The sequence below is a fragment of the Sinohyriopsis cumingii genome, chromosome 12, assembly GCF_028554795.1.
Source record: "Sinohyriopsis cumingii isolate HCF-2022 chromosome 12, ASM2855479v2, whole genome shotgun sequence".
NCBI lineage: Eukaryota > Metazoa > Mollusca > Bivalvia > Unionida > Unionidae > Sinohyriopsis > Sinohyriopsis cumingii.
In genome coordinates this window covers 75,230,719-75,519,076 of record NC_142972.1, presented here as the reverse complement: position 1 = coordinate 75,519,076, position 288,358 = coordinate 75,230,719, and the positions used below count along the sequence as shown (strand labels likewise).

General features: G+C 34.8%; 5 protein-coding genes across 9 annotated transcripts; 4 read left to right on the top strand and 1 right to left on the bottom strand.

Annotated features, from left to right (window-relative positions):
• Nucleotides 1-79,583: 79,583 nt before the first annotated feature.
• Nucleotides 79,584-82,267, bottom strand: LOC149786776 (ninjurin-1-like). Its single transcript, XM_089975976.1, has 2 exons — nt 82,187-82,267; nt 79,584-79,976 (listed from the first exon to the last, which is right to left on the bottom strand). Exons 1-2 carry the CDS (start codon nt 82,265-82,267, stop codon nt 79,584-79,586), a joined length of 474 nt encoding a protein of 157 aa, XP_089832102.1.
• Nucleotides 82,268-90,656: 8,389 nt separating this feature from the next.
• On the top strand, nt 90,657-95,754 carry LOC149786775 (ninjurin-1-like). The gene is made up of 3 exons (XM_089978255.1): nt 90,657-90,834; nt 91,409-91,538; nt 94,719-95,754. Exons 2-3 carry the CDS (start codon nt 91,431-91,433, stop codon nt 95,139-95,141), a joined length of 531 nt encoding a protein of 176 aa, XP_089834381.1. The 5' UTR covers nt 90,657-90,834; nt 91,409-91,430; the 3' UTR covers nt 95,142-95,754.
• A 2,770-nt stretch (nt 95,755-98,524) lies between these two features.
• Nucleotides 98,525-117,296, top strand: LOC149786774 (uncharacterized). Its single transcript, XM_089978254.1, has 3 exons — nt 98,525-98,672; nt 101,992-102,166; nt 115,864-117,296. Exons 1-3 carry the CDS (start codon nt 98,576-98,578, stop codon nt 116,465-116,467), a joined length of 876 nt encoding a protein of 291 aa, XP_089834380.1. The 5' UTR covers nt 98,525-98,575; the 3' UTR covers nt 116,468-117,296.
• An 8,198-nt stretch (nt 117,297-125,494) lies between these two features.
• On the top strand, nt 125,495-235,208 carry LOC149786773 (PC3-like endoprotease variant B). Of its 5 annotated transcripts, none has more exons than XM_089977285.1 (14): nt 125,504-125,583; nt 162,631-162,791; nt 167,035-167,234; nt 175,098-175,199; nt 179,211-179,420; nt 180,718-180,864; nt 183,850-183,932; nt 196,485-196,573; nt 198,653-198,825; nt 214,185-214,421; nt 216,203-216,303; nt 217,959-218,177; nt 221,912-222,301; nt 226,110-235,208. In XM_089977285.1, the coding sequence occupies exons 3-14, from the start codon at nt 167,046-167,048 to the stop codon at nt 226,663-226,665; spliced, it is 2,496 nt and encodes an 831-aa protein (XP_089833411.1). In that variant the 5' UTR covers nt 125,504-125,583; nt 162,631-162,791; nt 167,035-167,045; the 3' UTR covers nt 226,666-235,208. The 5 variants fall into 5 exon arrangements, with proteins under 5 accessions (XP_089833412.1, XP_089833411.1, XP_089833409.1 ...); XM_089977283.1 differs by having other exon boundaries at nt 162,631-162,795; XM_089977284.1 differs by lacking the exon at nt 125,504-125,583 and adding an exon at nt 125,789-125,903 and having other exon boundaries at nt 162,631-162,795.
• Nucleotides 235,209-248,885: 13,677 nt separating this feature from the next.
• Nucleotides 248,886-287,565, top strand: LOC149786772 (neuroendocrine convertase 2-like). The gene is made up of 12 exons (XM_089975974.1): nt 248,886-249,074; nt 251,675-251,776; nt 252,952-253,131; nt 258,700-258,846; nt 261,438-261,520; nt 268,529-268,617; nt 271,188-271,360; nt 280,449-280,685; nt 281,200-281,300; nt 282,120-282,338; nt 284,171-284,560; nt 287,184-287,565. Exons 1-12 carry the CDS (start codon nt 248,886-248,888, stop codon nt 287,563-287,565), a joined length of 2,292 nt encoding a protein of 763 aa, XP_089832100.1.
• Nucleotides 287,566-288,358: the final 793 nt, after the last annotated feature.

Here is a 288,358-nt window from a genome sequence, read left to right as displayed (position 1 = left end):
TTTAAGAAAAAAAAATATAGTCTCTTAAAGAATCGGTAAATATTGGAAAGATCAAAGGATATACAATAAACCAAAAATGAGTAAAATAAGTGACACTTTTATCTTTCTACCTGACAAGCAAACTGTTGTGACAAACGTCCTAGATGAGGTAATCCATGTAATTCATTGTTATTGTACAGATACAAAAATTGTCATGTTCATCTCAAAAACTAAGTACAAAGAATCAAAGTAATGTATGACGCAAATCAAAGACATCTAAATGCAGTTATAGCATTTTTCATTATGGGGGAATAGTCTTACACTTGTAGTAGGTAGCATAGAAAATGAATGATGAGAAAGTTCTAGTCCAACAAATAAATTATTATTATTATTATTAATAGTAGTAGTAGTAGTAGTAGTAGTAGAAGTAGTAGTAGTAGTAGTATTATGAAAATTAATTCATTCGGACTATTAGGGATTATTTTCAAGAAGAAATGTTTGCTTACAAATACCGATGCATGCCCGGAAAGTAATTTTTTAATTTAGACGATTATCAGTTCAGTATTCAACATCATTCCTCACGCGTGTGTTTTCTATCTGTGCAAACATAGTTAAACTTAAACGGTGACATTGCGAGGGAACTGACCCAATCCATGTTCAGAACCGAACAAATGTATATATGGAGAAGGAGCAAAATTCAGAAATGCGGCTTATAGTTTGCTTGTATAACGTTATTACATATGTGTGAGAGGGAGTATAATCAAAGCCGTACTAGGAAATTATATATATTCTTGTCATTAGCATACGTCATGATACCGTCCAGTGGTAAAATAATGATATGACTGATGCATGGCAGGTAGGATATGTGCTTGAAGCGAATGAACAATGGATACATTTTAGCGCGTGGTTAGAAAACTGCGTATTTTCACCCTTGACGAAGCCATGAGTGCAGATACTCAAGTTCTTCACCCACGATTCGAAATATGTCGGTTATTCACTCCTCGCATGTATAATTTCTTTCTATTTTATGTACCAACGTTTTGGCTTGCAAGAAGCGCAACATACTGAAATAGCAGATTTCTTCCGTGAGGTGGCGCAATATTAGAGATTTAAAGTCTATGTTCTTCTGTGATTGTTCTCAAGGAAAATTTCAACATTAAAACCATTCTGCTGCCCAGCGCAAGCTTCGAAAATAGAATCAACAGAACACATACATTGATTATGGGTTGTTTTCACAGTTGTATACATGAACTCCAAGACAGAGTAATTGTCCTCCCAATACAACGGCGATTTTCTTGTCTTATATAATTTTTGAAAATTTCGCAGAGACAATATCGCTTTAACCATTCACAAACCTGCAGTCATTGAAAACTGATTTAGGAGAGATCATTTCTCTGATGAAGCAATTTGTCTCCACCTCTGTACTTTTCGTCTATTTATGAAATATTACAACATCTGATAATATGTTGTTTCTATGGGCATGTTCTGATCATACAAGATCGTATTTCTTTGCTTACGTTTCTATACAGGATATGGGAAAATATGCGTAGTAACATCTAGTCTGTAAAAACAGACCATACATTCATTCGACAATACTCAAATCTAAATAGGTTAAAGAATATAACGCGTTTCCTGAAGCGGATAATGAGGAACGGACGTGCAAATAGAAAAGAGTTAGTTCAAACATACCAGATGTTTCCTTCAGCATCCAACCCGATATGGACACAAGAAGCAAAAGAATGAAAAGATTCGGCATGGTTTCTCTTTTTAGTCTGAAAAAGGTCAAGGCTCTATTTACATTATTTTCAATATAACATACATTTCAGTTTTATCTTCATATTCAAGCACCTGTAACGGAATCAAACCATTGCCTCGCCATGATATTCACTCAAAAAGTTAACTTGTTGGCATTCTGTGGAGCTACCATTCCTGGAAACGTAAAGCAGTATTCATTACACACGGTGGCACACATCTTTTCAGCATGAGCCCTACTTTCCGTAGGTGTTTTTTCGATCGGCTGTTCCTCTAACGTGTCAGTCTTGTTCATGATTTCAGAACGTATAATATATTCCTATATACGCACGAAAAAGGCTTTATATAAAACAGCCATGGTAAAACTGTTGAGAAACTTATTTCTAACTGAAACTCTTTCTGTTTTACTTGCGTAAGACCTAATTCACTATCTTAACGTCATTCTTTTGTTCAATAGAAGAGCAGAGACAGAAACAAACAGAGATGGCGATACAGAGAGAAATATTTGAAACTTTTTACTCTCTCTTGTCTATTTTTTCAATTATACATAAAATAGGAATACTTCCTTCCACAAATAGTAAAGTCTAGAAAACAACATTATTCTCACCCATACCGGGAATATATATATTTCTAAGAGCGGCATGGAAAAACATACTAATAAGAAGAAATGCATTGCAACAATTTTAGTTTTGTTGAAAAATACACATAATCTAATATTTATCAAAGAAAGTGAAATAAAGGAGTTCTTTACTGTAGTGCTCAGTGAAGACATACCTTGATTCTTGCTTCAGTTGTAAATAGATCAGCTGCGTGCTTCCAGTCAATGAGGCTAACTGGTTCAACAGTGGAATTTTATAGTGAAAAACCGACATATGAACGTTTCACCCCGATGATGACAAATGTGTCAGTAAAATTGACTAATCAGAACTGGATATGTTCACTACCTGATCAAACCTAGATGTATGTAGTAAGCAACATCTGGTCAATATATGTCAATGCCCAATCGACCACTAACTTGATCGTGAAATTGTGGACAATATTTTCACGCATAATGTTTTAATCGATAGCTACTATCACTGGGAAAACCATCATCATCACCACCACCACCATCACTGCTAGGACATTTACTGATACGACTGCTGATACTATTACCAGTTATATTATAATTAACTGGATTAGATTTGTGATAAGATTGTGGTTTCCTATCGTTTTGAGCAGCGCAGATGTGTCTATCAAATTAGTTCAAATTTGTGTGTATGTTTATCTATAGACTCTATAAAAAAAGCGATCGTAATTCCCGTAATGTGTTTACACTTTGTTCATTTCCAGACCAAGGCTTGTGAATCGACGTTATAATTCACCATGTGTTTTGGTATATTAAAGTTAAGACAATTTTGCCTGAAGTTATTTGCTATCGGAATTTAGCAAAAATTAGGTACGTTCCTGGACCATTGGGGCGAACTTGATTAAAATTAAAAAATAACACAAATGAAATCGGACGATGTTCTTTCGTTATATATATTATGCTTGCTGAATTCATATCTAGAGTTAAGCGAATTCTAATTCTGCAAGATATTAGGCCTGATCAACCATCGTTATTTATTCCGAGCCTAGACCAGAAAAATACAGTCTCCTGTCAGGCAAACAGTCAGTCGATATCGATGAAGTTAGATTAACATTGAAGAAAGAGTCCTAAGCAAAGTGTTATGTCGTATCGGGAGATTAAAAGTCAAATCTAATTGTGGATAAATGATTTTATTTATTCTGTAGTATTGCTTCGATTTTTAAAGTTTATTTTCAACGTCAGAAATATTTGAACTAGGACATTTTGCACTTTTGCACTGATCATACCAGATCGACTTACATTGTATATTTTATCTTCAAGAAAAACAAATCCCACCCCAAAAACAGGGTCAGTCCTAGCGTTTTTTTGGACGAGTAGCCTCTATGGATGTACGAAATGTAAAGACGTTAAAGGATGGCCACCTATTCTCAAAGCTGTTGTTTATGAACATAAATAGGATTATACAAGAGCATAGTTCTAGGAAGTAGTAGACCTTGCGTTCATAAATCAAACCAGTCACGAGCACGACTGGAAAATGTAGGGAACTATTAAGTTGTAGTAAAATGAATAGTATTGGTGGTGGTAGTGGTTGCAAGTTTCATTTGCACGTGAAAATAAATATAAGTAGTGTATCATGGGCGACTGTTTCTAAATCGAATAATGATTAAAGGAGCATTGACATGTGTTTACTTTTTCAGCTGTTGCTCATGCCCTACTTCTTGATTTGATCAGGTTTGGAACAAATGTAGTCACTGGTAATCAATTGTACTGACATTTTGCCCATCAGCGGGGTTAAACGTATAAATTTGACCAGATGTCCATGTTTATATTAAAACAAAAACAATACGTGGAAATAGGAAACCTGTTTTTAATTAAATCTCTGCTTATTCTGATTTATATACATCCAGCGGTTCTACGTTTGAAACTTTGCCTACTTGATAAGTATCGCAATACTTCTGATATGACTTATGCATCGACACAAACCACCTGCCTTGTGTCGCAGAACAACCCTCCTGACTTATCGTGAAGCTTTATATGTGGCACACGATGTACGAGATACAAAGTTTCATTACAATCTGTCAAAAACGAAATGGAGATTTTAGACTTAGCTTCATGCAGTATCAACGTTCCAAACAGTATTGATGCTAATAATTTTGTTTTCATAATGAGACACCCTTAACAATTGCCGTAGCTTATGTAAGTTCAGACTCAAAGGTATGCAAATTAACGAAATATGCGGTAGCTTATACAGATTATCCAAAAACTAAAAATATTCCATAAAATATTCCACCTGATATGAATACACATTAGAAATGCTAGTTGTTTCTCCTTCTCCTTTATATTAATCAGCGCAACAAGTTTATTAACAAATCATTGGTAAAACAAGAGATGAATAGGGAAGAATAAAGGTGCATGATGCACAAGGTTTCCTCCATTTCATGCAAGACACGGGACTAACAAATGACTCCTAAACTCAATATTGTTTCTTATATTTATCATACAAAGAAAAAAGTAAACGTCTTCCGGTATTCGAAATGTGAGGGATACTTTATATCTTGAAAAACGTCCTCATCCGGAATTTGATTATAGGTTGTAGCATCAGTGCTCGTAAAATCTTTCACATCCATCACAAAGCCCAGATGTTCATATTATATGTCTACATAGCATTGATAAATTTCCTTCATAATATAAATATATACTGTACCTTTTTACACGGCAGTTTGTTTCAATATATTCAGGTACGATATCTTATGCATTATTTGGGGCTAATATACTAAATATCCAATATATCTTGCAAAACAAATGATACAAAAGTTAAACATTATTTTGTTCAAAGTACAATAGAAAACCATTGTACCTTGCCAATGAACTGAGGTGCCTTTCAATGTTTCAAAATAACCATGCTATTTGATCGTCACGACTATTCGCGATATGAGAGGTTTCCTGATTCTAAGAAAGACAAATAGAGACCGACAGACAGATAGAAAAACATAGGAAGAGCGTGAGAAACTCAGCTATATTGTAGACTCTATTCTAACAAAGACAAAATGCTGGACAGCAAATACAAGATATTGTTTGGCTTGTGTCTTATATGTACATTCCCTGAGACATTAAGGCAATATTTGCAAACATCCTTATTATTGCCTGTAAAATAGTTACTGAACATACAAAATAAAATGAATTTCATGTGCGATAATTTTCTTTAGGCCCATCGATCCAGTAACATCAGGAGCAACATAAGTTATCAATCAAGTCTGTTGCTATGTAGATAATGAGTTGTGGACGACGAGACATGGGAACAAAATGATTATTTTCTTGAAGTCTGAAATCATTTTCTACGTGTGTACAAATGCAAAAAAAACGTATTGAGGTATTTTGGCATGACTTATGAATATTACAATATTTGTATAACACAACGTTTGGTCATAGGCAGCTGTTTGTGTAAATAACTACATACTGCCGACGTAACATGCCATCTCCCGCACATAATATTTACATGTTTACTCATTTTACGTCGTATCGATAAGTGTTCCTTACAATAAAAAATATATTTCAAATCTCTAAAAGAATTTTTTTTCCTAGAAATATAATATAGAACCTAAAACTAACGCTTGAATAGTGATCTCAAGTGTTTCGATTCACCCACCTAGCACATAGGTATTTGAATATCTTGGGATTTTCTGGACCACCATTACATCTTAACATAATGAATCAAACAGTCAAGTGTGAAGATATCAGAGCCGCTTAAATATAAAAACCAGCTAATTCTTAACTGCAAAGTAAATATCTTTAAAATCTTACATCGTTTTCACAAAATGTTACTAATTGCAAAGTTTTGTATGATGTTATCCTTATACTGTCCATATTTCGAAGATGGCAGTGTCTAATTCAAGGCAAGATTTTGCCTATTTATTCACATTATGGAAATGGATATCTTATCTTATATTTGCCTATAAAATGTACAAAAATAAACATATTGCTTGGTGATTGCAAGCAGATAGTTATCCTCATACAATCGCTTATCTTTGCGGACATAGAGGAAAGCGACATTACTTTTCCACCGTGAAGTTGTGGTGCAATCGAAGTTTTCTATGCGAATGCGCTTTAAAACCTTACCCTCCTACTGTCCTAATATGCAACACGCGATGGGAAAGTTGAATGGAACCTAGAATTAATTTTAGATTAAACTACATATATATGTTCTGTCGTATTTTATAATTTGTAAGTGATGCTACTTCATTTTAATACGGAAAGAAAACAAAGAAACATTATTTTCCAATGACTAGATAAAACATCGGGTCGGTATCTGAAGCACTGCGAAGATCAGGCTACGTTGCCGTCAAGTAATTACGATCAACATGGATACTCCAGCATTTGCAATCTACGGATATGATGAGCTGCCTACATCTACAAGCACGCCTCTGTCTTTCATGTCTGATATGTGCCTTTTTGAATATCATAGTATTGATAGTTACGCTTGTAATAGCTTTAACATTGTATGTAATGCTTGGAAAGAGTTTGTGTTGTATACTTCATGTTATATGTCTTTTGAGATGACCTTTGTGTATTGGACATTCAATGTACTAAATAAATATCACTAGAACTACTACTACGTCTTTCATACCGCGTAAAATTATTTTAATTGTTTTCAATAATTCCGAAACCGTTGCAAATCATATATTTCTGATACAGTGGAAACCATTCCGATTTAAAACATCTTTGAGACGAAACAAATTAGTTCAAAGCAAGCTAGCACTTGTAGAATAGGACACAATGAGATGCACACAAAACTGCGTAGTTTATAATGTGGGTACTGAGCAATTTCAATGAGAATGAATTGAATGGTTTTAACACAAAACTGATGGCAAGTATACTTTTCATATTAAGTGCCTTTGTATAATATAGAGCATATTCAGAGTAGTATTTTTTACGTTCAGACCGAGATTAACTAGTTATTGTGTATTTTGCGTTCAATTTCTAATATCCGGAAACTACATTTTCATAAGTGGGTTACCATGAGATATGTTCGAGTGTTAAAGGGTGCTTATCATGAATAAAATATTTTACATAGCAGAGTTACAATTTAGTAAGCTTTCAAGTCCTCTCCCTGAATTAAAATGGCAATGCCTTAATAACTTACAACACAAAAATGTTTGTATTAGTTAAAGATGGGATCCATAAAAGCGTCTATTAGACAAGCATAACTAATATCAATCTCCATCATTGCATCTGTCAGGCAATAATTCATTATCAATCTCATTATCAATCTCCAATACTATTTTGCAAACGAGCCCAAATTATATCAGGATAACTTAGGATTCATCAAAACATGGCGATCATGCGAAAGATGAAAGCCACTCAAAAACTCCTCTTCTTAAACAGTGATGATACAGGAAAAATATTTTATCAAAGAATTCGGAAGGTATAACATAAATCAGTCACATGGAACCTATCAAATAACAGCTCAGCCGATACAATATAATCTTTTTAAGAGAAAACCCATTCCAACCTTGCACCTCAGGTAGACCTGGGTTGCCAAAATTATATATAATGTAGACTGCATATATTGCCAAAGGTAGCCTTGGAGTGAAATTGGCAGCAATATCAACATGAGGTGAATATGATAAAGTTATATCCAACAAGGTCAATAAAACTTCCAAGTACAAGAAACTTTTTCAGAATCAAGCAAACCAAAATATGAGGAAAATTAGACGACCTATTGGCTAAAGAATTCAAATTAGATACAGAAACAATACTTTTAGTTTTATAATGTGCATTACATAGACTCAGACTTTGAAAGGATAACTCTTTGTAGAAAGACAGGGATAAAGTCTGGAAGAAACTTGGTGAAGAATCGGATGATGCGGAGTTGAATATGGAGAAGGACTTGAAAGTGGCTAAAGTAGGAGATGAAGAACTTAAATGTATTAAAAAGAAGGATTAGAGGACACTTGGTGGCAAGAAACGCCTCTACAACATGAAAATGATACCGTAAAATAAGTATGACTTTACCCTGCCACACTCGACACAGATTTCGTTATTTCTCATAATATATAGTAATATAAATTGTTACGAAGAAAAGAAGTATTACTAAGTTCTCATTTTAGGTTTTGTTTATACAGGCACTCTCTTCGCCTATGCCATGTATTAAAATAGACAGTTCACCTGTGCCGATTATGACCAAGCCAAATTTTCTCTAATACTTATAACTAATTGGTTTTAAAGCCTTTTTTCAAGGCTCTGGCGTGTGAAGGCATTGGCAAGTTTTGGCAATATTTCTGAACTAATTTTTCCAAGGAACAACCAAAATTAGGCCTACAGAAGCATCCCAATTCAGATAAGCCCAAATAAAATCATTGACACAGATGGACAGATGCATACGTAAAAAGATAGAACCATATACAGATTCATTTTAGTAAGGCGGTATCTAAAATAATTTAGAGACAAATAACATCACCTATGGAAAAATCGAACAATAGAGAAGAGATAAAGCAATTTTCTGACATGTAGTAATGGACTCATACTAGCGAATAAAGGAAAGTCAACCTATCTTTCCTTTATTCACATATATATCTAGCCTTGACTATGAAAACTATGTATATATCTTTGTCATACTCTTGCTTATCGTTACAATGTTACACGGATATTTCTGGCATGAACGAACATAGTCCAAGTAAAAATACCTGTCTATGGATCTATATGCATGATGAATGGTATCTTGTTGATGCAATGCAAGTGATAATAAATAAATGAATAAATGGAACATAGAACAGCACAAAACAATATGTGGATGCAGACAACTTTTAATTTGAACGTTCAGATCAACTGACAGTACGTTTTGTCATCAATAAAGAGAGATAATCACTCCTCCTACTTTATAGTTGTAATGAACACATCATTGGATTTTGCGTCGTATTCGAGATTTCATTTCTATCAGTTTCTTGGGTAATACAAAGTATCGGCTGCTCAAGAGGAAGAGGGAGGTATATCTGTATTAGGTTTTGGTGTAAGTCCAGCAACAGGAGGAACCAAACCTGAAGGGGTAGTGGTAGGTGCATGTGTAGCTCCCGGTGCAAGAAAAGTCTGAGGTCTTTTTCCGGCTTTAAGAAAAAAAAATATAGTCTCTTAAAGAATCGGTAAATATTGGAAAGATCAAAGGATATACAATAAACCAAAAATGAGTAAAATAAGTGACACTTTTATCTTTCTACCTGACAAGCAAACTGTTGTGACAAACGTCCTAGATGAGGTAATCCATGTAATTCATTGTTATTGTACAGATACAAAAATTGTCATGTTCATCTCAAAAACTAAGTACAAAGAATCAAAGTAATGTATGACGCAAATCAAAGACATCTAAATGCAGTTATAGCATTTTTCATTATGGGGGAATAGTCTTACACTTGTAGTAGGTAGCATAGAAAATGAATGATGAGAAAGTTCTAGTCCAACAAATAAATTATTATTATTATTATTAATAGTAGTAGTAGTAGTAGTAGTAGTAGAAGTAGTAGTAGTAGTAGTATTATGAAAATTAATTCATTCGGACTATTAGGGATTATTTTCAAGAAGAAATGTTTGCTTACAAATACCGATGCATGCCCGGAAAGTAATTTTTTAATTTAGACGATTATCAGTTCAGTATTCAACATCATTCCTCACGCGTGTGTTTTCTATCTGTGCAAACATAGTTAAACTTAAACGGTGACATTGCGAGGGAACTGACCCAATCCATGTTCAGAACCGAACAAATGTATATATGGAGAAGGAGCAAAATTCAGAAATGCGGCTTATAGTTTGCTTGTATAACGTTATTACATATGTGTGAGAGGGAGTATAATCAAAGCCGTACTAGGAAATTATATATATTCTTGTCATTAGCATACGTCATGATACCGTCCAGTGGTAAAATAATGATATGACTGATGCATGGCAGGTAGGATATGTGCTTGAAGCGAATGAACAATGGATACATTTTAGCGCGTGGTTAGAAAACTGCGTATTTTCACCCTTGACGAAGCCATGAGTGCAGATACTCAAGTTCTTCACCCACGATTCGAAATATGTCGGTTATTCACTCCTCGCATGTATAATTTCTTTCTATTTTATGTACCAACGTTTTGACTTGCAAGAAGCGCAACATACTGAAATAGCAGATTTCTTCCGTGAGGTGGCGCAATATTAGAGATTTAAAGTCTATGTTCTTCTGTGATTGTTCTCAAGGAAAATTTCAACATTAAAACCATTCTGCTGCCCAGCGCAAGCTTCGAAAATAGAATCAACAGAACACATACATTGATTATGGGTTTTTTTCACAGTTGTATACATGAACTCCAAGACAGAGTAATTGTCCTCCCAATACAACGGCGATTTTCTTGTCTTATATAATTTTTGAAAATTTCGCAGAGACAATATCGCTTTAACCATTCACAAACCTGCAGTCATTGAAAACTGATTTAGGAGAGATCATTTCTCTGATGAAGCAATTTGTCTCCACCTCTGTACTTTTCGTCTATTTATGAAATATTACAACATCTGATAATATGTTGTTTCTATGGGCATGTTCTGATCATACAAGATCGTATTTCTTTGCTTACGTTTCTATACAGGATATGGGAAAATATGCGTAGTAACATCTAGTCTGTAAAAACAGACCATACATTCATTCGACAATACTCAAATCTAAATAGGTTAAAGAATATAACGCGTTTCCTGAAGCGGATAATGAGGAACGGACGTGCAAATAGAAAAGAGTTAGTTCAAACATACCAGATGTTTCCTTCAGCATCCAACCCGATATGGACACAAGAAGCAAAAGAATGAAAAGATTCGGCATGGTTTCTCTTTTTAGTCTGAAAAAGGTCAAGGCTCTATTTACATTATTTTCAATATAACATACATTTCAGTTTTATCTTCATATTCAAGCACCTGTAACGGAATCAAACCATTGCCTCGCCATGATATTCACTCAAAAAGTTAACTTGTTGGCATTCTGTGGAGCTACCATTCCTGGAAACGTAAAGCAGTATTCATTACACACGGTGGCACACATCTTTTCAGCATGAGCCCTACTTTCCGTAGGTGTTTTTTCGATCGGCTGTTCCTCTAACGTGTCAGTCTTGTTCATGATTTCAGAACGTATAATATATTCCTATATACGCACGAAAAAGGCTTTATATAAAACAGCCATGGTAAAACTGTTGAGAAACTTATTTCTAACTGAAACTCTTTCTGTTTTACTTGCGTAAGACCTAATTCACTATCTTAACGTCATTCTTTTGTTCAATAGAAGAGCAGAGACAGAAACAAACAGAGATGGCGATACAGAGAGAAATATTTGAAACTTTTTACTCTCTCTTGTCTATTTTTTCAATTATACATAAAATAGGAATACTTCCTTCCACAAATAGTAAAGTCTAGAAAACAACATTATTCTCACCCATACCGGGAATATATATATTTCTAAGAGCGGCATGGAAAAACATACTAATAGGAAGAAATGCATTGCAACAATTTTAGTTTTGTTGAAAAATACACATAATCTAATATTTATCAAAGAAAGTGAAATAAAGGAGTTCTTTACTGTAGTGCTCAGTGAAGACATACCTTGATTCTTGCTTCAGTTGTAAATAGATCAGTTGCGTGCTTCCAGTCAATGAGGCTAACTGGTTCAACAGTGGAATTTTATAGTGAAAAACCGACATATGAACGTTTCACCCCGATGATGACAAATGTGTCAGTAAAATTGACTAATCAGAACTGGATATGTTCACTACCTGATCAAACCTAGAGGCATGTAGTAAGCAACATCTGGTCAATATATGTCAATGCCCAATCGACCACTAACTTGATCGGGAAATTGTGGACAATATTTTCACGCATAATGTTTTAATCGATAGCTACTATCACTGGGAAAACCATCATCATCACCACCACCACCATCACTGCTAGGACATTTACTGATACGACTGCTGATACTATTACCAGTTATATTATAATTAACTGGATTAGATTTGTGATAAGATTGTGGTTTCCTATCGTTTTGAGCAGCGCAGATGTGTCTATCAAATTAGTTCAAATTTGTGTGTATGTTTATCTATAGACTCTATAAAAAAAGCGATCGTAATTCCCGTAATGTGTTTACACTTTGTTCATTTCCAGACCAAGGCTTGTGAATCGACGTTATAATTCACCATGTGTTTTGGTATATTAAAGTTAAGACAATTTTGCCTGAAGTTATTTGCTATCGGAATTTAGCAAAAATTAGGTACGTTCCTGGACCATTGGGGCGAACTTGATTAAAATTAAAAAATAACACAAATGAAATCGGACGATGTTCTTTCGTTATATATATTATGCTTGCTGAATTCATATCTAGAGTTAAGCGAATTCTAATTCTGCAAGATATTAGGCCTGATCAACCATCGTTATTTATTCCGAGCCTAGACCAGAAAAATACAGTCTCCTGTCAGGCAAACAGTCAGTCGATATCGATGAAGTTAGATTAACATTGAAGAAAGAGTCCTAAGCAAAGTGTTATGTCGTATCGGGAGATTAAAAGTCAAATCTAATTGTGGATAAATGATTTTATTTATTCTGTAGTATTGCTTCGATTTTTAAAGTTTATTTTCAACGTCAGAAATATTTGAACTAGGACATTTTGCACTTTTGCACTGATCATACCAGATCGACTTACATTGTATATTTTATCTTCAAGAAAAACAAATCCCACCCCAAAAACAGGGTCAGTCCTAGCGTTTTATTGGACGAGTAGCCTCTATGGATGTACGAAATGTAAAGACGTTAAAGGATGGCCACCTATTCTCAAAGCTGTTGTTTATGAACATAAATATAATTATACAAGAGCATAGTTCTAGGAAGTAGTAGACCTTGCGTTCATAAATCAAACCAGTCACGAGCACGACTGGAAAATGTAGGGAACTATTAAGTTGTAGTAAAATGAATAGTATTGGTGGTGGTAGTGGTTGCAAGTTTCATTTGCACGTGAAAATAAATATAAGTAGTGTATCATGGGCGACTGTTTCTAAATCGAATAATGATTAAAGGAGCATTGACATGTGTTTACTTTTTCAGCTGTTGCTCATGCCCTACTTCTTGATTTGATCAGGTTTGGAACAAATGTAGTCACTGGTAATCAATTGTACTGACATTTTGCCCATCAGCGGGGTTAAACGTATAAATTTGACCAGATGTCCATGTTTATATTAAAACAAAAACAATACGTGGAAATAGGAAACCTGTTTTTAATTAAATCTCTGCTTATTCTGATTTATATACATCCAGCGGTTCTACGTTTGAAACTTTGCCTACTTGATAAGTATCGCAATACTTCTGATATGACTTATGCATCGACACAAACCACCTGCCTTGTGTCGCAGAACAACCCTCCTGACTTATCGTGAAGCTTTATATGTGGCACACGATGTACGAGATACAAAGTTTCATTACAATCTGTCAAAAACGAAATGGAGATTTTAGACTTAGCTTCATGCAGTATCAACGTTCCAAACAGTATTGATGCTAATAATTTTGTTTTCATAATGAGACACCCTTAACAATTGCCGTAGCTTATGTAAGTTCAGACTCAAAGGTATGCAAATTAACGAAATATGCGGTAGCTTATACAGATTATCCAAAAACTAAAAATATTCCATAAAATATTCCACCTGATATGAATACACATTAGAAATGCTAGTTGTTTCTCCTTCTCCTTTATATTAATCAGCGCAACAAGTTTATTAACAAATCATTGGTAAAACAAGAGATGAATAGGGAAGAATAAAGGTGCATGATGCACAAGGTTTCCTCCATTTCATGCAAGACACGGGACTAACAAATGACTCCTAAACTCAATATTGTTTCTTATATTTATCATACAAAGAAAAAAGTAAACGTCTTCCGGTATTCGAAATGTGAGGGATACTTTATATCTTGAAAAACGTCCTCATCCGGAATTTGATTATAGGTTGTAGCATCAGTGCTCGTAAAATCTTTCACATCCATCACAAAGCCCAGATGTTCATATTATATGTCTACATAGCATTGATAAATTTCCTTCATAATATAAATATATACTGTACCTTTTTACACGGCAGTTTGTTTCAATATATTCAGGTACGATATCTTATGCATTATTTGGGGCTAATATACTAAATATCCAATATATCTTGCAAAACAAATGATACAAAAGTTAAACATTATTTTGTTCAAAGTACAATAGAAAACCATTGTACCTTGCCAATGAACTGAGGTGCCTTTCAATGTTTCAAAATAACCATGCTATTTGATCGTCACGACTATTCGCGATATGAGAGGTTTCCTGATTCTAAGAAAGACAAATAGAGACCGACAGACAGATAGAAAAACATAGGAAGAGCGTGAGAAACTCAGCTATATTGTAGACTCTATTCTAACAAAGACAAAATGCTGGACAGCAAATACAAGATATTGTTTGGCTTGTGTCTTATATGTACATTCCCTGAGACATTAAGGCAATATTTGCAAACATCCTTATTATTGCCTGTAAAATAGTTACTGAACATACAAAATAAAATGAATTTCATGTGCGATAATTTTCTTTAGGCCCATCGATCCAGTAACATCAGGAGCAACATAAGTTATCAATCAAGTCTGTTGCTATGTAGATAATGAGTTGTGGACGACGAGACATGGGAACAAAATGATTATTTTCTTGAAGTCTGAAATCATTTTCTACGTGTGTACAAATGTAAAAAAAACGTATTGAGGTATTTTGGCATGACTTATGAATATTACAATATTTGTATAACACAACGTTTGGTCATAGGCAGCTGTTTGTGTAAATAACTACATACTGCCGACGTAACATGCCATCTCCCGCACATAATATTTACATGTTTACTCATTTTACGTCGTATCGATAAGTGTTCCTTACAACAAAAAATATATTTCAAATCTCTAAAAGAATTTTTTTTCCTAGAAATATAATATAGAACCTAAAACTAACGCTTGAATAGTGATCTCAAGTGTTTCGATTCACCCACCTAGCACATAGGTATTTGAATATCTTGGGATTTTCTGGACCACCATTACATCTTAACATAATGAATCAAACAGTCAAGTGTGAAGATATCAGAGCCGCTTAAATATAAAAACCAGCTAATTCTTAACTGCAAAGTAAATATCTTTAAAATCTTACATCGTTTTCACAAAATGTTACTAATTGCAAAGTTTTGTATGATGTTATCCTTATACTGTCCATATTTCGAAGATGGCAGTGTCTAATTCAAGGCAAGATTTTGCCTATTTATTCACATTATGGAAATGGATATCTTATCTTATATTTGCCTATAAAATGTACAAAAATAAACATATTGCTTGGTGATTGCAAGCAGATAGTTATCCTCATACAATCGCTTATCTTTGCGGACATAGAGGAAAGCGACATTACTTTTCCACCGTGAAGTTGTGGTGCAATCGAAGTTTTCTATGCGAATGCGCTTTAAAACCTTACCCTCCTACTGTCCTAATATGCAACACGCGATGGGAAAGTTGAATGGAACCTAGAATTAATTTTAGATTAAACTACATATATATGTTCTGTCGTATTTTATAAATTGTAAGTGATGCTACTTCATTTTAATACGGAAAGAAAACAAAGAAACATTATTTTCCAATGACTAGATAAAACATCGGGTCGGTATCTGAAGCACTGCGAAGATCAGGCTACGTTGCCGTCAAGTAATTACGATCAACATGGATACTCCAGCATTTGCAATCTACGGATATGATGAGCTGCCTACATCTACAAGCACGCCTCTGTCTTTCATGTCTGATATGTGCATTTTTGAATATCATAGTATTGATAGTTACGCTTGTAATAGCTTTAACATTGTATGTAATGCTTGGAAAGAGTTTGTGTTGTATACTTCATGTTATATGTCTTTTGAGATGACTTTTGTGTATTGGACATTCAATATACTAAATAAATATCACTAGAACTATTACTACGTCTTTCATACCGCGTAAAATTATTTTAATTGTTTTCAATAATTCCGAAACCGTTGCAAATCATATATTTCTGATACAGTGGAAACCATTCCGATTTAAAACATCTTTGAGACGAAACAAATTAGTTCAAAGCAAGCTAGCACTTGTAGAATAGGACACAATGAGATGCACACAAAACTGCGTAGTTTATAATGTGGGTACTGAGCAATTTCAATGAGAATGAATTGAATGGTTTTAACACAAAACTGATGGCAAGTATACTTTTCATATTAAGTGCCTTTGTATAATATAGAGCATATTCAGAGTAGTATTTTTTACGTTCAGACCGAGATTAACTAGTTATTGTGTATTTTGCGTTCAATTTCTAATATCCGGAAACTACATTTTCATAAGTGGGTTACCATGAGATATGTTCGAGTGTTAAAGGGTGCTTATCATGAATAAAATATTTTACATAGCAGAGTTACAATTTAGTAAGCTTTCAAGTCCTCTCCCTGAATTAAAATGGCAATGCCTTAATAACTTACAACACAAAAATGTTTGTATTAGTTAAAGATGGGATCCATAAAAGCGTCTATTAGACAAGCATAACTAATATCAATCTCCTTTATTGCATCTCTCAGCCAATAATTCATTATCAATCTCATTATCAATCTCCAATACTATTTTGCAAACGAGCCCAAATTATATCAGGATAACTTAGGATTCATCAAAACATGGCGATCATGCGAAAGATGAAAGCCACTCAAAAACTCCTCTTCTTAAACAGTGATGATACAGCAAAAATATTTTATCAAAGAATTCGGAAGGTATAACATAAATCAGTCACATGGAACCTATCAAATAACAGCTCAGCCGATACAATATAATCTTTTTAAGAGAAAACCCATTCCAACCTTGCACCTCAGGTAGACCTGGGTTGCCAAAATCATATATAATGTAGACTGCATATATTGCCAAAGGTAGCCTTGGAGTGAAATTGGCAGCAATATCAACATGAGGTGAATATGATAAAGTTATATCCAACAAGGTCAATAAAACTTCCAAGTACAAGAAACTTTTTCAGAATCAAGCAAACCAAAATATGAGGAAAATTAGACGACCTATTGGCTAAAGAATTCAAATTAGATACAGAAACAATACTTTTAGTTTTATAATGTGCATTACATAGACTCAAACTTTGAAAGGATAACTCTTTGTAGAAAGACAGGGATAAAGTCTGGAAGAAACTTGGTGAAGAATCGGATGATGCGGAGTTGAATATGGAGAAGGACTTGAAAGTGGCTAAAGTAGGAGATGAAGAACTTAAATGTATTAAAAAGAAGGATTAGAGGACACTTGGTGGCAAGAAACGCCTCTACAACATGAAAATGATACCGTAAAATAAGTATGACTTTACCCTGCCACACTCGACACAGATTTCGTTATTTCTCATAATATATAGTAATATAAATTGTTACGAAGAAAAGAAGTATTACTAAGTTCTCATTTTAGGTTTTGTTTATACAGGCACTCTCTTCGCCTATGCCATGTATTAAAATAGACAGTTCACCTGTGCCGATTATGACCAAGCCAAATTTTCTCTAATACTTATAACTAATTGGTTTTAAAGCCTTTTTTCAAGGCTCTGGCGTGTGAAGGCATTGGCAAGTTCTGGCAATATGTCTGAACTAATTTTTCCAAGGAACAACCAAAATTAGGCCTACAGAAGCATCCCAATTCAGATAAGCCCAAATAAAATCATTGACACAGATGGACAGATGCATACGTAAAAAGATAGAACCATATACAGATTCATTTTAGTAAGGCGGTATCTAAAATAATTTATAGACAAATAACATCACCTATGGAAAAATCGAACAATAGAGAAGAGATAAAGCAATTTTCTGACATGTAGTAATGGACTCATACTAGCGAATAAAGGAAAGTCAACCTATCTTTCCTTTATTCACATATATATCTAGCCTTGACTATGAAAACTATGTATATATCTTTGTCATACTCTTGCTTATCGTTACAATGTTACACGGATATTTCTGGCATGAACGAACATAGTCCAAGTAAAAATACCTGTCTATGGATCTATATGCATGATGAATGGTATCTTGTTGATGCAATGCAAGTGATAATAAATAAATGAATAAATGGAACATAGAACAGCACAAAACAATATGTGGATGCAGACAACTTTTAATTTGAACGTTCAGATCAACTGACAGTACGTTTTGTCGTCAATAAGGAGAGATAATCACTCCTCCTACTTTATAGTTGTAATGAACACATCATTGGATTTTGCGTCGTATTCGAGATTTCATTTCTATCAGTTTCTTGGGTAATACAAAGTATCGGCTGCTCAAGAGGAAGAAGGAGGTATATCTGTATTAGGTTTTGGTGTAAGTCCAGCAACAGGAGGAACCAAACCTGAAGGGGTAGTTGTAGGTGTATGTATAGCTCCCGGTGCAAGAAAAGTCTGAGGTCTTTTTCCGGCTTTAAGAAATAAAAATATAGTCTCTTAAAGAATCGGTAAATATTGGAAAGATCAAAGGATATACAATAAACCAAAAATGAGTAAAATAAGTGACACTTTTATCTTTCTACCTGACAAGCAAACTGTTGTGACAAACATCCTAGATGAGGTAATCCATGTAATTCATTGTTATTGTACAGATACAAAAATTGTCATGTTCATCTCAAAAACTAAGTACAAAGAATCAAAGTAATGTATGACGCAAATCAATGACATCTAAATGCAGTTATAGCATTTTTCATTATGGGGGAATAGTCTTACACTTGTAGTAGGTAGCATAGAAAATGAATGATGAGAAAGTTCTAGTCCAACAAATAAATTATTATTATTATTATTAATAGTAGTAGTAGTAGTAGTAGTAGTAGTAGAAGTAGTAGTATTATGAAAATTAATTCATTCGGACTATTAGGGATTATTTTCAAGAAGAAATGTTTGCTTACAAATACCGATGCATGCCCGGAAAGTAATTTTTTAATTTAGACGATTGTCAGTTCAGTATTCAACATCATTCCTCACGCGTGTGTTTTCTATCTGTGCAAACATAGTTAAACTTAAACGGTGACATTGCGAGGGAACTGACCCAATCCATGTTCAGAACCGAACAAATTTATATATGGAGAAGGAGCAAAATTGAGAAATGCGGCTTATAGTTTGCTTGTATAACGATATTACATATGTGTGAGAGGGAGTATAATCAAAGCCGTACTAGGAAATTATATATATTCTTATCATTAGCATACGTCATGATACCGTCCAGTGGTAAAATAATGATATGACTGATGCATGGCAGGTAGGATATGTGCTTGAAGCGAATGAACAATGGATACATTTTAGCGCGTGGTTAGAAAACTGCGTATTTTCACCCTTGACGAAGCCATGAGTGCAGATACTCAAGTTCTTCACCCACGATTCGAAATATGTCGGTTATTCACTCCTCGCATGTATAATTTCTTTCTATTTTATGTACCAACGTTTTGGCTTGCAAGAAGCGCAACATACTGAAATAGCAGATTTCTTCCGTGAGGTGGCGCAATATTAGAGATTTAAAGTCTATGTTCTTCTGTGATTGTTCTCAAGGAAAATTTCAACATTAAAACCATTCTGCTGCCCAGCGCAAGCTTCGAAAATAGAATCAACAGAACACATACATTGATTATGGGTTGTTTTCACAGTTGTATACATGAACTCCAAGACAGAGTAATTGTCCTCCCAATACAACGGCGATTTTCTTGTCTTATATAATTTTTGAAAATTTCGCAGAGACAATATCGCTTTAACCATTCACAAACCTGCAGTCATTGAAAACTGATTTAGGAGAGATCATTTCTCTGATGAAGCAATTTGTCTCCACCTCTGTACTTTTCGTCTATTTATGAAATATTACAACATCTGATAATATGTTGTTTCTATGGGCATGTTCTGATCATACAAGATCGTATTTCTTTGCTTACGTTTCTATACAGGATATGGGAAAATATGCGTAGTAACATCTAGTCTGTAAAAACAGACCATACATTCATTCGACAATACTCAAATCTAAATAGGTTAAAGAATATAACGCGTTTCCTGAAGCGGATAATGAGGAACGGACGTGCAAATAGAAAAGAGTTACTTCAAACATACCAGATGTTTCCTTCAGCATCCAACCCGATATGGACACAAGAAGCAAAAGAACGAAAAGATTCGGCATGGTTTCTCTTTTTAGTCTGAAAAAGATCAAGGCTCTATTTACATTATTTTCAATATAACATACATTTCAGTTTTATCTTCATATTCAAGCACCTGTAACGGAATCAAACCATTGCCTCGCCATGATATTCACTCAAAAAGTTAACTTGTTGGCATTCTGTGGAGCTACCATTCCTGGAAACGTAAAGCAGTATTCATTACACACGGTGGCACACATCTTTTCAGCATGAGCCCTACTTTCCGTAGGTGCTTTTTCGATCGGCTGTTCCTCTAACGTGTCAGTCTTGTTCATGATTTCAGAACGTATAATATATTCCTATATACGCACGAAAAAGGCTTTATATAAAACAGCCATGGTAAAACTGTTGAGAAACTTATTTCTAACTGAAACTCTTTCTGTTTTACTTGCGTAAGACCTAATTCACTATCTTAACGTCATTCTTTTGTTCAATAGAAGAGCAGAGACAGAAACAAACAGAGATGGCGATACAGAGAGAAATATTTGAAACTTTTTACTCTCTCTTGTCTATTTTTTCAATTATACATAAAATAGGAATACTTCCTTCCACAAATAGTAAAGTCTAGAAAACAACATTATTCTCACCCATACCGGGAATATATATATTTCTAAGAGCGGCATGGAAAAACATACTAATAAGAAGAAATGCATTGCAACAATTTTAGTTTTGTTGAAAAATACACATAATCTAATATTTATCAAAGAAAGTGAAATAAAGGAGTTCTTTACTGTAGTGCTCAGTGAAGACATACCTTGATTCTTGCTTCAGTTGTAAATAGATCAGCTGCGTGCTTCCAGTCAATGAGGCTAACTGGTTCAACAGTGGAATTTTATAGTGAAAAACCGACATATGAACGTTTCACCCCGATGATGACAAATGTGTCAGTAAAATTGACTAATCAGAACTGGATATGTTCACTACCTGATCAAACCTAGATGTATGTAGTAAGCAACATCTGGTCAATATATGTCAATGCCCAATCGACCACTAACTTGATCGGGAAATTGTGGACAATATTTTCACGCATAATGTTTTAATCGATAGCTACTATCACTGGGAAAACCATCATCATCACCACCACCACCATCACTGCTAGGACATTTACTGATACGACTGCTGATACTATTACCAGTTATATTATAATTAACTGGATTAGATTTGTGATAAGATTGTGGTTTCCTATCGTTTTGAGCAGCGCAGATGTGTCTATCAAATTAGTTCAAATTTGTGTGTATGTTTATCTATAGACTCTATAAAAAAAGCGATCGTAATTCCCGTAATGTGTTTACACTTTGTTCATTTCCAGACCAAGGCTTGTGAATCGACGTTATAATTCACCATGTGTTTTGGTATATTAAAGTTAAGACAATTTTGCCTGAAGTTATTTGCTATCGGAATTTAGCAAAAATTAGGTACGTTCCTGGACCATTGGGGCGAACTTGATTAAAATTAAAAAATAACACAAATGAAATCGGACGATGTTCTTTCGTTATATATATTATGCTTGCTGAATTCATATCTAGAGTTAAGCGAATTCTAATTCTGCAAGATATTAGGCCTGATCAACCATCGTTATTTATTCCGAGCCTAGACCCGAAAAATACAGTCTCCTGTCAGGCAAACAGTCAGTCGATATCGATGAAGTTAGATTAACATTGAAGAAAGAGTCCTAAGCAAAGTGTTATGTCGTATCGGGAGATTAAAAGTCAAATCTAATTGTGGATAAATGATTTTATTTATTCTGTAGTATTGCTTCGATTTTTAAAGTTTATTTTCAACGTCAGAAATATTTGAACTAGGACATTTTGCACTTTTGCACTGATCATACCAGATCGACTTACATTGTATATTTTATCTTCAAGAAAAACAAATCCCACCCCAAAAACAGGGTCAGTCCTAGCGTTTTTTTGGACGAGTAGCCTCTATGGATGTACGAAATGTAAAGACGTTAAAGGATGGCCACCTATTCTCAAAGCTGTTGTTTATGAACATAAATAGAATTATACAAGAGCATAGTTCTAGGAAGTAGTAGACCTTGCGTTCATAAATCAAACCAGTCACGAGCACGACTGGAAAATGTAGGGAACTATTAAGTTGTAGTAAAATGAATAGTATTGGTGGTGGTAGTGGTTGCAAGTTTCATTTGCACGTGAAAATAAATATAAGTAGTGTATCATGGGCGACTGTTTCTAAATCGAATAATGATTACACTGGTCAACAGTGAAATCATTACTGGCTTGAAAAGGCCCTAATCTGTAGTATTTTGGTGTGCCGAACACGAATATAACCGTGAAAAATTTGTATTGGCTCTCGTTTTGAAGATATTCATATACCTCATTTTCTATGTTTCACTGTGTAAATTTCTCCAGTAGGACTGCAGCAACATCCGGAATAATGATGTAACATTGCATAATACCATCATGCTCACATCATCCACAGTTGATTGCATCATTTTCTGATGCAATGCAATACTAATGCCATGCGGCTGCTGAAGTAAGTTGACGTCAGCAGTGTACTATACATGTGTAGGCCTATTATACTAATGCCAGGCGGCTGCTGAAGCTGACGTAAGCAGTGTACTATATAAAGCCCAATCAGATAGGTTCAGCATTTAAAATATTTTAGACGTTGTGCGAGACAGTTCAAGCTACTGTTACATAAAACTTATTATTTTATCCATTTACGTACAATAAAGAACAGTAATGCCTCGAAAGTGTGTTAATACCGCGGACAATTTTTGCTATATTTGTGGGGAAGTGACATTTGCCAACCAGAAGAAAAGTATCAATTCTCAAGTGAAGAAGGCATATCATCTTTACTTCGGATGCAAGGTTGGTGACCAAGACAAGCCTTGGGCTCCGCATATATGCTGTGCTACATGTACAACACAGCTTTCACAGTGGTTGAATTGCAAAAGGTCATCAATGCCGTTTGCAGTCCCAATGGTGTGGAGAGAGCCAAGCAACCACCTAAATGACTGTTACTTCTGCTTGGTTCCTCCTCTTTCCGGCGGAATAACGAAGCGAAAGAAGTCGAGAATAGTCTACCCAAACATTCCGTCTGCATTGAGACCAGTTCCACATGGTGAGGGACTTCCTATTCCAGAACCTCCAGCAGAATATTCTCTTGATTCATCTGACGAAGACAAAGGTGAGTCGACCTGTTCTTCTCCTGGTCCATCAGCATGCAGTGATCCAGATTTTCACTGTGGTGCATCATCAACCCCACACAGAATAACACAGGAAGAACTAAATGACCTGATTCGTGATTTGGACTTATCAAAGAACAAGGCAGAATTGCTAGGATCAAGACTCCAACAATGGAATCTTCTAGAAGAAGATGTCACAATTACTGCATATCGAAAGCGCCACCAGCAATTGGAGCCTTTCTTCAGAAAGGAAAGTAATCTGATATTCTGTTCCGATATTGAGGGCCTCATGAATGCTTTAAAAATCACTCATGACCCACAAGAATGGAGACTATTTGTGGACTCTTCGAAACTGAGTCTCAAGGCTGTGCTTTTGCACAATGGAAACATTCTTCCATCTATTCCAGTAGCGTATGCTGTCCACATGAAAGAGACATACGATAACTTAAGGCAGCTACTGAATTCCATTGAGTATAACAAGTACAGCTGGCACCTCTGTGGTGATTTGAAGGTAGTTGCCCTTTTAATGGGACTGCAGCAAGGATATACAAAATACATGTGTTTCTTATGCGAGTGGGATAGCCGAGCAAGGGAAATGCACTACATGAGGAAGGAATGGACTCACAGGCAGAATGTAGCCATTGGAGAGAAGAATATCCAACACCCAGCTCTGGTTGAGGCTCAGAAAATCTTGCTACCACCCCTTCACATCAAACTAGGTTTGATGAAGAACTTCGTGAAAGCCATTGACCGGACTTTGCCAGCATTCCGATACCTGCATGAAAAATTCCCTCGACTCAGCGAAGCAAAGATTAAAGAGGGAGTTTTTGTGGGTCCTCAGATTCGAGAGCTTTTCAAAGATGACCGGTTCAACAACTTGCTGGAAGGTGACGCGAAACAAGCATGGAATGCTTTTCGCCTAGTTTCTACAAACTTCCTCGGAAATGTTAGGGCAGAAAACTATAAGGAACTAGTAGAAGACATGTTGATGAAGTATAAGAAACTTGGCTGCAATATGTCTCTAAAGATTCACTTCCTTCATTCCCATTTGGATTTCTTTCCTAGCAACTGTGGTATTGTTAGTGATGAACACGGCGAACGTTTTCATCAAGATATCGCAACAATGGAACAAAGATACCAGGGAAAATGGTCCACTACAATGCTGGCTGACTACTGCTGGACACTCCTCAGAGATGCTCCCGAACAGCTGTACAAGAGACAGGCGAAGAAATCTAAGATGTAGTCAATGACTTGATTTTTTATAGGTAGGCTATTACAGTTGACCTTTTACTATTGGAATGCATTTCGTTATGTAAACATTAATTTCTTGCAGATTACAAAAAAACTAGAGCCAATTTTGCAATTTGACTGTCATATTCGTGTTCAGCACATAAAAATTGATAAGAATTGACTAATTTTATTTCAGTAACATGACTTTTGTAAAAATTTGTTGTCCAGTGTTAAAGGAGCATTGACATGTGTTTACTTTTTCAGCTGTTGCTCATGCCCTACTTCTTGATTTGATCAGGTTTGGAACAAATGTAGTCACTGGTAATCAATTGTACTGACATTTTGCCCATCAGCGGGGTTAAACGTATAAATTTGACCAGATGTCCATGTTTATATTAAAACAAAAACAATACGTGGAAATAGGAAACCTGTTTTTAATTAAATCTCTGCTTATTCTGATTTATATACATCCAGCGGTTCTACGTTTGAAACTTTGCCTACTTGATAAGTATCGCAATACTTCTGATATGACTTATGCATCGACACAAACCACCTGCCTTGTGTCGCAGAACAACCCTCCTGACTTATCGTGAAGCTTTATATGTGGCACACGATGTACGAGATACAAAGTTTCATTACAATCTGTCAAAAACGAAATGGAGATTTTAGACTTAGCTTCATGCAGTATCAACGTTCCAAACAGTATTGATGCTAATAATTTTGTTTTCATAATGAGACACCCTTAACAATTGCCGTAGCTTATGTAAGTTCAGACTCAAAGGTATGCAAATTAACGAAATATGCGGTAGCTTATACAGATTATCCAAAAACTAAAAATATTCCATAAAATATTCCACCTGATATGAATACACATTAGAAATGCTAGTTGTTTCTCCTTCTCCTTTATATTAATCAGCGCAACAAGTTTATTAACAAATCATTGGTAAAACAAGAGATGAATAGGGAAGAATAAAGGTGCATGATGCACAAGGTTTCCTCCATTTCATGCAAGACACGGGACTAGCAAATGACTCCTAAACTCAATATTGTTTCTTATATTTATCATACAAAGAAAAAAGTAAACGTCTTCCGGTATTCGAAATGTGAGGGATACTTTATATCTTGAAAAACGTCCTCATCCGGAATTTGATTATAGGTTGTAGCATCAGTGCTCGTAAAATCTTTCACATCCATCACAAAGCCCAGATGTTCATATTATATGTCTACATAGCATTGATAAATTTCCTTCATAATATAAATATATACTGTACCTTTTTACACGGCAGTTTGTTTCAATATATTCAGGTACGATATCTTATGCATTATTTGGGGCTAATATACTAAATATCCAATATATCTTGAAAAACAAATGATACAAAAGTTAAACATTATTTTGTTCAAAGTACAATAGAAAACCATTGTACCTTGCCAATGAACTGAGGTGCCTTTCAATGTTTCAAAATAACCATGCTATTTGATCGTCACGACTATTCGCGATATGAGAGGTTTCCTGATTCTAAGAAAGACAAATAGAGACCGACAGACAGATAGAAAAACATAGGAAGAGCGTGAGAAACTCAGCTATATTGTAGACTCTATTCTAACAAAGACAAAATGCTGGACAGCAAATACAAGATATTGTTTGGCTTGTGTCTTATATGTACATTCCCTGAGACATTAAGGCAATATTTGCAAACATCCTTATTATTGCCTGTAAAATAGTTACTGAACATACAAAATAAAATGAATTTCATGTGCGATAATTTTCTTTAGGCCCATCGATCCAGTAACATCAGGAGCAACATAAGTTATCAATCAAGTCTGTTGCTATGTAGATAATGAGTTGTGGACGACGAGACATGGGAACAAAATGATTATTTTCTTGAAGTCTGAAATCATTTTCTACGTGTGTACAAATGTAAAAAAAACGTATTGAGGTATTTTGGCATGACTTATGAATATTACAATATTTGTATAACACAACGTTTGGTCATAGGCAGCTGTTTGTGTAAATAACTACATACTGCCGACGTAACATGCCATCTCCCGCACATAATATTTACATGTTTACTCATTTTACGTCGTATCGATAAGTGTTCCTTACAACAAAAAATATATTTCAAATCTCTAAAAGAATTTTTTTTCCTAGAAATATAATATAGAACCTAAAACTAACGCTTGAATAGTGATCTCAAGTGTTTCGATTCACCCACCTAGCACATAGGTATTTGAATATCTTGGGATTTTCTGGACCACCATTACATCTTAACATAATGAATCAAACAGTCAAGTGTGAAGATATCAGAGCCGCTTAAATATAAAAACCAGCTAATTCTTAACTGCAAAGTAAATATCTTTAAAATCTTACATCGTTTTCACAAAATGTTACTAATTGCAAAGTTTTGTATGATGTTATCCTTATACTGTCCATATTTCGAAGATGGCAGTGTCTAATTCAAGGCAAGATTTTGCCTATTTATTCACATTATGGAAATGGATATCTTATCTTATATTTGCCTATAAAATGTACAAAAATAAACATATTGCTTGGTGATTGCAAGCAGATAGTTATCCTCATACAATCGCTTATCTTTGCGGACATAGAGGAAAGCGACATTACTTTTCCACCGTGAAGTTGTGGTGCAATCGAAGTTTTCTATGCGAATGCGCTTTAAAACCTTACCCTCCTACTGTCCTAATATGCAACACGCGATGGGAAAGTTGAATGGAACCTAGAATTAATTTTAGATTAAACTACATATATATGTTCTGTCGTATTTTATAAATTGTAAGTGATGCTACTTCATTTTAATACGGAAAGAAAACAAAGAAACATTATTTTCCAATGACTAGATAAAACATCGGGTCGGTATCTGAAGCACTGCGAAGATCAGGCTACGTTGCCGTCAAGTAATTACGATCAACATGGATACTCCAGCATTTGCAATCTACGGATATGATGAGCTGCCTACATCTACAAGCACGCCTCTGTCTTTCATGTCTGATATGTGCCTTTTTGAATATCATAGTATTGATAGTTACGCTTGTAATAGCTTTAACATTGTATGTAATGCTTGGAAAGAGTTTGTGTTGTATACTTCATGTTATATGTCTTTTGAGATGACTTTTGTGTATTGGACATTCAATATACTAAATAAATATCACTAGAACTATTACTACGTCTTTCATACCGCGTAAAATTATTTTAATTGTTTTCAATAATTCCGAAACCGTTGCAAATCATATATTTCTGATACAGTGGAAACCATTCCGATTTAAAACATCTTTGAGACGAAACAAATTAGTTCAAAGCAAGCTAGCACTTGTAGAATAGGACACAATGAGATGCACACAAAACTGCGTAGTTTATAATGTGGGTACTGAGCAATTTCAATGAGAATGAATTGAATGGTTTTAACACAAAACTGATGGCAAGTATACTTTTCATATTAAGTGCCTTTGTATAATATAGAGCATATTCAGAGTAGTATTTTTTACGTTCAGACCGAGATTAACTAGTTATTGTGTATTTTGCGTTCAATTTCTAATATCCGGAAACTACATTTTCATAAGTGGGTTACCATGAGATATGTTCGAGTGTTAAAGGGTGCTTATCATGAATAAAATATTTTACATAGCAGAGTTACAATTTAGTAAGCTTTCAAGTCCTCTCCCTGAATTAAAATGGCAATGCCTTAATAACTTACAACACAAAAATGTTTGTATTAGTTAAAGATGGGATCCATAAAAGCGTCTATTAGACAAGCATAACTAATATCAATCTCCTTTATTGCATCTCTCAGCCAATAATTCATTATCAATCTCATTATCAATCTCCAATACTATTTTGCAAACGAGCCCAAATTATATCAGGATAACTTAGGATTCATCAAAACATGGCGATCATGCGAAAGATGAAAGCCACTCAAAAACTCCTCTTCTTAAACAGTGATGATACAGCAAAAATATTTTATCAAAGAATTCGGAAGGTATAACATAAATCAGTCACATGGAACCTATCAAATAACAGCTCAGCCGATACAATATAATCTTTTTAAGAGAAAACCCATTCCAACCTTGCACCTCAGGTAGACCTGGGTTGCCAAAATCATATATAATGTAGACTGCATATATTGCCAAAGGTAGCCTTGGAGTGAAATTGGCAGCAATATCAACATGAGGTGAATATGATAAAGTTATATCCAACAAGGTCAATAAAACTTCCAAGTACAAGAAACTTTTGCAGAATCAAGCAAACCAAAATATGAGGAAAATTAGACGACCTATTGGCTAAAGAATTCAAATTAGATACAGAAACAATACTTTTAGTTTTATAATGTGCATTACATAGACTCAAACTTTGAAAGGATAACTCTTTGTAGAAAGACAGGGATAAAGTCTGGAAGAAACTTGGTGAAGAATCGGATGATGCGGAGTTGAATATGGAGAAGGACTTGAAAGTGGCTAAAGTAGGAGATGAAGAACTTAAATGTATTAAAAAGAAGGATTAGAGGACACTTGGTGGCAAAAAACGCCTCTACAACATGAAAATGATACCGTAAAATAAGTATGACTTTACCCTGCCACACTCGACACAGATTTCGTTATTTCTCATAATATATAGTAATATAAATTGTTACGAAGAAAAGAAGTATTACTAAGTTCTCATTTTAGGTTTTGTTTATACAGGCACTCTCTTCGCCTATGCCATGTATTAAAATAGACAGTTCACCTGTGCCGATTATGACCAAGCCAAATTTTCTCTAATACTTATAACTAATTGGTTTTAAAGCCTTTTTTCAAGGCTCTGGCGTGTGAAGGCATTGGCAAGTTCTGGCAATATGTCTGAACTAATTTTTCCAAGGAACAACCAAAATTAGGCCTACAGAAGCATCCCAATTCAGATAAGCCCAAATAAAATCATTGACACAGATGGACAGATGCATACGTAAAAAGATAGAACCATATACAGATTCATTTTAGTAAGGCGGTATCTAAAATAATTTATAGACAAATAACATCACCTATGGAAAAATCGAACAATAGAGAAGAGATAAAGCAATTTTCTGACATGTAGTAATGGACTCATACTAGCGAATAAAGGAAAGTCAACCTATCTTTCCTTTATTCACATATATATCTAGCCTTGACTATGAAAACTATGTATATATCTTTGTCATACTCTTGCTTATCGTTACAATGTTACACGGATATTTCTGGCATGAACGAACATAGTCCAAGTAAAAATACCTGTCTATGGATCTATATGCATGATGAATGGTATCTTGTTGATGCAATGCAAGTGATAATAAATAAATGAATAAATGGAACATAGAACAGCACAAAACAATATGTGGATGCAGACAACTTTTAATTTGAACGTTCAGATCAACTGACAGTACGTTTTGTCATCAATAAAGAGAGATAATCACTCCTCCTACTTTATAGTTGTAATGAACACATCATTGGATTTTGCGTCGTATTCGAGATTTCATTTCTATCAGTTTCTTGGGTAATACAAAGTATCGGCTGCTCAAGAGGAAGAAGGAGGTATATCTGTATTAGGTTTTGGTGTAAGTCCAGCAACAGGAGGAACCAAACCTGAAGGGGTAGTGGTAGGTGCATGTATAGCTCCCGGTGCAAGAAAAGTCTGAGGTCTTTTTCCGGCTTTAAGAAATAAAAATATAGTCTCTTAAAGAATCGGTAAATATTGGAAAGATCAAAGGATATACAATAAACCAAAAATGAGTAAAATAAGTGACACTTTTATCTTTCTACCTGACAAGCAAACTGTTGTGACAAACATCCTAGATGAGGTAATCCATGTAATTCATTGTTATTGTACAGATACAAAAATTGTCATGTTCATCTCAAAAACTAAGTACAAAGAATCAAAGTAATGTATGACGCAAATCAATGACATCTAAATGCAGTTATAGCATTTTTCATTATGGGGGAATAGTCTTACACTTGTAGTAGGTAGCATAGAAAATGAATGATGAGAAAGTTCTAGTCCAACAAATAAATTATTATTATTATTATTAATAGTAGTAGTAGTAGTAGTAGTAGTAGAAGTAGTAGTAGTAGTATTATGAAAATTAATTCATTCGGACTATTAGGGATTATTTTCAAGAAGAAATGTTTGCTTACAAATACCGATGCATGCCCGGAAAGTAATTTTTTAATTTAGACGATTGTCAGTTCAGTATTCAACATCATTCCTCACGCGTGTGTTTTCTATCTGTGCAAACATAGTTAAACTTAAACGGTGACATTGCGAGGGAACTGACCCAATCCATGTTCAGAACCGAACAAATTTATATATGGAGAAGGAGCAAAATTGAGAAATGCGGCTTATAGTTTGCTTGTATAACGATATTACATATGTGTGAGAGGGAGTATAATCAAAGCCGTACTAGGAAATTATATATATTCTTATCATTAGCATACGTCATGATACCGTCCAGTGGTAAAATAATGATATGACTGATGCATGGCAGGTAGGATATGTGCTTGAAGCGAATGAACAATGGATACATTTTAGCGCGTGGTTAGAAAACTGCGTATTTTCACCCTTGACGAAGCCATGAGTGCAGATACTCAAGTTCTTCACCCACGATTCGAAATATGTCGGTTATTCACTCCTCGCATGTATAATTTCTTTCTATTTTATGTACCAACGTTTTGGCTTGCAAGAAGCGCAACATACTGAAATAGCAGATTTCTTCCGTGAGGTGGCGCAATATTAGAGATTTAAAGTCTATGTTCTTCTGTGATTGTTCTCAAGGAAAATTTCAACATTAAAACCATTCTGCTGCCCAGCGCAAGCTTCGAAAATAGAATCAACAGAACACATACATTGATTATGGGTTGTTTTCACAGTTGTATACATGAACTCCAAGACAGAGTAATTGTCCTCCCAATATAACGGCGATTTTCTTGTCTTATATAATTTTTGAAAATTTCGCAGAGACAATATCGCTTTAACCATTCACAAACCTGCAGTCATTGAAAACTGATTTAGGAGAGATCATTTCTCTGATGAAGCAATTTGTCTCCACCTCTGTACTTTTCGTCTATTTATGAAATATTACAACATCTGATAATATGTTGTTTCTATGGGCATGTTCTGATCATACAAGATCGTATTTCTTTGCTTACGTTTCTATACAGGATATGGGAAAATATGCGTAGTAACATCTAGTCTGTAAAAACAGACCATACATTCATTCGACAATACTCAAATCTAAATAGGTTAAAGAATATAACGCGTTTCCTGAAGCGGATAATGAGGAACGGACGTGCAAATAGAAAAGAGTTAGTTCAAACATACCAGATGTTTCCTTCAGCATCCAACCCGATATGGACACAAGAAGCAAAAGAACGAAAAGATTCGGCATGGTTTCTCTTTTTAGTCTGAAAAAGATCAAGGCTCTATTTACATTATTTTCAATATAACATACATTTCAGTTTTATCTTCATATTCAAGCACCTGTAACGGAATCAAACCATTGCCTCGCCATGATATTCACTCAAAAAGTTAACTTGTTGGCATTCTGTGGAGCTACCATTCCTGGAAACGTAAAGCAGTATTCATTACACACGGTGGCACACATCTTTTCAGCATGAGCCCTACTTTCCGTAGGTGTTTTTTCGATCGGCTGTTCCTCTAACGTGTCAGTCTTGTTCATGATTTCAGAACGTATAATATATTCCTATATACGCACGAAAAAGGCTTTATATAAAACAGCCATGGTAAAACTGTTGAGAAACTTATTTCTAACTGAAACTCTTTCTGTTTTACTTGCGTAAGACCTAATTCACTATCTTAACGTCATTCTTTTGTTCAATAGAAGAGCAGAGACAGAAACAAACAGAGATGGCGATACAGAGAGAAATATTTGAAACTTTTTACTCTCTCTTGTCTATTTTTTCAATTATACATAAAATAGGAATACTTCCTTCCACAAATAGTAAAGTCTAGAAAACAACATTATTCTCACCCATACCGGGAATATATATATTTCTAAGAGCGGCATGGAAAAACATACTAATAAGAAGAAATGCATTGCAACAATTTTAGTTTTGTTGAAAAATACACATAATCTAATATTTATCAAAGAAAGTGAAATAAAGGAGTTCTTTACTGTAGTGCTCAGTGAAGACATACCTTGATTCTTGCTTCAGTTGTAAATAGATCAGCTGCGTGCTTCCAGTCAATGAGGCTAACTGGTTCAACAGTGGAATTTTATAGTGAAAAACCGACATATGAACGTTTCACCCCGATGATGACAAATGTGTCAGTAAAATTGACTAATCAGAACTGGATATGTTCACTACATGATCAAACCTAGAGGTATGTAGTAAGCAACATCTGGTCAATATATGTCAATGCCCAATCGACCACTAACTTGATCGTGAAATTGTGGACAATATTTTCACGCATAATGTTTTAATCGATAGCTACTATCACTGGGAAAACCATCATCATCACCACCACCACCATCACTGCTAGGACATTTACTGATACGACTGCTGATACTATTACCAGTTATATCATAATTAACTGGATTAGATTTGTGATAAGATTGTGGTTTCCTATCGTTTTGAGCAGCGCAGATGTGTCTATCAAATTAGTTCAAATTTGTGTGTATGTTTATCTATAGACTCTATAAAAAAAGCGATCGTAATTCCCGTAATGTGTTTACACTTTGTTCATTTCCAGACCAAGGCTTGTGAATCGACGTTATAATTCACCATGTGTTTTGGTATATTAAAGTTAAGACAATTTTGCCTGAAGTTATTTGCTATCGGAATTTAGCAAAAATTAGGTACGTTCCTGGACCATTGGGGCGAACTTGATTAAAATTAAAAAATAACACAAATGAAATCGGACGCTGTTCTTTCGTTATATATATTATGCTTGCTGAATTCATATCTAGAGTTAAGCGAATTCAAATTCTGCAAGATATTAGGCCTGATCAACCATCGTTATTTATTCCGAGCCTAGACCCGAAAAATACAGTCTCCTGTCAGGCAAACAGTCAGTCGATATCGATGAAGTTAGATTAACATTGAAGAAAGAGTCCTAAGCAAAGTGTTATGTCGTATCGGGAGATTAAAAGTCAAATCTAATTGTGGATAAATGATTTTATTTATTCTGTAGTATTGCTTCGATTTTTAAAGTTTATTTTCAACGTCAGAAATATTTGAACTAGGACATTTTGCACTTTTGCACTGATCATACCAGATCGACTTACATTGTATATTTTATCTTCAAGAAAAACAAATCCCACCCCAAAAACAGGGTCAGTCCTAGCGTTTTTTTGGACGAGTAGCCTCTATGGATGTACGAAATGTAAAGACGTTAAAGGATGGCCACCTATTCTCAAAGCTGTTGTTTATGAACATAAATAGAATTATACAAGAGCATAGTTCTAGGAAGTAGTAGACCTTGCGTTCATAAATCAAACCAGTCACGAGCACGACTGGAAAATGTAGGGAACTATTAAGTTGTAGTAAAATGAATAGTATTGGTGGTGGTAGTGGTTGCAAGTTTCATTTGCACGTGAAAATAAATATAAGTAGTGTATCATGGGCGACTGTTTCTAAATCGAATAATGATTAAAGGAGCATTGACATGTGTTTACTTTTTCAGCTGTTGCTCATGCCCTACTTCTTGATTTGATCAGGTTTGGAACAAATGTAGTCACTGGTAATCAATTGTACTGACATTTTGCCCATCAGCGGGGTTAAACGTATAAATTTGACCAGATGTCCATGTTTATATTAAAACAAAAACAATACGTGGAAATAGGAAACCTGTTTTTAATTAAATCTCTGCTTATTCTGATTTATATACATCCAGCGGTTCTACTTTTGAAACTTTGCCTACTTGATAAGTATCGCAATACTTCTGATATGACTTATGCATCGACACAAACCACCTGCCTTGTGTCGCAGAACAACCCTCCTGACTTATCGTGAAGCTTTATATGTGGCACACGATGTACGAGATACAAAGTTTCATTACAATCTGTCAAAAACGAAATGGAGATTTTAGACTTAGCTTCATGCAGTATCAACGTTCCAAACAGTATTGATGCTAATAATTTTGTTTTCATAATGAGACACCCTTAACAATTGCTGTAGCTTATGTAAGTTCAGACTCAAAGGTAAGCAAATTAACGAAATATGCGGTAGGTTATACAGATCATCCAAAAACTAAAAATATTCCATAAAATATTCCACCTGATATGAATACACATTAGAAATGCTAGTTGTTTCTCCTTCTCCTTTATATTAATCAGCGCAACAAGTTTATTAACAAATCATTGGTAAAACAAGAGATGAATAGGGAAGAATAAAGGTGCATGATGCACAAGGTTTCCTCCATTTCATGCAAGACACGGTACTAACAAATGACTCCTAAACTCAATATTGTTTCTTATATTTATCATACAAAGAAAAAAGTAAACGTCTTCCGGTATTCGAAATGTGAGGGATACTTTATATCTTGAAAAACGTCCTCATCCGGAATTTGATTATAGGTTGTAGCATCAGTGCTCGTAAAATCTTTCACATCCATCACAAAGCCCAGATGTTCATATTATATGTCTACATAGCATTGATAAATTTCCTTCATAATATAAATATATACTGTACCTTTTTACACGGCAGTTTGTTTCAATATATACAGGTACGATATCTTATGCATTATTTGGGGCTAATATACTAAATATCCAATATATCTTGCAAAACAAATGATACAAAAGTTAAACATTATTTTGTTCAAAGTACAATAGAAAGCCATTGTACCTTGCCAATGAACTGAGGTGCCTTTCAATGTTTCAAAATAACCATGCTATTGGATCGTCACGACTATTCGCGATATGAGAGGTTTCCTGATTCTAAGAAAGACAAATAGAGACCGACAGACAGATAGAAAAACATATGAAGAGCGTGAGAAACTCAGCTATTTTGTAGACTCTATTCTAACAAAGACAAAATGCTGGACAGCAAATACAAGATATTGTTTGGCTTGTGTCTTATATGTACATTCCCTGAGACATTAAGGCAATATTTGCAAACATCCTTATTATTGCCTGTAAAATAGTTACTGAACATACAAAATAAAATGAATTTCATGTGCGATAATTTTCTTTAGGCCCATCGATCCAGTAACATCAGGAGCAAATAAGTTATCAATCAAGTCTGTTGCTATGTAGATAATGAGTTGTGGACGACGAGACATGGGAACAAAATGATTATTTTCTTGAAGTCTGAAATCATTTTCTACGTGTGTACAAATGTAAAAAAACGTATTGAGGTATTTTGGCATGACTTATGAATATTACAATATTTGTATAACACAACGTTTGGTCATAGGCAGCTGTTTGTGTAAATAACTACATACTGCCGACGTAACATGCCATCTCCCGCACATAATATTTACATGTTTACTCATTTTACGTCGTATCGATAAGTGTTCCTTACAACAAAAAATATATTTCAAATCTCTAAAAGAATTTTTTTTCCTAGAAATATAATATAGAACCTAAAACTAACGCTTGAATAGTGATCTCAAGTGTTTCGATTCACCCACCTAGCACATAGGTATTTGAATATCTTGGGATTTTCTGGACCACCATTACATCTTAACATAATGAATCAAACAGTCAAGTGTGAAGATATCAGAGCCGCTTAAATATAAAAACCAGCTAATTCTTAACTGCAAAGTAAATATCTTTAAAATCTTACATCGTTTTCACAAAATGTTACTAATTGCAAAGTTTTGTATGATGTTATCCTTATACTGTCCATATTTCGAAGATGGCAGTGTCTAATTCAAGGCAAGATTTTGCCTATTTATTCACATTATGGAAATGGATATCTTATTTTATATTTGCCTATAAAATGTACAAAAATAAACATATTGCTTGGTGATTGCAAGCAGATAGTTATCCTCATACAATCGCTTATCTTTGCGGACATAGAGGAAAGCGACATTACTTTTCCACCGTGAAGTTGTGGTGCAATCGAAGTTTTCTATGCGAATGCGCTTTAAAACCTTACCCTCCTACTGTCCTAATATGCAACACGCGATGGGAAAGTTGAATGGAACCTAGAATTAATATTAGATTAAACTACATATATATGTTCTGTCGTATTTTATAATTTGTAAGTGATGCTACTTCATTTTAATACGAAAAGAAAACAAAGAAACATTATTTTCCAATGACTAGATAAAACATCGAGTCGGTATCTGAAGCACTGCGAAGATCAGGCTACGTTGCCGTCAAGTAATTACGATCAACATGGATACACCAGCATTTGCAATCTACGGATATGATGAGCTGCCTACATCTACAAGCACGCCTCTGTCTTTCATGTCTGATATGTGCCTTTTTGAATATCATAGTATTGATAGTTACGCTTGTAATAGCTTTAACATTGTATGTAATGCTTGGAAAGAGTTTGTGTTGTATACTTCATGTTATATGTCTTTTGAGATGACCTTTGTGTATTGGACATTCAATGTACTAAATAAATATCACTAGAACTACTACTACGTCTTTCATACCGCGTAAAATTATTTTAATTGTTTTCAATAATTCCGAAACCGTTGCAAATCATATATTTCTGATACAGTAGAAACCATTCCGATTCAAAACATCTTTGAGACGAAACAAATTAGTTCAAAGCAAGCTAGCACTTGTAGAATAGGACACAATGAGATGCACACAAAACTGCGTAGTTTATAATGTGGGTACTGAGCAATTTCAATGAGAATGAATTGAATGGTTTTAACACAAAACTGATGGCAAGTATACTTTTCATATTAAGTGCCTTTGGATAATATAGAGCATATTCAGAGTAGTATTTTTTACGTTCAGACCGAGATTAACTAGTTATTGTGTATTTTGCGTTCAATTTCTAATATCCGGAAACTACATTTTCATAAGTGGGTTACCATGAGATATGTTCGAGTGTTAAAGGGTGCTTATCATGAATAAAATATTTTACATAGCAGAGTTACAATTTAGTAAGCTTTCAAGTCCTCTCCCTGAATTAAAATGGCAATGCCTTAATAACTTACAACACAAAAATGTTTGTATTAGTTAAAGATGGGATCCATAAAAGCGTCTATTAGACAAGCATAACTAATATCAATCTCCTTTATTGCATCTCTCAGCCAATAATTCATTATCAATCTCATTATCAATCTCCAATACTATTTTGCAAACGAGCCCAAATTATATCAGGATAACTTAGGATTCATCAAAACATGGTGATCATGCGAAAGATGAAAGCCACTCAAAAACTCCTCTTCTTAAACAGTGATGATACAGCAAAAATATTTTATCAAAGAATTCGGAAGGTATAACATAAATGAGTCACATGGAACCTATCAAATAACAGCTCAGCCGATACAATATAACCTTTTTAAGAGAAAACCCATTCCAACCTTGCGCCTCAGGTAGACCTTGGTTGCCAAAATCATATATAATGTAGACTGCATATATTGCCAAAGGTAGCCTTGGAGTGAAATTGGCAGCAATATCAACATGAGGTGAATATGATAAAGTTATATCCAACAAGGTCAATAAAACTTCCAAGTACAAGAAACTTTTGCAGAATCAAGCAAACCAAAATATGAGGAAAATTAGACGACCTATTGGCTAAAGAATTCAAATTAGATACAGAAACAACACTTTTAGTCTTATAATGTGCATTACATAGACTCAAACTTTGAAAGGATAACTCTTTGTAGAAAGACAGGGATAAAGTCTGGAAGAAACTTGGTGAAGAATCGGATGATGCGGAGTTGAATATGGAGAAGGACTTGAAAGTGGCTAAAGTAGGAGATGAAGAACTTAAATGTATTAAAAAGAAGGATTAGGGGACACTTGGTGACAAGAAACGCCTCTACACATGAAAATGATACCGTAAAATAAGTATGACTTACCCTGCCACACTCGACACATATTTCATTATTTCTCATAATATATATTAATATAAATTGTTACGAAGAAAAGAAGTATTCCTAAGTTCTCATTTTAGGTTTTGTTTATACAGGCACTCTCTTCGCCTATGCCATGTATTAAAATAGACAGTTCACCTGTGCCGATTATGACCAAGCCAAATTTTCTCTAATACTTATAACTAATTGGTTTTAAAGCCTTTTTTCAAGGCTCTGGCGTGTGAAGGCATTGGCAAGTTTTGGCAATATTTCTGAACTAATTTTTCCAAGGAACAACCAAAATTAGGCCTACAGAAGCATCCCAATTCAGATAAGCCCAAATAAAATCATTGACACAGATGGACAGATGCATACGTAAAAAGATAGAACCATATACAGATTCATTTTAGTAAGGCGGTATCTAAAATAATTTAGAGACAAATAACATCACCTATGGAAAAATCGAACAATAGAGAAGAGATAAAGCAATTTTCTGACATGTAGTAATGGACTCATACTAGCGAATAAAGGAAAGTCAACCTATCTTTCCTTTATTCACATATATATCTAGCCTTGACTATGAAAACTATGTATATATCTTTGTCATACTCTTGCTTATCGTTACAATGTTACACGGATATTTCTGGCATGAACGAACATAGTCCAAGTAAAATTACCTGTCTGTGGATCTATATGCATGATGAATAATATCTTGTTGATGATTACACTACACCTTACCATGCAAAGCCATTTGGCTATGAAATCTGAAATATGACTTACATTTGAATATTGGCTTTCGTAATTGAATATTCGTGATCAGGAGATGTATGCAATGCAAGTGAAAATAAATAAATGAATAAATAGAAAATAGAACAGCACAAAACAATATGTGGAGGCAGACAACTTTTAATTTGAACGTTCAGATCAACTGACAGTACCTTTTGACATCAATAAAGAGAGATAATCGCTCCTCCTACTTTATAGTTGTAATGAACACATCATTGGATTTTGCGTCGTATTCGAGATTTCATTTCTATCAGTTTCTTGGGTAATACAAAGTATCGGCTGCTCAAGAGGAAGAAGGAGGTATATCTGTATTAGGTTTTGGTGTAAGTCCAGCAACAGGAGGAACCAAACCTGAACGGGTAGTGGTAGGTGAATGTGTAGCTCCCGGTGCAAGAAAAGTCTGAGGTCTTTTTCCGGCTTTAAGAAAAAAAAATATAGACTCGCAAACTGTTGTGACAAACGTCCTAGATGAGGTAATCCATGTAATTCATTGTTATTGTACAGATACAAAAATTGTCATGTTCATCTTAAAAACTAAGTACGAAGAATCAAAGTAATGTATGACGCAAATCAATGCCATCTAAATGCAGTTATAGCATTTTTCATTATGGATGAATAGTCTTACACTTGTAGTAGGTAGCATAGAAAATGAATGATGAGAAAGTTCTAGTCCAACAAATAAATTATTATTATTATTAATAGTAGTAATAATAGTAGTAGTAGAAGTAGTAGTAGTAGTACTATTATGAAAATTAATTCATTCGGACTATTAGGGATTATTTTCAAGGAGAAATGTTTGCTTACAAATACCGATGCATGCCCGGAAAGTAATTTTTAATTTAGACGATTATCAGTTCAGTATTCAACATCATTCCTCACGCGTGTGTTTTCTATCGGTGCAAACAGAGTTAAACTTAAACGGTGACATTGCGAGGGAACTGACCCAATCCATGTTCAGAACCGAACAAATTTATATATGGAGAAGGAGCAAAATTCAGAAATGCGGCTTATAGTTTGCTTGTATAACGTTATTACATATGTGTGAGAGGGAGTATAATCAAAGCCGTACTAGGAAATTATATATATTCTTATCATTAGCATACGTCATGATACCGTCCAGTGGTAAATTAATGATATGACTGATGCATGGCAGGTAGGATATGTGCTTGAAGCGAATGAACAATGGATACATTTTAGCGCGTGGTTACAAAACTGCGTATTTTCACCCTTGACGAAGCCATGAGTGCAAATACTCAAGTTCTTCACCCACGATTCGAAATATGTCCGTTATTCACTCCTCGCATGTATAATTTCTCTCTATTTTATGTACCAACATTTTGGTTTGCAAGAAGCGCAACATACTGAAATAGCAGATTTCTTCCGTGAGGTGGCGCAATATGCATATTTCTTCCGTGAGGTGGCGCAATATTAGAGATTTAAAGTCTATGTTCTTCTGTGATTGTTCTCAAGGAAAATTTCAACATTAAAACCATTCTGCTGCCCAGCGCAAACTTCGAAAATAGAATCAAAAGAACACATACATTGATTATGGGTTTATTCACAGTTGTACACATGAACTCCAAGACAGAATAATTGTCCTCCCAATATAACGGCGATTTTCTTGTCTTATATATTTTTTGAAAATTTCGCAGAGACAATATCGCTTTAACCATTCGCACACCTGCAGTCATTGAAAACTGATTTAGGAGAGATCATTTCTCTCATAAAGGAATTTGTCTCCACCTCTGTACTTTTCGTCTATTTATGAAATATTACAACATCTGATAATCTGTTGTTTTTATGGGCATGTTTTGATCATAATAGATCGTATTTCTTTGCTTACGTTTCTATACAGGATATGGGAAAATATGCGTAGTAACATCTAGTCTGTAAAAACAGACCATACATTCATCCGAAAATACTCAAATCTAAAAAGGTTAAAGAATATAACGCGTTTCCTGAAGCGGATAATGAGGAACGGACGTGCAAATAGAAAAGAGTTTAGTTCAAACATACCAGATGTTTCCTTCAGCATCCAACCCGATATGGACACAAGAAGCAAAAGAACGAAAAGATTCGGCATGGTTTCTCTTTTTAGTCTGAAAAAGATCAAGGCTGTATTTACATTATTTTCAATATAACATACATTTCAGTTTTATCTTCATATTCAAGCACCTGTAACGGAATCAAACCATTGCCTCACCATGATATTGACTCAAAAAGTTAACTTGTTGGCATTCTGTGGAGCTACCATTCCTGGAAACGTAAAGCTGTATTCATTACACACGGTGGCACACATCTTTTCAGCATGAGCCCTACTTTCCGTAGGTGTTTTCTCGATCGGCTGTTCCTCTAACGTGTCAGTCTTGTTCATGATTTCAGAACGTATAATATATTCCTATATACGCACGAAAAAGGCTTTATATAAAACAGCCATGATAAAACTGTTGAGAAACTTATTTCTAACTGAAACTCTTTCTGTTTTACTTGCGTAAGACCTAATTCACTATCTTAACTTCATTCTTTTGTTCAATAGAAGAGCAGAGACAGAAACAAACAGAGATGGCGATACAGAGAGAAATATTTGAAACTTTTTACTCTCTCTTGTCTGTTTTTTCAATTATACATAAAATAGGAATACTTCCTTCCACAAATAGTAAAGTCTAGAAAACAACATTATTCTCACCCATACCGGGAATATATATATTTCTAAGGTTGGCATGGAAAAACATACTAATAAGAAGAAATGCATTGCAACAATTTTAGTTTTGTTAAAAAATACACATAATCTAATATTTATCAAAGAAAGTGAAATAAAGGAGTTCTTTACTGTAGTGCTCAGTGAAGACATACCTTGATTCTTGCTTCAGTTGTAAATAGATCAGCTGCGTGCTTCCAGTCAATGAGGCTAACTGGTTCAACAGTGGAATTTTATAGTGAAAAACCGACATATGAACGTTTCACTCCGATGATGACAAATGTGTCAGTAAAATTGACTAATCAGAACTGGATATGTTCACTACCTGATCAAACCTAGAGGTATGTGGTAAGCAACATCTGGTCAATATATGTCAATGCCCAATCGACCACTAACTTGATCGTGAAATTGTGGACAATATTTTCACTCATAATGTTTTAATCGATAGCTACTATCACTGGGAAAACCATCATCATCACCACCACCACCATCACTGCTAGGACATTTGCTGATACGACTGCTGATACTATTACCAGTTATATTATAATGAACTGGATTAGATTTGTGATAAGATTGTGGTTTTCTATCGTTATGAGCAGCGCAGATGTGTCTATCAAATTAGTTCAAATTTGTGTGTATGTTTATCTATAGACTCTATAAAAAAAAGCGATCGTAATTCCCGTAATGTGTTTACACTTTGTTCATTTCCAGACCAAGGCTTGTGAATCGACGTTATAATTCACCATGTGTTTTGGTATATTAAAGTTAAGACAATTTTGCCTGAAGTTATTTGCTATCGGAATTTAGCAAAAATTAGGTACGTTCCTGGACCATTGGGGCGAACTTGATTAAAATTAAAAAATAACACAAATGAAATCGGACGCTGTTCTTTCTTTATATATATTATGCTTGCTGAATTCATATCCAGACTTAAGCGAATTCAAATTCTGCAAGATATTAGGCCTGATCAACCATTGTTATTTATTCCGAGTCTAGACCCGAAAAATATAGTCTCCTGTCAGGCAAACAGTCAGTCGATATCGATGAAATTAGATTAACATTGGAGAAAGAGTCCTAAGCAAAGTTTTATGTCGTATCGAGAGATTAAAAGTCAAATCTAACTGTGGATAAATGATTTTATTTATTCTGTATTATTGCTTCGATTTTTAAAGTTTATTTTCAACGTCAGAAATATTTGAACTAGGACATTTTGCACTTTTGCACTGATCATACCAGATCGACTTACATTGTATATTTTATCTTCAAGGAAAAAGAATCCCACCCCAAAAACAGGGTCAGTCCGAGCGTTTTTTTGGACGAGTAGCCTCTATGAATGTACCAAATGTAAAGACGTTAAAGAATGGCCATCTATTCTCAAAGCTGTTGTTTATGAATATAAATAGAATTATACAAGAGCATAGTTCTAGGAAGTAGTAGACCTTGCGTTCATAAATCAAACCAGTCACGAGCACGACTGGAAAATGTAGGGAACTATTAAGTAGTAGTAAAATTAATAGTATTGGTGGTGGTAGTGGTTGCAAGTTTCATTTGCACGTGAAAATGAATATAAGTAGTGTATCATGGGCGACTGTTTCTAAATCGAATAATGATTAAAGGAGCATTGACATGTGTTTACTTTTTCAGCTGTTGCTCATGCCCTACTTCTTGATTTGATCAGGTTTGGAACAAATGTAGTCGCTGGTAATCAATTGTACTGACATTATGCCCATCAGCGGGGTTAAACGTATAAATTTGACCAGATGTCCATGTTTATATTAAAACAAAAACAATACGTGGAAATAGGAAACTAGTAATTAATTAAATCTCTACTTATTCTGATTCATATACATCCAGCGGTTCTACGTTTGAAACTTTGCCTACTTGATAAGTATCGCAATACTTCTGATATGACTTATGCATCGATACAAACCACCTGCCTTGTGTCGCAGAATAACCCTCCTGACTTATCGTGAAGCTTTATCCGTGGCACACGATGTACGAGATACAAATTTTCATTACAATCTGTCAAAAACGAAATGGAGATTTTAGACTTAGCTTCATGCAGTATCAACGTTCCAAACAGTATTGATGCTAATAATTTTGTTTTCATAATGAGACACCCTTAACAATTACCGTATCTTATGTAAGTTCTCACTCAAAGGTATGCAAGATAACGAAATATGCGGTAGCTTATACAGATCATCCAAAAACTAAAAATATTCCATAAAATATTCCACCCGATATGAATATACATTAGAAATGCTAGTTGTTTCTCCTTCTCCTTTATATTAATCAGCGCAACACGTTTATTAACAAATCATTGGTAAAACAAGAGATGAATAGGGAAGAATAAAGGTGCATGATGCACAAGGTTTCCTCCATTTCATGCAAGACAAAGGAAACAAGCAAATGACTCCTAAACTCAGTATTGTTTGTTATATTTATCATGCAAAGAGAAAAGTAAACGTCTTCCGGTATTCGAAATGTGAGGGATACTTTATATGTTGATAAACGTCCTCATCCGGAATCTGATTATATGTTGTAGCATCAGTGCTCGTAAAATCTTTCACATCCATCACATAGCCCAGATGTTCATTTTATATGTCTACATGGCATTGATAAATTTCCTTCATAATATAAATATATACTGTACCTTTTCACACGGCACTTTGCTTCAATATTTACAGGTACGATATCTTATGCATTATTTGGGGCTAATATATTAAATATCCAAAATATGTTGCAAAACAAATGATACAAAAGTTAAACATTATTTTGTTCAAAGTACAATAGAAAACCATTGTACCTTGCCAATGAACTGAGGTGCCTTTAAATGTTTCAAAATAACCATGCTATTTGATCGTCACGACTATTCGTGATATGAGAGGTTTCCTGATTCTAAGAAAGACAAATAGAGAGCGACAGATAGATAGAAAAATATAGGAAGAGCGTGAGAAACTCAGCTATTTTGTAGACTCTATTCTAACAAAGAAAAAATGCTGGACAGCAAATACAAGATATTGTTTGGCTTGTGTCTTATATGTACATTCCCTGAGACATTAAGGCAATATTTGCAAACATCCTTATTATTGCCTGTAAAATAGTTACTGAACATACAAAATAAAATGAATTTCATGTGCGATAATTTTCTTTAGCCCATCCATCCAGTAACATCAAGAGCAACATAAGTTATCAATCAAGTCTGTTGCTATGTAGATAATGAGTTGTGGACGACGAGACATGGGAACAAAATGATTATTTTCTTGAAGTCTGAAATCATTTTCTACGTGTGTACAAATGCAAAAAAAACGTATTGAGGTATTTTGGCATGACTTATGAATATTACAATATTTGTATAACACAACGTTTGGTCATAGGCAGCTGTTTGTGTAAATAACTACATACTGCCGGCGCAACATGCTATCTCCCGCACATAATATTTATATGTTTACTCATTTTACCTCGTATCGATAAGTGTTCCTTACAATAAAAAATATATTTCAAATCTCTAAAAGAATTTTTTTTCCCTAGAAATATAATATAGAACCTAAAACTAACGCTTGAATAATGATCTCAAGTGTTTCGATTCACCCACATAGCACATAGGTATTTGAATATCTTGGGATTTTCTGGACCACCATTACATCTTAACATAATGAATCAAACAGTCAAGTGTGAAGATATCAGAGCCGCTTATATATAAAAACCAGCTAATTCTTAACTGCAACGTAAATATCTTTAAAATCTTACATCGTTTTCACAAAATGTTACTAATTGCAAAGTTTTGAATGATGTTATCCTTATACTGTCCATATTTCGAAGATGGCAGTGTCTAATTCAAAGCAAGATTTTGCCTATTAATTCACATTATCTAAATGGATATCGTATCTTATATTTGCCTATAAAATGTACAAAAATAAACATATTGCTTGGTGATTGCAAGCAGATAGTTATGGAACCTAGAATTAATATTAGATTAAACTACATATATATGTTCTGTCGTATTTTATAATTTGTAAGTGATGCTACTTCATTTTAATACGGAAAGAAAACTATGAAACATTATTTTCCAATGACTAGAAAAAACATCGGGTCGGTATCTGAAGCACTGCGAAGATCAGGCTACCTTGCCGTCACGTCAATTACGATCAAGATGGACACTCCAGCATTTGCAATCTACGGATATGATGAGCTGCCTGCATCTACAAGCACGCCTCTGTCTTTCATGTCTGATATGTGCCGTTTTGAATATCATAGTATTGATAGTTACGCTTGTAATAGCTTTAACATTGTATGTAGTGCTTGGAAAGAGTTTGTGTTGTATACTTCATGTTATATGTCTTCTGAGATGACTTTTGTGTATTGGACATTCAATGTACTAAATAAATATCACTAGAACTACTACTACGTCTTTCATACCGCGTAAAATTATTTTAATTGTTTTCAATAATTCCGAAACCGTTGCAAATCATATATTTCTGATACAGTGGAAACCATTCCGATTCAAAACATCTTTGAGACGAAACAAATTAGTTCAAAGCAAGCTAGCACTTGTAGAATAGGACACAATGAGATGCACACAAAACTGCATAGTTTATAATGTGGGTACTGAGCAATTTCAATGAGAATGAATTGAATGGTTTTAACACAAAACTGATGGCAAGTATACTTTTCATATTAAGTGAATTTAGATAATATATAGCGCATATTCAGAGTAGTATTTTTTGCGTTGAGACCGAGATTCACTAGTTATTGTGTAGTTTGCGTTCAATTTCTAACATCCGGAAACAAATTTTTTATAAGTAGGTTACCATGAGATATGTTCGAGTGTTAAATGGTACTTATCATGTATAAAATGTTTTACATAGCAGAGTTATAATTTAGTAAGCATTCAAGTCCTCTCCCTGAATTAAAATGGCAATGCCTTAATAACTTGCAACACAAAAATGTTTGTATTAGTTAAAGATGGGATCCATCAAAACGTCTATTAAACAAGCATAACTAACATCAATCTCCTTCATTGCATCTGTCAGCCAATAATTCATTATCAATCTCATTATCAATCTCCAATACTATTTTGCAAACGAGCCCAAATTATATCAGGATAACTTAGGATTCATCAAAACATGGTGATCATGCGAAAGATGAAAGCCACTCAAAAACTCCTCTTCTTAAACAGTGATGATACAGCAAAAATATTTTATCAAAGATTTCGGGAGGTATAACATAAATCAGTCACATGGAACCTATCAAATAATAGCTCACCCGCTACAATAAAATCTTTTCAAGAGAAAACCCATTCCAACCTTGCACCTCAGGTAGACCTGGGTTGCCAAAATCATCTATAATGTAGACTGCATATATTACCAAAGGTAGACTTGGAGTGAAATTGGCAGCAATATCAACATGATGTAAATATGATAAAGAATAGACAAATGATTTTGAAAAATCTGGAGCACAAAAAATAAAAAATAATTATATGATTTACTAAAAACAAATATCAACTACTCCAAAATAAAATATAAATTCATGAACCCATTCTATAATGGAAAGATATTTGGAAACATTTGGACAAAGTAAAAGGAATAAAAAAGCAGAATTATTAAAATATCTACATGATGCATGGTGGACTGGAGAGAACGACTTCCAAAGGATGATAATCAAAACCATCCCATCGTGTCCCTTATATAAAGAACAATTTGACAACAAAAGACATAATGTTATAGTTTAAGAAACTAGAAACACACAGAAATGAAATCATATAAAACATCACTAACAAGTTCAGATATTTTGAGGAGTCTTCCCTCTTATACACAAATCTGATTATTGATAAAAACTTATATAAGAATGTAACAGATTTTAAACTCTTAACAGTTGAAACTAGGCGCCAAAATGTTTGGATAACCGAAATCTAATTAAACATCTAATAGTACAATGAACTTTACTTCTGGTAAAGCCACCTGTAGATATGAGAGGTTCAAGAGCCCCATAAACCATGTTTTCCGTCACAACACAAATAATACAATACGGGATAGCTAAAAACACTTTAATTTGGTAAACAAAAGAAAGAGTGACCCTGACGAAATTACACTTATATTATAAAATCATTGTTATTCTTATTAGGCAACAATACAACTCAGGACAAATGGAAGGACAGGGAAACCCCGCATCACGTCATATATTTGGAAAACCAGGATGTCACTTCTAAGTCCTAACCTGTTAAATGTGATGGGATGGGGCTAAGAGATGTTAAGCAGTACTTTAAGGACTTGCACAACTTCTGCTGTAGAGGTATGTGACTTTTTAATTTCTTGTGTATAAGTTATAACTATTGTATTACCACGTCTATTTTTGTATATTTTACATGTAGCTTCGGCTTATGTAGTAGCATGGAAATATGTTACATTCTTGTATGTGACTTAGCAATAGATTTATATTAGCAATATATAAAGTTGCATTTATAAGAAACGTTTAGTACCGTAGGATTCTTGTAGGGCACGGTTCGGTTCACTTCTGAACTTGTGTATTGTTTTGTAATTATTGTGCCGATAATGTAATCTGTGTAGCTTAACGTATATAACGTCATTACGTTTTATTGTATATGCCCGTGTCATACATAATACACGGTGTTAGATGCATTTCAGCTGACCAGTGCGATCGGAGTGACCAGGGTGATTGGAGTCGCAGCTGATAGGCTGACCAGAATGACCAGAGCGACAAGGGTGATCGGAGTCGCAGCTGTATAGCTGCTTGGAGTCATCAGAATGATCAGAGTTATCGAAGTGATCGGAGTCTACGTGGTACAAGCCGCAGACTAACCATAGAAGTTGAAAATAGCAGTGTGAAGCTGAACCATAGCAATCATAGAGCTGAGTAAACAGTGATGCTGGTCGAGAAGAAGGTGATCGGGCCTTGCTGACCGAGCTCGGTGGGCGCTGATTGCTTGATTGACCTACCTGGAATACTGACTGATTCATTTACCAGTGTGACTGGTAGCCAGGTCTGCTGGTGACGGAGTGTGTAACTCCACACATGTAATCTTTTAGCCGTGGGCTAATCTTTGAGATTGTAATACCAAGTGTGTTTTTGGACTGCAAAAGATATTTTGTACATCTGTACCTTTGTTTCCATCATTTTCACTATTTGTGTGAATACATCTTTCCTATATCAGTAAAATACCACAGTTTTACAATTTCAGTAAAACACATAATTCTCTCGTTGTTAAATCACTGTTAATCTTTCACTCATTGTGTCTATCCTCGTTAAGGTTTGTTACTTGTATTTTCGTTATTTTGTTCCTGCAGATTATGCTAAATGATCCAATAATTGGGTATTATACGCACATTAGATTTTACTTCGTATTCCAGATTTCATTTCTATCAGGTTCTTCGGAATACAAAGTATAGGCTGCTCAAGAGGAAGGAGGTGTATTTGTATTAGATATTGGTGTAACTCCAGCAACAGGCGGATCCAAGCCAGGTAAACCAGGTGGTAGGTGCATGTTTAGCTCCCGGTGCAAGAAAAGTCTGAACATATTTCCGGCTTTAACAGAAAATAGGATAGTCTCTAAAAGAAGCGTTAAATATTGGAAAGATCAAAGGAGATAAACAAAATCCAAAAATGAGTAAAATACGAGTCAATTTTATGTTGTTAACTGACTAGCAAATTGTCGTGAAAATAGTAAAACATAATGTGATTAATGTAATTCTTTGTTATTGTACGGCTACACAAAATTGTCATATCCATCTTAAAGACTAAGTACAAAGAAACGAAATAATGTACGACACAGATCAATTCCATCTAAAATGATAGTCTCTAAAGAAATATTGGAAAGATCAAAGGATATACAATAAACCATTAATGAGTAAAATAAGTGTCACTTTTATGTTCTACCTGACAAGCAAACTGTTGTGACAAACGTCCTAGATGAGGTGATCCATGTAATTCATTGTTATTGTACAGATTCAAAAATTGTCATGTTCCTCTTAAAAACTAAGTACAAAGAAACGAAATAATGTATGACGCAAATCAATGCCATCTAAATGCAGTTATAGCATTTTTCAATACGGATGAATAATCTTACACGTGTAGTAGGTAGTATAGGAAATGGCTGATGAGAATGTTCTAGCCCTACAAAAAAATATTATTATTATCATTAGTAGTAGTAGTAGTGGTAGTAGTAGTAGTAGTGTATTAATACTACTACTACTACTAAAACTACTACTACAATAACAATTAATTCATTCGTACTTTTAAGAAATATTTTCAGAGAGAAATGTCTGCATACAAAAACAGAAGCATGGCCGGAATCGGATAATATTAGATTGGGAAAGTATTTTTTTAATTTAGACTATTATCGAATCAGTATTCAACATCATTCCTCACGCGTGTGTTTTATATCAGTGCAAAACAGAATTAAACGCAAACGGTGACATTGCGAAGGAACTGATCCAACCCAAGTTCAGAATCGAACAAATTTATATATGGAGAAGGAGAAAAATTCCGAAAGGTGGCTTGCAGTTTGCCAGTATAACGATATTACACATGAGAGAGAGAGAGAGAGGGAGTAAAACTAAATCCGTACTAAGAAATTAAATATATTCTCGTCACTAGAATACGTCATGATACCGTCCAGTGGTGCAATAAATATATGACTGATGCATGACGGGTAAGATATGTGCAAGAAGTGAATGAACAATGGATAAATTTAAGTGCGTGTTTGAAAAACTAAGTATTTTCACCAGTGACGAAGCCATGAGTGCAAAATACTCAAGTTCTTCACCAACAAGATTTCTTCCTTGAGGTGGCGCGATATTAGAGGCTTAAAGTCTACGTTCTGCTGTGATTATTCTCATGGAAAATATAAACACTAGCATCATTCTCCTGTCCAGCTCAAGTAAATATAATGTATTGAGAAAATAAAAGTCATTCTCGACTTGATCGATTTGAAATATGGAGGATAAAATGTTCACCGCTCAGCTAAATATGTGTCTACTAATTACTTCGAATTTCTTAACAACAATGCTTTCAGTGCCTATTTATGGGATGCAAAACATATGGTTTCACTGAAATATAAACATTATTTACCACACGACTGATAATTAAGGAAAACATTGCTACATGAAAAATATTCCCTATATTTTCCTAGAGATTCCTTGAAATCTATCATTCTTTATTCATAAAATTATCGTGACGTTGGATTGGGGTGTACTTCGATAATCTTGTTTGTTCTTGTTTTAAGAATCACACTCAATCAACTGATCTGCAAACGATTAACCGCTTCAGGTTTTAGTTTATTTTCTACCAGGAAGTGTTTATTATTACGTTGGGGTTACATCTGAATCATTACTGCAAGCTTACTGAATCAATCTGAGAAAAAGTTAGGTCCATATATTCAGGTAGTTTCTTTTGTTTACAATTTAGCAATTGATGGCGTGTCTTACTTGCTGAAATTACCTTCGAAAATAAAATCAAAGGTACACATTGATTACGTTTCTTTCATATTTGTACACATGAAGTCAAAGACAGAATAATTGTCCACATAAGATAATTGATGATTTTCTTGTCTTATATTTGTTTTGAAAATTTTGCAAGGACAATCTCGCTTAGAACATTCACACACCTTGAGTAATTGAAAACTGCTTTAGGAGAAATCATTTCTCTGATGATGTATTTTTCGTCTATTTATGAAATATTACAACATCTGATAATCTGTAGTTTTTATGGGCATGTCCTGATCATGCAAGGTCATATTTTTTCGCCTGCGTTTCCTTACAGGATATCGGAAAATATACATAGTTACAACATCTTTTCTGTTAAAACAGACCCTAGAATTAGCCGACAATAATCAAATCTAAATAGGTTAAAGAATATTACTCATTTCCTAAGGCGGCTAATGAACAACAGACGGGCAAATAAAAAAAGAGTTTAAATCAATCATACCAGATGATTCCTTCAGAATCCAGCTCGACAAGAACACAAATAGGAAAAGAACGAAAAAATTTGGCATGGATTCCTTTTTTAGTCTGACAAAGATTAAGGTTCAATTTACATTGTTTCCAATATCACATAGATTTCGATTTTATCTTCATATTCAAGAACCTTGAACAGAAGAAAACCATTGTCTTATCAGGATATTCGCTCAAATATAGGACTTGCTGGCATTCTAATGACTTAACCTTACTGGAAATTTAAAGCAGTATACATTAGACACTGTGGCACAAATTGCTTCAGAATGAGCCATACTTTTCGCAGGTATTATTTTTTAGATCTTTTGTTCTCTAACGCGTCAGTGTGTTTCATGATTTCAGGACGTTCAGTATGTTCCTATCTACGCTTGAAAACGGCTTTAGTTAAAACAAACATGAAGAAAATGTTGAGAAATTTATTTCTGAATCTCTTTCTGTTTCACTGGCGAAAAACCTATTATGCTATATTAACTTCGTTTGTTTTGTTTACTAGAAGATGAGGAACAGAAATAGACATAGACGGGAACGGGGACACAAATAAATATTTGCCACCGATTATTCTCTCTCTTTGACATTTCGTCACTTATGCAGAAAATCGTAATTCCTCCTTCCGCAAATAGTATAGTTAAAAATACATCTTCATTATCACACATATTTAGATTAGACCTATTTCTCATAGCATCAAGAAAAAGCATACCTTGAAAGTTTAATAAATGCGTTGCAGCAATTTTAGTTTTGCTGACAAATACACATACTGTATCATTTAATAGCATAAAATAAAATAAAGGAGACTTATGTACGGTAGTCCTCATTGAAGTCCTTCCTTGATTTAGCCTTGAAGTTTAAATAGATTAGCTGCGTGCTTCCAGTCAATGAAGCAAACTGGTACAATAGTGGAATTTTATAGTGACCAGTCGACAGCTAATCATTTTACCCCGAAGATGACAAATAAGCCAGTAAAATTTACTAAACGGGGCAGTATTTGTTCACGACCTGATCCAAACAAGACGTATGTCATTAGCAACATCTGATAAAGACATATCAATGACCAGCTGACTTCTAACTCGATCAGGTAATTGTGGACAATATTCACTCATAATGTTATAGAAATGATTACTTTCATTAGGAAACCAATTATTATCACCTACACAACCACTTCAACACGTTTACTCTCACTACTGCATGTAATATTAGCAATTTTATCATAATTACCAGGGTTATTATGGTGGTAAGATAGTTGATTTCTGCTGTTATGAGCTGCGAAGATGTATCTGTCAAATTAGCTAAACCAGGTCTGTTATGTTCATCTACATTCGCTTGGATAAGCGGTTGTCATTCTGGTAAAGTGTTTACTTTTGCGTCCTTTCCTGACAGAAGCTATAATTCACCAGGTGTTTTGCGGCGGAATCGCTTTTCTTGTAACGATAAACATGCAAGTTCAATCGATCTGATCTGAGAATTTCATACTAATAATAAAAGTACAGATTATCAGAAGTTATGTTCATTAAATTGAAAGGAACCTGATGAAATAGAAACAATATTTCAGAACAAATAAAATCATGTTTCCACAAGCAGCTCAATATATCGTCTTCGAAATAACACAATCGTTCCAGAAATACTAGAGAAGAAAGTCAGCAGTTATGCTGTTTTAGAAATTTTTAATTCATAGAATAAAAGCTCAGCGTTTCATTGTTCTCCATCGCCTGCTACATTCAATAGAAAACAACGATACTGACCTTATTTATCGCTTATTCAATGCTAGACTTGGCAGGCAACAAATAGCATTTTAGTGTAACTCCCTAGATAGTTACAAACTCTTCCAGACAATGAAGAAAAACAAAACGCGAGGGCAATTAAACTTATGTGAGTCAATGATTCCCATTGTGCTCTGTATTGTACATTTTACAATATAGAGTAATGATAATGTTATCATTTTAAGGCAGATCAATTTTAATGATCATCTTTCTCTCTCTCTTTATATATATAGCCAATCGTGCTCTTGTTCGAACTACATAATATACTAACTGAATAGTTTATACCACGATAAACTCTGAGAAAAACAACAATGTATCAAATTTGATACGGCAAGTATGCAACACTCATTCAAACGAATGCCTAGCTTGGACTAATTCTGAAACCATGCAGGAAAGACTTATGTAGTGCAAAATGGATTGTAGGATAACTGAATAACATTATATTCAAGTAGCTCAGCTGATTTGGAGAGCGTAAACCATCGGGTTTACTTACATGACGTGGTTATGACGATTTATCCCACATCTGAGCTTAATTCTGACCATAGATAAATTACAAATGACTTTTGGATAGTTAAAGTTAAGAACAAATGGGCTAAAATTGTTCATTATTAGGATTTAGCAAATGTTTAGTAAATTCCTGAACCAAGGAACAGAGAACAAAAAAAACAGAAAACAACCAACGCGAGGTTTAAAAGTTTGAAAATAACTTAGGCTTCTACGGAAAGAACAACAAACTTATAGCATGATGGATCATGAAACAAATGCTCGTCGACGTTTCCATTTTCAACGAAATTCTACTATTCTGCCAGTTTTCCTCATTGTCTGGAAACGCGCTGTTAAATATTGACGGTTGAATTGAAAATCATTTCTCACTACTGTGAGCACCACAGTTAATACGTCTACTTACCTTCATAATATGCTGGTAAATTGTATAGTAGGTGTAGTTGTCAGAAAAACTGAAATCGTTGAAAGTGATACTATGTTCTTTAGTTTATAGCAAAAATATGTAATCGCGATATGACTGAAAATAAAGTTGCAGTCTCGACTTTACTTGTCCAGTTCAAAGGTATATATATTTTCTGTATTATTGTCGAAATCTAAGAAAGACAGCAAACGAACTGTCAAATATTTGTTCTCTCTCTCTCTCTCTCTCTCTCTCTCTCTCTGATTATATCCTGCTATATAGAAAACTTGGTTCTGAGTGGATCATAATAGTCCATTAAATGCTGTATGAATGATAGTTAGGAACCATTCTTAAAATTTGTCGACGCACCTTCATATCCAGAACCAAAGCAAAAATTGGTTAAAACAGTAGTCAAATACTGTAGCTAACATTTGACTTAGCCATAATGGTCCAATCGTTTAGAAAACATTTGGCTAAGCCTTTATAGCCTAGTACTTGAAGAAGTTTGTTTATGACTTGATAGTTTTCCTCGTGAAAGACGCTTGAATAATTCCTTTCAGTAATGTTATGCATCTATATAATATCCGGATAATGTTTATAATCCAGAACTTAGCTACGATTTCGCTGAGCCATTATAGCCCGAAACTTTAGACAACTTTAGGTCTTGATAGTCTAGCTCATGATAGATACTTGCCGAATTCATCTCTGTGCGGTAAAGCATTTTTGTACTTGCTCTCCCCACCTTTTCTTTCCTTGATGGTTTCGCAAATAGTAAATCTTGAGTTTGGAACCACTAACATAGACGTCATCGGAGGTAAACTAAAGTCTTTGCTATTTATAAAGAATCTACTGACACGTCTGTGAAAGAAACTGCCTTTATATATTCAATAGTCGGTAAATGATCTCTTGGTGCATATCACAGCTTGTAGTCAATTAAAAATACAGATATATAGTCCCTCTGGTAGATTATTTAAGGGAGCCCCAAATTTAAAATATTTGAACGTAGATAATTAGACTTAGAGTTTATTTCACATAGTCCTATTTCAAAGATGGTTTTAATTGTTTGGAAATTTTCTCAACAATGTCGGTGTCTGATGCTCACCAAGTTAGGGATTCGTTTTCCACTGTTCTGTTTTTCAATGAACATGGATAAGACAATTATCCTCAAGGAACGTCTATTACCTATATGTATGTATCTGTCCTGACGTTTTCAGTAATACATTATTATACACTTGTCAGAGACAATATTTATCTCCACTGGGGTCAGATTTCCAACAGTGAATATTTTTGGAAGGAAAGTGTGAAACCTTTTTAAACGTTTAGGAATTGTAAACATGATATTCCACTTATTTCAGATAGGTTTTCTCCAGCTGTTAATATTGATTGTTTCTGACCGTCATCTAACACTTTACCCGTTTGCGCCATGCCTCTTTGTTTACATCACATGAAAGTAAACAAAATAGCACTCATGTCCAGTTTACTATTTCAGATTACATTCAAATAGGTTCATTAGTGCACATTTATAAAATTATTCTTGCAGAATGGTTCTTATATATAATGAAAGTACTTTACTAACTGACAATAACTTTTCTTACTCAGGTAATTACTCACTGTATGACCCATTAACATATGAAATGAGTGACGTATACTTGCCCTATCAAATTCTATACATCAGTTGCATGCACAATACAAGGAATATTCATGCGGATTTTTTAATAGCACTGTGCTTTTGTTACATATATTTAAAGCAAAATTGTCTGTCAAATTGAACGTTTTAAGTTCCTATTAAATCTAACTTACATGTACAATTAGAACAATAATGTTTTACTCGTCTCTGGGCACACATCTTTTGTAAAACAAGCAATATCAACAAATTATTTCATAATAGTTGTATAACTCAAAATGGTTTCAGTATTCTATCATAGATTGTTCACTCTCACTTTATTTGATCTTTCCCATTGAATACCTAAGAGTAAATTTCCAACCTCTGTCCTTATACTACATTTAAAACCTTCATTTACAATGGTTAGATCATGACTTCAGTTGTCTGTCACTCACTGTTCTAGATACTTCATGAAAATCAAATAAATAATAGTAGGGTCAACTTGATTTAAATCCACAGTTCATTGTCAAAAGCAATCAGTAATGGCTACTACAACAAACGAATTATTCCGTATTGTCAAATTCAAGATCTAACATTTAAAGATCTGTTAATTACATAATTACATAATCAAAATTATTTACTCTGAAGTCAGGAACATTTAGCAGTGGCAATAAACAGTCCTAAAGATATCCAGATTCAATTACTCTATTCAAATATCTAACTTTCCAACTGCAAATACAAGTTAAAGTTTAACGGACGAAACTTTATTTTATGTTCTTCTACCAGCACCTTGATCCCTAGAAAACTGGATATGGGCAAACGTTCTTTCTCACTGCAGAATTCATTGTAGAAATACAGTACAATGGGTATGAGTGCTCTCCTGACAACGGAATAATCATTATTTGTGAATGTTTGAACAACACACAGTGACAAGCAATCAATATTCCCATTCCAAAATAGTATAATGTATGCAGCATAGGTATCAGCAATGATGAATCAACTTAATTTATAATAAATTACTGTTGTAGAGCATATTTCGGCTGCTTGCAAAACAAAAACACTGTCTTTGTATATCTAGAAAATGATCGATTATTTTAATATTCTATTGAATTCATTCATAATCTTATTGTAATATTGCCGTGTTTAATGGTTTCAATCGTTCATTAATTTACGTTTTCGACAGAACAACATTTGCTAGGAAAATATTTAAATTATTTCATCTGCGTTATATAGGTAGGATTCATAATAAATGACATTTTATCTCATACATTTAACGAACATTTTAATAATGACGGAAGTTCGGCGGTGGGGAGGCGTTATACTGCCATAATATTAAACAATGACCCGTCCCTCTGATCCGACTGCTCCACTGAAAACTTTAGGAACCAGTATTCAGGCATATCTTGCAAATTTTGCAACCATTGTTGGTACTGTTATTTATGATAAAGTCTAATTGTTATAAATATCCAATATTTTCTTTGATTATATTTCTTTTTGTTGTTGTTGCTGGATGTAAATCCTTGTTCAAAGCAAACGGTCGAAATAAATTGTAAACATTGGTGCGACAGGTAAAATCTTTGCAACGTAGGTTGCACATTTTGTAAGATAATTGGCAAACATGCAGATTACTAATTAGCACCAACGAGATAAACATTTATTTCAGATAGAATTGAGGGTAGAAAATACATATTCTCACTACGTTAATTGTTTACTTGAACATATTCATAATTTGCATGCTTATGCATCTGCCTTACAAAATGGTTAATTCTTTCTTCAAGCACTAGCAGGCTTTTGTAGTCAAAATACCTAAGCAATATTTCAGTTAAATGGACACATGCGGAGAAAAATAAACATTAATTAAAAACTCGTGCTTCAGATGTTTCATAAATTAGTTGTGGGAATTATTTTAAACTATGCTAGTGAGTTCCATTTTGTTTGAACGCTACCAGTTAAGTTGAACATTTAATCTAGCATTTTGGATTAAAGATTATTAGGCACAATGTTATTTACAAACTATGAAATATGTGTTATATATTTTCTATTGAGAAGTTAAAGCTACAGTAAATATCCGGATTGTTTATATTTTCATGCATAATATGATAAGTTATCTACTCTTTCTATTAAATACTTAAGAAGTATTAAAAAAACGTAGTGCTATTAAGATATGTCTCTAAAACTATTTACTAATGAAACACAAATTCACTGCATTATGCGCCTCTAGATACTGAGCAACGATGCATAGAAAATAGAGGAAAATGTGTGTGTAAGTAAATGCAAGTTTGGAAATTTACTTGTCAGCTTCAAACTCAGATATCTGTTATATGGAGTGAACAAACATTGGACATAAATCACAAAAAATTACCGTTATTGTTAGTTACTGGGTCAGTAAACTAAAATGTTTAGGCATTTCGCTATTTGTAGATTTGGTTATGATAATTCTAGCAGCAGAGAGGGCGAACAACCCCTAATGGTTCACCCGTATTTTCGCAAACTACGACTTCCTGGAGAATCGCAAAAAATCGCGATATTTTCTAAGTATCGGACATGAGTCCATGATGTTGGCCGAACTTAATAGACTCCAACCCCACTTACTGGTTATCACGATTACCAGCGATACATCGAAGGAAAAACGCGATAGTGTCGGAGACAATTTGGAGCCGCACCCTCTCTGCTGCTATGAATTTAAAAAATTGTTTTATAGTAATATGGTGCATCCGAATCTTACACAGCTAGACTAACCAGAGAGCGGCTAGAAGCAATCAAAAACTTTATCCCTATCAGAGATGAGTTCAGAAAAAGCGTGCAGTCGCGACAAGAAGCACAAGTTGAGTACGCAGCGGAAACGGAACAGTTATTTAAACCCGTCACTGCGGTTACTGGAGAGGTTTTAACTGCTATTAAGGGACCTAAAAAGGAACCGGGTGAACAGGAAGAAAGTCTTATTCAAGTATTGAAACAAACTTCTGAAAAATAGCTGCCGCGCAACCTCAACCTCAACTTGAAGGTGCTGTTGGTGAAGGGCCAAAAAAGGGAAAAAAGGGAATCGATTTTAGGGAAAAATTTAGTGAAGGGATATAGAAAAAAATCAAAGTTATAGGTTAAAAACCCACCATGATATAGCCAAATTTGGTGAGTTTGCTGCCGAAAAATATAATTCCAAAGGTAAACTTTTAAAACCCGGATATACTAGAGTAGATAGAGGCTCGCGGTATGACTGGTTGTGTAAAATAAATCAAAGTGATGATTATATAGACAAGACAAGTACTCGTTATAGTAGATTATAATACGATACAAAAAGAACAACAAGAGGAAGAGCGAGAACAACAACAAAAAGAAATGGCACAAAAACGAGAACAGCAACAAATGATACGAGCACAAAAAAATAAGAAAGAAAACAACTAAGAGAACAAAAGCAAAGAGAAAATGAACAACAAAAAGAGGAAGAAGAACACAAACCACGACGAAGCAAGAAAAAACGTCAATAAGGTCCCTCCCTGCTGCTTTCTCCGTCTCTGCAAGAGCCCGAGCCTCAGCACGAGCCCGATCCTCAACCCCAACTTGATTTCAGAGTACCATCGCACTCTGTATTCATTCTTACTAATGAGGGTACTAACGCTATTAACGCTGCTAGTTGGGATGAATTAGTCGACATTGCTGCGCGTGGTTATAAATCTAGAGAAAAATATATGATATCTGAATATGTTGAAAAAGTACCTCCCAACCAATGGCCTACTTTATTATATTCTGCTTCTAGACAAAAACCTTCTGTTACAACGGATGATGAGTATATGAAATTTAGAGCAGCTGTGAAAAGAGCGCAACAACAAAAACAATCTGCAAGAGAAGTACCCGGCGCTACTGGCAGTGGTTTGGGAGATAATTTTGTTTGTCCTGATAATATTTTCAATGACGTGCAGCAGTTAAAAGTTCTCATAGGAGGAAAGCGAGCTGGAAATAACTCGCCGAAAATAACTAATGAAGCAGCTGACATCTGTCGGCGATTATTTCAAGGCGGTGTCATGGACACTAATATTTACCGAGAACTCATTGATGAACTCGTTGATGATTACAGCGATTAGATAAACAACAGCAAATAGCATAGCATGGTCATATACAACAGACACTATACACCCGTGCAGGTCAGAGCAGTAAATTCACGATTACCAATCTATAGAGCAACTTACGGAGATGGACTCGGTGATGTTGTTCAGGGATTATTCGCGGGGTTAGCGCCAAAAGTGGGTCCTCTTGCAAAACAATTATCAATGAAAGCTATTAATGTTGTTGGTGAAAAAGCTCCTGGCGTTATTGGTAACGTTGCTTTTAAGGCGTTATCGGCAATCAAAGAAAGACTAGCACGATTAATAAGACGAAAATCACCACCAGTAAAACTGGCAAACACTGAAATTATGCCCACGGATGTCAATAAGGTGATAAATCAAGCTGCAAATCAGAAACTAGCAGCGTTGATAGATCAAGTGGTTAACGCAGAAAGAAATATAACAGCGAATTTGATAGTGGACTTCGTGTGTGCGACGACGATAATCACCATTTGGAAAATAGGCAATTGTATAGGACGTTCAAACGCATATCCGACCCAGCATTTAACATAGATGAGCCGCTCCAGCGAGATAAATCAGTGCGTGATTATCAATTGTATTCCTATGATGCAAAGAAACCGGAACAACGGGGGCGTATCGAACTTCAAATTCATGATACAAGTAGATATTTCTTGCCCTGTGAGGCGTTTATAGAAGTAGAAGGTGAACTTGAAAGGGCAAATAATACTGCATACAATCCCAATACACGAGTTGGTTTTGTCAATAATGGAATTATGGCACTGTTTAGTAGCGCCACATATATGATTGATGGAAAAAATATCGAATCTATTCAGAATGATGTCGATGTTGCTACAACAATAATTGGTCAAGCAAGATATTCTGATGATTACACAAGATCAGCTGGTCCATCAATGTTGTTTGCCAAACATGTTACCGACAACGCCGATCATATTCAGTATATTAAGTTACGAACACCACGAGATACTGCATCTAATCCACAGCCAGCTGACCCTGGATACGAAGCTAGACCATGTGATGTTTTTGATATTATAAAAGGTGTTAGTACGACTCACAACTTGGGATTTGCAAAACGCCAAAACATGTTGTCAGGAGATAGAAGAAGTTTTTCGTGCGCGATTCCACTCTCTCACATCTTCGGATTTTGTAGAGATGTTAGAAAGGTCATCTTTGGAGCTAAACACACAGTTGTGCTTTTTAGAAAAGGTGATGACAATGATGCGATCTGGCGAGGAGCTGGTGTCGATGCTGGTATGGTAAATATAACAAAACTTTCATTGTGGATGCCGGTATTAACTCCATCGGTCACAGAAGAACCGCGATTACTCTCTTTTATGAATCAAGGCTGTAAATCACTGTTATCGTGGTTAACAGTAACCACAGACGCCATCCAAAGTTCCGCCAAAAATATATTTACTTGGTATATAGCATCACATCAGGGTGTTTCTGCGGCACGACATATTTTTATTGCGTTGCAAGATAATCGTAGGGTGAATAACCAGGAATATTCGCATATGATATTTGACAAACTCGACGTTACTGAGGTTTCATTGAGAATAAAAGGACAACAAGAACTGTCTGAGGATATAGCATTAAGTTTTACACAAAATCATGTGGCGCGCGCATATAATCGCTGGCTGACGTTTCTGTCGCGTAATATAAATATAGATACTGGGACAGAAAATATCACAGCTTGATTTTACAAATCTGTACCCGATTTATTACTTTCCGCTGGAGCATCTTGATTTATCCAAAAAATCTGTCGTTGATATACACTTCCGAGCTCGCGTAGGTGTATTACCTAAAATTGCAGATGGTCCGCCAATTGTTTATGATGCTTACAGAGCAATCGCGGTCATACTCAGTGTCAAAGCAATGTTACTTGAAGGCATTAGTGGTCGAATGAGAGTTGTTGATGCGCCAGTGGAAAACATGTAGACAATTAGATCAATCGCGTTAATTATAAAAATGTCATACAGTCACGTTAATACCACTCTGACTCCTGGTCAGGTGAAAAAATTACAATCGAAAAACGCGACAAAGATAACACTAACGCGGGATCAAATTGCTAATGGTGGCCCAAGCAAGTTATCGTTGACTAAAACTCAACTAAATCACCTCAACAACGCAAAGAAAGCAAAAACTGGAGTTCAACTTAATTTTACTCCAAAAGCCATCAGCGACATGATCAAAACCGGTGGCATATTTCCACCTCTCGCAGCAATACCAGCGTTAATAGCTGCTGCTGCTCCAGCTGTCGCAAAAGCAGCCGCGTTAGGTGCTGTTGGAACCGCTGCTGGGATGGCATTAAAGAAAGCAACCGGAAAAGGATACAAAAAAGGAGCGAGTCTAAGACTTCCAAGAACTCCGCCCTCATGGTATCCCAAACGCCGTTGACGTCGATGTCAAATTTTGATCTACTCGATGCCGCTAAACAATTATATATAAAAAATTTCAGTGGTGTTTTAATGAGAGATCAGTTACCGAGACAACTGAATAATCCAGAAACTGGAATTATTAATCTCGATAACAGCGATGGTCCAGGAACTCACTTTGATGCTTACGCGATACATCCATGTGGAATTGTTTATTTCGATTCGAATGGGTTAGCACCGCCAGTTGAATTTCTAAAATACGCACAGAGCACTTCCACTCCCATTCCAGTTTGGTATTCAACGCTACCAACACAAACATTAACCGATCCACCAATATGTGGCCGTGAAGTAATTAATGTGCTTGCAGCATTATCAAAATCAACCAAACCGCCTCACAAAGATCTCTCATCGAAGCAAAGACAAAAAAACGCGGCGATGTAGATTTATCAAAATATGCGACCGAAGATGAAATCGACAATCTTTTAACGTTATCGGGGATAGACCCAAATGAGGTTATTATTTTTCAGGATCGATACGGTAAACTCAGAACCAGCAACATCAGATACACTGATATAATTCGCAGAGTTCTTAGATCTACCGCGGACAACATTCCTGTGTTTAATGACGGCGGCAGAATCAGAGATTCAAATATATCTTTGTTAACCATCAGAGGTAAGATCACAAAAAGTGTTGCCGATCGTTTAAAAACTACCGGAGGTACAATGACAGGTGAACTCAACATGAACGGAAATAAAATAACAGTGTTAAGAGATCCAACATCCACGGAAGATACCTCAAACAAACAATATGTTGACGCGCATTTCGCAACCCTGGGAGCGTTGTTATCAAATCGTTTAAAAATCACCGGTGACACAATGACAGGTGAACTCAACATGAACAGAAACAAAATACTGGTGTTAGCGGATCCAACATCCGACGAGGACGCGGCAACAAAAAAAAAATATATTGACACAGTAGACAATAAATTATCCATGTTGCAGGCTGAGTAAGACGTTCACGTAAATGTGTTTGCAAGACTTCGCAGAAATTTTCAAAAATCCGATGAGGCCATAGATAAATTATTTGGTACCCCGCTCACTGTTGACGCAAAACTTTCTGATATCAAAACTAACATTGACACAATCAAGAAAACACTCGAAGATTTCGTAAGTGGAACTCCTGAGATCGTTAACAAAATTATTCTAATTAAAATCCCGCCTGGAGTTACTCCCGGGCACATTACCAACATAGTATACACGGTATCATCCGGGTTCGCAACATGGTCAAAACAAAATAATACTTTCAAATATACCGCAACAGTCACTGGCGTCTACAGGCTGTCTGTGTTCAGTGCTGCAAAATTTGAGATATTTACAACATATCTCTGGCGACATTCCACTGACAAGTTTTCCGGTGTTGTGACTATCATATTGAATAGCGGAACCGAAGAAACGTTTATACTGGAAGCAGCTGATAAGAAATTAACCGAAATATCTTACTGGTGGTGTTTGGAATTTGTAGCTGAAACACTTCAATTGATTACTGCGTAAAATAATAATGACGTTGACAGCGTCAATGACAGCATCTACAACAACATTAGATGCGCAACAATATAGATACGATCAAGTGCGCGAAAGCCTGTCAGAGTTAAAAAATACCATCAACGAGTACACAAGAAAAGTAAAAAAATACCAGCGACGTGTAATTATCCTGGATGCGTTAGTGTACTCGGTATCCGCGTTAGTTGCATCCACTGGAGTAATATTATCAGCGCTAACGCCAGTAACAACTGCAATCGCAGTAACAATATGCGTTTCATAATCAGCGGCCGCGACTGGTGTTTTTAATATAATCGCGAAAAAGATATCAACGTGCACGAGCACAAAACTACACGACGCGGTTACACGATTAAACAAAGCAACAGCAGCATACTCAAAATTATCGTCGTTGATATCATCAAGCCTCAACGACGAAACAATATCAGATTCCGAATTCACGAACATTGCAAAGACATACGAAGACTACAAACAAGTCCGCCATTTGAAAACAACGAAAATGAATAATGACAGAATTACTTCAGCAGATAGTCGCAAATACAAACCCCGTGAAAACCTCAATGATAACAGTGAGCTCGACCAAACCTGAATTCAGTATTAATTTTCCAACTGCGATTCAGGTAAGTGAAATCGCACTGGCACAGTTACGAGTATATCACAGCTGGCCCAATATCAGATCAAAATAATTTGGCGGATTCCCAGCGAATAATTCGTTTGTGTTTGCAAATAAAAAAGACCCAAAAACAGGCGAACCCGACTGTTACGTTGTTGGAATACCAGACGGAAGCTATCAAATCGAAGAAATCAATGAGGAATTGCAACGTCGAATAAAAAATATCACAGGAAAAGAATCCAAAATAGAAATAACCGCTCAAGAACCAACGCTGTCTTCGGTCATCGAGATAAACTCTCCTGACTACGCCGTGAATATATATCAAGCATCTATCAGATCAGTGCTAGGATGTCCTGAAATTCAACCACCAACACCACCAATGCCGCTAGAACCTAAAAAGTCTGATTATGTCACGGATAAGACTTCATACCACGGAATGGAACCATCATACAAAGAGAGTTTACTTAGGATAAAAAATGCAAAGCTCACTGATAGATTTTTATTCTTCAGCAACGACAGTATGGAATGGCGTTTTGTTGCTGATAAAGATCCCATAGGAGAAGGAGGTCTTGCTTTTGGCTCAAGTCAAATAGTTGAATATTTTAAAATTATTAATCAAGAACGTAAAACACAACGAGAAAAACTACGCCAGAGTTTTCATGAGCATCTTTTTGATTTTTCATCGTCTCGCGGCGACATCATTACGCGAATTGAGATATTAAATCAGCTTGTATCCGACATTGAATATATTAACCGGCGATTAATTCAAACAATCATTGGCGGCGTCTTCTACGACAACGATAAACAGAAATTTTTAACTGCATATTCTCTAACAGAAGCTGATTTACCGAATTTAAATTTCCTGAATATAACGCAACTGAGCTAAGAAAATCAGTCAATGATATCATCGATGAGTTCTTTCCTGTTAAACTTGCCGAGTGGAGAAAAACACTGCCACCGGCAACTATTCTCCGGCACAACAATGGTCCAGAAGGGCAAGGACGACATGTCTCCCCGGAAATCGTAAATATAACCTCAGTGGTTGCTGTCAATCTTGTGTGTGATGTAAATGATGGCAGCTACAGCACGGACACGACAGTATCAAATCAAGCCCAGCAAGGATTCGTTCTTTGTTCATTCACACCAAAAGAAACACCACCTGGATTTCTGATTGTGCAAGAGCGGATCAATCCAGTCTATCTACGATGCCATAGCCCACTGTTATCAAGAATAAATTTCAAACTAACTGACCAATCCGGCCGCTTGTTGGATATTCGAGGTGAAACTATAATATTAATTTACTTGTGCGATCCTAAGGATCTCATCTTAGATTTTCTCAGGCGGATGTTACATTTTGCGCGATTCGGAAAGTAATAAGGTCGTCCAAATCATGCGCATCGACTGATTTGTTAATTCTGAAGGGGTAATTACTAGTCAAAACTATGCGCGTTGACTGATTTGTTGATTCTGAAAAGGTAATAGGTCGTCAAAACCATGCAAATTCAACGTTTTACAGTTAAAAGCAAAAAAAAATATATTGAAATCTGCAAGTGCATCATAAGAAATTTATTTTTTACTGACAGACCTTAATTTCTAACTTAAATTAATCAAGCGAGTATCATATAATGTACCAACACATGAAGGTTTTCATACACGACAAGCAAGTACTTGAAAACTACATCAGAAATGTGTTTACACAGTTTCTAGTCGGCCCAGTTGATATGGTTATTGATGTATACGGTAACGAAGATATTTTTAATGGCACATTCGCAGTTGGATAAACTACATTGAGAACATATTTCTATGGTCACGTGTTTTAAAGATCAGATTCTAAATTATGCGCACTCTTGCATTAAATTTGATCGACTTAAGAAACTATTATCTAACTCATCAGATTGATACAAGTAAAAAATATATATTGAAATCTGCAAGTGCACAAAAATATAAGAAATTTATTTTTTTACTGCGCATCACACGATTTTGTTAATTTCATAGAAGTGATTACTAGTCAAAATCATGCCCATCGACTGATTTGCTAATTCTGAAGGTTACTTAGGTAATCAAAATCATACGCATCGACTGATTTGCTAATTTTGATAGGGTATTTACCAGTAAAAATCATGGAAATCGACCGATTTGCTAATTCTGAAGGGGTAATTACTAGTCAAAATCGTGTGCATCGACTGATTTCACAGGCGAGTATAATAATTTTAATTTTTGTGCACGGGCCACAGTAAAAGTATATTTATATATATTTTGTGCACATCGACTGATTTGCTAATTCTGATAGGGTATTTACTAGTCAAAATCATGGAAATTGAACGATTTGTTAATTCTTATAGGGTATTTACTAGTAAAAATCATGACAATAGTCGGATTTGCTAATTCTGATAGGGTATTTACTAGTAAAAATCGTGCAAATCCAGTAATTTTCAGTGAAAAACAAAAAAATATCATATTGTCAGTGAAAAACAAAAAAATATTGAAATCTGTCAACGGCGAAGGAAAAAATTATCCATCCCTTGTATTAACAAGGTGGACTGACATACTACTCTCGATTTCATTTCCACGTACCCACTTGATTTCCACGTACTTACTTGATTTCATCAAGGGAGTTTAACTTTCATTTTCGATCGCTTCACGATCTGACATAATTTTTCTTAGTTACCTTACGCGAGAATTAATTATCTTTTTTGATTCATATTCAAGAGACAATTCCGACCTAATTTTTTCATTTGCACGAGACAACGAAACAAAATCCTTTTTTCGTGTTTCTTCTACTGTGGCTAGTGATTGATACATGGCCGTCTGAATTTTCTTTATAAATCTATACTGTGATGGCAGAGTATACCGCCCTTGTTGTCTATCCTCTTGCAATGTTTCAAAATCAGAATTGATTCTTTCAGGATTTAGTTCATCGGATAAATTTATACCGTCATGTTCTAATTTTTTAATAGCAACAATTACATCATTGATATTTTCGTAATTCATTATACTGAATATTATATATTTAAAAGAAAAATATTTTAGACCATTCTGTGAACTTCTAGGTTGTCTTATGAGTTGCATCGAATATGGACACGGCGGTTTGTGGAATACCAAATATGACCACAAGGATGTCATTTCCGTTGACATGGTCGCATGTTATCCAGGAAGTTTTCTCGGGATGGGCGAGTGTAACGAATACTTTAAAAGATTTGGTCATCCTACAAGCGAGATGACACAAGTGGCGATTAATGGTCCATTACCTAATTTTCCCCTGACAGGATTCGCTCGTGTAGTGTCGTTTGAATTCTCTATGAATCTTCAACGTGCTGTTATGTTTGGTTTGGCAGACACTTCGGGCACCAATAGTGTTATTACGATATATGATCGACAATAAAATATTGATATCGTTGACGGTCAGCGAAGCAATTATATCATATCGGCCGCAGACTTCGGTTTGGTTACCAACACCGGAGCGTATCAGTCTCGATGAAGTCATCGAAGAATACAAGCAGCAATGTCCAAACGTTTCTGCTGATGTCATTGTTGTTAATGCTCCTAATATTCTTAAGATTAAACTCAGCAACAGTGAAAAAACAGCAAAGGATCTCGGTAGAAGAATAATCGGTAAATTTACTCAGGGTGGTGCATACGATCATAAACGGCATCACGCAAGATTGATTATGGATGATGTTGAATTAGATTTTATAATTGCTGATGCCGCTGCGAGAAATATATTTTGTAATCGGGAAGATGCTTACTTGTCTGACGGAACACGGTTGGGCACAATTGTTAGTTACATTGATGGAGAATCTCCTCAGTATACACATTTAAGATCTTCGATGCTAGCTTATGTTTCTATAAATTTGATATCGATGATAAATAGATTTCCTCACACCGCAGTTAGAGTTGCTACAGATTCATTTTATATCGATAAAAGATATTCAGAAGTACTGGCTCATTTCACAAGCAATGATGAATCATGGGGTTCGTGGAGAATAAAAAAGGAAATGCTACATTGTTATTGTGAATCCGCAGATGTTGCGGTTAAAGATAGTAATCGCAAATCAGAATTATCAAAATTATCGTCGGAGCCATCCGTGTATGATCCAGTATCCAGACACTAAACGGTTTATTTGAACGGGCCAGGAGGGTCTGGTAAGACAACTTGGGAAATTGAATTATTTCTACAGAAACGCGATGATATGATTGTGCTAACACCAACCCACAGACTTGCCAGGGAGATGAAACAACGAGGAGTCAATTCTTGTACTTATCACAGCTTTTTCAAATACAGCGGCGGTGTGTGGACTCCAGATCGAATGGGAGAGACATATATTCCAAAGTTCATCATTTGGGATGAATTGTGCACAGTGTCGTTGAAAACACTAAAAACATTTCTTGATTGGCTATTAACAAAAAATACTGCAGTGGTTATGTGCGTCGATCACGGTCAGCCACCTCCGTTTGTTGGACCATGTCCACACGATTGGTTGAAGAATTTTGTTGATTATTACTCAGAGATAACTGATGATTATAGATCTCTTGATGCAGAATTAAAGAAATTCAAGAAATTAATCAGACTACAACCGAATAAAATTCAGTGTGAAATAATACGCAAGGTGATTTCAGAAACTTCCTTGAACGACTTTTGGAAAACGTGAAAACCAAACGATTTGATAGTGGCAAGTAGAAAGATAGTCAGAGACACACTTCAACAGCGGTTGTTTCAGTTACATAAAGAAAATTACCAACGCTGCCAGTGCCGCTGTGTTATAGACCAGCTGATTCGCGGTTACAGAATATTGACGTTGATATACCAGGACACTTGACAGAGTCAAGGAAACAGAATCTCGTATTAAATGATATTGTCGCAGTTGATGTCAGTGTTGTTGAAGATGCGCTGCACGCTGATAATTCCCCGTGGACTCTAGGATAAGCAATGATAATTCACTCATCACAAGGACTGACTATCACTGACACAGTTGTTTGGATCGTTGATGATCGTATCGAATGGTCGAACTTAGTTTATCTTGCAGTGTCTCGAGTTAGAAAAATATCTCATTTGCAGAGAATCGTCATGGACTCGTCAGAAACCATTAATGATTATATTGACAACAATATAATAAGGAAACAATTGGCTGGTTATAAACAAAGTGACAAAAGAAATAATCGCGACTTTCATCTTGACGCTAAATTGATTAACACGCTGAAACAACAGCAGAATAATCACTGTGCAAGTTGTAATTGTATAATGTTATGGCAGTTTTCGAGTAAACACCCAAGACAATTTACCGTAGATAGAAAGGATAACCGCCACGGTCATACACGAGAAAATGTGATGCTGACCTGTCTCGAATGTAATCGACGTCGGGGCGCTAGTTAAGTGATCGCGGCGGTAATTGTGTGTCTTCGGGAATTACTTGTAATTGTTAACGCGTAAATCCACGTTGAGGAGTAGTTGAATCCAGCCTGTAGATTGCTGATCTACCCAAGGATCTAGTTATGTTAGATATCTTGTGTGTCGTGATGCTCCAGATAGGATCAGTCGCTCTTTTTTTGCCGCCTTCAAGTTCACCGGGTTCATATAAATATCTCACAGTGTCATTGCTCAGCACCGGTTGTGTTGAAAAATCACGTCGTTGTACGGATATATTCTTTTTGGCAATTGCGTTAATAGGTTTCATGTTGTTTGTTCGAGTAATTTCATTATTTAATGCGGTTATCACGCTTGATAATCTTGCAACCCATTCGCGAGATCTCTTGTCTTGAATGAATTCCTACGCGTATTAATGTCCAAATAACCGCTCAGCAAGTGTTCGATTAAATTGTTCAACAATTGCCTGATCACGGTGAATTGCAGTATGTCCTTGTCTGATGGTGACGTTATGTTGCTTCATCAACGACGATACTGCACCCTGAAATTCTTTTGCCAGGATCAACTTGCAAAAGCTGTGGCCATTGCAAGGGTCCACGTTGATAAATTTGTTCAAACGCATCAGCTACTTCAGTTGCTGTCTTTTGACAACGGTTCTGCTTCTTTATATCTACTTGCAACGTCAACTACAGTTAGCGCGTATTTATGTTATTTGACGTCTTTGGATTTTAACGGTATCATGTGGTAGAAATAATAGATCAGCTTGATGAACGTTATTAGGAACACTGGCATTGAAATGTGCAAAGTGAATTTGCTTAGGTGGTGGTAGATAAATTTGCCATATTGCCTGTCGGGATAACCATTTTTTAGCAGTAACACGCGTAACTTTTGCTGCTTCAGCGAGTTTGCTAATCGCTGCTTACCCTTCCATTATCCTCTTGGGGAATAATAAATCGATTCCATTTATAAATTACCAGCACCTAGCGTTAATTTACCTTTCATTGCGGATTTTATTAACCAACTAGCTAACCTTTCCTTGAAAGATTTATCAGTGATGGAATTTAACTCGTGAATTAATTTTACATCTGCGAGATGTCTATCGTGTGGATTTTTACTTTTATAAGCTACATCATGAGCATGACACGCTTTATCAATAGCGTCTATCAGATACTCACCTGGTTTTGGTTGGTCTTAGTTGTCAAGTCTGATATCAAGTCGGGTTCCAGGCCCGCAGTAATTATATCCCGGCAGATGTTTTTCTCCTGGGTATTTAGCCCACGGAGTCCCTGGTAATTTTCCTAATTTTGCTGCAATATCACCCCCATGTTGCTTCTTTTTTTTTTACTTGACTTTGGTTTATCGCCAGAGGAAATAAATTTATTTTTTTTGTGCCGCATCGTTCACACTTACCAGTGAGTGCCTGTCGTTTGTTTTTTGTTGTAATTGTTGTTAGATCACCTGTTGGGGTACGCGCCCTGCATTTCACACAATATAAATCCATATTCTTTTTATATATTTTCTATATGGAAATCACTGACTTTTCTGCAACAAGGAAACGAGAACCAGTTAAGTATCATGCAGCGCTACCAAATTCTGTTCGTATGATTATTACAGGACCATCTGAAAGTGGTAAGACGCAGTTGTTACTTAATTTAATAATGAAGTGGATGAAGTGGGATAAGTTGTATTTGGTAGCTCCATCTGTAGACGATCAGCGATGCTACGATGTAATAAAGGATTTTAATGAAAGCGCAAAATCATTAAATGAGAACATAGACGAAGTTGTTGAATTTATCACTGATATTGATGAAGCACCAAGTATTGATGATATTGATGGATTTATTAATAATTTTATTGTTTACGATGATGTAATGTTGGATAAACAATCAAATCCAGCAAGGATATTTTCCAGAGGTAGACACAAAAACACAGATGTGATTTATGCAACCCAGCGGTATACACAAATTCCTAAAGTGATCAGGGATAACTGTAATATTCTTACTGTGTTTAACGGAGTTGATACTCACACGTTACGAAATATTCATCAGACCTGGTGTAGCGGTGATATGGATTATAATCTTTTAAAAAATTTCTTTAGTCGGACTCAGTTAACCCCACATGGATTTATAACAATAAACTTACACGATCATCGAGCACGATACCGAGTCGGTCTTGATACAATTTTTGGATGATAGCAGCAGAGAGGGCGCGGCTCCAAATTGTCACCGACACAATCGCGTATTTTCCTTCGGGGTATCGCAAAGAAAGAAAACCATCAGCGATAACCGGGTAAGCCAGTTTGTCATCGACGGAGTTGTCTTACGGTGGATATCGCGTTTTTTTTTGTTTTTTTTTTTTTGTCGTTTTTTTTGCGATCTCCTAGGAAGGCGTACTTTGCGAAAATACAGGTGAACCATTTAGAGGTTGTTCGCCCTCTCTGCTGCTATTCTTTTTCTGCTATTCAATAAATATACTCCATAATATAAAGTTTTTAACATTGCTATAGTAAACATATGTGAATCATAGCACCTGATATTTGTCATTGCAGCTGCCATCATATGTATTCCATATCAAAAGTATACATATAAGCGTTTATATTCAAAGATCCGGTGTATTGCAATGGTTATATAGTGACGAGTTTAACATATATTGTGGGGTAAATATTGTATAAGTTATTCCACGATCTTAAAACACGGTTTAGTTCTTTTAGAGGCGTTATGAATGGTGAGGTAGAAGAAGTGAAGGAGAGACTATAAGATGTTGTGGACAGCATGCAATGTCGCAAAAATAAGGTTAAAGATTTGGGAGCTGGATATCTCTATAGCAAAGAGGGTGAAGTGAGAATTACCAAGGGAACTTGTCACAACTAACCACGCCGCAGCAGTTATAGTTGTGACTGAGCCGGAGTAATCCTCCTTCAGTTTGAACGCACTCAAGAATGACGAATCGTCATCTACTGTGTTCTTTTTCATCAATGAAGACCTGGAGAAATCTATCAGCTTTTTGCATGATTCCTTAATAAGACTGTCGAACTTAGACCGAAACACGTAGAATATATGTGAAAGGCCAACTGAAACAGGTTTGCGGGTGACCGAACTGGATTAATGCCAAATATCGTATGATGTATACTTTATTAAAGATCGAGAAGATTTGCTAAGTATAGGTAAACAGCTGATCAAAGCTATGATCATTACATCAGATTTACCTCCATCTACGCAAGCGAATCTTGAGCATGAATATGCATTTCAAGGTGAATATGTTTTGTCGGAAAATAATTCCATTTTTATTTGTTTCGAAAATATAAGCTTTGTTTAATAAAAGCAGATAGCAGCATATATTTTTAAACTGCGCCGTTTCACTCCAGTCATGTTGCGTACAGCCTAGATTATGTTTTCTTATTCCACAATGGGACCCTATGTTTTTGTTTCCTTTATTTTACATCACATTGAACCAATATTGTATACAATACATTCGTCTTTATTATCATTTACTTCTTGCTTGCCATGAGCAGACAGCTTAGATTTCAGATTTTGTTGATTCAGTTTCAGTTATATGCATTTATTGTAATGCAGAATACAACTGATAAATATATACCGAATACATCAAAGTAAATTTCTGGATTATCTCTCTTTGTCTACACTCCGATTATCAATGTCAGGCAATGCTGTTGTTCTGCTGTACTGTAAAAAAAAAATGGATTTTTACTTGTTCTCCATTTCTATACGAAAGGTTATTCTTTAAGCACTTGTGCATTTGGTTGCATACTATTTCCTGCCAATTGTTTTTACTTGTTATTCATTTCTATACGAAAGTTATTCTTTAAGCAATTGTGCATTTAGTTGTATACTATTTCCCGCCCTTTTTCGTCTCGTATACAACGCTCTCTTTTACGTTGCTGTTCTCCTTGTTTCTTGCATGGATTCCAGTGGGAGACCCTTCGTTGTGACCTAGATGGACATATTTATGAAACCTGATAAAGAGACATAACATTAGATTCAGATAAATCAGTACAAGCCTTGGAATGTATTGCACCAAAATTAATTTAGATGACATCTTGAGAAACGTACACGTGGAAAATAAGACTTATCTTGATACATAACAGTCCACGTAAACAAATTTATATCTAATGTTGCAAAAGTCAGTATTGAACCAAGATCAAGATCTGATAAATTTTTAATACGACTTGTTTTAAGGACAAAGAAAATGCAAGAGAAAATACATCATATGATGTGGTGCAAATGCACTAGATCTTGAATACAATATCAAAAGCATGTTTTGCAAATTAAAGGAAATATCGATGATATTATTCAACAATATTCTTTGCTTGTGTATTATCTTACAAGTATTTACATTACTCCTCATATCAGATGTATTGTTTCCTACTAAGAACTAACTCTTCAACTAAGTATTTGGATGGAAAGATGAGAGAACGCAAATTTGTATGCATCCACCAAAGCGTAAAACATGCATAAAATGAATATAAACTTTTAAAATGATGAGATAAATGATTAGAGGAAAACCAGAAATGTGAAAATGCACTTGGATGAAAAATAAATAAATAAATATGCTTCAATACTCGTGTTTTAGTTAAAGAAAATATATGGTACGAATATATGTACATCGTGAAATGTTAAATGAAACTAATTCTTTTTATTAGAATTTTTACAATCTAGAGAAGCAAAATGGGCAAATTTAAATAATCTTCTTAACCCACAAAATTCAACTAACAAAACTGAAACCATCAGATTTCTAATGAGGGTGAAATTGCATTCAGTGCAGTACTGTCCAATCTTAAAATATGATAAAACTTGGAAACTCTAAGTTCAGAGGGTTTTATCACAGAACTTTCTTTAGAAAGTATTAAGGTAATGTTTTTTTTACATATATAAATTGTTGTTTTCAGAAAGGTGAACTCCCAGCCAATCAAAAAATAATTTGTGTCCGAAGAGTAAATAAGGATTTATTGCAACTGAGGATTGTAACTTTTTTAAAGTAATAATCATTAACGTGCCCACGCAACTGTTGCTAACCGAATTTAGACATTCTGTTAACGTTGACAGATCCAAATCAAACGTGATTATTTTCTACTGATATATAGTGAATACTTTAAGAAGTATGTATGATACATAGCAGTACGTAAAATATAATATCAAACTGCTCTTGTTTTCCCTGTTGACTTTGAAAATGATTTCGATCTCGTTTCACAGAAATTCATTTTTAGCTGTGTGTCTAACGGTTAAATTTGCATTTAAATAGTTGACAAGGATATCACATGATGAGTTATTGCGATTTGCTAGTTTTGGTTTGTTGGTGGTGTTGCTGGTGTTGTTGGTACAATTTCTTATTGTAAATGGAATGATGAGATAAATAGACTAGTCTGTCCTCAACGCTATTATAAAGCAGGGTCTGGTACGATTGTTATTAACATATTTAAGATGGTAATCAAGGTGTAAAGTGTCGAATTTTGAATTGTATTGACCCTTAAAGTTGAATGCACTGAGCATCAGAATTTCATCGAATTTAAGCCAAAATTAAATTAACATCCCCCCGCCAGTGTTAAACTTGAAAGGCTAACTTGTATAACTCACTGAGATTTGACCAGGGCATTCCAACGCTGTCCTGATAAAGAAGACATTTGAGCTATCAACCATAACCGCTTCATAGGAATCCATGTCAACTTATAATTTTAAAGGGAAATTGATATGCAACGTAGTTCAAAGATTCTAGGCTATCCAAACAATGATTATCTTGGGAAAATTTAGGAACCGCTGCGTCCGATTGGTAAAAGTAAATTAAAGCGTATAATTTGGGAGTAATGTGAATTCAAAGTGCAGACCTTAGTCGAAATTCTTAAGTAAGAATTCCTGAGACAGGAAAGGTTTTGCATCAAGGAACCCTAAAAAGAATAGTGCTTTCCTCGTTAAACAATAAAAGGGGACCAGGTGGTGTCTCATAAGAAAAACAGGTTTTAGTGTTAGGACGCACAATTTCTGAACGAGAACAGCATTAAGGTATTCAATCTTATCTTTTCACGTAATATTTATATTTTTGATTGTTTGTCTCGTACAAATGTGTTTGATATGACTAGGATCCATACTATGTATCGTTTACTCATTTTCATGGAAATATGTTGATGCTAGAGTTGTTATGCAGTTTATCTCTTTAATTTTACAGTTACTAGCTCATTGATAGACTTGATGGATTGCATGCAAGTTTTAATATGTGTAGGATTTCATAGGGTTATATGAAATAATTTCCTTTGTCTATTAGGACCATACTGGTTATCGTAAGTTAACAATAATCGCATATTTATATCTGATTTTGTATTGTTTAAATAATCTTGTACGTTAAGAATTGCTGTGAGCTAGAATTTTGTGAATTTTATGCAATAGTAATCGAGCATGTGGTAGCATAGGTAAAGAGTTATGGTAATGTTAGATACACCGCTCACGTGTCAATTTATGTCGGCCGCTGTAAAGCAAGAGTGATGATCTATCGAATTAGGTCAGAATTTAGGCAGTGCTCAGAAAGCTAATTATAATTTTGAGTAACGTAACTGAGGAAATTTTATCTACGTATTGAAAGTGATACGTATAGAGATTTAGGAGAAATTTTGTCCTTTAAGGAAATAGCCTTCCGAGAAAAACAGGACAGTCTGAAGACCGAAGTCAAAAGTCCTAAAACAGATGACGTGTTCAGAATAAAGAAACAGAAAGTCCAGAAACAGATGAAGCGTTCGGAATAGGAAGATTAGGAAAGAGAAAGACGTGATACAGTGGTCACGAGAGGAAGGTGATGCAATCAGTCGTGGACATTACGCTCTTTTCACCACTCGTTATTATGATGAAATAAATCAAATTTGACACTGCTATTAAATTATATTCACATAAATTAGATTGAATTGCAATTGCCGCTATTAATTGTTATTGATTAAATTTTGTTATTTTTGTTCTCTAAGTGTGCTCGTATTGCATTATTTCTTCCCAATAGCCTTGCTCAGTTCTCTGTTGATATTCTATCTATCCACTCCCACCGGGCTACAAAAGCAAGGAAGGTCATCCTCTAGATAACACCAGCCAAATCTAATTAACCGCCTCTCGTACTAAAAGAGCGATGTTACACAAAGAAACCATGACAGGTAGAGTTATTTTCAATACGTCTAAGGAAAATATTTTCACTTCGAATATGTTCATAAAAAATCTACACTTTTGTTATCGAGAGGTTTAAAAAAATATTTTGAAGGATTTTTATGCAGTCGGTAAAGATAAGAGGAAATAAGAAAGCTTCAATTATAAAAATATTTTACAACTGAGCATATATGGTGTAATGTTCATGTTAGAGATGTAAAAAAAAAAACAATTATGAAATTTTGATTAACACCTAAACAATTATCGAGTACAAACGGTCGAAGATTTCACATGCATCAATCCGTTTATTAGTTACTATTTGTTTCTACCAATATATCCATGGGAGGGTTTTAAATGACAGGTTGTCTATGCAAGATAATGTCTAGAACTTCTGAGATTGGACCCTCATATATGTACAAAAAGAACAAACATATTGTAGGGTCGAAACCTCAGAAGTTGTAGACATTATCTTGCATAAACAAACGGTTTCATTTCCACTAGGTTTGCGAAGTATTACTAAGCCTGCACCACCTATAAAAACGGAAGAAAATCAATGCCGTATAGGAGTACTTTTTGCCGGAGATAAATTTTAGCTATTGTGCCCTTTCCGAATAGGATCACAAAGATAACTTCGATCCAAATGTACCAGTTTATATATTATAACCTATATAGGTCCATAGTAGCTACAACAAATGTAAAGAAATTAAAATCCTTTCTTTCGAACTGACAATTTTTACGTCAACGAATATTACCATCTGCGCAATAATTAATATACAATACAAACTGAGTCTAAAAGATTAATAATCACATAAGCAACCTAGACAAAATATAATATATTCATGATACATTTATGAAAAAGAACCATATACACAAATTCATGATACATATATTTAGCATAAACATATAGTTTACAATTGTATAAAATAGTCATGTTTTAATTAGGCAGAATTAGATATTCTGTCATTTAAATAATTTCTATTAATTACTAGCTGTAATAAATTTGCCAGTGGCATTTATTCCTGTTTTGCATACATTTAGCCAATAAGGCAACCTTGAACCAGGATCACTTGTTTAAATTGTTTTGTTTACTCTGAACAATTAGACTACCTTTATTACTATTCATGCTGCTTAGTTCTAGGTTTAGGACAAGTATTAAGTAACATTTCTATTGGTCAAATATTTATGTTGTATGAACGGCATGTTAATGATTAGCAGTCATGCCAATTGTGCTGGTGACAGGGTTGCAATGAGAAAAAGAGAAAGCAAAGGAAATAAAACAATATCATTAGTTATTTTGGTAAGATGTCATAAAAATCATGCACAATAAACCCAGTCTTACAGCAAAAACTGGACTTGTTTATCTGCTATTGGAACATAACATAAGTGTTGTTACATATAATTACAAGCAAATACATTATGTAGTAAAGAATAATTACACATAGTATATATCAACCAATGAATGAAAGTCGTTACATAACACAAGTAATTCAGGTAAAAATAATGTTGATAAAATACACAAATAAACAACAATTTAGCATGTAAGATACCATGTAAAATAGATGCCAATTTATGAATTGAATATAACAACAGCAACTAATAATAATAATAATAATAATAATCATATAGAAGAAGAAGTAGAAGAAAACGAAGAAGAAGAGAAGCAGCAACAGAATTAGTAGAAGAAAGTAAATATTTCTTTGTTCGCCTCGTCTATTGATAGATTATATGCAAAGGACATGAGAATAACATGCAATATTTTCATTGTACGCAGATCATTGGTACACTCTAAATACTGTCAAATATATATCGTTTCCCGCAGAACATTAAAAAAGAACACAAATGTAAACATATCAAGACGATGAATCGTTTGTTCGACTATTGACCATGCGGTTCGACTCCAAACCCAACTATGAAGACATTAGCCACAATAATGCACAAAACCAATACGTTCCCAACCTTATCGAGTACATTTGCTACTTTGTTGTCCTTCAAAACCACTCCTTTGTCTGGGATTTCCGTCTTAGTTTCGGGCATATTGTCCACGACTCCTTTTTCCATTGACCAAATGATAAGCATGCAAATTGTGAAGATGACCTGGAGTGAAATTGACACTACTATGGCGACCAGTAGGAGATAGTAATATTTGTCTTTAGAACCAAGTTCTAACAGTGCCTTTAGCTGAGAAACGTTGGCCATCAGCAAGGCAACATCCATCAACTGGTGGATAAAGTTTCTCTTCACTACATACAAGTTGCTTGGTGGGTTTGTCTGAAATTTAAAAGCTCAATAATCATATTACTCATTCCTCTTGCAGTGAATTCCGAGAGATTGTTTTTAGCAGAAAGAAAAAATGTAGAAACTGACTAAATCGCAAAGCGATATTAATGTGATGGTACCATTTGAACCTGTGGGACACACGATTCCTACAAAGACAATGTACAAAAGAAAAACAAATAGACAAAACATAAACACATACAGAAAATAAAATTGAATAGTTTGCGACTTTAAATATAGTGTTTACATCTATGTTTAATGTCAAAGCATACGTTACTTAAACTAAAGGAAATGTACATTTTATTGTCAATAACATTCTTATTGTATCTTGATCGACTGGTTGCCTTTATGAGAACGCTTTTGGTGTTTATGGGTACTATGAAAAAGGAAATACAAAAGCAAAACGTAATTCATATCTTGAAGGTTCCTATGCTACATTAGTACAGATATGCGTCGTATGTGTCGGGATGTATATTTTGTATGATTATTTCATTTGTTGCTTTGTTGTTGTTGTGGCAGCCAGTATAAATGGGGGTCCAAGAACCCGGGCAAACCCAAGAAATGACCATCCACCAATGAGAAGCAACTGGCAAGCTTTCTCACTTACCCACACTGGCAGGATCCGAGATGCAAACCCACGCAGACAGAGGTGAAATGGCAGTGATCTGTAACGGTGAGTACTTTAGGCTAATTGGCCACTCGGGGCCCCTATTTCATTTCTATATGAATTCTCTTAAATGGTTGCATATTACAAATTAACTCGTATGTTCCGAAAGAACTATCACTTTCAGGCTCTCGTTAATATATATATATATATATATATATATATATATATATATATATATATATATATATATATATATATATATATATATATATATATGTATGTATGTATGTATGTATGTATGTATGTATGTATTACGCTTCATAAACAATTATATTCACAAGGCTATACAATGGAAATTTAAGAGGAACTTGCAGCATTGTAAATTAAATCCAAAATAATCTTAACCTTTCTACACAGCTCTAAACAATGAAAAGGTCCAAATAAAATTCAGGTCCTAAATGTGCCAATAGCCTTGAATATGCTAAAGTGCCTACAGTCTGCATGCATCACTATGTCATTGTTTAAAACTCCTTTGAATGAGTTCACAATAATCCCAAAATGTTGCTTTAATCCATTACTATGAGTTAATTTTATTTCCAATAAATAATTTCAACAAATGTTTTCCAAAAATTAAATCTACAAACAACATTAAATACATCTACAACTAGAACAATAATTGAAAATAGGAAATCAGGAATGAATTAAAGTACAACTTGTCTCTTATAAGGGTCCTACGGTTGCACGTGGCAATATTTTCATTCGTGACAAGTGACGCGATAGTTCCTGTGTCACTTATGTCACATCACAAACCACCTGTCTTATGTCGCAACACAACTCAACTGACTTAATCAGACACATGGAAATACCCCAAAACGTTTCAGCATGTTTTTTTTTATTAAGGTTGATTTTTATAATTTGTAAATACCTTTTTAAAACTCATTGCACTCTAAAGCCATGCACCAAAAGTTAAAGACGAAATGCACATATCTTATAACAATTTACGAGTGCTTCTTTTTTTCATTGCAACTAATCAACAAGTGATATAATGTCAAAGAATTCCTGTAATTTGTAGTTTGAATTTAGATATTTATTCTTTGCACCTGTATTTTCTTCAGCTTCTGTTGTCTTCGATGTAAAACTTAATACGAAATAGAAAATAGCAATTGGTGCTTCACGCAATAGCTCCTGTCCAAACATGCTTTTAGAATTATTTGCTTTATAATGAGACACTTGCATAAATTATCCTATGAAATTTCCGATTAGAATGAAGAAATAACAACACAATTTATAGTAGGCTATATGGAATCATCGAAATTGAACGCTTTACATTTAAGTTACCATCTTCTATGAATACTCATACAAAAATTATAATGTTTCTTCCTTTTTATTTGTTATTAGGGAAGTACCCCATGTCCGTGTAACAAATGAATGCAGAGAAGAAATAAGAACAAAGCAATATAAAGCAGCATACTCTATGATGTTTTGCAAGAGATGGGAGTAGCAAAACACCCCCAAAACACATTTATTTATATCACTAGATCAACAACAACGAAAGTAATAATACCTTTATTCCAGTATTTGAACTAATAAGGTATACCTGAAGTGGATGATCAACTTCCTCATCCGGACTCTTGATCTCTATTGTGGCGTCATTGTTCGTCGATATCTTCACATCCATGTCAAAAGCTACATTGTCCGCCGACATTTTGTGAAGAAGATCTTATTAACCTGCAATAAAACATTAAATGGTGGAAAACGTTCCCTGAGAGATAATTGTATTGATCATTGTAACATAATAACAATGATTACGTACTGGGAAACACGTTCATTTGAGACACAAAAGTATATCAAGGTTCTTACAAAAGCAGTTAATTTCAATTATCATGTATATTTAATTTACATTGTTTGTTGGATTTTCTCAATTATTAAATGTTATGTATATTTGTATTTTGTAACTGACCTTTGTCTAAGATCAAGTTAATTGTCCACCTAACTAGAGACATTTATTTTGTAAACAACGTAATACATAGCTAATACGTTATATATTAAATATTCAGATCATAATTATTGGATGTGAACAAGTTTATTTGTATCGGAATGCAGGACTTTAATTTTTCACTTGGTTATTCCTGATTTAGTTGACAATTTTGAATATTTTAGAAGACAATAACCTACCTCCTGATACTATTATTATCTCTATGCTTTTTATATTAATGTTGCTTTCCTGAAAAAGTATGAATTCCTACTTTATTATCCGAAATGGAATCAATCTTATTTCTGTCTTCATCTTTTAGATTTGGTGGATTTATTTATTATTTTAACATATTAACTGGAATTGCAAATTGATCGTTAGTACTTCTTGGAGTAAATCATTATTGTGAATTCATTCAGGACCATTTTGGATTATACTATTGAATTACATTAGGACTATTAGCACAACGCCATATTCCAGGCTATTGGTACATTATGATATTCAAAACTACATTCACATTAACGCATTCAATACTGGCATTTGCTTAAAACAACAATTAGGACTCAATACATATGAAATTGTGATATAATGTTTAGGACTTTTGGGATTGAATTCACAATATGTTCCTTTAAAATGTTCACCTTGTATTCAAGGGAAATAGATTATTGGCTGAATTTTCTCAAATGTATTAGTTTTTACTCCTGCCTGCTTCAGACTTTAAGACAATAGGACAAATATTGACAGATAAATATTTGATATGATTTACATGTCAGTAGTGCTAGAATGATAGTTAAACATCCATTGCATATTGTAAGTAGCGTAAAACCAAAATTACGTATATATTTATATGAAAGTATATTCCAAACACAGTGAACCTTTCCAAATAATGATGGAATTATTGTGAGTACATTTTTCACATTAACCATTCAATACAATCAGCAGGCTATTACAGACGTGAGAGGGTTCATGAGAGAGAGAGAGAGAGAGAGAGAGAGAGAGAGAGAGAGAGAGAGAGGGATGGAGAGAGAGAGGGGAGGGAGGGAGGGAGAGAGAGAGGGAGAGGAAGTGAGGGTGAGCTCACCTGTTTCCAAAGAAAAACTTCAAAATGCTGGATAGAACAGTCTTACTGTCTGGTTTGTTTCTACCGGATTTTAAGGCGTATATCCGCAGCTAATACGGGTCATGGGGCTGTTTTGCCTGCTAAATATATGTCCCCTATGAGATAAGAGGACTATTTGCATAATCTTTATTATTGACTGCTGTGCGATAAGAGAATGAATTCAAAATATAAATTGCGTGTATTATAGGACAACTGGCATTAGCCCTATCTTTCCATTACTGTCAAGGTGAACATAAATCAGCAATCGAGTGTGTGTTGCAATGTAGGTTGTGAGTGCAGGGCATATGTACAAATGGGTTTTTACCAGGTGTATGACACAACTGTCTATGTATACATACACATGTAATCAAAGTGTCAATGTTGTTTCAGTCTGACGTTTGTATATTGGTATGTATCAATAGGAGTTGTCCACGTGTAACTGTTTGTGTAAATAACTACAAACTGTCAGTGTACGTACTATCTTCCTCGTATAATATTTATCTGCAAATTCACTTTACGTCTTATGAAATGTGTGCATAATAATTAACCGATATTTAGATACTCTTCCGGAAGCCAGTGATCCAATGTAAATTATTTGTATATAGGGTTGATAATGAAGAGCTATGGACAAGAGCAAAACTTTCCCTAGGAAAAGGAATAAGGAATCGGGAAATAATGTTTGATTAGTGACTTCGCGTGCGTCTACTCATCAACCTACCACAATGGCAGTATGATAACTTTTCTGTAACAACTTTACATCTTTAACCTACAGAAACAACAGTTATATTGCTTGAAAACATCAGGGCAGTTTAAACATAAAAATAGATGAAATATAAAGTTGTACGTACGTGTCTTTGCAATATAAAACCGTTTTCACAAAACATTACTGACAGCAGAAATTGGGCGTGAAGTTACATCGATTTTAGCATCTTTCTAAGATGGCAGTGTCCATGCAATACGTTTGCTTTAGTTCCCTAAGGCAATGGGATTTTCTTTCAGAAAGCGTCATTGCTATACTCTTACCGCGAAGTTTTGGCGAGTTTGTTTAGTTTTAAGTGAGGATGCCCTATATAAACATTACCCACCAATAGTCCAAATGTGTAACAAACTGTTGGAATGGTTAGAGGAAACTAGAATTAATACCGGAGTAAAAGCACATGCTTAAGGGTTTTACTATTTTATACTTTGTAAGTGGTGATGACTCACTTTATATATGCTAATAAGTAAGTTAAGCAATAATTTATTCTACGTACTAAAAATAAATTTACGGATTGTATGACGTATAGGAGAAGCACTTTGAACATTTTGCTATTTTGGTCTCATGTCAATCGGGTTTGATTAAGCCGTCGAAAGCTCCAACATTTGAAATTTCCAGATATAGCGCTTTGTTGTGACACTGCCTGCACGGTTAATCACGCCTTGTCTTATACAATCTGATAGCCTTGTCTTATACATACTGATTAAAATCAAATCTCCACCGTTATATATGAAGACCTGACAGCGACCGCTTGTGGTCGTGTTCTGTTGACCAATATTATTACCACAATCGCTAATTTTATCAGCCAGTCAGATGAAGTCTTATAAATTCGCGTTTGGAGACTGAGCAGTGTTGATGAAGAGCATGAATATGTACCTAACAACTTTGATTAACTTTAAAATATTAATCAGATTGTGTCTCACATGTTTCATGTGCACCTCTTAAGTATGTATATGTACGTGTGTATAATTTTAAACATTATCTGTAGTGATTGGAATTTGTGTTTGGTACTATGCTCATGGTATATATCTTCGGAAGTGATTTTTGCTTATTGCATGTTGATTTGTTTTAAATAAATACTGTTACTTCTACACCTACCATTACTTTTTTAATATTCATCAAACAGGGAAAAAACTATTTTAATTGTAACTAATAAATCTGAAACCGTTGGAAATGTTATGTTTCAGATGTAGTGGAAGCTTCACTGAAGCTGTTCGAATCAAAAGGTGCTGAAAAACAAACGGAAACACTAGCAGTTTCCAAAAGTAACTGAAAACATGCAAACACTTGAAGAATATTTCACAATGAAAAGGACCAGAACTCTAGTAGTTTCCAAAATATATTACTGGGCGATTTTAATGACAATGCAATATAGCGATTCTAACTGTCAGGAAACTAATTGCAGTTATAGTTTACATATAAAGTTACCTGTTTAAACTACACATAACTTTCGGAGTAGTTTCTGTTACCTAAAGGTTGCAGCCAATGTTTCTACATGGTCTGCGTAGTTTTCGGCCACTTTCTATTCTCCAGGAACTTCAGTTTTCATGAATCAGTTAACATGAAATACTTCGGCGGGAAAAAGGAGCTTATAATCTATAAAATGGTTTCCCTGCAGGGAACGGTAATTAATAATCAATAAATGGGCATTGCTTTAATAAATGTGTATACTTGTTACGTTTCTCAAAACGTTTGTATTAGCTGAAGATCAGTTCGATTCCAAATATGTATCAGGCAAACATGAGATAGTTCTCCTATAAAGTTTGTAATCATCAAATACCTTAAGATAAATCTCCATTACTTTGATTTTCCAAACTTGTAAAAAAAATATCAGGTTAACTTAGGATTCCATCCAAGGAATTTCAACCTGCAAAAGTTGGATGACTCTCCAAAATGCCTCTTTGAAACATTTAGAAGCGATACCAAACATGTTTTAAAAAGCAAGCTCGAGAAATAAATCAATCGTCTAATAAATTTCGGATCTTTCCAAAACATTCTCACTAGACAGTATGATATCTATTTAACAAAACTTAGAGCCATTTCCAAAATCGCATCGTAGGTAAAATTGTCTGACATTACTTTCAAATATGCTCAATGTTTTGTAAAATAAATGTCATTTTCCGATCATCTTTGCATGTTTTGGGAAAGGATCTAGATCAGTTAGTCAGCTCGTGGCTAATCCCATATTACTTAATAAAACGAGAACAAAATCTTTGCAAAAGTACAGAAACCAAATATCAATATAAAAAAACACACGATGCTAGATGTATTTTGCCTAAAGCACAATTGTGTCTAGCAACAAACTTTCTACAATTAATCAGTCTCTTTTAACATCAGATATAGACAAAGGTAATATCAGTTAAATAAATCCTCGAACGAGAATTTAAAAAGGTGATACTAATTTGCTGCGTGCCTATTTATGTAACTAAAAGTTGTATGAAACGTTTGAAACTGTCGAATGACTCAAGGTTAATCATATTTACTACGGTATTATTGTCATGCTATCGAAAAGAGTATGTTTTGTGTGCCATATGTAGCAGAGATCAAAGAATAACAGGAAGATTGTTATAGACAATGTTCCCAAAATCTTGATTTTCATATATTTTACATGTTCTCTTCTATTTGTTCTACTTTTTAATTCCTTTTACATGCACTATCCCGTATTTTCCAGTTCATTATATACTGTTTCGATTTCTGTCATTTGCATCATAACTTTAGTATGAAAAACATTTTTTTTCTGGTTGCAGGTTCAGTTTGTCATTGGTTCGTATGTTTTTCCTTACGATATTCGTTTGCTTACATAGCAAAGCTTTTTGAACAAATAATTTCAATTGAACCTGTTGCTTTTCATCCTTCTACCTTTCATCTGCTCCTTATATATATATATATATATATATATATATATATATATATATATATATATATATATATATATATATATATATATATATATATATATATATATCCTTTTCGACAAGTCCATCTTCTGTGAAACTCCTCGTGACATCTGGTGTTGACATCCTAGTTCTACCTGTGGTGAGATATTGGAATCGGTTCATACTTTTGTTAAATAGAAACCATATTAGCTGCTAATAAAAGTTAGGACAGCTCCCAAGGTTTTGTGGTGATTTGTTTCTATACCTCTCGAGTCTGCTTGACAAAACATGTTTTGTATCGCGACCCAAACATTTTCAAGAAAAGGGATTTGGAGAGTCTTTCTCCTTTTTGCTGGTCGATATTGCTGGATGCAGACCTAAGTCAGCACGATATATTGGGCATGTTTGCAAAATAAAATTATTTTCTTGATTGATCCAAAGGTATATGAAGCATTTTATTAGATCGATCTCAATTGTGTCTGATAAATATGGGATCAAACATATATTTATCTAACACAAATGTTTTGGGAACCATAGCAAGAATAGGCATCTATTAAAGCAATCACCATATATTCGTGGGTAGGCCTAGATTGATATTTAATTTTTTCTGAGTAAAATATTTTACAGATAATAAGATCCCTTTTCTCCAAATATTTCATGTTTATCATTAAAAATAAAATCTCCAGAGAGTAGAAATCAAATGAACGGTACACCTGTGGAAACTTGGTTTCAGCTTTCAAGTAACAGGAAATACTCCGAAAGCTTTTTGTAACTTCCTTAGGCAATTTTATTTAAAAACTATACATGTGATTAGTTAAGTGACAGTAAGAATCGTTACTTTTCATTGTTGGAAACATTTTTTCGGTCTTAGAGATAATTAAACAAGTAGTTGTAATAACAGCAGGAGCATTTATAATTGTAATGAACATGCATACGCGACATTCGCTTCACATGACAAAACACTACAGTATACAAAAACAAAAAACATTCCAAACAAACTTTTACAATAATACATGCGTCATTATACATACAAAAAATACATAAGAGGCATACAATAAACATGTAAAGACAAGGCGTGGTTACATGTGTAGGCTGTTTTTCAACAAAACACACTATCCGGAGTTTGTAAATGATGAAGCGTTCCACGTCGATCTCCACTTGAGGCTTAATGAGGTCTGATCCGATTGAAGTGACGCAAAATATAAGATGATCGAAGAGTTTCAGACACGTCATACCATCCGTATGATTATCATTAGTTTATTATGAATATTTGGACTTAAGCTAAGTATTTAAAAATAGCTAAATCTAAGGAATGTTTTTTTTAAAATTCAACAAAGAATTTATTTCCCAGGAATACGAAGTGAAAAATTATTAAAACAAAAGACCTTACAACATTGCGAATTAAATCCCAAATAGTTCTAAAGGTCATCTCACCAGTCCCAATAAATAAACTTCTAATTAAATTCCAGTGGTGTTTGAATCAAGATCCAGAGTTGAAGGCATCGATGTTCCTGTAATCTTGAATTTATTAATATATCAGTGCCCTGAAGTGTGACGATATGCTAAAAGTTTTCCGATTAATCACAACAATATAATTAAAGATTCCATTGTCAGAATTCACCCTACGTTTATGTTAATAATCTGTCCAGTAATATTATTAAATAGCACTTTATATTTTCAGTTCATAAATAGTTGAATAAGTAAATAAATCTATTTATAACTGAACACAGCAACTCAAATGATTCGGCATCAAACTATTACAGCAAAAATGAAACTTTTTCAAATAAATAAGATTATTTTTTAAAAAAGGAACTTTGACACAAAAGAAGATTATAGATGTAGGAAAATAAATCATTTCTAGAACAATAAGTTACTAAATTTATAACAAGGAATGTAGTAAACGTCAAGTAGGTCATTTATTGCATGAGGAATACCAATGTCCTGACCCAGATGCAAATAAATGTTTTGCTTCTATTGATAGCCAACCTACTATAGCCCATACTCTTATAAAATATTAGATATGTTTGTTTTTTTTTTTTACCAAAGCAAAAGGTACTGGTCAGGTAGACAAATAAACTTTAATTTCAACAAGGTAAATCTCAAAACACAATTATACATTAATAAAACCAATGAGAAAACAAACTAACAAACAATACAAATTAAATAAATAAAATATACATAAAAGTTATTAGAAACAAATGTTACCTAGCTTACTCATCACTTTTACCCTATTAAATACGACAGACCGTAAGCATGTAGTTTCCTCTAACCTTTCCCACACTGTGTATTTTGATAGTTGGACAGTAAGTTTTTAGAACGCATCAATTACTGAAATCTTGAAACTCTCCAAAATTGCACTGTAGGAGTAGAGCAATGTCTGTTTCTGTCCCGTAGTCAAGTGGATTTTTGTTGAAGACTAACTGCTTGCAATCGACAAGCAAAATGTTTATTTAGGTACAGTTTCTATATCAATGAGAGAAAGTACATCATATTGCATATGGTAAAGTTCCAGGTAAATCTTGCTTTGAATTGGACAGATTTTAAATTCAAGGTTGGTTCAAGACGAACACTGTTATGGGTAATGTTATGTGAAAACGAGTTAAGACAACACTTAAGTAGCAAATATGTATCTCAGTAATAGCAATGACTTATATCAAAATATGTACTAGCAGCTGCCTCGTTTGGCGCTCAGTATTAAGAAGCTATTGTTAGAACTGATTGGCCAGGTGTCAGGATTATGTGACTGAATGGGACATGATCCTACATGTCTGGGGCATAATCCCCGGAGCTAACATCACTGAAAATTGCCACTCTGGAGACATCGTAGCAATACGAATAAACGTGTTAAAACTACATTAAAAATATAAATCACACATACACGATCATAAGCTTCCGTAAAAGTATCTAGACGCCATTTTATTGTAATGCACACTTATTCATAAGACGAAAATGAATATAAAGATACAATTATTTCAGGTAGATAGCTTGTTAGGATAACAATATGCAATTATTTACACAAACCGTTGTATGTGACAAAACATTATCCTATCAACATATTTCAACATACTTACAAACTTCAGGCTACATCTAATTTGAGACCTAGACTTGATTGCGCATATATATATATATATATATATATATATATATATATATATATATATATATATATATATATATGAGGTCAGACATTCAGTAAAAATCCCTAAGCACACATGCCCCATCGTCCTGAATTCACTATCTACATAGCAACACACAATCTTTTGCTGATTTATGTTCACCTAGGTCTAATACAAATCATAGTCCTATATCAAACGCAATCTATTTTGTAAATTCATTCTCGTACTGCACAGACAATAATAACGATTTTATAAATATACTGCTTATGTCACTGGAGATATGCATTTTTAACGAAAAACAATCACATACCTTGTGAGAGATCAGATATACGCCGTCCAATCCGATAAAAATCCTGCCATACAGTTGTACAGTTCTGTCCAACATGTTACAGTTTTTCCTTTGGTAGTGTCGACAAAATAGTCTGGTGAGTTACTCTCTCTTTCTCTCTCTCTCTCTCTCTCTCTCTCTCTCTGAATCAGAAAAACTCTCATATATATAATAGTCAAGTTGATTTAATGTGTATCTTTATTGTTAACATTTTCAAGACACTAATACGATAATTCTTGGGAAAAGTACAAGCTTTAAGGAATGTAGCTTGCAATAAATTAGTGATTTTGTTGCATTATTATTCTTAGAATACGTATTTGATGTTCTAACTAATATACTGTCATATATATCGTATAAGATACTGCATCTGTAAATGCTGAGATAGACTGGTATGTAAGGTCCGTGGTATATGTTTCTAATATCAAGAAACGAAATGCAACAAAGCATCCTTTTAACTTAAAATGGACAGTATATTAAATCGCTCAAATAAATCTGCATAACGTTAGTCTGCGATGTTCTTGTCAGAAAGGTGACTTATAATATCAAGGTTTTAACTTATGGTCATAAATCACCTTGTCTTCCGTAAAGTGAATTGTACAGTATATGTGATACTAAGGTACCAATATGATTTGTTTTGGATGCACTGTGTGTACCATTCAGTTTTACTGCAGGTAATAAGAGATTCTTCGCAAAATGTCGGCGGACAATGTGGCTTTTGACACGGATGTGAAGGTATCAATGAACAATGACAAAGCAACAGAGATCAAGAGCCCGGATGAGGAAGTTGATAATCCACTTCAGGTATCCCCTACATTTTGAATACGGAAATGCATGTTTAGGTATTATTGTTGTTGATGTTGCATATTTTTCAAATAGAGCATGTAAAAAGGAGTTTTGGTGTGTTTTTCTTCGGTTATGTACATGTGATACGTATTGTGTTGTTGACCTTGGTCTGTAACTGAGGTTCAATATCTATATGACTACTCACATCATTTTGTCTTGTTTATACGATCTACATAGATTGTTGACAGGTGTTAACTCAAGGCCTAACTTATTTGAAGATATTAAGAATGTTCTAGAAGCAAGTTGTTTACGTATTTCATGAGAAAATAAATCTCATCCAGGCTCTGTTATTGTGTCTTGGCTTTCTACATAAATGTTATTTACATCAGATATATTCATTCCATCTCTTAACATCTTAGTGGAATTAATTTAAGCTTCATTTTGATTACTATTTTAGAGGATTTATTTATTGAAAATATTCAATAAAATTAGATAATGCTCAATATTGTCTTCTTTAATTATTATTTGGCGATTATTGTGAAAAAATTCAATTACATTCTGGATTATGTCATTGTATTACATCAAGACTGGTGGCATATCAACACTATTCCAGACTATTAGTACATCAACACATTACAGATTTGACTTCGTTCGGAATACCCTATACATTTTGACTTGTGAGAAAACGTCTCGAACTATCTGGGATTTAATTTACAATACTGTAAATTCTCGTTACATTTTCTCTTTGTATTCCAGGGAGATAAATGATTTGCTGACTTTTACAAAACATGTTCTCACTCTTTTCTGTCACTTAGTTTAAGACCATAGATTCGTAACACTTCTCCCGTCTCTTGCGAGAAATGGAGAATTTTCATAGATTATCATGTTTTATACCTATTTTGAGGTCTTTTCAGTAATCCTTTTAAAAGTGAAAAAAGATTAAAAATTAGTATTCATTTTAGTATTTATAAAACATGTTAAGTTTAATGTAAAATGTTCATGTTTCGATGAAACACATAGGCAAAAATACATTTTGTTATTTAGTTTGCTTTCTTTTAAACATAGTGCAGGATAATGTAAAACGTATTTCACTGTGAAAAACAAGCTAATATCAAGGAATACATTAACAGTTTCTAGTGCGTGAAGTTCAAATTAATATATTCCTTTCGTATTATTATTTTTGGCAAGACATCAAAAGTGAAGAAAATACATGTGTGAAGAATAGATACCTAAATTTCAAAATAAAAATTACATTTTTAGTTTACATTAAATCAGTTCTTTACAAATTGTAATATAACATTATATCCGGTACATGCAGATGGGCATTTATAAATATTTTTATTACTTATTGAACGAACTCTGCACTAAGTTTATAATTATAAAAGCACAACATGATCTTGGTTCAAGAGTTTGTTTTGTGTTGTGTTACGAGAATATATAAATCAGCACAGAGTAATGAGTCAATGGACACCGTTTCTTTTAAAACTAATCGGACTTTAATCGCCAGGTGGTATCACATATGTGCACCACCATCGTTCAGTATCTGATCATTATTTCTACTATAGTCTGATAATGCAATCCCGTTTGTTTGCACCCCCCTACCGATTTAAATAATGGAAAATTTAATGTGATAAAAAGTGCAAGGAACTTAGTCAATTCATTCATTGATTTATAGTTTCTAACCTGACTCTGAGTAGAGTGGCCCTAACACCGTCATCTTATGCGCGTTTCATGTTTAACGGAAGTTTTCAGTGCAATAGACGGACATGCTCGGATCCATTTCCACTTTCTGGACAAGTCCATTTTCAGCAAAGGGGTGTTTTACGACTACAGATGTACATTCATAAGTCGTCTGCTTCCGATATTTACAATGTCGAATCAAGCAAAGGAAAATGACAATTACGCTTTTCATGTGGATTTAGCAAGCGGTTTAATTTCTATGTTCATGTATGCAGAGGGATATAATTCCAAACTCTCAACGTTATGTAATTTACGCAATTATTCAGCATTTGCCGAACAGGATGAACTACGTCATTATGTTATCTGATGGAAATAAACTAGCCTATAGTGTACGCAATATGGCGCCGTGTTACTATGGAAAGTCCGTTAAGCATGAAATGGTGCAGGGGATGCCAGCGTTAGTGCCATTCTGTCACAGTCAGGTTAGAAATTATAAGTCAATGATTCAATTGACTTAGTTCTGTGCACTTTTTATCACATTAAACGTTCTCGTTTTTGAAATTGGTACAGGGGTACAAACAAACGGGTTTGTGTTATCAGACTATAGTTTAAAAAATGGCTTGTTACCTTCCGAGTTATCCAGTTTTGTTCATTTCATGCCATCAGGCAACTGAGAAGCAATATATCCTAATATTCTAATATTCTAACTAATTTATTTGCCTAGAATGCAAGTGAAACTTTCAACAAAAGGACCTTACAGTATTGTGAATTAATCCCAATTTGTCCTAAACGTTCTATCATAAATCCAAAGCTATGAAGTTCAAATAGAATTCCAGTAGTTTTAAATTCCGATATTGAATGTGTTGATGTGCCTGTAATTTCGAATGTGCTATTGTGCCAATTGCCTGGAACGTGGTAATGTCTTTTGATGTATCACGATCATATAAACCAAATGTCTTTGTCTGAATTCACCATAACTTCAAATTAATGTTTTAGTGCAAACATAGTATTGTGCGCTTCGTAATTCGAGTGAATAATAATTTGAATAAATAATTCCACTCAAATTAAAAACTGTACACAACAATTAGACTGGTTATTTTGCAGATAATAGGACAAGAAAGAGTAATCGTTAGATAAATAAGTTTATATTCCCCTCTACTTGGCATCGGTTGCAATTATCATTTTCTGAAAATACCCTGCCAACTAATAGGAAGTTTCCATTATCTAAGTTTATACGGTCAGAATCAAGACTGTATACTTAACTCAAGATAAAACAGCTTCAAAATATTCTGTTGTTTTATGTGTTTATGGTTGCTTATTTATTTGTCTTTCCTACTTTGTCTTTGTCCGAGGAAACCTTTGGTCCTACATGTGCTATTGGTCCTATCACACTAGTGATCCTTGCATTTTTGTCAGTTTGTACACATTTTTCTTTCTGATAAACACGATCTCTTGGAAAAAACATTGCATGTACAAAGAGTGTTCTTATAATATCATTGGCAAATATTTCAATTTCAGACAAACCCTCCAAGCAACTTGTATGTGGTGAAGAGAAACTTTATCCACCAATTGATGGACGTTGCCTTACTGATGGCCAACGTTTCTCAGCTGAAAGCGCTGACAGAACTTGGTTCTAAAGACAAATATTACTATCTCCTACTAGTCGCCATAGTAATGTCCATTTCACTCCAGGTCATCTTCACAATTTGCATGCTTATCATCTGGTCAATCGAAAAAGGAGCCGTGGACAATATGCCTGAAACCCTGACGGAAATCCCAGACAAAGGAGTGGTTTTGAAGGACAACAAAGTGGCAAATGTACTTGATAAGGTTGGAAACGTATTGGTTTTGTGCATCATTGTGGCTAACGTCTTCATAGTTGGATTTGGAGTGGAACCACATGGTCCGGTCAACAGTGGCTCAAACGAGACCCCGTCTTGATATTTTTACATTTTTTCTTCTTTTGGGAAATGCGCTGCGTGAACGATATACATTTGACTGTATGGCAGAGTGTACCAACATTTTGCGTTGCATCGAAATATTACCTTTCAAGTTGTTCTCAGGTTCGCTGAATCTGCAGACCGATAAGGCAGACAAAGAAATATTTTTTGTTTATCGTCTCTCTGCTTCTTTCACTTCATCTTCTCCTACTACTACTACTACTACTACTACCACTTATTCTTCTTTTTCCTCTTCTTATTCTTATTCTTCTTCTTCTTCTATACTATAATTAATAGTAGTAATAGTATATTAATAATTTGGCATCTTTATTACATAGTGTTTAATTTGCTAAGTTGTTGTTTGTTCATTCATTTGTATTAGCAGTCTCGTTATTTTAACAATCTGTTATGTAACATTATTGATTCTATGGTTGATGTACAATATATGTACATATGCTTGACAACAAAATATGTATCCATGTACATTAGCTTCAGTACATAATGCCTATCCTTGTATATAGGATTCACCACAAACTGTCTATCCTTGTACATAAAATTTGCTACATAATGTCTATCCTTGTAAACATACGTCTCGTGAATGTATTATATCCTCACTTAGGGTGTTTATAATTATTCCTTTAAATTGCTCCATATTTTATTGGAAATACCGCAAAGAGGGTACATTTCGCAGGCGTAAAAGCACCTTGGTCCCCTTACCAATTCTGTCCCCATAACACTTTTGTCTCCACAAATACTTCTGCCCCATAAGCCCATTCCCATGTTAAACCTATGGACTCATTTAACATGGGATTTCACGTTTGTCCCAAAAGTGTCCCATCAATGTTATTTTATGGGCTAATGCTAATTTCGTTTGTCTCCCAATACTCACATACACCTACTAATATCAAATGAACTACGGGCTATATCCCACAAGGCAGCAACATCATTTGTAACGAACGAAGTTGCCAACAAACAAACATATGATAACCCGCGCAGAAATGAAGGCTTATCTCTCCAGGATATTATAACATAGTTTCTCTGGGAATTCATAATATGATGTGCAATGTCTTTCGGAATGTGTTTTTGCATTTTCGCATGCAAACAGATAGACGTGCCCATTTGGAACAAATTAAAGTTGATGACCTTTACCTTTAAAAGCTTATTACATTTTACGATGCACTACCTGAATCGCAATATCTGGAAGAACATTTCCTTGTACCTTATATGAATATAGAAAGGTTTTCCCGTGGCTGTATGAAATGGGAACGACAAGTTAATGACCAGTTCTCCGAACAAACCAACTTCCACAGTCTGTATAGTTATCGAGATGATTCTGCCACATTCTCACTTTAGTATACTACTGCTTCAATTTATCTGGATCTAGTATATGTCGAGGAGAGTCAACAGTTTATTAACAGGCAGGTGAACAATCTCAATATATATATATATATATATATATATATATATATATATATATATATATATATATATATATATATATATATATATACATCCCCGGATGGTACAGGAGAATACTGAATAGCAGTAACATGATTTTTAAACAGAGATAAATGATATTATCATACAGGTTTGAGAATTTATCATTCGTACTCCACAGAGATTTGGACCCAAATCATCGGGTTACGGCATCCATATATATATATATATATATATATATATATATATATATATATATATATATATATATATATATATATATATATAATACTGAGTGTCATCCTGAAATTCAAGAGGATGGTTATTTATGTTACAATTTTACGTAAGTTTTCATGTCCAGTAAGTTTTCATGTCCGGAGGTGAAATGGCAGTAATCCGTGACGGAGAGCGCTTGGGGCCCCTACCACTGCATGTCATATCAATAGTTTAGTTAGTAAATGTGTAAGCTTCAGTGTCAACACTTCCTTCTTTTATCAACAAGTTGTCAAATGTAAACACAATGTATTTTACAGGGTGTCAGCTATAGTCTAGCCTCCTCATTCCATTTTACTTACATCTTTAAAGTTACGACGTATACCACAAGTAAGATACACGTAGCAAATTTAATTTTGGGGGTGTGAATGATATTTGATTTTCTTTAATTTTAAAATAATTTGTTTTTTGTCTATAGGAATATAATAGTTATAATAGTTATAATATCGACTTATAAATAAAAGAAAGATCTTTATTCTAGCTAGTGACAGCCGGAAATGAAAAAGCCACTGCTCCAAAACATTCAGTTGTTTCTCCCTAATATAATTGCGGTATATCGTGGTACGTGCTGAGTTATATTCGGAAATACAGCGGTACAAAAATCCCAACCCTAATAGTGACGGAAAGTCAGAGCACATTCCGTAATGAAAAGTTCGAATTCCGGCGTTATCGGCACAGGGTAGCAAATTTACTACCGGGATCCAGGAAGTTAAGCAACTTTTCATCGAGCCATAAAATCCAAGGAAAACGGTTTATTTTCTCAGCTATAACAACTAAAACATAATTCATCTCTGTAAGAAGCCGATAATGAATCCAAAAATATAGTGCTTGCAAACCTAGGCTTCGAATATGACCTACTTTTTCACGATCGTTATCCAAAATCTCGTAGGCCTAGGTTGACGTCAGAAGTCAAAAGATCAAAAGATCACGTGATTACAGCATGTAAGGTGTATTATGACCATTATAATTTGATTTTGTTAGGCTGAGTAGGTCGATAGATTTAGTGATCATGTAAATAAACAAGGAAGAATCTGTTCGTAAATACAGGATAATGGTAACATGTAATGGCTTATTTAGCTAAAAGCAGCTTGACAAGTTTTCCCCACATGTAAGTATAGAATGACGAAGGCATTCCCGTAGTCGCGTAGCGACTAGATGGGGGGGGGGGGAGTGAGGCTTACCACCCACCTCCGCTAGCGAGGCTGGTGGCCAGCCCCAGATAATATTTTGAAATAAATCATTAACAAATCATTAAAATAATTAGTTTGAAATGATTTTTTTAATCAAAATTTTGTCACACGTGCGTTATTAGCGTACAGACAGCCGCGCGCGTGTTACGTCTAAATAAATGTTTTCTTGTCAGTTGCAAGCAGGTAGTGTTAAGTACAAAATTGCTTAGAAATGGAAACTGTGTAAAGCGAATTCAAACACAGTTTCGGTGAATTCGAACTTTTCAATAGGAGTTGCCTTATGAAAAATAACTATCCAACTGTCCAATACACTGGGTGGGAAAGGGTAGATAAACTCAAGCTAGTATTAAAGTAAACTAATTGCCTAAGTATATTATAGTCTGCAAGTGATGACAGTTTACTTTAAATATGTAAATATTCACATTACGTCTAAAACCAAAAGCAATAATACACTCCGTATGACGTAGATCAAACACTACGAACGTCATGCTATTTTGACGTCACTTCAACAGGATCAGGCGTCGTCAAGCTGTAGATGGAGGTCGACGTCGAACGTTCCAGCATTTCCAAACTACGAATATGGCGTTTTGTTGAGGAACAGCCGACGTGGAGCGATTATAATAGCAACATCAGTAAGTGCATGACAAGGTGATGGAGAAAACGTTTCAATTAATTGTTCATCTTCAATATTTTATTAACAGTAAAATAGGATACAAGTATCAGTTAAAAACGTTTAATACCTTATCTTTTCTTGTTAAAATTATTATCTCTTTTTGAGTTTGCGTGTTGACTCCGCAGTCGGTAAATGCAGTGCTGAAAACAGTCGCGCAAATGATGACTATAGTTCCGCTTTAATGATGTTATTGTTACGACTCTATGGTCTTAAACTAGGTGGCAGGAAGAAGCAAAAGCAACACGTTTTGTAAAACTTGACAACAGATTTAATTCTCTAAGTCATAAAGTGATAATTTAAGACGAAGTTGTGGTATTGTGAACTAAATCCAACATTATCGGTAAAGTTACGTCAGAAGTCCAAAGAATAACGCTCCGAATGAATTCCAGGTCCTGAACGTGCTGACTTACTAACAGTCTTGATTTATCACCATGGTATTATCCAGAACGGCTGTGAGTGAATTCACAACAGCCCCAAAATCTTGATTTTCTCCAGACATTCCTATGAGTACTTTGTAATTCAAATAAATGGTTTAGTTTTTAAAAATATGACTCTCGAACTAAATCTAAACACAACTCGAAATACATCTGCAGAGTGAATATAAGTAAACTAGGAAATAGGAATGATTTGACTGTTCTCTTCTTCATTCTTATATACATTTCCACGGCTCAACTTGACTCGGGACCACCTAACTTAATAATCCAATTAGAAAATTACTCTAAACTTATCAACATATTTATAATTAAGATGTAAAGTGTGTGTGTGTGTGTGTGTGTGTGTGTGTGTGTGTGATTTGGACATTGAACGTAGCTTTAAAAACAATCAGTCATATTGCTAGGATGTCTGCAATGTGGAAATTTATAGTGATGTCTAGGACTGGGGCATTATGCCGAAGACATGTAACATGATGTCCCACCCAGTCACATTATCCTGACACCAGGCCGACCAGTCCTAATACTAACCTTTTAATGCTGAGCTCCTAGCGAGGCATTTGCTAGTACTGTTTTTATAAGTCTTTGATATGACTCGGCCGGTCTTCAATCCCGCGACCTCCCGCATCCGAGGCGGACGCTCTAACCACTAGGACACGGAAGCGGTCAAGATTGAAATTGAAACTTACATACAACTTGTTTATAGCTCCATCAACATATAATCTATAGTCATGGACCAAACAAAAGTGAAACACACACATATTCTAAACGAGCTATAACTGACTTATAAAACGTACTATCAGTTCGTGTTTATTGTTTGTATTTTCCTAATTTACATTTGAAGTTAATGAAGTGCTAATGACCAAGTAGAGCTAACATATGTTTGAGAGGTACACATCCGAAGTAAGGCAAAACTGTATACTTCGTAAACCACAGTTCATCTTTTAATCTTACACCAAAACAAATATCACTGAACTTTATTTTAACTATACCTAAGATTTACAATGTCTTTTCTTTAGACCTTAGGATAACATTGAGATAAACCTGGGAAATTATTTTTCTTTAAAATCACACTCTATGGAACGTGAAAACAAACTGAAGGCGGGACCTATACAATTACAGTCCTAATCAAACATAACACAATATCTAAAGTCACTTATCATGTGTGATCTCAGAACACTATATTTGGGTTTTAATAAAATGATTGTGTTTTTTGTAACGGGGTGGGTGGGGGGTGGACGGTCTACTGCGCTTGCTATTACAGATCACTGCCAACACACTTCTCTTCTCGTGGGTTCTAGTCTCGTGCTCAGCCAATGTGGGTATGTGAGAAAGCTTCTCATGGATCGGTGGTTCTTACCGGGATTTTTCGAGGTTCTTCCTCCTACTGGCCGCTATGTATAGCCTGTTATGGCGTTACCCACCCACCCCCGCCCCAAAAAAAGGTACTTATTGTGGAGATTCTAATATTGATATCTCACATGTTCTTATGCTTTGTCTGCTTGCCATGCGCTCTGAGTATAATTATCCTCGTTTTACATAATGGTCGTTTCAGTACTTTGCTTCTAGTCAGATCATTTAATACAAATAATACAGACAGTCAGCTGAGATTATGCTTGGAGATATTATATGAATATTTGTGTGTTGGAACAGCTGGGAGAAAATTAATGTTTTTGGAAAACTCGTGGGTTTTCAAGGATCCAGTCCTCAAAGAAATATATTATAAAAGTCCTGGGGGACTTCTAACTTCCTAGTTGATTCTTCGTACATCCAGTTTTAGACTTCAGACTTCAGATCTAACACTTCAGACTTGTACTAAAGCTAAATAGGGACTTCTGTCTTCAGATTTCCTCCAGGAAATTAGTGCGAGCCTGAAATTTAAAGTCCTAACGATGACTTCTGTTTATTTTTGTGATCATTTTTGAATAAACTTCTCTGATAGGTTCAGGATGGCTGGCAAGAGATTCTCGATAAAGCTTTCTTCAGGACACTGGTCATTATACATGCAAAACATGGAACTAGTAGTACGAAGGCCATTTTCATGTTCTTTACTGTTTTTACATGCAAGTACTCACTGCAAAATACACTCACCTTTATTGACGCATTAACTTTCTTTACATTCTGCTGGAACTAAAGTTTCATATGAAGCAAAACTGATCAAATTTTATACATTATTACTAGATTATTACTAAACTGTGTCTCTTCTCATTCACTGATCAAAAACAAACACAAATGGAAAAATAAAGAATTTTGAACCAAGCAGTCAATATTTCATAACGAGGACACTTTTTATAATAAAAATTTTTAACAGAAACAACTTCTAAAATAATAAAATTATAGCCAAGAAAGATGATATAAATAGAAAGACAAACCAAACGCTTTCGAACAAACATATATAAAAAAATACACTCTTTGCAGGGTCTCCATCTACTTGTAAAGCACAAACATTTGAGGTCTGGAATGTGGACGTCAATAGCCAATTGGTCTTTGGGATTCTTTTCGAAAAGCCGAACACGTGGAATAGAATCCATAAGCTGGCGTTGTATTTTTAAGTTTGCCTCCGATATGATATTGCTATTCATTCAACAACTGTCTTCATTTTAAGTACAAACGACCACTACACCTTATCGAAAACTTGAACTCGGAGCTCAACAAAATTAGAAATGACAGTAAACAGTCTCATAGACACGTGTGACTGCAGATAAAAATAGATACATCGAATGTAGGCTGTATACACATTTTCACATGAACGGATTTTATTTAAACCTTCTACTTACGTATCACTGATTAAAATTGATCTGCATCGGCGTACATTCGCTATCAATTTCAGAATGTTTTTCATTTCAGTTAGGGCACATAGGCAGCAGGTAGCCCAGCATGACCGGAAGGTATCACCAGTTTATCTCAGAGTGCCCCATCCTCCTTACCATAGGAATCAAATGAGAAAGAGATTCATTCTGACTAATGAACCGATTTCAGAAAATAAATGGACACCAGAAATCAAAAATTCCTCATCAACAAGGTAATACAACTCATGTTATGTGGAAAGCTGACAGACAAAAGATTAGCCTTTTAGTACCATTCAGACTCAGTTCCACCATTTCTTAGGGTTGTGCTATTAATTCAGAAGATATCTGGGTTGGTGCGTTCAGGCTAGGCAATATCTGCCGTAAACCTAGAACCCTAGGATTATTCCCATTAGGAAACGAACTCAAACTTCTCCTATCGTATAATGGTATTCTTTCCCCCATGCAAATTTAAATTTATAGTACTCTGTATTCTCTTGTAGGTTCCAGGGATAGCACATTCCGCAATGTCTGGTGTATATGTGTAACCTTTTTCAAAATAATGTATATGCCTAATAATGATAATAATAATAAGAAGAAGAAGAAGAAGACTGTTTATTTGTAATACATGTCACAGGCCCATGATACATATCCATACATCATACGGTACATAAGTTTTTTGTGTGTTAAACACAGGAATATTGATCATGGATCACTGTTTGTTTCAATTGGGTGAAACACACACACACACACACACACACACACACACACACATATATATATATATATATATATATATATATATATATATATATATATATATATATATATATGCATTGTAATCAAACAGCATACATTATAGAGAGCCCTAAAGCTTGCATGGATCAAAACAATGTTGTTATACTGGTCTAGATGCTGGTCTATAGTCAATGCAGTAATGATTAAATGGCTTATTTAATTTGTATGGCTTTCGTAGTAAGCATTACTCAATTAGACATCTAAATTTTCCAAGTATCATTTTGTATAAAAGTCCTAAATATGTCGAAGGTTGGATTTCGTATCTCTAGAATGGGTACATATTTCCTCGAATTCTCTGTAATGCGGACAAGCAAGTAATAAAGCGAAATCCATTTTCGACATTAACGTTACAAATTTGACAGTCTTTTTGCATAAAACATTTTCATTTGTTCCTGTTATCTGATGTACAGGTTAACAGCTCTAAGTGATTACGTTAGAGACTCTGTTTCATAACAATTATATATATATATATATATATATATATATATATATATATATATATATATATATATATATATATATATATATATATATATATATATATATATATATATATATATATATATATATATATATATATATATATATATATATATATATATATATATATATATATATATATATATATATATATATGTATGTATGTATGTATGTATATATATGAATCTGATAAAGCATTAAAGCGAAACCGGTCACACATTCGTCGTGTTGTTGTTGTTTATGTTATAATTTATCAAGAAAACCTTGACAACACCATGGCATGAACAAATGATCCACGAATTAGCAATAGAAAGACTTATTTAAAAACGACAATGGAAAAATTAGCGGAGAAACAGATGAAAAATGGATTATACGCACGCTTTCTTGAAAATTCTCTGGAAGACAATCTTGTGCCAAAGGGACTGCGTTTAAAATTAAAAGTTCATATTGGGAATGATACAGCATCAGAGAAATTTCAAGAATCTATTGACTTCCTATTGGAAAAGGTATCTTTGGAAATATATGAGACTAAAAGAAGAACATCAGAGTAGAGTGATCAAGATATGCAAGGAACTAGAAGAACATAGAGATGAACTAAAAACTTTTAAAAAAAGGAAATACTGGCATTTTTGATGAAGAACGTTTTTTGAAAACTGAATCCAAAAAAAGACGAACTATTATCAAGTCAACTTAAAAAGTTACAGAATTTACAGAGAGAGAAAAACAATCTTCCTGGACAAAGAGAAACATCAGCATCGAAAATAACTAGAGGAAAATCAAAAAGAGATAATCAACAACCAAACAAATCAGCAGATGAAATTGATTTCATCAATGTAAAAAGGAAACGTGCAATAACTAAGAATCATACACGGAATAACCAACAACCAAGACATGAAAAGGAAATGGAACAAGTATCACCAAGGGCAAGAATTACCTATAAACCAAATCGCATTGAAAACAATAATAGACCCACTCGAAACAATCGCAAAAATGATCAAGCAAAAATCTTAACAGCTCCAGACACACAAAAGGCGACCTATGCAGATGCAGTAAAAAATGGGGCGAAGAAAACTACACAAGAATCCAACAGAACCGTTATAGCAACAATACAAAGTCTAATGGAAACCCTCAAGTATCTGTTGAAAACTACACAGACAGAAGAAAGAATAGGAGATTCATTAAAATACAAAACAAGAACAGATGGGGGAAAGAAAAGAAAAGAAAAAAGGAAATCGAAAGAGGAAAAGAAACCTTTCTAAACGAATTCTAAGTAATAGTGGTTACATTCTTCTAGGTAAGGGATTATCATATTGTCCGAGAACCAAAGTGCATGATAATATTAATTTAGCAGAAGCATTTTTCAAATACACAAGATCGTGAAAATTAAAAGATTTTTTCTCACAATCATGTACATCTTCACAACATGAAAATAGTTTTCATCTACATAATAAACCCTTTTACAATAAAAAAGAACCATCATTTACACATTCTAGTGGACGAGATATTTATCTCGATTTTTATATTGAAGCAACTAAACAAGAAATTTTAAATAGCAGTCCTAAATGAAAACATTTTACAAACATATCTAAAGAAGAACTAAATTCTTTACGTAGCTTATCGCAAGATGAATGTATTATTATTAAGAAAAGCTGATAAGTCTAGCACCATAGTAATAATGAAAAAGGAGGACTATATTAAAGAAGTAGAAAGACAATTAAATGATGAAGAATATTACACAAAACTTTCCTATAATCCTTCTGAAGAAATGAAAGAAAAAATAAGCCAATGTATTAATCAAACCTCTGTACACATGTGTTCCATATATGATCAACTAGATATCTTCCCAAGTAAAATACGCACACCTCAGTTTTATATTTTATCAAAAAAAACCATAAAGCGGTTGATAAGTCACTACCTTTAGAATATCCAGGTAGACCCATTATTTCTACATCTAACTCAATTACAAATAATATATCGCAATATATTGATCACATTTTACAACCACTGATGAAATCACTACCTTCATATGTCAAAGATACTTTTGATTTCATTACCAAGTTGAAATCTTTACCGAAACTAACTGAAAATTCATTCCCTGTTACACTTGATGTGGTTTCACTCTACACGAATATACCACACAATGATGGTATCAAAGCGTGTAAATATTATCTTGAAGAAAACGAATATACATATAAACTATCAAAAGAACATATCTGTGATTTGATAAAATTTGTGCTCGAAAACAACTTTTTTCAATTTGGTAATACAAACTATCTCCAACAAATGGGAACAGCAATGGGTAGTCAATGGCACCTGCTTATGCATCTTTATTTATGGGATAATTAGAAAATGATTTTCTAAATAAATGCCTCTTAAAACCGGATGTATGGTTATGGTTTTTAGACGATATCTTTATGATTTGGAGTTATTCATTAGAAGACCTTTATTACTTTATAGACAATTTAAACAAATTGCATCCAACAATAAAATTTACATTCAATGTCTCTAAAAACTAAAGTTTCATTTTTGGACGTAGTTGTCGTGAAAAATGAAAATAATGACATTACTACCATGGTTCATGTTAAAAACACGAATATTCATCAATATGTTGAATATTCTTCATGCCATCCTAAATCATGTAAAAATGGGATACCATATAGTCAAGCAAAAAGATATAGAAGAATTATTTCGGATGACGCTGTTTTTAAATCATCTTTGACAGAGTTAGGTCAGCATTTTTTAAATAGAAATTACCCTAGTGACATCATTAATACTGCTTTCCAAAAAGTATCTTCTCTTACACAGCTTGAATCTTTACAATATAAAATCAAAAGTAGAAATGAAGACATCATTCCTTTTGTTATAGAATATAATCCAAGTTTGCCTAATACAGGTAAGATTATCAATAAATATTGGGATTTATTAAACTTATCATGTAAAGCAAGTGTTAAATCGCTACACGAAAGCAAACCCACACTTGCTTATAAAAGGACTCAAAATCTTAAAAATTTCCTAGCTAATTCCAAATTAGAAAAACCATCATATAAAATAGGATCATCAACTAAATGTAATAGACCTAGATGTTCACACTGTTCATTTATTAATGAAAATACTTCTTTCAATAGTAATGATAAGAAAGAAACTTTTAATATGTGTTGTGATACCAATTGTGCAACATCAAATGTTATTTATTTGATAACATGCAAAAAATGTGGCATCCAATATGTTGGACAAACCAGTCAACAAATGTCTAAACGTATGAACCAACATAGATCAGATATAAAAAAATTATATCGATCAATCATTTTCATCTCATGTTGCCGCACATTTTAAAAAAATTTCCCATATATTGCAAGATTTCTCCTTCCAACCTATTGTTAAAGCTGATTTTGAAATGGAACGTCTGCTAAAGGAAACCTATTGGATTCACCGTCTTAATACGGTATATCCATAAGGTCTAAATTCCAAAACACAATATGACATGCATTATTTACTTTTTCATTTTTTTAAATTATGTCCCTTGTTTACAATTTGATAAAAATATTTTCATATTATTTTACCTTGCAGAAAAAAATCTAATTATTAATGTATAATCTAATATCATAAAAATAAGTTTACTAATTCTTTATAAATGAAAGTAAATTTATCAGTAATTCTCAATATAATATGATTAATTATTTATAAAATACTTGATAGTAAGCGTTATGCACACCATATTCTTTTATTATATAAACTGAGTTATGATGAAGGTACTATAATTAAACTCAACAACAACCTATTTAACATTTGTCAAGATTATATCAAGAAATATATATATGTATATATATTTTTCTATATCTGTAATAAGTGTCTATTATACGTAATACAAATATTGATGAAACTGTTTATCTCTATTTAGTAATATATTATATATATTTTTGAAAAGTGAATTCTATTTTCAATGACCTATATTGGACTTACAGCTTTTTTCATAGATTGAGTCTCATCTTGAAGCTTTTGCATAAAATATCTTCACGTTTCTGACTGAACATTTTAAGAAATATATTTTCACCATTCACCACCTCATTATACCAAACTCGGAAAAATCTATACGTAAACAAAAGCTTTTAAACAACGTTAGCCCAGCAGTCAAAAGTGTCGCCCATAGTAGTTATAAATTGTAAAATTGTTGAAGATATCTGTCGTCAGGCATTTTTCGAATTCTGAGCCAATATTGAATACTAGGTTTATATCTTATATTCAGCATATTAATTCTAAAGATTTCATTATCTACAAATGTATTTGGTATAAACTTAGATATGCAAAGAATATATTTACAGAAAATTAACTTTTTCAGTAGCTTTAGTATCATGAAAACCCAAAACCTCAACCCCAAACTTAAGAAAATGGAGCAATCTTCAAGTCAAACAGACAAAGGAATAGAGTTACTGATATTTTTCTTCATTTTGAACAACATTCCATCAACATATGCATAGAATTTAATGCTTGCAATGATAAAGCTTTCTGCCATATATATGCCTAGAATAATTTGAAGAAAACATACATCCTAGGTATTTGTAATATGAATCAGTCTTAACGTATGTAGGGCCATTGTACCGCTTTTCACACCATCTGTGAGAAATCCACATTTGTGAAATACAGTTACTGTTGTTTCGTTTTTGTTTTGTTGCTTTGTTCGGAGGGAGGGTTTTTTTTGGGGGGGGAGGGGTGCGGGTTTATCTTGCGGGTTCTTTTCCTATATTCACGTTGTTAATTTTCACTGTAGGCATTATGTATGCGATCTGTTGAGCATATTTTGCAACTGATTGGCAGTGTGAAGTAAAAACAATTAAATCGTCTGCCTACGACAATACTATTGTTCTAAGATTTCAATCGAAAGTCCTCTTTTTCTCTAAGCTGTGAACAGTTGTAGATCGTCCAAAACTAATGGAAAGAGTAAAGACTGTACAACGCCCATGAAACAATAAAACAAGCCATAAATTGTTTGGAAATAGCACATGCTCTTTACACCATTATAGATTATATGAACAATTCTTAACATTTTTCACTAATATTTTGACTAACTAGTATTTATTTTTGGTGCAAAATATTCCTCTATACTCTCTTAAAGGCTTGCACTTGGTCTATAACTACGGAAAGTAGTTCACCATCCTATGTTTAAGGATATGTACAGATTAATGTATATAATATACACAGACTATCCTAAAGCAAGCTTTTTTCTTTGCCAAGTAATTTATTTTCGTTTATCCATTTGTTTATCGTATTATTAACTTTGATGTAAATACTTTGTTTCATGCATATAATGAACTGACGTCTCTGTAGCTGGAAGGGTCATTTGCATCACCTTTATTCCGATTAGGCATTATTATAGTTGCACGATCTTGGTAGTGCAGTATATCCTTCCGACAAAACAAGTTTATATTTTCCCACAAATGCAGTAACCTTTTTTCATATGCTCATTTTTGTATTCTACCTAAGGTTTAATTATATAATTATATTCGACCTCACCCATGTGTACACACCAGCAAGATACTTACGCTTCTCTTCTGACAATCGTATACTCATTATTCCCACTATGAAAACAAAGTCATATGGACAGCGTTCCTTTGCATACCAGGGCCAAGCAACGTGGAATGAATTGCCCACTGAACTTAGACACAAAAACACAGTGATCACACTCAAGAGGGCTCTCAAAACTCACTTATTTCGACTGCAGGAACAAACTTAAAGACCTAATAATGTTTCCTACCTGAAATATTCTCAGCACGTTTTTTAATGTTTTTCTAATTTCATGGTGTTTGTTTTTGTAATAATATTATTATATGTTTTTTATCTTGTAGGTGTTGTCTAATGTAAAGCGCTTAGAGCTTCTAAAGATTAGGCGCTATACAAAGTCCTCATTATTATTATTATTATTATATAAACATTATACACTACAAGAAACAACGTAAATGAATGTATGCCGCATTCCAAACTAAATACACAAGCGCATATTCATCATTACACAAACCAACATTATTACTGCGCACATAACTCCGCCCATATAAATTTGAACTTAGTCGCGCGCTCGACATAACTTTCGAAAGAAAATGGCGTGTCTAGTTAAAATTGAAATTTGGATTCATATTGTGAATAAATGTGCATTGCAACTACTTTTCCATTTGATCTGGAATGAATAGATTTTGGTATTTTTCTCGATTCTAGGAAATTTTGTGATGATGGATTGGATTTGTATGTGACAATTCCACATGAAATACATGAGATTTAAGAAGCTAGGGAGAAGAGTGTTGACATCTGCAAATGTGTTTCTGTTTCTGTCATTGAATATTTGAAATCATAATGTGGGAAAAATATGAAGTCTTTCAACTGCAATTATCAAAAAGACGCTATGTAATTTAATGCTTATTTCATTTTGAGTGCAGTAAGGAGGATGCAAAATTCAGGATGTAAAACTGTAAGTATATTTTATTTTGCCATTCTTATCACTAGCTAAAGAAGAGAGTATATGACTTGTCCCTTGTATGTTTTTGTAAGGACCTTATCTTGCGTCTGTTATATACTGTAGCCAGCCTAAATCCGTAACATTGTATCAACGCGGAATGAGCCAACGCAACTGGTATGTGGCAGTCCACGAAACATCTGTTTTAGTTCATTCAGAAACAAATTTAAACAACCACAACGTAAAGAGCCACTTACGCGAGTGTACATGATTTGTGTACAAATCTAAAGTGCTGGCGTCTGCGTTCATTGTTTGTTGACAGTAGAAACTAGTTCCTTTATGCACGTGAATGCTATATGTGTATTGTCGCGCGGATTCAATACCGGGTAATACTGCACGATTCTGACAATGTAAAGTTAACGGGGGAAAATGAGCATATATATATATATATATATATATATATATATATATATATATATATATATATATGGCATGATCTAAAATATACACGATATTAAATCGTTATCCATTTGAGATTCTTTTCATCACAGTTTTCATTTAGAGTGGAAAGAAAGAAAAGGAAGAACAAATAATTTTCTGCATTTCATTCTGGCTCAGTCGAAGCACATTTGATTAAGTGCGCGTGTAAAATAGTACCAGACAAGAATTGCAGCTGTGTTCAACAATTATATAAACAATAATATTTAAAAGTGTATATTTTAAATAAATAACAACTAAAATAGCAACTGTCCTTTTAATCAATAGACCATTTGTCACGGACAGGATAATTTTTCAAAACTGGACCACCGCTAGAAATTCCAAGGTGTTGTTACATAGTTCACTTGGTTACGTCTGCTGGGTTAGTGGAAGCGCCATTTACGTGAATGTTCATAATGTTTCCTCCGAAAAGTGTGTTTGTTCCACCACACCACAAACGGTTCAACAAGGGCCGCGCCTTCCGTCGTGCACGAGGGCGGAGGTGGAAAGTATATGACTGGTGCTCAGAGCAGCAAGATTCGTGACAGGAACAACCTCGCCATTGGCACCTGGAATGTGAGAACACTGAGATCAACAGGAAATCGTGAGGAGCTTATATATGAAATGAACAGATACCGCTAGAACATCCTAGACTCTGTGAGATACGATGGAAGAACATTGGAGAAACAACTACCTTGGAAGGACACCAATTGTACTTCAGTGGCAGAGAAGACAAACATGAGCAGGGAGTTGGGCTCCTTGTACACAAGAACGGTGTGAGCACTCTCATGGGATGTCGGCCAGTATCCAGCCAGCTCATCACCATCCGCCTCAAGGCAATTCCATTCAACATCACCATAATACAGGCATACACCCCAACATCAGAATATGATGACGCGGATGTGGAAGACTTCTATGACCAGCTTCAATAAATTGTTGATAAAACACCGAAAAAAGACATTCTGGTTGTGCAAGGTGATTGGAATGCCAAGATAGGCTAGGACGCTTGCATGAACTGGAAAGGAACATGTGGGCCCTGCTGAAATGCACAGACAAATGAGAGAGGACTGAGGTTCCTGGAATTCGCTAGTTACAATGACCTTATGCTGGCAAACACCTTCGGCCAGCACAAAGTAGCCAGAAGATGGACACGGCACAGCCCAAGCGGAGATGATCAGTCAGATCGCCGACATCATGGTGAAGAGGCGCCTACAGTCAAGTATAAACATCACCAAAACTAGAAGCTTTCCCGGGGCGGACATAGGAAGTGACCATGATCTGGTGATAATGAGGCTACATCTAAAGAAGGTCAATAAAGAGAGCCAAACAAGAAAAAAAATTTGATCTCGAGAAATTTAAGGAAAACCCGGTAGTAGCAAAAGCCTTCCAGGAAATGATTGGTGGGAAATTTACTATCCTCGATGCTGACAATACCGACATGGACACGTTGGTCACCACCTTCAATACAGCAACGACCGAAACAGCCAGAGATATCCTCGGTAGACATCGCCCAGTCAAGAAACCATGGGTCACAGCTGAGGTTCTGAACCTGTGTGACAAGAGGAGGGAACTGAGGAAGAAAACGAACGATACAAAATGGGCAGAGCAGTACAAGGCAGTCAACCGGGAAGTCAAGAAAAGCTTAAAAAAAGCAAAAGAGAACTGGATAGAAGAAATGTCCAAAGACATTGAGGGAAACTTGAAAAGGAACAACGGCAGGAAAGCATACCAACTAGTTCATGTTCTAACAAGCACAATATAACGGCGGGTTACCTCCTTACAGGACAAAGCCGGAAACTGCCTCACAGAAGAAAAATATATTCTGAAAAGATGGACAGAATACTGCGCAGAACTTTCAACCACCGAGCCACAATAGATCCAGAGGTACTCAACGTCTCTGCAGCAACTAACAAAGACAACCACCCTATCATACGCGAAGAAGTAGAAGCCGAAGTAAGATCAGTGAAAAAAGTGTAATTCAGCAGGAGTGGACAACATCCAAGCAGAACTAATCCAAGCTGGGGGATGAGCAATGATTAGCGCCCTCACAAACATCTGCAACAAGATCTGGAAAACAGAAGTATGGCCATCGCCATGGACCCAATCACTGATCATCACCCTCCCCAAGAAAGACAACTTGCAACAGTATCAAAACCACCGTACAATCAGTCTTATAAGCCATCCAAGCAAAGCCATGCTAGGGATACTGCTTGAACAGAATAAAACCACGGGTTGAAAAGATCATTGCCGATGAGCAGGCGGGATTCAGAGCAGGGCGCAGCACAACATAACAGATCTTCAACTTCAGGATAGTGTGTGTGAAGTACCTCCAACACCAGCAAGATCTGTACCACGTCTTCGTGGATTTCAAGAAGGCATTTGACAGGGTGAAGCATGCAGCCTTGTGGGCTACCATGAACCTGTACAACATCAATGCCATCCTCATCACAGTAATAGAGCACCTCTATGAGAAGGCCACCAGTGCAGTATACTTCAACGGCAGAATAGGGACTGGTTCAGAACGACAGTCGGAGTCAGACAAGGCTGTCTGCTCTCTCTCACACTATTTAACACCTTTCTGGAGAGAATCATTGCAGACGCACTTGATAAGCATACAGGGACAGTCAGCATCGGAGGCAGAACAATCACAAACTTACGTTTTGCTGATGACATTGATAGACTAGCAGGAAATAAGCAAGAATTAGCAAGCTTACTAGAGAGAATTGGCAAAACCTATGCAGTCTATGGCATGGAAATTAGTGCAGAGAAGACCAAAATGATGACCAACATTATCAAGGGCATCATCACTGACATCAGGGTCCAAGGTACAAAGCTAGATGAACAGATGAAGGATTGAAGCCTGAAATACTCTCCAGGATTGCACAGACAACAGCAGCGCTGACAAAACTGAAGCCCATCTGGAAGGACAAGAACATCGCACTCAGCTCAAAAGTCAGACTGATGCACTCACTGGTGATCTCCATATTTCTCTATGCCTGCGAATCATGGACCATAACAGCGGACATGGAGAAAAGGATACCGGCTACATAGATGAGATGTTTCCGAAAGATCCTCGGCGTCACATACAAAGACCATATCACCAATAAAGAAATACGGCATCATACTTTTAGATGACGAAAAGTGTATTTTTTTATTTTCTGTCTTGTCTTTCAATACAATACAGTACAATACAATACAATACAATACAATACAATACAATACAATAGAGAGATGTGTTTCCCTTCACAATACAGTATAATCCTTCATTACCTAATATAGGTCGTATAATTAATAAATATTATAGTCTCCTAAATTTATCCAATAAAACTAGCGTCAAATCACTTTTCAAAATAAAACCAATTCTCGCTTATAGAAGACCCAAGAATTTGCAAGATTTTTTAATCATAACTAAACAGACAGAAAATTTTAAAAAATACACTTTTCGTCATCTAAATGTAACAGACACTGTGCTCTCAATGTGCAAACATAAGAGAAAGTACTTCTTTCAGTAGTGCTAATACAAAAGAGGTATTTTCTCCACGCGATAACGCTAACTGCATATCAACTAATGTGATTTATTTAATAACCTGTAAAAAATGTAGCATGTAATATGTGGGACAAACACTAAAACGTTCTAAGAGAATGAATAATCGTTGCTTTCATATAATAAATTATAGAGATCCTCAGTTTTCTCTAATGTTTCAACACACTTTAACACCAATAATCACTCTCTACTTGATTTTTCTTTCATGCCAATAGATATTGTGCATAGACTCATAAAAGAAACTTATTGGATTCATAAGTTAGATACTCTTTATCATAATGGACTTAATTCTAATGCACTATATAAAATTGTATAATTTAAATTGATATATTGTATACCCTTTATAACAATATAATTATATGCATGACTGTTTGTCTCTATTTTATTTTATTATCATGCTATGCCATGACATATCATATCATATCATATCATATATTATATTATATTATATTATATTATATTATATTATATTATATTATGTTATGTTATGTTATGTTATATTATGGTATGTTATGTTATGTTATTTTATGTTATGTTATGTTACGTCACGTCACGTCACGTGATGTCATGTCTTATATTATCATATATTATCATATATCATATTATATTATGTCATGTCATGCCATATTATATTATATTATATTATATTATATTATTATATTATATTATATTATATTATATTATAGTGTTAATATTAACTATTAGTATATGCTCATTTTTTCTCCGTTAACTTGGCATTGTCAGAATCGTTCAATATTTTACGATACTGAACTCGCGCGCATCTTCAATATTGCACTCGTAAAGGAGCCACTTTATACTGTAAAGAAACAATGAGCGCAGACATAAGCGCTTTTGATTTGTAAACAAATCATATACACTCACGTTGTAATCGCTTTACGTTTTGCTTGATTAAATTTGTTTCTGAATGAAGTAAAGTATATGTTTCGTGGACTGCCACATACCAGCTACTTTGGCATATTTAGCGTTAACTTTTTTGTTACAATGTTTCGGATTTAGGCTAGCTCTACAGTAGACCCCAGAAAGGGTCCTTACAAATAACATGCAAGTGACAAGGCATATACTGTCTTCTTTAGCTGATACTAAGAATGGCAAAAAATATACTTACAGTTTTACATCCTGAATTTCCTCAAATTGTACTTTCTTCGTTCTGCAAATCCAAATTACATGAGCCATGTAAAAGGTTCTTAATCTTGATTACACATTTCGAAATTGTACTGTAATTTCGAAAATAAGGACATTTGTATCCTCCTCACTCAAAATTAAATAAGCATTAAATTCTATTGCGTCTTTTTGATAATTGCAATTGAAAGACTTCATATTTTTCCACATTATGATTTTAAAAATTCAGTGACAGAAACAGAAACACATTTGCAGATGTCAGCACGCTTCTCCCTCGCTTCTTCAATCCGATGTAATTCATGTGGAATTGTCACATATAAATCCAGTCCATAATCACGACATTTCGCAGGATCGACAAAAATACCAAAATCTATTCATTCCAGATCCGATGGAAAGGTTGTTGCAATGTGATTCATTCGCAGTATTACTCCAAATTTCAATATTAACTAGACACGCCATTTTATTTCGAAAGTTATGTCGAGCGCGCGACTAAGTTCAAATTTATCTTGGCGGAGTTATATGCCCAGTAATTATTTTGTTGTGTAACGATGAATCTGCGCCTGTGTAATTAGTTTGGAATACGGCATACATTTAGTTATCTTGTTTCTTGTAGTGTATTTTGTTAATATAATTAAGCATTAGGTAGAATAAGAAAATGAGCATATAACAAAAACGTTACTGCATTTGTATGGGAGAATATGAACTCGTTTTGTCGGATGGATATACTGGACTCCCAAGGTCGTGCAGTATTTCATCCCAAAACTCGTTCATATTTTCCCATACAAATGCAGTAACCTATAATTATTATTATTATTAGCAGTAGTAGTAGTAGTAGTAGTAATAGTAGTAGTATAGAAAGACTACCGCCAAGCTAGCAATATGAGTAACCCAGGAAATTATTATATTACATTATATTATATTATATTATATTATATTATATTATATTATATTATATTATATTACATCACAGTACATTACATTACATTATATTATATTACATTATATTATATTATATTATATTATATTATATTATATTATATTATATTATATTATAGAAAAGCTACTGCCAAACCAGCAAGCAGGATGAGTACTCCAGTACGTTCAACAAGACACCTTGCTCCAACCTCCAGACTTCTTCAGCGGCGACCCTTAGTTAATCCTGTAGAGCCACTTTCCAGTGAGGACAATTATTTTCATGCCCTTGCCGACGAAATTGATCTGAGACCTATCGCTTTCGATAGACATGCAAAATCCGTTACATTTTACTCCACTCATTTTCCTTTGATTTTGACACAGTGTTTTGGAAAGGAACGGGCCAAATCTGAATTTAAAGGGCTTAGCACGTCCTATGAGGAGAGGGATGAAATCGTTGAGCGAAAAATGTTCCTGAATCGCCGTCTGCAGGAACTGGACACAATGGTGGACAAACTGGAGGAGGAAACGGAAGACGTGAAATTTAATACCGAACTTCGAAGTACTGTTTTCAATCCAATCGAATGGCAGTTTGTCAAAATTGATCCTGTCTCATTATATCGCAGATTCACGATGGAGATGATATTTGAGAATCGTCTTCTTGCTTTACTCGAAAAAGAGAACAAATCTAAAGGTTTGTCCGACTCGGGGAAGAAGACACGTGTTTCTTTCCAGATATTTGAATGATAACATTCCCGCAATATATACCATGATCTATGTCAACAGTCTTTGCGGTAGAATCTGGAGAAGAAAAAAAATAATTTTAATATCGCGAAATGCGTTAGAAACTTGCCAAAACATAACAGCGGTCACATTAGTTATATAAACTCGAACTGTCCTGCGGATTGCAATGATGGTACAGCTACGATCAAATGCATAAACATTTTCATTAGTGCTACCAGATCCCATCAGTCTTTGCTAAATTTCGGCGCTGATGGTAATAGAAGAAAGAAAAAGAAAAATATTTTTAAAAATCGATAATATTTATATAACCATAGTTACAAGTGATTTCAATTGCAATTCTCTCAGAGGCCGGCCATTTAGCAAATTAACTGTATCTAAAATCCAAGGCTGATAACTGTAGGATTTTAACGTGTTTTATTTGTATGCATTAGGAATTACGAGAAAATGGTTGGGTCATTTTGGAGGAAGGGCAGGGAAAGGGGGTGCGGAGATGTTAATAAATGCATACGTAAAGTCAGCCTGAGTCAACTGCCAGCACGTTTGCATCTTTGCAAAAGGTGTCAGTTAAGATTGAAGAAAATATTCACTAGAAATCAGGCCCACCAGTAATACGACTAGCAGGCTTATCACGTAGCAGAACATTCTTTTTGTGATATTTATTTATGACTATTAATTCCTCAACGTACAAAAAGATATTACCTTACGCTGCAGAAATTCAGTCTGCATGATTTATGATGTCTGTATGTGTTACGAGTTGGTGGTGTTAAACTAAGTAACAGAATGAAGCAAACTCAAAAAGGTTCAGTAAAATCAACAAATTTATGTCTCATAGTCATAAAATAAAATTTAAGAGGAACCTACCGTATTGTGAATTAAATCTACAATAGTCCTAAATGTTTATCATATGTCTGTCCAAATATATAGAATGTTCAGAATGAATGCCACGAATGTTGAAAGTGGTGATGTACTAACAGTCTTGATGTATCACGATAGTGTAATCCAGATTGTTTTTGATAGAGTAACCAATAATCCCAGTTTTTTAGCCCAAAGGTTATTGAGCACATTTCAATTCCAATGAATAATTTCATTAAATGATTCTGTCTGAACACAAATAAAAAATATTACACTAGACTGATCTTAAAATAGGAATTAATAACTTTTATTTGTCAGAACCTGTGATAAAAACTTAAGAAACGATAAAATAACAAGGATGTGGGTTACGAATTCGCTTCTAGAACTTTCTAAGGTGAAAGGACTATGTAAACATGTTTAGAAATATTATCTTTATTTACAACCTACAATCATAGACAAACGTTAGGAGTCTTAATGTGTTGTTTACAAATGACTGTTAGCATAACAACCTACAATCATGACTAAAAGTTTAGCGCACAATACAGATATACAAAACAGGATGTATGTATATATATATGTATGTATATATGTATGTAGGTAGGTAGGTAGGTAGGTAGGTCGATAGGCAGGTAGGTAGGTTGAGGGGTTGGGTGTGTTTGGTTGAGAATGTGAGTGTACTGTTACGTCTAGTGGGTTAAGATTAAGTAACAAGACCAAGTAAAATCAAACAAGTTTCCAGAATATAAATTTATTTAAAACGTAACATCAAACAAACTGAAAGAATTAAAAATAACTTCCATTTTATGATTTCCTAGCATGTAATCATTTCTTGTATTATCAATTTGTCACTGATCCAGAAACTGGTCCAATATATTCCGAATGAAGGTTCTAAAGTGGTAATGTGCTACAGTTATAACACCACTGAATTTAACGCAGCTATTCATCCAAATGTGTTTAATTCAATGTCTCCCGTGAATGAACACTAGCAAGGAAGTCCTGGAAAGTTTTTTATATTCAGAAAGAATTAGTTAAATATTCAAATAATTTAACAAATTCACATACACTTCAAAGTACAGACAGTTTCAATTAAATATTTTACACTCTGCTATATTCAACAAACATATAATAAATAATTTCATTCCATTCAAAGACTCTTACAAAGTCTTTGTATAACTGTATAACAATATATGCGTATAAATAATGTCAATTTGCGCATCAAACCAACAATATCTGAATCACTATTAACTCTCGAAAATTCCCGTTAAAATACCTTGGTCGTCAACATACTTTTTATGTATTATTTAATCACATGATATGGCTTGCACGATAGATGGCAATTGCAGGAAAATTGCACTACAAATTCAAAACATGATACAAAGATCCATAACACCTTCCTCCTACAAGAGACGATTTGTGCGATAAAACTTTTTTCTCTCAAATATGAAACATACTTGAAATTAATATTGCATAAGACTATGAATGACACATACGTGTATACAAATAATCTAATACTCTACTTCAATGTACGTGAAAGTGTATCTGCAATCAAATTTGCTTTTCCCTTGATATACCTGACTTAGATGTTATATGATTGTAACATCAGACTCTACCATAACAATCTTTGATTCTTCTTCTTCATTTTATTAATGAATGTGAGGGGTATGTGATCGCTGAAGTCAACAATTGGAGAAGGAGCTGCTCTAACGTACACCTCAAAATATTGCAAGGCCATCATCAAAGCCAAGCATTTCTTTTCTATGGTGGTATAATTCATCTGGTACGTATTCAGTTTCCTTTAAATGTGGCACACTGGATGATCAACACCATCGCTGTCCTCCTGCACAATACTCATCCAACCCCTACATCACTTGTATCTACAAACATTTTAAAGATACTGTGAAAGATGGAGCTGACTGAAATGGTACACATTTGAGCATGGCCTTCAGCGTACCAAACGCCTTTTGACATTGGTCTGACAAGTGAAACCTGGTTTACTTACTAAACAAATTGGCCAGGGGTTCAACAATCATGGAAAAATTAGAGCAAATTTACCGAAAAATCTCAACATTTGCTTCTTACTTGATAAGCACGAGGAACTCAGAAATAGTTTTAAACTTACCTTCCACAGGTTTTATTTAATTATGTCTCAGAACATATCACATAAAGGTAACACAAGCACGGAAAAAGACACTTACTCAAGCTTGTTTTCAGATTTGGTTCTCTGAGCTTTTCTAAAAACTTCAGGGTCGTTTACGTGTGGTCCTTCCAGGTATTGTTGTAGATGACTTTATCGATGTATTATGTCACTTGTTTAGGCTCTAATAAACAGTAACGCAGAAAGAGTGAAAACAACAAGCTTTTCAAAATTTAACAAATAATTTATTTCCCAGGTCAAATTCTGTCCAATAAATGAAAATATGAACTTACGGTTTTATAACATCAAATCCAAAAATAGTCCGAGAATAAAATTTTATTGGTCCTAATAGCAAAATGTTCTAATGATTTCACGTTCGAACTCGACGAAGAATCCAATATGGAAGACGATGACGTATGTTATAATATGTAGTGCTGAAGCCTACAATTCCTTGTAGAAATGCAAATAATGACACTCCGGTGTTGGAAATCCAAATTAAATTTGTAAGCAAAGTCTTTCCAAAATTTCTGTGTCAGCACTCCTCAAAACATTTCTAGAGTAAAAATAATTAATCCTTTTGAAATCCAACTGATCTGAAGAAAATTATAACTCAGAATCTGGTTACATCAAAATAACTTAATAGCAGTGTAAAAAGCCCAAAACAGAAATCTCTCTCTACGCATATCTATTAAAACTAACAGATGCGCAGTAATGGAAAAACTGGAATCGCGAAACAAAGGGCCATGTGACTGTGTTTAAATTTATAAAAAGTCACGTACACAGAACATGGCCTTGATTAGACCAATGATTTTACTCCGAGAATAAAAATAATAAAAAATTGTTTACATCTTAAGTCATGACTTCGACAAGAACCAATCATTTTAAAATAAAGCTATCACTTATTTACTTGGTTGCAACTAATTTTGAATCAAGGTCAGGATCTAGGTCAAAAGCTGGTGCTTACGAAGAATGATTCAGGTCAAATGATTTTCTAGAAAAATATCATCTCCAGAGAACAAATTTACATTATAAAAAGCATATAATAGAATTAAAAATTTAAAACTGACAAACAATTAAATTAAAATATATATGAATTAAATCAGATATCTGTAACACCTCCCCCCGCCCGAAAAAGGGAAAGATTTATATGATAAAGCTTTCTTTTTACCATAGATTAATTATACACGAGTTTTAAGAAAAAAATATAAGAAGTACTAATATGAATTACAAACAGTGTACACGAAATAATACATTTCTATACACGGGAAAGTGCATCTGCTATTAAATTATCTTTTCCCTTGATATGTCTGATGTCAGGATTATATTCCTGTAACAACAAACTCTGCCTTAGTAGTCTTTGATTTTTAATTTGTATCTTGCCAACGAAAGTAAGGGGGTTGTGTTCACTAAACACAATAATCTAAGAAGGAGCTGAGCTAAGGTAAACTCAAAATATTGTAGTGCCAATATCAAAGCCAAACATTCCTTTTCAATTGTTGAATAATTTCTGTGGTGCTTATTTAATTTCTTAGAAAAATAGCCCACTGGATGATCAATACAATTTTTGTCTTCTTGAATTAAAATTGCTCCAACCCCAATATCACTTGCATCAACAGAAAATTTAAAAGAGTGGCTGAAATTTGGAGCTGTAAGAACCGGCGCGCTTTTAAGTATGGCTTTCAACTTGTCATTTTTCAGTCCAAAGGAACCTGTTTTTCTTACTCGATAAAGTTGTCAAGGGTTCAGCAATTTTAGAAAAATTGGAACAAAATTTTCGATAGTATCCGGCCTTACCTAAAAGTCGCATCAATTGTTTTTTTTTTTATTAAAAGGCACGGGAAATTCAGAGATAGCCTTGACCTTATCATATATTGGTTCAACTAGTCCATGTCCCATGATGTGTCCTAGGAAACATACACTAGCACGGCAGAACTCACGTTTAGATAAATGAATTGTCAAACATGCATCTGTGAGTTTGTCGAAGAATTTCCGAATTGTTGCTAAATGTTCGTTCCAGGTGTCCTTATGGATGATGACATCATCGATGTAAGCATCACAATTATCTAGACCAGAGATAATCATATTCATGATGCGTTGAAATGTACTTGGCGACCCTTTCATCCCAAACGGCATTACTATATATTGGTAAAGTCCGTCTGGAGTCACGAATGCCGAAATTTCCTTTGCTCTTTCCGTTAGTGGAATCTGCCAAAATCCTTTCAGAAGGTCAAATTTGGTGACATACTTGGCACTTCCTATCTTATCAATACAGTCATCGTTTCTTGGTAATGAGAATGAATCTGTTTTTGTAATACTATTCACCTTTCTATAATCAGTGCACATACGGAAAGTTATCTGGTTTTGGAAACAGTATTCACGGTGAACTCCAGTCACTTTTACTGGGCTCTATACAATCATTCTCTAGCAAATGTTGAATTTCCTTTTTCAAGTATTCCTGTTTGAGAGGGTTCATCCTGTACGGGTGTTGTTTGACAAGTTTGGAATTTACAATTTCAACGTCATGGAAATTTTGTTTGTCCTGTAGGAACATCTGGAAATAGGTGCTCATAATCGGATAATAACTGTTTAAGTACATATCTTTCTTGCTTTTGCAAATGTGAAAGTTTATGGTCCAGATCATTCATAATTTTTGAATTCTGAAGATTTGTCACTCTAATATCAGTAGAATCTGATGATATTCCTTCACTTAAATCTTCACTGAGTACAACTCAATTAATTGCATGTTTAACCTGGCTATATTTTTCAACATAATTGTACTCCTATAATTTATTTAGATCCCAGGGGCACTAATATTATAATTGAACTCATTCATTTTCTTCTTAACCTTGTAAGGGCCATAATATCTAACCTGAATACAAATTTAAAGAATGAGCAAGAGAGACAAAAACCCATTGCTATCAAACTCAAAAGTTCACTCAACTATAGTTCTGTCAAACCATAACTTCTCTTCCGACTTGAACTACTGAATGCCAAGTTCAAGCAATATAGGCTGGAAAGTTCCAGACCTAAAATGTAACCCTTGACCCGATTGGATAGAGTTAGAATGGCCAAACTGAGTGACAGGTATGACAAGATCTACAGTATTTACCTACACTACTCTTGATTTTTGGCCAATAAAAGTGAGTTAAGATCTTGTGATAAGTTTTATTGATCTCTAAATGACCAGCCAATGCTTTTTCATGGGCCAGACTAAGTATTTCTTCTCTGTAAGGTTTCGGAACTACAATTTGATAGTTCACTGGCCATTCGTCATCAGCGGGTAAATCGGGAGGTCTCCATTTTCTCATAAGAATTCCATTGTTTGATGAAATAACAGACAGGAACTTCCGTAGCTAATGGACTTCTGAAACAAACAGAAGATCTCAGAATCTTTTTCACGTTCGACAACCAGTAATTGTCGTTTATCACCCTGATTAGAATAAAGAAAATGAGTCGTTAAAGAGGACAACTGTGATAAATACCTTCTGACTGATCCAAACAAGGAGTGAAAATGACCTAATCAAAAGCCTTACCAATGCATGTGTGAGCTAAAGGAATACTTTCCTTTTCAACATCATTCTCAAGAGCTTTCTTTGTCATAGTTCTGGTAAATATCATTAGCTTTACCAATGAGTGCTTTGTAATAATTGAGTCCAATGCTCCCTTGGCCAGTTCAAATTTTTAGTAACTGTTTTAAAATAAGGAAAATATTTGTCTACTTCTTTTTCTCTAAAAGGGGGCGCTAATCTAATAGTCTTTGCAGGATCAAAACTTAAATTTGGATTTGAAGTATGAATGTGCTTTTCACTTGCCAGTTCCATTTCTTTCATTCTACACTGATATTCCCTCTTTGTTTTTCTCTTTCTTCTTTCTGACGTTCTAGCTTCCTCAACTCCATTTCCATTTTGTATTTTAATTCTAATCCCTTTACTTTTGTGTCAGAGACTGATACAGACGTACTGGCTGAAACCAAAGCACTTTTTTCCAAAAGATTCTTTTCTACCAAATGCTGAACCAAAATATTTCTTATTTCCTGCTTCGTTAAGGATGCATTTACCTCAGAAAAATCGTATTTTCTGGCACGTTCAATCAATTCATCGTTTTTTGAAAAGATCTAATTGTTCCTGGGTAGAATTTGAAAGAAAGATTTCCACTTTTGATGACATATTTAAAAAGCTTGCCGATTTCACATAAAATTTCAAAAACTAGAAAAATTCAAATTTAAAAAAAAATTCTGAAATATTCTAACCAAAATTCAAAATTATCCTTAGGACGAGCTCCCATTTCTTACGTTACGTGTTTAGGCTCGAAAAAACAGTAACACAAAGAAAGAGTGAAAACAGCAACCTTTGAAAATTTATAATAATTTATTTCCCTGGAAAATTTAGTATAAATAAAAAAAAACATATGAACTTACGGTTTTAAGAATCAAATGCAAAAATAATCCTAAAATAATCCACGGATAAAAAAATTTGAAGTCCTAATGACACAATGTTCTAATGATTTCAAGTTTGAGTCCCGACGGAGAATCCAAGATGGAAGACGATGACGTATGTTGTAATCTGTAGTGTTAAAGTCTACAGTTCCTTGTAGAAACAAGAAATATCTCTCCGGTTTTGAAAATCAGAATAAATTTTTTATAAAGGCTGTCTTTGTTCAGGAATTTCACATGAGCACACGTATTTTCCAGGAAAGAAAAGAATTAATCCTTTTGAATCCAAGTAATTTGAAATAACTCCAAAGAGCACAACATACAATTTCCAGTGTAAGACCCCAGCTACTGAGAATATCTCTCCAAAACAAAGGTTATATCGTATTCTAAAACGCAAAAGGGGGTCACGTGAACATGTTCCAGAACCTCATCGAAATTACTTACTTGTTAAAGATCACGTATACCCAGTGTGGCCTGACGAAAACCAATCATTTTACTCTAAGAAATGAATTATATATTAAAAATTGTTTACATATTAAATCAGTAGTCCCATCATGACCTCGACAACAGCCAATCATTTTAAAATAAAAATAGAACTTATCTACGTGGTTCTTACTAATTTTAAATCAAGGTCAAGATCTAGGTCCGCACCTGGTGTTTGCTAAAACGAACAGTCAAGGTCGAACTAATTTCTGAAAAAAGTATCATCTCTAGTGAATAAATTTACATTACAATAGCATGTAATGAAAAATAAAAAAAATAATCAGATATAATTAACTCAAATATACATAGCATACAGATTGTGGAGACATTGGTTCAACCAGTCTTTAAACTTCTGAAATACTAAAGAATATGGACAATACGTGTTCACATCTATCGCAACAGGAAAAGAATGAGTTAAATGAAGCTAATCTGTGAATATGAACATTTGTGTCCAGTTGTTCCAATTCAAGCAACATATCTGCCGTGATGTTGAAATTGCAAACACTTAACCTATAAAACAGCAACCTTACAGGATGAATCCTCTAACTTCAAATTACACCTTTCAAACATATACCAAAAAAAGGAGACTTATAATTTCTTTCAACATTGCCTAATATATACAAGGTCATTTTTAACAGCCAGTATAACCAGTGAGGAATACTTAGGAAATTATTGTTTCTTTAAAAATCACAACCTATGCAAAATGCGAAACTATCGAATGCTAACTACGTAAGATACGTTTTTTATATACTGATTTAACCCAAAAGAGTATGTGGTAATATTATAGCATGCGTGCATGGTACTAGGTTCCAACAAAATCAAGATTTCGGGGCACATTTTAGTAGCAAAGACTTGCAATATCAAACATGGTAGCTTAAAATATTTCATATAATTTTTTTGAAAGGTGATTGGTTCTCATTTCCAGTTCAGTTTTATTTTTTGATTCTATTTGGGAACATTGAATCGAAATGAATGTTTCAACGTGATACCCATATCTGAATGGCTATATGCCAAAACAAATAGATCAAGGGAAGCAACTCTTGCCTTTCATTCAGTCTGGCATCTTGTGCTTATCGATCGTTAATAGTTTACACCCTGAGTAAATTACTGGGTAGATATCAGGGGTACTCCAAATGCAGTGATTGCGGTGTGTAAAAATTGACATTGTCTATTCTCAAATATCTCTAAGGAAGAGTTTACACGTTTACAATAAGTGAGGTAAGTAAATCCGGAATATTCACCAGCCAAACTAGTCATAAACACAGGTGCTATTGGAGATATAAGAGGTTGACACGGATATGTATGATGCACGGTTGAATGACGCGAGCTTTTTAAGTTGTCGTTCAGGTTATTTTTATATATATATATATTTTCAACATCAAGCTCGCGTCGGTCGCATGTGATTTAATGCATACACTTCAGCTTCGGGGTCGACGTTTTATGTTGTTGGGCAGCAACCACTCCAGTCTCGGGAAAATAACGAAATTACTCTATGATCAATTCTTCCATAATTACCCAACCTCATCCTAGTCCTACAGGTAAGACCTTGACGTTGATATTTACGTTTTGGGCGTCAGCACTTAAACAAAACCAAAATGTGCTATGTCTTACATTGTAGGAATAAACCTCCCCCGTTAACGGGGATATCGTAACTGACAATGACTATTGAGTAGACCCTAGCGGCTTCCGAAAGGCCCACCCAAAAGTCGAGTGGTGGGTATGCCACAGGGGTTCGTTCAAAGAAATTTTGATGGAGTATCCGTCCATGGAGTATCCGTACATATATTGTTACAGGTTAGAACCTCCATCCCATGATTGCTGGACGGATACTCTAAATTTTCTTAGTAACGAACCCCTGTGGGGTATGCTACTAAAATTGGAGCTAAAATTCCTGCTTTTCAGCTTTAAATTAAAATTACATTTGCATGTATTCGAACATATTATAGTACATGCCATACAGATTTGTCTCGATAGGGTACGAATTTGGATTTTCATGGAACAATGGAACACACATACCTGTTCCGTTTTAGTAGGTATTACTGTTGTTGCAAACATAGTAAGAGAATACAAAGTTGATTTTAACTATTAAACTTAGTTCTTAATAAACTTCCTGTCAAAATCAGGACAAAAGATATAGATTATTTTTCAACAAAATAAACCTGGAAACTTTTAATTGTTTACAATAAGGAAAAAAAAGTTACCATTGAACCAAGATCTTTATAAAACATTTTAAGACTCTTCATAGATCAGGCCAGTATGACCAACTTTCAATACCTTAAAAAAGTATTTACTTTATTAATTTAGCCATGACTTTTAATTGATTTCTCATACAAACCAGTTTTCTTCACATTATATTTACCAAATAAATAGTGTGTAAAGCGTTATTGATCAGTAACACAATGTAATAATTTGAATAAATTTAAAGCATGTATTAAAACCTTGTGAAAGTTTGATTTCTAAAACAGATTTTATTACATTAACAAATGCTTAATATCACTTCCATCTAGGCAAAAATCACAGTCATTTCAGATCTGCTTTATATTTTGTGTTCTATAATGGTATTAAATTCATTAAATTGAAAACTGAAAACAAAAGTGCTTTAATTGATTAAACAGATTGTGCAGATTGATAGATGATGTTGGCAATTAAATTAAGGGCATAGTAATCCAACAAAGTGTTACGCAGATGGTGATAATATAATGTTCAATTATAGCAGATGCAGTCAATTCAGTGTTAGCAATTTGCATAGAACTAAGTTTTAGTAATTTGAATTAAATGATTCATGAATTCAGGCAAAAACAAAATAACATGATTCTTAAAACAGAGATTAGTAAATAGAGGATATTTGCTTGAAACGAGTGAATAATGGATATATTTCATCGAGTGGGTGAAAAACTCAGTATTTTCACGAGTGGCATAGCCACGAGTGAAAATGCTAGAATTTTTCACCCACGAGATGAAATGTATCCGTTATTCACTCGTTTCAAGCAAATATTCTTTTTATTTTATGCTCACATACGTTGGCTACCTAAAGTTTGTGACACTGTGAATGAGAAGATTTCTTACGGTAATGTCAGCTGTTTACCGTACATGTTCTTCTGTGCTATGTGTACATGCGCACAAAATTAGTTCCACATCAGATTGATGAAAATTAACTGATATTTCCAGAATAACAAACTACAAGTTTCAAGGATAACAGACAGGGATTATTAATCTGCTAATTATTAACTATTAATTTGCTAAGGTGCAAATTCAAAGGGAGGTAAGTATGTTCTGACCCCAAAAAGTAGTTCCGGTAGTGAAAAAATATTGTTATTTTTTCACTGCAGTGAAATATCAATAATATTTTAATTAGAAAATCAAGTAATTCACTGCTTAGCATAAAATAAAATATATTTAATCTTTCAGCAGAGGCAGCACCACCAATTTCATTACATTATCATTTTCTTTATCATAATTGTTTCATTTAATACTGTTAGTATGTTGTAAAGATAAATTCTGCATAAATCTCACAGCCTTAACATATTCAGATGAGTATAGATAAATAAACAAACAATTACTGGATGGAGTTTTTTCCTTGATGTTTTTGTCACTATGTGTAATTTGCATAAAATTAAATGATACATTATGAATTCAAACCAGACAAATAATATACGTTGCTTTAACAGTGATTAGTAGAATATATTTCAGCTTTCTAGAGACATAACACCACCATTTAATTTTCTTTATTATAATTAATATGAGGTCTGCAAAATTAGCAGAATATCAATATGGACATTTATTGTATTGAATTAAATCACAGATTTGACAGTAACATTGCTTCATTTTTAGTATATAAATTTTGTATTATTTACAGTTGTAGTCACTACTGTCAGTGAGTGGTATAATATACAGAGAAAGGGTAAATTCTCTAGAAATCGGACAAAAACATTAACATTCTCAGGCATATATATATATATATATATATATATATATATATATATATATATATATATATATATATATATATATAAAAGATAGATAACGTCAATATTTTTTATTGCATGGTCCCCATTTTCAGAAACTTTTTCAGTGTTGGTTTTTGTATTATTTTTCAATGAAATAAAGTGAATGTTTTCAATTTTGCACATTGGTGAATGTTTGAAAATATTTCTTTATCATATTGGCAATGCAAGATAAACAGTCTTACATTTGATGTGTACACAGAACAGCACTATTATCTTGTGTAATATCAGAATTTTGTTTCCTTGAATGCACTCCTGAACTGCTCAACATTCCTGGCAAAAATGATAAACATTTGTAAATGTCATATTTAAATCTAAGATGAAACCTCATAATATTTGACATGGTTCGAAAGAGCCCGTAATATGGTCCAAATCAGCCAGGCTTTCGGTCTGAACCAGCTCGATAATTGATCCAAGTCAACTTACACCTATAAATACCAATTCCAAATACCACTACACTGAACACCATTACATTTATAGATGTTAATCAAATTTTATTACAAGAACATAGTATACAAATTTATGACAAAGACATTTTTTCCGACTTAGATAGTTGTCATCCATATCAACAAAGATTTACAATTAAATATACATGATTATATTAGGCAGGCAGTTAAATATATATGACTTGTATTAGGCCGGTAATTAAATACACATGATTATATTAGGCAAGGCAATTAAATATACATGATTATATTAGGCAAGGCAATTAAATGTACATGATTATATTAGGCAAGGCAATTAAATGTGCATGATTATATTAGGCAAGGCAATTAAATGTGCATGATTATATTAGGCAAAGCAATTAAATGTACATGATTATATTAGGCAAGGCAATTAAGTGTACATGATTATATTAGGCAAGGCAATTAAATATACATGATTATATTAGGCAAGGTAATTAAATATGCATGATTATATTAGGCAAGGCAATTAAATGTACATGATTATATTAGGCAAGGCAATTAAATATGCATGATTATATTAGGCAAGGCAATTAAATGTACATGATTATATTAGGCAAGGCAATTAAGTGTACATGATTATATTAGGCAAGGCAATTAAATGTACATGATTATATTAGGTAAGGCAATTAAATATACATGATTATATTAGGCAAGGCAATTAAATATGCATGATTATATTAGGCAAGGCAATTAAATGTACATGATTATATTAGGCAAGGCAATTAAATATACATGATTATATTAGGCAAGGCAATTAAATGTACATGATTATATTAGGCAAGGCAATTAAGTGTACATGATTATATTAGGCAAGGCAATTAAATGTACATGATTATATTAGGCAAGGGATTTGTAAGACATATATTGTGCAAAATGCTTTATCAGTCCTGTACAGTTGAAACCACAGTTAAAACCATTACATGAAATTACAAATGGCTTTCATTAAAATATTGGTAAATATTAAAGCAGATCTCCCACATGTATATGTCAAAGACAAAACTGAAAATAAAATTAGTTACAGGTTGAATTTACCAGTGATTAACTTGTTGCATAATGGCAGACAATCTCATCATTACTTGGAAGTGGCTAGGTCAGGTTTTTTCTTTCTTTCCCCATTTCAAAAGAACTATGTACACATTTAGCGAGGGGGTATGGTAGAATTAAATAGTTGCATAACATGTATAAATATATGGTCATTGTGATTTTAAGAGACACATATTTGACATAGTAGGATCAAGGCTGTGTAACAAATCCGACCTTTATATGTGATGTAAATTGCTACATAAAATTGGATGGTATTCAACTTCAGAACACCTGGGCAGATTGGGCAAAATTCATGAGGGCGTTGTCAGTTATTTATATCAGCTTTTTTCAGTTCCATGACAATGTGAATTTATTGTTAGTTTTAAAAATGAGACCATATTTCTGTCTACAGAGGCAGGAAGATAATTTTCAGATTTAGATTTGAAAGGGGAGTATGCACAAAGTTTATTTGCTGAAGTGTTGTTGCTCTCGAAGCTAAATCTATATTCCAGTGTCTTTTTGATGACAAAGAAAATTTAAACCTACCTTAGCACTTTTGTTAATTGAAACATGGTGGAAAAGATATTGATGACAAAGAAAATTTAATCTTACCTTAGCACTTTTGTTAATTGAAACATGGTGGAAAAGATGTTAATAAAATAATTATTATGCTGATTTAATCTAAGAGCAATGTGTATTGGAAATAGATTATTGGAAAAACATAAATGCCATCGCTAATCTTCTGAAATCTCCAAAAATGAATAAAATATTTAAAAGTGTCTGAAGAATATACAAATTTTACGAGAAATGATCCCAAGTTTCTTCTTAAATTAGTGAATACTACTATGCTTTTTAATACAAAGAACAGTTTTAAATATCGAAGCAAATCTTTACTGTCCATTCTATCATATTGATTTTTAATGACTCTAATAGGTTGTGATGTATCATATCATGGTCTATGGTAAAGCTGTCACGTCTGCTAGGTACCCACTGGTCCTAATGATCATTTACCCGGGTACCTGATCAAGACTGATGCCAGCTGATCTTAATGATTAGTTACCATGGTTTTTGGGGTACCATATTTCCAGACTTTTAGTGTCTTTGTCTTGGTTTATTGCTTCTGCGAAATAGGTTTGTTGTGATATCTGATAGGGACAGTGTTGTATTACCCATTGTGATATTGATCTTGAAGCTTTTTAGCAGTTTGGGGTTTCTTATTAAACCATTGAGGCAGTCAGTGTTAAAGCTGTAGTTTTTTTAGAAAACTTCTGCGTGATTGTACAGGGTAACTGTGGATCCTTATGATTGGTTACCTGAGGTTACCCAGTCAAAGAGAAATTTGTATTAAATGTGTTCAAACCATGATGCACTAAGATAAACTCCTGGTGACCCACCTTGATATGGGTCATGACCTGGGGGTTGGGAACCACTGCTTAAGATTTAAGATCCTTAATCTTTAGATTAGATCCTTAATCCGATTCAAATCTTGCATTGCATTGATCAGAATGAGTGATGAATTTGTCTTGAAATTAGAATAGATTGCAGCTAATCACTTGAGGTACCACACCATTCAGCAGTTGAGCAGCTAATATATCACTGACAGGTAAATTCACAGCAAGAGCCTCCTAAATTTCTATCATTTAATAATCTCATTCTAGTAGAAATATAAAATTCAAGCAGTACTTTCCCTTGGTCATTAGTCATAGCCTCAGCTTTACAGTTTCTGGTACAATTTACCAGGAATATAACAAATCAGTTGTTTTATAAAATGGCTAGCATTAGTGATGAAATCTTTCATATGAGGATGGATTCTGGCATTTAACTTCCCAGATAAATCACTGGTCCACAGTGCTCACATATAACAGCCTCCACAACAGGTGGAAGCTCCTGTCAGTGGAATACATTCATTTCAAGTGTTTCACCTTTCATGATGTGAAACAAGTATTTTGGAGTGAACTTGATGAAGAATCTGTATGATGCTGTATCACCTGAAGAAGCATTGGATTTTTTTAGGAAATGCGGTTTGTATTGCCTGTTGTTGGGTGACAGTTTTTTCATTTTTTTTTTTTTTTTTTAATATTAGCACAATTGGGGAAATAGTTGTTTAGATGTTCAGCTACATAATTCTTTGCTGTAAGTTATGGTTTTTTCCCATTTTTCACATGAGTTGAGAATTCAGGAATTTCTTTGGGATGTAATTCATTAATATATTTCCAAACACGTAGTATCATTATTTTGTTTTATGGTTCCATTGTGTGTGTATATGTGTGTGATTTGGATTTTTAATGTAGCTTTAAGAATTTTTTGGCCGTATCACTACATCATCAGCAGTGTGACAGTTTATAGTGATGTCCAGCACTGGGGCATCATGCCAGCGGACATGTAGCATGATGTCCCACCCAGTCACATTATCCTGACACCAGGACGGTCGGTCCTAACACTTAACTTTTTGATGCTGAGTGCCTATAGCGAGGCAACTGACAGTACCATTTTTATAAGTCTTTCTTATGACTTGGCAGGGGTTTGAAACCTGCAACCTCCCACATCTGAGGTGAACCACTAGGCTACCAGAGTGGTCTCTTTGTGTGGCTCCTTTGAAATAAGTTGGCTTTAATTTCTGATAAGGGACACTGTTTAATTGCACCATAGGCTGTAATATCCATCATCCCATTATTTGTTAATATTGATCTTGTATGATTTTGGAAGTTTGGATTTCTTACAGTCGAGGCAGGCTGTCAGTGTTTTGTTCTTTTCTGTTTTGTAGATTATGTTTATCAAGTATATCTCAGAATTTGAGAATTTTTGCCTTATAGTTGCAACTAAAGGTAAATCTTGCAAAATGTACATTCTTGCAAAAATAAATCCCTCCAAATAAATTTAAACATTTATTTCAAGATGATCAAATATAACAAGTGAAAACTTTTAAGATTCTATCAAATGTGAACTGCTTATATAGATTGCATTCTCTCAAAAAGATACATATTTTCTCAGCTGGTATGCCATGATAGTTTCTTTATACCGTTTATGTCGAGACACTGTAGTTGCACAGGATGGAAATCAATACACATGACAAGAATGTATTACACTGTGAAATTGAGGATTGAATTTAATAATTTAGTACAATTTCAAAATCATTTTGTTGCTGATAGAATCAAAGCTTGGAGCTTTGTTGTGTTTTTGGTGGAAAAATGTAAGGAAAATAACTCATTTTCAGAACGATGGAATATTGTACCTTATCAGTCTACAAGATAATATACAGTAGGTCACGTAGTGTTTTCACTGATTTATACAGTAGTGTAGCAACTCCTCAGGAAATATAGTTTTAGTCCAATTGTAATCTGATCCTTCCAAAGATTCTCTATGTCGTCCAAGGTTTTCCCGAAACGGTTTATCATTATTGTTTTCAGATGTGTTGAGTATCTAAATTGATTGAAATGCTCTATGCATCTATTTGATTATATGTTTGTATTTCTTTTTTTTGCATAGAACTAGGAAAGTTTATCATTATTATATACAGAGAGATTTACAAACAAAAAGATCAAGCCTTTAGCTGCTTCATTTCTTGTATTGTATACCACTTCAGGAACAGTAAATATTTAGCTACTTCCTGCTGAGTATTATATTTGCATTCATGTTAGGTTTTGTGACACATGATCTTAACTCGTGTGAAATATTTGTCAACTCGTGTGTCAATTCATTGGCATAATTTCTTTCATTTTTCTTGAAGGTATTATTTGTTTTCTTACTATCAGCTGACATTGCACTACATGTTTTAGTAAATGATAATGGAATAGATTAGTTCCATTTAACCAGGATTGAAATCGGTTTTGTGTCATCTTTTATGACTGGTTTTGAATTAGATATCATTAATCTTTAGGTTAAAAATCCTTAATCCATCTTACATCTATCTAATTTTGCAATGATCAGAAAGGGTAATAAATTTGTCAGCAAAATGATGATGAAATATATTCCAGTTTACTTGGGTTGTAATAGGTTTTATAGATCCTTAATCCATCATAGGCTTTAGATTAAAGATCCTTTGATTAGAGATCCTTAATCCAACTTAAATCTTGCATTGATGAGAAAGGGTGATGAACTTGCCTTGAAATATAGAGTTATGATTCTGGCCATATTTCCATAATCAAATTTAAAATTTCATTCCATTTATTTACACTATTTAGTTTATCATCCTGTTTTAAAAGTGATTTGAAATAGTCTTTACATCCTTTATTGTTATAAAATTTAATTTTTATATGGAAACAGATAAATGTTCTGACCAGTGTCAGCATATCTAAATGTTACTTTTTACATAAGGACTAATACACATTGAACCTTGAAAGGCAAGCAAATTCATGTTTAGACCATATTTAGTTTTAAAATCATTAATAGTTCTCTGATCTGTATGCATGTCACCAGTATAGATTTATGTTCAAACCATTTCAGATAGAAACCGGGTACCTTGTTCGCCCTTATAAGAGAGATCATCCATAAACTTGTCTAGGTTATATTTCTCTCTATTAACAATTTCCAAGCCACTAAAAGATCACACCAAGAATTTTTTTGTTGTCTTTTTGGATAATGTCACATTTCCATCATCTGGTATAAACAGGTATTTAATCTCATATATTTCATATTCAAATAATTGACCAATTTTCTGAGGTAGAAAACTATGAATCCATGTTATTTTCAAAGCTAAAGTAATTTATCAATATCTATCATCACCATTAGCCACCTTTTCAAAATGTTTGAATCATAGCCTCTCTTTTAAATTTGTCTACTTCTGACTTCATGGAAAGGTGAAAAATAATTCATTTAATTCCCAGATAAAATTTTGCAGAGGATTTGGTAATGAGATAAGCAAATGATTAAGCTTTGGAATAACTATGGTTTTGAAAACTGTTATTTTACCAATTGGTGTTAAGGATCACAGTTCCAAATTATTTCAAACAGGCTTTAATCATTTTTGTTTTATTTTCAAATTTCATTTTTACCATTTTATCCAAATCCATAGAAATTAACTATATGCCCCATGATGAAAATTCAGTCACCTGCAGTAATTTTGACTTGTGATGAAATCTCTCTGCACTCTACTTCCTGCTTCCTATTTAAACTGCCCTTGCGTTGGCAATGTTAAGTTTCAATCCTGAAATTCTTGCGAAGAAGTTTAATTCTTTAGCTGACCACTGCAGTGGCTTAATTGTTTAGAGTGTCTGTCTTAGATTCAGTAGGTCACGAGTGAGATTTCGGATTTACAACAGAACACTTTTGAGGGTGATACAAATACAATGTTTAATGATGAATGAGAAAAGATTAATGATTGTGGGCCCCGAATGGCCGAGTGGTCTATAGCGCTCTCCGTTACGGATCACTGCCATCTCACCTCTGTCTTTGTAGGTTCGAGTCTCGGATTCGGCCAATGTGGGTATGTGAGGAAACGTGCCAGTGGCTTCTCGAGGGTCGGTGGTTTTTTCCGGGGTTTTCCTGGGTTCTTCCTCCGCCATTAATACTGGCCGCCATGTATAGCCTATCGTGTGCTGAAAAATGGCGTTAAACCCTACAACAACAACAAATTAATGATTAATATGTGCGTATAATATCAAATATTGGATCATTTAACATAATCCGCACAAACTGAATAACAAGAATACAAACACAGTCAAGTCCGCTTATATGCATAGCCTTGGGACCGAACCCAAGCTATGCATATAAATGGAATTGACTGTTAAGCGGAATTCATGTATATTTACAATGTACATGTACTAGGAAAATGGAAAATCATACAAACAAAGCTCATATGTTATATAAATGTCTTTCAGTGTATCAAAAACTTATATATTTAATTCCACAATACAAGTAAATTCAGATAAACATTAAAAACTGTTATTGCCGAAATTATTATTAACAGTGTGTATCGCTCTTTAGTAGCAGAATTGTATACGGATTGATATTGAAATTAGTTCCCAGTAAAGTATTAAGTTTATTTAAAAAGAAAGGCATTAAAGTTATTGCAAAAAGTTTGCAAGTTACTTGGTAATAAAAGTCCATAATTTATTTTTGAGCACTATTGGGGCGGCCAATCTGGTTGACAGTAGACTGCAAGTTATAAAATCCATCATACGATTCACACCCATTTGCTTCCAGAAATGCTCTAATAGTCTCCAGACTTTTAATGGCAGTATACAGCAAAGTTTGGTAGCGGGACAGCGGGGTAGACTCCTCCACATCCTCTAGATCTGAATCCTTTTCTTGCTGGACGTTTGAACAGATATCGGCATCTGTTTTTTCTTCATCAATATGAAGGTGTTCATCCACCACCACATAGCGATTGAAATCATCCAACGATATAGTGGGTGGGATAAAACATCAGTGTTGTCATCATCAGTAACGTCGTCATCTGTAACGTCTGTTTTTGATAAAACTTTGATAACAGTTGCCAATGGTTGTTCCCAAAATTTGATTCCACGCCTCTTTCTGTAGATGCAAGGCATCCAGTAAACTCATTTTTTCAGCAATTCTGCAGCATGCCTTTCACTTCCATTGTCGATGATGTTAACTTGACGCAACACTAGTGATCAGTAATGCTTCTTGAAGTTAGCAATGATGCCTTTGATCCATCGGTTGAATCAATGCTGTAGTGTTCAGAGGGTAGAAAGAATAGTTTGACATTTGTCAAGCAAAGATTATCACTGTTAGCAGCACAATTGTTGCACAACATGAGAATTTTGCATTTCCTGATTTGCATCAGTTTATCAGTTTTCTTAAGCCATTCTTGCCATATGTCCCTTGTCATTCATGCAATTTTGTTTGCTTCGTATGGCACTAGTAATGTCTTAATGTTAAACAACACAGATTTTTACTTTTGCCGATCACTTATAAGTGGCTCTAGTTTTTCCCTTCCATCCATGTTACCTGCAAGCAGCAGAGTCACCCGATCTTTCACAACTTTAGCCCCGGATATATCAGCACTTTTAAATGAAAGTGTTCCATCTGGGATAGCTCTTAAATAAAGCCCAGTCTTGTCAGCATTAAAAATGTCTGCTAGTTCATGATCTTTGAACAAGTTCAGCAGAACGTCAGTTATCCATTATTCAGTAGCGATGTCTAATCAGTGTCTTGCTTCTCCCCATGCTGCTTCTTGAACTTTATCGCATTGCGATCTTTCCATCTCTCTAGCCAGCCATTTTTTACCTTAAAATCTGCAATGCCTAAGACCTGTGCTTGTCCATCAGCTTTTTCTAGCAACAGTGGGCCGCTCATAGGCACCTGTTGACTCCTCACTTGGGTGAACCATCAAAACAGGACTTCCTCGACATCTTCCGCTTTTCCTGCCCTTTGATGCTTTCTGTTAGGATTGCTGTTACTCTGCCACTCATCAGGCATCTTTTCCTTATTTTTCTGAATTCTAGATATTGCACTTTGGTTAACACCAAACAACTGTCAGTCGACATCTGACTTTCTTTATTATCTAACCGCTTTATCACTTCCACACGATCCGCCAACGATAAGATCTTACATGTGCACTTAGCCATTTTAGATTTGGTCAATGGGTTTAATTTACATTGCTTTCTTCAGGAGTTGTACAAGAAACTTGATCCGATATGGGGTTAGGACTAGGCCGCCAGCCAGCTAGAATTTGTGCTAAGCACTGAATTTACTGTGACTAATGACTCATCAGGTGGTCATCTGGCCGCTTCCAGCTGGCGATAATTTCTAGCTCTAGAGCCAGTGTACCGGCATTAATAACGACCTTAGTTGGCCGGGGCACCAATCTACAATTTTCTACGATCTTTGGGATAGCAGTCTACACATATACAGCCTTGACCTCCACTTTAGATGCCTGGACCATGTTTATGCAATTAAGCGGTGTCAAATACGTATAAAGTCTATGGTTGAGACCACCAAATTGTATGCAATTAAACGATTTATTTATTTTACTGATATGCATTTATCCGATATTGATTACCACGCATATTAATGAAGGAAAAACAGGACCATACTTTTGCTATGCACTTAAGTGATCTATGCAGTTAAGCGATATGCATTTAAGTGGAACCCACTATAAATGACTTTACACAGTACAAGCACAAGGGGTGAATGATTCACAGTGATTTCACAATGAAAGAATAATGTTTTACTCAAATAGTAAAAACTGGTATTTTGCTCATATAATGAAAATGTATGCACTCAATAAAGGAAAATGACGAAAACAAAGGGACAGATGTACAAAATATCTTTACAGTCCCCAAAACACACTAGGTATTACAAACCCCAAAGATTAGCCCACGGCTAAAAGATTACATGTATGGAGTTACACATTCCATCACAGCACACTTGGCTACCAGTCACACTGGTCAATCAAGCAGTCAGTATTCCAGTTTGGTCAATCAAGCAATCAGTGCCCAACAATCTCACTCAGCAATACCCGATCACCTGCTACTGGACCAACAACACTTTACTCAGCTCTACAGCTGCTATGGTTCAGCTTCACAGCATTTGTACACAGACGATGCCGCAATACATATCTGCGCTGGAAGTATTTGGTTCTTCCCATCGAAAGCACTTCACACATGTAGCATAGGATGAACCAAACTCACTATTTCGAAAATTTTGTACAATATACATGAATCACCCTCGAGTATTGTTTTTCACAAAAACAAAACCAGAGTACATGTATTTAATAAATAAAAGGATTTATACAATTCCATGACATGCTGGTCAGAACCCTTAGGCCAAGTATATCAAAGATTTACTAAAATGGTACTAGCAGCTACCTTGCTTGGCACTCCGCATTAACAGGTTCGTGTTAGGACTGCTTGACCTGGTGTCAGGATAATGGGACATGATGGTACATGTTTGTGACATGATGCCCCAGTGCTAGACATCACCATAAACTGATACAGTGCAGACATCATTGCAGTATGACTGGATAATTTTTAAAACTATGTAACAAATCCAAATGACACACATACACACAATTCTTAAGCTTTAATTGGTGCCCTATTGTATACTGAGCTGATGTTAAATACTAACAGATACATCCACAAAAACAGCAGATGGGTCAGAATCCAGGGATTTTTGTTGTTGTAGGGTTTGACGCCCTTTTTCAGCACATGATAGCCTATACATGGCTGCCAGTATTAATGGTGGAATCCAGGGATAGTGGCCTACTAAAGAGGAGACCATACTGGTCTCAGGTGCAAGAGGTCTGATGTTCAAATCCAGGTGGTGTCAAGAACATATATTTCAGACAACCGCCATTAGAATCTTGGGTGGGTGTAATGCCAAATCAGTGTTCCTTGTGTCATATAGGTATGTTAGATTGCAGTCCTCACTGTAGGCAAACGATTTCTACCATGGTGGAAGGGGTATACTGGCTGTATGTGCCTGCTGCTGCCACAGTCGTTCCTCCCACACTCTGGAGTTGTGCCATAACAGTCTCTGTACACAAGAGTGTGACAGTGATACCCTTATATTAAAAAGTGAAGCTAATGTTTGATATATATTTTGAGAAATATGTTTGATTACTGGCAAAGGGTATGATAGTTGCCGCCAGTCTCATGAACTCTGCACAACCAAAAATACATACAGCTTAGTTGCTTGGTGTGATTACAAATGGTTTTTAACTTTTTACCTAAAATCATATTCAAATATTTAATCAATTTCAATGTGATGTTTTTTTTAAATAAATACTTTGTGGGCCTATCAATGGAAACAATGTTTCACATATGGTCCATGTTTAAATCACATTACTTTATATTCAGTACCAGAAACAATCTCCATTGAGACAGTATGTCTCTGACCCTTTCAGATTAGGTTCACAATGAAATATAAAGTGTGGTTTCTGTAATATATGCAACAAAAGAAAGTACAGTACCAGGTAAATTACATTTAAAAAAGTATGGTTATTTTCAGTTGGATCATATCTGATGAACCAAATTTTTCCGGATAATTGGGCCAGGTAGAAACATTATATGATCGCAAGTTTGTATTATGCATGCTGGAGAATGCCAGTTAGAAGATTATTTTAATCACATGATCTCTGTCATCATTACATCTTATCCATTCTTTTTTACTTAATTAAACTACCTGGCAATCTAACACAGCCATTCGGCTTTATATGTCTGTTGTCTGAGCTTGAATAGATGATCTTGTGAGAGTCACGAAGTTGTAGGACATAATCACTTTCCAGGTTATTTGAGGTAGCAATGATTCCCTTTTTCAAGGTTTGATTACTTGACCTTGAGGTGTAAATTCATGATTTCAATTCGAAAATTAGTTTTAATCACTTGATATCTCTAGACTGCTTCACATATTAAAGATGACAATGATGTACCTTTTTAGAGCATGGAATACAGATTCAGAAGAGTTTTATTTGGTTTATTCCTTTTTAAAACTCATTGAGATGCCTTGGGCCAGGTGTTTCCTCCACCATTTATAATCACCGCCATGTATAGCCTATCTTGTGCGGAAAAATGGCATTAAACCCAATAACAACAGCAACAAGACCCTTCTCCATGCCATAATGCTAGAATATGAACTGTATCTGCTCATTCAAAAAACTGTTTGCATATCATAGCTTTGCTAACAAAATACCATCAGCTAGTGTGTCTATATAGTCAGCAGTGATGATAAAATCTATAATGGAGAATGTGCTCTAAATGTTGGTTTTTTATACCAGTATGGGTCATGTGCATCTTTGCTATCCAATCCACCGAGTTACACAGTCATTGGTATGGAACGAAGTGGATCAGCCACCTTTAGCTAGCCTGGATGGGCTGCATAGTAACTAGCTTAAATATGTGAGTTAAGTTTTTAAAATAGATGGGAAATTGTTTATAACCTCAAGATGAATAACACACACAACCATGACATACATACTGTTATCATAGATACTTGCAGATATAAGCTGAGTCAAACTGCAAACAACAAAGATTATGATCAGGCATAGCATAATTCACCAGCATTTCAGTGTCTGTGTTTGTTTACTGATTACTCCTAACAAGTTACAGAACCAGATCTGCTGGCACATTATTCAATGGCAAATCTGGGTTTTGTACATTTTGTGGTTAGACTTGACTTATAAGCAAGTTCATATACATGTAGTACTATTAAATATATAGTGTTCAGTTGTTAGAATGTTGTAACATTCATTTAATGTCATTATAATAGTACCGAATGGAAGAGTTAGAAAGATTAATCTCTTTGTACTTTTTTGTTTGCTTTTCATCCTGTTTGACTGGCAGTTTGACTCCAATTTCACCAAGTAATTGAAGTATTACAGTCCTAAGCCTTTGGATGGTGTGGCGACATAGCATTTGTAGTAAAATATTTCTGTTTCAACCGCGAGAGATCTAAATGATGTTAGTCACTTTCTGACACTATCTAATGGTTCTTTTATGCTTTTGTATATGCATGTGCATATAATTCAGCATATTTACATTCAGTAAGATTAAATTCAAAGTCAAGTACAGTAAAACCTGTCTTGAAAGACCACTGTTATGTGAGACCACCTGTCTTGAGCAACCTTTTTCAGGATGCACAGATTTTTTGATTAATATATAGTGCTGTGACCTGTTATGAGAGACCATAATTTTCTGACAGAAGGGGTGGTCTTTCAAGACAAGTTCTCCTGTATCATTAACATTAACATAAGTTCTGACAGGTACCGATATGAAGTCGTGTTCTGGTGACCTTTTTAATCTCCAGTCCACTTATTTTTAGTAGAAACTCTGATAATGAATTTCAGTTTATATTAAGGAGAGTTACCATATATACATGCTTATAAGACAAGTCCATCTGCAAGCTGAACTGATCTAGATCTGCCATCATATAATGTGTCAGCAGATCTGGGTCTGTGCAGTTTGTTAGAAGTTATCAGTAGTACAAAGCAGCATGCACTCCCATTTACAGATCACTGCCATCTCACCTCAGTCTGTGTGTGTTCGAGTCTCTCAGGCTCGGCCAATGTGGATATGTGAGAAAGTTTGCCAGCAGCTTCCTGTGGGTCAGTTGTTCTTTCCGGGATTTTCCCGGTTTCTTAATCCACCATTTATATTGGCCAGCATGTATTTTGTGCTGAAAAATGGGGTTAAACCCTACAACAACAACAACAACAAAACAGCCTAGACACTGACCGGCAGGTACATTATGCTACAGCAGATCGGGATCACTTAGCAGTAAAAGATGTTGTTGAAACAAACTTTTAACATGACGATTTTCCAATGCCTGTTACTTTTACTTATTGATAAGTAGACACTGATTTTAATCAGATTGCACATGTATTTACATGTACATAGTTTAGTAATACATGAATATTAATTTAGGTAATATACTTCTTTCTAGTGTAGATAATCTAACATTTAAAATCCACCCCCACAGTTTTACTTGTATTAGCTTCACTACAAGGTAAATCAAATACTTTATGGAATAAACATATTGTGTGATGATCACGATGATAGCTATGAATAACTTATGCCTTGTAGCTGGATGATATGAAGTTGCAGGTAAATGGATCAAATTTCCACATAGACAGGGTTTACCTGTACAAGTGACTGAACTGAAGAAAGGACAATTATTCCTCAGGCTGTATGATTTACACATGATAATGGTTGAGTTGAAAACATTTTTGTACCTCCTTAACCAGATTTGTTGAAACATTTGATGTGTTACAGTAGGTGACCACAACTTCAGCAAAGTGTATGGTATATACATGTATACTGTATAATATTTATGCCAAATTCGGTTAACAAATTTCCTTCACACATTTCAAACTCAAGAGAATCTATATATGCATTTTTCTATAAAAAAATGTCACAGAATGAAAATGTATTTAAAGTATTGCATTGTATGATCGTTACTTAAATCCTAGTAATCATTTTAAGTCGGTACTCATGACACTTACGGAATACCAATCATTATTATTAATCTCCTACCACTGATCTTATTATAAGAAACAGAAATAAATAATTCATACTGGCTATTTCCATGCAAGATTTTGTGAATTATAAATAAAGTTTGGACTCTCAAATATAAATAACTCAAAAACAGGTTTCAGAGATATAATTAGTATAATCAAAGACAAGAATAATGTAGTAAAATACCCCAGCTGATTTGACAAAAAATTTATTTACAAAATTAGTCCTTCCATTAATTGATTGTTTGTCAGATTTTAAAAAATTACAAAAAAAAATTTGAAGATGTGCTGTAGCTTTACAAATTAAGAAAATGATTTTGTAAAACAGAATGGAATTCAAGCAGTAAATTCTGTGTAATTTTTCTGCTGCAGCATTTCTCAATTAAAGCTTGCTGAGCAAGTGATAAATAATTTTTTTAAAGTTCTACTGTTTCCAGAAAAATATTAAGTGGTCAGGTGTTTTGATTTTGTGTCTTTGCAATATATAACGTTTTGAACATATTTAGTGGTAATATATAGCACTGCTGTGACTAATATCTCAATTGGACCACTCTGGTGCCAGGCCTTAAGTGGTTAGAGCATCCGCCTCAGAAGTGGGAGGTCGTGGGTTTGAAACCCAGCCGAGTCATACCAAAGACTTACAAAAATGGTACTAACAGCTGCTTCACTAGGCGCTCAGCATTAAGAGGTTAGTGTTAGGACTGGTCAGCCTGGTGTCAGGATAATGTGATTGGGTGGGACATCATGCTACATGTCTGCGGCTTGATGCCCCAGTGCTGGACATCACTATAAACTGCCACACTGCAGACATCATAGCGATATGACAGAAAAATTGTTAAAGCTACGTTAAAAATCCTAATCACACACACACACACACAATATCTCAATTAGGCCAGGTCATGTACATCTTCAGTATAATTAGATTCCAGGGTAGTTTTCGTATACAAAGACTTCAGGTGCAGGATTCGTCTGAGCTACATGTAAGCAGCACCAAACAGACATATTAGCAGTCTTCTAGCTAATCACAGAATTTTACTGAAACATGTTCACTTTTTTTTGTTGAGTATTGATAACTCTAGAGTATGATATGGTTAGCTGTGTAAATTGTCACAATGTTATTTTAGCTGATATTGACATGTACATGTATTTGTATGCATGTGATTTAACTCACTGAGATCCTGAAATCCTTGTATTTGTTGGACATGCATGTTCTGAAGATACAATGTTTTGACTGGCACATTTTCTAAGCAACTGAACATCAGTGATATGAGTACATGAATATTATATTAACTTATCTTTTTTTATCAATAAAATGCCAGATAAACATGTTAACAAAGTAAAATTCAAAATTAATTTGTTATAGGTCTGGTTTACAGATTGTTTCTTTTTCATACAATCATTAAAGCTGCTGCAGACAAAGCTTAAGGCAAAGGTGACTAGGTCTAGTTAACACATTTCTTTGTTGTGCAATAAATAGAAAACTTGCCAACTTAGTTTGTTTGGTCACTGTGTTTTACCAGTTGTTTAAACACTCTCTAGCTAGGAAACAAAAGCCCAAAGAGCTGTGAAAACTGATCTTCTAGACTTGCATCTAGGAAAAGCACTATAATTGAACAATTGCCCCAGGGTTTGTTGTAATAGACATTATAGTAGTCCCTCATACTGTGTGGTTTGTGTCGTAGTTTGTCAGCATGTGATACATATAGAACAAAATAGAAGATACTAGCAGCATCAACTTATTTTTGTTATTGTCCTGGACATTTTGGAAGCCTTATCAGGGAAAATGTATTATCTCACTTTAAGCAGCAGAGAGGGTGAACAGACCACTTAAGGGAATGGTCACCCTTGTGTTTAGACCAAAAACAATAGTGACCTTTCATAGAGGTCAATACCACGTCTACAATTATTGTTTGTCCCAAACAGAATTGTAGACGAACCCTCTCTGCTGCTATCAATCTTGGGAATCATCATCTGAATCATGGGAATCTTCATCTGAATCATGGGAATCTTTTGTTTTGTTCTTCAAGTAATATTCAAGTTCTGATGGTGGTTTTTTTATTTTTGGATTTATGTTCTTTCTTTTTCTGTAATAGTTCATCAAACTTCTGTATCGATCTCCACCGCAATTTTTACAAATCTGATATAATCCTCTAACGCCGTTGTTACATCCAACACAACTTCGTGAACCAGCATGAGGATTTTTCTTTAAAACATAATTATGTTTTTTATAATATTCTCCACGACACCTTTTGTTGCATTTATTTGTTGTTCCTTGAATTAACCACGCACAGTTGTTCATTATATGAATGATATCTGTTTAATTAAATTTATTAATTTATCCAAATATTTTATCAAGACCCACACGATATCTTGTTCTAGGATCATGTAAATTTATTGTTATAAATCCATGCGGAGTAGCTTGCGCTCGTGAAAAGAAATTTCTGAATTTAATTATATCCATGTCACCGCTGCACCAAGTTTGATGAATATTTCGCAGTGTGTGTGTCTACGCCATTAAACACAACTAAAATATTACAATTGTCCCTGATTACTTTTGGTATTTGTGTATATCGTTGAGTAACATAGATCACATCTGTATTTTTATGTCTGCCGCGAGAAAATATCCTGGCTGGATTTGATTGTTTATCCAGCATCACATCATCATACATAACTAAATTATTAACAAATCCGTCTAAAAAATCAACGGACGGTGCTTCATCAATATCTGTTATAAACTCTATAACATCATTATCTTCGTCCAGTATTCACGCGTTTTCGTTAAAATCTTTTAATACTTCATAACATCGTTGATCATCAGCGGATGGTGCTACCAAATATAATTTATCCCATTTCAACCATCTCATTATCAGATTAAGTAATAACTGCGTCTTATCCGATCCAGATGGTCCTATGATAATCATTCTGATGGAATTAGGTAGCGCAGGATGATGCTTAACAGGTTCTCGCTGCCGAGTTGCTGAGAAATCAATTATATCCATATATATTATAACATGAATTTATATTGTTTACGCTGTAGAGTTAAAACTCCAACTACTGATTTAGCTACAGTTATAACAAAAAATAAAAAAATAGCGTATGGTGGAAAATGTTCTGTGTGCGGTAGAAAGAAATTTTCATTTTTACCTAATAAGCGCGGTGGTGATATTGCTAATTTGATGTCAAAGTTTCCAGGAACTCCATGGGCTAAATACCCAGGAGAAAAACATCTACCAGGATATAATTATTGTGGTCCTGGTACTCGACTCGATATCAGGCTCGATAATCAGGATCAACCAAAACCAGGCGAGGAACCAGTAAACGCTATTGATCGAGCTTGTCATATTCATGATGTAGCTTATTAAAGTAAAAATCTACAGGATAGGCATATTGCAGATGTGAAATTAATTCACGCGTTAAATTCCATAAAAAATAAAAATATCAGAGAATCATTAGCTAGTTGGTTAGTAAGATCTGCGATGAAAAGTAAATTAGCGTTTGGGGCTGGTAATTAATAATGGAATTAATTTATTATTCACCAAAAGGATATTGGAGAGGCAAAGCAGCAATTGGTAAACTCGCTGATGCAGCAGCGGTTAAACATTCTACTGCTAGCGCGTGGTTATCCAAACAGGCAATATGGCAAATTTATCTACCACCACCGAAACGAATTCAGTACGCGTATTTCGATGTTAGTGTTCCTAATGAAGTTCATCAAGCAGATATTCTGTTTTTACCACATGATACTGTGCATGGAAAAACGTACAAGTACGCGTTAACTGTAGTTGATGTTGCAAGTAGATATAAAGAGGCAGAGCCGCTATCAACGAAAACATCATCTGAAGTAGCCGATGCGTTTGAACGAATTTATCAACGAGGTGGTGGACCACAAAGTGGTCTACGATGGCCACAGCTTCTACAGGTTGATCCTGGTAAGGAATTTCTTGCTCCAGTATCATTGTTGATGAAACGACATAATACCAAAATACGACGAGGTTATACTGCAATTCACCGTGATCAGGCAATTGTTGAGCGATTTAATCGAACACTCGCTGAGCGGTTATTTGGATATCAATATGCTAAGCAATTTATTCAAGATAAAAGATCTCGCGAATGGGTTGCAAGATTACCAAGCGTGATAGCTGCATTAAATAGCGAGATCACACGAACAACCAACATGAAACCCATTAGCGCAGTCACAAAAAAAAATATACCAACACAACGAAAAGGTACTGAAAAACAAAAAATATTGGGTGATGTTACAGTTAGATATTTATATGAACCGGGTGAACTTGAAGGTAGTAGCGCGAGAGCGACTGATCCTATTTGGAGTGTTACCACACACAAAATATCCACCGTGACAAGATCGCCAGGTAGACCTGCAATCTACAGATTAGATTCGGCTGCTCCTTAACGTGGATTTGTACGTGAGCAACTACAAATAATCCCCACGGATACACAATTACCACCGCGATCACTTAACTAGCACTAGCGCCAGGGGTGCCTGCACCCCGACGTCGATTACACTCAAGACAGGTCAACATGGTATTTTCTCTTGTATGACCGCGACTATTATCTTTTCTGTCTACGGTAAATTGTCTTGAATCATTACTCGAATACCTCCACAGCATTATACAATTGCAACTTGCGCAATGATTATTCTGCTGCTGTTTTAACTCAATAATAAATTCAACATCAAGATCAAAGTCGCGCTTATTTTTTTTATCAGATTGTTTGTATCCGATTAATTTTTTTCTTATTATATGATCATCGATGACGTTAAATTTATTAACGATTTCAGGAATTATAATTCTACGTAATTGAGATATATTTCTCACCCTCGATACCGCTAAATAGACTAAATTTGACCACTCGATGTGATCGTCTACAATCCAAACTCATGTGTCAGAAATAGTTAATTCCTGAGACGAGTGGATCGTCATAGCGTATCCCAACACCCATGGAGATTTGTCAGCGTGTAATTCATCTTCGACCACACTGATATCAACAGCGACAATATCATTTAATACGAGATTTTGATTCTCAGTCTGTCCTGGAATATCAACATTAATATTCTGTTTTCGTGTATCTGATGGTCTGTAACATAACGGTACGGGTAATTCTGAATATTTTTCTTTATGCAGCTGAAATAACTGCTGTTGTAAATCGTCTCTGACTATTTTTCTGCTTGCTACGATCAAATCGTTGGGTCTCCATAAATTCAAAAAATCACTCATTGAGGTCTCTGAGATTACTCCGCGTATTATTTCACACTGAATTTTGTTTGATTGTAACCTGATTAATTTTTTAAATTCCTTTAAATTTGCATCGAGAGCTCTATGATCATCGTCATTTCTTCGTAATAATCGACGAAATTTTTTAACCAATCATGTGGAGATGGTCCAACAAAAGGCGGCGGTTGACCATGATCGCCACACACCACCACAGCGGTATTTTTCGTCAGCAACCAATCAAGAAACATTTTTAATGTATCCAATGACACCGTACATATCTGGTCCCAAATAATTATTTTAGGTATTTATTTTTCTCCCATTCGTTCAGGAGTCCATGTATCCCCGCGCCACCGAAAGAAACTATGATACGTGCACGATTGTACTTGCCGTTGTTTCATCTCCCGTGCAAGTCTATGTGTGGGTGTCAGCACGATCATATCTGAATTTCTAAAAACATTAATCGCTCGAGTCGTCTTGCCGCATCCATCAGGTCCATTGAGATATACTGTCTTATATCTAGTTATTGGATCACTCAACGACGGCGCTTTCGACATTTCTAATATTTTATTACACTTACGATAAAAATGTCTCATCGGAACATCTCCTGATTCTGTATAATTGTGTAATATTTCCTTTTTTATTCTCCACGAACTCCATCGTTCATTACTTGTAAATTTCATAACAGACTCTAAATATTTACTCGAAATATAAAACGAATCTGTTGCGACTCTGACTGCGGTCTCAGGAAATATATTAATCGTCGATAATAAATTTATAGAAACATAAGCCAACATGGATGAGTATACTGTGGGGAGATATCATTTATGTAACTAACGATCGTACCCAATTTTGTTCCGTCGGATAAATAAACACTTTCTCGATTTACAAATATATTTCTCGCTGTTGTATCAGCAATTATAAAATCGTACTCGGCGTCATCTAAAATTAATCGTGTGTGATGTCTTTTATGATCATATGCACCACCCTGAGTAAATTTACCTATAATTTTTCTACCGAGATCTTTTGCGGTTTTGAGTTTAATCTCGAGAATTTTAGGAGCTTCTTTGATAATATCTTCGGAAACATCAGGACATTTTTCCTTAAACTCGCTAATAACTTCATCAACACTGATATAATCTGGCATGGGCAACCAAACTTCGGTCTGCGCGTGATATGATATAATTGCCTCACTAACCACCAACGATGTCAGTATCGCACAGTCTAGCATATATCGTAATAAAACTATAGGCGCCCAAAGTTTTTCACAAAAATGTCTGCCAAACCAAACATAACAAATCTTGTGAAGATTTTCCTTAAGCTCGAATGATTCAACACAAGCGAATCCAGTCAGATCAAAACCAGGTAATGGTCCATTAATTGCCACTCGCGTCATCTCGTTTGTAGGGTGACCGAATCTTTTAAAGTATACAGAACAATCTCCGTATCCTAGAAAACTTCCTGGATAACATGCAACCATATCAACCGAAATAACATCGTTGTAATTATATTTGGTATTCCACAATCCACCGTGTCCGTATTCGACGCAACTTGCGCGTACATCTTCAAGTAAATCAAATCGTGTTGGTTTCCATCAATTTCTTTCTCTAGCGAAATGAGCCACAACAGATGGAACGGTAAAGCAATTAGTTAGTAATTTGTCAGTATTTTCCGCGGAGTGCTTGCACTCTAAAAACTTCTCCGCGAGATTTTTCATCTCGTCGTGGAGAGATTCTGTTCGATATATTTCACCGTTTGGTCTAACAAACTGATCAAATTCACCTTCCTCATTACTTTTAAATAACCATACCGATACAGGATCGTTTTTACTTATTTCGTTGATAAAATCAAACATATCTGCCCCCATATCTGGGGGGTAAAATCTAATAGTTCGATCACGTGGAAATATTGTTACTGCGCTGGTCCATGCAAGCGCGTTATGATCAATAATATTTATTGGAGCTCCTTTTGATTTATATTTTGATTCGTACAGTACTTCTCCCGTTATTGTCGCTATGGTTATTGGAAATTTTAATATTTTTCCTAACTCAGCAACATCTTTTATTGTAGCACCGGTATCCTTAACTGAATCAGCCCACGAGTTTATTTTTTTACGTCTTAAATCAGTTCATCCATTTCCACGCATCGCGTTTGTAAAGTGTTCTGTTACTCGCTCGGCTACACAATTTAACCTTGAAAATTTCATGGGTGTCAGTTTATCAACGTTGGGTTTTTTATTTATCTCATAGATTCCATAAATAACCGCTGTTACAGGATACGCTCGCTCATAATACGGTTTGTCAATACCCGTCAATAGACCTGGTCTGGAATTTTTACTTAATATGGCAATTTTATTATTGCCAAGGACCTGATCATATTTGTCACGGATAATCCAACTACCTGTTTCTGTTAATACAATAAATTTTACTCTGAAGAAATATTTTTGATTGCCCTCATACTCAGCGATGTAGTTAATGATAGTTGCCGCTCGCTTGCCATTCATTGTGGCGTCCTTGACAATATTGCGTATAATCTTGAACGTTGACCATGTATGAGATGCACCATCCGTGTAAAATTCTTTCTTGGCGTCTTGAATTTTATTGATCAAACTTTTATTTTTCGGATCAACCAAATCTCGTACTGGCAAGTCTGGAGATAATCTGTCGAGGTTGAATTTATATTTAACAGGCCTAGTTTGGGACAATCTCTCAAACTCATTCATATAATTAAAACAAGTATTTAAATAAAGAAAATTATATATATACAATGTCTCAATGCAAATGGTTAATGATCGGCTCAGTAAATCGATGCAACAAATCCTGCAGAAAGGAATTTTGTTGGATGCACTTACAAAGTATACGACAAGGAAGTCTAGGACCAATACCGTGTCTGCGATGTGGTATTGGAGTGCGAGGAAAAACAGGATTATGTGGAAAACAGTTCAGAGAACTTAAAAGATATTATGACAAAAAAATTAATAATAGTGAAAACGCTATAAAATCCGTGGAGGATTATATATCAAGGTTTCAGACAAACAATGATTTGAACAAATAATATTATTGCATATATGGAGCAAAATATATTTGTCCCACATCCCACAATAACAAACTATGAATCAGATCGTAATGGTGTCATCAGACACTGCAGGTTGAAGAGACCGGTTGGCGTTGTTTCTAATACTGGCTATCTTAGATTTACAGTTGGGAAGAAAAGATATCTGGGTCATCGATTCACGTATGAGTGTTTCTTCGGAGTGATCAAAGATGATCTTGTTATTGATCATGTTGACGGGGATCCTCAGAACAACTCCTTATCCAACCTTCGTGTTGTCACACAAAGCGTAAACTCTGCACATGGTAATACTGGAAGATGTAAAACAATCGGAAAGAGGGCGGAAAATTCCACAAACACAGAAACTGGCGAAGCAATTATATTTCGTTTGATATGTTCTGCTGCGAAATACTTTGATATTCACTCATATTCAGTGCAAAAAGTAGCAGAAAATATAACCAGATCTGCTTTCTCAAAAAATATAAGCAGAAAATCACCTTTCAGTACTGTTAACTATCATCACCACCTCGAATTATATTTATTTTGGGGGGGTCAGAAATTGTCATTATTATACTACTTATTTTTTGACTCACGAAAGGGAGGTAATTTATGGTCATAATCATACACAGCATCCAAGGTCTGTGATGCCTGGTGGATACAGTATGCATTACAGATTTCTAACTTACAGTTCGTGTATTTTTCTGCCCTATTAGAACAGCGCAACACATAGACACAGACAGGTTATTCTCCCTACTGACCATAATGGTTTGTTTTGTTTTGTTTTGTTGGTTTTGACAGCATCTTTAACACATAACTGGCTATATTATGCTGAGGAAATGGAAGCTATTCTGCCTTTCTCAAGGTCATCATTATATCTAACCTACAGAAAACCAACATGTATAGTCTGTATCGTGTGGCAATGTACTGACTCATAGGTCCACGATAGTGTTTGGAATTAAAAATCAGTGCATTTTCCTTGTTCAGTGCAGAAATATAATGCGAGATTGTGTATGTATGTGTGATTATTTATTTATCGAGTAAACTCCCTTTGACCAGTCTAGCAATTAGATGATCTAGACCGGATGTTCTATCATACATGGCGTGGTATAGTAAATAGAAAATTCCTTAATTTAGCTTTGTTTGGTGAAAATATATCATATAAACGTATTTCTTGAATTCAGAATTGTATTATTCGAAATTAATTCCTTTTCAATGACTATTAGCTATATATTGACTTTCGAAGCATATGTTTGTAACAAGATTTGATAGCTCAATCGGTATCGTATTGGACTGTGACGCTCGCGGTCCAGGATCGAATCCCCATGGCTGACAACATGTCGGTGGTTTGCGCATAATTGCGATTTTATAATAATTGGGGGCTCCGCCAGATCCCCCGCTCAGCAAAACTCAACCACGTATCAACCGGTGGTTGATACATATTTTCGTATCACCCACGGGCTTGATTATTGTGGGTGGGTTTTTGCTGAGCGTATATGTTTGTGCCGTCCTTTATTCAATTATTCATTGTATATATTTCATTTCATACTTAATGAACTTGCTAAAAAAACTCGTTTCATAATATATGTTTGTAATGTCCTTCATTCATTGTACATTTCCATTTCATTGTACATACCCTTTCATTGATACTTAATGAACTTGCTAAAAAACTCGTTTCATAATATTTGTTTGTGCTGTCATTCATTCATTGTACATATCCATTTCATTGTACATACCCATTTCATTGTACATACCCATTTCATTGTATATATCCATTTCATTGTATATCTTCACCAAACACACCCTCTTGGGCCTCTAGACCGTTGTTTGACGGGTTAGGGGCTCTCATAGCGGGGTAGTGTTTCGTGTACCTGTACCTTGAAGTCGCTAAAGACTTGATAGGGGTTCAGGGATAATTTTTTTTTTATTTTAAAGATTTACATATTATATAATGAACCATGAAAATATCAAAGACATTATTTCTGCTATTAAAAACTAGAAGAAAACGGAATTAATATATCTGATGAACTAAATCCTGAAAAAATAATATCTGATTTTGAAACGTTAAAAGAACTTAAAAATGAAAATAAGTATGTTCTATCATCTCAATATAAGTTCATAAAGCGGATTCAGGCAGCTATGTTTCATCACTGGCTATGGTGAACGATGATCAAGTAAATGAATTTATTCCTCTTTCTGTTGCAATAGAAAAGATCAGGTCGGAATTATCCAGCAAATATGAAACAAAAAAAACAATCAGTACCTGCATAAGATACTTAAGAAAAATTATGTCAGCGGGTTAACGACTGAGTAGTAGTATAATTTCCCTCACTGTATATCACATCAGAATTAATTTACAAATATTTTTTGGAAAACTGATTAATTTGTATACTTTTGAGTAGCAACCACCCCATCAGAATTAGCAAACTGATTGATTTGTATACTTTTAAGTGGCAATCACCCCATCAGAATTATCACACTGATTGATTTGCATACTTTTGAGTAGCAGCTACCCCATCAGATTGATTCACAAAAAAATAAAATATTTCAGAATAATAATAAAAATATTTCAGAATAATAATACAATATTTTTTTTGTAGTATTTTTTGGAAAACTGATTGATTTGTATAATTTTCAGTACCAATTACCCCATCAGATTGTGTACAAAATTGATTAATTTATTCCATCAGTGATTATATTTATTTATTTTTTTAAGTTGATCGACTTTAATACAGGAGTGTGTATAATTTAGAATCTGATCTCTCTACAGATGATCTCAGCGGAGCTCATCTAACTGTTCTCGCTTCCGTATTCATCAATAACTAAATTAACGCTAAATTGCTCTGTGTTTTGAAAACACTGTTCTGATGGCGTTTTTCAAGTGTATAAAAAACAATCACATGCTGGTACATTATATAACATTTACTGGATTAATTAAGATTTCACATACAGATTTATCACAAGCTCTTCTCCACGCATGTCAATTAAGCGATTAAGGTGGTCTGTGAGCTTAAAATTTATTCGTGTTAACATATTATTGTGACACCGCAGATACACAGGATTAGTTGGTTCTTGCACGATTAAACTTCCAGGGGGGGACTTGTGGTGTAAATGTATATAGGATGTATCCTTGTTGAGCCTGATTTGATTTTCCGAGGTCTATTTGATAGCTGCCATCGACTACGTCACAAACCAGATCGACCACGATCGTGCTGGTTATATTAACGATTCCCAGAGATACGTGCCTGCCGCCACCATGTGGATCATTATTATGTCTTAGAACAGTTGGAGGTGGGGCTAGTTTTCTCCACGCATCGAATATTTTAGGGAAGTTTTCATTGATAAGATCATTGAGTGATTTTGCTAGTTTTCAGCATTAATCCCTGGTATTACAAATGTTGGTAATTGTTGTTCAGTTATTTTGTAATGATTGAGAAACCATTCTTTAGCATTATAATTATCAGTAATTATATTACCAAGTTTAACCATATTCACAATGATGGTTTTATTAACGTATCTAAGATCTGATATAGCCTGATTTAGATGTTTTATCGTCTCAATGATTTGCTGTTTCACATCATCACTGTAGCTATCAGAAAAGAAATTTCATAGTTTGTTGATTGATTGTTTAAATTAAAAATCGCTGTATGCAATCTTATCATGTAATCGGATAATTTTTCATTCGTGCAGGTGCATATTTTTTTTGTGATGATATTAAGCACACCTGCAATCGTTGTTGCTGCTGAAATACAAATAGTTACGGCTGATGGTGCCATCATTGTCACCGCTGATAATATCACACCGGTTCCAGCAACAACAGCGGATACTGAATAAACAGTCACATTAACGATAACAAATCGTTGTCGATATTTTTGTACTTTTACTGTATATTGTTCGACTCGATCTTTTAGCGTCGCCTGCCATTCACGTGCTTGATTGTATCTGTATTGTGCACCGTCCATATATGTTTATGCAGTAACCAATTGAGGTGTTTCAGCTACAAATTCCAAACACCACCAGTAAGATGTTGTGGTTAATTTCTTGTCATCTGCTTCCAGGATAAATATTTCTTCGGTTCCGCTATTTAATATAACAGATACAACTCCGGAAAACCTATCCGTTGAATGACGCCATGGATACGTTGTAATTATCTCAAATCGCGCAGCACTGAACACAGACAACCTGTACACGCCAGTGACTGTTGCGGTATATTTGATGGTTTTATTTTGCTGCGACCATGTTGCGAATCCCAATAATACAGTGCATACGATGTTTGTGATATGCCCAGGAGTTATTCCGGCTGGAATTTTAATCAAATTGGTTTTATTAACGATCACAGGAATCCCCGCTACGATGTCTTGCTGTGTTCGTTTGATCGTGTCGATGTTCGTCTTGATATCAGAAAGTTTCATGTCAACGGAGTGCGGAGTGCCGAAGAATTCTTCTGCGGTTCTTTGATGGTTTGTGTGAAATCTTGCAAAAGCGCCCACGTGAACGTCATACTCAGCCCGCAGCGTGGATAATTTACCATCTACGGTGTCGATGTATTTTTTTGTTGCTGCATCTTCGTCGGATGTTGGATCTCTTAAAACTACTATTTTATTTCCGTTCATGCTGAGTTCACCTGTCATTGTGTCACCGGTATTTTTCACGCGATTAGCAACGCTTCTTGCTATTTCATCTCTAATTGTTGTAAACGATATACTTGAATCTCTGATTTTGCCGCTGTCAGTAAACACAGGAATATTATCCGTAACTGCACAGAGTACTCGTCGAACTATATCATTCCATCTGATATTGCTCGTTTTTAGTTTACCATATCGATCTTGAAAAATAACGACCTCATCTGGATCAACTCCAGCAAGATTCATGATATCAGCGAGTTCATCTTTGGTCGCATACTTCTATGGATCAACATCGCCGGATTTTCTCTTAACGTGGGAAGATCTTCTTCCGTAAATATCAACCATTATATAAGATCCAAGATCTATTTAAAACGCTTCACGCGCAACGAATCAGTTGCTTGTATAATCATGCACTACTTTATGTGGCGGTTTGGATGATTTTGATATAGCGTCGAGTACATTAATTACTTCACGGCCGCATATTGGCGGATCTGTCATTGTTTGTGTGGGTAGCGTTGAATACCAAACTTTGGAACCTCTGGTTCTTGCATGGAGTGGTGCGACATACTTGATAAATTCAGCAGGTGGAGCTAACCCGTATGAATCACAATAAACGATTCCACGTGGATCAACCGCGTATGATACCCAATGAGTACCGGGTCCTGAAGTCGAGTCTAGATTAATAATACCTGTTTCGAGTTTGTTTGGTTGTTTTGGTAATTGATCTCGCATAAAAACACCTCTAAAGGCTTTTATTTTTAATCGTTTAGCAGCATAAAGTAAATCAAAATTTGATGCTGGAACATCTAACGTGGGAGCCTCAGACCGCTTCCCCAGCGAGATCCCGGTAATCTTAGACCGCGTCCCTTTTTTTTGCTATATCGTCCACCAGTTGCTTTCTTTAGAGCCATTCCAGCAGCTGTTCCAACAGCACCTAACGCTTCTGCTTTTGCTATGGCTGGAGCGGCAGCAGCTATTAACGCTGGAATAGCCGCAAGAAGTGGAAATATACCACCCGTTTTAACCATGTCTTTGATGGCGCTCGGAGAAAGTCGTAATTGAACTCCAGTTTTTGATTCTAGGGCTTTATTGAAATGTTTAATCTGATTATTTGTCAATGATAATTTGTTTGGACCACCACCCATCTGATCTCGTTTTAGTGATATTTTAGTTCCACATTTGCTGGTGGTTTTTGATTGAAGCTTTTTGACCTGACCGGGAGTCAGAGTAACATTAACATGACTATACGACATTTTTATATAAATAATATTTTTCTGAATAATTAGAGATTTTCCACTGATGCATCAATGACTCTCATTCGACCACTACCACCTTCAAGTAACATGGCTTTATGGCTGAGTATGACCGCGATTGCTCTATAATTAGCACCACCTGTATTCAATGTTGCTTTAAGATGTACATCAACGACAGATTGTTTTGATAGATCAAGATGTTCCAGTGAAAAATAATAAATCGGATACAAAGTTCTGAAATCATATTGTGATATTTGCAATCCAGTATCAGCATTTTGATCACGTTCCATGAATGACATTAAACGATGATATGCACGGCCTATACGATTCTGTTTATAATTTAGTTGTATATTTTCTGTTGGTTCTTGTTGTCCGTTTATCCGTAAAGAAATATCTGTGATACCTAGTTTATCAAATATCATATGAGAGTGAACTTGTGAGCCTAATCGATTAGTTTCCTGAAACGCAACAAAAATATGTCGCGGTGCAGAAACACCCTGTTGTGATGCTATATGCCATGTAGACTGACCGTTAACGTTAGTTTGCATACTATCTGTGCTTGTTGTTAACCATGACAATAGGGATTTACCACCAATGTCCATGAAAGAAATTAATTTTTGTTCTACTGCAATCGTTGGAGTCATTACCGGCATCCACAGTGAAAGTTTAGACAATATTACTTTACCAGCATCACCAACAGGTCTCCACAGAGCATCGTTATCATCACCTTTTCGCACAAGAACAACCGTGTGTCTAGCTCCAAAAATAACCTTTCTAAAATTTCTACAAAATCCAAAAATATGTGATAGTGGAATTTCACATGAAAATCTTCTATTGTCTCCTAGTAACATATTTTTACGTGCTGCAAATCCCAAGTTGAAATTTTTGCTAGAACCATGAACCACTGGGGCCACATCAGCATCAGCGTTATTGTCAAAATTTCTTGGTCGTCTTATATTATACGGATCGCTTTCAGGGTTATTGGAGTTATCTTTCACAAACATCATTGTAGGACCTGCTGATCTTGTATAATCATCAGAATATCTTGCTAATCCTATTATTGTTGTAGCAACGTCTACATCTTTCTGAATCGATTCAGTATTTGTTCCATCGATCATATAAGTGGCGCTATCAAACAACGCCATAATCCCATTGTTGACAAAACCAACTTTTACTGCACCTCCGTAATTAGTGTCATCCGTTTTTATAATTGTACCTTCTACCTCAAGAAAAGCCTCAGCGGGTAAAAAGTATCTACTTGTATCATGAACTTGTAGTTGAATTCTTCCACGTTGATCTGGTATTCGTGCCTCATAAGAATAAAACTGATAATCACGTACCGATTCATCTTTAAGGACAGGTGCCTCCATATCAAATGCTTCATCGGATTCACGTTTAAACATTTTATTATAATCATTTTCGTCTAACACGAAAACCATGTTTGGACACTCCACTTCCTGATATCATGCTTGAAATATTATTTCCTGATTCACTGAGTCTTTGATCTATCAAATTTGATGTTATATTTCTTTCTGCCTCTTCAGATAATTCCGCTAGTTTTTGATTTGCAGCCTGATTTATTATTTTACTTACGTCTGCGGGCATAATTTCAGTACTTGCCAGTTTCACTGGTGGTTGTTGTTTTCGTCGCAATAATTGTGCTAGTCTTTCTTTGATTGCCGAAAATGCCTTACGAGCAACATTGACAATTGCTCCAGGAGCTTTTTCACAAACAATATCGATAGCTTTCATCGATATTTGTTTTGCAGTAGGTGCTGCTTTTGGAGCTATCCTTGTGAATAATCCCAGCACAACATCACCAAGTCCATCTCCGTAAGTAGCTCTGTAGATTGGTAATCGTGAGTTTACCGCTCTGACCTGTACGGGTTTACGATGATTATTATGTATGATCATCTTTTTTAATTTACCATTTATTTAACAACCAGTCATCAACAAGTTCATCGATAAGTTCTCGGTAAACTCCGATATCCATGATACCACCTTGAAATAATCGCCGACAAATATCAGCTGCTTCATTAATTATTTCTGGTGAATTATTTCCGGCATGTTTTCCTCCTGTGAGAACTTCTAACCGTGACACGTCATTGAGGATATTATCAGGACAAACAAAATTATTTGCTTCTGATGTAGTCAGGAACCCACTTCCTACAGCACTTGGAGGATCATCGTCAGGATCTCTTTCTTTACCCAGTGAACGTAATTTCTCCTGTTGTTTAGTTTCTATATCTCTAAATATTTCTTCTTCTTGTTTCCATTTTTCTTCTGCTTTTTGCTTCATTTCCTTTGCCATCTGCTTCCTTTTCTCTCTAGATGGTTTCAACATCAATTACTATTGTTCTATTTGTTGTAAAGGTGGAGGAAGTTGATACTGGGCGAGTTGTTCTTGTTGTTTCAGTCTCTCTCTATAAAGTCTTTTTACTTCTTCATTAAGATTTTTATATTTTTGACCTTTAGCTTGTTTTTTGTTGTAATATACGCGATATATATATTTAATAAGATTATCATCATTTACTTTTTCATAATGGGGTTTTAAAATACTAGATTTATTAAATATACTATTTAATATTGCTTCGGGTAATTGTTCTCTTTTAGTATTTCTAATTTCTTCAACAACCCCTTTCCTAAATTTTGCAATCAATTCTAAGTTTTTTTCTACTAGTTCGGGTTCAGGTGCATGTTCTTTTTGCACGTCGGCGACTTCAGTACGAAGTTTTCTAATACTTTCAAGTATTTCCTCACCAACAGGTGGAGGTTGAGCCGCAGCTATTTCCCTGGCTATGCCAGGTGGAAGATCTCGTAAAATCTTCTTTGCCTGTTTAGTTCTTCTTGCTATTTTTTCAGTTTGTTCTGCTGTTTGTTTTGATACCGGAAGAAGATCTTCTTTGATGACAGCTGTAACCTTTTCAGTAGCTGCAGTGACGGGTTTAAACAGTTTTTTAGTTTCTTCTTCGTACTCAACTTGTACTTCTTGCTGCGCTTGTAGATTTTTTCTAAATGAGTCTCTGACAGGAAGAAATGTTTGAATTGCTTCTAATCGTTCTCGTGCCATTCTTGCAGTATGAGATTCTGGATATACCATTATTTTTAATATAACAATTTTTTAATTGATATCAGCAGAGAGGGTGTAAATTTAATTAAACAGATATCATTCATATAATGAACAACTGTGCGTGGTTAATTCAAGGAACAACAAATAAATGCAACAAAAGGTGTCGTGGAGAATATTGTAAAAAACATAATTATATTTTAAAGAAAAATCCTCATGCTGGTTCACGAAGTTGTGTTGGATGTAACAACGGCGTTAGAGGATTATATCAGATTTGTAAAAATTGCGGTGGAGATCGATACAGAAGTTTGATGAACTATTACAGAAAAAGAAAGAACATAAATCCAAAAATAGAAAAACCACCATCAGAACTTGAATATTACTTGAAGAACAAAACAAAAGATTCCCATGATTCAGATGAAGATTCCCATGATTCAGATGATGATTCCCAAGATTGATAGCAGCAGAGAGGGTTCGTCTACAATTCTGTTTGGGACAAACAATAATCGTAGACGTGGTATTGACCTCTATGAAGGGTCACTATTTTTTTTGGTCTAACACAAGGGTGACCATTCCCTTAAGTGGTCTGTTCACCCTCTCTGCTGCTCTTTACCATGTCGTTTAATAGTTACCTTTTTTAAAAACAGTACAGGGGAATAAAATACTATTCTTGAGTGAAATTATGTTGTATAGTTTTCTGAAAGAAAATAAATGATAATTGGTTTGAGAGGAAATCAGTTAATTATGGAATTAAGATACTAATGCTTAATCATCGACAAATTCAGAACTGAAAATGACACATTTTCTGGTTCATTAATAATAATTTTGGTATTTAAATATATTTTTCTGTTACAAGATGGTAAATGCTATATGTATCCTTTGAATGTTTTGATATTAAATTTAACAAATATCTCACAACCATGTCCCGGCCCCGAGTGGTCAAGTGGTCTAAAGCGCTCTCCGTTACAAATCACTGCCATCTCACGTCTTTCTGTGCCGATTCAAGTCTCGGATTCAGCCAATGTGGGTATGTGAGAAAGCTTGGCAGTAGCTTCTCATGGGTTGGTGGTTTTTTATGGGGTTTTCCCAGGTTCTTCTTCCAGCATTAATACTGGCCGCCATGTATAGCCTATCGTGTGCTGAAAAATGGCGTTAAACCCCACAACAACGAGAACACCACCATGTTAATATGCCAGGAAAATAAGTGAGTTTTGGATCTAATTGGTTTAAGCAAGGAAACAATTTTTGCTGAACTTGTATTCACAATAAAATTATGATTTGAGAAGCTCATAAGCTAATGTATATGTAAATGTCAACAAGCTCCTACTAGGTGGAGCAGTTCCACAAGTCTATAACCAGATTTAATGAAGGTTACAGTTTAGTTGCAATCATTTCACATATATTGATAGAATGTTGTGTTATGATAATCCCCTTAGTTTGCAAAGGAGCTACCTTGTGTACATGCTTATAAGTTGGGGCTAACTGCAAGCTAGATAGACCCATGACTGCTGTCACATAATGCACCAGCAGATTTTGGTCTGTACAGTTAGAAGTAATCAGCAGAACAAATGACCTAGAATTTGATCTGTTGGTACATTATTCAATGGCAGATTATAGTCTATGTTCTTTGCAGTTGGACTTTACTCATAAGCAATTGTATATGGTGCATATGCTGTGTGGTATACTGTCCTCTCCAGGGTGTAGTCTGCCCTTCTTAGGGTTTATATATTGCCCTGTGTTAAATCTCCACCAAGGTTTAATCCAGTATTCCCACATTCTGTATGACCATCAGCTTGGCATCATTTACCCCAATTTTTAAATTGCAGTCCAAATATTTTCTGAAATTCACTAGTAAAGAGCATAAAAATGCTCTCTTTTATGAAGCGCATGCCCTTCAAGCAGACATAGTTCATGGTTTGGTAACAGTACTGAGATTGGTTATAACAATTAGACAGCTACAAAAAGAAAATGACAGAAAACTAGCCATTGATTTTAATCTGTACCTAGTAATGAATGTAAAACTGATATATCTGGCTGACTGATCTCTGGAATGGTTGAGTGCTCAGTATCTTTCCAGCCAAGTTCCCTAATTAGATGCATAGGTAACTGATGCATGCCATATACTCACATATAAGTTGAGCCTGACTGCAAACAACATACACCCTGGTCTACCATTATACAATGCAACAGTAGATCAGGGTCTGGTCCTCTGGGTCTATGCAGTTTGTTAGAAGTAATCAATAGAACAAAGAGCATAGACCCAGATCTGTTGGCACATTAAGCAATTTGCAGTTGGACCTGACATATAAGCTAGTACATATGGTACTGTATATAATATTTTTCAGTTTAAGAAGTTTTCTTTGAATCATTATAAAATAAACAGAAGTGTTGTAAAAAGTAATTAAACTACAGTTTCATATCACTGGTCATGTTCTTTCCTTAAGTACACAATACCCTCCAACTATTGACGTCAGTCTTACCTGATAACCCTGGGCCTTCAATAAGCCTCTATTATTATGTATTTTAACATGTCATGCTTTACCGAAGTAGCTTACTATTTTTGTAAACTGTAGGGTGTCATGACGTACTACATTGTTTAGTAAGATTGGTATTGTGGCTCTTTTACTTTCTTTGCAGATGTTGGACCAGTCGCCTTCACTATGGCTTGAGATTTGATATTTGTGAAGTTAATTTGTACAGACCTACTGAATTAAAAAAAGTTGTGGACTATTGCCTTGGAGCTACATCTACAATTAACCCTGTTTTATTTATAGGAGAAAAGCTTTATAAATTTTGCTGTAGGTATGTAAGAATGTTATTGTTTATATGTATTTAATGGTCTAATCAGACCAGTGAATGCCATTGATTGATGGAGTTAATAGACATTGTTTTCATAATACTGTTGGAGACATTTTTTTTTTGGTTAATAGGATGTTGGTGATTTTGTCTCAGAGTCAGTATCTCAGATCATGAAGGCAGCATTTTTAAATCATTTGTATTATTTATATGTGTATCTGCTGATGAATATTGGTGGATGATTTTTCTCACAAGTTTGTCACCATTGCCAGAAAAGCAATTCCAGATTTTGTTTCAAAATCAAAGCCTATTCTTTCTATAAATCTGTCATTATTTGAATTTTTAAATATAATATTGCTGTGTCATCAAATTTTATTTTAATATATTTTAATGAAACTTAATTCAGAGCTCACTTTGTTTTTAACATTATTTTCAGAAATACCAGTGCCACATTGCACAGCACATGCATTGAAGCATCATGATTGTTGCATCATAACAATGCTGATATCATACAGTTGTGTTGTTTTTCTAAACAGTATGATTTATGCAAATATTATATACTGTGTTAGATGTTTAATAGAGTTGTACTGATAGAATATGAATATACAATTGAAGAAAAGATCTTGTCAAACACTTACCTAATATTTAGGGGATTAACAAAAATCAATGTTAAAGGTTTCATCAAATTAAAAGATCACTGATGAATAATTCCTATCATCCCTTGAAGTAAGAGACAACATAATTTTAATTACATACATTTCTGTACTCTTCGTATAATCAAAATGTCACATTTTCCCCAAAAGCTAGGAACCATATTGGCTCAGTGGTCTAAGCATGCAGGACTCGTGATTGAAAGAAGTGTGGATTTAAATCTATCAGATCATCTCATGATTGAAAGAGGCATGTATTTAAAGCAATCAGAACAACTCATGTTGGTTACCATAATGTATCCTTAGACAAGGCAATTTACTCCAATTGCCTTGGTAATAAATAATCAAGTTGTGCTGCTGTAACATAGAACACCAAACTAAACTCAAATAGTCAATTTGCTTTTAAAAATAAAGACTTTGTTTCAATCTCATCCCTTTATCTTGAATTATATTCTCTTTATGTATTATTATGCTTGAACATAATGCCAGTGCACCACGGAGGTTAAATAGGTATGTAGACTAGGTCACAGTGACTTGCTTTCTGTTTTATTCAAGAATATTGCAGCAAAACAGATAAAATGTCCCCCACATTTAACAACAGTGCACTGTGGTTGAGTTATACATCATAAATAGTCCATTGTGGCTTGATTTCTGTTTTGTTGCATATCTATAGTAAAGCAACACAGATAAAATGGTACCCCACAATAAATTAACTAGTATTACAACTTTCCTTAGATTCTCAGTAAAATAGTTACTGGTATTGATTTCCACACAGTTCTTGTTTTACAAATCACCATGGTATTAAATTGTGATGATGCAAGCCCATTAACAAAATTGCAGGGCCAATTAAGTGGAAGGGTGCTTTAAAAGGGTGTACATGCCCTTTCCCTGTCCCCGGTCTTTGGTACATTGAATTTTGTGGGTTTAACTTTTCATTTTTGGGGTAACAAAATTGCTTTTTTGTCAGTAAATAAAGTTTTGGATTTTTTTTTCTGCCATAAGAGTTTATTTTGTCTTTAATTTGTTCTTTGTAGAAACAATGAAAGCCACACAAATATACCCACCCACCCCTGAGCAAAACATGATTCATAGTGTACATGTAACTGTATATTTCTAATGATGGCATATGCTTGACTATTCCCCAGCTACTAGATCAAGTTTTAGTGCCCAGTAAACAAGTAAATAAATGAACAAATCAGTTAATCTTAAAGAAACCTGTACATGCATAGCTGTGTTTGTGATCTTCATTGGTTACAAAAGAACACTGAAATCAGTGTATTATCTTGTTGGAACTGCATATCTGATAAAAACATTTCCTTAGTCATTTGTTTTCAATAGCACTTGTGTATGTTTATCTAAAGAAGATAGTGCATACTTTGTTTGCATTTAAGTATTGTAAAACAGTAACTTGTCAAATTCTTGTTTGTACATAAGGACAGTAAATATGTAACATGTCGAATTCTTTGGCAATCATCTTATGTAATTTTATGTTCATGTACCTGGGAGAACCATATTAGCTCACTTGATAGAGAATCAGGCTAGTAACCCAATGGTCACAGGTTTGAACCTCATGCAGGCCAGCCCAGGTTGGGAAAGCACTTAGTTCATTTCTGTTGGGTGATATAGCTAATATTGTGGTAAATGTGTTGCAAAATAACAACCACCCGTTTATGACCCTGATTGTACAAACAACTGTGCAAGTTAAAATTAAGATCCAGAGTCTTTCCTGGCCAGTCTGTTTCACTTGAGAGTTTAACACTAAACTGAAGGACATAGACCCTGGGATCTTAACTAGTTATGTACCAAAATTAGTTTTTTTGTCAATACTTGAGTGTGTTATTGTTCAGATTGTTACTGGTGGTAGAATGAATGTTGGAGGTGGGGGATGGCTAACATGTCTTGAAAAATATTGGTAACTTTCATACTTTCTGTAGAATTTGAGATTTTCATGAAATTGTACAAAAGTCATCAACTATTTTCATTGTGTGTAAAGTTGTTGGCAAGCATATAACAAGTAATTCTTGAAGTTAAGACCAAATACAACCACAAAATTCGAATAAGTAAATTATAGCTATCAATATGGTTCACAATGGCAAATTGCTACATTTTTATTATATGGATTTTTATTAGATGGATTCCCACAATTAGGGCCATTGCAAGTTTGTGCTGGATAAAATGTCACCATGGGCCAGCGTCTGTAACCTTTGCCCCACCACCGCCACCACTAGGGAAGAGATTCCACAAACTCCACAGAATGCTCCCACCCCACCCTTGGCTTGGTACCCTAGATAGTTTCCCATATCAGCCGCTTCTTACGATGGCGCTGATCCTCCTTCCCACCCACCCCCTCCAATAACATATGGAATGTTTTAGCCCAAAACATGTTACATATATTTTGTGTCTTCTTCTATGACTTCATGTATAAAATTAGGTCAAAAATTTATATGAAATTGATTATCAGGAATAACTTGTTTTGTTTCAAAATGAAAAAATTTTAAATTTAAAGAAATCAAATTGCAAAGCTTAAAAAAGGTCCAATATTAAGTAAATTTAGCTTTTCATAAGAAAGGAAGCACAAATTTAAACCTGCAAGAATGTATGAGTTGGACAGCATCAAAACATACATCAAATTGTTAACTAATCATATCCGATTAGTTGGCAGTAATATTTTCCAGCCCAAGAAAAATAATAGAAAGTCATTGGTAGCTTTATAAATCACATATTTCTTGTTAAAATTTAAAACACACATTTTAATCTTACATGTTTGATTTCTCATTCACTACAGATGTTCCGTCCCTATTTCCTTACAATGTGTGCAGATTGGAATTTTTTTTGTTTTCTTTGATATCAGCACGTCAATATTACATCAGTCTTATGTTCAACTTTATTTTGAATTTCATTCATGCTGTAAGGCTAAAGGTATTTAGAAAGGGATAAAGCGGGGGGTAATTAACAAAATGACCTCTTCAGATCCTATAGAGCACATATCAACACATTCTTTCCAACAACTTTTTAAAAAAACCCACTTAATATGTAGTTTGTGTTTTATCCATGTAAATACATGCTGAACACAAACACTATAAAATATACAGAATTACATAGTGTTTTGTTCTGAATTAGTGGAAAGGACAAGTTTGGTATGAAATTAATATAGTTATATTGAGCTGGTCAGGCCTAAACACATCTATATGTCATATAAAACAAATGCTTTCACCAGACTCAGAAAAAAATACATAGTTTTGCATCTATTACATACCCCCTCTTGTAACTTTTCCAGACACGTTATTTTGACATATTTTGTGAATGGAATTCAAAAGCAAGGTGTGGTTTTAAAAGTTGAATCATTGCATATAATAATATATAGAGACGTGAATGTGAGTGAAAACACATACATAGTTCCTGTTTTGGAATTATATGTACAGAGTATGCAGCTGTGTTGAATGCCAGATTTAAACCTGTATGAAAGTCTGGGTATGCAATAAAGGATATTAATTTAGCAGATCTGTCATGGATACAACAAGCTGATCTGACTCCAAATCTGAATTCACAGTTTTGGGAACATGAATCATCAAGTTACATTATTCCTTTTTTTCAGATTGTAACAGAATGTATATTCTAAGACTGGTAGTCTGCATGACTCTGCTTTGTACCTCAAGTATATCCACCAATCTGTTGGAGGAGGAGACAGATTTGAGGCAGCCTGGCCACTATATCAATAGTTTTCTCATTGAAGTAGAGAAGAGGGACATTGCCGAGGCAGTGGCAAGAGAACATGGTTTTAAAATTGTTGAGGAGGTAAAAATTAACAGAATTAACAATTTCACCATCACTTATGTTCCCTGATTACATTAACATTAGGAATATAAGCCTTACTGACGCCTGAATCAAGGCCTCACAAAGACGAAAATTCATCTTTCTGTCTATAATACAACTCTCCCTCAATAACTCGCATACAGTGGGGTCCAAAAACATTTTCAACAAACGAGGTCAATTCTTTTGTACTTTATGTAATAAACAAAATCGGATCCACAACTGACCCCATGTTATAAGCAGGTTTTTGAGTTATCAGGATGTGAGTTTTTGAGGAAATGGTGTATATAGACAGAGGGCAATAACTCTGCCTTTTATCACACCATGCCACCTTGTGGCACCAGTTTAAGCTTTCTGTGTGAACTGATTATACTTTTCACTTCCCCTCCTGAAACCAAGTGTATATTTGTGCTGTTCTCATTCCATCCTTTGGAAATTGTATTGTTTATGGAAGTTTTAATGATTATTCTACAGGTAGTATAGATTATTTTTTAATTTGGACTATAATTATATGAATCTTCTTTGAACTATGCGTAATTAGTTTCTGCATTCTCTGACCGCATGACTCTAGATGGATACATTGTGTTAGAACATGTTGAAGTTCATGTTTGCACAAACCAGTCTAGTAGAGACAAGGAGTGTTCTCATTGCTGATGATCAGATTGATAGACCCATCCCTCTGCCTAACATGACCATTACTCTAGCAGTACAGCTGTCTGTACACATGACACCTGATACTGGATATATTGATTTTGACAGCCCATCCATATCATTTAGATGACTACATCCTGCTAGCCATTTATTCATGGCTTTCTCTCTTGGATGGTACCATGGCAGTCTTGGAGATGAAGGTTGCATCTTGTATGTTCCTACAGGAATGTACTTTCTGGATATCAACCATATTCCTGTCCAGGATGGCCACACACTAAGTGTGGGGATAAACCTGATGATAGTTTATGCTCATATCCCACCATAGAGTGGATTAAGTATAGCTTTTAAGACAGCAGTTGAGGAATTTATTTGGTATTGCCAAACTCAGAATGTTTACCACCCCTCTCTTACGCCAGCATACAGGGCAAAGCCTCAGTTGTTTTTGACAATGAAGAAGTTGGTCCTTCCTTCCATCTTCACCTTTAGTCAGGAATTTACCATGAAAACAACTTGCAGAAACAAACCAAAAATTGTATAGCCTGTCTGGCAAAATTATAGTGACCTTGCCAATTCTAAAGCATTCTTTTTCAGAGAGTCAGCGTTTAGCATCCTTTGCAATCTCGCTGGTATAAGACCTTTTCAATGCCTTATTCAAAGATCTCACATCATAAACAAGAACTTTGCTGCTGTCAATCTGACTTAACCTGCTTCTGTGGTGAATAAAGATATTCTTCTTCACACCACTTCAGAACTCGTCTGCAATATAGGGGCCATGTCTTTGTTGTTGGACTTGTTGCCTCTGGTGATTTTTTTTTCTTACTTGCAGTCTAGGCTGGCAATGTACATCCTGCTCTTTCCCAGTGAACATCACTTTGGATTGCCCTTGCTGTTCAGTGGTGAGATAGAGGAATTGTGGAGGTAGGCCATTCAAGAACTGCCCTTCCATCTCGATAAACAGCAACCATAGCTGACTGTGGACAAGGAGATATGAGATCATTTGATGCTCAGCCTAAAAGCCAGCTGAGATCCAAATCCTGTGCTTGAAAAACAATTTGCTAATCAGTGTTGGGACCAGTAGTATCAAGGGGATAGGAAAGAAAGTTTTTCTACCCCACACATCTGCTGAGACGCTCACCGTTGACTCATATTCTCTACCGCATGCACAAGGGTCAAGCTAGACTTGAATTTTAGGGCAAAGTGACTTCTTTTGGACAGAACAGGTTAAAGTGAGAGCTGAAGAGAGAGAAGTGGGACAGTGCAAGACATGCAATATATATATGTGTGTGTGTGTTGTTTTCATTCTCTTATTTGAATTTATAATGCCCTCTATTACCCAGTATACATATTTGCATTTAACATTTAGCAATAATTTATTTTCTCATAAAACATTATCTGAGTTTTATCTATATTATAAACACATTTGGTACATGTTTCAAAACTATCATGTTCATATGCAGTGAAGTTTGGAAATATAACTTAAAAAGTGAACAGCAGAAGCTATACATTGTAATGAATTTTAGCTGAGTAAATCGATTACAGTCATGTCATTGCAAGTTAGTACAAATGCTTAATCAACTACCCTTAACCAATTTTTTTTCTTTTTTCTTTCTGTAAGTTATCAAATTGCAGTTGAAAAGATTTCTAATTTTGTTTGAAACAACCCCTGTGTAATGTACATGAGAGTAAATGCACATGTCTTTCAGATCATTCTTTTGATGTCCTAATTTCTTTGTTGCCTATAAAACATTACCCTAACTGTTGGGGCCCCCGAGTTGCTGAGTGGTCTATCGCGCTGTCCATTACGAATCACTGCCATCTCACCTCTGTCTGCGTGGGTTCGAGTCTCGGATTCAGCCAATGTGGATATATGAGAAAGCTTGCCAGTAGCTTCTCGTGGGTCGGTGGTTCTTTCTGGGGTTTTCCCGGGTTCTTCCTCCACGATTAATACTGGCCGCCATGTATAGCCTATCGTGTGCTGAAAAAATAGTGTTAAACCCTACAACAACAACAACAACCCTAACTGTTCATAGACAACACACTAAAGAATTAAAGTCAGTAGGCCTATATGAATGAACTTAACCCTTTTTTCAACCAAATCAACAGAGCCAACTTGCAAGTGCATCTAATTTTAGTGAAAGGGGTTTTCTTAATGTAACTGTTCACTTTATAGCTCATTACAACAGTCCATTGATAGGGTTGCAAATATAAGGTTTTATTATTTGTCTACATACTTGGTGTAACATTAGGCATTCATAAATACTATTTGCTTTGCTGTTTGTTTGATTTTTCTTCATAATTTCACAAAAATGAATGAACTCAGAATATAACATTGACCTTACAGCGTCTGTCGAATTCCACATTGTCCAGTACGTTTCTGACCTGCAAAATAGCTTTTAGAGCTAAATCTTCAGTAATGTAATGTTTAGACTCTTTTTTCTATGAATTGCATTTTTCCTGAATATATTTACCCAATGGTTTATGAAAAGAGACAGTCTAATAAAGCAGTACTTCCTAGACTCAGTGATGTTCACTATATATCTCCATAACAGGAATTCCAGACTGATTTTATGAAGAAGGTAATGTACACATGGCAGTTTAAATATTCATGTTACCGATTCTATTCTTAAAACACAAATTGCTATTTATGTGTTTATCATCAAAGGATAACTTGCAGAAATCTGGCAGTGATAGTTACTATTATAATTTACTCGGGAAAGTGTTAATAGTCCATCAGCTGTCAAAATGCAAGAGTTTGTTTGTTGATGCAGTTGATATCAACACCAACTGTTTTATAGCTTGAAGCCTACGTTTTGCCTTGAGCAAAAACGTAACACTGGAACTAACTTGGACAAGGTGAGGGAACATCTCAAAAGGGATGGTTGCTCAATGTTACTCTAAGAAAATCACGGCAAAGTCATTTTCACTTTCCTAACAGCCTGATAGTGTGACCCCTGCTTGCTGACAACTATCTGCTATATGCACCCGACTCATGTTTGTTTTTTCAAACAGCAATGGATCAGTCTCTTTCTTTCAGGCAAGTGGGCAATCCAAATTGTCTCAGAGGGGCTTTAGTTCTCATTTTACCAACCCCCACCCCTTTCATCCCTACATTTCTGAAAGAACTACTGTTGGACTATGTAAGACACGCTTTTGTAACACTCAACAAGAAGTGAGCAGTGGAGATTGTTTAGAATCCATGTTCATTGGATCTTTCTTCCAAGCCTTTTCTTGTTAGGATGGCCAATGGCATCCAAGATGGAGTTTGCCTCTCCAACTGTTTGTTTCTTTAGGACAGTCGCATATTTTTAAGTTCCCATGCATCCATCCTTACATAAAACCCAGTGGTTTACATACCGAGAATATTTTCAGTTACACGCTCTCTCCCAGTTTGAACACGAGTCTTTGGGTCTTTAGGAAAGTACTCCATTGTGTCACGTTCCCTGTTTTGTATGACTTCATCTATTTCCTTGATAACGTATTTGGATGACATCCTCTAGAAACATTTGATCAGTCAATCTCATTTCCCTTTTACATCATTTAGGTCTTCTGATCAACTGGAAAGTCCCATCTTCATCCTTCAGTTTGTCCATCTGGGTATGGATTTGCTTGCCCACCTCAATCTGCTATGGCTTCCCCATGTTCAGGTGGTCCAAATTGTCATCCTTGCAGAATCCATTTGCAAAATGGATCACAATCAGGGAGTTTCTGCGAATCCTTGGTTTGGTCTAAGCAGCAGTTCATCTTGTCATCTTGGATTGCCTCCGAATGCACCCTTTTCAGATGACCTTGCTATCTAAAGGGTGTCCCTCTTTCATGACACTTGATTACAGGGTAAATGTAATGAGTGAGATAATGTCATTCCTGGGCTAGTGATGCAGCCATTGTTGGCTCGTGACAGGAATACCTGATAAACACTGCACCCAGATCTGACCATGTACAGATGCATGCACCTATCAACAACCAGCAACCATTTAGCAACAATACTCCACATCAGTCTTTTGAAGATGAAAGTTATCATCAGAGTCTTTCATTTTGGAGTGACCATCTTCAGAACAAGGTGGAGCTCATCAGACAACTCAGAGGTGGTGACATACCACCTCAAATAGGCCAGTACCATTTTGGTATGGGCATTCCATGGTTGGTGTGCACAAGGCAACATTGACATTCAGATCAGACATTCCTGGCAGACTCAATGTTTTGGCTGATTCTCAGTAAAGGAGGGGCATGATCTCCATACAGGTTGGTCGCCCCCAGATTTGCCAGTTATGGCCGCATCCAAAGATTGGTCTTTTTTAAAGCCAGATGGGATTGCAAACTGTCCTCAGGCATTTCCCCTGTACCAAATCCCAAGGCTTGTTCCATTGACGATCTCTCTCTCAGTTGAGAGGGTATGTGGGCCATTGCCTACACCCCCTACCAATGATCTTAGTTTTGAAGTGCAAATTGACTTTTATTGCCCCTGTCTGCTGGGACAAATTCTCGATGGACAAACTTCTAGATCTAGTGATAGATCTATTCAGACCCAATTGACATCAGCACAACATTCAGATGATCCACCTCTGCAGCTTTTACTGGAATTGCCAAAAACGTTTATGCGGTAAAGAAGATCTCATGACCACTTCTTTCATGATGTAATGCATGTTATTAGAGTCTAGAATATTGGTTGCATGATCAGCATTCCTTATGCCTATTACCTAAACTCCAAAAGTTAATGTGATCAAGGAAAATATTTATGTGTGTGTGTGTGTGATTTGGATTTTTAATATAGCTTTAACAATTTTTCAGTCATATCGCTATGATGTCTGCAGTGTGAGGGTTTATAATGATGTCTAGCACTGGGGAATCATGCCGCAGACACGTAGCATGCTGTCCCACCCAGTTACATTATCCTGACACCAGGCCAACCAGTGCTAACACTAACCTCTTAATGCTGAGTGCCAAGCGAGGCAGCTGTTACTACCATATAAGTTTTTGGTATGACTCAGCTGGGGATCGAACCTATGATCTCCCGCATCTGAGGCTTATGCTCTAACCACTAGGCCACCAGAGCGATGGAAAATAGTTGAAGGAGCAAAGAAATTTGTTAGTAAATTATGTTTCTCCTAGAATACTTACCCAATCATATTATGTTAATACCTTCATATCCCTCCCACAATATGAATATCCCATTACAATAAGTTCCACTCAGCTTAAACTGGCGCCACCTGTAGATGTCAAAGGGAGGTAATAGGCAAAACTTATCACCCTTTGTAAACAGAAAGATTTAATTTTTGTTTTTGGAAGGGCTGAATTTAGGAGGTAGGGCTTATAATCCTAATGTTAATGTGATTGGGTAAATATTCTGTGAGAAACAAAATTTGCCAAAAAAATTGCTTTCATTAGGATCCCCCCTCCCACTGTCATACTGGTGGATAGGGTAACATATTGTTTTGTCTAAATCAATCCATCCACCCCCATCACAAATTGAATTTCTACTCAACAGCTTTTGAAGAACATCATTTTACATTAAAAGGACCTAGGTCAAGTTCGTCTTTGCTAGCCAAGATTCCGATATGTCAAACCTACACCTTGGCAGATTGAACAGAAATTTCTGTGCTTCAGGTCTGTGAATTTTACTGCATCTGTCGAAATTGTTCAAATTTGGACACTGTTCCTACATGATCGAGACATGGGGAGCAAACAACTTGAATGGACTCATATATATGCAAGTTTTCATTGCCAGTACGTGTTTGTACAAATACCTTTCACTCAAATAAACATGTAATGGCTTATGTCTGGTACGTAGTCGTACTTTCAATGTTGAACTTACAAAATATCCTTTTGAAGTCAATTGCCTCCACCGTTTTCAGTCAATGTACAATGCACCACCATTACACGCTATTGCTTAGTTGGCATTACATGGTATGGGAGGCATCTCATTAAATACAGTAGATATCGCTAGGACATAGCAATAAAATATCTGTTCAATCCATTAAGGTGTAGTTAGGGTTAACGTATTGGAACCTTGGCTAGTGACGATGGGTCAAGTATGATTCCCACAATTTTCTGTCAGAATTTTAGAGTTATGTCCCCTGTTATACTGCCGATCAGTTATTGTCTCGTGTATAAGTATGTTGTGATATAGTAGACAGTTTTCTGGTGGAATAGGTGATATCACTGTCATCACCACCAATAATGGTAACTTTTGCATTATTGTTTAGTAACTGTCAAGCATATAGATGCATTGAGATATCCTAATCTGCAGTTTCCAGTCTATAGCTTTTTAAATCCAATTTGGTATGATGTTGTACACTAAGAAAACCTTGGCCAGGTGTGATTTACTTTCTGGTAGAATATTATGGAGTTATTGCCCTTGTTGGGCTTGGGAATTTGTCTTGCTATTTTTTTCTTCTTCTGCTCAGTAATTCTTGAATGATTTTTTGGATTGAAATCAAATTTTGTATGATGCCTTATTTTTAGAACATCTAGGTCATATATTTTTCTGGCAAATTTTGATGGAGTTATCTTCCCTGTATGATGTAAAACATCAGTTTCAGTTCAGTAGCTTCTGAAGATCATATAATGTCACATCATGTCTCATTTTCTTTTCTTGTCACATCATGTCCCATCTTGTCTTGTCATTGTATGCCTCATTCTATAACAAATCTCATTTCCACTTTGTAAATTAAAAAGATTTCATGGATTGAACCAAAGTTGGTATGAGGCTTTCTATCAAGAAGGCCAGGGCCAAGTTTGATTTTTTCTCTTTCTTGGCAGAATTATGGAGTTTTGGATGCTGTTTGACTTGGAACTTTGCCATGTTATTGCATCATTTTGACAGGGGCTTCCATGGCAGTTGGATATATTTCTTGTTTCTCATGTAAAAATAAAGTATTTTGTGTGGGAAGAACATGTTGAAGAAGAGATACATTTAGAATTTGTCTCATTTTTGAAGAGTCTATGGAGCTATCAAAATAATAAATGCCCATTTTAATGCTACTTAATTATGTAGAAATTGCCTTTACATATTTCAGCAAAATGAAATATAGAGAAATTACTGACAAGAAGATTCAGTAATACATGAGTTAAAATTCTTTTTATATTAAGTCAGTTTTAAAATATTTGTTAATATAGCTGATGTAATGAGTTGTAATTTTTTAAAATTTTGTACATTATGTAACTAATAATGACAGTTGTTTAATATTATTTTTATTTCAGATAAGTTCTCTGAATTTATACCACCTCGTTCACCCAGAAGTTACTCATAGGTCCAAACGAAGTGCAGAGGATTATATTCATCGACTCCAGACTGATGCTAGAGTAATTTTGCTTTATCTTTCACCTTAATATGAAATCTTGATTTCAGTCAACAAATTTAAAAAGGGAGAGATTGATTTAGCATTTGCAGTTTCACTTCAGTTGGTATATGATCTCAGAAATATTACTTTGTGGAGGTGGGAAATTTATGCTTTTCAGGAAAATATATTTGATGTTAAAAAGGAAAATAAAATACACATGCTTGGAATCAAAAGTTTCTGCAAATTCACTATATCAGATAAAATTGTGGAGGTGTACTTTGATAGATCTGTCACAGCTCGTGGTTCATGCATCCTAGCGAAATCCACAAATTTTGGGTGAGGGGTGGGTTTACCTTGAAAACTTGTATCAAAATAAAGTAGTTTTCGATTAAAATTCCATAAATTTGATGAAAGATGCCTTGAGTTTGTCTTAGGGAATACAGAATATCAAAATTGACTCAGATATATAAACTTTTCAAATTCAGAATTGTTGTTACTTAATATGTATGTTTAAAAAGTTAATAAATAAAATTGGATAAAATTGGGTGGAACAAAACACACATGATGCTGGATTAAGTAGCATCACTTTGCTGTAATGACACTGATAAATGTTGTTGTTCTATCTCTTTTGTACCTATCTGTGCTTTGATAAGAAGGTAAAATTTAGAAAAAGTCCAATTTATATCAGAATTGTTTTTTCTTTGAATACTTTACCTAATCATAATACCTTAGGTGAACTACTACCACCTTGCAAATCCAGCCCTCCTAGGTTAAACAATTTTAGCTAAAATGCCAAGTTATCTACCCACTGTGTGACAGTTGGGCAGAATGATGTCCCTTTGGTACAAGGATTGGTGCCAGATCCCATGAATATCTCAGTTACTACTTCCGCTCAGTAATATGTCACGTGTTTAGGCTCAAATAAACAGTAACACAAGAAAGAGTGAAAACAGCAAGCTTTGAAAAATACAATAATTTATTTCCATGGAAAAATTCCAAAAACATAAACTAAAAATATGAACTTATGGTTTTAAGAAATTAATCCAAAAATAAGTTAGAATGATCCAAGAATAATTTTTTTTTTTAAGTCCTAATAACAAAACGTTCTACTGATTTCAAGTTTGAATCCTGACGAAGGATCCAAGATGGAAGACAATGACATATGGTGAAATCTGTAGTGTTGAATTTTAAAGTTCCTTGTAGAAACAAGAATTATCACTCCGCTTCTGATAGCTGAATAAATTTTTATAAAACAAACTCTCCTTGTTCAACAGTTTCACATGAGGACATGTATTTTCCAGAAAAATAACAGAATTAATCCTTTTGAATCCAAGTAATTTGAAATAATTCCAATTTAACAGCCCAGCTTCTACTGAGACTAATTCTCTAAAACAGAGGTTATATGTCTTTTAAACGTAAAATTAAAAGAAAATTAAAACTGACAAACAATTAAATCGAAATAAATATATATATTAAATCAGATATAATTAAATCAAATAGACATAGCATCAGAAACATGCTCTCAACACAAAAATGACCTTGCCAAAGCCAGAATCAGCTTTGGAAGATACTTAGGAAATTGTACTCCATCTATATTTCCAACTTTTCTCTCTTTCTATGCGAAAATTTTTTGCCTTCACAATTTTCTAACACTTTGTCATGGTCTTCATTTAATAGAACTTAGTTACTTGCACAGGTAGCTTATTCAGCTTCTCCAAGTTTGGGCAATAATTATTTTTTACCTGTGTGAAAGTCTCTATGCCTATAGAAAACTCTATATAGATATATATCAGTGATACCTCTGCAAACACATCCTCTGGCAATCACAATCATTACAAATGCACATGGGGCCCCTAGTGGCTGAGTGGTCTAAAGCGCTCACCATTACGGATCACTGCCATCTCACCTCTGTCTGCATGGGTTCGAGTCTCGGATTCAGCCAATGTGGGTATGTGAGAAAGCTTGCCAGTTGCTTCTCGAGGGTCGGTGGTTCTTTCCCGGGGTTTCCCGGTTTCTTCCTCCACCATTAATACTGGCCGCCATGTATAGCCTATCGTGTGATGAAAAATGGCGTTAAACCCTACAACAGCAACAACAACAAATGCACACAGAGGGAACCTCTCGGCTCAATGGCCTGGCTAATTGCTGCTACCAATACATTGGAATGGCTATACCCATCTAAACACCTTGGATTCCAAACAGGATTCAGGAACTAAGAGTATCTAAGTGTCTCTTCATCCCAATTACACTACTAAAATAGGGAATACAGGATCAACCGGCTCAGTCTAGGAAGGTAAATGGAATATATTCTCTGCGGTTCACACCAGCTTACTTTATTCCAGTGGAGACATCCATCTCACAATAGGTAACTTTTTAGGCTGTTCATTGAGAAACAGTTTGCATCCATCACAGTTAAATTTACTATGCCATGAACACTAGCACGCTGTTATTATAGAAAAGAGGATTTCATATGAATCAAAAACCTGTCTGATTTTCTACTCATTTGGATTTCACCTGGCAAATGAAACTGGACCTTTGCCCAAGTGGACTTTTCATGGGGATTAACCTGGCTGAACAAGAGACCAACTTAACTCCGCTCAAGAGCTTCATTATTTCACTTATCATACAAGTTCAACTTCCTCACTATTTTGGCAGTTAGCAGGCAAACTGAGCTAAACATTTCTAGGTGGACCCATCTACTTCTAGTTCCAATATGATGGTTCAGTATTGCTCATGAAGCCCTTCCACTTGCAAGGGCATCATTGACTCACCTTGCTTACAAGGCCTGCTCCCTCGTTAGCATTAGCAATGGAAAGCAGAATCTGTGAAATATATGCCCGATCAGTGGACCTGAATTCCATGCAGTTCTGATGAGAGGAGTCCATTTTACTCATGGCAGTGCTGTTTTTCCTTGCCCAGAAAAAGCTTTTGTCCATGGGAAACCAGAATTTTGTGACAAAATCAGTTTACTCTGGACATTGCAGCTCAAGACCACCTACAAGATCCAGTCTGAGCTTCAAAGTATCAGCACAGACCTTTTCACTCAGTTTTTTGAAAAATAAGCCCAGCTTCAATGAATTTGTTGCACATTCTGTCTTTAGAGGTTAGAGCAGTTGCCATGAGCAAAGTATTTGACTGGAACTATTGTCTAGTATTATCCAGGTAGTGGGATGGCGATTGGAGTTGACTTTCTCCAGTTTCTAAGAGATCTTTTACCCCAAAGGACTCAACTCAGTCTGGTAGGACCTATAGCCAGGCAGAACAGGTCACCTTTCCAGGTCATTTGTTAGCTTTATAAAACATGGCTTTACGACTTCCACTGGATTTGCATGCCTTCCACTCCAGTGGTAACAGATAATCATAGATTTGGTGCCAATCCCTGTGCCAGAGGGAGATCACTCTGCCTGACTGCCACCTTGGTAGGCAGTTAACTTAAAGTTTTTAACTGGGAGGGCTGGAATTGCAAGGTAGTAGTAGTTCTGAGGTATTATTATTAGTATGTATTCATGAAGAAACATTTTTACTAGGAAAAATTAGCTTCTGAAAACAAAATTTGTGATCTAGTTCTCCAAGTTTTATGAACCTTGATATATTTAAATCACTTAACAATGTGTATTCATAGTTACCATGTTAGTGGGTCTTTTTCACAATTTTAGATCTAGGGAAGTGATAATATATCATGCACAGTTTTTTCACAACTAAAAATTATTCTTATACAGTGCTTAATTTCACAGGTGAGTGCAAACTTGGTAAAACTAATAACACACAAAACTGTGAAAATGAAAATAATAATAATTATTACCTGATTCTAGTGAGAGATGCTTTTTCATTGGATGGCACAATACACATAACATCCAATATTTCTTTGTACAGTTCTGAAACAAATTGAATATGCCGTTTTTTTCTCTTAATCATGTAATAAAACAATTAGAGACATTTGTTTTGATGAATGTAAAGTTTTGTGAACCAGTAAGCATATCATGTTGATTGCTTTGCATTGTTCTGTACTTCACATCATGTTTTTCATTACTAGGTTCAGTATGCCGAGCAGCAAGTCATACTCAGTCGAGTGAAACGGAATCGTTACATAATTCACGACAAGCAGGAAGAGCTGCCAATACGTGAGATCAAGGATAATTCAGTTTACTATCGTGTACCTCTGGAACAAATTGTCGCAAGAGATGAGATACCCACTCAGACTGTAGAACATCGTGACCCATTCTATAAAGATCAGTGGTATTTGGTATGTTTAAGTGTTTCCTGAAAAATAATGTCATCTTAATCACAATGATCTTTGTTATGCCATTTCATATCATGAACTAATGAAACCAATTTTAAAAAAGAATTCATTGTTTTACCAAACCCACATAAAGTGGAGAGCTCATAGAGCCACATGATTGATCGAAAGTATTTTCATTATGGTACACATGATACGAAGGAACTTTAGGAGATACTGCAAGTTGAAGTCATATGTTAGAGGACCATTTTGCAGTTTATCCACATGCCAGCACTTGGTCTTGAATCTGGAACTAAAGAGGTGCTAAGGGAATACATTAATATTCCTTGAGCAGTATCCAATGATTTCTTTATGATTTCTGCTGGAAAATATGGTATGTTCTGTGACTGTTGTATAACCATTGCTGCATTGGCTGGAGGGGCCCCGAGTGGCCGAGTGGTCTAAAGCACTTACCATTCCGGATCACTGCCATCTCACCTCTGTCTGCGTGGATTTCAGTCCAAGGCTCGGCTAGCATGGGTACATGGGAAAGCCTGCCAGTAGCTTCTCGTGGGTCGGTGGTTCTTCCCTGGGTTTTCCAGGGTTCTTCCTCCACCAGTTATACTGGCTGCCATGTATAGCCTATCTTGTGCTGAAAAATGTCGTTAAACCCTAGAACAACAACAACAACAAAAGTATTGGCTGGACTCAGATACTTCTTTTGTAAAATAAAACTTTATTTACCAGGTCAGTAACATTAATTATACAATAATAAAGAAATTAGTTAAATTATAACCAGCCATTAACATTGGTCAACAAATTTGGCCAGATTGATCGATATGCCAGAGTAGTCAGCTTCCGGTGATATGCTAAATTAAGGAGGTAGAATCAGCAGGCATCTGGAAAATTCTGGCCATGTTAAACATGTTCCGCTGTTAAGCTATATTAATATATTTACTTAAAGATAGTATTTATCATGGTGTCAATGATGCAGTCACCTTCCATATAGCTGTATATTTTGTTTGGGTTATCTTTTCAAACTTTTGTGGTCATATTGAAAATTTTGAAAATTTATTCTCGCAGAAATATAGAGAATTATACTGTTTATGCCACCAAAATTAAACAAACACAATTTTTCAGAATAGTAAATTCACAGAAATGTAATTTAATTTGATTGTGTGTGTGTGTGTGTGTGTGTGTGTGTGTGTGTGTGTGTGTGTGTAGTCTTTCATACAGTCTTGAATGTGTTCAAGGGCATAGCCTATTCTCACAGGAAAGGACTTCTAGTTACTGTCCATTTGTACCATAGTTATTCTGTTTTCAGGAAAACTTTGGGCAAACAGGTGGAAAGAGAGGAATTGATATGAATGTTGCCAAGGTCTGGGAGCACGGCTTCACAGGGAAGGGGATCGTTGTGGCTGTTTTGGATGATGGAATTGATCACAGTCATCCAGATCTCAGGAAAAATTACGTATGTGTATTTTCCAAATTTTTATCTTCTTAAAAAGTACTGCCAGTCACTTGTTTCGCAAACAAATTTAGCAAGAATTATGATTTTGCACAAGGGGTATTTTCTTGGCAGAGAAAATGTTGCCAGTCTAATAAAATTTAGTTGATCATTTATATGTCATATTTACTTAGTATTCACAGTATTTTAATAGATGTAACACTATTAGGATTTTCAGTATTTTCTTCATATTTCCTTTTGTCATCCTTGTACTGTTTCAGATTTAAATATCCGATCTTTTGACCTTTATATTTACTGAACTAGTTTATTATGTTCCAGAAGTATGCACTCTTCGGGAGGGTGGGGGTATTTTCTTCATTGGCCATGCAACAAATAGAGACATGGAAGCAAACATATTTACATATTTTATATTAGATTTATAATTAGTTCTTCATGATAAGTCTACGTGCTGCAGAGACATGATTTTCATCAAGCCTGATTTGTGGAAGCTCAATACAGAGATCACTTTGGCATCCATGTAAGTGTTCATCTCTCCAAAAATGTGTCCACACCACCCTAGATTAACCTCCGTGTTAAAGTTTATTTTCTATCCTTTGATGAATGGCTTTTTCTAGCTAAATAAAATAAGGTTCTAAAAAGATTGTCTCTTATTGAATGGAGACCCTTAAATGAGTTGTTGTATCTGTGAATTGAAAATGGATTACAAACAGAATTCAGCATGAATGTAGATGGAGTGCTGAATTAACACAAAACAAAATGCAGAATGAAAGCAAACAGAATGATGATTGCACTTTTAAGAAAACAGAAAAAAGGATGAAGAACAGATCATGATAAACAGGACAAATGAAATGCAAATGTATTTAATGAATGGATTTTGATATAAACTATGTTCAAGCTTCCATTAAATTGTGATGGTCAAAAGCTCTTTTGCATGATAATCCAGGATCAGATTCTTTACAGTGACAACACTGATAGACAACTTTTCCCCTACCTGTCAGCCATGTCAAAAGCAGCCGTCAAAATGAATGAAATGCAAACAGAATGGCAATCAAATGCAATCAAAATGTAAATGAAATGCAAACAAAATTTCATTTTTAAAACTACTCAATTCGTGGGCTGCATGCTTATCAATAATCATGTTGAGAAATAATTAAGGGGTGAAATTCAAAGATTTTAGGTAATTTTTTGCACAATTTTCATGAAGCTGTTTTTTAAACATGTTATACATTTCTCCATTGATAACTCGTGAACAACAGGGTCCATGAAAGATATCGTGAGGCAAATTTTCAGCCAACACTTAACAACTTTGATTTTGAGGACCAGCAGATGTCATTGATAGAAAGTTGGAATATAAAAGTGCTGGAATAAGGCAGATCTTAGTTTAATATGAAAGCATCAGATGCGCGTCATGGTTTTAAATATTTAATATTTTCATTAAAAAATCAGAGAAGTATTAAGGAATCAATTTAACACATATAAAACTTACATCAGTGTTATTTAAAATAATTTTTGTAATCATCAGTCACATTGCAAAACTACTTGACAATAAAATTAGGCTATAAATATCTGGCTGTAACTATCACTGTCCATTGATTCCAGTTTCTTACTGCAGTAGAATGTATTGCTGATGATGTTTATATCAATTTTTCTGACATCAGATTTCTCTGTTGTGATAAAGGATTTTGCCTCTTTTCGTTTAGCCCAAATGCTTTCACATTTCCTTCTAAATTGAAAATGCCTGATCATGTTTGGCACTTTCTGCAACAAGTTATTTCTTCACTGGCAATGTAAAGGGGCCCATTTGGCCAAGTGGTCTAAGGCACTTGCCTTTACAGCTCACGGACATGTCACCTCTATATGTGTAGGTTCCATGAGTAAATAGGAAAGCTTGGCAGTAGCTTCTCATGGTTCATTGGTTCTTCATAACATGTTGGAATGAAAATCAGTGCATTGAAATTAGAAATCAACAAACATTTTAGGTTTCTATCTGTAAACACCATTATGGTGCTGTTCGCAAGGGGTAAATTTGACAGTTTTTAAGCTAATGTGCTGACCTTTTTAGAGGGGTGGCGATCCAGGAAGGATAATTTGAACAATCTCATTGATGTCATGAGATTCTGACCATATAAAATGGGTGGTCACTGGTTTGGAAGGGGGTGTTTATAAGGGGACCACTGTATTAGATCCTAAAATAAGATAAAATTATTAAATTAATGACATACTTTAAATGTAAATAAAGTTGACATGCAGTACTCCCAAATTCATGCATTAGAAAAGTTTGAAGTTTCTTACTTCCAATATCTGCACATATATTCATTGTACACAAATGTGTTCAATCAAAATTAAGTTGTTCAAATTTGAACACTGTTCCTATTTGATTGAGACAATGCACTGCTGTTACATGCTATTGGTTAGTTGGCATTACACACTAAGGGAGGCAACTCATGAAATCCAATAGATGTCACTAGAACAAAACACTAAAATATCTGAATGATCTGCCAAGGTGTAGATAGGGTTAACATATTGGAATCTTGGCTAGTGAAGATGGCTACCAGTAGGCATTTATCAAGATTTTCATTGATTAATATTTTGTTATATATTTGTGTTATTGATTGAAAAAATATTTTTGGTAATATGGGTCCATTTTCAAATGTGTAAATTTTTTGATGTTTTTAATTTTCATGCAGCAACTGCAAAGTTTTATACAAAATTGAACAATTTCATCAATATTTCACTTTTACCAATATAGATCATTTCATGGCAAAGCAAATAGGAGTACATTTTTTGTCCTATTTTTTAATTATAAAGCAAATAAGAGCCTTTTTTTGTCCTTTTTTTGAGGAAAAAAGACTCTGATTCACATCTGGCTTAGCATTACCTGTGAGTTTATGAGTAAATCCAGGTGTACTAAAATGAGGAAGCAGTATACATAGATCTGAATTTTCCAAATATATACAGATATATTATTTATAGTTTGCAAAATTTCAGGATCCAGAAGCAAGTGCTGACATGAATGATGTAAATGATTTGAGGAATGATCCAATGCCAAATAAGTCCGATCCTAGCAACAGGTAACTAATACATTACTCTGTATTATTTCAGTCAGTTAGAGTTTGATTCCATTTTACTGTAAAAAAAATAATAAAAAATAGATTTCACAAACTAAATTATAGCAGAAGGAAAAATTTATAATGCAACTTACAAATGATACATCATTTGGAATGGAATTAAACAATAATAGTTGCACTTGAAAAAAATGCATTTCACCATACTATATTGTACATATGTATAGATTGCATTTTCTGACCATTAATTTTCAAAAGGTATATAATCTCGTATTTTCCATGTAAATTTCTTCACAAACTTTAAAGAATATAGATATATGTCTTTATTCATATATTTACATGTTTTGGGACAAGCATAAGTATCAAATATATAATGGCAGTCACCCATGAGAAAAGGCCAAATTAGACTTTGTACACAGGTAACCTGTATATGCAGGTTTACCTTTCAGACTTCGTTTTGAATCAGTATTATGTACCAAATGATTATTATCATGATCATCATCATTATTATTATTATTATTATTATTATATAACATTTAATTTTGTGCACTATTCAGAAAGAACATAAGATAAATGTATTTGTTATTCGCTCCAAAACTTACATTTCCCACATAAATTAATGTATCGTACTCACTCTTTAATCAAGCCTTTAAATTCAGTCATCACTGCTTTTTTTAAAAATATCTATGATTCTGGCTTTTTTACCATGATAAAAAACTAATTTCACTGGTAATTAACAACTTGCATAATGACTGTGTAATAGAGGACAGACATTTTATTTGGCCAACTAGGTACTTTAACAAATATCTGGATAACCAGTTGCTTAACTTGCCACAATCAAATGACAGTCCTTTTATGTGAAAGGCCTCGATGATGAATAGGGAATGACAGGAAGCCTTATTATTAGATTAATGTATGAACTGGAACATTGCATTCCTTTAGAGGCAATTTGTTATGTATTAAATGACCCCAACCCCAATGGAAAATGGATGTAACTCACCTCCTTTCAAAGACGCTTATAAACAAAATGTGAAACTTAAACACATTGATTTAAATGATACGATTAATCTAAATATCTTCCTTATGAAACGTTTTGCACAACACTGAGTAGTCACTCATTATTCACCAACAACCACTCAAAGCAGTGGACAAAACATTATTTGGTTAGGAAACACTTGGCCACTTACTGCAGAAAGCAGTTTGCCTGATATATACACGACTTTGCTATGGGGATATTAGAATGATCATTGAGATCAGATGATCGCTATATAAAAGTGACCATTTTGTTAGGTTTTATGGTATTGGCATACATTATTATAAAAAACAAGATATTTTATTTGTTTCTTATCTTCTGTCATGCTGCAGTGGGAAATATAAGGTAAACTGCCTGTCTTATTTAAATTTTTCCAACTTATTTTGTTCTGTATTTTATGTGATTAGCATGAATGCATGATTCAAGATGTGGATGTTTTGATAATTATTTAATGCATTTCGTGCATTTCATTACACATTAATAATCTTTATTTTGTATGGAATATTCGGTCATCACAGTATGTGATATGATAATATATATATATATATATATATATATATATATATATATATATATATATATATATATATATATATATATATCGTAACTACTGAATTGGCATTTTTTCTTGAGATTGTATGCAAAATTAATTTTTTTATGAGGTCCCTGCATTTTGTAAAGGTCGACAGAAGTACAAGCTGAAGTGTAGTAAAGATAAATATTAAGTAATCCACAAAAGATATAAATATTCATGTAACTATAGCTCGGGGTATAATAGGAAAGCTGTGATTCATTATTTTATATCCTGAAACACCATATAGTGGCAGAAGATTGAAAACTGAACGTATGTGGATACTTAGCATGGAGGGCACTGGTAAAGAAACTAACAATGCAGCATTTATACTAGCTTGTAGACTTTATGGTGATTGAGGACTTCTTAAACTTGTCATTAAATTTCATATGACTGTTAAAAAGTAAAGAAAACATACTGAAAACTTAGTGAAATTTTCTTTCACTCTAATTGTGTATATTGCATCATTCTTTTGACAATCCAACCCTTGTGGTCAACATCATGAACGAGAATTAAGGAGCCTAGTATACATAAATGCAGTAGTCTTTGTTTCTTCCTCTTTTATTTGATAGTGAAAGACATTGTTTGATCTGTTTTCTTCCCGATTAAGTTGTTTTCCTCTTTTCCATTCATCAGCAGTTATAGTATTTTGACTTGGAAGGACATGGTCATTTTTGGTCATAAAACCATGGATTTCCATGCATGTAAGAAATCTGTGTGTTACATAAATGTTGAATGATACAGCTAGATGTTATTGCTTGCTTCCAGTGGCATAAACATTATGCTAATTCGATGCATCACAGAACTTGAACTAGCACAATGAACAGATGTAGACAGCCTCTCTGTATGTTGTTGTTGTGGGGTTTAACGCCATTTTTCAGCACATGATAGGCTATGTATGGCAGCCAGTATTAATGGTGGAGGGGAAAACCTCGGGATGAACCACCAACCCATGAGAAGCTACTGACAAGCTTTCTCACATACCCACATTGGTCGAATCATAGACTCAAACCCATGCAGACAGAGGTGAGATGGCAGTGATCCATAACGGAGAGTGTTTTAGACCACTTGGCCACTCGGGGCCCCTCTCTCTGTATGTAGGATTACATGTGTTTTGTATAACAAATATACTGGAGGCCAGCATAAAGTATGGGCTTTTGTAAACCTTTTTGGTTGTGGAGTGAAGAGCAAATGCATTTTATTTCCAGGATTTATTGATGTGGTTGTTTTGTTTTGATCCGAATAAATTAGGGATTATCAAAGTCTTAAAAACCATTTAAAATCAGCTGTAGCGTTTTACTGCATGATGTTCCAGACAGGTTTCCAGTTTTATGTGTATCAACAGAAAACATTACAAAACGAAGAAATTTCTAATGGCTGTCAATCGTTGATTTGTGAAAATCATACATCAAGAAATGGTTGAGAGTGTATCATTTCCATTGGTATCACTACTTTCTATTGATGATATTGAAAAAATGGTTTCTAATTGGCAAGGGGTCATTTTTCATTGGGAGCAAGTTTATAATCTTATGTTGAGTGAAAAGTAGAAGAGTTTGCAGTTTAACATACATCTATGGAAATAGAGGAGTATAACACTGCTGATGGTGGTCAAACACAGTCAGGAATAATTAAAAAGAAATGGGACATTGCAACTTGAAGAATTTAGATCAGAATTGTTTAAGTGATGAATATCAGGAATTTGACATTTGTTTATATTTATTTTCCATGTTTTAAAAACGTAATTCATGGCACAGCTTCATTATATCCAGGTTATAGGTAGGATTTATTCGATCAGGATACAACAATTTTGCAACATTTTATCTTTTTCTCATGTCCAGACTTTTGAAATAAGTGAAGGTGTTATATTTATTTTTGGAGAGATAAGAATGTTAATGGATTTTGTGTTTGCTACAAAACCAAAAATGTAAAAGCTTATTGAACAATGATCCTTTTGTGGAAAGAGTGACACCCTCCCCAAGTCCACAAATTGAAGTACAGGTGCAAATGTCATGATTTCCAAAACCATTATATATATATATATATATATATATATATATATATATATATATATATATATATGTGTGTGTGTGTGTATGTGTGTGTGTGTGTGTGCGTGGATTTATATATGTGTTACTGTAATTGAAATAATATTAATAATAATGAGGACTTTGTATAGTGCCTAATCTTTAGAAGCTCTAAGTGCTTTACAACATTAGACAACACCTATAAGATAAAAAAAACATAATAATATTACAAAAACAAACAACATAAATTAGAAAAACATAAAAAAATAAAAAACATGCTGAGAATATTTCGGGTAGGAAACATTATTAGGTCTTTAAGTTTGTTCTTGCAGTCAGAATAAGTGAGTTTTGAGAGCCCTCTTGAATGTGATCACTGTGTCTTTGTGTCTAAGTTCAGTGGGCAATTCATTCCACGTTGCTGGGCCCTGGTATGCAAAAGAACGCTGTCCATATGACTTTGTTTTCATAGTGGGAATAATGAGTATACGACTGTCAGAAGAGGAGCGTACGTATCTTGCTGGTGTGTACACATCGGTGAGGTAAGATAGGTATGGTGGACTAGAGTCCGACAGTGAAATGTAGCACAGAGAACAAATTTTTTGTTTGATTCTGGATTGAATGGATAGCCAGGGTAGGGTACAGAGCAGCGGGGAGGTGTGCTCTGATCATGGTACTGTAAGTATGATCCGAGCAGCTGTGTTTTGAACTTTTTGAAGTTTCTGGAGTAGATATTGAGATGAACCAGACAGAATTGAGTTACAATAGTCCAGTCTTGAAAGTACTAATGAAGACACAAGTGTTTTAGTGGCATCAACTGAAAGGTATTTGCGAATTGAGCTGATGCGTCTCAGCTCAAGATATGCAGCCTTGCATATGTTCATGATGATGTTGGTGCAGTGTGAGAGTACTGTCCAGAGTAACACCTAGGCTTCGTACTGATTGTGTGAATTTAATGTTGGCGTTGCTGATATTTATTGTTTAAATAAAGCATTAGCAACGTTTTAAATGCACCTTGCTTTAGATTATGTATCAAAACTGAGGTACCATGACATCCTATTTGTGCTAGGTACACATCACTCAGTAAATAATTTTATTTTCAAAGTGAATCAGTTTAGCATAAGTTTGCAAATTGTCTCAGTGCTTAGCAACATATTTTTATGTTAATATTGCATGATCATCTGAAAGCAGTGCCTTAGACCATTTTACGGTATATCATCAAGTGAATTGCTCAAGTTTAAATTACATTAGATAGAGATAACCGTTTTATACAATACTTTTTTTTGTAATTACTTAATTGTGTCAACTACTTTAAGGTACAAAAACTTGGTTTGTCCATTGTATTGATGTCATAAGACTTACCGCAAACCTTTTATCTTAGTATACACTGTATCTTGTGTTGAATATTTGACATTAGTTATATTTTTTGTTCTAGCAGTCAATATTTATTTATTGAATGATTCACTTTCAGTAATGTGATGCACAGAAACACATCATAGATGTACAGTTCATGTAGTCTTGTGTGTCAAAATTGGAAATACAGTCACTGTGGTAGAAATTTGTATGAAAAGAAATAATTCTTTATTCCCAAAATAGTGGTGCATGCATTAATAATCAAAGATGGAATTAGTTACAGACTAGTGCAATGTTTCCTGTCCTTTTCTAGGACATAAGCTGTAGAAATGGCTAAGTTATTACCTCATGCAGAGGTCTCACTAGGATTTTAAAACTAGGAGTCCAAGACTCCTAACTTGGTTAAAATCGGAGTCCCACCAGCAAAGTTGCAGTCCCTTCCCAGAAACATAATGAAGTGGCTAAATGTCCATTAAAATGCCTGGAATAAACAGACACAAAACTTTGTCAGTTTTATTTATTTGTAATCATTTATTATTCTATACAAAAATACTATGTATTAAAATTGATATCATGTACAAATATCATATTCTTTAACTACAATATAGGTCACTTTTGTCTCTGTCACATTTCACAAAATTTTCAGATGCTTGGTTTAGGATAGTATTCCTTCACACTAGGTCCCTCTTCTTTGACTCGCATCATTTGTATTAAGGTCTTATGTTTTATTCTGGAGTTTACCTTGGTCTTGATTTTGTGCTGCACACTGAAGCCTCTCTTGCATGCCATGGATGTCACTTGGACACCAACACAATCACTGCTAGGACTGCAGAGTCTGGAAATCTCTGTACTCTTGAAGTAGAGTTGTACAGGCTTCTGTCAGTGTGCAGTTCAATGAATTATGACTACCTAGTAAGTAGGTGGTCTCAAGATGTCTCGTGCCTAGAAAAGGGGGAACTTTGCAGATCAGAAGAACCAGTAGTTGCCACTGAGTTTAATTTTCCACATTCTTTACACCATTGGCATATAGCTTTTTTTTGTCAATCAGAATGAATTTTGTAAATAGAAGGAAAGTTTTTATTCCAAACACTAAGTCAGGCATCACACACTTTCTTACACTTGGCTGCTGTCCCATCCGAACTATCAGTTCTAGCAACTTTAGCAGAGTTCTGAATCTCATTAAAATATTCATCAGTTTTCCATTTAACCCAACAGTTCTTATCCAAATTTACACATGGCATTTTGTCCAAGTCTCAACATGCCTTGATTTCAAGGTCGCATGCAATATTTATATGGCTACAATCAGAAATGTACATATTAACAGGGATCGTGCTGGGCTTTGCCAGTGTCGCAAATTGCAATTTAATTTCCTAATTAGCAACAAAATATTCCATCTGGAAATATTTTTGGTGGCAACATTTTTGGTTGATAAAAACTATATACAGTCTTGGCTTTGGAGTAAAGAAATTCAAAGGCACCATGAAGGGTCCCCGCAAACTTGGATATAAAAATGCACTGGAATCATTTGTTACATAAACAGATCCTTGCTTCATATAGAGAAACCATCCAAACAGAGCACTGTTGTATCATAATCTGCTTACATTTGTGTCTGACTTAGTACTGTATGCTGTAATATAACCAAAATAGCCTTGCAACTGACTAGCTACAATTGACCACCTCTGAAAGCGAGAACTGGAAATGACTACAGTCGACCAGAGGGCAGCAATTTTAAAAAAATGTAAACAAAACAAATAGTTTTCCTGCAACTTCAAAGAAAACTGATTACCTTTGAAGCACTGATATATACCAAGCAAATAAAGAGAAATTTGTTTCAATGTTCTACAATTATTTGACGCTGCCGCAGCAATAACAAACGGATATTTTTTTGGTCCTTCAAAGAGAGCCTAAATTTTGTGACGCCTTCAATAAAACATGCACTTCATCAATGCAAGCTAACGACCTTTGATCAAAGGAAGTCAGCAACAAAACAAATAAAATTATTGCTTCATTTTTCATAGTGATTAGAACATATTTAGTGTGATGCAAAATTTTCCTGTTTGCAAAAAAAGAGTACATGGGTGATTTTCTGCATTCCAGATTTAAAAAATTGCATTCAAATACATGTAATTATGTGTTTCTGAGACCTCTGTCATGGTAGATATAATTTTATATACACTTTAATAATCATACACTATGCAACATCGAGGAATTGAACTCATCATACTTTACAGAATTAATAATTACACACTGCTTGATTGACTAGGAGAAGAGAAGGATGTTTTCAATAGTATGTACAGTCGATTGTCAAGATTCCTGATTCACTGAATTGAATAAAATATGAAGTTTGGTTCTTACAATTACAGATAGTTGTAACAATAAGTATGAATCTCAAGAAATAAATAATGTTTATTTTGCCATTATTTTAAAATAATGTCAAAACACACAAGAAGGGCACTTGAATGTGTTATACCTTAATGTGCTAAGAATTAAAACCTTCTTGTTTTCTGTGTTAAATGTGATTTTATCCAATCCAATGTTTGTTATAAAGACATGGTAAAAAAATGTTAATTTTTCTTGTTATGATTGCATGTTACTTTTACAATTATTTCACGTGATATAATGGAATGCCAGTGATGGAATTTAATTTTGATAATAAATATTTATATTGCTGACCAGCATGGTGGCATCATATTAACTAGAGTGTCTTAATTTATGTGCTTGTTTTTCTTTTTTGTGTTGGAGTTTTTCTGTTTTCAGTGTGACCTGATTTTTATAATGTCATGATTACTTCAAATGTTACAGCTGTCTTCATTTTTAACTCATCTGACCACAAGGCTTAGTCCTTTGAGCTTATGGTAATACCCTGCATCCATTGTATGTTATGCCTGATTCAGCCATTCATCAGCAATTGCTGGCTAACCCTCTGAAGTCCATATTTCTGATATGTTTCAATCAAGTTTGGAATATGGGTTTATAGCATCAGTTTTTCGAATGAGTTAGACTATGACCCATTCATACCGAGATGATCATGTCTGATTAGTACCTTGTTAGCACTCTGGAAGCCATATTTTTGGTCAGTTTGGATCAAACTTGGAATATTTAATAATGAGCAAAATCTCTAGATGGGGAAATGATTACGACTATAATTGGCCAAGCTTGTTTCCTCTTTTTCAAACCATATTTCTGATCTGGTATTTATCAAACATGAAATGTGGGCTTACATCAAAAGAGATCTTGGACTGGTTCAGTAGTGAGCAAAATTAATGCATTGTAATCAGGTATTCTTGAATCTGACTGGCTGACCTTGCTACCATTGCAAAGGCCACAGTAATAGTGTGCATTTTAAAGCAAGGGAAGTAACCCATGATTCATTCTATTGAGAATCATTGGTTTTGGGTTGTGAAGAGGGTTCTTCCCCTTGGAAAACATTTTAAAGCTTTGAAACAATAATTTGTATTACAGGAATTTCAGTAGAGCAATTTAAATGTATAAATTAAAAAATAATACACCTTAGGGGTAAAACAGGATAATCTGTAATTTAAATATAAATAAAACATAAAATATAAAAATTGGAAGTGAATTTGCTATGTTGTGCTTCAAAACCAGGTAGGTATTGTTTGTACATTACTTAATTGTCACTAACAACCTCTAAACAAACTTAAAATTGCTATAATAAATTGGCTGAACTATTTGTTTTTATTTTATCTTGCATCTTCATTATTTTAGTTACCTTACAACTTTTTATTATCATAAAGTATATTTTGAAAAGAACAAAGCTGAGCAAATACCCGATTTGTCTGCATACTGTGATCAGAGCACATTTTATTTCATTCACTGTTAATAGTAATTGAAATCTTATTCATTTAGACAGTTAGTACTTTTTCCAATATTTTTTAACACCTACTTGGCATGGACAAGAAAGCATGAATCAGTGATGAAGCTAACCTTATATGCTGTTTGTTATTTGTGTTGGTTTTGGGTTACTGGAAGTTATATCAAACTCAAATTATTTCAGTAATTATAGAGAGAGTGTACATGCAAATATGGTAAAACATCTTTGTTGAGCAATGCTGACAATTAGGTCATACAATTGTAATTTACTTTTCATAAATGGAGATGAGAAAACAAGTTTTGGAATATCCTTTTCCATGCAACCAATGCATTTGTTTTAGCATGAAACCTGAACCAAGTATTTTAGTAGGCCTAATAATGTGGCAACTAAGTGCTCCAAATTTTTTTTCTTCCCCAGTGAGCTTTAAGTATTAATTTGCTTTCACAAGCTACATTTTCCAATGTGGGTATTAGAGAAACCTTGCTGGTAGTGTCCTGTTGGTCATTGGATCATACTGGGGTTTTTCAGGGTTCTTCCTCCACCAGTTATGCTAGCTATTTTGTATAGATTAGTTTGCACTAACAAAATTGCATTGACCCCAAAACATAACAGGTTACAGTTGTCTTTTGCCCAGATGCATGAAATTAGGCCCACTTTGGCCTTTTGTTTGACAGTGTTGATTGTAACAGATGTCCTTTGTTATGACATTCTTCATTATAAAAAAATCCAGTATTTGTAGTCAAACTATGAACCCTGTTATAAAATTTAAAACCAGCATCAGACTTAGTGTAATCTCCAATTTTCCTAAGCTTAAAGATTACTATTTCTGTTGTGTTTGGCATTAGTATTCATTATCTGTTAGTGATGTTACCTTTGTATCATTCCGAATTGTATGGGCTAGTTGTCATTCTGGTACAGCTCTCCTTCTTTATAGCACCTTTTATAATATGATTTCACCAAAGGCCATCACACATGCTATAGACCCTGTTATAAACCTTTTTAAATCTGTATAATCTTCATTCAACTTTGACATCAGTATTCACCAGTTTAAAGATTTATTCAACATCATTCAAGCTTGACATCAGTATTCATCAGTTTAATGATTTATTCAAACATCATTCAAGTTTGACATCAGAATTAACCAGTTTAAAGATTTATACATCTTTCATTCAACTTTGACATCAGTAGTGATCACTTTAAAGATTTTTACCACCTTCATTCAACTTTGATGTCAGTATTCATCAGCTTAAAGATTTATACAACCTTCATTCAAGCTTGATGTCGGTATTCATCAGCTTAAAGAAGTATACAACCTTTATTCAAATTGGACATCAGTATTCATCAGCTTTAAAGACTTATACAATCTTCATTAAAGCTTGACACCAGAATTCATCACATTCAAGATTTGTACAACCTTCATTCAAGTTGTACATCAGAATTCATCACATTAAAGATTTATACAAACATCATTCATATTGAACATCGGTATTCATGAGCTAAAAGATTTATACAACCATTCATTGTATATCAGTATTCATCAGCTTAAAGATTTGTACAACCTTCATTCAAATTCGACATCGATATTCATCAGCTAAAAGGTTTATACAACTTTATAATAATAATAATAATGACCTTATTTAAAGAGGTTAACATAATTAGCTAAGAACTAATCTACCTTGAGGCCCTCATACAAAGGAGTTTATTTATTTTAGCTGCATCTCTGAAGCCACTATATATATTAGGTTTGGAAGAAGGAAATAGAGTGGACATTTCTAATCTCAACTGGAGTACAATTCCAGATCAGAGTTCCAGAGTATTGGAAACTGTTTTTAAATAACTCCTTATTTGGTTTGGGAAATTTATACTGTTTGGTAGACATGGATCGCAGCTGGGGAGTATTTTTTCTCTTCACATGTTTACTTATTTGCATTTTCCAGATGAGTTTAATTCTTTAGTTATTGGATATGCTTGTATTTTTTGTTGCTTTATCCATGTTATGGTTGTTACATTCAGAGGTTTTGTCATCTGTTCACATTAGCATGTCTGTTACACCCTGTTATTTACTGAGTTGATACATTTATTATTTATGTCTATGTGACTTAGTATTTGGCTTTTGGCTGAATAAGTATATCAGGTAAGTGTTATAATAGCTAATTTTGCAATTTTTAGATAAAATAAATAGTCTTTTAGATAACTTTGCAATTTATTGACAAAACAAATGTTCTTTTACATAAATTTGCAATTTATGGACAAAATAAATAAATGTGATCTGAGGTAATTTTGCACTTCATATGCTGCTAGACTGTATGTAAACTTCAAATTAAATGAAAATGTTTCTGATTGATCCATTTTAATTTATTTCTGTATTTATTTTTATTTTTAGATGAATGCATGTAAAATTTAATTTAAAAAATAAGAATAAAGAAAAAGACATATGTACAGTAATTTGGGGTATTTTGCATCTTAAACTGAATTGAATTTTGACCTTGAAAACAAGCTGGCCTTCCTGCACAGACTTGGTGTAAGAGACCACATGCCTTGAGAAACTACATCATATGTTGGCAGAAGATGGTGATCTCTTAAGACATGTTTTAATGTAGTGTCCTTTTGGTTTGATGTTTTCTGTAGCCACACACCCGCGCATACAATGCATGCACATATATACTCATGAGGTTTTGCAGCTGGTTCATACGTAACATGATGGGCAGTTATGGACCTCAGCTAGGGCAATTTAAAGAGGGAGAGGTTGTATAGTCATGAAATTTATGAGTGTAACCATGTCATTGACTGATACTTGCTTCTATGAACAGTATATTACAGTGACCTACTTTTCTTGTAATGAATAATTCTGACAATATGTTAGTCAGCCATGTTTTTTATTTCCTTATCTTGTTTGTACAATCTACACTATTATAAGCACAGGTCTGATGTGAGTAATTACCTAATTCTGCATAATATAGGTCACTTTCTTCCATTGTTTTAATTAAAATATATGAATCATATACATGTGGTAACTGGGAACTAAAAGAAATAAAAAAATGTGTCTCAATTTTGCTGAAATTAAAAAAAAAAATCTATAATGTGATAGTATTTAAAAAAACACATAACATTTAATACATTTTGATATATCAAATTATATATTTTCTTAAACAGAAGAGCAGCACAGGCGTTTTTTTTTTTTAGAACATTCTTTGTTGTTGTTGTTGTTGTAGGGCTTAACGCCATTTTTCAGCACACGATAGGCTATTCATGGTGGCCAGTATTAATGGTGGAGGAAGAACCTGGGAAAACCCCGGAAAGAACCACCAATCCATGAGAAGCTACTGGCAAGCTTTCTCACATACCCACATTGGCTGAATCCGAGACTCGAACCCACGCAGACAGAGGTGAGATGGCAGTGATCTGTAACGGAGAGCGCTTTAGACCACTCGGCCACTTGGGGCCCCAGAACATTCTTTAAAACTACTAGTAACTACAATCTGATACTTCATTTTTTTGGTCATAAACTAGCCAAACATGTGATACATAACCTGCCACTGAAATTTTGTTTTATGTCGGCATTTAATTTGGTCGGATTTCTAGATTCATCATTAACAGAATCCAACATGGTTTTTTGGGGGGGAGGGGAGGTAAACAGCAGTATGCAAAATAGTGTGACTATTTCTTAGATCTAGAATGTGATGGGACTATTTTAAACAGAGCTTTTAAAATCTATGTTATAATCTGCATTTTATCTCTCTTTTTACAGTCATGGAACTCGCTGTGCTGGAGAGATTGCAGCTGAGTGTGACAATAAAGTTTGTGGATGTGGAATAGCTTACAATGCCAAAATAGGTGGTAAGGAGTTATTCTGCAAGTTATGGACACACTGTAATAATGATTTTAGGTATTAATTTACTTAGTGCATATGCATTGGGTGTTAATTTACTGAGGCATATGCATTGGGTATTAATTTACTGAGGCATATGCATTGGGTATTAATTTACTTAGTGCATATGCATTGGGTGTTAATTTACTGAGGCATATGCATTGGGTGTTAATTTACTTAGTGCATATGCATTGGGTGTTAATTTACTGAGGCATATGCATTGGGTGTTAATTTACTTAGTGCATATGCATTGGGTGTTAATTTACTGAGGCATATGCATTGGGTGTTAAACAGTTCTACGTCATATTTTATTTGAATCTTAATATTTTACATTCTATGATATAACAGCACTTATAATCCCTATACCAATCCATTTTATATTTTGTAATATAAAATCACCACATCCAATCATTATGAAATCACCACATCCAATCATTATGAAAATCACCACATCCAATCGTTATAAAATCACCACATCCAATCATTATAAAATCACCACATCCAATCATTATGAAATCACCACATCCAATCATTATAAAATCACCACATCCAATCATTATCAAATCACCACATCCAATCATTATAAAATCACCACATCCAATCATTATAAAATCACCACATCCAATCATTATAAAATCACCACATTCAGTCATTATAAAATCACCACATTCAATCATTCATGTCCCCGAAATCTGCCCCAGAATGGAGACATGGGGTCATGATCTGTATTGGGATCCAATTTTGGTTATAAATTTATAATATCTTTTATTTCTGCAACCCATTAAACATTTCACACCATATATTATGATATTGCCACATTCTCTCCTGCTGTCAGTACTCCACCTATCTCTGGAGTTCTACACCTAGGTGAGGCCATGGAATCAAGAAGAATTATGAGTATGGCGCATGTTGATTTATGTCTTATAATAACTTGTATTTTCATAACTTCTCTCTTGATTATATTTGGAGTATAATATAATCACATACTCCACTGTTGTAAGGTTAACTCCTCTCTCTGAGTTCTGCATCAAAATGGAGCCATGAAAGCAGTGAGATAAGGAATTATAATTGAGGTGCATTTTGTTTAAAGGTTTGTCATGAAATACTTCTATAACTGCTTTACCACTTCACTTCATATTTTGAATGCAACATCATCACATACTTCTCACAAGACCACTCACTTCCCTTGAAATCATGGAGTGGGAATGAGTCCTGTTGTTTCCATGGAAGGAATATGTTTTTCGGTTCTTTAAATTTTGCAGTTTTGAGATAACATGAAATAAACACAAAAGTGATTTTTCCCCAAAAAAGAACGAATTCTTTTTACTTCTTTCTTCCCAAATTAACAGTTATGCAGTGGAGTTAAATGTATCTGAATATGTGTGCACCATGTAATGTTAATATTCAACTTTAGCATCAAGACATCATCTGTCCAAAAGGATGTTTTGTGTTTCGTGGAGTTAACTGTCCATCTCACTGTATATTGATGTATGTCTCGTCTCTTCTCCAGACTAATTTCACTGATTCATTTGTAACTTACAACATGGATAATTAACTAAGAATTTTCTTTTCTTAAAATGAAAATGAAGTTAGTGAAACATTATGTCAATGAATATATACAAATATTCCTGTTACTGTAAGAATATCCACTACCATTCACATAATTATATTTGATGAAATATAGCAATGTTTCATCAGTGAATTGTTTTTTTTTAATTTTTTATAATGCCTTTGTTTCAAGCCATGCATAGTGTGTCAGAATACATGTCAAGTCAGTGCAGAAATAAATAAATTATGTACACATTGATTTTCTGTAGATCTGATGGAGAAGTGACAAACTGCTATAAATTCACTACTTTCCATGGTTCACAAATTTTCATCGATTTTGAGGTTGTTGCAAATCAACAATTTAATGACCCAAGGAACAAGTATCAATCTATGAACACAACAGGTTACCCTTCCCCAAACTATGACTATAAGGAACAACAAAAATGCACTCTTCGTGTCAAGAACCAAATAAAACAATTTATAGTATATTACCTTCCCAGGTCTGCGAATTCTAGATGGTGAAGTGACAGGCTTACTGGAAGCTAAGGCCCTGTTATATCACAACCAGTACATTGACATTGCCAGTGCCTCATGGGGACCAAAGGATGATGGCAAGACAATGGAGGCCCCTACCAAGGCCTGTGCAAGTGCTCTGGCCCAGGGTGTGAATGAGGTTAGTTAATATTATATTTCAGTATTATAACAGTACTGAGATAAAACAGTAATCTATTTTACCAAACTTGTCCATAAGGACACGTGAGTTTTGTGTATGGCCATGTGTCTGTTGTCTGTTAGTCAACATTTAATTGTTACCAGCAAGGAGGCTATGTTTTTGATGAGATTTTGATCAAATGTAGAATATAGGTTTATGTTATCGTTATTTTGAATGAGTATGAATATTAGCAAGATATTAAAGAACTTAAAAATATTTTGTACTGGCTTCAATTGTTATTATTCTAGAGGACATGTTTCTTATCTGGCTTTTATCAAATTAGGAACATCTGCCTATATTGTCAAGTTTTCCAACAAAAAATGAGTTCGATCCACAAGGTGGCCACTTGCTGGGAGATTAGGTGGATCTTCATGTGCTTGACTGGATTAATTATACTCATAGATGATGAAAGGGATTACCTTTTTGAAAGAGTAGAATGAGTGTGGATTGATTTGCATCAGCACTTTCTTGACATGAATGGAACACCTGGCTGCAATACATCAGCATGGGGCACCTTTGATGTGGGACAACCAAGATCCAAGGCCCGTTGAACCCTTCATTTACAACGGGTAAGTCTTTTAATTGTTGTTCTGTCTTTTACTGATGCTAGTATTAAATGGTATATTTTTTCATGGGATGGTATATGGGTTTTGCTAGTCATTTATTTAACCAGCAATATACATGTTTTTGTTAATAAGATGGACAACTAGATTTTAAAAGTAGAACTGATGATTGGATTGCTTACATCTGTCAAAAGTTGCATTCATTCATTTCAGCTTGACTGTATAAATTATTTGGGACTCCTTTCTTGTATGAGCAACTCCATTGCTAAAATTTTCATTCAGTGCATACATTCACATGATGAACCTGGATCAGATAGTGAGAATCAATCTCCAGAGTGAAAAATTATCGTAAGGATTTTATCAGAAGTCGTATAATTTGTATATGGAAGATAACTTTGTCACAGTGCATCATGTACAAAACGCCAGACTTGACACATTTAATGCTCATGGACACAGAATTCCGGCATGTAAGCAAATACCATCTATACATCTGTACTCACTTATAAATCATGTCCACCTGCAAACTAGTCAGACCCATATCTGCCATGGCATAATCCACTAGCAGATCTGGGTCTGTGTTGTTTGTTAAGAGTAATCAGTAAAACATACAACACAGACCCCGATTTGCTTGTGCATTATGCAGTGGCAGATAAGGGTCTATTCTGTTTGAAGTTGAACTCAACTTGTAAGCAAGTATATACAGTAACTCAATATATTTGGCCAATCATTGATAATTCATTGTTTCAAAAAACTAAATGGAAAGAAAATATTATTTTCAGACATTAATGTTAGATGTTATACATTGTATTAATTGCCTAGTGTGAAAAAGGCATAAAATTTTTGGCCCTATTATAAATGTTTCACTTTTTACAAATTATTAAGGATTCAGATGGGTTTATCTTGTGTTAAATTTTATTTATTTTGAAAGATTGTTATTTTGTTTGGTAGTCTTCAACAGTCATAGGCTTGACGTAACAGATAAATCTTCATTTTCATCAATGAAAAACAAATTTTTAAGTAAAAGATACTTTTGTACTTACTTTAAAGTTTTGGTTTTGTTATCTTTTACAAACTGATAATTTTATGTTTACCTTTTTTTTGTCTCTAGTAGAAAAGCAGAATCACATAGTTACAGTTTTGGTAAGAAGATGAAGTGTATAATGGTAGTATTTATGACATGTGCCTAATATCCATTTAATAGTAATGGATACTTTCTGTGACTCATGAGCCAAATATACAACAGTTCTCAAAAGTATGTGAGCCTAATTAGTTTTTTAAAAGTACTCACCAATTTTGTCAATAGTGCTCGTCTTTTTAATGAAGCATTTTTGAACTCTCATGATAAATTCTGGGTGAATTTGTGTTTTCTGTATTTTGTCAGATACATTTTTAATTTGAATTGCTAAATGCCTTACCATTGACTTAATAATTCATTCATTTGTGTAAGCATTGAGTAATTAATTTTTTTGTCAGCATTGAGTAATTGTTTATTTTCTCTTCTCAGATGTCAGTGATGTTGCATCATTGGAAAGACTCAAACTTGTAGAAAAGAACCAATGAAGCAATCTGGAAACTGTCAAAGGATGAAGAAAGTCATTGGATACCAGAAAGTGGTTGATTATGTAGCCAAAGGAAAATTGGCAAGGGAAGAATTGAAACACATTTAGGAGTTGACAGGCAGTTTGGGCCAGATGCTCACTCATAACAGTGGATTTGAGTATACAAGCAGCAAGAGTACTTACAAGTTTCTGGAAACCATTACTTTTGGTGTGGAAGAGGGAAAACTGAAGGAGATAAAAGAGTCAGAACTATTTTCAATAATGCTTGATGAGAACACAGATGTGGAAAACTCATAAGAGATTGGTAATCTACACAGTATTTGGCAAGAGTCAGGTCTGAACATTACCTTCTTTCCAAGTGTGAAATAAGTCAATCAACTGATCAGTGTAATTATGATGAATTTGCTAACTGAACTTAAGAATAAACAAGAACTCTAAAATGATGTGTTGCTCTTGGAATAAATAGCTCCAACATCATATTAACTAGAAAGGCAGAAGGAGTTGTTACTAAAATGAAACAGAAGTATCTATCGTTATTGAGTTTACTGTGCTTGACATTAGTTAACTCTTGCACTTTTTCAATCAGCACAGTCCATTCCCTAATTGGTATCATACTCATGCACAGTGGAAAATCTATTTAGCCTTTTTAGCAATTCCATTCTCAGTAACAGCAAACTGAGTGCAGTAGATAAGATGTTGGAATTCTCCCATTTAAGGTTTGCTGAGTTTCACATACTGCGATGGCATTGTCTAAAAAGAGCAATGGAAACTATTGAAGTCATATCCAGTGCTGTTGATAGCCCTTGATAATGAGATTCTTTCAAATCTAATAGCCAAGGGACCGTTGATGGAGATGAAGAAGTATAGATAAAATACATTATACTACATGTTGGACAACTGTGCAGTATGATAACATTGACTTTAGTTATCTTAGACCCACGGTCAGCTTGCCAGAATAATAAGCGCCTAGTAGAATACAGTGTTGTCTTTTATACACAAATTTCAAACTTTTGTCATAGAAGAGGATGATGACTCTGGAAGAGAACCAAAAAGTATCACTGATAACAGGTGCGAGAACTTGGAAGGATTTTATGTTTTCAATGATAATGTGGATGAGGATGAGGCTGAGGTCACTTGTGATAGAGGCTCTTCAACCCAAAAGGGCATTTTGTCAAATCTCATACCAGAATGTGTCCATAAACATTGTCAGAAGCTTTAAGGACTGCTGTGTTGAACATAATCTTGAGGAGCTTGTTCCAAGAAAAGCCAGTGTTGTAACAGACAGTCTCCCAGAGGTTGGAATTGAAGAACTGAAAACATTACTAAACATGTATCTATGCAGCACAGAATCAGTATTCATGACTGCATTGCAGAATATGAAATCTACAACAGACAGGTCATTGTAAATCACAGAGGATGTTCTTTTTTTAATGTGACAAAACTCGGCAGAGAAAGTCTGTTGAGAAACCATTCCAAGTCTTCCCAAACTCCTCAAATGCTGCTGCCATTTTTCCATAAGCAGTGTTCCTTGTAAGAAAGAATTCTCCACTCATAACAGAATTAAACACATGTTGAGGACATACTTAAAGAACCAAGCCATGAATGATTTCATGAGGATTTCTGCGTATGGCCTAACTTTGATTTCACAAAACCCTTGATCACTTGAAAGCAAATGAAAACCAGACAGATCCACTTCTAGTACATGTAAGAGTGCATTGATGGGAAAAATAGTATGTACTTAAAAAGACTGACATAGAATTCATTTGGAGGAATTAAAGAATAGTTTTATTGTAAATATAAAATGTATGATTCTATGGTTGGTTATTTTTCATTTATTTACTTTATAAATAAATATGATATGTTTTTTGATATCTAAAAGATGTGTGCTTCGCTTGTTTGTTATTTTGTTTTATGACTGAACAGTATGTTAGATCTGCTCCACTTCTGCTCCACTTCTATTTCAATCTGGAGTGAGACGTCATTTCTCCCAGTTTTTGGACCTTATTTTCAGCACAGTTAATAACTGAAGAAAAATATGATATATAAATATTCTTAGTAAATGCATACATTTGCAGTCAAACCTAAGTTCCATGCAGTGTTGTAATTAAGGATTATATTTTCTTGAGGCAATTATACATATTTCTCAGCAAGTAATTGTGGTCTATTTTTCGGATATTTACTTTGATTCCAGTAAGATTGTATTTCTTGTAAAAGCCATTTTTAACTTTATTAATTTTATTGCAATGAATTGTTTCTAAGCACATTGCCACTTGGAAATTCTGAAATACCTGGAATCAAGTTTGATTTGTTTGATGAAACAGAGTTTGGTGTTAGAATCACTTTTTAAAAGTGTCTGGAAGATTTTTCATTTATATTTTACCATATTGTGCATTATGACTGGTGTTTCATATATTACTGCCATTGCTCACAAATTATGTGAAATTTATATTGTGTAGTTTCAGTTTTGATTAAAATGTAAAAACCCTTATATGATTTTATCCTGAAAAACTTATTTAATTATCAAGTGTTTAGAATCCTATGGCCTTTAAAGAAAAAGTGGATTCTAATTTCAGTTTGTGTGAAAGTCATGTGACTTTGTAAAACACAATGAAAGCTTCATCTGTAAACATCCCTTTAAATTTAAAGATCTTTGGTTATGGGCAAGAGATAGCGATTATTAATTATGCATTTAACTTTTAGAAGAAATTTATCTAACTAGTAAAATAGGTCAAAGTGACATGTTTTTGAGTTTGGGAGATAGTTTACATAGGTTGTGTTCTCATGATACTGCATAAGCATGCTTAGTGAAAAATACAACTGTTAAGTACTGTAAGCAGGTAAGTGATATCAGACTGATCTGGCCTCTTCTTTACAATTCCACTTTGAGATGCAGATTGTATATAGGATTCACAATCATGTTTGTATATTCTTTCTCACTGACCAGTTCTTTATTCTTCCTCAAAGAACCTCTTGTATTTGCACACTATGACTGTATGACTGACATTTATATTGTAATTAGTGATACAACAAAATGTTTACTAATAATTCATCCTTTTTGGCGCCTCAAATGAACTCATATAATTATGCTGCATGCTGACCTACAGTGTACCTGTAGAACAGCACTTTAAAACCCAACAGATAGAAATGTGTGTGCGGGCCATGTTCATTTAGCAAGGACCACGCTGTTTAGGAAGAAAGTTATTTAATATTCTCCTGCAACATGTTTGCTCTTACATATTTCTGTGAACACAAGAGTGTGGAAATTGTTAACAAAAAGAAACCAATACTATTGGCAATATCAACATCTAGTGATGTCCTTGTCAGTACTGATGTTAATGTCCAGTACGAAAGAGAAAACATCGATGTGCGGTTAGGGAAGATTCAAGGATTATGAAGGACTGGTTCTTTACCAAGAAATAGGTAAGTTACATTTACTTATGTCTTTTTACAATTTTCGCATATGGAATGATCATAGTGGATAGCCTGAATCATTGACAGTATAAGTGTAGCATAAATTCGGTAGTTTAAAAATAAGGCAGATTTTACTTAAAGATATAATTCAACCCCATGTTGCTAAAAATTATATCTACACCACACGATCATCAAATACTTATTTATGCTTTCCACAATTTAGCTGTGTATCTATGTCTGCCTTACCCCCTCCCGAATAATTCTGTGGGCACCTTAGTGAGGAGCACTTGCGTTGCCAATTGAAACAATTAGTAACCCAGCCACTCAGGATTTTAAATCCTATTTGAATTTGGACAAACATAAATGTTCTTATTATTTTATTGCTGATTGGGCAGAGCAAGTTCAGCATATGCGATTGAGAACCAAATACAGTAGCTTAATTCATGATTTTATTCCTAAAAGACATTTGCCCTGTCTGTCAAGTCTTTTGATTGGTAGATTTAAAATAAAGATTTAATTGGATAAGGATTACATCTTATTTAATGCTTATATAAACTTGGACTCTTTTTGCCAACCAGATCTTTTTCCCATTTCAGTGCATTCTTTATGTTCTGTATAGATACAAAAAGATCAGTTATACCAGTCTCTGATCTTTTACAGATTAAACTTCTTGAAGGTCATGAAATGTTAATCAACACAACAAAGTTAGCATTCATTTGAAAGAAGTGCAAAACATTGACAGCACCAGGAAGAAGTCAGACAAAACCCCATAGTCATGCTCGAGGAAATTCCAACTCCAGTAAAGAGTACGTATAAGATGCTTTTTTTATATCTAATACACATGATACATATGCATTTCAGACTCTAAAATTTGACCCCCAGTACATTTTTTTGTTAAAAATATAAACATTGGAAACCAGATTTTGAATTTCTTTATACATTGTAAATGTACATACTTTGGAAAAAATTTATCCCAAAAGTTTGGAGAAATCTCCCTGAAGACTGTTTCAGAAGTAGAGATGTCAAAATTTTGGGAAATTTCTACTGGGTACCCATCAGTCCTAACACTCTGTTACCAGGGTACACGATCAAAAGGAAATTGTATTAAATGTGAACCTAAACTGCTCTGTTGTAGGTTCACACGTGCCAAGCCCGGAAAAGAGCTGTAAGTGTAATTATTACTAATATAAGTGGCAAAAAAGCATAATCTGAGCATACAAAAAGTATATATTACATGCCAATATTACAGAAAACTGTATGAAAAACTTACATGTAGTTAAAAATTTTGTTACAGATCAGCTAAATGCATGTGGATTAGTAATAAGGATGAGAATAGACAAAAGAAATTGATAAATTATTTGTGCATAACACTCACTTCAACTAGTGTACATGTCTACAATAATTTTAGCAAATAGTTGTAATGTCCACTGATGATGATTGTTGTATTATCCTTGACCTACCAGGGTTCATTCCATAATGACAGTCCAGTGCAACAGGTTTTTAAGTTTAACAAAATCCCTCTTCTCTAACATTTTTCAGTCATATAACATCCATCAGTCACATCGATACATCCCATTTCATTTTTGTTGTCTTGTCTTGCTTTGTTTTGTTTCTTTCTTTGTTTTTTTTTTTTATGTTATCTGGTGCCAATTATTTTCAATTTAGGCTGGTCTGCTATGTGTGTATTATCATAATAGAATGAATCTAGGACAAGTGGTTTCACATTTCTTGGAACTGTTTGATGTAAAATTAATGCAGAAGTTACCACATTTACACAAGTGAATTTTTATTTAATTTTTTATTTCAGTGTTATTAAGTAACAAATGTTTTTTTCCTTTATATTTAAATATTTCAATAAAAAAATTAAGTAGTTCCATTTCGTTCATTTATTTCCTAATATGGTATAAGAAGTACATGTTACGGTAGCCAAGTTTTTGTGTTGCCTTTGCCATGACAAAAAATATGTCTTGGGTTTCCCGCTAATAAAATGGGTCCAGTAAACAATCATGTGAACAGTGGCCCTGACTTGAACAGCTAACATTCACTTCAGGGCCACAAACTGGAGGCAAACATGGCATTAGTTAAACCAGACATTTATATTGTGCTTTCTTTTATTGAATTGTAGTATGTATTTAAATTTTATTTTGTCGAATAGTTTTTAATCAGTACTTACTGTCGCTGTTGACGAATGGTATTGATCCAGTTAATGTAGTCAGGATCTCAAAACAAGAGTGTTTAAGTCGTGAGAAAATTGTCACACGAAGTTAAGACGGTCAAGCTTGTAATATCATCATTGATTCTTAAATAGGTCACTTGAGAAAGGATTGTATTATTATATAGAACACATATGACAAGTAAATTCTAAGCAACCATGTGAGCCCCTGTGATGATGAATAAATGCGTACATGACACAAGCCTCGAACTGTAATCATCAGTCTTTCTCGATATGTGTTTGGAACACTTTTTTTAACAGTACCCAATTGTTTGTTTTATTGCCCTGGTTATTATCAATGGGAGAATACCTGGGTACCCATTGGGATCTTTATCCAGAAGTAGTCAAATTTGGAATATGCGATGTGATGTGCAGATATTTCATCAATAGTGCAGTTTATATGTTTGCTACTGAACTATGGTAGCTCTGTTGGTAGAGCCATTAGCCTCATAATCCAAGGGAAGCATTTTCAGGCTCATTCGGCTGCCTATGTGTGTCCTTGGGAAGACAGATGGTTCCTAGTTTCACAGTGTGAGATAGGCACTTTGTTAAAAGTGCCATCTAGTCCAAACTACAATTATCAAGGTTCCCACGCTACCAGGAAATCAGGAAAAAGTCCGGAGAAATGATAATTTTTTCCTGACTGTGAAAAGTCCTGGAATTTTCCCGAAACAATCACGTAATTGAGTTGTAACTAAACTGATCTTGAGTTAAATTTATTGAGTTCTAGCCAGATTATTCAGAGGTTGCACTATCTATCATTTGGGTGCTTGCAATAAACATATATGCTGAGTCTATCCAAACGGTCATTGGATTAGATTCATCTAGTAGACTTTTGTTTTCAAAATCAACTTGATATTTGTATCTTTCCTTACGCGGAAGCTATGAAAAGCACTCTATCATCACAAGAGGCATACATCGTGGTGGCAAAGTGTAGCCACTTACCTGATGGCCTAGTAAACTTCAAATGTTGTTAGATTGAGTGATACATGCATGAAATATATATGAAAATTACTTATTTTTTCAGAAATTTTGAGTGTTAAAATTGGAGTTGATGAAATGTGACCCAGTACTCGTGATTTGCATTTCTAGTCACATGAGTACACAAATCTAACCACCCACATTTCAAATATTGTAGAAAAAAAAATATTAAATGATAGTTGTATAATGGTTGTAATAAAAATACAAAAATGAAAGAACACAAAGTTTTCCATATTTATATATTCCGAGAACACTTCTGGAGTTTTGTTGTATCAGGGGATTACCACGATGACATGTGTTCTCTGCTTGATAAGTCAGACTGGCCAGATTGCTGGTTTTTACAAAAGGTATCTGACTTTCATTTAATATAATTGAATTTCTCTACAACAACATTAAAATGGAGCTTGTTGTTGATATCACATGACTAATGGACTTCCGATGTGATCATTTGAGATTTGTGAAGTGACTAGTAATGCAGATGGCGAGTACCGGGTCAGGTTTCATCAATGCCATAGTTTTGTCTAGTCTGTCAGCAGAATAAAGACAACAAATATAATACTTGCCATTTCTGAGAAAATAAATCATTTTCCTATCAATTTCATACAGGTATGACTACCATATGTCGTTATCACGCTGGCGGCAAATTCCAAATTTTCGATATGCAGTTGCAATGACCCCACACCCCAGCCTAAATGTCCAAATATGAAAAATGGGGTGGGAATATTTGGAGGAAACCCGGATTAGAAAATGGACTGCTATTCGTTTTAAGCCAAATTTGTAGTCCAAATTGTTCAATCTAAGAGCCGAAATGAGAAATTGTTGTTTTATATAATAAAAAACTATTCAAGTCCCTGTATCAATGCAGGTTTGGGGACTGGTTTAACAAATTACAAGAAGACAAGTTTCAGTCCTTGTTTATAAAATAATATATAGTTTTGAAGGTCTTTAGTCAAAATTTAAATCAACCCTTTTAAAAATGTCTTTTAAATGATTGATTTTTAAGGAGATTAGTTTGTTTCAAAAATCTTGTTTGGAATTTTATTGGCACAGATACATTCATGGTTAAACTCTTTTCATTACAAGACAAGATTCTAATTATTTACGTTTATTGGTTTTTATAATGTAATTAGGAAATGTTTACTTTCTATAATACGCATATATATATATATATATATATATATATATATATATATATATATATATATATATATATATATATATATATTGTTGTAGAATTCTTTAGAAGTAAAGTTTTGAAAGGAAACAAAGCTAATTTATGTTCATTATGTTGTTCTCACTTAGCAACTTAATGCAGGTCAGCAAAATAAAGTTAGAATTTTTATTTTGTACATTTAAATGACCTTACATGCCAGATTTATAAGAATATAATCGAACTTGTTTTGTGTGATACATTTTGTGTTTTTGTACATGATCGTCTTGAAATAGAACCATCTTTATATTTAGAAAATGCATGTTTCATAATCTAAAATGTTCTTTAATTCCATTTAGTAATGGTCATATGTGAATCTTGAAAAAGTTAATTTCTACCTGGAAAAACCCTGGAAATGACCTGGATATTTATCTTTAAAAAAGCGTGGGAACCATGAAATATGTATTTTGCCTTTACCTTGTCAAATGAGTCTTCAAAAATCCACCTTACAGAATGTTTTAAATGCTGTGATCAGAAAAAACTTCTACCAACTTTTTCATTTCCATTTCAGGATTCATTTTTCATCAGTTCAAAACAGAGCCGGCTAACTTAAATTCAGTGGTCAACAGGAAGTGCATTGATTCAAAAAGAACAATCTCCAAGTGAAAATATTGGTACAGACTGGCATATGAATGGGTATACATTATCAAATTCAGAAGCAGGAATGTAAATTACACAATTTTCTGGAATATAAAGAATGGTCTCCATGTGAAGCAAATTTCCTGCAGCATCTTCCATTATGACCTTAAAGTTTGTAGAATGAATGTGATGTATTAAATATAACAGGTACATACATACATACGTACATACATACATACATACATACATACATACATACATACATACATACATACATACACACATACACTAGTTGTCTTACCTTTTTAAAAGATCAATAATTGAACTCAAATGTGCTTATGATTACTAGATTTGAATATGATCTTAATCTGTTTAATTCTTGTAAAAGTTTTATGTATTTAATAAAAAATAAATACTATAGTTGTTTTTGTTGTTTTTGCTCACATGAGCAAGATCTTGCTCATGTTAACAATTCATGCACATGTAATTTTCTTATTAGAATCTATTTGCTCATGTGAGTTCTACTATATTTGCATGTTAAAATGCACATGAGACTGACCCGAGTTAGATCTCATGTGAGAATCTTATGTGCAGAAGGGTAGGCAATTCTGGCAAACATTTATCGAGCTATGGCAGTACCTTTTTGACTTGAAACTTTTCCCATCAGTTTTTGTTTTCACAAAATAAATTTTGAATGATGTTCATGGATTAAAATTGAATTTGGTATGAACATCACATTAAAAAGTCCTACTAGTAGATGATGTTTGATTGTTTTCTGGCAGAATTTTACAAAGTCATGGCCTCTATCACACCATCTAACTTTGTCCTTCAACAGGGTTCGTACGGTCTTTGAAGGTCTTTGAGTGTTTGGGAAAAATGAGGTAGCATTTTCAAGGCCTTGAAAGTTTGGGAAAATCAAGCATATTACGCTGAGGTCTTTAAAAGTCTTTGAAAATTGAAATAAACCCAAAAATTTGTAATTTCTTTCCAGAATCACAAATAAAATTATCCGAGGTTGTTAGATTCGGATGTAATCTAGTTATCCTGGTTTCATTCTTTTGATGACCCGTTCAGTTTCATTGCCGCCGCAATAACAAAAGAGGCTTTGTTTGGACATCCAATGTTGGCCTCGGCGGCAACTTCAATAACACATGCACTCTTCATCAAAGCAAGATGGCTACAAACTTCATCAAAGGAAGTCACAAATAAAATTGCCTAAGATCGTTAGCTTCAGATGTAGCTGGTTTTCCTGGCTTCTTTCTTTTGACGAATCGTTCAGTTTGATTGGACGAGTCCATCAGCTTTGGCCAATCAAAATGTTCATTACACTAATTCACTCTATGTAGAAAGTGTGCGAAAGTATTACGCTCGAGGATTCAAAATTTGTTCAGTCAATTTACATCTTCAGTGTTTAAAAATGCCAGGTCTTTGCTCTTTCAACGATATCTGGCTTGAACAAGAGAAATACAAGGAATGGCTGCAAAAGGATAAATTATGTAAACGAAAGGCGTTTTGTACATTGTGTAAAAAGACGATCAACTTGGCTTCAATGGGAGAAGGAGCCCTTACAAGTCATGCCAAAGGTAAGTTACAAATTAGTAACTACATACTGTTCATTTAGTGGAACAAAGATGCAGAAGTATAAGCTATTGGTAGCTTTGGGCAAAATAATGGTAACTCATTACTTTTCGGGTATAAAATAAGATATTGTTTAGTTTGATGATTTAGGAGATATGGCAAAAGAGGGACCGTTTAAATTTACTTATACCGTCGGTTTATTTAACATGTTTGAGGGACAAAAATCATTTTCGAAAATTTTGTTCTACATAATAATGTTCCTTGGTTTAATATAGAAACATTCATTGTAATAAATTCAATTCACGGATAAACAGTTTCAAAGTGCGCATGTGTACACTATAGTAGAGTTAAGCAAGAGTTGTTCTTGAATTGCAAGTTAAAAAAAAAATGGCGTTAACGTGTGCTGTGAAGCTTTAACTGTAGGAAGTCAAGTCATTTGATTATGCAAATAAAAAAAAAGAATGAAAAAATGTGTTTCCAGTTGATGGAATGTCCCCATTTCTCATTGCCAACCCTCAACCTTTTCCCCAATGGTATATAAAAAAAAATTTTAAAATCACATTGCCGAAATTGATTTGTGTATCTATAGTCTGACTATACATCCCCGTTTGTTTGTACCCCTATATTTTATTTCACTTTTTCAGAAGCCATTTTTTAAATGGTAATTTGTGTCTAAATAGCGTTTCTTACTAGGATGTAAAACCGAATTAAAAATTACTTTCATACATCATGAAGTTATTTGTTTTCATTTAGATTCATTAAAATTCAGAAAATTAGTGGATGAAGTTATCCAATCGGACAATCATCCCTTGAAATGCTTCAATAGAACAGATGACAGCCTTGATGAAGTGTTTTATTCTGTCATTTCTAAAAGAAAGGAATGTGTTGAACTTTGGAATGTTCTCCAGAAAATGTTGTTGTCACATGGGCAGGCAACAGTGGAGAGAGGATTTTCTGTCAACAAACAGGTATCTGTTGAGAACCTCAGCAGATAAAGCCTCAGAGCTCAAAGGCTAATCATTGACACAATGAGAAAAGCAGGTGGACCTTTGGAAATCATCATTAGCAATGAAATGATGACATATGCCTCCTGCAAGACATAAGTACCATGCCTATCTGGATAAGAAGAAAGCAGAGGAGAAGGATGAGAAGATAAACCAAAAGGGAAAGAAACGGGAGTTAGCCTTGGATGAAGTGGAAGAACTTAAAGCCAAAAAGCTGTGTCTTGAAGCTGACATTGCCAGCCTACATGCTTCCTCTGTACAGAAAGCAGAAGAGGCAGAGTTAAAAGGACTCATTGTGCTTGTCACAGAGTCAAATGCTCTTAGGAGAAGAGCAGAGGAAAAGATGACTTTGTTGGCATCTCTTTCCAAAATGATTGAAGAGAAAAAAAGCAAATATAATAATGTATTTAAAGCAGTGCTGATGTCTGTTAAGAGAACAATTTATTTTGTATTAAATCTGACACGTATGTTACATATTTCTGAAAAAATAACAAATGTTAACCTATCTTCCAGATCATTATAATGCTATTTTAGGAAATTAATTATAGTGTGACTTTAATCAGTAAATAATATTGTAGTATTTGGCATTCGTTGTTTTCTCATATAACCTGTATACACAATGTTAGCAAAAATAGGTCTTGGAAATCTCTGTTTGTGGTCTTTGAAAGTTTGGGAAAAGTCTTTGAATTTATCATTCACAGTTCAGTATGAATCCTGTTCAATTATAAATCATTAACTTCTGATGGACTTAATGGCTTGAAACTAAATTTATAATAATGGTTTATCTTAAGAAAACAGACTTATGTTGAATTTCATTTTTGCTGTTTTTTCTCAATATGTCATGGAGCTATGGTCCCTGTTTGTTTTACCCTAATTGCATCAAACTGGAATGAGCATCCACTGTGTATGTGCACATTTCTGATCTATTTCTGTATAATTTGCTCACCTTCCAAGAAATAATTAATAATGAAGTTGAACAAAATTGCACAGATTACATGGGTGAATAATGATAAAGGTGAAGAAAGTTTTTCAACCAAATTATATTATATACTTGAACGAGTAAATATCTACTTTCCCAATCATTTGTTGTTTTAACTGCTTGTCTCAGCTGAGCAAACAGAAGAACAGAATTGCTGTATATTTTTGGAACAGTGGCAACAGTATCTGCATTTAGATTTTTGGTAAACATTAGAAAGTAATTTTCTACAAGGGAGGGGGGCACAAATATCATAGGTCAGTTCACATATGAAGCATAGTTGCGTGCAGACCCCTTGTCCTATTACCTGTCATCATTAATAAATAAATGTTCTGGTACTAACTCTCTTGACTCACCTCTGTATGGTTAGACATAAATATTGCATTTGCATACAACATAATGAGATATCTGTGTTCAAGTTGTTGAAAGTTATCTTCACCATCTGTTGCTTTATAATCTCTCCTGACCACCTCCAGAGATAAATTTTGCTGTGATTTCTTTCTTATTCTCAAGTCCCTTATATATGTCTCTTTCCCATGGGTAAAAGCAGAAGCCTATTGATTTGGCAGCTGGTAGGTCTGATGTCAGGTTCTCTGAAGCTGAAAAATAATGTGTTTTTCTTGTATGTCTCAGTTCCTGGCCTAATTTTAATCAAATTTCATAATGGACTATGCATGGGCATGGGCAAGTCCCATTTGGTTCTCAGTCAAAGGTGAAAGGTCAATTTCAGTGGAATTGACATTACATTTGAGGTGTTTCTGCTTGATATATCAAGTTTACAGGATCCAGATGTCATCAGCATTATAAGTAGTCAACTCTTGGACAGAGGCATCTCCCTATTGATTATTGGATCCAGGGGTCAAAAGTCAAGGTCACTGTAGCTAATATTGTCATTTGGGTTCCACATCATAAGTTGACCCTCCTAAAGATTCCCACACCCAGCTTATGTCAACTTCATGGTTGCATTACTCTTGAGGACAGAAAACTTGCCGAGTCTGCAATCACTACATCAGAGTTTAAGGTCAGTGGATGCGATATTGTAGAGTTGTGTCAATTTTTCATTTGAATAGCTTCAGTTGGTCTTGTTGTGTAATATTATTGTATATATTAAGTTTGTGCCATGGTATACTGGGATTTTCTCTCCCACCTGCATAAGCAGAAAACTGCATCATTATACTACCATCATAGGTGAAACATAGCCTTCAATGGAAACCTTGTTTAAGTGTTGGCATTTTTTCTAATATCAGGGAAGGAAAGGACTGGGTACTATCTTTGTGTGGGCAACAGGAAATGGTGGCAACAATGGAGACTCCTGTGGTGCTGATGGTTATGTAGGCAGCATTGAGAGTATTTCTATTGGCTCTGTAACAGACCAGGGACAGAAGCCATACTTCATGGAGGAATGCAGCTCTACAATGGCAGTTGTTCCAACAGGAGGATTAGTTACTCCAGGAGAGTTTTGGGAAGCAGAAAAGATCAGAGTGGTAAGTAATGAGAGGTCTTTAAATATTGCAATAAGCTGATTATGAGTACTTGATTGTGAGACAGCTTGACTAAGTAAACCATTTCAGTTTTTGGGCTGAAAAATCTAATTTATCTTTGACCATGATATAAGTTAGGGTTTACTTTGCAAAACAAATCTCTCTGTAGGTGGTGACTTATCATCAGTTAGTCGGAGTTGCACTTTGAAAAAAATATACCATTCATAATCTCTGGAGCAGTTGTTATGTTTCTATGCAAAGTCTTAAACTTAAGCCCTCCATTGAAGCATTACATTTCTTAGTGAAACTAATAAAGCTGATCAATTCTTAAAATGCAATGTCTAAGTGACAAAATGCACAGTAACACTGATGATTCAGAAACTGGGACATTATTTATGTGGAAATCAAATTTAGCACTGTAACACTTTGATCATACTGTAAGTTAAGTCTCATTAAAGGATCATTGTAACTAAATATTTGTCAGTTGTGCACCAACATCAGGGGCAGTTTACACAAGTACAGTCACCTAAGTATAAAACTCTACTTGGCGCCGAGCAAGTAATTTGCTACTCAGAGGATCATCGACTGGGAAAATGAAGCAAGATATGTGATTACAGCAAGACATGTACCAGGAGTACTTAAATTACTCATTAAACAAAGTACCTGCAGTTAACTGTATATTACACTATACTGGAGTGCTGGGCTTTATCACATTCATGGCTCAATCAAAGGAGTCGTAAACTTGAATAGCAAAGTGGGTGCTGCCTTAACAAGCTAAGTGCTTGACTTAGGAAATTTTGCATGGGAATTTGATCTAGTTTTCAAAAAAAAGCAAATAAAAATCTAGTAAAAACTTTGATTGCATCAAAAAGTGTTTATACAGCAAGCACAAAATATTACACAAATACAGGTTGTTCAGAATTGCATGAAAAATGAAGCTGTATAATTACTATTAAACACCTACAGTAAGCAACATTAATGGACTTGTTATTTTATGGTGAATAATATTTAATATATTAAATCTATTAAAATGGAAATAAATGTTGATACAAGTATTGTGTAATGAATATTGCAATGAAACATAAACATTGTGCATACCATAAATGCATTTCTAGATGGAAATAATGGCATGAAAATGTAAAAATATTTGAATTGATGATTTGTATTAAGTGATTCTGACATCCAGAGTTTCCTGTATTATATCTTGATTTATCAAAGTTTTGTATGTTGTGCTGATAAAATGATACCTACTCTGCAATATTTGTATTCTCTGTGAAAAAATATTGATTCATATATGTATATATGGTATTTCAGAATGATGAATGAACAGGTAGCCCATTTGAATGTTAAGTGATGATAGCTTGATAAATAGATCTTACACGAGTGCTTTCTTTATTTTATTAATATCACTGGTAACATCTGAACATGCTTTAGCAATGCTGAGCATGTGCCTAACTACCCAGTCATATAACAGGTGAGTATTGCAATGTGTTGAGGAGCAATGATAAGTGGCAAATTAAAAATATGATATATGAAATAGACTGTGCTAGTTCTTTTTTAATGTAAAGACCACAGGTCACTGCCAGCAGTGTTGGCCTTTTGATGTATGGTATAGCTTTGAAGATTACAACTTTTGAGTTATCCATTGCAATGTTGCCGTAGTATTATATCTAAAGCTGTGCTCTTGAAAACTGTTGCAGTTACAAGATTTGATACTGGAGGACTTGAAATGCTTTTGCCATAATGTAAAATAGAGCAGTGACTTGCTTTTCTCTTCATTATAGGTGACAACAGACATAAATGGGGGCTGTATTGAGAACTTCGAGGGAACCTCCAGTGCTGCCCCACTTGCAGCTGGCTGTATTGCTCTGGTCCTAGAGGCCAAGTAAGTACCTCAATGATAGTATTATGTCAGTTTCCTTTTTCTGCTTTTAGAGAGATCTTAAGTCAGGTATCCTCTGGTTTCATTATAATTTCATTATGGTCTTGTGTTGAAGTTCTGAAAATGTTTATGTAAAAACAAAATAAAATATGTGCACTAGCATTCTTCCATAAAATAAATGATTTGATTATCAACTTGTTACTGTAACAAGGTTTGTTCTCCTTTATGGCCACAAAAACTAGTTTCCACCTACCTCTGTCCCCACAGATTTTTAAAATGAAAACCATTAAGGCTATAACAGATGCACAGAGCTTAGTCATTTCAGTCATTGATTTATAATTTTAGACTCATTGTCAACATGCTGTTACTAACATTGTCATCTTCTTGGTGATTCAAACCAAAAAACAGCTTCACTGTAAATGAGGAGCCTGCTCACTGTCACTTTCAGGTTACTAGAAGAGTCCATTGTTATGACTCTGTGGTCTTAAACTATATAACAGAAAAGTTTCCCTAGAATACAAAATGAAAATTTAAAATAAACTGACACTTATATGAATAAAAACCCAAATAGTCATAAATGTTTTTTCACATGTCCAAATGTATAGAGTTCTGATTGAATTCCATGGGTGATCAAATCAATTCTAATATTGAATATGCTGATTTGCTTGTACTCTTGAATGTACTAATGTGTCAGTGGCCTGGAATGTGGCAATTTGTTAACAGTCTTTTGATATGGCAGTGTGTTCAGTCTTTTGATATATCACAACAGTATAATCCAAAATGTCCTTGTCTGAATTCACTATAATTCCAAGTTAATGATTTAATCCAAAGAGTAACATTGAGCATTTTGTAATTCCAGTGAATAATTGAAACAATTTATTCCACCCAAATTGAAAACTGAACACAACACTGATTTTTCTTAGGATTTTGAACAAGAATGAGTAATTTTTCAAGTAAAGAAAATTATATACCCCTCCACTTGACCTACATCACAATTACCATTTTCTGGAAAACCTCTGTCAGCACATTGGAAAATTTCTTTTCGGGAACTTTCTAAGGTCAGAATCAAGACTGTACCAAACTCAGACTCAAGTAAGTTTGTGGTACAAGCTGTGGGGGTAGGTGTAAACTATAATTATTTGTATTTATGGAAGAAATTCATATTTGGCAGTATATTAGATTCTCTACATAACAGAAGGATACTACTGATTGACTGGAAACACTTACCAGAAGTGGGTTTTTTTTCAACTTTTTAATAACTTGTAAACAGTTTGAGGTTTTTTGTCATTTACTTGTTGATGCCGTAGAGGTACTTCATGAACATAAATAAGAAAATTTCACCAGACAGGATTTTGATAGTTGGCTCCTACAGGTGACTTAGTAAAAAATTAATACAACATATAATTTTTTAATGTTTACTCAAGGATAGAACATACATAACATGTACTTTTCTTTACCACAAATGTGAAGTTGTTTTGCAAATAATTAATAATATGATCTGTGGGAATTGAATTGTCCATCTGCAACCAAAATGTGAAACAAGAATAGACATGTAAGATAAAAATATGTCTCTTCTGTCCTAAGTACCCAGGTTTCCTGTATCCATATGAATTAAATATGAGGGTGTTTTAAAAGAAAATGCTTCTACTATATTCCAGTCCAAATCTGACATGGAGGGACGTTCAGCACATTGTTGTGAGAGCTGCTAAGATACAGAGTCTAAATGCTACCTGGACCATCAATGGGGCTGGCTTTCATGTCAGTGATGCATTTGGCTTTGGAATGATGGATTGTGGGAAAATGGTGGAACTTGCTCAAAACTGGACAAATGTGCCACCACAGCATATCTGCAAAACAGATCCACAGAATGTTGACATGTAAGAATTTTCTCCCATACATCTCTAGATAAATGGATTGTAGTATTGTCGTAATTTGTCTCAATTTTAAATAAATGACATTCAGACAAATCAGATTAGGGTATAGTTTTGCCATAATTAATTAATTTCAGGATGCCATTGCTCTTAAGAATATCTTTACAGTGCAGTAATATAACAGACAGAATGTCAAACTAATCTCCTTCCCATCTTCTCATTTCACCCTCATGTCATCTTAGTGAATAAAATTTTTTAAAAAGGAGATCCATCCCTGCACCTATTTCATCATTTAAAAAATCTAAGTCTGGAGAATTCCTATGTAAATACTGTATTACAACATCCTTGTTCCATTCAGGTTTATCATGAAAGAAAAGTATTAAAAGGGATATGCATGAAACCCCCCCAAAACACAGTTCTTTTTCATTATATATATATATATATATATATATATATATATATATATATATATATATATATATATATATATATGTAACGTAATTATGGCATTTTTTTGGATGGCAAAAAATAATAACTTTTTTTTGTCTATATTAAATTCTTTAATTTGGTGTCCAAAAACAAACAGTGGAAGATAAATTTGTGGCCCCCCTCATGTCCGTAACAAAGTTACCGTCAGCTGATTGACGATGTGCTGCCATGAAGTAAAACAAGTATTTTGTCTAACACCATGAAAGGAAAATGATTGAAAAATAAGCATTATTTGCCTATTTTGTCTATTTGATACATGTCTATCCACCAGAAAATGCATCCATACATGTATTAGAGCCAGGATTGTGTGCATATTTTCCAAAAGAGCTGCCACATTAGTAATCTTGCAATCCACAGTTTAACCCTCTGCTAATTGGTGATCATTAAAATCTACCTTACAGATGCATGCAAGCTTTATTTCTGTATAATTAAGATATTAATACAACCTAAATAAAAGATTTAGGAATTATGATTCTGAAGATATTTGTGACAGAAACATTTGAGTATCAAAAGTAGAAATACATGTATAATGGCTAGTTGTTGTTGTTGTTGTTGTTGTAGGGTTTAACGCCATTTTTCAGCACACGATAGGCTATACATGGCGGCCAGTATTAATGGTGGAGGAAGAACCTGGGAAAATCCCCGGAAAGAACCACTGACCCACGAGAAACTACTGGTTGATGGCTAGTCTTAGAGCATCAAGGTTGCTAGGCTTCATATGGGGGTTCTGTTGTATGCATGCCTAGGAAGGGTAAAACTAACAAGCAAGTTGCAATATATGAGCCAGCAGGATTAATATGTTGATTTTTAACAAAATAAAAGTGATCTATTTGTTGTGGTTCTCTCTTCTTTTTTTATTTTCTAGCCATGGGTAGCTTCAAAATGAGCAGTGCTTGCCGACTTGAAACAAATGACTGCTCAAAGATTGTTTTGATGCATGTCAGATATTTCAGGGTGTCAAGGTGATAGTTAATGTTTACTTGTGAGATTTCTTTGACAGTAATGTTCGGAAATAAAAGGCAGTCATCTGGATTTCATTAAAAGAGCACACGATGTACCGAACATGTAGCACCCACAATCAATATGTATCATCTACACAGAGGTTTATTACCTGTAGAACAATAACTGTGTTTAAACCGTGGTACATAATGCCTCAGGGATAAGGGGTTTGTTTTGTTGCACATTGTCAATGACTTTACTAATCCATATTGACTCTCTGATGTATTGTTTAATGATATAAAGCAGGGGGCATAGTTTTTAATCAAAGCCATAACTGTCACACCTGCTTGAAATGGTTTCGAGTGTAGCGGTGTCTACCAACAAACATGCTGTGAATTTTGCTTTAAAACGACGCAGCAGATCTTGATTGATTGTGTCCAAAAACATAAGTTGTAGAAAAAAATTATAGTAGAGCAGCGTCCAAACATTACGAGGCATTTACATATTGTATTTGCCAAAAAAAATACTGTGTCCAAAAACAAACCATGTCATAAAACATACCGTAAATAACGTATACACACAGCTCTTATTTATGTATTTTAAATGGCCATGATTATAAGATAATTTTGTATATATTGCAGTATCCCCATGGACTACAAGACCATTGTACTTGTTAAATTTAAATGTATAACAGTTTAAGTGTTTTTAAACATCATTCTTTGACAAAATTAAATAAATCTATTACTGTAGATGGCCACTTTTGCGCTTATGTGCCATAAAATGCTTCATACATACGTATATACTGTTCGTAGGAAACATGTTTTAAGCTGTTCAAATGAGTTTCTTTTAACTGTCATTTTATGTATCCTTTACAGAACATTTTTATCATTTATATTCTATCTTGTTGTACGTTATATATAAGGGTTTTTCTCCCTTGATTTTTATGTTTGCAATTCATCATTTTTTATATGCTGTGATTTTGATTTTTTGGTGGCACCATAAAGCCACCATTGTGTTGATATGCCATGAAACTCAACTGTGTACATATATTGATACTGTTCATGGGAGCCAGAAAGGTGTCCCACATTGTAAGAGGTGCCTTATACTACGGCATGTTCCATGTTCCATGATCTGTGTGATACTATGCTACTGTAAGATATGTAACATGGTTGGCAATTATGGAACCCAACTACAGTGTTTCACAATGGAGAGCTATAAATACTGTACATTCTCTTTATAACACTATTCATGGAAGCTACTAATAAGAGAAAGACCCCTTATACAGGATTATGTTCCAGCAAGGCTTTCTCATAATCATGCATAAGAAACAAAAAACTAGAGTACTTAATGTGAAATAACACTGTTATTGGTTGCCATGAGCCAGGAGACCGAAAGTAAGTCCTATAATTCAATTGCCATTGATAAAACAGAATTCAAATACTTTAATGAAATTCATACCTATGTTATAAGAGGGACAGTGATAAAATGAGGGTCTGCATAGTGAGTGAACACTGTACTTGAATGTACATTTCATTCTGAACTGGCACACCAGACTTGATTGATGTTGTACCAGAGTTTGATGCTCTTTTTGGCCAAATCTTTCCTGTGAGCAGTATATTTACCTGCACTTGTTCAGTGGGTCATTATTACAGATAAAAGTTTTGATTATGTTACTAATTCCCTTTCCATTGTTTTGTTAAAATGATCCAATCTTGGGGAAATATCCGGTTTTGAGCCAATCTTTTGTTTTGTCAAAATGATCCAACCTTGTGGAAATGTCCGGTTTGAAACAGTCCTGTTTGTCAAAATGATCCAACCTTGGGAAAATGTTCCTTTTTGAGCCAAACCTTTGTTTTGTCAAATGACCCAATCTTGGGGAAATGTCCATTTTTCAGCCAGTCCTTTTTGTCCAAATGATCCAACCTTGGGGAAATGTCCAGTTTTGAGCCAACCTTTTATTTTGACAAAATGATCCAACCTTGGGGAAATATCCATTTTGAAACAGTGCTTTTTGTCAAAATGATTCACCCTTAGGGAAATGTCCTTTTAAGAGCCAGTCATTTGTTTTGACAAGCTGATCCAACCTTGGGGAAATATCCATTTTTAAAGTCTTTTTTTTTCAAAATGATCCAACTGTAGGGAAATGTCGTTTTTAGAGCCAGTTCTTTTTGTCTAGATGATCCATCCTTGGGGAAATGCCCATTTTATAGTCAATCAAGGGACATTTTGTTATCAGTCCAGTGCTGTAAATCTTCAAAAACAATATCTTGATCATCAGCACATTACTATAACCTCTACTTCCTTCTAAACAGAAAGCTGTCTGCAGGAAATTGTGTCTCCAGGACCTTGAAATTTGATGCATGTTACGACGATAGTAAATCCAAGATCACCAATCTTGAACACATTCAGGCATATGTGAAGGTAGAGGCCGATAAAAGAGGTGAAATTGAGCTATATTTGACATCTCCATCAGGCACAAGGGCTCGATTGTTGCCAAGGCGAGAAAATGATAAGAGCGATGAGGGGATAGATTTTTTATTCATGTCAATCCACACATGGGGAGAGAATCCACAAGGTACATGGAAGATAGAGGTTTGTCATGGTGAGGGTGGACAGAACACAGATACAGTAGATGATGTTAAAAAAGTCTTGAGGAGCATGCTGAACAGGATGGCCGATGTGGAATCTGGCAAGTTTATTAGGTAGGTTGTTTGCTAAGGTTTTGTTACGCAACGTTGTACAAGATTATTGAAATTTTATTGAATTTTACATGCTGATGACTCAGAGGATATCATGATTAATGGTGATGACTAAGAAGATATGATGACTAGTGGTGATGACTTAGATGATATGATGACTAGTGGTGATGACTAAGAGGATATGGTGACTAGTGGATATGTCAGTTGAATTTTGATGTGATAAAACTTGATTTAACAGAAAATTATCATCAGACTATAAAAAAATTTTAACATTAAACCCGTAAATTTTGCAATTTTTTTTTTGGGGGGGGTATATTAGCTCAATTATTCCATTTTCTAGTCTTGTTCTTTCTTTCTCTCTTTTTATTTTTTGTTTATAGGCTTGTGGTATGGTCCTGCATTTGTCATTGTTAATCTTCTGTCAGCATTTGCAATTTTAGACTTCTCAAATTCACCAGACAAATTTCAACCAAAGTTGGCAGAGAAAGCATCCTAGCCTGGACAGATTTTAAGATGTGTACAAATTATGCTGATTTGCCATGAAATATGTTCACCATTATTAAGAAAATAAACTCCTTCCTCTAACATCCACTCAACAGAATTTTACTAGGTTTGACAGAATGAATTCTTGCCTTATGGGCTTTTAATTTGTAGAAATTATACTGATCCAAAATAAAATTACTTCCTTAATTACTAAAAATTGAAAAATCTTTAAACAACCTATTTTTAAAAACAACTGAACAGAATTTAACAAGAATTGACCGAAAGCATTTTGTCATGAAGTTCTTTCAACTTTTTACAAAATTGTGCTGATCTGAAATCAAATATATAAATTATTACCAACAATAGAGCAACTTTTAAATGACACCTTCTCAAAGCCATTAATATGACGGAAAGTATTCTGGAATGAGTTCTCACTTTCGTATAAATTGTGTTGATTTGACGTTAAATATGGAGGTTGTTTTAAAAATAGATGAACATTTAAATGACTTTTTCTAGAATAACTACCATCCTGAACTTAATAAAACTTTATTAAAGCATAAAGTGCATTTAGATTTGTATAAATGATGTCAGTTCACCAATCAGTGTAAAAAGCATTTATACAGCTTTATCTCTAAAAAATGTGAACAAAATTAGGCCAACTTTGATCAAAAGTGTCCTAGCATAGGGTCTTTCCATATTCCATAAATGATGATGCTGTGACATCAAAAATGGATGAAGAAAGCAAAAGGTCAGGAAATCTTGAAAATTAATTTTTATGACGTATAAATGAACAGCATTGGAAGAAATTTCAGCAGAAAGCATCCTTACTGATCCAGATTTCTAGGGCTCTGTTCTTCTATTTGACTGCTGGAGATATATCATATAGGTGAGCAATCTGAGATCAGCTTTGGCTTCTTATTGGTGGATTTCTATGAAATTTCATTAATATTATGACAGATGTGCATATCAACAAATCACATTACTCCAGCAATTTTTAGTTTTACTGTATATAGTGAAGAAAAGCTTTTGAAATAGCTAGTTTTCCATAATCTGCCATGTCATCTGTTAGCACAAGTTTGTTCTAGCTTCATCTCCTAAACATGTATTCATCACTCGGTCTAGTTGGCCCTAGTTGAATATGGTACCACTTGCACATCCATCATGATTGCTTCCACAGCCACTGTTTTGAAAATCTTATTATATATACTTTCCTAAACTGATGGCCATGTCAACATGGGGTTTCCTCTGAAAGACTTCTGATGTCTAATTGGTCCTAACAATCGGACGCTCAATATGGCCACCATGGCAGCCATCTTGAAAATCTAATTACTACTCATTCTAGATGAATGGTCATATTGACGTTGGTTTTTCACCAAAAGACTTCTAAATGAAGTCTGTTTGGGCCTAAATGAAAATGATACCACTTTAATATCAAATATGGATCGGCATGGAGTTATCACATCATGTCTAGTTCACAGTAAATGAAAATAATGAAGCACTAACTTCCATTTTGCCTTAAAACTGAAAACAGTGCTAGACAGAATGCTTTAAAATCCATTTTTCTTGTAGTTTATTTGATTACTGTAAATTAGCAAATACAAAATGCGTACAGGCATCACACATACTCATGTATTACTTGCAGTTTTTCTAATGTTTGTAAACATATATTAGATTACCCATGGAAGTATGTAACCAACAGGTTTTCATAAAGAATAATAAATGAATAAATTCTTTGTTGGCTTCTTTTCATTATCAGTAAAGTATAAAATACTAAGATATATTGAATCATCCTTTCTATTTAGTACTGAACTGCAGCAGAGCCATTTCAGCTTAGCTGGGTCAATTAATAATTAGTTCCTCACCTTGAGCAATATCAGTATTCCACGATGATGTAACATGTTCTCTTTGTTAAATGCAGGGCCAAACCCATGCCTATCCATTACCAGTAATTCAAAATCAATAAGCTAGTCAGTTATCCGTAAAACAATTGCCAGATGGCATGAACAATGCATGTTCCAATTTTAAGATAAACAAAAATAATAATCTTGGCTACTCTTCACAATGGATTCTGGAAATGTTAAATTATTTCTGGAGTCAACTTATCTATATTAGTTCCAGATCCAACTAGGACAATGACAGTAACACAACTACATTGTCACTCGTCATAAATTAGTAAGTTTAACTTATTAAATTGAAGATGCTGTTTTTGTCTTTATGTTGTTATATTGTCTTTAAGCTTCAAAATTGTTAGCTGAAATGTAAAACAACTATATAATAAAATTTTGACTTGTTTACTATTTCAAACATGGTGCATTTTTTGGAAATAGGAAATGAGTCTTTTAAAATATTACTACGTGGTAATACAAGAAAAAATCAAAAAATCAAATTGTACCACAAGCAGACATAGATACCCATGAGGGGGGGATACACGATAGGGAAAAACATGGATAACCCGTGTGTTATATTTGCTAATTTATGGTACTGAGAAATTTGGTACATATTATGGTAACCATTTAAAATTGCACATATTGACAAATCTATGTGCTCCTTTGATTTTGTAAGTAGTATTTCTGCTTTTGATTTACAACTAGATGCATTTTATATCAGTTCTGTGAATTCTGCTTTGAGTGGTTTGATGTGGAACTTGCTATATATTATACTGATCATTAGAAGACAATCATTTTGACCAATTATTGTACTTGCTGTACTAATATCACAAGAGTTATGCCACTATTTTCTGCTTTAGACTCATCCATAATGGGGTAGGGGTGGAGTGCAAACATGTTGGGATATATTTGAACAAATTGCTAACAGTTCCTCTATGTTTTCTATCTAGTTTTTCTTTTCATTTACTCACTTTGCTTTCTTAATAATAACAAACTTAAATTTATGTCCGTTTCTGATTGGTGCTGATTGAGTTAGGTATGCTTGTATGGGTGAGGTGGCTTATTTGTTAGTTTTGCATCAGGTCAAATGATCAATATTGTCACAGACAAAATCAATGCATTCGCTTCAACACAAGCACTAATCAAGACTCAGAGATGGATCATCAAATTCCATGAGAAAGAAAACATTGAATCAAAGAATGTTTTCATTTATCATGAAAACTGTTATGGTTGACCTCAGTTTTAATGTACTCAGTTGTATCATATCATTTAAAGCAAAATATGCTGCAGTCATGGCTTTGTCTTTTTTTCTTAGTCCTTGTCTGTAGTCATGTAACACTGATAAATTTGTTGTTGTGTTGCAACTAAGTCTAACCTGTAGTTATGAGAACTCCATTTCAATAGAGTTTGAGTATATATGTAATTTCTTCTTTTCTTTCAAGCTGGGAACTCAGAGCATATGGTTACGATGATGGTAAATCGCAGTTGACATCACAGCGTGCACGAATTCCATCATTGCGGGAGCTGCAGCAAACCATGGAGAAGGAAATGCAACAGTCAAAAACTCTAAATCTGAAACGAGGCAAGGAAATGAATGATCCGGAAATGGATGAAAAAGCTAATTTACCTTCGGAAGGCGAAGTCAAAAAATATTTTGAGGGCAAAATAGGTCCAGTGTTAGATGACCTTTCCAAAATTCTCCAGTCTCGTCAGTTCACAGAAGACGATCTTGTTGTTGCCTTAGCTCGGTCTCTAGGTGAATCAGGTCAAGATGCAGACCAACCAACGGGCTATAATTCGGACAAAGATTTACAAAAGAGAAATTTCTATCACTCGTCGGCAAACGAAGAACTTGATGATGGTACTGTTGATTTATTGGGCAAAATTTTAGAGTTAAAGAAGGAGTATGAAAAAAGATCTGAGCACAGAGGTCTCTCAAGGGAAAATGCCAACAAAGAATTTTGGGAGTTCTTAAGATATGTACTTCAAAAGAAATAACAAATATAGAATAATATATGTGATGGTGTGTGAAGCTCTAGAAAAATGAATTGGTCAAAGAACTGTGCAGATATGTTTAGAAATAATGATTTTAGGTTAAGGAACATAAAAAAAATCAAAATTAAAGAGCAATAATGGGGAATAGAGGAAGAGAAAAAAAAGAGTGGTTTTATATGGATTTGACTTTAAAGGGAGACAACTGTTATTTTAGGTTACAATATGCATCTGTTTTTTTTTTAATATAAAAATTAATATTAATTTCTCTTCAACTTTAACCACCAATAATGCCTCAGTTAATTTTTTTAAATGTACAAGATTTATAATTAGATCCTATATGTTAAGTAAAATAGGTAAAAATTTATTTACAGAATACAGCAAGCAATATTATTGATCTAAGATTAATTACACCAGGTACAACTCATTCACAGAATACTTGCAATCTATGATTGATTACACCTGGTACAACTCATTCACAGAATACTTTCGATCTAAGATTAACTACACCAGGTACAACTCATTCACAGAATACTATGGATCTAAGATTAACTACACCAGGTACAACTCAGTCACAGAATACTATGGATCTAAGATTAACTACACCAGGTACAACTCAGTCACAAAATGCTAAGGATCTAAGATTAATTACAATAGGCACAACTCATTCACAGAATACTTGCAATCTAAGATTGATTACAACCAGGTACAGCTCATTCATAGATTACTTTAAATCGAAAATTGACTTCACCAGGTACAACTTAGTCACAGAATACTATTGATCTAAGATTGACTACACCAGGTACAACTCAGTCACAAAATACTATAGCTCTGCAGTTACAAATTCACATAGTACTAAAATGCTATGGATCTAACATTAATTACAATAGGTACAAATCCTTCACAGAATACTATGGATCTAAGGTTAATTAAAGTTAGTATAACCTATTCACATAATACAATGGATGTAACTTTAATTACTCTATGTACAACTCATTCACATAATACAGCAATGTTATGGATCTAACATTAATTACAATAGGTACAGCTCCTTCACAGAATACTATGGATCCATGGTTAATTACACCAACTACAACTTATTCACATAATTTGTTAATATTATTGATAATAAGTTTCATTGTATAAGGTACAACTCATTCACAGAATACAGCAGTTATATGGATCCAAGTTTAATTAGACTAGGTACAACTCAGTCAAAATATGGTCAGCAATGTTATAAATCTACGGTTAATTTGAAAAGGTCCAACTCATTTACAGAATACAGCAATATTGGGGATCAAAGGTACAACTTGTTTGCAGAATATGTTAATGTTATACATCTTAAATTAATTAAAACAGATACAGCTTGTTCACATGATACAGTAGTATTATGGATCGCAGCTATTTCAACCTTGGAATATCAAAATTATGCATTGGAAAATGATATCAGGTGCATTTCAGACATCATATTGTATTTAATTTTGTAACAAATGAGAAATTCTTTTAGTTTAAAATCCATTCTCTCCCATCTATTCGACCAGCTCAATGTTATTCATGTTCTTTTTCAATCCATTTTCCTATGCTTTACACAGAATCAATAAAGGTGAAAGGGATTTAGGAAGAGATTACTTGAAATGAACACATTGCCACTATAATCAATTGCAGTGGAGATAATCCAACAATTTTACATAACTTGTTAAGTTTTACAAAAGATTGAATTTTTTTCCCCAAACTACACAACTTTCTTAATACTTTTAAGTTCATGTATAGATTGGTGGTATTTAACTTGCTGTGTTTCCAGTTATGGTGTATGCTTATAGGATATTAATGTCTGCAGTATTTATCCGATTTCTTTCTTTCAGTCCAACACAAGTTAAATACTAATTTTCAGTCTTCCTATTCAGCTAAGACAGTTACAGTTAGAATAAAGTAGCACTAACCAGTATAATGCATCCATGCAAGACAATGCACGCTGTATTATATTTCACCAATGATGCCACACAGTTAAGTTGTATTCAGCCGAGTTGCAGGTCAGATATGGCCTGTCAAAAACCATTAACACAAATTTTACTGTTTTGCTCAAGTATGACATAGCTCATATTGTATTGATTGAAGTAAAACTACAGACATTTATCCATTGAAAAGCAGACCAGTTTTCCTCAGAAGACTTTGTTCATGACTTTTCACGATAGAATAGAGGCACTGCATTCATTGCATGCAACCTCTTGACACATTTTCCTGGTGTGGGTTACATGTATATTAACTTTTTCTGAGTTTAATGAATTGATATATGTTACTAATTTGATGAAATCAAAATCTGTATAAATACATTCAGAAGCATTGAAATTTTCTTAATAATATGATTTTTTTATTTTAATTATAATCAGACCACAAGTTTTGTTTTATAGCTCATTTGGTTGAGGGTCTCACTCGTAATCAGAAGGTCACTGGTTGGATGCCCACCCAGGTCATCCCAGGTTGGCTGCTGCTATGTGTCCTGGGAAAAGCTTCCATTCTTTGGCATGATACAGCCAGTAATGTGTTTAAAAAATCATTAAAACCAACAGAAATAAAAACAAGCTTTTGATTTCATACACCATAAAGCAGAGTAACTATATTATGTTGTATTATCTGTCTATCTGTCTCTTCCTCGTTTGATTTCTGCACTGTAACCTGAGTTACCTACCTTCTGCCCTTACCCAAACTTTGTAGATGTTTTTACTTGGAGTAAGGAAGAATAAATCATGTTTGCTATTGAAAATTGAGGTTACTGTGACTGAAATAAGAACAAATGGTTCCTGCATAATACCAGTTGTTTTAAATCACATATCCTGAATGAAACATCAGGGATGGTTCACACTTGGAACAAGGAAGAAACCTGTCAGTTTGGGGGTCAAAGGTCAAATTCACTGACTGAAAGAAGACAAATGGCTGGTGCACAATATCATTAGTTCTACATCAAAGATCTAGACTAAACTTTGCAGATGGCTTGCAGTTGCAGTAAAGAAGAAACATTAATTTTGGGGTCAGTTTGGGGGTCAAAGGTCTAGGTCACTGACTAAAAGAAGACGTACTGTTGGAGTACAATATCATTAGTTCTATATCAAAGACCTAGACTAAACTTTGCAGATGGCTTGCACTTGCAGTAAGGAAGAAACATTAATTTTGGGGTCAGTTTGGGGGTCAAAGGTCTAGGTCACTGACTAAAAGAAGACGTACTGTTGGAGCACAATATCTTTAGTTCTACATAACAGACCTAGACTAAACTTTGCAGATGGCTTGCACTTGCAGTAAGGAAGAAACATTAATTTAGGGCTCATCATGTCTGATAACAGTGTTTTCAGCACAAAAATTCATTTCTGAACAATGTACTTTCATCAGAGTTAGTGGATAGCTTTGGATAAACACTTGCAGGCTCAGCCCAGACCAGCCTTCTGCATATTATAAGTGGTGATCAGCTTTTTGCCCTGGAATGTGTCTGGTGATGATGCTCCAGCTGAAGTCTTGGACTCTTTTGAAGAGTGCAGTTTATATCAAAAGTTTACTGTTTAAGGATCTTATCCATTTGGCTTTATATGTCAGACTGTGCTGATATTCCTTTTAAACCAATGCATACATACATCACACCTTGGATAAGAAAGAAGCCTATTGATTCCTTTAACTGAAAGAAGAAAAATGGTTTTTGAATACTAATTTAGTGCTAGGGCTATTCCTGTGGCCAGATTTTCTGGTAAATTATTTGATTTAAAGCATAAAAGACCCCCTTTGATTTTTGGAATGAAAAAGTCCAAGGTCAGAGTAATTGTTCCTTAAGAAAAAGGGGTTTTGCAGATTGGATTTTTTGTTCTAGAGTAAGTTTCTGGACCAGACGTTTTGGATGGTTTGCTGTTGTGATAATAAAGAAACCTATAGATTCTGAGGTCCAAAGGTCAAGGTCATGATTACGGTAAGTCTGATTGTGCTTCTGAACATTGAATTCAGCTTAAGACTGCATCTTGACCAAAGATCTTGGTCATTGAGAAACATTGGTCAATAATCACCAAAGTCAACCATGCCCTACTAATTCTTGATGTGGGACTATTAAACATGTGGTGTGTGTATTCTATGCCATTCACGATACTCATGTTTGAACTAAATATGTACCTCTTTGTATGAAAGAAAAAGTTTATGGTTTGCAGTTGAAGTATACAAGTATTTTCTGTTTTTGATTTTTGGTCACACAGCTGTACTAGCTAATTTATGCTAGGAATACAACGAGAAATTTAATCAAATTTTATGTATAAAATTCACTTTTTTTATTTCATGCATCAGGCATGTGCAACTTCCTCTAGGGTGCAGGCCAGATAAGTGATTTTTAAAGCCATATCCCACAGACCACAGGTTGCACATACAATGATATGTGATACTGTTGTCACACTTTACAAAAACCATTGTGGTAAAATTACCATATACACTTGTTTATAAGTCAGCTACAACTGCAGACAACATCATAGACCCTGATCTGCCATTGCATAATGTGCTGACAGATCAGGGTCTATATTGTTTGTTCTACTGATTGCTGACAGCAAAATGCATAGTCCCAGATCTGCTGGCTTAATATGCAACAACATTCCAGGATCTGTGCAATTTCTAGTTGGACTGAACTAAGGTAACGCGTACAGTACACACTTGTAATCTATTCTTTGTGCTATGTATTTTTTCCTTATTATTTCAAATGCTTACAAGTAATTTTTTGAGCATTTTACACACATTTCAATCTCATAGATATTATTCAGGTATTGGTCTGAAATGTTTATCTTTTATTTGTCCCATTTAATGGCTACTTTTATTCAGATAGATCAAATATTGTCAAATCTGCTTTTTTATATAGTGTCGTTGTTGATAAATTTGCCTTAGTTTACAGATTGAAATCCATTTTTAAGAATATTTACAAAGTATGGATGTTGGAAAAGGACTAGAAGTTGTGAGGCAGTTTAAGCCTAATGTTTGTCATAAAAACTGGCAACATTTTGAATTATTTTTCATGTTAATCTTTTTGAATAACACTTTTAAATTTAAGTATTCGAAAGTATTTGGCTGATGCTAATTTAGGTTTACTGGTTAAACATAAGTTGAACTGTAAAAATACTAAGTACTAATATATAGTACTAATATATACAGTTAGTACCTACAGATATCTTGATAACTGCACACCTTTTTTCAAAACTAGTATGAAATATTTTTAAGCAAATATGTTTTGATCCTGCAAGCCTTTGCTACTAAAATATGATCTGACATATTGATTTTCTTGGAACCTAGTACCATGCATGCCTGTTATCTCATTACAACATTAAATTTTGGGTTAAATCAATTTGTCGTTAAACTGTATCTTACATGGGTGGCACTCTGCAGTTTTGTATTTTGCATAGGGTTGGAAATTAAAAGAAAAAGAGTGTCCCAGTTTTCATCACTGGTTAACCTGGCTTATTAAATATGACCTTGCATATTTAGGTATTGTTAAAAGAACTTATTAATTCCCTTTATTTTGTTGTATCATTGATGGGTGTAATTTGGGTTATAGAGTATACTGCTTGGCCTTAAATCAGATGTACATCTATTAAAAAAACTGCTAGCTCTGTTTGGTCATTTTCACTATCAGGGGTAACTTGAAAAAGTGAGCCAGTAACTTTTTCTTACTTTTTATATATTTTTTAATTCAATCATTGGTCTTTCAGAAGCTGGTTCTGTCTTGTCTGGCAAAATTAGTTTTCCTTTTTTAGTAACTGCTAAAGATCGTGTGCTTTAATTTAATTCTGGCTGATCTTTTTGAGCACATGGAAACAACCATTTTGGTTAGGTGTGTGTTTAGGTCAAGTACAATTTCTACAACTACAATATCCAAAGAAATTTTACCCACAGCACACAAAAGTAGCATAGTATTATTCCAACATTCTCTGCATCTTGCATGTTGCAAATGCAAACAGCTTTACTTTACGCCTGTCTCTCTCTCAGAAATACATAACATCTGTGGAGAGCCCATTTGTTTTTCTGGATGCATCTGTATTAGAGAAAATAATGCACCTAGTGAGTATTTTTGTTGTGGGGTTTAACACCATTTTTCAGCACAAGATAGGCTATAAATAGTGGCCAGTATAACTGGTGGAGGAAGAACCCAGGAAAACCTCGGTAAGAACCACCAACCCATGAGAATCTTCTGGCAGTCTTTCTCTCATATCCATGTTATCTGAACCTGACACTTAAACCACACTGACAGAGATGAGGTGGTAGTGATCTTGAACAGTGAGCACTTTAGACCACTGTGCCAATTGGGGCCCTCCCTACAAAATGGAAATTTCACAATAGAAAAGAAATGACATTATAATTACCATGAACATTATCTGTACTGCTAATGAAAGACTAATTCCCATTCTTTTTTGTTTTTAAAAATTGAAGTTATAAAAATGGTTGTAAGAGTAGCAACCTGTGGCAAACTTCACACTGGGTGGTATAACATCGTTGATGTGCATTGCTGTTGCCCACACCTCATTATTAATGTCACTGCTGCTGGTTTTGCCATTGGACCAGTTATAATGCAGTTGTGTTTATATGTCAGAATCTACTTTTTGTCATGAGCACAACAAGGAAATTAAGGTAAAAAAACATTAGTTGCTTATAAATATGAGAACAGGCATGTTGTGAGTAACTTGGGGCAATAAAATCATCTGGGGCATCAACAAGGAGGCAAGAAGCCAAAGAAGACTAAGATATTGGTTAAAAGTTGAGGGAAGGATGGTGGCTGTCAGTAACATTTATTGACACATGTGAATTATAACATTTTCCTACATTAATATTCGTCTAATAGATTTTAATGTATGGTTCTTGTGTCAGTGTACCCCAGGCATGTGCAACTTCCTCCAAGGTGCAGGCTGGATAGCGATTTTTAAATATACCCATAATGGTATAAATGTAACAATAAAACCAAGTTGCTGTCCAGATGTAGCCCATGGGTCAGTGTGTTGTGAACTCATTTATATATGCTTATATGTTGATATTTTTCTCTTTTATTTACTTAATACATTTAAAGGTGATCAGAAATTTTAATTTCCAAATGTGTGAATGTTAGATAATGAGCAAGTTTAACTTTTTTGCAAAACAAATTTAGATTTTGTCATCCTCCGTTTCTTTATCGCTGTTAGTAAGTTTTAAAAAAATGAATCAATAGATCTTATTGTATCATCGGTATGTTTTTGAGTCATCTGTGCATGGATCAGCAATGGAGTGGTGTAGTTGGTATCTAGGAGTATCACACCCAACCAAATATGTCTTATTGATGTGATTTCTCTAATTGGCTTATAATAGCAAACATTTTTGGCAGGATGCTGCTATTAAAACAGATGTTTGAAGATTGAAGTTTTCTCAAACTTGATATTATTAAATTCATTACTTTTCATCACCTCTACTTAAATAATTTATATTTAGTAGAAAGTGAGAAAGACAATGAAACCTCTCTATGCAAACACTTGAAATAAGAAGGAACTCACATGAATGGGACAACTATTTACAGTCCCTATTATTTCTCTTTACAATAGCATTGTCTAATTCCTTGAGTACTGCCGAGACATATAATTTAATAATTTCAGACGCAAAATTTGTCCCAAATATTTATAAAGTTCTGATCTCCAAATTACAGACAGTCAAAATGTAGATGCCTATTCCTTACAAATTACAGACAGTCAGAAAATGGTAGATGCCTGTTCATTACTGATTACAGACAGAATGTGGTATTTACCTATTACCAAGTTTGGTGTATATCTTTAATTTTCAGTTTGTGCAGTATTTTCATAGACAATTAAAATTACCTTTTTTTAATTTCTAAATTGTTACACAAGTAAGCAATAAATATATTGCTTTTTATTCCATTAATTTCTTTATGTGAATTTCCAGGTCTATCAAGGTATTTCGAAAATTCTTTTGGACCACCTGATCACTCAATATGTTGATATTGATTGACAAGGCAAATAATATGTTTCTATTTTTAATAATTTTCTGAAACTCAGCAGAATAATGCACATTTGTTTACAATTGATTATAGAGTTTAGTTTAAAGCATTGTTGGATATTACATTCTTGCTGGGTTTATTGTTGAGCATTCAATGGTAGAGATATTTAAATTCCTATTTATACATAATCTTGGTTTTAAAAATGATATTAAACTTATAGAACATTTATATAACTGAGCTAGTTCAAACATGATAATAGTTGTTACAGAGTTGTTGAGTTATGATCTTTTCCTACTTTACAAGTTTTTGTTTCCTGTTATAAAGTTTATACAGTTATTTTTCTTTCCTTTAATGATTTTAATACTGAGAAATTTATTTTTGTCATGAGATCAAATATTTAAGTTTTTACATTGTCAAAAATGTAATCGTTGGTACAGTGTCCTTTGTTGTCTTCCATTCTGGACTATTGCTGAGCTAAAGTGTTTTCTTTTTTCCTTTCTTAAACTCTTTATACAAATTAAAATCTGGTATTTTTCTACATTTCTTTCACAAATAAATAATTTGAAAAGTATTGCACTTCAAGTTCTTATGTTTTTCATGAAAGTGTTTAAGAGCAGGATATTATCCATACAGGAACTTACAAGTAGCTCTGCTCTTGCACTTATATCCCCCTCCCTTTCTCTCTCCCTCTCTCTCAATAGTAACAGTCATAAAAAAGTGGTAATAGTTTCAGTCTTTTGAACTGTTTGACAGGTAGCAGAAAGCTTGGCAATCCCTGCGAAGAAGGAAGGAAGAAAGAAGGGTCAGGTTCAGAGTAAACTCATTTTGCTGCAAAATCAGATTGTTCAGCTTTATGAAACTTATAATCTGTCATCATAATACTGACCAATACATTACAGTGATGTTGGCTATAGACCTAAGAATTTATCTCTAGGTACAAAAACCTTAATCCTTTGCTAATTGTCCCACAATTGTAAAGGCCAGTTGGGAAAGTAGGGGTTTCTTTGGCTAACTGTTTTCATCAGCATTGATCAATACATCTAGAATAAATGGTATATTGAATATCAGTAAGGTCTGTTTATGCAGGTTTACTAAGAAATCATCATGGTGAAATTTAATATGTTGGCTTATAGGATGCGGGAAGTCATGGGTTTGAATCCCAGCTTAGAGATACCAAAGACAGAAAAAATGGTACTAACAGCTGCCTCGCTAGACGTTAAGGAATTAGGAGGTTAGTGATAGGACTGGTGTCAAGATAATGTGACTGGGTGGGAAATCCTGCTACATGTCTGCAGCATGATGCCCCAGTGCTAAGACACCACTATAAACTGCCACACTGCAGATATCTTAGCAATATGACTGAACAATTTAAAACACACACACATGCACACACACACTTGAAAGTAGCACAAATATAAAAACAGAAACAGTTCTCATAAAATATGTTCATTTCTTGGTTTTCACCCAAAGTGATAATTGATATTTTTGGTCTAGCTTATCCCTTTTGGCAAAAGCTATGGTTTCTGTCTGAAATGCCCATTCCATTCTCCAGATAGTTCAGAATGGGTGCTTGTGTCAAATAAAGATTTCTCTTTATTAATGGTTAGTCATCTTAGGAGTTTAGTGTCTTATTCTCAAATATTTGTTAATTTTTATTAATTTTTATTGCTGTGACTTGTTTTCCATAATGTTTTTTCTAATGTAATTTGGCAGCAGCAAGTTATGTTTTGAAAAAGTTATAACTGGCAAATGTACTGACCATATCTTTCATACGCTATAAATATTATAAATACATCATTATGAGATAATGCAATTTTATTTAAAGCAAAGAAATGAAAGCAACTCCCATTTTTTAAATCAAAGGAAATGGTTATCCAAATTAGCAGTTTGTTTGAATTTTTCTAAGTGATTTTCCAAAATCTGCCTTTACCACAGTTGCAGTTGTGTGAATGATGTATACAAAATTTTTCTTCTCTGAAATTTTACAATAACTTGTCTATGTGCAGAAAGTTACTTTTTCAGTTGTTTTCCAAATGTTTTTTTTATAAATAAGATGAAGGAATTTTTGAAAGTGGTTATAAAACCATCATACCAGCTGTAGTAGATGGTCATCTTTTTGCCTAAAATAGTTGGCTCATTATTTTACCAATCACAGTTTACCTGTAAAATTATGAGGAAACAATTGAGATTTGTTTTATAACTTTTATTTTTATATACACATTTAGTGGCATATATATATATATATATAAATATATATATATATATATATATATATATATATATATATATATATATATATATATATATATATATTCAATAAACTGACAACAAACGGTGCAAAACTAGTATCTAACTAGCCTGAGTGCTTTTAACTCTTAATGAGTCTTTTTCAAAGGCAAATACTAAACATAGACAAGACAAATAAAACACAGAAACGTGTTTGCAAAACTTTTCATGGCTGTTTCTACAGGAATTAAACTTTAAAATGTATTCTTTTTCAAGTAGTTTATTTCAACTTGTTGCAGATGCTGGAAAATATTTGAATAATAATAATAATAATAAAAATATTTTCCAGCATCTGCAACAAGTTGAAATAAACTAATTAAAACATAATAAATTTAAAGGTTTAATTCCTGTAGAAACAGCCATGTAAGAACTGGTTTTGTGTTTTATTTGTTTCTCTTGTCAATGTTTTGTATGTTTTCTTTGAAAAAGGCTCATTAAGAGTCAAAAGTGCTTAGGCTACTCAGATACTAAATTTGCACAGTTGTCAGTTTATTGCAATTATCATTTACTCTTATTTTGCCATGATTTGTATAATATATATATATATATATATATATATATATATATATATATATATATATATATATATATATATATATATATATATATATATATATATATATATATATATATTCAATAGTTAGAAATGTATGTATTTATAATCCTAACTATTGAACATAAATTATTTGGCAATGATATGATAGTAAAACGTTTATCATAATTATGCTTCTCCAGAGAGTAATTTGCTGATCACATTATTGTAAGCAAAATTAACTGTACTACCTCCTTTAGAGATTAGAACATTTTAGTTTTTATTTTCCATGGATAAATCACACAGTCAATGGCAAAAGCAACTAACTAAATAAACTATTCCAAGATAACATATCCCATAAAACAGATATTTTTCAGTTTAAGCTTGAGTGAAACATCAAAAAGGATGCTCTCATTTGCAGGGAGGTGTGATCCAGTAAGTATTTTCAGATAAAAATGATTTATGGTAAAAATTGATTTTCAGTTACATTGCACAATCACATTAATGTTAAGCAGATAGGTAATAGGACAAGGAAATATATCAGCATAGAAGCTTGAGAAGGTTGAATCTGAAAAAATACTGTTGATCTTGACAAATGTAATTATTGTGATTATCCAAATTATTATAGTGTCAAATTCAGTGTAAAAGCCATCTCCAGTAAATACCTACAACAAAAGGTCGATTATCAGAGTGCATAAACTTCCAACCTGAATCCTTGAGTAATGTCCATTTGGGTCTGTTATTTACTGAGGTGATGAATTAACATTCCAAATATGTAGCTCCAGTATAGATGAGACTCGGCCAAGTGGAGTGATCCACTGTGAGATCTTCACAATATTCATGGTCAGTGTTGAAAAGCTTTTCAAGGATCAACTGAGGGGATCTACGAAGCGTTTCTTATGAGCTTGCTTTTCCTCCTTCAGTTCACCAAATAAGACCTTTGGTGGCAGCTGTTTTGACACACTGGTGATGTGGCCTTCCCATCTCAACTGTGATTTCATCAGTAGAAAGTGGATGCCTGCCCATGAGAGAATCTCAATGTATGTGACCCTGTCCTGCTATCATATCTGCATCAATTTCCTCAAGCAGCCCACATTTAAAAAAATTCAACTTCCTGACATGGCAAATTGAACAGGCTGCACAATTGTACAGCAAGCTCTGCAACACATTGGCTTTGTAGACCGTAAGTTGTACTTGTGTTCTCCCACACATTTGCCCATAGTCTGCCAAAAGTTGTACTTGTTTAACCAATTATGACATTGGTTTCATCATTGATGTGAACTGCACATGACAGAGTGCTTTGAGATGTCACCTTGTCCACTACTCAAGGATTTGGTCTTTAATGATGATTACAAGCTCTACACAAGGGTTTCCTTGTGGTGCATCACATTTGTCTTCTTCATACTGATTGTGAGACATATTTTTACAAGCTGAAGAGGAATAGTTCATACTTTGTTCCATGTCAGACAATGATTTGGCATTCAGAGAACAATTGTCAGCAAATAGGAGACTACAAAACAGTCGCTTCCAGTAACTTCGTTTTAGCCGGTGTCTTTTCTTATTTAACAGCCATATGTCAATTCAGTAAGTGATGTCGATCCCAGTGTCATAATAACGGGAATCATGAGTACGAAGTGTAGTAAATATCACACTGTAGAGGGCCAGAGCCAACACAGCCTTGCTTGACTGGAAATGATTCAGATGACTACTGTCATCCACGACACAATCTAGAATCACAGAATTTCTTAACCATCGCGATGAATGTTTCTGGGCAACTAAATTTTACCATGATCTTCTAAAGGCCTCCACGGCTAACTGTATCGAGGGCTTTTGTCAGGTCGACGAATGTTGTATACAGATTGGTGTTCTATTCTTAGCATTTATCCAGGAATTAACGACCTGCAATCACCATGAATGTGGTCCCTCGTCCTTTTTTGAATGGACACTCATTCTCAGGCAGGACCCCTTGATAGATGTGATCCACATGACGATTCAGCAGAATGCTGGCAATAATCTTCCCGCTATTGACGTACCAAAGATTGTCGCAGTATTATATGTTGCCTTTCCGTTTCTACACGTGGACGGTGGATGCATCATTCTACTCCTTTGATATAGTTCGCTGAGTACACATTGACTGGAAGAGTTCAGTCAGTTTATGTGCCATATGGGAGCCTCCGACATTGCAGACTTCTGCTGGGTTACCATCTGCTCCATGTGCTTTGTCATTTATAGCAGATGGATTTCTGTTACAATTTCAGCCAGCTCTAGAAGATCAGCAAGAGATATGTAGATTTACACTTAAGCCAGTTGATCATTTACCTCCTCGCTGCTAGGTGACTGTTAATTAACGATCTTGTTGATGTTTTGTTCCAATATTTAAAGTATCTGTTCTTTGTCAGTGAGCAGCGTGGCGCTGTCAGCAACACTTCACAGTGTAACGACACCTGCCGCTTTTCCGCCCGCCCATCGCCAAAGAATTTTAACGTGTTTCATCGAGGGACGGAAATAGTGTCTTGGGCGTAAGTTGGATTTCAGTGACAATTTCGATACGTCTAAAGACAAGTCGGAATGCAGTTGTTGGCAGACAGTTCATACTGTACCTGTGCTGATTCACTGCTCCGTCACTTCCTTACTGCCTTATAATGAGACTCTCCAGCCCGCGTGTCATAGGTAACACTATTCAGATAGATTTGGGCAACCTTGTCCCACTCTGAGGCTTTCTAACTGAATTAAAGAAGAACTAAAAAGTTTTATATGATTGGTCCTTTTGATAGAAAATATGTCTTCTTATTTCTTCACTGCTGTTGACAGTGGTGCCAAGATATATAATTTTGTGTTGAATGCGGAGACACATTTCTACTGGTCTGGTTAAAGATTAATTTTTGACCTATAATGTGTGTAAGTGGCTGTTCATTTGGCACAAAGTTTCAAAGTGAGTGACTTCACACAAAATCAATCGGTTCATGGTCCACGTTTCTGTTGGCTGAATGAATGTCTGGGACGCAGCTGTCAGTACCATATGTGTGAAATAACTCAGACTTTGTTCTGAATATATCCTGTAGAAGATTTAAAATCGAGATGAATAGGTCTGGTGTTGTTATGCGTTGCGGAAAGAAGTTAGGTGTAACTATAAATGTGGTGATCATAGAAGGACCAGGCTTGTCGTAAAATTAGATTCATTTTCCTCATTTTAAGAGTTTAAAAAACTGTATACATGTTAATGGATATGGAGCTTCATGTTCATAGTGCATGGTTTCAAAGGTGAGAGCCTGCATCCTCTACGGCAGCCATAACAAACTTGGTTATTTGTTTTTAACGTATTTTACTGTCATATGTGTTGACAGTGGCGGTTGTGCTACAATTTATCACAACTTAAGAATATGCCCATCCCCTTCAATCGATATGACGTATATAAGCAAGCGTGTGTACGTTTTGTAGGACATTTGTATGGCGCAAGTTTCCTCTGATTTTGTATCTATATCTGGCCTAAATGGCTGATACATGGTTGAAGTACATTTCTCACCCAAGCGACAGAGAAATGTACCTGTTTTTGATAACCTTACGTTTCTTATCTCAGTCTGGTTATCTCAGATATGTCGTCTCAGTCATGGTGTACACGCGTTAGGAACTGCTTTTTAAAAACAAAAATCATTGATGTCTTCTGCTATGCCTGACTGAATTGTTATAAAATCCAACAACATATATATATATATATATATATATATATATATATATATATATATATATATATATATATATATATATATATATATATATATATATGTGTGTGTGTGTGTGTGTGTGTGTGTAACGAAAAGAAATTCACTCAAAAGCAACTTATGGTCTCTCTAATTTCGATAACATAAGACAAAACATTTTGACACACACAAACACGTCGAGCTATTGATAGAACTTCAGAGACAAAGCACATCACTCATCACTGGTCGCAAAACTAAACTCTCAAGTGCTACTAAAAAGCCGGCAAAAAACTAGAAATGTGTTGTATCAAACTGGTTTCTTCTAAATTTGACGAACACCCACAATCTGATCCAGTTGAATCAAATATAATAACGCGGTTGCAAACGAAAACTCCTGCACTTACCAGAGTGGCTCATTCATTAGTCCGCATGCTATTCCACAAAAAAGATTTCCATGTATTGTATCATTGCACTGCTGATTGCAACACTTGCCACATTTTCAGGACAGACATTATAAATCTCCAAGAAATTCATGAATTATAATTTCTTGATGTCACCACACACTTCGTTCGAACAGTACCCAGTATGTATATTATACTGCACAGTATCGTACTGTTGCCTACCAAAGAACATTATCCAAACGTTTTTAGAACTGATGAAAGCTAAAACTTAAGCATATAATAGATATTAATTGTTTATTGTCAATTTCATATGACATCCATCGATTAAATATGATAACACTGTAATAATATTCTTTAATTTATGGTTCTATTTTCTCATGCGTAGAACTTGTGTTCTCAAGGTCGATAGGTCACACCATTTAATTCTTTAACATATACGTCTTGATGCGATGTATGGAGAAACAAAAGCACTTGGCTCGAGACGCTCATTGCGCAATACTTCCGAACATAACGATTATAACTTTTTATTGATTTTTGTTCCTTTCGTAAATGCGGCATATATAGCTAGGTTCTACTTAGATAATTATTCCGCTTTTCATAAAAGAGTACAACCTGATGACCTTTATATAAAGTGAGAAGCAATAATAGTACCTGATGATTACTGTGTTTTAAATCTGCTAACCAAATTGCAAGGGTGCAGGGTTATTTTAATTTAGTTGAAAAATGTATGTAAAAAAATTGCACACAGACAAGGAAATCCCAGTCGCGTTGTTACATTATTTTTCTCCCACGAGGCTTTGCCAAGTTTGGAGACAAATGCTATAAAGGTAACCCCTTGACTGGGATTTCCCTGTCTTTGTCCCAACCCCAAAATAGATTTTACTAATTGCTGTATCTATACCTGGTCTAAAGGCTGATATATGGTAAAAAAGTACATGTTTCTGTATCTATATACGGCCTAAAGACTGACACAGGTTCAAAGAGATACAGCTTAGAGTTGTACATGCCATATTATTGGTAAATAATACATCCATTACGTTATAATTGCAACAATCTTGCATGAAAATATTCAAAAGCTTTGAATGATGAGACTATTGACAAACTGGCGTTTCATCATTTCTTCTCATTCAACAAAATCAATAAAGTTATGTCTTGCCCTTTTCAGACGTAATTTATTGTAAATCATTTGTAATAATATAATCTTTTGATAAATTAAAAAATTTCATGATTCGCGTCTTCCCAGAACGGATTGATTACCAATGCATCCGTATTGCCCTGCGCATGGGAATCAAGCACTTGTTACATATAGATGCTCGCATTTTATATTCTTCCAACAATGTATTATTTTTCATCTGAATGGGGAAATCTCTGCCAAATCTCAGCTTGACAGGATTTGTAAACTTCATAAAAGGGTAACATTAATAAAGTTAGATTCATCTATTGATTATTCATCGAAACCATAGTTCACAGAACTTGAATGGTTAACAATATAAGAAAGAATTGATTTCACAAAGCAATTCTTGTATATAAATGTTTGCATAGAGTTGCACCAGTTACTGTATCTTCAAGATTTCTTCAGGCCTTATTCAACACCAGTTGAGATCAACGTCACAGGGAAACCTTCATCCACCAAAACCAGGACCAAAGCAATTGAAGAAAAGCTTCCACTACTCTAGTACAGCTCTGCTGAAAAAGTTTCCACTGCACGCAGTGTCTGCAAAAAATATTGCAGCATTTAAGAAGGGATATCATCATTATGCATATGTTACAAACAGATTATAAGAGAATTTTGTATTTATATAAAGTGTTATATATATATATATATATATATATATATATATATATATATATATATATATATATATATATATTGTTTTGTTAAGAGGGTGTCAGGGGAATAGTCTTTGACTTAATGATCCACCAAGTATAATAATAATAATAATAATAATAATGACTATTGTAAATCACTTGGGCAGAAAACAAAAACGTTTAGACATGTAGCCATTTTTTAATTTGGCTTTGATAAAGTTACTTTTAAAGAAATGAAAACAATGTGATCTTGTTCTAGTCAATGTTTTCATAAAATCCGATAATCCCACCCCTGTTACAAACGTTGCCATAGCTACCTTTGAACCCCAGAACTTTCAGATGTTTGCAATGGAGATCTTTTGTATAAACACACATTATTGAACAATTCTTCAGTCATATGAAGAAATAAGAAAACTTTGTATTTCAGGAATATGCTTCTGATGTGTGTGTGTGTGTGTGTGTGTGTGTGTGTGTGTGTGTGTTGGATTTTTACTGTAGCTGTAACATTTTTCAGACATATTGCTATGATGTCTGGAATGTGGAAGTATATAGAGATGCCTAGCACTGGGGCATCATGCCGCAGACATTTTTTTTCAGTCAATTTCCTATGATGTCTGCAATGTGGAAGTTTATAGAGATGCCTAGCACTGGGGCATCATGCCGCAGACAAGTAGCATGATGTCCCACCCAGTCACATTATTATGACACCAGGACGACCACTCCTAACACTAACCTCTTAAGGCTGAGCGCCTAGCGAGGCAACTGTTAGTACCATTTTTATAAATCTTGTTATGACTCTGCTGGGGTTCGGACCCGCGACCTCCTGCATCCGAGGCGGACACTCTAACCACTAGGCCACTTGATAAAAGCTAGAGAATCGGTAATACGTAGTTCACAAAGTTAACAAACAACAGGCCCTAATTTGTCATCTTTACAGCATATGCTTGGAACGGTTAACATCGTATAATACGAAATTTCTATTCAATAAACTTTTCCTTCTGCTATTCGTCCCCACTCCGAGACTAAAAGAAAAAAAAAATTAAAAATAAACTTAACAAGGAATATTACTGCCCTTCTTTTGTCTTTACAGGGCTTGCAAGAAACAATTATCGTAACTCTTTGTCCCTTTCCATATATAAACTTGCATGGTTGGTTTCTACAATATTAATTTCAGACATCATAAAGGTTATTATAGTAACTACGATATCTAAAGATTCGATAGACTAAGCATCAAGATTAAACACTTTTCAAGCTATCTCACCATTAACAACAATCTTTACTTAGGTGACCAGACTGACGCAAGGAATGAAAGACAATAAACAAATAAATTAAAAAGTTGATACTAGATGTATAGATTAGTTCAGAAGTTCCTCATTCTGTCATTGATTGTTCTACATTATCCTTCCAGATATGCTCATTCGGTTAAATGAATACTGTATTACCCGTATCTTAGTCCATCGTGTATTACCACAACTTTAGTAAACACAGCACACTATATATTATTGTCACCACTTTAGGATAAATAACATACCTGCAAAGAAAACAAACCTGTACTAAATAAAGCCATTGTTGTCCTCGGTCAAGGGATCGCGCTCTAGCATTAACCTTCCACAGATTTTTGCGTGAACCCAAATGTATCTAAGGTGGCATTTTGCGACCAACAAAAAAGAAGACAACGCAACTTCGAAAATCTACCTAAATATTACAGTTTAAATAAAAAATAAAGATATGAAATCCTAATAAATTATGCTCTCTCTCTCTCTCTCTCTCTCTCTCTCTTGTACCTGAGAATAGCATACGTTTATGTAGAACTCCTGTTTATTTACACAGATCTATTATTTTTTCTGTTCTGTTTATTTGTTTTCTTTTTTCACAACGTATACAAATTTGTTAAGATAATGAACTTAAATTCATGACGCTATTTAATGAACAGTATATAATCAATTTATTTTAAGAAAAGATTAGGGGTGGGGGTGTTTACATAGGAACCGTCAGTACTACGTTGCTTTTTTCAAAATTAAACTGACTCCTCAACAATCCCGTGCGCGGATGTCAAATATAGTACATCATCTTGATGAGAACCTATCGCAACCCGTGGGTTTTTGTTTCACTTCGTTCATGTGAGAATGCGATGTTTTTATTAATGTGTTGGACCTTTATCTATATTTGCAACGCACGGAGTACCACATACACATTTTCATGAGATAATTAAAAATACGACAAACGGTATGCACTTTAACTGAAATAAGGGCGTGAATTCATCTGTTTGTTCCAATTAAGTAGTATTAAAAAATAATTTATATTATTAACGCACAATATAGTATTAATAAAGTTCATCTTTTATATTATATAGTTTATACAGAATTTTAAACCAATTTTTCCTACAGCTTGTCAAGCCTATAAGTGCGAAATACCCTTAAACTATTGACACCAATCCTACCCATGACCCTAGGTTCCCTATTTCTGTATTATAGTCAATTTAAACAAGCCACGTTTTTCCTAAGAAGCTTACGTATTTTCTATACATGCGGGGTCATAACGTACTATAACACGGACTTGGCATTGTGTATTAAATAAAGACTTCTTCTGTTTTGCTTTCTTTTCAGAAGCTGGATGGTACACTTTTCTCGGATATTACAGATTTACTGGATATTGCAGGTACAGTTAGCCGAATAAACAGAAGTGTCTCTGTTTTGAGATTAATTAATTGAAATTTTTGTAAAGACCTGCTGAATTAAAAAGTGATGGATAATCGTCTTGCCGATATATGTACAAAAGTGGATACCACTTTAATATTGCTGCTAGGGACATTTTATTTGTTTGATTGGGTGCTAAGTTTAAAAGAATCAAAATGATATCAAAATCGGTGTCATATCATGCAGGTACCATTTCAATTATAGCCATTATTTATAATCTGTAATTACAGATAAATATCGGTGGGTGGATACGTTCATCTCACATGATTGACGCCATTGCCGAGAGAGAGAGAGAGAGAGAGAGAGAAGCTACAGTCTTGGAGTCTGATTCAGTATGTAAACTTGTTAATTTTATTATGTGTCAACAAATCGGTCATTGTAAGAAAATGTTAGATTTCTTTTGATGTCAGCAAATTTTATTTAATCTTTGTTAATTAAAAGAACTTCATTCACAGTTCACGTTAATTTACAATAATTACATACATGGGAACGTTAGGTCATGTCACGCCACAAGCATTTTAGTGTCATAAATTCCTGATGATGTCATGCAGTGGTATCATTCTTTTCGACGCAATAATAATAATAATAATACTTGTCTCTTGTGTTTAATGTTTGTAAATGGGAATATACTAATTGAATTTAAGTACAGAAAAATCAATTTAACAATTAGTACATAATGAAAAGTGGATTAACTAAAATAAAGGTCAGAAGTTTCATGCCAAATTTATTTATAATGTAAAAATCAAATTGTCATTATGACAAATAATTTATATTATTTATTGAAATATAAGACCACCGCATTTTAATAATCAACGTGGGTATGTAAGAAAGCTTGTCAGTTGCTTCCCGTTGTTAGGTGGCTCTTCTCGAGGTTTTCCCGGTTCCTCCCTCCGCCAAAAATACTGACTGTCATGTATAGTATGTTATGTGATGAAAAATGGCCTTATGCCCACGAAACACAAAAGCCTATTTCTAATGAAATAAATATTATATACTGTAAGCACATATTGTATGAAATATGTCCTTGCCATGCCATCAAGTAATAAACTAAAGTCCATATAAGCTACCTTTAAAAATAATAGACTTTCCTGCATCTCTTTCATTTTGTCTTGAATATTATTCTTTTAATGTATAATTATATGTGAACATAATTTTTCCTATCTATATAATTAATAGAAAATATGACACTGAAATGCTAGTGACGTAACGTAGCGTACACTATGGGTGAGTGAGAAAGTATTATATATTTCATAGCTAGGTCGCTGTGACACATTTCGCTCCTTTGTTGCACACACAGTCAAAGACACACACATATATATGTGTGTGTGTGTGTGTGTGTGTGTGTGTGTGTGTGTGTGTGAAGAAAGTACAACATATTTTTATTAGTAAAATTATATAAGATTGTCATGGGGAGAAAGTACATAAGCTTTTCATGTCAAAAAGTACATAAGTTTTTAATGGGGGAAAATGTCCATATGCTTTTCATGTGAAAAAAGTAGATAGCCTTTTGATGGAAGCAAAGTACGTTAGATTTTCATAGGAAAAAAGTACATAAGCTTTTCATGGGTAAAAAAGGTACAACTTTAAAGCTGTGATATGTACCAGAAGGACGGTGAAATGTTACTTACATCAAATTTATAACTAGTCTTTGGATGGCAGACAATAATTTTTCCAGCTCTATATACACAATATAAAATATTGGCAGCTACACAAGTTACATATGTTGTTACAATTTATGCATTTTAATTGAATCTTTCATGGTTTATCTGGCATTCGAAACATAGGTCAAATCTGTATTTGCATATTACACACCCAGATTTGAACTATTATTATTATGAATATTCTCTGGCGTCCGCTAGTCCAAGCTCTTAAACGCATGAACGGAATTTTCATAGCTTCCAGTTAATTTAGAATAAGATTCACATTGTAGGGTACAGAATATTTGAAAGCATAATGAAGGGGTAAGTTTTTAATGTAAAACTGCATTTATCCATTGATCGAATTGGGGAGGGGCGGTTAGGAGAAAAACTCGTTCGATTTGGCATATGAATACGTGTCGACCTGACGGCCTCGACGTTCTTTCCACCGACTTGAAAAAGAAAAAATTAAAAACAACTGTATAGTTTTATATATGTTCTGTATTTATCCATGTAAATAGACACTAAGCGCAAACACTAATATATACACAAGAATATATGGCGTTTTGTTCTGAGTTGGTGGAAAGAATACGTTTACTACGGCATTCAGATACGTTGAGTCTGTCCCCGAATTCAGAACAAAGCACTTGTTGTTTTCTATTACATACTCCTCCTTCTACACTTTCAGGTATTTGTTATAGATATGCATTGTGAATGGAATTCACAAACACGTTGGGCTATACGAAGTTGACAGCATATATAAATATCAAGACTCAAATATCAGTGAAAATAATTCTGGAGTTCAGGATGGAAATATGGTTTAACATCCATATCGTCCACCAGACTAAACATGTCAGATTTAATGAGGATTCCATACGAGACAATATCAGCTCAGCTAGCACAGAGTCTGCCCTGATCTGGCACCAAATCTGAGCTCACAGTTTGGTACACAGAGTTACGGATAGCAGAACCTTATCCGACTCTAATCTGACACCAAATCACAGTTCACCGTTTGGTACACAGAGTCATGGATGGATCAGGTTGAGCCGACTCTGGTCTGAGTTAGGTATGGTCAGAACAAATTGAGGAGACTCTGATCTGGCACCAAATCTGAGCTTTGAGTTTAGCGCACATCATGCATACGCAGATTACATTATGTTGATATCTCTTTTTCAGATTATAACAGAATATGCTTCTAGAAGTGGCAGCATGTGTGACTTTGCTTCTTAACTGGAGTATATGCATCAAGCCATTAGAGGAAGAGGAGGTAGATCTAAGGCAACCTGGCCACTACCTCAATAGTTTCCTCATTGAGGTAGAGAATAGGGACATTGCTGAGGTAGTAGCAAGGGAACATGGCTTTAATGTTGTTGAGGAGGTATGAATTAACATCATTAACAATTGAATTATGCCACGCCATATTGGGGTGGAGTTTAGTGGCGTTTAATGTTGCCTGAGTCAATCCATTCTGTCCCATAACAATAACGTTTGAAGAAAAAAAAACATTTAGTACAATCAAATTTGGTTTTATACTTTACATTTAGAAAACCCAGAGCAAATGTAATTTCATTGTTTTCCTGTACAATTACATTGAGTGTTACAGTGTCTACACCACGTAGCAATGCGGGAAAAATAGGAACTCCAGTACCTGTCATTTCACCCAAAATATGCAGCGAGTGCGGGATTGACTTCGCCGTTTTAGAGTTTACGTATCAACCTTACTCACCTTACACCGTTTTCTTCCAATGAGTATTATCATATACTGTGTACAATAACAACTCTTGTATTTGTTTTCTTTTAAAAGCATTGCAAAAACAGTGTCACCAAAATATTTATTTCCTTGATCAACTTTTGTGCTAATTTAATGAGTGTATGTTTACAGTTGCACTTCAATCTACCAGATTGTCACTGAGATTTCACACACGAAACTCGAAGAAGTTAAATTCTGTGCATTTTACGCCAAATCATAAGTAAATTATTGCTCCGTTAAATGTTTACAGCCTAATTAATTTTAAAGATGAACAAATAGGTTATTTCTTATTCATCCTAGAAAGTTACGAAGAGAGGAGTTGTACCTCAGTCAATCAGTCTTTTCAAAGCAAAGTTATGCAAATCTGCTGCAGCAAAACTAAGATATTGGTATGTTTATCTAATTTGTATTTGTTTGGTTTTTCTCCATCATTACGGGTTTTGTAAAATTATATTTTCTAGCTGACCTTGTCCAAAATCGAGTTCATGTTCTACTTGCCCCGAAGTATTTTTTGTTTTTGTAAACAACATTGTTTATATTTCTGTGAGTGTAAAATAAATATTAGGATCATTATCTTAATCTGAGTCAAGGACATTTTTTTATTTACATAAATGGACCTGTTGTACGTGATGTTTATCACATTCTATATTAAAATTTTATTAACAGATTTTGTCTTGTTTACAGTCTAGATTCTTAATTCAGATTCTTCTAGAATGGAGGTTTTCATTAAGTAAATATTATTTTCAGAAAATGCTCATTGTGACAGAGTCCAGGTAGACTACTATGTAATCTTGTTTTCTTGAACAATTGTTTACTCCAGTGATAACATCTGGGCAATAATCAATCATTGTTGTGTTCGGTATTTTGATTTGGTTGAAATTATTTAATTCAAATTCTTCTTGTCTGGTAATACAAAGTGTAATATAATATTCTTGGAAAGAAACATTAACTTGGGTTATAGTGAATGCAAACAAGGAAACATTGGATTCCCCCAAAAGATTGTTGGCACAATATTACAATTCAGGTCATTGGTACATGGGTAGCATTAGAGACTACATGCCGCTACAGGCACATCAGCTCCTTCATAGTTGGAAATTATTTGGAATACCACTAAAGCTTATTCAGGTCTTCATTTATTAGGATTTGTGTTAGCAATTATATGAGTAATTGGGTTTTAATTCGCAATATTATATGTTCGTTTTACAAGTTCACTTCCTCTTATAGGGAAAAAAGTTGTTCGTTGAATTTTACGAAGCTTGTTGCTTCCCACTTTCTGCTGTTACTTATTTTAAGACCACCGAGTCGTAATAGTATAATTGAAAATTTTCTACAAATTTAAGACGTCTTTCTTTTGGTTTTAGACTGTTTGGCTCCAAGTTTTAATAAATTGACTATTTTAAGCAAACCCTTAAACGTTATAAATGTAGGCACTTTACACTCACATCTCCCTAGATTTCCCTATTTCTCCTCATTTGGGCATGAGATAAAAGTCATTTCGTTTTAAACTCAAATTATGAAATAAATAGTGGTTATACTGACAGTAATGCAAAACGTGTGTTTTGAATAACCTCATGGACTTAAATCAAATTTTCTATGAAAATTGGCTTCACTGCAAAATTTGCACTGTTGTCATGCAAACTTGTGTCGAGTTATATCCCCTGATGGATTTTAAATTCCCATTTTCTCCGCCACCGTAACCGTGAAGAACTTCGTGGATTAAAAATTAAATTTAGTTTGATGTTTTGCCATATTAAGATCTCTGTCATGTTTGATTTTCACAATTTTCCTACAAATGTTTACACAGTTATGATCTCTGTTGTACTTACAACTTTCTTCAGTTTATGTTCAATAACTATCTAAGAGTACAACATGTCACATCAGGTCCTATCCAGTGATAAATTCCATTCAAAATTTTTATATTACTGAGAGTTTACATATCTCATTTTTTTTTAAAAATATATATTTATAACAATGTTCATCACAGTTGTAATGTCATTGAATTTAATAAAAAATATCATTTACAGATTTCAGCAGTATAAACTACGTGTATAGACAATTGCTAATCAACATAATCATTTACATCAGCTGGAATTGGTTTTAGAATAATCTACTTTTTAATCTTTTTGACTTAGAGTAGTTACTATGATGCAGTTTAATGTTTCTCTATATTATATAGTTGGTATACTAATTTATTATTATTATTATTATTATTATTATTATTATTCCAGATAAGCGCTCTAAATTTATATCACCTAGTTCATCCAGACGTTGTCCAGAGGTCCAAAAGAAGTGCAAGAGATTACATTCATCGACTCCAGACTGATGTTCGGGTAATTTCTCTTTACCTTTCACCTTAATCAGTATAAAGATTAGGTTTAAAGTAAAAACATTTTTGTTATAAAAAAAAGCTATTTTAACATTTGTAGTTCTCTTACATCAATTAGTATATGGAGTCCCAAAATTGTTTTGGTGAAAATTTTGCTCTTTTCAGCAAAAAAAAAAAAAGTTTCGATTCAAAACAAAAGTACAAAACAACAATTTAACATTCAGTTTTAAAACCTAATTTTTCTGCAGTTGTAAAAACAATTTTGTTTTGTAGATCCATTTCGTCAACTAAAATTGTTACATGATTTCACACATATGACACTAGGTATCTAGCCTCTGCAAAATCCGGGTTCAAAGATACAGTATGGTGGGCATTTTTAGCGGAAACATAATGTTGCGATTTCATCCAACAATAGAATTAAGCACCGTAGCAAGTTATATTTTTTACAGTTACAGATCCAGGAAGCGTTAATATGCAAGGTAATGCGTTTTGATGGGATTTGTTTTCGTTATCTTCGTCTGAGACCGTGAAATTACTAAACATTTCTCACAGCATAAGATTACTAAATACATTAGTAAATTTCACAAACTCATTAAAATTATAGCACACAAAATGTTCGTTTACAGTACTTTTTCCAGTAACAATTTTACATCATAAACATAGCATTTGTGCAAATGAAAATATTACTACTACCACTACCACTACTACTTATTATTACTATTGTTGTTGTTGTTGTTGCTATTATTATTATTATTATTGTTGTTGTTGTTTCTGTTATTATTATTATTATTATTATAAAATGTTTTCTGTGAGAAATCTGTTTTCATTGGATGGCATTGTCACACGGTTCATTATGTTTTTTCATATCGCATTGTCATTCTTCGTGTCGTATGATCGTGAATCAAAACGTTTCTTCAGATCGTGCAATAAACAAGTATAAATATTGGTTTCATGAATGTGAAATTGTCTGAACCAGTAAACCTTATGTCCTGATAGAGTTACGTCAATCAAGATAAGATTTAATGGCTCATACACCTTTATATTCACTTTAAGAAAGGACTATAATTCTATAATTGTATCATACGATATATTGTAAAACAGTTGTACTTATACAATAATTTACATTAGTTCCTTAACCTGTTTATAAGGGGCTATACATTAATGTGTTTTCCTTACAAGGTTCGATATGCTGAGCAGCAGACTATACTTGATCGAAGGAAGAATACTCACTACATTTTTCATGACAAGCAGAGTGAACTGCCCATAGACGGGGTTAAGGATGATTCATTTTCCTATGTAGGTAGAAGAGGTGAGGTTGTAGAGCATCGTGACCCATTCTACAGGGATCAATGGTATTTGGTATGTTTAAATATATGAAACAAAACATTAGCATCTTGTATGTGATAAATGTTGCTATTAGAATGGAATAAAAATCATGACGAACTTTCAGAATGTTGTGGTAATCATCTGAGTTATCAGGGAAAGAACTTGCAATTCAAATGAAATTCATTAGTCCTGGGATGTCATTTTAGTACGAAAATGTTATTAGTAAGACTTCTCTGTTTTGCTTGTTGTGAGTCGTTAATAACTATTCAAATCTGGGCTATACAAATGGATGTCATCAAATTTTGCAATGTTACCTATTCAGTTACTGGAATTTTCCAGTTAGGAAATCGTTAAGAATATAACTGTTAATCATAATTTTGCTTAACCAGACTTTCGTGTAGCTCCTGTGATCTCCGTCATACCATTGTCTGGTGAAATGATTCATTGATCATTGTTTCCATTAGAAGATGCTTCGGTCAGGCTTTGCAGAAGCGAAACTGCATAGGTATTTCTCCTTCAGTCATGTCACCCAATCGTAATAAGTTACGCGTACAACCAGTATTTCACAAATCCAAGCTTGTTTTTAATTAATTATTACTTCGGAGAAGATTTATCTCTCATGAACGGATGTATTGGCCCCAAATCCTGTCAATACGTTAATTATTACTGCCACTTATGCTAGGAAGCATACACTTTATCAAGGCCTTGCAAAACCGATATATAATTGTGCCTTTTCACCAGTTGAGCGATTCCGGAGAGTTGTCTTACACAGAGAAACATTTTCCAGTCACATTTCTCATTTCTCACTCTCTCGTTCTGGTACATAAATAGTTTGCACATCATTCGTCTAACATCATTAAACAATCAGCCAGTCATCACTATTTTATTAACCTGCTCTATGGTCTATAATGATTCAGTCAATTAAACTACAGTAGTCGACCTCGGTCAAGTAACTGGCTATTATAACATTTACAACGTACACACAATTGCACACTTAGGTATATTTGGTATCATTAGCATCCTCTTCGCTCGAAATTAAGCTTGACACTTGATTGACACCACCTTTGCATGTAGTTGTTCTGACCTCCATATTTAACGGTTAAAATACAGCTGTCCTGAGACGGTACAGGGGACCATCATTATTGCTAGCTAAAAGAAATGAGAGATCAAGGATTCCAGCAAACTTGCCTCTGACGTCGCCGTGGCATCTGGCAGTTAGATCTTTACTACAATACAGAGGTCAAGTACTCACATCGCATGACAACCTATCATGTCCAGTAGTATATATAATGGTATAATGATTGACTTGCTCCATATACCAATTCCAACCTTCAAGACACAGACTACATCCAGACATCGTGGCATTTGCATTACAATACCAGCTTTTATGGAACGCCATAGCTGTCGTTTGTTTCACTTTAACGTAATGCAAAATTCAGTAGTCCTGATTTAGAGATAAATAATAACACGAATGCTCCTTTAATTGTTCTATGAGGTTAGCTGAACCTTATATGGAGTTCCTAAGCCATAATAAGTGTTTCAACTGAGCTTAATGTAAAGTTTTCCAGTCAATATTTGTGGTGAAATGATAATTCGAATACTTCTTAAGTGTTATGTTAGGTCAGCTGAACTTTGTTATGGACCTGCTAAGTCACTATATAATTTCAACTTAGTTTAACGATGCGTTCATCTATTATCATTAGGACCAAATGACAACACAAATTCTCACTAAAGTGTTATATCAGCGCATCTAAACCTTATATGGAGTTGCTAAGCCATGATATTATTTTAACTCAGCTAAATGTAGGGTTCACCAGTCATTTTTCTCTGTGAAATGATATTACGAATACTCCTTTTGTGTTATTTGAGGTCAGCTGAACCTTACATGGAGTTGCTAAGCCAGGATATGATTTCAACTCAAGTTAATGTAGAGTTCACCAGTCATGGTTTGGGACAGATGATAATATGAATGATCGTTTTAAGTGTTATACCTGATCAGCTGAACCTTATATTCAGTTGCTAAGCCATATTATAACTTTGTTAAGTGCTTAATGGAGTCTAGATTCTCTAGTTCGATGATGTACCTATATTATATATCGTTTTTCATACAGCAGTTTGTTCTTTGTAGTGCCTATGATATGTTATTTTTTTAACATTAGTAATGTTCATCGATTTCATGCTGTGGATATCCCATTGTTACAGCTTCGTTCTTCATTTTGTGGTAACAATATTCATTGAGATACTCTCACTTGTTTTAGCTGTGGTGCTGTTTGTAGATAATGTGCTCATTGGAGTGTGTTAAATTGTTCTATTTTGTATATGCTTAACATGTTGTTCTATTACAAATTGTAAAATGACGGCCAGATGCAACACTATTTACAGGAGATTATTTTGCCTTCAGGGACAGATCGTACCAATTTAATGCATTTCATTTGGTCTGATCACTAGTTCGTGTGTCTTTGTAAGAATTATGAGCATAATCGTGTCTCATTTCCGAGCCACCTTCACACCTGTGACTTCCGACACTACCGTAAGGGGAAACACATCATAGCATAATCTATTTATTATTAACACACTCCAGAGCGGGCTCCGTGGATATTTCAGAGACTTCTTATTACGAGTCACTTAAATGCTTCCTTTTCACGTATGAAAGGGCTGCCTATACATAACCGTATCCTTTATTTTAAACAAATCATATAAGTCTCTGAACAAACTTTCACCAGATTACATACCTAACCTAACATAACTGAACTAGGACATCAAATAATGGGTGTTATCTCCGTCACCAGCAAACACCGAACTCCAGAAAGAGAAAAGAAAGAAAAAACATTTCAAAACGTTCTTATTTTATCAGCACCTACAATTTCGATTTCCTTGCCCCTTAGGATACCTACTTAGACTTCCTTTCTTAATTTGAAAGATCATTTCAAAACTTGTTTTTGACCAGCTGGAATGATATATTAAAGTACATCATTCCAGAATTAAATGATCGTATCAAATATAATCGGTACATTTTTTATTCTATCTAAGATATGGGACATCTGACATGCTGCAATGTTTATATCTGTGTATAGTATAGTGTTAATATATGTACCAGTTGACAACAGTAGTTACATATATTAATCCATTTTAAATCTATGCAAACATATCAGAGTTTAAGTGACCGATATGTAACATAACCTGCCATAACAACGGAGGGCCACATAGCAAATGGGTCATTTGTGTATCTTCGTTAAGTAACGATTATTATTATTTTGACCATCGTCTCTCCAATCCCATTTCAGAAAGCATGGCAAACCCAGTTTCTTTAACAGAAAAGGTCTCGTAGTATGCGCTGTTCCAACTAGCCTATATTATAAATGCTTTGCAAACAGCGAGGGGATCAGAATGCCGTATAATCCTGGTTAATCCCATCGTATGGTTAAAAATCAATTACTTATTAAACTTAGCAGCATAGATTTACATGAACATTCTGTTTTCCCGCAAACGATTGTGAATGCAGATCTTCCACCCGTACCCAGATATGCCAAACCTGCACAATTGACAAAGTCTCAGAGAGCCCTCAGAAGAAAACTGTTATCAGAGTAAGTTATGAACAAATTTGCTCCTGTAAGAAGGCTCATCATTTTGTAAAAGAAATTATGTAAAGTGCTGCGAGCGAAACATATTCGACCAAAACCCTTTGTACTACGTTAGTTGACTTCCTCCTCTCGCCTATTCTGGTAATTTATTAAGATCAGGAAATCGCATGAAAAGAAGAAACCAAATGTTTTGTTAAAACATACTTCTTCGATAACATGTACCCATAGTATGGGCACACCCTCATAATCTCCCCTACTTTATCCTGTAGTACTTTTCGTATGGATGAGATTTGGTGTCACTCCCTCTGTTCAAGGATATATCATTCTTATCTGACTTCAATTTAGGAGGCCGACTAATATTAGCAAATGTTTGCTAAAACAAGCTTCGAAGGGCTGGATTATTGAGGCATTTGTCGTACTTCTAATGCAGCCATAAAAGTCAAACTTCTAGTGCAAGTTTAAAAGGTTATCATCAAACATCATTTTGTAACCAGAAGCGGACGCAACGGGAATGAAACTGTTCATATTTACTGAAAGAAGACGTTTCATCTTCATAATGACTTTTACATCATTTTCCCAACGTTTTGAAAATCATATTCTGGCTTTACATTGAGCCTCGCAAAAAGTCTGGTTAAGGTGAGACTAATGTCTTCAAGATAGAACGATACGGGAGAATTTTACGAAATATCAGAAATCATGGTGTTGAAGGACTACTTATGCATATAATGTACATGCCAGCACCGGAAACTGAATCGTACGCTGCAGATTTGCTAAGGGAATAAACTGATCTCCTATATGCGCTATCCAGTGATTTCTTCAAGACCTCATACACAGAGGAAATCCCCCTGTTTGTCATGTTTATAAGAGGAGATTTGAATTTTTTTAGAGGTGAGGGGCGGGGTTGTTTATATGAGAACTACATAGATATAAACTGTATAGCTATAAACTGTATAGCATGCTTAAACAAACCTGTTTTGATAAACAACTTGTAATGTACAAAATATACAATGTACAGCTGCTTATGTTCATTATCAGCATAATCGGCATAGCTGCAGCGATTGCATACTATAAAAATGGCGCTATGTTGTATGCATTTAAACTGAAAGTAACAATTAATACAATACCACCAACATCTGACAACTGCAATTGCAACTCCTTAGAAATTTAAATTGAAGCAATTAGATCATGCATATGTTGAAGGACCATATCTCAGACAAACCAAAAATTCTAATTTATGAACAGCCCTTACTAAATCGAGACTTTTAGCATTCTGACCGAAGGGACACAGTGGCTGATACAGCAATTTACTTGTAGAGACATACGCCTTTGGAAACATTGGGTTACAGACCTTAAGGATTCACTTTCTCTGCAAATTTCCAAACCTCTTACTAGTCACTGTGATATTTTGCATCAGAAAAGAACTAAAATTCTCCAATGTTTCTAATTCCTTCAGCCATTATTAAACTTCTACTGATTGTCCATGCTTTATGGCACCACTTGATGGACAGTTTTGTATGCAATATCTCCATATCCTCAAAACGCCAATGGTAACATTGGGCCAGATTGAGCAAAAAGCCAGAGTAGTCATTTTCTACACAGAATAAAGAGTATCAGGTTAAATTCTGAAGCCAGTGTGGGCAGGCATCTGGTAAACGCAAAGCCCGAATAAGCACGTTCTACTATTACTTATAATCGTTGTCACTATGGTAACAAGAGCGGGATGCAATCATCCACTATATATGAGAAAGTTTCTAGAAGGATTTATTCCAATTTTTGTAGACAAATTGCAAATGATGAAAATTGTACCTCTCAAATCTTTTAGGATTTAAGCTAGTCATGATAACAACACATTTAAACTAATAATAATTAAATACACTTTTTCAAATTAATAAACTGGGTTTAACAACACAGACAGTTCCCTATGTAAAATATTTCGTGAGATCATACATGTAATTAAAAGCATCTCGTAGGTACGTATTGTCTGTGACTGTACAGTCATAACTTATTCTTCTTTTTTCAGGAAAACTTTGGGCAAACGGGTGGAAAGAGAGGAATTGATATGAATGTGGCCAGCGTGTGGAAGTCTGGCTTCACAGGAAAGGGGATTGTTGTGACTGTAATGGATGATGGAATTGATCACAGCCATCCAGATCTGAGGAAAAATTACGTATGTGTCCAATCAGAGTTATGCATTGTGGAATAAATTTGTTTCTTAAACTTATTGTAAATTTCGTTTCTCAAGTGAATTTAGACAACATTATGAGTTCTCATAAAAAAATAATTTTTGCCAGAGAGAATGATGCAGATGTAATAAACATTTTAGTTCATCATTGGACCGCAAATATCGTGTCATGCTGTTACCGTATTAACTTCGTACAGAACATTTTATACGTGTAGCACTAGAATATACTATGATTGTTAACATTTTCTTCATAGATTTATTTATTTCTTTTACTTTTTTTAATTTTTCTTCCTTAACTTTTTGGGTTTACGTATCCACTACCACAACTTAATTAGTAGTAAGCAAATATTTTTTTGTCGTATGAGTAACAACATATTTGTTGTATTTTTATAAATAGGGATATGGAAGCAAACAGCATTCCAGACTGATGTTTCATTGTTCATGTTACAGCTACATCTTACCGAGGCATAACTGTCGTGACCGCTCCGGTGGCCTGGTGGTTAGAGCGTCCGCCTCGGATGCGGAAGGTCGCGGGTTCGACCCCGGCCGTGTCATACCAAAGACTTATAAAAATGGTACTAACAGGTGCCTTGCTTGGCGCTCGTCAATAATAGGTCCTTGTTAGAACTGGTCAGCCTGGTGTCAGGATAAAGTGACTGAGTGGAACATCATGCTACATGTCTGCAGCATGATGCTCCAGTGCTAGACATCACTTTCTACACTGCAGATATCGTAGCGATATGACTGAAATTGTTTTAAAGCTACGTCAAAAATAAAATCCAAATCACACACACAGACGCAGACTCACACACACACACACACTTTTCGTCAAGCCCGTCGTGATGGAAGCTCCAAATAACAATCAATTTGATGTTCATATGTGTCGATCCATCTATATATCTGTCCACTCTATTATTACCACTGAGTGTTAATATTTCTGCTTTCGTGTTTTGTAAGATATTTCTATCTATATAAATGACAAGTCCCACAGAAAGGGTTTTCTTGAATACGGATACTGAAACAGGTAATTTAAAGTCTTAATTGCCAATGGTATGTGGTAGGATTTAATGGCACGTACGCACAATACTAGCTCTATTGTGCCGCTCGTGAGTAAAGTTTAACAAAAAAGGTACACACCAAATTTTGCAAGCAACTCTAAGAATATCAAGCTTTGCGAATAGTCAATACGTACGAAAGGGATCAAAGTAAAACGCAATATAGTTAATATTATGCACGAAGGTTTATAAAACGTGACGGTAAAATTAATTGGAAATGAACTGCAAAAAAGTGCAGAATAAATGGAAACGAAAATGGAAACAAAGAACATTTAGAATAAATGCATTGTTAAAGGTAAGTGCATTTCGAAGAAATTACGAAACGCAGAATGACGAATAGCATACACAAAACCCGAAAGGATTTGTGAATGAGTTTGAAATTCGCTGTGAATTTCTACAGTTGAAATCTCTTATGCATGAAAATCCATGATCAGATTATTTACACTATCAAAAACATTCCCTAACCACACGTCCAGACATTGATCAAAACCTTTCCCTAACCACACGTCCAGACATTGATCAAAACCTTTCCCTAACCACACGTCTAGACAATGATCAAAACCTTTCCCTAACCACAGGTCTAGACATTGATCAAAACCTTTCCCTAACCACACGTCTAGACATTGATCAAAACCTATCCCTGACCACACGTCCAGACATTGATCAAAACCTTTCCCTAACCACACGTCCAGACATTGATCAAAACCTTTCCCTAACCACACGTCTAGACAATGATCAAAACCTTTCCCTAACCACAGGTCTAGACATTGATCAAAACCTTTCCCTAACCACACGTCTAGACATTGATCAAAACCTATCCCTGACCACACGTCTAGACATTGATCAAAACCTTTCCCCATCCACACGTCAAGACATTGATCAAAAACTTTCCCTAACCACAGGTCTAGACATTGTTCTCGCGTGTGCAAGTATAAAAAACGGCTTTATCTTTTCAAACTATATTCAATCGAAACGAAATAGGAAATAAAATCTATTGACAAATATTCTATAACTATATTTTTACACTTATTACAACATTAAATGTTATTGCTGTATTTTGCATTTCATTTTATTGCTATTTCGCTAACGCACATATTTACTAAGGTAAAATGCAATCGTTTTAGTTCACTCCCTTTCCTACTCACGAACATGGAAAACATGATTTAGATACAAGTATTTATAATTTCGTTACAAAGAATCATAGGTGGAGCTGATCAGTGCAAAATCTGAATGCATATATTGAACCATAAACAAGAAATGAAACGCAGAATGGAATGGAATCATAATGCACATGGAATGTAAATGAAATGCAAAAAGAAAAAAAATGATTTTGGTAAAATGATTCGTTTCAGGGTCTGTAGTTCATGAATAGTCAGCATGATGAAGAAAAAATAATCGGTAAAATTCCAAGATTTCATCCTGGATATATTTATTTATTCTTTTGATATGAAGTTTTTAAAACAATGTTATATTAATTTGGACTTCCCAACTATGTAGCAATTGCATTTTATACAATTTCAGGATCCAGAAGCTAGTGCTGATTTTAATGATGCAACAGATGTGCTGAACGATCCAATGCCAAATACATATGATTCTAGCAAAGGGTAAATAATTCATTGCACACTTTTATATTTTAGTCAATTGGAATTCACTACGAGTTTATCGTAAGGAAGAAAAGAGAAATACGGTCATACATTTCTGAACTGCATAAAATATCTTGCAAGCGAAGAAATAAATTGGAACGAAAGTAATAAAATATACATATTTTGGAATGGTACATCAGAATGACGTTTGCCCTTGAAAAATTTCAGTGCGCTATTTTGTTAAAGATTACATCCCTGAGTTGTAATTTCCAAATTTATATAATCCTATACTTTGTATGTAAATATCTTTGCAGGTTTTGAAAACTATACATATACATCTTTACTTATATAGTTTTTAAAATGTTAGAACAAGGTTATGCATCCATTGTTATATAGACACATGAGACATTTTTTGTCATTGGTACTGTTACAGCAGAAAATATTAGGTAAACTGTATGTCTTGTTGAGATTTTAATCATATTTAATCTGTATTTTGTATGGTAACCATGAGTGTATGACTACAGATGTTGGTTTTATAATTACTTATACAATTCGTGCATTTAATTCTTCATTATCTTGGGAGTTGTGTATGTTTTGTTATATACATTCCCCTGGGACACTATTACTATTTAGCGGTCCGAAATGAATATGTGCAGAATCTGGAAGCACAATAGCTGCCACTCCAGCCTTCATTCCAGCGACCTCCACTGTCACAGCAAGAACAAATAGACGATTGTAGGTAATGGGAGAAGGCATAACCCCACCCAGTTTTAACAATTGAAACTATAATCTAATTTCTGAATGCAACAGTTTTTGCAATTTTTGATGCAACTGTAATAACTACGGTCGAAATCAAGGGTTTTGTTCCTTTTCCTAAGTCTCGCAGCAATCATCAATGTCTGCCACTCAAGCACTCACCAGCAGCCTGCCTGTAAGAACTAGCTTTCTATATTTAATCACCCACGGACGAATGGCTGGGAATTTTACAAAAGTAAATCTGCTCTATACTTTACAATTGGACGGTGGAAATAATTAGTAAGCCAAATTCTCCGAGTTTCTATTTGATGCTATTTCTAGTACCTAAAAGCAGCAGAACGTTTAGACTAGGCCTAGATTTCAACCGTCTTATCAAGTACAAAAATAAAAACGGCACTCTCGGCCATGCCTAAGTAAAAATGTATGAGTTTGTGAGCAGCCTAGATCTGACCATTTGATATTTTCATATCCGTGTCCCTGTCCATCTCGCATCCCACAAGTTCCCTCGGTTCGGGAACTATTTATCAGTTATCTCTTATTCAGTTTCAGTATCAATCCGTTGGCCTTTACGAAGGCCACCGTCGTCGTTCTGTTCAGGCCAAATTTGTCAACAAGGTCTGCAGCGTATTTTGGAAGATATCATTATTTTAAACAGGGTGTGATTTTTCATATTTTCCAGTAAAATTGATCTAGCTAAAGTCTCCGTCGAAATATGTCATTTTCTGAGTCAATGGAGGGATGAAAATCGGCTTGGGCAAAGACTTCCTCTGGAACAAAAACCAACTGGAAATTTATATATGCCCGGTAGTCATCTTGTACGGTTGGTGAGTCCACCTGGTGAACTGTTTCACCACAATGATCAGCAAGTGAGTCAGTGGAGAACTCTCTTCACATCAACCTTCTTGAATCTAATAGTATAGTAAATGCATTACATTTAAGGAAGGAAAAGTTGGCTGAATAGGTAATTCTCATCATGTCATACAATACATTGGTGCTGACCGAGGTCCTCAAACTGCAAATGGCACATGTATTGGGGCGACGATATCATATGACCTGGCTTAGGCTCCCAGCTCAAGATCACTATCCAGATCTGACACATTCCCTTACGATTTATTGTACTAGCCGATTCATGGTCAAGAAAGGGCCTATTCACCAGTTGGTCTTTGAGCGAATATGTGCATTTTACGGGCGTTTATTAATTGATCTTGCTGCGACAAAGTGGAACTGCAAACTGTTCACCTTCATCTCTACAGTACCGAATCCAAAAACATGTAACGTGAACGCTCTTTCAATAAATTCAGAAAAATTTGAACCTTTAATTGTGCAGAGAATTTCGCAAGTGACAACGCTTTGTACCTCTCTGTTTTACGAAGGAAATTTGTGAGTGTTCAGAGACTGCATTAGAGGTAACACAATGGTCCCTTTGAGTGTCTTGATCTCTCACCTAGCTAACCTTTAATTTGGTTGCCTATCTGAGTAAAAGGCTTACATATATTTATATCGATGGCTACTCTATTATCTCTAACACATTCATTTATCATGACATATGGGGATACAGATCATTATGAGAACTTATCAAAACTAGCAGCCACTTTCTACCTGAATAGACTAGGATTCCTCACCTTGTTTCCTAATTAGAATCTTTCGTAGGTTTTTGACGTGGCTAAACTCAGAATTGAGCCTGTATCCAGAACTTCGCTGAGGCTATTATATGTGTTCTCAAACACTACTTGATACACACATATTAAGGTCTAGGGGTAAATGCCAGAAAAGATGATACCACCCTTCAAACCCTATCATCATGACTCAAGTGGGTGATACACTCAGCATACACTGGTAGAATTCTTGAAAGTTTGAACTCATGAGATTAGATTCGACATTGAAGACAACGATTTGATCCGATACGATATCGAATCCTCCAGAGTGTGTGGATTATCAGCCTTCTTTGAGATCAAAAGTCAGCGAGATGAGAATCTGGCTCTGGTCAATCTAATCGCCGTGGCCCAGTCGGACACTAAAGCTGTCTTACTTTAGCACATCCTCTCACTGAGGAGGATTTAGTTCTTTTGCTGGACTAACCATGAGTTTTTCTCGGTAAGAAAATGTAATTTATTTCTTATAATACTTATATCAGATTCACGTGACTATCAGTAGTGCTGCTTTTATGTTATGGTGTGCGTTTAATCGGGGTTCTAGAATATTTCTCTCACAGTAAGGTTACGCGCGATAAAGGTTGGATCTTTGTGGATTTCCTCCTCACAAAACCCATTTTCCTACCGTTAACATGACTGATCATCGGGAAATATATTTGGAGGAGCAAGTAAATTTATCTTAGTAAATTATGTTTCTGCATGAATACTTACGCAATCATATTAATATCAAAACCTCTTACGCCGGTCTTCAAATGCGAGCTTTCTAATTGATCTGACGTTCATCTTAAACTAGTAAACATCGAGTTGACCTAGCATTCGCAAGGGGAGGTAATTGGTAAAAGTTGCTTCTCTTAGTCTAGATGGCATTTAGACGAGAAGAACCATTTTCCTTATTTTCGAGAACATTGGATTTGAGAGGTAACGAAAGTTTATTCCTAACGTATAATTCATTTATATTTTATTTTCGATTTTACACGTCATTTGTCTTGTCATGGATCATATTATATCTTTTTGCAGAAATGACGAGTATCAGCTCCAGTTTCTATCGGCAGATAAGACTTATATAACTATTCATGTCAAGATGTTCGACAGTGTTCGTCTTAGTTAAGCACTTTGTGTAGTCTGTGATTGTCAGTTATCTGTAGTCGCTAAGACGCTATAGGTGGGTTACAATTGCCTTCGCCACAAGACCAATGTCATTCCTGTCTGCAGGTTGTGTTCTTCATCTGTACTATACTTGTCACACGTGTATTTCTCAGCATATGGAAATTAATCCTACCTTTCACTTGATACAACGCTTATATAAACGAACAATTGCCAGTTTGATTTATCTGTCAAAAGAAAATGATTGTAAACGTCAAATACAGCCTGCGAGCCCACATGAAGCTCAAATGTAGAACTACTATAATATCTCGTGACATTATGAAGGCATGTACATTGCCGATAAACACTTTCACCGTATTTCGTTAATGTAGTTTTGATTCGCGCTGCACCCAGACAACGGTGGCTCCTGTGGCGATTTCTCAAATAGCATCAGCGACCACGTGCAGGCGCTTATGTTTCACGAGTAGCGCGGTTCTCTTGACAGTTTCATCGGGCGACGCTTGTTTTCTCTCGTTGGTAACATTTAGGGTGGATCATACGTCTTCTGTTAATAATGTGATCACGTAGCATAATTGCTCAAGAGGAAGAAAATGACTAGATTCAACTCGTGCAGGCACATCACGCACACGCACCTTTAGCCAAATATTCTTTTCTACTGGAATAGCTATCACATACTTATTGAAAATATTTAAGTATCCGGTGATTGTGCGTTCTGAGGGCCTAACAATACGTGCATACAGATACAAGGCAATTATGTTTCTGAATGGCGTGTGATACTGTTGTTCTTGTCATCGCCAAAAAAGCTTATACGCGCAAATGGATCCTTGTTGAATAACAATCGAAATTTGTCTCTTCTCGGTTCAATTTTTTTGCAACATAATCGTCCGACAATGCAACCACGGTGGATTCAGTGGAAAATATCACTTTATCATGGTAGAAACAGTCTTCGATTGATTGTACAGATTACGGTGGTAGATCTTTATGTCTGATATTTGAAACTTTCTTTAACATTGTCTTTTGTAATGCGTGCAGTTAATATGTGATACAGTGAATTATTTGTCATTATTGTTATTAAACCCCCATTCCTCTATCTCGTTTATAATGCACAAATACGATCCAGACACACGCACTATTACTATTTGTTGTGGTCCAAACCATCCTCAAGATCAACGAAATGATGATGACCATTTGCCATACTATCATGTTTTTTCAGATCCTTCTTTGGTTAATATTCCATCCAACCTAACTCATGATCCTACTTTGCGTGGTCGTGAAGGAATGGCTGATAGCATCTCGGTATCCTTTGTATCCACATTGAAAGTATCAGTATATTCTGATTGTGGCCCTCGACTCTTCAGATTCTTTGATTCCCTCTGTTTCTCTGATTTCGGCCTGGTTTTTGTGCGACAACACATCGCAGCCTCAAAATAATATCTTGAATGTCAGAGCTAGAATTTTGTAGTGACCCAACTGGTAAATTCAGTCAAATCGGCTTTGGCGGCATATATGGTCAAATCCACATAAAGATCGCGTCGTCGAGCAGTTCTTCGTGGGTAAATATCAATAAACATTTTGCATGCTATTAGGTGTTCTTTAATGTAACATCAATACGCGTTGGCGGAGTTGGTGAAAGCTCAAGAGCACTCAACGCCTAGTCAGCAAGATGTCCGCATATTGACCAGTACAGCTTAGGTAGCAAAATTATCGCAGAATAAAACATTGGCTGTCTGTTCAAATATTCAACAACTTTAAGTGGTGTTGCAAGACCATACACGTCAAAATATAAAATATGCTGACGTGTTACCACGTGTACTACCTAAGTTCAAGGTCCTGTTGTTAAATCCAGATTGATGCTGCCAGTTTTCCTTGTGTGTGGAATTATTATTAGAAGTTCATCCCGCTTAAAGACATCTAGGAAATGTTTGACTGACTTTACCGCAGAGAGTAAATCAAAGCTGGTCAATGAACTGGTCAACAACGAACCCACAACTGAAGACCTTGACCCAACGAACCCACAACTGAAGACCTTGACCCAACGAACCCACAACTGAAGACCTTGACCCAAGTCACTCTTGTAAAAGATTATATGAGATCAAACGTTGAGTACAGAGCACAACATCCAGCTTGGTTTTCTGCTAATATTTTGCTATGGTTATTCTTCCCTTCCTAACCAAAATATATGAATATATATTGAAACATTTTCATGTAATCTGGCTGTTCGGAACGTGATATGATTGGTAAACATGAGCCCCAGATTTTGCATTACAGTGATGGAGAATACTTATACACGCACCCGTTAAAATTTACTTTTGTAAATTACAAAGATCTATCCTGCATTTGATAAAATGTCAATCAATCCCACTTACCATCACATTGTCGTTAACCTAGAGTCAATCAAAAGATGTTAGCTCAAGCCTGGTGAGTGCAATTACCTAATGTTAAATAATATAGGTCACATTGGCCTCATTCTACCATGTCCACAGAAATAAAGAAAATGCATAAATACAATAACTAGGAGTTAAACGAACACAAAACTTCTGTTTTAAATTTTTCAAATTGTTTAACTATTGTTTTAGTATAGGAAGTATGTCGAAAATTTCCTGAAATTGCATAAATGTTGCCATATCAAAGCAGATTTTCTATTAAAAACAATGCAATTTTACAGTAATCTCGAAACTATCAATAACAACTAAATTAGGAGTTTGAACAATTTACTTTCACAGCTTGTGGCATATCATCCAACTGAATTTGTGTTTATGACAGCATTTAATGTGATTTGATTATCAGATTTTATTATGATTACCAGACACCTAGATTCGTAATTTTGAGACTCATGATTACCATACCTATTAACACAATTATGACATAAACAACTTCATGATTACCAGACTTAGAATCATGATAGCCATATAAACAGCTTCATAATTTCTAGAATCAGCATCAAATTGACAGATTCGTAATCTTAATTACCATATAACCAATTTCATGATTATGAGATTCATTATCACAATTGCCATATAATCGTATTCATGATTACCAGATTCATTTTCATGAATACAAGATAACCGGATTCATGATTAGCACGTTCATTTTCATGAGTACAAGATAACAAAATGTATTTTCATTAGTATTAGATAACAAAATGTATTTTTATGAGTACAAGATAACAAAATGTATTTTCATTAGTACAAGATAACAAGATTCATGATTAGCACGTTCATCTGCATGAGTACAAGATAACAAAATGTATTTTCATGAGTACAAGATAACACGATTCATTTTTATTGGTGCAAGATAATTAGATTCATGATTACCAGATTTATTTGCATGAATAGAAGCTAATCAGATTCTTGATTACTGGATTCGTTGCGTTACTTAGCTAAATGTAGCAAGTTCTTTTAAACGGAATAGCATACAAACAAGTTTATTTATTTGATTCAGAATGCAAGAGCACCATTTTAAACAGAAAATTTAATCAATACTATGTTCAGTATAATATGTTATGCCTAACTTTCAGTCATGGAACTCGTTGCGCTGGAGTGATTGCAGCTGAGTGTGACAATGACGTTTGTGGCTGTGGAATAGCTTACAATGCCAGAATAGGTGGTAAGGAATTATTTAGCAAGTTATATGTATATCGTTAATTTGTTTCGTGCATCCTGTGACATTGATTTTAGAATATTTGTTTGATACGTCTACATCGGTCTTATTAAACTGCTCTTCCGAAGACGAATTTGAATATGAATTATTTAGATTTGCTAAACATATAAGGTAAAATAAATATTATATTCTACTCTGCTAACTACGATTGTTTTAAATTAGTGTAACAAAGATAAATGCTAAATCGTTAAATACATTATATAAAACATGTATGGTTTAAGAATGTTTAACGCTTTCGAGTTCAAAGTGTCTAGGAATTGGTTTGCCCGTGTAAGTTGGTGTGTGGGTCGTTTGAACAGCTTTGGTTAAAGTATTTCCGACCAAGTGTAGCTCAGTAATCTCTTACTACATTCACTTCATATTCGGAATATGATATCACCATCTACGTTCCTCCCTTCAGTACTACTCCAGCCCACCAGGTTAACCCCTGTTTAAGGCCTTGCGGCCAAGAATTATATTGGGAACACCTTCTTTATTAAAGATTGTACATGTCTCCCAGACAATATAAGTAATGACATTAATACCTGTGTACACCTGACACCCTATTTCTGCGCAATAAGGTACGTTTTACACCATCTATCATTCCAAAACTTTGTTTACACTGTGGATAAGAAAGAAACATTTAGTACAACACTCTTTCAACAAAAGAAACTAGGTTATAGAACGAATCTTTAAAAGTACTACACTCTTGTTACAGAGGTCCCCGTAGTTTTCATTTAATGCGTCAGAAATCTCGTTGCGTTTGTTTGCTTGGAAGTATTTTATTAGCTCCTGTTTATCTTGTAATTACGAAATGTAATAATTAAATGCTTCCATATGCTTTTAATACACCTGACAACTAAAATAGGTCACAGTGACCCGTATATGTGCTTTACAATCATAGATAAAGCGATTGTAAAATTAGCATTGCATATATATTTAGCTTATTATTTATATCAGAGTAAACAATCTAATGAATAACGAAACATGATTTCCCATGTTTCATAATATTCTCTAACTTCTGAAAGCGGTATTATAGCGTCTCCCTTGTCTTATCCTTGTTGAAATACATTTGTGTCCATTTATCTGTGCGCAAATAAAATTCTTTATAATAATGTCCGAAATTAACAAGTCACGTCAAAATTCGTTTTGGCAAAAGTATCTGAATGACGGAAAATGCCCAAAGACTACATGATATACGGTACATAAAGCCACTGACTTCACCCAGTACAATCGGACACAAAATCAATCGTGTATGATATCACGTGGCGTCTATTGCGAAGCACAGTCCCAATATACGGTAGCTAAGGAAAAAGTTAAGCAATCAGGCTTATTCCGATTTTTGGAGTAATTCACACCTATCGTGTTCCTGTTGTAAGTCTGCTAACTTATTTTTTGTTGTATATAGATATTGTTGGAGAGGAGAAACATTTGTTAAGAATGTTCACTGGAAAAAGAGAGTGCTCATTATTTGGACTATAATATTATTCTAGAACTGTTGTAAATTATTCGAAGGAGTTCTGGACAACGCTATCTTGACAACGTCACGGTCCTTTTTTGGAAGACCAGAACATATCCGGTATTGACATGTATAAGGGACTTTTCATTTCATTTATTTAGGACTTTCATAGACCATTATAAGTTCTAGCTTCGATTCACTTCATAATAGTATAAGTTCATCTTACATTATTCATTGATAACTTTATTAAACTGTTTGTTAAGATTTATAAAACTTGTTCGTTTTGCTTCTTGTCTGTTGCTTAAGTTTTGACCGTAGAGTCGTAATACTATGATTTTAGTTCACCTGCGACCATCATGTTTATTGGGTTGCTTTTCTTCTTTTTAATCTTTATTCGAATCAATGGAATGTGGGAAAGAGTCCTGCTGTTTCCAGGGAAACTATTATTGCATACTGGGACTAATCATTTTGCAGTTTCTAGAAACCATGAAATCCAACAAAATCGATTTCTTACAAACTAATGACCATAATTATTTGTACACCCCCACACAAATACAAGTATGCAGTGGAATTAAACAGAAACACGATATATCTGAGTATGTGCGAACCACATATTAATATTCATCTTCAGGATACAGGCATCATCTTTGCACAAGGGCATTTTTTTGTATTTCTACAGTAAACTCTCTACTTCACGATTATATTTATTTAGGCCATATTCCCAAAGCTAATTTCATTGATTCGTTGTTTTTATAATGAACTAAGAAATTGCTGTAGTTAAACTGCAAATTTAGTTACTAACCGTTTTGCCAGTGTGAATAAACATAGTGCTACTACAATATACCCTGCCATTCTGAAAATTGTCATGTTATAAATGATGGCACAATTTCATCAGAGAATTGTTGTTAAAATGGTAGCTTATAAGAGCAGAGGTTAAGCCATTTGTTTACAGATTTATTTTCTGTATAATGGACAAAAAAGAGTCCAAACATTCTTCTAGACTCAACGTAGACAATAAAATCTTTCCTCCTTGGGGAAACCCAAAATGTCAATACTTTGAAGCACTCTACCTTCCCAGGTCTACGACTTCTGGATGGTCCAGTGACAGGCTCAATGGAAGCTAAGGCCATGTTATATCACAACCAGCACATTGACATTGTCAGCGCATCGTGGGGCCCAAATGATGATGGCATGACGATGGAGGCACCGACTAGAGCCGTCTCAAAAGCTCTGGCTAAGGGAGTGACTGAGGTCAGCTATTATTATATTATATTATATTGCATCATATTATATTATATTATATTATATTATATTATATTATATTATATTGTATTGTGTTGTGTTGTGTTGCGTTGAGTCGCGTCGCGTCACGTCACGTCACGTCACGTCACGTCGCGTCACATTACATTAAATTACACTATATTATATTAATACACAGATAGCCTACTGCTGCAGACTGACATTGCCGGTGGCTTTTGAGACATGATACAAAATACCAATCTCTGCTACACGAGCGACAGCCCACGTGAGAACTCAATCTACAGCAAGACTGAAAAGAAGGTTGTAGGCAAGTTTAAGGTTAGTGCGCCGGCCCGCCAATTGACGATTATGCTGGCTTCCGGTTTAAGATGTACATCATTTTACTTGAGAGGCAAGCAAAGGTTCGCAAGAAGCAAGTGTTTTCTGTGGACAGCACCAAAAGTAGACCTTCGTTATTACATCAACCTAGAGTGCCTCTAAGAGAAACAAAAGTTTCGTAACTCGATGGTATTGTTACGTAGTAATGACCAATGATTGGGTCTACTGCATAAGCATGACTTGAGTAAGCCTGAAGGCCATCAAAAAATAGATTGCTTCAGACGCCATTACAAAGCTGGCTTATGGCCACTACCTCAACGACCTCTTTGGATTCGTCGAGCGATCTGCTGCGTAAGGACACCGCAAAGGTGGAAGATGGTATCTTCTGGCACAATTTATAATGCCTTGGAAAACAAACTTCTGCACGAAGCGCCACTCCTTGAAGGATATTATATAGATGGCTGGCGTAGGGCGTAAAATCAGAGATCCAGATGAACAATTTGAGCAACCATACAGACTCGGTGATATGTCGTTGACCTTCTTCTAGCTCTCGAGGCGCATATCGGTACGGCACCTTAGTTTTCGAGTCCAGAAGTTTATGCTACATTGCGATTGCAGGCATAGCCTGCACAGTTGACACCACCATCTTAGCTGTTTCAGATATCACTATGTTTCTTGTCTGTAAGTCATGTTTCCTCACTTTTTAGGGCAGCCACAACAGCGAGCTATCTTCGCACTCATTCAATGCTACGCTTTGTTGAAGCTGTGATTGTCTCTTTCGCGCTCAACGTCTCGGCCGTACACAATATATCCTGGACATACTGGTGCCCAAAGAACCACTCAGCTAGAGTAAGGTTGGACCTGTCTAAAATGTCATGTGCACGACGGATACCTGCCTTGCCACCCCATACTTGCACGTTCTGCTTAGCAAAGAACTGAGACAATGTTCCCATTAACTAATGATTGGTGTCAACATGTACCGTTTTGGGACATATTTGCCACCCCGGCTTGTAGGTACCTGTTATAGCGTTGACAACATTGCAAGACATATTGTTCTTACTGGTTCAACCCCTCAACATTGGCATCAACCACGGTAAGCGTGTACTTGTATGGTGACAGCCGTGGCCCGCCCTTGGTTCGGACATGCTGCGATAACAAGATGTCTGCCTCGTTAGGGACTGAAATAGCAAACTGTGTCCCCCTGTGATTCTACTAGCTGCTAGTAGATAAATCTGTGACATTGCATTTAAAAAGTTTCCTTATCGGACCTATTTTTATCTATTTAAGAAAAGATGACGATTGAGTCAATAAATGCGATGTCGTTACCAAGCTCTCAGCCTTCCATGAGAGCAATCTCGGCCATTAGGCAGTAATGATGATAATAGCAGGAATGATGTTATGTGCAAATTGGCATAGCATGTGTCCAAAAGTTACACATTCTGTTGGTAAATGCGTCCTCGAATTGAAGAGGCATGAAGACAACTGGTCTCATCTTAAGCAAACGACTGGCAAACATTCTGTACCCATCCTCAACGAAGCCCAATTACAGCACAATGTACAATAACCTTACGCGATCTGTGTCGTATGGTGGTGCAAACATCTTCCCTGAAAATCTGTACAAGAGCAAACAACAAGTGCTATTCTATAGAATGGGGTATGGCCGATATCTAATATAAAGTGCACACAGCTCATGTATTAAGCATGTGCGTCCTGCTGCTGAAGGACTTCCACCTTATTAAAAGTAGTCCTCGAGCTGTTGCAGTTTTAGCTACTCTGGTACATGGTCACCGGCGCTCCTACAGGCGCAAACATAGAAATGACCTGCTGCTAGTAGAGCTACAACGCCACAGAGATAACATTGTGGTGTTTTCTGATCTTCGTAACTTTGGAAACGCCTGCTCTAGCGTTGGATTTGGGACGATCTTACTGGCCACCCGATCAGGACTTATTATGCTAATAACTGGTATCGGTTCTTTCGATGGTTTTTTGTTGGTTCCTGTGATAGTTTTTACGTTACCTCAATAGTAATTACTTATGATAGCACCTTGTCGGTTCTATTCAAGCACCACCTATTCTAAGTGATTTCAGCAACACAACCAAAACAGCCTGAAGCACCGTAACAGTCATGTTACCGGGCTGCACATGCTCGTAGGTGATTACGTCCGCAGTAGACGACACTCATATATAGGCATCTTCCACGTAGGCCATTTCAATCCCTTTAAGCTCTATACTAATCTTTTTTACGATAGCGCGGCCCAAATTTTTCACGAGTGTACAGTTGGCGTTAGCTTAAGCTCCCGTGAGCCGCTCAAAGAAATTGAGAATGCCAACCTAGCGGTTTCTGACACAATGACATCGTTCTAGTTTGGATCTGGTGCTTGGATATTAGTAACAAGGATCGGGCGCAAGCGTAAGGCGAAGGAAGAGCAATGGGTCGAACTTGTTTCCATACTGAGAAATCTTAATATTTAACTACGGAGTTGCTAAGGTTCACGGACCTTCTCTGCAATAAGCCACCCTAAGTACATCACAATGGCTGAAGGAGGCTTTGAAATGGATGGAATTGATACAGGAAACTCTTTTTACCAGATGAAGCAACAGAAGCTATATTTTTCGACTTCCCCAGTGATCCAGTGATATGAGAGTTAGAACACCGATTATAAAGCCTTATTATAGATGACATAATACCGGCTAAAGATGAAATTCGTCGTAGAAAATATGAAGATGGCCCTGGTGGAAAATGACTCGAGCATATTCAACGAGGAAGGAGAAATGATGTGCCATAAGATACAAGACTGCATTAAAAGCAGAGAAGACGAACTCAGGCCCCGGATAATTGCTGCGGGTGCTTACCGATAGGCCCTTCGCACCCAGATTTTCTAGATAGGGGAGACAATCAACAAGATTTACAACAAAGATACAACACTAGCTCAGATTATGCAAACCCTCTGTAGCAAACAGAGGATCATTATAGGATCAAATATTGCCGCATTGAAGATTCATTATAAAGAGGACCGTACAAGCCGTAGTTAGAACTGCTGTCGAGGGTCGCATATCGCGAGTTCCAATGCTAAAACGAGACCACCATGAACCGTTTCCTGCTGACGCAAAAGAATGGATCAAAAGTATCTACAACAGCTGACCTTGATACTGATGACGACTGCATAAATATACAGAAATATCGGGTCAACTTGTCGCTCTTGCAGAGGACCGCTGGCAATAGCATCGGCTGGGTGGCCTAAAACATATTGCCGCTTATGATCACAATAACTGTTGTGTTCTATGTCATTATCGTCTGTCACTTTCGTTTGTACGACGAATGGAAACGAGAAAGCTTAATGTTCGGCAAAAAAACCCAGAAGGCAAGCTCAACCGCGATGCTGCTCACCACCAGTGCTGGATAATTGCTGCGTGGTCTTAGGCTTCTTCGACGCTTGCACTGTCTGAACAACTTGCATAGTACCAACTTTTCTATTGACGCGGGCCAATACGATCCCACATTTCCGTGCTTTGTTTTCTGATGTTGTTGCCTTTGTCTTCACTATTATATGCTCTTGTTACTGGTCATAGTACCTTGGACGCGTTGTCGTTAACATTGGTTCCGACCAACACGTCGTCGCTCGTTTCCTAAATACTAATGTTGTACCCTAAAAAGATGCCAAGTCTAAGCTACATGTCAGAAGAAATCATGCAAAGGCCTTCCATGTGGGCCTACTGTATTTTAGTCCTGGTTTTTATAATTCGACGCTGGAAATAGCTATCGACCTCGGGACGTCATTAGTGCCGGGAGATTTCTGCCTTTACGAGAATGAGAAACTGACGTTGCACCTCAAATTTCCAACTTCCTCTGATGGTGTAAATAAGCGTCTGAGAAGTATATCAAGGATTGCCCAGGCATACTCCCGGACGCTGTCGTTGAGAAGCACCACATTGTGGTAGATGAATCATTGTCACTTGTCAATCATAATCTACACAAAACCAAGTTTCTTTGAGCCCTCCTCGTCCTGCGCAAAATGTGCATAGTGCTGTTTTCTGCCAGCCGGTTCCCCACACGTATAATGCTCGGTTCCATACATAGTTGGGTACTTGTGTAAGAACGCCTTCCCACATTCCAGGGCCAGATATATAAGCTGGTACTCAGAGGTCCAACTGATATACGTCGTTCCCACGACATTGCTCGTGCTATGTTTTAGCTTTCATTCGTTCCGTCTGTAAGCGGGTATCACGATTAATTTGGTTGTCATTATCTCGATAGTATTGCCCGGTTCGCGCAAGTATAAATATAAGTGGTGAAACTTATAGGTGGAATAGATAGAGATCTGAGCAGATATATAGAACAAACCAACAAGAGTCTCCGTACATGTAAATAAACAATTTAATCAATTACATAAAACAACTGTGAGAATTCATTACATCAGGAATATACTGTTTTTAGATATAAAACTTTCACCGAATTACAAAAAAACACACAAATATATTTAAATAAAGTAGCCGATCTATTTAGTGATAGTTTTAGTTCATGATAGGATCGAGTGAACAATCGAAGTCAATGCATTGTGCGATTGCATAAATTGTTTCTTCGTTCACTCCACTTCCGCTGTAACTGTTCCTTCGATTGTGTCGGTCTTGCCTCTTTCGGTCCTCACTCTGTGCGTAGCACGTAGATTCACAGATACGTCACAGGATACGTCTCAGAATTCGTCTCAGAATTAATGCGTCGTACCATACGTCGCAAAATTAATGCATCCCACCATACGCCGCAGGAGCTATTTTCTCCCTTTTGAAAAAAAATATAAGTAGAGACAACCTAAATTTTCTGTTGTTTATGATACAGGGGCTTTTGCACTATTCCCCCTCGTTATCAGAATTCGTCTCAGAATTAATGCGTCGTACCATACGTCGCAAAATTAATGCATCCCACCATACGCCGCAGGAGCTATTTTCTCCCTTTTGAAAAAAAATATAAATAGAGACAACCTAAATTTTCTGTTGTTTATGATACAGGGGCTTTTGCACTATTCCCCCTCGTTATCAGAGCTTACTATCGGTGCATAACAGATGCTAAGGCTATCAGTCGGCTCCACATGTCCTATAATGAACCTAATTAGTTTAATGGCTAATTCATCACGCATTAACATCACACATTAACACCATCCGAAACATAACGGTTCCGAGCCAGCCTCAAATTAAACAAGTGAATAAATGAAATACATTACATGGCTTCTACCTCATGTCAGTCAATACACACTCCCCCTCAGTCATACGTGAAATCTTCTAAATTTGGTGAATTTACACGGATTCTCGTAACTCATGTTAACTAATGTAATGCATGAAATTCTTAGAACCTAATTATTTTGCAAACAAGACGAAAAACTAAAAAAATTCGTCAAACTTATCTAAAGAAGATTAATGTACGACTTCCTACGCATAAGCTCAACACAGTTATACATAAAGAAAATTGATATACGAATGTAGAAATTAAATTCATGCAAATATAAGTAAATAAATTCAGCAAAGCATTATATATGGCATCAACAATTTACATGGAATTGTCACAAATACCTTTGAACTTTCAGCGTTTCTCGCTTCTACCGCCAAATTTGTTCGTCGGTTTTTTCTCGACAACTGTTTTTACAAGAGAATTTCTCTCGGGGTCTTCTCTACATTGGTTTTCCTCTTGCAGAAAAGCTTAGACTGATTAAAATTTTCGATGTGGGTGATATTAAAACTAGGAAATTTAATGTGGGAGCAAGCCACTTATTTAGCGTAACCAATCAGAATCAAATATATCTGCCGCCTTTTTCCAGAGGCGCCAAAGTCGGGGTCAACTTGACCTTCTACGTTGCGACTACGGTTTACTGGAAATTCTCAATTTGTGACAGTTTTACCACTAGATGAAAGTTTAACGTATCCCCAATAGTCCGTCTGGCTGCTGTATAAACAAATGCTTAATTAAGAATGAAATTCCCCCCTCGAAGAGACATTACCGATCATGGCAGTATGGCGATTTGAACCCGCCTGTCCCCATAAATCTAATTAATTGTTCTCTGGTCTCAACTAATGTGTTCTTGATAGACCGCCAGAAATTTGCTCTTTCACACCGTCTATTAATGCAAACGTTTCTACAGATAACCCCGTATTATTCCATCTCAATGCCGTTTTCGAAAGCGTTACACCACATTTTGCGCAGAATGGGGTACTTCTTCTGACTGAGATTCTTGCTCTCTGGCAGCAGACGTGAAAGTTGAAGAAGGTTTGAACTAAAGAATGATCCCCGTCGCATTTGCAGTCGTTACTGCTGGAACGGCAGGCAACAGATGATCCAAGACGCTGAATACTCAGCCAGTGGTCGCCACCATGCTGAAATTGTTATTTGATTTTGCCAGAACCTCATTGCATTGTCTGCGTTATCTTAGATCAGGCACTTATAACCCTCTTCAGAGAGATATGGGGCTGTGGGTACTCTTCTTACTCGTTGAAACAAGGCTCATTTCTGAATAAGACGTTATCTCGAATGCGCGTTTGATCATGTATAGTTTTTGTGATATCATGAATTATATAGGACCATACGGCAACTGACATAATAGGTGGCTTTGGAACTTATTTTTCTTTTCTTTTGGGATGAGATTAATCGAGAACGAGTATGTCATCTGCATATATTTTCGATGGCTACAAATTCCCTGTATTAAGAAATGTGGACGGGTTCATTTTAAGAAGTTAATCCATGCTGTCATAAAGTCTCATAAATATTGTACATTATGATGTCTGCTCCTAAAAACTGGCTAATTACTCGGGTTGAGAAATATCTTCATAACACCGACTCTCCATATTCAACAAATAATAACTAAAATCTAATAAATGAATAAACGGAGACGTAAATAAAAATAGCACATACCCTTGGTTTGCAATGGTGTCACCTTTGCCTACAATATCAGCATCAGCATGACGATCCAGTGTTGACGTTTTCGAATGTTATAAATCTTGTATATCAATTGCATTAGTATACACTATCAGACGTGCGGAGTATATGTGTTATGTATATTTAATTTGCATTGTTTATTAGCTATTGTCCTTTTGTTTATATTTTCTATTTGAATATATGCTATTGATAAGGTAACATTGTATTTTGGACTTGACCTTGTCCAAAATCAAGTTCATTTTATTCTTGACCTGAATTATTGATATTTTTATATTCTATAAACAACTACTAGACAGCTAAATATTTTCTCTATGTGCATGGGTTAATTCTTAGGAATATTATCTTTGCCTGAGTCAATGACATTGCGTTTACCACGTTCTTTATTATAATGATGTTTTTGTAAACATTTGGAAACTTCGAGAAGATTTTTTGCTTAAGTAATAGAAATTGTAGAAAATGCTAATTATGACTTGCGGTCAAGTAGAGGACATTATAATTTAGTTTTTCTGGAAATATTCATTCGTGCTTTTGGATCTTTGCAGAATCAATTCTATTATTGTTGTGCCCAGTAATTAATTTGGGCTGAAATTGTATTTATTGTAATTAATTATTCAATGGAAATACAAAGCATTAATCAACAATAACATTCTTGAAATAGAGACTTGCCTTTATAGTGAAATTTGATATAAGTATATTTTCCTGGATTATATTAGTGGGATCCAACGAAAGACTGTTGGCACATCACTATTTCAGGAGTCACCACAGACACATCAACACTTCCAGCGAGGGATTTAATTTCAGTCTAAAGTTTATTGATAACTTTAATCATTAGGAGTTATGTCTGTAATTCTAAGATTGTTTGGGATATAATTCGTAATTTCATAAGCACCTTTTTATATTTTCACTTTGTTTTCTAGGGAAATAAATTATTGTTTGAATTTTACATGGTTTTGTTCTCACTCTTTTCTATTACTTGTTTCAATACCATAAAGCTAAACTAATAACAACAGCGACGTATATCTGTCTGTACAGACTGATAGTGTCTGTAACATAACTTTTACTAGGACTTTTTTTTATCTCCTATCTTCTTCATACCTCGTATGAACCTTACCTATGAATACAGACAAACGTCTATTGATTTTGGAACTGGCAGGTCTAATGTCTAAATCACTGAAGCTGAAAATGTGATTTTCCAACCTGGATGACAAGTTACATTTCATAAATGTCAATTAAAGAAGCTACACCTGAGCGGGAACAAATATAGATCGATTCGGAATCAGAAATATGAAAGGTCAAGGTCCCCAGATATAACAACAACAGTTTATTTGGGTTTCCGTTTGATAGGTCAGGTTTCCTAGTTTTCATCAAACTTCATAGGTAGTCCAAACATGAGAAAAGGCACCTCCAATAATACTCGGGCCCACCAAAAGTCAAACGACAGGGTCACTGGAGCTAAAATTGTGATTTTGGGTTCCACATGATAAATTCATTTTAATCCAGTTCCTCACACCCAATTTTTATGAACGTCGTAGTTGCGAAACACTTAATGGAAGAGCAGCTCACTGTTTGTCCTGCAAATGATAGATGCACGTCCGGATCAATGGGTATAAAGTTGTGCCTTTGCGGTTATAAATCATTTGTGATAGCTTTAAAGGGTTGGTAGACTGGTCGTTCTTCTAACAGTTACTTTGTGTAATATTACTGTCTTAAGTTTGTTCCATGGTATGCTGGGGTTCCTTGTCTCATCCGCATAAGCAGAAAGCTGTATCATCAAAACAACCATAATAGATGAACCATAGCATTTCATGGAAACTTTAAGTGTTGGCATTTTTCTAATATCAGGGAAGGAAAGGACTGGGTACTATATTCGTGTGGGCAACAGGAAATGGTGGCATCGAAGGGGATTCCTGTGGTGCTGATGGTTTTGTAGGCAGCATCGAGAGTATTTCTATTGGCTCTGTAACGGACCACGGACAAAAGCCATACTTCATGGAGATATGCAGCTCTACCATGGCAGTTGTTCCAACAGGGGGATCATTCTTCAAGGAAGAGGAAGGGTCATGGGCAAAAGTCAAAGTAGTAAGCATGCGTACTGATAGGTCTGTAAATACTGTACCACACTTCTATTTCAGAAAATGAGCATTTATTTGAAAGATAACTGATGAAAACTTTGTATATAGATCTTTAGCAATAGTGTTATTTTGTTCATTTTAATAACATTGCTGGTTGCATCTCAAACTGTCTTACCAAACTAAGCATTGGTCTATTTACTCCTCTATCAGGTGGGTATTGTAGCTTGTAGTAGGCTATACATAACTGACAAGTGCGGAAACGTGTTGAATAGTCGCTGTTTCTGTGTACTGTAAAGACTACAATTCAATGTCAGCATATTTAAGATTTTATGATATCTATAGTGTAGCTTTTCGAACTGTCACCTTAGACTTTTCTGATGTATCAGCGGCTAAAGCCATGTTCTTGAAGACAGATTCAGATAGATGAACTGATACTGTAGGACTTGAAAATAAAACTACTGCATGATGCATAATAGCAAAGACACATTCTTACAGAATCGATTGTGTTTTCTTCATTTTAGGTCACAACAGACATAAATGGGAACTGTATTAAGAACTTTCAGGGAACATCCAGTGCCGCCCCACTTGCAGCGGGCTGTATTGCTCTGGTCCTAGAAGCCAAGTAAGGACCACTGTGACAATCATGTCACTTAATCTCAACAGTATTTAGATAGCTCCAATATCAAATCTATTCTGATATTATGGCGTATTCTTTACAGTCTTGTGCTGTTTCTAAAGCTGTTTCCAGCAAACAAAATCCTCCAGTTAGAGAACTGTTTTTATTACCAATATATGACAATGTGTGGTCGCCTATATGTCCACATACACTAACTGTTTCTTGGTCTATAAAAATGGCTATATTGATCAGTATTTTAGATTCTATCTTCAACAGAAGAAGCCCACTAGATGGCTGGAAATAATTAGCGGAATTATAACTGGATCTCTTAACTCATTTCTACGAAGTACACATATGTAACTTGTTCACAATTAGGTTTCTGGAATCTAATACATTTGTAATGTATTGCTGACACTGTTGAGGTGTTTCATGGATGCAAATATGGTGATTTCACAAGACAGGAACTTGATGATGGTTTTGTTTTAAAAATAAATGTCAAGCAGTATTTTTTATCTTTAGTGTCGGGTAGATAATGCACAACATGTACCTTTGTTATGTGCAAAGTGAGATAAATTTAAACATTAATTAAAATAGGAACTGAATTAACCACCTGCACCTATATATGTAGTACGAATATGCATTTGTAGATAAATATAAGTCTTCTGTGCTAATTACTCAGGTGTCTGGTCTCCATAGGAATTAAATAAGCGTTTTGTTACTTATTCCAGAAAGTGACCTTAATGCGGTTATTTTTTTTATATGAGTGTGTCTTTTAGCAAAAGGAAAAACAAGTAAAACAAAACAAAACCTTATAATTTATTTCAGTCCTAACCTAACGTGGAGGGACGTTCAGCACATTGTAGTGAGAGCCGCCAAGGTTCAGAGTCTGGACGCCCCCTGGACCATCAACGGAGCTGGCTTTCATTTCAGTAATGTCTTTGGCTTTGGCTTGATGGACTGCGGTAAGATGGTGGAAATGGCACAGAACTGGACAAATGTGCCGCTACAACATTTCTGTAAAACAGATCCACAGCATGTTGACGTGTAAGAATTATGCCCAATACGTCTCAAGAAAAATATATTGCAGTAGTCTTTGGTCTCTTTTAAAAACAATGAACGTTCAGATACATATCAATATATATATATATATATATATATATATATATATATATATATATATATATATATATATGTGTGTGTGTTATAATTAATAAGACATTTTAGCATGTGGTTTCTCTTCAGAGCATCGTTACAGTATATTAATATATCTGAAAACATGTGGAATTACTCTACTTTCATTTTCAACATGAAATAAGTTACTCGATCATAATATCTTAGGTTTATGACGACTATGTCGCAAAGCCACTCCTCCCATGCTAGATTTGATAATAGAAAGCAAAAAGTCATCGGTGAGCATTTTCGGTGGGAGTCAGACCAGAGTGATCAATACTTGATGGTTTTGCTTTAAATCATATCTCTACTTCACTTAATACTTCCGCTCGCGCTAGGAAGAACGCATTGAGAGAGACCTACTAAGTATACTTTCGTTTGTGTTTCTTTTTTATCTTTTCTATCCGATACCGAGAATTCATACTTTATGTTCCTGTTTTCACGTGATACATGTCAGTGCAAATTTGTTTACCGGTCCCGGATCGGTATTACCTCCATTCAGATACATCCGCTCCTATCCATGTTTATGAATTTGGTCAATAATATAAAGTATCAGACACCGTACAATCGTTCATGTAGATGTTGTAGACATGTGTCCTCGTTACTAGCGTCCTCTTTACAGTAGGTTTGCGCAAGATGATTGATCCTGAATAAGATATCATTTTGCTCCTTATCAAAGTATCAACGCAATGGGCTAGACGAAATGCAAGGCGTGCATACCCTTTAAGTTGGCAGAAGATAGCCTTGTTACAAGTCTAACACTTATGTGGCATTATTCGGGCCATTCTTACTACATTCACGGAAGATGAATGAAATGTAAGGGCCAATATAATGACCAAACAATGCAATCCAACCAGCGGACTAGCGAAGTAACGCATCACCGAGAGTGATGTCGTGATCAGCATTGCCACAGACAGCGCCTCAGTGAGCAGGCTGCAACGCTAGAAGCGGGTAATTCACGGGTTCTGACCTATTAAACGGGCCATACCATTACAGGAACCGCTATAGGTAGGCCCTCGCTTCCGCGACCTTAATATGTAGTTTGGTGATACAAATGTGTCATTATCCTGCATTAAAACAACAAATATGATATTTATTCCTGTGAAGTTACATTATAATTGGTTCTTATTAGCCAAGAGGCTATAATTATGTTGAACAATTCAACTGTGTTAAAAATGCCTTTAAAATACATCAACGAACCATTTAAATTGCAATGATAAAACTGAAACAATTTAAAGTATACCGATATTATAACAGAAACAGCAGTACACTGAGTCGTCGTTTAGTAGTGAGTGACCTCTGGACTTAAATATACGTTTAATTCAGACCTGGCAAAATACTCATCATGTATGTAGTACAAGTGATTTGTTACTTTTCCGTGCTAAATGCTGCCTCAAGGGGTGATATGTACATGTATTTCTATATTGGGTTTTTATTGATAGGATATTTTTGAAGCTCAAGCCATAGGCTACCATCATTTAAATTGCGGTCAAGAGTCAATTATATGCATTTGTCAGAGTCATTCAGCCTTTGGGGATTATTCCTTTTAAGGCAAATAAGAGAAAATGGTGCCCCCGCTGGACTATCAATAAAATTTTTAATGTGCAAATTGTGTATCCAGTCTTGTTGAACTAAACTATTGTTTTAAAAATATGAATATCGTGATCATCAGCACATTACCCTAATCTGTACTTACTTCTAAACAGAAAACTGTCAGCAGGAAATTGTGTCTCCAGGACCTTGAAATTTGATGCATGTTATAACGATAGTAAATCCAGGATCACCAGTCTTGAACACATTCAGGCATATGTGAAGGTAGAGGCCGATAAAAGAGGTGAGATTGAACTTTATTTGACATCTCCATCAGGCACAAGGGCTCAATTGCTGTCGAGACGAAAAAGTGATACTAGTGACGAAGGAATTGATTTTGTATTCATGTCAGTTCACACATGGGGAGAGAATCCGCGAGGAACATGGAAGCTTGAGGTCTGTCATATTAAGGCTGGCAGAATAGTGGATAGAGTATATGATGTCAAGGAGGTCTTAAAGAGCTTGCAAGACAGGACAACCAATGTGGAATCAGGAAGGATTATCAGGTTTGTTGTTTCATGGGTACCTTTTATTGATTTGTACATGCTGATCTGATCATTCGGAGGTGTTTAGTAAATATGTCAATTCGTTTTTATAAGGGAATGAATTTTGATTTAACAACGTATTATAGTCAGACTATAGTATATTGTTAGGATAAAACTTGTATATGTTTCATTTGTCTCACTTCTTCTATTTTATGTTTTGATTTCATTTTTCTTTTGTTTCCTTTTTTCTTTTCTCTTTTTATATCTAAGTTAGTCAAGACGCAAAATAAGCTCGTGTTGTTGCTCTGTGTGTATCATGCATCCTCCCTCATTGGTCAATATTTGCTACTTTAGACTCTCAAACACCACTGAACGTTTTTTCAGCCTAGTTAGCTACAGAGAGCATCCTAAGATAGAAAACTTTATGAATTGTACAATTGATGGCGATCCGCCAGTAAATAAGGCCAACATTACGAAGAGTAGAAAACCTCCAAATGACTTCTCAAAATCACTCAACAAATTCCGGCCACGTTTGACAGAATGCATTATCATATAAATGATATTTTAAAAACATTTTATACAGATTATACTGACCCACCATACGTGCTCATCTTTTTAAAAGTAAATTTCTTTAAACGTTCTATTTCCAAAAACAACGGAAGTTAATCTAACTAATTCTGCCATAAAAATTCTAGTCATGATGTCTTTATACATGTTTATTATATATGGCTGCAATGACTTTAAATATGGAACAATCTTTAAACATCTTCTCAAAATCGTTAAGCAGAATTTGATCAAGTACGACGGAAAATATCCTAGCTTTGGCTCTCACTTTTATACAAAATCATGCTCTACGTACCATTAAATATGGCGCATGTTACTAACATTAGAAAACAAATCTTTAAATAAGTACTCGAAATGCACACAACACATTTTTACCAATTTCAACATAAATAATTCTGGCACAAAGGGCTTTCAAGGACTACAAATACTGCTAATCCAATATAAAATGTAGACACTATTGCAAATAAGATGAAAACCGTGACTTTTAAAATAAAATGACTAACAGAATGTGTCTGAATTTTACACCATCCTGGCAAAAAGGGCATTCATGTTTACACAAATTATTCTAATCCACCATTTAATATGGACATCATTCCTAAAAATAGATATAAACAAATAATGATTCCATCTCAAATACTTTAAACACGTTTTTTGCCAAATTTGACAATTCCATGATATGCGGAGTCTTCAGTTTTGTACAGATAATGTGATACGTAATCACATATGGCGGGTATTAATAAATATAGGAAACCTTTAAACGACTTATTTCCAAAAACTGTTTAACAAACTTATACCAAAACTGAAAGAAGGATCTAGGCATGGACTTCTTTCGAGTTTGCACAGGTGATGCGAATTAATATGACTGCCCTTATTGAGAGAAAGAACAATAAATGAATTTCTACTAAAATTTGATTCAGCAGAATAAAACAAAATTAGACAGAAAGAATCCTGTTATAGAGTGTTATAACGTTTTGTTCAGTTATTTATAATCTCTATCAAACACGGTTGCAACTACTAAACTTTCCGGGACCCCAAGTGGCTGAGTGGTCTAAAGCGTTCACAGTTCCGGATCACTGCTATCTCACCTCTGTCTGCGTGGATTCGAGTCCAAGGCTCGGCTAGCGTGGGTACGTGGGAAAGCCTGCCAGTAGCTTCTCTTGGGTCGGTAGTTCTTCCCTGGGTTTTCCAGGAATATTCCTCCACCAGTTATACTGGCCGCCATGTATAGCCTATCTTGTGCTGAAAAATGGCGTTAAACCCTCGAACAACAACAACAACTAAACTTTCCGGTGGCCTAATAGTTAAAAGAGTCTGCCTCGGATGCGGGATGTCACGGGTTCGACCCTTGGCCGAGTCTCATATAACTGGTACTAACAGCATTGCTAGGTGCTTAGTATTAAGAGGTTAGTGTTAGGACTTGTCGGCCTGGTGTTATGATAATGTCACTAGATGCGACATCATGCTACATATCTCCAGCATAATGCCCCCATGTTAGACATCACAATAAACTGCCACTCTGTGATATGGCTGAAAACAATGTACATCATTTCTCTAGTTTTTCTTTCTTTTTTATCTTTTCTCAGCTCTTCTCGTTGTTCTTTGTTTTCGAATTTTAATTATTTTAAAAACAAGAAACTTAAATCACATTGTATTTCTTTATCGGTGCCGACGGTGGTAGCCATCTGTGTATGAATAAAGCAGATGGATGCTTGTTTGAGTCAAGGTAGATTAGTAAACATTGTAACAAGAAATGATGCAATCACATCAAAACAAGCAATAAGAACTAAGGAAGATTCAGACAATGGATCCTCAACTGAAGAAAGAAAATATTACTTCCGAAAAGGTTCTCATTCATTACCAATAGCTGGCCCCTATCATAATGTACTAATTTGTTTTAAAGCAGCACACATGTAAAGTCCAATGTTTTGAAGGCCTGACATTTTCCTTCTTTCTTAGTCCTTGCTAGTAATCATGTAATACAGTTCATGTTCTTCTCTATTGTCATAGTCTACCATTTACTTTTGAGAACTGTATATCTATATAATGTAAGTGTATATATGTGTTCTTGTTCTTGTTCAAGCTGGGAACTCACAGCATATGGTTATGATGATGGTAAATCCCAGAGGGCAGCACAACACGGGCATATAGCTTCAGAGAAGGAGCTGCTAAAAACCATGTACAATGAAATGCAACAATCAAAAAGTCTTCATTTGATGCAAGGCATGGAATGGAACGACCATAACATGGATACAAAAGCTAATATAAATTCTCTAGGACAAATTAAAAGCTATTTTGAAAGCAACACGAATCCATATCTGGATGATCTTTCTGAAATTCTTCATTCACGTGGACATTCTGAAAATGAGCGTGTACATGCTCTAACTTTGTCCATGGGTGAATCATATCACGATACATATAAAACAGACCAACCAACAGGCCATGGTTCTAACAAAGATTTGTAAAAGAGTATGTTCGACCGTTCTTCATCTAATGATAAACATGCAGGCGATACTATAGCTTTGTTCAGCAAATTTTCGGAGATAAAGATGCAGCATGAATAAATATCTGCGGACAGAAATATGTCAAGTAAAAACAAATATCAACGAATAATGTTTTGGAGATATCTACATTAAAAAACAGATAACAAATATCGAATAATATTTGGTGTTTTGTGTGAAACTTTGGAAAAGATATAATTGCTAAAAGAACTATCTACAGTTATTTCTGCACTGCATACTCTTACTTTACAACACAAATAACAGTCAGAACTATTTCTTAATGAGATTTACAAAAGAGCTTGTACGTTTAGGAATATATAACAGAAAGTTCCGGAAATAACCATGGGTAATGAGATATGGGATTGACTGAGTTTCATGTGAGTTGAGGTTAAGCCAAAAAATATGTTTCTGGTGCAAAAACGTATCGTAATTATTATTAATTAATGTTAAACACCATAAGTTCTCCAATTCATTGGAAACAAATACAGGATTCCTACTAAAAATCCCGTAGTGTAATTACTATAGGCACAAATTCGTCCACAGAATACAATAAATATGATAACTAAATACAAATGTAACCAATCATTAACTGAACTCGGTAAATAAACCTTATTGCTCTAACGTTAATTACAGTAGTTATAACTCATTAACAAAATAAAAGAAATGATAATATGACTCTTAGGTGAGTCATAATAGGTACGAATCATTCACATAACTCAGCAAATGAAATTATTGCTCTAAAGGTAACAGCAATAGG

Coding starts and splice junctions, on each gene's coding strand:
- LOC149786772 (XM_089975974.1), top strand. CDS start 248,886: ATGCTTCTAGAAGTGGCAGCATGTGTGACTTTGCTTCTTAACTGGAGT. Junction 251,777..252,951: donor GACTCCAGACTGATGTTCGG/GTAATTTCTCTT, acceptor TTTCCTTACAAG/GTTCGATATGCTGAGCAGCA. Junction 268,618..271,187: donor TTACAATGCCAGAATAGGTG/GTAAGGAATTAT, acceptor CTACCTTCCCAG/GTCTACGACTTCTGGATGGT.
- LOC149786773 (XM_089977282.1), top strand. CDS start 125,858: ATGATCAATTCTTCCATAATTACCCAACCTCATCCTAGTCCTACAG. Junction 180,865..183,849: donor CAGATCTCAGGAAAAATTAC/GTATGTGTATTT, acceptor GCAAAATTTCAG/GATCCAGAAGCAAGTGCTGA. Junction 183,933..196,484: donor AAGTCCGATCCTAGCAACAG/GTAACTAATACA, acceptor CTCTTTTTACAG/TCATGGAACTCGCTGTGCTG.
- LOC149786776 (XM_089975976.1), bottom strand. CDS start 82,267: ATGGATGTGAAGATATCGACGAACAATGACGCCACAATAGAGATCAAG. Junction 79,977..82,186: donor AAGTTGATCATCCACTTCAG/GTATACCTTATT, acceptor TTTAAATTTCAG/ACAAACCCACCAAGCAACTT.
- LOC149786774 (XM_089978254.1), top strand. CDS start 98,576: ATGGAGGTCGACGTCGAACGTTCCAGCATTTCCAAACTACGAATATGG. Junction 98,673..101,991: donor CGATTATAATAGCAACATCA/GTAAGTGCATGA, acceptor TTTTCATTTCAG/TTAGGGCACATAGGCAGCAG. Junction 102,167..115,863: donor AAAAATTCCTCATCAACAAG/GTAATACAACTC, acceptor ATTATATTATAG/AAAAGCTACTGCCAAACCAG.
- LOC149786775 (XM_089978255.1), top strand. CDS start 91,431: ATGTCGGCGGACAATGTGGCTTTTGACACGGATGTGAAGGTATCAATG. Junction 91,539..94,718: donor AAGTTGATAATCCACTTCAG/GTATCCCCTACA, acceptor TTTCAATTTCAG/ACAAACCCTCCAAGCAACTT.